General features: G+C 39.2%; 2 protein-coding genes across 6 annotated transcripts; one reads left to right on the top strand and one right to left on the bottom strand.

Moving 5' to 3' along the window:
* Nucleotides 1–91,307: 91,307 nt before the first annotated feature.
* Nucleotides 91,308–93,146, top strand: LOC149246540 (uncharacterized). The gene has a single exon (XM_089441801.1). The coding sequence runs from the start codon at nt 91,308–91,310 to the stop codon at nt 93,144–93,146; it is 1,839 nt and encodes a 612-aa protein (XP_089297927.1).
* Nucleotides 93,147–112,773: 19,627 nt separating this feature from the next.
* On the bottom strand, nt 112,774–274,626 carry LOC149246539 (uncharacterized). Of its 5 annotated transcripts, none has more exons than XM_089457962.1 (7): nt 274,297–274,625; nt 232,051–232,150; nt 202,149–202,244; nt 201,895–201,947; nt 191,312–191,360; nt 191,118–191,165; nt 112,774–113,059 (listed from the first exon to the last, which is right to left on the bottom strand). In XM_089457962.1, the coding sequence occupies exons 1-7, from the start codon at nt 274,617–274,619 to the stop codon at nt 112,964–112,966; spliced, it is 765 nt and encodes a 254-aa protein (XP_089314088.1). In that variant the 5' UTR covers nt 274,620–274,625; the 3' UTR covers nt 112,774–112,963. The 5 variants fall into 5 exon arrangements, with proteins under 5 accessions (XP_089314088.1, XP_089314087.1, XP_089314091.1 ...); XM_089457961.1 differs by lacking the exon at nt 112,774–113,059 and adding an exon at nt 116,579–116,752 and having other exon boundaries at nt 274,297–274,626; XM_089457965.1 differs by lacking the exon at nt 112,774–113,059 and adding an exon at nt 157,587–157,637.
* Nucleotides 274,627–288,358: the final 13,732 nt, after the last annotated feature.

Genomic DNA, 288,358 nt, shown 5'->3' with positions numbered 1-288,358 from the left:
CAACTCGTCAGAGGGCGAATAAATAACCCAAGCTGCGGAAGAAATATTCCATGTATTACGACAAGCACCATCAACAAAACTAATGTATGTTTGGAGAGGAGTCGACATCTGCAATATCAAGAGTAAAACCAAGATAAGCAGGAATAATGACGAAAAACACTCTCTAAGCTAAGCACACTTTTTAAACTAAAACACACGATCTAGAAAGAAAACTAACCTAACTAAAAATCTCCACACCCATTTTTAAGCATAATACCTCTTCAGGTAAAGACCATTTCTGGGTTTACCTAAAGAGACCCCGTCAAAGTCTACCAATTCATAGGCCCCTTTTGCCAACTTTCGCTTGACAACATAAGGACCATGCCACATAGGTACGAATTTTCCAATGCCTAATTTATCATTTGCTTGATCGTACAATAAGACTAGGTTTCTTTCCGAAAAATTTCGAGGGGTAACATTTCAATCATACTGAGCTTTAACACGTTTGGCATGAGTTTCAATCGCCAATGCAGCATCACGTTGATTCTCATCTAGCTGAGCCAAGTATAACAAACGTTTTTCCTCTTCGGAAGTGGCTAGAAGTAACTCGATGGCCATTTGCAATGACGGGATTTCGCATTCAATAGGTAACATAGCTTCCAGACCATAAACTAGTTGGAAAGGAGTGAATACTGTTGATGTTTTTACTGAGGTTCGATACGCCCAAAGTGCTGAAAATAGCATGTTATGCCAATTCGACCTATGAATCCCAATGATTCGTCGGATCATGATGACCAGAACTTTGTTGATGGCTTCAACCAAACTGTTAGCTTATGGATAATAAGGAGTTGAACTATTGTGATGCAAGCCAAGCTGGCCTGTAAGTTCAGTCATCATAACGTTTCGAAAATGACGCCCATGATCAGTGATAATCGCTTGTGGAACACCAAACCTAGCAATATATGATTGAACACAAAAATCGCAGTTGTTTTGCCATCTGCCTCAAATGTAGGCATCGCCTCGGCCCACTTCGTAAAATAATCTACCGCAAGGATGATATATGCATGCCCCCCAGCCGAGTGATGGTTACATGTAATAAAATCGATACCCCATTTTGCAAACGGACTGACGACAATTATAGGGTGGAGAGGAGCAGGTGGAGTGCGCATCTTTCGATCAAAAATTTGGCAGTTGTGGCATTTTCCGACCTTGTTAATACAATCTTTAAACAAAGACGACCAGAAGTAGCCAGCGCGCAATATCTTTTGGGCTATGGCATACCCAAACATATGACCACCACATGCTCTAGAGTGACAGTCATTTAGAACCCTTTCAGCTTCCTCATGAGTTAAACAACGTCAAAAAACAGAGTCCGCCCCACGGCGATAAAGAGTATCTCCAATAATTCTAAATTGTTGGGACTGGAATCGTATTTTTCGACGTTCTGACCTTGAAATTTCTGGCCGAAAGGATTGGGTCTGGAGATAAACGATGATATCCCCATACCATGGATCTAAAGTGCTGATTAGAAACAAGGATTCGTCCGCAATGGGCTCCTCCACCACAGTTTTTGTGTCAGCATGCGGGAAGTCACACATTAACTCCGCAAAAACTAAAGATTTCTTTGACTTAGACTTTTCAAATTCCAAGTCGAACTCCTGCAGGATGACAATCTATTTGGAGTACTTGCCCCCTAGCAATTGCTTGGTTAAAATATAGATCATAGGGTTGCAATCAGAAATTATTGTAGTTTTACGTAGTAAAATGTAATGACGAAAACGTTGGACAGCTTGAACAGCTGCCAATGCCAATTTCTCCAAATGTGAGTATTTTGGCTCAGTCGGATTCAAAGTTCGACTAAGGTAATATATCACATGTTCAGTACCGAATTCATCTTCCTGAACTAACACCATTCCAATGGTGGAATGGGAAGCGGCGAGATACAAGAAGTAGTCATGGTTGTAGTTGGGAGGATGCAATAATGATGCATGGGTCAACGCATGTTTTAATGCATCAAAAGATTTATTAGCTATCTCATCCCAAAAGAATGGAGTATTCTGTTTTAACAACCAGGTAAAACCCTTTGTGATCTCAGTGTAGTTAGGAATGAATCAGTGTAAAAAGTTTGTTTTCCCTTGCAAACTTTGGAGTTGGCGAAAACTCGAAGGAGGAGGAAAATTGACAATAGCTTCAATCTTCGAGGGATCGATGCGAATGTCGGCTTTCGAAACAACAAACCCCAGTAACCTACCCATTTCTATACAGAAAACACACTTGTGTGGATTCAACCCAATCCGATAATGCCTACACCTCATAAAGATTGCTCGTAAATGGATGAGATGATCAGCTCAATGTAATGAATGAGCAGGCAAATCATCGAGATAGGGTTGCAGAATGTGCTTGATTTCATGAAACGCGTAAGACATGGCCCTTTGAAAAGTTGCCTCGGCGTTCTTGAGCCCAAAAGGTAATTTGCAATAAGCAAATGTCCCCATGGACAAATGAAAGTCGTTTTTGGTTGATCAGCAGGTAGAATATTGATTTGATTGTATCCGGAAAAACCATCCATGAAGGAAAATATTTCATTGCCAGCACAATCATCAATGATTTGATCGATATAGGGAGTTGGGTAATTGTCTTTCGGACAGGCTCGATTAATGTCCCTATAATCGATACATATTCTTATTGTCCCTTTCTTTTTGTTAACAGGAACAATATTCGATGCCCAATCCATCAATGGAATCGGATAAATGAAACCTACTTTGAGTAATTTTTCAACTTCTGCTTTAATAGCAGCAGCTTTTCGCGGGTGGATCTGACGCAAACGTTGCCGGACGGGTTTAGCATCCGGGTAAGTTTTGATTTCATGAACAACAATTGCGGGGTCAATTCCTAGCATTTCCTCATATGACCAGGCAAACACGTTGCGGAATTCTTGAAATAGGGCCTTATATGTTTGCATTTCATCTTCCGTACAAGAGGCACCTATATGAATGTTTTCAACGATTCCAAGCTTAACCGAAATATCAATAGGAATAGTTCGAGAAATGTTTCTCAAATTTAACTCTGAATCAGGATTTTTAATTGGATTCTGAAGTTCCTTGACATAGTCAGTCGTAAAAATTGATGAAAAATCATTTTCAAAACGATCACTCTCGGGTAAAAACGAAGATCTATGATGAAGATCTTCCCATGGTAAATCATCGACACATAGGATTTCACGAATTTGTTCATCAGTGTGAACAAGTTCGGAAAATGTTGTTGACTCCAAGTTTGATGTTGAAAGTGATTCCTCATGGACCACATTCATTAAGTCAATTTTGGTTGAAGATGGGTCGTAAAATGACTGCACGGCCTGATACGCAATTTCATATGGACTCAAAGGCATCACATCACCAAATGAGTCTATCTCAGATTCGGAAGGTACGATCCAAGGATCATCATAAACAATAGTGTCTGACAAAATCATATGAATGGTTGCAGTAGAAGACTATGCGTTGACAGGATGAAAAGGAAAAGTTCCCAGTAAACCAGAATCTTAAACTAGTCCTACTCCAACATCCTGATACGGGATAGTTGTTTTGTCGACATGCTGAATACTTTCAGAAGAGGTTGGGTCGGATGAAAAGTAAGTTAGCTGGTCTATAGTTATGATATTTCCATTATGAGGGAACTTTATAAGCCGAAAGACCGATGAAACAACAGCTGTCATAGCGTAAGACCAACTACGACCTAAGAGAAGGTTGTAATCTAGAGGGGCATCAACCACCTCCACATCTAGATTAACAGTTTTCCCTTCAACTCCTATAGGTAGATCCTGTAAAATGCCAAAAGGATGAAACCCACGGCCATCAAAGGCCTTTAGTATCGTCAAGGATTGATTTAGCTAAGGAGAACCAAGCGATCTCCAACACTATATCGACATAATACACATTGAGGCTCCCTCATCAATCACAGTCCTATAACAAGGTCTATTTTTTACTAACACTGAGATCTAGAAAGCCATTTGATGAGGTAAGCGTGGTGTACTATTTTCTAGATCAAAAATTATAAGGTTCAAGTCCTGAATGTCAACAGCTCCTATAGCCGACAATAGTAATTTACGCTGTGCTGGACATGATTGCAGCACTTCCAAAGCCGACATTGCTAAAGGTGAAACAACCAAATCTTCAACAATGTTATAGTTCTGAGCTGCTCTCGCATGTCGATTGAAAGCCGACTTTCGAAGTATACCCTTGGCGGGTGGTTTGATTACTAAGTCTGGGTTAGGTTTCTCGATCTATAGCGGATCGGAACCGGGAGCTGAGGTTGATGGGTTAGAATGAGAGGATTCTGCTTCTTTACCATCAACAGCACTTTTACTTCCATAATCATGCGATCGAGTCGCAATCCTAACATGGGACATCATCATTATGGGTTCCTCAGAGGCATTTCAGGAAGAACCTATCATCTTACTGTCTTGGATTGGAAAAGGATCCTTCAAAACAGCAGACGTTTGGGAACCTTTGACAATTTTCGCAACCTCTGCACGATGAGGGCAGTCTCTTGTAAAATGTTCTTCGTCACAAATGAAACAAGGATAACGAGGTTTGCGTTTCTCATCATTTGATTCTGATTTTTTTGGTTTCTCTATCGAAATTTTGTCTGTTTTATTTTTCTTCTTCCCTTTCTTCTTACTGCCAGATTTTGATTTGGCTGTAAATGACTCTACAACATGAATATCGGGGGAAATTTCCGTGGAAGAATCTCCTGTCGGGGAATCTGGCAAGGTTATGATAGGAGAAGAATTCTTGGAAGACTTCTTCTTACTTTTGGTATTAAATGTACCAATCATACCATCAGCGGCATGAGACCTTGAAGGAGCTGCAGTGATTTGATTTTGTTTAGGAAGATCAGGGATTTTCTCATGTAACGTACCTGACTGCGTATAAACTAAGTCAAGGTACTGAGCTTGAGCAATTACTTGCTCCTCAGTAATGACTCCGGCCTTAGCTACATCCTCAGTGATCTTCGGTAACAAAGATTTTACAAACCATTCAGCTAAGATCTGATCCGGAATAAAAACCTTCACTAAACGCCATCGACGTCTCCATTCATGAATGTGATCTAAAATGTAAGTGGATGTTGACTACTTTAATGAAGTTAATAATTCCATGCCATTGTCATATCTGACAGGCAACTAAAAATGAGTTAAAAACGAAGTAGCTAGCTGACTAAAATTATAAAAAGTGGCTCGCGGTAACTCAATGTACCACTTGGCCGCAAGACCAATTAGAGTGCGCTGGAAAAGCCTTAAGCAGATTGAATCATCTGAAATCGAATTATATGCACACCAGAGGTGATAAGTCATCACATGGTTCGACGGGTCCTCTCCTGATTTGCCTTCAAACTTAGGAATATCACTAGGCAACTTATTCGGCATTGGCGGCCAAAACGGAAGATATTTAATTGGATCGTTCGTAAGGTGCGACAAGTTAGGCAAGTCCAAAGTTGTGATAAATGGTAACTGACGATTAGGGTCCCTAAAACTCTGGTTCATGAGACCAGCCCCAGGAGGAGGATATCCAGGATAACTAGGAATTAGAATTTCATTTGGGATATTATATCCTCCCGGAAAACTAGGATTAACTGAATCGTACTGGGGTTGTTGAGGTTGTTGATATGTATACCCAGAGTACGGTTGATATTGATAGACTGGCTGCTGCACAGCAGAACTGAATTGGTACTATCCCTGGTATGGTTCATAAGTAAATTGAGGTTGACTTGTGACAACCGTACTTGAACTAGGTTGTCCTACAGGCATCTGAACCGAAGTTTGAATTGTGGATCCGGACTGAGGTAAAGATGTATGAGGAGTTGATACAGGAACAATAGAAACCGGAGCTGTCGATACTCCAGAAGTAGGTGGGGTATATTGAACAGATGTTGTAGCAGTTGCAGCAGCCGTTTGAGGTGGAGTACGAGGCATACTAGGCCCAGGATGAGAAACTACAGAAGGTGAAGAAGTTTGAATAGTAGTCTGGACAGGTTGCTGGGGTGAACCAGAAACCAAGGGTTGTCCAGTTTGATATGACAACTGTACATTCGGTTGCAAGACCTGTTGAGTTTGATATGGATCTCACACTAAGTTCATTCCGAGGTACGAACCCATAACAAGTTGAGAATATTGAGGACCATAACCGGGTTGAGGGTAGGGTTGATAATTCAAAGGTACATTTCCAGTTCCTTGAACATACGATTGACCGGAAGGTGGTTGGAAACTTTGGTTTGGGTACTGACCTTGAGGTTGATAACCTTGAGGCACGTACTGATACTGGGGTTGACCTTGAGGTACATATTGATACTAGGGTTGACCTTGAGGTACATATTGAGTCTGGGGTTGACCTTGAGGAACGTATTGTCCCGTAGGTATGTATTGTCCTTGAGGTTGCCCCCCAGGCACAAATTGGGTACCTTGAGGTTGCCCCCCAGGTGATAATTGAGGACTTTGAGGCTGCCCCCCAGGCGGTAACTAGCCACCTTGAGGTTTAGGATTAGGAATAGTACTTGACATTATGAGAATATCGTCTACACTCAATGGCTTAGTTCCATTGTTTCTAGTTAATAACCCTTGTTCAATAGGTTGAGGAGATGCTCCCGAAAAAATACCAGTAAGTGACTGATACCCAGAGGGAACAGAAGGACCGCTGTACAAAAAGGTTTCTGGAGATTGAGAAAACATGGACGACTGTCTTGACATATTCAACGGAGGATAGTAACCCCTAGGTGTTGGGTGAAAAGGAATACGAGGTGGTGAAAAACTTAGTCCCAGGTTTTCCAAAAAATTGGTCAATGAAAGATACTAAGCACTGCTCCTAGGTGGAGTATAAAAGATTGATTCACGCTCCCTAAGTTCTATAACAGGTTGATTTTCAGGGATAGGGATACCTTCTTCTTCCGGAGTAGCAAGCTCTTCAATAACTATTAGTCCAGAAGGAAGATTTTGGGTAATTATTCTTTCTACCCTGGGTGAACTAGGACCACTAGAAGTTGAAGAGGTAAAACCCGATGTTGGAGTAGCAGCAAATTGAGTTCTAGGTTTAGATATTTCAGGTTCCTCACCTAAATCACTAGTAGATGAAAAACTACCAGTAACTTCGGAAACAGACACAGACTGTGGATTGTAATCTACTACGAGAGCTTGATAATCAGGATGTACCACTAAAGAAGATTCTCCTTCTTCAGGTGACCCAACTCTATTGTCTCTAGGAGTTATAAGGGATCTTAACCCTTCAGGCTGGCTCAGTGAAAACTCAGGAGTTTGGCCCCGAAGTCTATGGGACTTCCTCGGTAATTCAGCCACGATTAAATATTTTAACTACACACGCAAACAAAGTAAAATCTCAATGAAAACCACCTAAAGCCTCTAAAGAACCAAACAAATTGAATCACATGCCTAAAGAATCTAGGAGATCAAACCACACACAAACAGTAACTTTCCGTACTAAAAACACTAGTTGGTGATGAAATCGAACGTCGCATAGTTCAATACAGAAATGGAGGTTGGAACAGTTACCCCAAAAACCTACTTAATGAATAGACTGGCACAAGTTTCTCCACTAAACCATCTCGAGTGAAGAGAACTCCCCAGAAAATCCAAGTGAGTCTAGCCGATGTCTGCTCCAGGTATAGTGGGATCTTCCCTCCACTGTCACCTTAGGAAGAATCCTATAGAATATGGTCACTATGGTTACCAACGGAAACAAATATACCTGGGGGAACAGTCTACGATCCGATACGCATGCAAGGGCAGAGTAACAAGCTCAATCCCCTTGAAGGCTCCTTGACATAATCCAAGGTTTACCAACAAGTGACCCCAGGCTCCTCGACAATGGTTAATCCGAGGTTTACCATTTTTAATACGTGAATATCTGGCGTCGTTCCCAATGAGGAAGGATTGATCCCACACTAGTTCGAAAATGATCTCGTGCTTCTCCTTTAAGAGGAGCTTTCCCAGAGCATAGATGTAACAATTGGATTCTCCTACCGCAAGATACAACTACTTGTTTGTTTTACTGTCTTGGAGAGTTAATTACTCCCTACTCCAAGGCACTAGCCTAAGCTATATTGGTGTAATAGAGCCCTAGAAATAAAAAGATTACTAGATAGATTTTACTTTAAGCGTTATTTTTATTGGTCTTTGTTTAAGTCAAGAGGTGCGGAGATGAAACTTATGGTGTGAAGACTCGACTCGAAATCACTAAAAAATGCACTTAAGATGATAAGCAATCTTTTCCCTTCAATGAATTTCTAGCTAGGAAAGAGTTTGAGAATGCAAATACTTGTAAACACAAATATTTTCCTTAACAACCAAATCAAAAGAAGAGCTTTTTGTCTTTTCCAATGCACTCAAGACGAGACAACTAGTTATGCTCAAGAAAATTTCCCTTTTCTTTCAAACAATCGAATACTACAAAAACAAACTTTTTCCAAAAGAGATTTTTTTATTTTTATAAAACACTCAAAACTATGGAAAAAACTAATCTTGAGATCTATAAACTATAAAAAACTATTTGAAGTAAAAGCTTACAAGATGTCTTTTTCAAGGATGTTTTACTTAGCTATAAGAAAACTAAGGACTAATTTGTCTAGAATCACAAATCAGTCAAAAAACAACCAATTTTTGTTTTCTTTTCTAAAAATGAAATCCAAACTTTTAACACAAGTATTTTCGAAGTTTGGCAAAGAGAAACACAAGATGGATTCCTCAACAAAGGTAGATTTTACAAATGGTCAGACTCATAAGAAGGCCAGTAAAAACCAAGGTGATCTGAGGCTTCTAAGGCTTCTAAGCTTTGAGCTACTACAAGACCAAAATGAAAATCAAGCCCGGAAATCAAAACTTCTAGGAATTTCACCTAGAACCCTAACACCAATGGAATTAACCTAAGAAAAGTTCCTGACAAGTCACATGCAGGTCTGGGCAGGGGATAACAACATATAAACAAAAACTAAGCTGACTAAAAGAGAAAATCTTAAGTTTTCCAAAATTTTGACAGGGTCCGCAGGCCTGCAGTTCACACAGGTGCGGTACCGCTCTGCGTGAAAAGCAAAAGTGCGGATAGGTCTGCACTGTGTTGCAAGCCGAGGGTGCGGTCCTCTCCCAAAGTTATGAAAAACAAAAAATAATCCAAGATCTACTAAATCTACCCAATTCCACACACAACAAGCCAAAAATAGAAACAAAAACACAGTTTCTCAAGTCAAAGTAAAGTAAATCAAGTCCCCAGTGGAGTCGCCATTTTGTCACACGGAATGAATCGTTCTTACGGACAAGATCGACCTCCCTAGTATCTAACGATCTCTAGTGACAATCAAGCCAATAAAAAACCATCTTTCTCTAAATATGCAATTTATAAACAAAGGCAAACAAGTGTTTAGGCCTACCTTGGGTCCAATGCAAGTTTGTGGAAGCCTCGCTTCTTTGATCCAAATGAGCTTCCTTGTAGCGAATCTGTAAACACAAACAAGCACACAAATTAAATAGCACCTGAAAAGCCAATAGCATAAAGCATACTTATCATGATGATCAAGGAATTCATGAAACAAATGACATAAGACAATTTGTTGAGAAAAATGAATATGATTGTATTAATTCAAATCAAAGAAGAACTTTACAACCTATGCCTTGACGTTCTATAAGCTCCTCCTAGGGTCCAACAAGAAGTCTCCTCTACCTTGACAAGTTTCACTCTCTTCCCAATGAAGCCAAAAGGTATGTGATCTCTCCTCTCAAGCTCAATTAGGAAGTCTCAATTCCACCAGAATTTACCCTCAAAAATGTTCAGCTTCTAACCTCCCTAGCAACCAGCCCAATGCCTTAATTTATAGTGCAATGGAGGGAAGTTACTAGGTCCTCCTTCAAAGGGATAAAGCCCTCCTTCAAAGGGATAGCTCCTCTCATCAAGGGATTAGCTCCTCCTCTTTTGGGATGCATGAACCACCTAAGAGCGAACCATCCACGTCAAAATTCCTTCTAGAATCATCTAAAATTAACCCAAAGTGAGTTTTTTTAGAATCAACTTGCACCTTTTTTACTTTCACAGGGGTCCGCACCCACTCCTTTAGGGACAGAGCGGGCAGGTCCGTAGGTAATGTGAACAAGGGGTGCGGGACCGTAGGCAACTATGAGAGAAAGTGCGGAACCAAGGCTTTGTTGACTTTTAATGTCTCTCATTTTCAAAGCTTGACATGAAGAGCTGAGGTCTGAGACTTGCTTAGGAGGACAGTATAAGTGATGATAGACCCATACTGACTGCAAATAGTCATGGTGACAATATTTTTGTGTAACAAGATGAAATGCATCTGTAGCCTCAGGTGACTTTCGAACCATTTGACAAGTGGGGCATGGACTTCATTGGACCTATTGACCCTCCTTCCAAACAAAAGAAGTACATCATTGTGTGCACTGGCTATCTGACTAAGTGGGCTGAAACCAAGGCAATTAAGGCAGCAACAGAAGAGAAGGTAGGTGAGTTCCTAAGGGAGAATGTATTTTACAAATTTTGGTACCCTAGAGAGTTGTCACAGACCAAGGCAACCAGTTTACCTCCAACATGATTGAAGACTTGCTCAGCTAGCACAAGATAAAGCATAGAATCTCCACTCCTTATCATCCATAAGATAATGGACAAGTAGAGGTGACCAATAGAGCGTTGGAGGGCATATTGACCAAAGTCGTAAGTAGCATCAGGAAGGATTGGGCAGATATACTAGTTGAGGCCACCTAGGGCTATAATACCACCTCGAAGACCACCACTGGATTCACACCCTATGAGTTGTTCTATGGGAAAAAGGCCTTGTTGTCCATTGAATTTGAGTATAACAAATTAAGAATGGCAACCTGACTAGATATAGATCTCAGCAGTGCACAAAAAGAGATTTTTCTCCAGTTGAATGGTTTGGATGAGTTCAAAATGCAGGCCCTCTTACATACAGAGGCAATTCAACTTCAGAGGAAGATCTGGCATGATAAGGACATCAAGGAAAAGCAATTTCAAGAAGGTGATTGGGCTTTGTTTTATGATTCTAGGTATAAAGACTTCAAGGGAAAGTTAAGGACAAGATGTCTAGGACCATATGTTGTAGAAAGATGCCATGAAAATGGTTCAATACAAATCAGAACCATAGATGAATAGGCCATTCCTTTACGTGTTAATGGGCACCGACTAAAAATTTACAAGAGACCATTGTCAAAACAAGAATTCATTGATGATATCAATAAAACAGTGATGGTAGTAGATCAAGTTGCAGCTCCTACCTCATCAAATCATTGAGAGAAAAAAGGAAAAGAATAAGGACTCAGGTAAAAACCTCCATGAGGTGCGTGAGTCCCACTATCAGGTTGAAAACCTCTTGGGGTGGCCCAATGGTGTAAATATAAAAAGAAAAAGAGAAAAAATGAGGATAAAAAGATCCGTGGGTGAAAACCTCTCTTGAGGCGCCTAGGGAAAATAGCTAGGATGAAAACCTCTCAGAGGAAGACTAGTTGTTTTCAAAAAAACAGAGAAAAAAATAAAAAAGAAAAGAGAAAAATCATGAAAATTTCTATTTTGCAGGTCAGCAAGAAGGACGATCAGAGAGCAAAGGAGGATCACCAAGAGACCTATTTCACTCACATTTTATTTTTCCACTCATTTTCATTCATCACTCTACCATTTCTCTCATTTTTTCCACTCCTTTCCATCAGTTTACAAGAGGACTGTGTTTTCTACAAAATCCCCTATAAACCTACAAGATACCCTGAAAACCTACAGGATGATCCTGTAGGAATCACAGTGACCCAGAAATCCTATAGGAAGTGACCCTAAAGTAAAAAAATGACCTGCTATGTCAATAAAATAGCATTCCTACATCATCATTCCATGACCATACCTATGTCCACCTACAGCACCCTTGCATTCACCCTTAAAAAAATATATCAGTTTCAAAAAATTTCATAGTCTTCGAAAAAGAAGGAAACAGAGAGAAACAGGGAGCATCACCTAGGTATTCCTCATCCTCCACACTCATACTCTCCCTCTCCATCCATGTCACTGTCCTCAAACTCCCAGCAGAAGGTATGATTAAGAGTTCTGAGGGAGAAGTAGCTACAGGACATCCTATAGGAAATCCTACAGCATCCTATCCCACAGAATACAGATCCTAAGAACAACAAGCTTCTAGCATGATGATCCAAGAGTAGAACAGACTCCAAAGAAGTAACAACACCATCATCTCCAACACCAGGTATCTGTACCACAAAAAAAAAATCATCAGAGAACAACAAAAAAGGGAAGAGGAATAGCATGCAGCTAATACACACAGGAAGAACCTCTGATCTTCAACCACTATAGAAAGGTATTAAGCACCAGAGGTAAGCATCCTATTGACTCACTCATGTGCAGAATGTAGTCAAAAGATGTAAAGGTTACAAGTAAGTTGGCTTATAAGCGAAAGGTGGCCAGTTAACTTGGCCACCTTCAATCAGTCAACAAAGACAAAACAATTTGTCCTCTCACATGTGGCAACAGTCAACTCAAAAATAGAAAGGAGAAGGACAAAAGTAGTTAAGGCTATGGAAGAATGAAGTGGGAGTTGATTACGAGGAAGTAGGGAATGATGAGGTGGTAGTGGGGACCAACAGTCAAAAAATGGAAATCGTACCTTGGTTGCCAGCACACCACCTCAACCCAAATGACCATAAGAGGAAATAATCGTCATCCCCATGCATTCATGCATTCACTTCCTCAAGGCTCGCTCTCACAAGTCACTCTCATACCCAGGCAACCTATAGCAAGGAAGACACCATCATTTTTCTACACAGGAATTCCTACAGGATTGCACAGGAAATCCTACAGGATTGCACACAAGATTCCTACAAGATACACAGAGACAGTCTACAGGATAGGCCGAGAGGAGTTTCAGAGGGGAAAACTCGAGGGTTGACCACAAAAAACATTATGAAGAGGTAGGCTATGTAATTACATTCCTCTTTGCAAGTATATTAAACAAAAAAATCCTCTAGTTTGAATGCATTTTGCAGCTGTGCAAGAGAAAACCATCTCATCTCCTCAAAACCTCACCAACCAAGATGACAAGAGGGTTTAATAAGAGGGAGCCCACTAACACTATGAGAATCCAACAACAACCTCAGATACTATAAATCTTCACAAGGCATAATTGGATGGGGTTTTTAGAAAATTTAAAGGGGTATGATGATGAGGTGGCCCGATATTTTTCTCTCTCCCTCATTCCACTCACCAAAGTCCATGCCACTATTGTGGTAGGATGCCTCTCCATAGAACTCACCCCTGAACTCATCGACAGAGTTACCACACTTCCCCTAGGAGTACCATGGAGGAAAGAAGACAAAGGAGATAGTCAAGTTGCTAAAAGGAAATTATTTTTAGAAGGTGAGGACAAAAATGAAGTAAGGAGAGAAAGTCTGCCATATGCCTGGAATGAGGTAAGCTACCAACTTATCAATTACATTTCATGTGAGGCTAGGTATAGTGTGGTCTATGGCTATCATTTTAGACTTCATGAAGAATTGAGGTTTGGAGCACAAATACCCCCTCACCACAGGCTCAGTGTACCATACTTCTTGCTGCAATCACTGATAGACTCAAGCATCAAAGTGAAAGAGGGAAATTCCCAACAGTTAGCTCACCATGGGTTAGTTAGAATCCTTAAACCTCAGAATTCCTATACAATGGTCAGTTTTCACAAGAAGGCAGAGGAAGACATCAAGGCTCTCACATATGATGTTAGTCCTACTATCAGTGAAGAGGAAGAGGAAGAGACTGAAGCAGAGGAAGAAGAAGTAGAGCAGGAAGAAGAAGAAACAGAAGGATATGAATATGAGATGGAGGAGAAGAAGATGAAACAGAAGAAAATGAGGAAGATGAAGAAGAAGAGGAGAAAGAGAAGGAGGATGATGAAGAAATATAGGAGGATGTTAAGGAGGGAACTAATAAAGATGATGAGAATCTACTAGAGGAAGAAGAAAGGAAAGACATAGGTGAAGAAAGAAATGGCAAAGAGGGGGAAGAAGACAAGGAGGAGTCACCTAGGGTGTCTCCAAAATCCACTGAGAGAGAGGTAGAAACTGCCCTCACTTCTCTTAGCACCCCCATCAAGAAAAAGGCAAAAGACAGAGGCAGACCCCCTTATATTTCAGGACAAGGAAAATCACAAAAATAAGGTAGGGGAAACCCCAAACACCAACCAAAATTCCCATTGTGATTGAAGACTCACCTAAACAAAAGGAGAAAATTCCTTCCCCTAAGTCTCCTATCACTTATGTGAAAAGGCCTATGACTAGATCAACCTCCTCTAAGGGAAAAGCAATCCTACAGGATACACAACAGAATCTACAGGAAGCAGAAGTAGTCCTATAACATACTCTGTTGAACCTACAGGAGACACAAAAATGGGAAAAGGAGGTAGGCCAACAACAAGGAACTAAAGAAGAGGACCCAAAGTCAAAAGAGCCTAGCCCCCAACCTAACCTTGACTCCTACTACAATTTTATTGAAGGAGGCAGGGTCATACCTCAAAATTTTCTATTCCATTGTTCTTCGATCTTGATAAGGAGAGAGCTAGAACTCACTGATGGATGTATATCACCAAATCCAAGGGGGTGGAAGACATTGGGAACATGGAGGAGAAGCTCAAGGAGATGGACAGAGAGATAAGTAGCTTGAGAGATAGAGAGGCCATAATGAAAAATCAACTAGAAACAAAAAATGCATGGCTGAGACGATAGCTGCAAGAAAGAGAGAATCAATTGGCATGTATGGCCAGTCTCTCTTTGGAAGAAATTGAATGTAGGATTCCAGCTAAATCTTAAGCCCTATACCTCAAGGAATAGTGGCTGCAGTTCTAAATCAAGACCCTAGCACAGAGAGGCACCATAACATTTCAGGACTATGGGCAGTTCATTGATCTTTGTGATCAAAGCACACTAGAAGATAGGGCCAAGATGTCTGAGTTTTATTTGAACAACATGGCCTTAATAGACATGAATGTATGGGACCCTAATGCCAAGCTAGGAGATTTACATTTGATGGCTCTGGTATCATGGATGAACCATGAGGAATCAAGGGCTGCAAATATGAAGAAGATATTGGCAAGAGAGAAAATTGAACCTCTTATGAGTAGAGTTGAACAGTCATATCCCATGGCCCTCATTAGTATCCATAATTTGATTGCCACTGATCCTTAGCTTGCACCTAGATATCTTGCTTCCCAAGAGCAAGAAATTTCGCATTTTGAGGAAATGTTCAGGTTGTTAGGGGATGATAATATACATGCTTTCATGAGGAGATGGAACACATTTTCATACAACTTAAAGACAAGAGAGTACCACTCTCCTCAAAGATTAAGAGAAGCACTAAATAGGACACCCATGTACAAGAAATCTATGCAAAGGCTAAAAGTCAATTGGATTGGCCTGAAACTCAGTCCACCACTACTCTTAGGAATGCTAGAAGGAAGGAAGGAAGAAGAAGAAAAGAGGCAGTGGGAGGAGGTAGAAAGGAAAGAAGGCTTCTATGAACAAGAAGAGGAAACCATAGCAGAGGCATGGGATGTCAGGGAGGCCACTAGAGCTATGAAGGATATGGATATTGATTGATTTTCTTAGAGAATGAGCAAAACTTTCAATAGGGGGTGATGATGAGCCTCATCATTGGGTAATTGTATGGGCCTTAATTCACCTCCTAGCTTAGTCAAACCAACTTTTCTCATAACTTATTACATGTTTTTTATTATATTTTGTTTATGAGATGAGTTAGAGCTACATATGATGCCTAGTGGACAAATATGCATTGAATGCAGGATTGAAGGAGAAAATCAAGGAATTTTGGAAAATACTAAGGTTAAAACTCGAGAGGGATTGTAAGAGGTAAATCCTCCTCATTTACTTCTCCTCTATTCGAATATTCTTCCATTCATCACAATAGCTCGGAGTGCAAGCAACCAAGCCATGAGGATTAGAAGGCAGTCGAGCAAGTGAGAGACAAAGAGCTAGTTTATCTTGAGTTCGAGAGCCAATCCTCCCTAATTTTAGGGAAGTCATTGGGGACTTTAGTTGTATAAGTAGAGAGGCCTAGAGCCTCATTAGGATTTGAATTTTTGTTGTAAGACTCTAAGCTATTTTCGAGCTCCAGACTTGTGAAAGTTGTATTGATGTATTTTTTGTTTTGGTAATAAGAATGAGTTTTTTTTGAACCAGCACTGAGTTAACTCAGAGGGCTGAAGCTCTGAGGTTAGGGCCCATCGCTAGCAGCCAAGGATCCTATTTCTTGTATCTGTATGTTTAGAATAGTCTCATAGATTCATTGTTAATTTGCTTTTAGATGTGTTTTCATTGCAAGTAGTGTAGATTGGATTGGTTGTTTATTAGTTTGCTTCCATTTATGGGTTAGCACGGATAAAAGGATTACCAAAAGGTTTTTAGTGAGTGCCTTGCCCTCATTTCCTCCCTTTGAGATCATGATTTGAGGAAGGGACCATTATGCAACCCCAAAAACATAGATTTCTATCTCTTGCATAAACTTTAGAGGTTACTGTATTTAAGTTAGAATTTGATCAGTTTTGAAAAGTAGGATTTCATTTCCATCTCTTCTATCTTCACTCTTGCAGTAGATCTCATCGATGCTTTCATTCCTGTTAGCAACTTTCCTCATGCATAATGTAGGCAGTTAGTTCATTAGTTCTTCTTTTCTAGCTTATGATAATGCTTCTTGTTTACATAGCTTTTTGGGAATTATATATGTTTTATGTAGAGTAGGTGCTTCAGGAGGAGACAAAGACTTCATAGCCAGCAACCACCTTCCACTCCATCCACCATAGTCATTCCTTGTTTCACCATTTCCTTCACTAATTTTCATCATTTTTCATATAAATTCTTCCAAGCACATTGAGCGAATCCAACCATCCTCTAACTTTGTTGTTGACTTATGAGTGATCCTAAACCTTTCCTCACTTCATTCCACCCATATACCACCTTCCCTAAGCCTTCCATCACCTCCAACACCTTCCATTTTTCTCTCGGTTGTATCCTGTAGGTTTACAGGGAATTCAGTAGGTTTCTAGGACATCCTGTAGATTTTCCTGAAATAGCCTGTTTTGAGGCCGAATTGAGGGAAAACCTCTAAGAAGTCACCAAAAGCCTCCCAAAGGCTTTCCACACCATCCAACCATCTCCTAGCCCTTCCATCCATCCTCCAACATCCTTAATCCACCTGCCACATCACCAAAAGAAATTAGTTTCCATACTTGATTTTGCATGAAAAGACAAAAAGACAAAAACAAATTTATTTTAGTCCCTTTACTTGCACATTAGTGATGATTGATGCTTCTTACTTCCATGCTTTGATCGTAGCATTTGGTTCATGTTAATTTAGCATTATTACAAAGCATATTTTCTTGGAAGTTAATTAGGAAATAGTGTGATTTAGCATTGAATTTCGGTATTTTTCATTATTGCAGTAGAGTAGCTCTCCCTTATAACATATTTCCCTTTCTTCCATCAAGAAACCAAATTTCTTTTGACTCCATAGAAGTCTGGCTTGAAACCCAGTGGTCTCTCGCCAGCTGAACTGTGACAAAAGGCAGAACCATCGCTTTTACTTGTGTATACAACACTAACACCTCCAAGTTTGTACGAACCCCAGATTGACAAAGTGAAGCTAGTAGCCCAAAGGTTGCAGCATTCTTGCTGCAATACTGACACTCATCACTTTTTGGCACCGCTGTCAGGGAGGTGTCTGAGTAATATGTGAAAATTGCTTCTTTCTTCTATTTCTTGTCTCTAATATTCTTCCATTAGTTTATTTCTACAAAAGTAATTTAGTTGCCTCTTTCATTCTACATTTCCTGCTTTCCTTTCCATTTTTGCAAGCAAGATTTCAATTCAGCAAGTAGTTTTTCACTCAATCAATAGTTTTCATTTAATCAACAATTTAAATTCTACAAAGTACTTTCCAAGTTTGAAAGGAAAACATAAAACCAACCCAAAAACATTTCCTTTCATGCCTCACAGGAATAGGAATAACTTAAGGAATTTTTTGCCAAATACCCCCACTACATCAAATATCCAACCTTCCCTATTCTTCAGTGGTTGTGAACTGGAGGAACCCGTATATGAGCAACCTGACATATTTGAAGAACCTACAGGAGAAGAAGAAGAAGAAGAACCCATTCCTACTGAACCAATGGCTGAAAACAGAAATGACTGAGGGAATAGAGAGAGAATTAAGGGTGCCTTACCCATTAGGGAAACCAATGGGGACACTAAGATGAAAAATATAAGCCCCTCTGCCCTACCTCATTTCTATGGCTTGACCATAGAAGACCTTGACACTTTCCTATTTGAGTTTGTTGTTATATGCTGAAACTATGACTATATAGATGATGAGCATAAGTTAAAACTATTTCCATCTACCCTCAAGGATGCAGCATTGTGTTGGTTCATGGGTTTAATTGGGGATAACATCACAACTTGGGCTTAGATGCAACAAGCCTTTTAAAAACAAGTATTGAGACTAATGTCAGTCAAAGGATACTAAAGAAGAAATTTTTAAGACAAACATAGGCAATGATGAATCCCTAGAGGATTATGAATAAAGATTCCAACTTAATTACAAAAGGGCCAGGTGCACACTTGACCCTGAATCACTAAATTTGGTCCTCCTTAGGGGAGTAAGGGAAGATCTTATGGATACCCTACTGATGAGCCCCAAATTTGGTAACTTGTTGGGCTCATTTGGCCTAATTATCCTTGTTCAATCCTTCATTTTTCATAGCTTATGCATTATTTTTCAGTATGTTTATGTCATTTGTACGAATAAAGGTAGTCACTCTTCCTAGGTGGCTAACACGTGCTCATTTCAGGTTTTTTGACACATGTTGGAGCAAAACCGAGCAATCATGAGCTAGAAGACAGCCAAGCTTGGGGTGAGGATTCGTAGGGAGTTGTCTATGGCATTAAATAGCCTTCCTCGGGATCTTCACCCCCAACTCCGAGCTCCAAAGGCCACCAAAACCGGATCTAGAAGGCAGCCAAGCAGATTTTGGAAGAAGTTGTCTACTCACAGTTTGGGCAGCCAAGTCCCATAGATTTAGGAGGCCAGCTAGGGCCCTCGTGGTGTATAAATGTTAAGGCCTCAGCATTTGTGAGGGACTTTTGAAACCATTGCATATTTTGCACTACAGTGCTACTAGTTTTACTTTGTTCTCTTATAGCCATTGTGGCATAACTCTTGACTTATGACTATTTTTTGATAATGAGAAGCAGTCCAATTTTATATCAACACTGAATTTCCTATAGGAGCCATAGCGCTTGGGGTTGGGCCCAACCAGAGAGCCTAGGGCTTCCTTCTTTGTACTGTTACCTTTCTTTCATGCATCGTTGTTCTCCTTTTATGCATTTGAAACGTATTTCTGTTGGGCAGATTTAGGTGTGTTTGTTAAATAGGTCACTGTTTATGAATATAATTGCTTCAGATGTTTAAAATGGATTGGTAGGATAATAACAGGAAGAAGCTCCAAAAAAGGGGTCAACAACACTCTCTGTTTCACCTCATCCTTATTGGATCAGGGGCTGGAACTGAAGAAATAGTGCTGCCCCAACAAAAACACTAGTTTGCTTGACCATGCAATCCTTAGTGTACTGTTTTCATTTGCAGAAGTTAATTATGGGTTTAGATCTCTGAAATTTTCTCTGCATGATTGATGTACATGGTTTTCTTTCCCAATAAAACTGTTGTTCATTCGTTTTATTGACAGTTAGAGTAGATTAGCTAGGACTTTGATTATTTGTAAGACGTTGTTGATTCGGTTAAATGTACATTGTGCAGGGCATCTCAACCACTCTCTCATCCGCCTAAGCCTCATCAGAGCCAGTTGTTCCATCTCCTAGCTAGGTTCCTCGTCTCACATCTGTCCTCTTGCCCATGTAACCCTACCTTTTTGTGCAATCATGGTTTCAGCCTCCTTTGAGCCAATTTAGCCATCTACACCTTCTCGCCACTCCATCCACCAGTCCCTGGGCCACTACCAGACCCCTATCCTACCTCCATATCCATTCATGCATCTCCCCTCACTCACCCATCCACAAAAATCCAATTTTTAAACATCCTGTAGAAATTTCTGAACATCCTGTAGAAATTCCTGAACTTCTTGTAGAACCCTTGCAGACTTCCTGTAGAAGCTCACAAATAAGGTTTCTTGAGAGCCAAACTTTGTGAAACTCTCTAGAAGGGTGTTAGGGACTCCTTAGGCCCTCTCTGAACCTTCCCGACCTCTTCCAAGCATTTCTCCTCCCTGATCCACCCCTGCACAGTAAAAAGTCAATCAATGGCACATGCATGATAATTCTAATAACTTATTCAAAAATACAAAAAGATGTTTTCTTCAGGTAGAGATAGTCTAGACACATGTATTTTACCTTCATAGAAGTAATGGCATTCCTTCCAGTACTTTGCATTCTCTCCTTTGCATCAGTGGGACTAGCTGGTAGAATTAGGGTTTGCTAGGGCTTGCGTTACTTTTTAGCTTTCAGTTCTTTCCACAAGTGATTAGCTTCCTTTGAGTTAGCTTTTGTCCATCAGTTAAAAAGCTTCTTCTAAGAGCTCATAGAAGTTGGCTTAAGCCCCTAGCAGGACTTGCGCCCGCTGACCAAGTGACAACTGCAGCAAGAGCTAGTACTTGTGCATACAGCATCGTCGTTTCCAAGTTTGTTACGAACTACCGGGTTGATATAAGTAAAGAAGGGAGTTTGGATTTAAGAGATCTATGGTTTGTATCTTTTGATTCAGTTACCGGAGAATCCACAATATGAACATTTTTATTCCAACGTTTCAAATCCCAACTGGGATCCATCATCAGGGCTTATGAATGATGATAAAAGAAGAGCCGCTAAAAAAGAAATAAATAATAATGAGAAAAATAAATTTTTAAAATCAGCAGAAGTTGGTTGAATATTAATTATTGATTTATTTATTAATTGATTAATAATTCATTCAATTGTTTTATTTATTTTTATTTTTATTTTAATTTTTGAGATTTATATATTAATTTTGATTTATAGGTGAGTTAATAGATTAATTTTAATTCAAAATCTAAATGGTAATACTAATAATAATTATTTAATATATGATAAAAAAAAAAATTTATTTTATTTAATTTAATTTTTATTTTATTTAATCAAATAATTATTTAATGATTTATTTAATTATGATTCAAGAAGGGAAAAGCTTATATAATAGTATTAAAGATTAGAGAAAATTATATTAATATTAATAATAATTAATAAAATAATATTAATAATAATTAATTAATTGTTATAAACTAATAAATATATTAAATTAATCAATAAAAGTTAATAAATATTAATAGGGTTAATAATAAATATTAATAGGGTTAATAATAGATATCTGATATAATGCACTGCGTAAATCCCCCATTCTTAAAAGGGTTAATAATACTTAATTAATAAAGTTAGTAAATATTAATACTTAATTAATAAACATTTAATAATGATTTAACAGAGATTAACATTAATAATAATTAATATATTAATTAATTGTTATATTAATTAATATATTAAGCTAATTAATATAAATAAATGTTAATTAATTGTTATAAACTAATAAATATATTAAATTAATATATTTATAATGAATATATTAAATTAATATAATGAACCAACTGCAATATTCTACAACATTTAACAATTCGCATCTTGCTCCTTTGATTTCTGCAACAAATATTACCCACGACCTCTCTCTCATGCCTCTAAATTGTGTTTTATTAGCAGCATACGTCGTGGTTTCCTCTAAAATTTCCCCCTCACAATTCTTTCCATCTATATGGTGTTCACAGCCATGGCTCTCTGAGGTCACTCTTCAGCAGTCTTGTGTTGAGAAGTGGAATGGTGCGATGATCACAACCAACCTGTGCATTAACCAATTTTTCAAACACTGGAAGGGTGCCTCCACGGAGGACTGAATGGTATGTCAAATCTTTCTTAAATATTGTGCTCGTATAATTCGATACTCTCCATAATTCGGTGCTTTGTATTATCAGCAAGCCTTCCCTATTATTTATGATTTTAGGTTCTTGAAGAATGCATTGGGTTCCATATGCAGGTTGAATGGTTTTAAAAGAACGTTATGAGCATTGGTTCGTTTTTAAAGTACATTATGGGAATATAAAAATATGATGGGTCAAATTTTCTCCATGGGTCATATAAAATGTGGTGAGTCCCTTTTAAAAAAAAATCATAAAGCATATGGAGTGTGTGTATGGAGTGCATTTAAAAGGTGTATATGAAGTTCATGTTATGTGATATGTTATATGCCATATGAAATATGATGGAATATGTTAGGATAGAATACATATATTATTTGAATATTCAAACTTTTCATTTTTATTTGAAGGCATAATTATATCCCAATTAATTAGTTGCGGAGATACAAGAGTCTTTTTATTGAAAATATTTTGGGCCCAATTCATATTTTATTATGCATTCACTTATATCTATAGCTGGAGTGGTTCTCTCAGGAAAAAGGAACTATCCTGAGTGGTCCAAAAAGATAAAATGCGAAAAAGGAACTATCCTGAGTGGTCCAAAAAGATAAAATGCACCCTCATTTTCAATGAGTTGCAGAAAGGATTTTTTGAAGGTGAAGGAGATAATGCACTTGAAAAGCCCACTCCAAACAAGGAGCTTGCCATTTGGGAAAACAAGCAACAAGTCCTATGCCTTGCAGAAACAGTAAATGAAGAAGTGAGACACCATATTTATCCATTTTCAAATGCCTTTGAAGCTTCAAAGTAGTTGAAGGAATTGTATGAACCACACTCTAAATTTGAAGTTGTTCAATTGATGATTAAGTTGTTAAGTCTCGAGTTGAAAAATGATGACCCTCTTACCTTAGCATTAGAAGTAAGATCTATTATGCATGATAAAAAAGACATTGGTGTTTAGATAGATATTCTTTTCATAGCTTATGTCAAGGCACTATATCCCACCTATTCATATTATCTTGAGTCATTGCAAGTAAGTGGAAACCTTAAGGAGATTACCTTTGACTCCCTTGAAAAGATGTTTGCTGAGAGAGAGAAGGATTTTGGGAAGATGACCGCTCCTCAGTCTTCTAAAGAAGCTATGTTTCTTGCACATAAAGAGAAGAATCATGCACAAGATTATTCTAGATGAAGAGGTGGCTAAAGGGGAAGAGGAAGGAGTAATTTTAGAGGCAGGGGGGTAGATAGTTCCAAGGAGAAAATTCCAATCTTCATTGCATATGATGCAATAGAGATGGACATGATGCTTCCACTTGTAATTTTCCTTGGGACCGAATTGTGTAGGAAATAGATGAGGGGAAAGGTAAAACAACTGACAAAGGGAAAGGTAAGGCACCTAATTCCGCTCTGTATGTTGTGGCACATTGCAACATTGGAGTAACTGAAGACTTATTCAATGCTTCACTTGCTTCATGGAAAGATGATTGGTTGCTTGATTCAGGAGCAACTTACCACATCACTTTTAGGAGAGATTTCTTTGAAGAATTCACTGACAATGTTGATGGAGCATTATACTTTGCAAACAAATCAAAACTCACGTCATCAAGGCTTACAACAATCAAGCTCAAATTACCTAGTCTTACAGACTTTCTTCTACATGATGTTCTATATCTCCCGGAGCTGAGGAGAAACTTGTTTTCTTTGGTCCTGTTGTGTTGTACAACAACCCCCCTATTTCTTGAAATCTTTACATAAAATTTTGATAAGAAATGGGTCCCTTTTAAAAATCAACTTAGTTAAGTTTTGTGTGCCCACAAATAAAAATTGGTATTAACCCATCATATATATATATATATATATATAAAGGGGCCAGTGTAAATGAGTCATTTTATAAAGCCTTTTAAATAAAAATAAAGTGTTCTTTTAGTAAATATTATAAAATTATTCTTTATTGCAATAAAACGATCGAAGATCGCATATCGCAATAACAAAGGAAACACACACAAAAGTGAAAACCTCATCCAAATTCTCCGAACCGAAAAGGTAATCGCAATCAGGAAAGTGGATGAAGTGAATGCCAAGCATAATAAAACAGAGCCGCTCAATTCCTTCGATGCGATAAAGCAAATCGCAATCAGCAAATCGGCGGTGTCAATAATAAACGAACACATGAAAAGGACTACTCAAAACCTCCGATGTGATAAAGCAAATCGCAATCGGCAATCGGAGGAGTCACATGACAAAGAAATAAAGCTCAAGCCAAGTTCTGACTGTGATATATTAATTAGGCGCGCATCTTGAAAATACATTTAAAAGATTTGCATGCATTATATCACCTTTCAATAATCAAAGATTTTTACAGCAAGTGTTAAATCCCTTCCCCTTGACACTCCCGATCGCCAATTTTCGATTTATCATCGATCGCCGATCAATGAAATCTAAGGCACGCTTGAAATAATTATTCGGCATATGAGTGTCGTGATGGGAATTTATGATGTTATTTAACACGATTAACAGGTTAAATGGCTATTCAATAATGTAGTTAAGGGTAGATCTTTAATAAGATTTTATCCGTGGTAATCCTTAAATATATTTCATTTATCATATGCCAATCGACGTAACTCTATTCATTATCATATTGGCTTGCACTAGCACTTTCTCTATATTATGGTTTGCAACTGTTTGTGCAAAATTCCTCCAAAACCATAAATCCGGAGAAAATGGGCAAGAAATAAAAGAAGCATGCAACACCAGCTCCTGCAGTCAAAGATCCAAGACCAAACAAAAAAGGATTAATCTCAAATACGACGGGTCTTGGTCTGGGAAACACTAGCTGGGAGAGTATTTATAATATGATTGAAGCAGAGGAGCCTGAAGAGTTATCAGAAGAGGCCACAGCCGATTCAACTAATAAGTTTGAAGGAACTCTTAAAGAATTGGCATGTTCCTATCTTCATAGGATAGCAACGCGAGCTAAAATCCTACCATATACTGACGTGGTAAGATGGGTGGTAGAGAAAACTACAGTGTCAGATAGAACCTTTTGCACAGCTGATGGGAGGATATTCGGCTCGTTTCAGCCTGAGGATCTCAGGAAAATGTATCACTTACCTAAACCTGAGAAGCAATACAACAAGGTGTTTCTATAAGCGGTTGCAAAGGAAAACGACTCAGAGTCAGCCCCGATAAAGCAGTGGAGGCATTTCCCTGAAAAGCACAAGCACAAGTCATCGGGTAAGTACTCTGTCGACTCATTGGTTTCCCCTTACTGCTATGCTGGAGCTATGTTGTGTAGGATGTGGGGAATACATGATTCTACTAAATTCACTATAGAAATGGTCCCTCTAATGGAAGCTGCAATCAATGGTTATGTGATGGATTGGGCGAATATTTTGTCCGATAAACTAGCCACAACAATTCTAAAGTATAGAACAAATGCACATCAAATTACCAGGATCATTTCCCCCATTCTATTACAGTGCATACATTATGGATACAATTTGTTTCAATTCTAAATTTTCGTTACTCGGGTGGATATGGACTCCCCAAGACCCTAAACCAATCCATATTTATCATGAGCAGTTATGGAAGGCTCATTACAAAAATCATCTGTATAAAATTTGCAACGGTTTTATTTTACCTGTTTATTACTCTATTTTTAATAAGTCTGCTCCCAGGATATCCCAGGAAGCAAAGACAGACTTGACAGCAGTAGGTAGTTGGTTCGGGGAGGAAAAATTTACTTATATAAGGCTTTTTGGTAGCCTTACTAAACCCCATGTCCTCCGCCTGTATGTGTCCAATAAACTATTAGCTTGGGAATTGGCTTATCAAATAACAATAGATGGGACATCAAAAACTCTTAGAAATTCTAAGAAACAAATATGGCTTATATTCCCTTTACGATGCGGCGTTTTCACTCTTCATGATTACAAGCATGCAGAGAATGAGACAGAAAATATACAAATGCTGAAACTTGCCACAATTCCTAACAGGCAATATGATCAAAGAAAGTTTGCCTATAATGTTCTTGAACAAGCCAAACTTGCTAAATGTGATCATAAAGCAGATGACTTCGATGATCTATTTGCCTCAACTGAATCATTATTCCAAGTTAAAGGATTGGCTAGAATCAGATATTAAGATGAAGGGCTAGAAACATTTAATAGGCTTAGAGAACAGAGGTTGCAAACTCTGCCTTTAGACCTATTAGCCACAGTCCCTACAGTTCAGCCATCCAATCAAGCTGAACAAATAGTTACTGATAAGACACCTAATGTGGAAAATATCTCCGAGAAAGAAAAAATACCAAAACGGGAACAGGAACAAGGAAAAGGTAGTGAACTCATGGCTACAGACATTCACATTGATCCTAAACTACTCAAAGAATGGCAACAGTTCGACTCAATCATAAGCAATATTGAGAGCTTACAGGGATTTAGCATGCCTGAAGTAACAACTACTCAAAAGACAACAACTAATACGGTTCCGACTGAAGGAACCAGTGGCCCACCCATGACTCAAAAGGATATAGAGATGATTCCAGAAAACCCATCCGATGAAATCGTTCTACATGTAGAAGAAATACCACCTTTGGATGTTTTCTATAGCCTTAAGCATAGGGTTGTAGTAAAGAGACAAAGGAAAAAGAGAAAACTTGATCAATCTTCTCTTTTGCCTGCATAGATGGAAATAACTAATGTGGTATGGAGAGAGGAAGTCAATCCTTCCGAAGACCTTACTAAACTCTCTCAGTATGCTGGGGCATACTCGGCAGCTACTATGGACAAGGCATTGGAAGTCAGCAATTTGCTTAAAGAAAAATATCAGATAATTGTTTCGTTGGAGGCATAGGTATCTGAAAAGTAGCAGAGGATAGAACAGTTAGAACAGCAGTTGGCAGCACAACAGCAATCAAACAACCAGTTAAACGAGCAATTTCTCAAAGAGAAGTAGAGAATAGATCAAAATGCAGTTCAAAAACAAAAGGAACTATCCCAAGCATTGGCCAAGCTGAAGACAATGAATGAACAGTTGAGCAAAACAAAAGATGAACAAATCGCTCAACTGTCACTGCAAATAGAAAGGTTCAAAGGATTTCCTCAAGTAGGAGAGTTCAAATCAGAAGCTCTCCAGATTAATAAGGCATTATCTAATCAATTGAACTTGCTATGTCATAATATCTCTCTTGCTTTACCCCTATGTGAAATTTCCTCATCAATGATTGATAAGTTAGTAGATGCAAAACAGAAATTGGAGAAAGCTGATGAAACACTAACAGAGTTTCTCTCTTGGCAAGAAACCAAGGAAGAACAAGCTGCAAATCTACCTCAAATTCTAGAATCACATAAGGAAATCTTGTTCCTAGAATGGCAATCTCAACTGATGAAAGTGGAGAGGGCAACTTCAAGATGCAGATCGGTGACTGGTAATCTGATTGAATTAATTAATAATACTCTTTATTTGTCTAATTTAATTTCAGAATGCACTCCAGGGAAACTGCCATCAATAAAAGCATTGGAGCAAACATGCAAATAGGAATTGGAAAAGAGGGAGAGATTGATCGCAGGCATTCAAAGTTTAACATGGGACACCTTTTGGTTCTTCCTTATTAAATAACATAGTCAAAAGGCAGCGATGAAATGTTTAACCGATGCAATTGGTTACATGATTCCTAAAATTTTTGATGCCACATATTCTGCCCAACTACATTCACGAATGAGTCACCCTCCAGAACTACAACCAATGCTCGCCATAAGCCAAAGGATAGTCAGCTGAAACAGTGAATCATTCTTACCAACTGCAAGCATGTCTATTTTGGGGAGATTTTCATATATTTATGATTTGGTTATACCAGCTCACAGCATTTTTACTTCATAGTTAGTTAGTTTAGAAATTATTTATAGACCCTTTCATGTTTTTGGAAAGGGTCCTCAATTTTTGTATTAAAACTTGGATCGGGAGTTGCACTACTGTGCTTCCGATATATATATTTTTTATGAAGACTGGACCTAAATTCTGAATTTTAATGAAGATTACTTTGATGAGATATGCACTATTGCTTTTTGTGAGAGTATTTATAAGTTGAAAGACAGGATCTGAATGCGATTGATATCGGAGGGGATTCAAATTACATATGGTACTATTATCTATGTCTTTCATAACAGTCCTTTAGCTTATCACTATTGAATGTTATAAGGATTGTTATTTTTTATTCATATTATGTCAATGGTATATAAAGAATAGTGTAATAATGTTTTAATTATTACTTTGTTCAACTACTTGAACAAAGTAATTATCATATGAATGAATGTTCTTGTTTATAAGTGAAGTCATCTATATGCCTACTTGTTAATAAGAATTACCAAAAGTTGCACTAAAACAGAGATTTCCCAGGATAGATTAGTTTATATTTTTGCATTTTAAAATAAATCATCCATCATTACCATTAGATCATAGAAAACCAATCACTTATCCATCCTATTTACAAATCATTGGGAAACTGGTCCCATTATATCCAGTCGGAGCCACCACACTAAATGGAAAAGGAGTTGCCTTTAAGATACGAACCGGGTGGTTTTCCCCGATCTCGATGCAGCGATTATCGAGGCATCAACAGGTCCACATTCACCAGCAAGGACACTCCATTCATATGTTTGATGGAAAATTTGAGGTCATAAAAGCATCATATCACTCACTTGTCATGATGGGGATAGAAGAAGAAAGACTTCTGAAGCTGCAAGGTACCTCTTCTCATGCAAAAAGCTTTTCATATAATTCTCACTATGATGAAAGTAAATTTCCATAAAGTCTTTTATGACATGCTAGATTTGGAGACTTGAACTATGACAACTTTCATTTTTTGAAGAAAAATGGTGTTACTTATTTGCCTACTATTCCCAGGAGACTTAAGAAATGTGATGTTTATATTCTAGGAAAGCGCAACAAACAGTGATTTCATGATTCTCATTCCAGAGAACATAGAAAACTTGAACTCATTCATTCATATTTATGTGGCCCAATGGTTGTTCCTTCTGCAAATAGTGATAAATATGTGATGACATTCATTGATGACTACACCAGAATGTGTTCAGTTTATTTATTGAAGAACAAGTCTGATTCTTTTCAAACATTCAAGAACTTTCATGGATGGATTGAAAATGATGCACAATCTCATATTGGCTCTATTCGCACTGATAATGGAAAATAACATACTTCAAATGAATTTGAAGCTATATTCGCCAACATGATATCAAACATCAAACAACTGTGCCTTATAATCCCCAACAGAATGGAGTAATTGAAAGCATGAACAAGACAATCTTAAATATGGTACATTCCATGATGTTTTTCAAGAATGTTAAACTGATGTTTTGGGTTGATGCAGTTCTATGTGTTGTATATATAAAGAATATATGTCCATCTAATGCTATAAAAAACAAGACTCTCTATGAAATTTCGTATTATCACATTCCTTCAGTGAGGCATCTCAGTGTTTTTGGTTCCACTTTTTGTGCCTTGATACCTAAGCAATAGAGAAACAAACTCATTGCAAGAAGTCACAAGTGTATCTTCTTGGGCTATTCAAATACCTCCAAAGCATACCATCTCTATGATGAAGTGAACAAGAAGTTTATAATACCTAGAGATGTGATATTTCATGAATATTCCAAGACCGACAACGTTCTTGAGTGGTAGCTTGATAGCTTGGATAGGTTCAAACATGAAAAATATTTTCAAGAGTTTGATAATCAGATTCCACATCCTTAAGGGGGGTTCCTATACTGGATCAATCTATGAAATCTTCTTCTGAAGCACACTTTCCCCCACATGAAGCTCCATCCACTAATGACACTTTGAGCAATGTGATTGATAAAATTGGGAGACTAAATCTTGATTCAGCCCCATCTCAGTCAACTAAGCAGTCCAAGCCATCTTAGAAAGGTCCTCCAAAATGGTTGACAAAGACACTTTAAAGTGTTCATCCTGATCGAGTTGGAAAGATAAGAACAAGAAGCAAAAACCAGACAAAATGGAGGTGATGTAGATGATTCTGATTCACCTGTTGATATGGATGTTTCTTATGATTGTGAATTGAATTTGTCTACAAATTTTAAACCAAATTCCTTCGAAGAAGTCACTTATCATGATGAATGGAAAGAAGCGTTGCAGAAAGAATATGATGTTGGGTGTGGAGCCTGATTATCTTCTATATTCAAAAGTATCGCCGCATTGGACCCCAGTTTGAAATGGGGTAGCAACACCGCCTGTAAAATATTCGCTGCAGGGGGGGTCCAGGGGGGGTGGTTGCGACCTTTTTGGGAGCGCCCCCCTGGCGGGGGGTTTTGGGAGCAGCGCCCCCGAAGCTAAGAATAGATGTAAATTTTCCTTGTAAAATGTTGTAATTTCGTAGTCAATCTGGGTCGTTCATTAGGCGGAGATCTGACAGTAGAATTTATGTTTAATTTAGGGATTTTTGCCCTAGAAGGAAACCCCACACTATATATGAGGGAATTGTATTGTGTCTATGTAGATTTGTATTCTGAGTAAAGAAGAGAGGGGAGATTGAGAGAGAAGAGAGAGTTACAGCAGATCTATTGTAGGTTGTATCTCTTCAGTTTGCTGGATAATATAATAAAAGAAGGACTAGCTGTTTCTCTGTGGACGTAGCCCAAACTGGGTGAACCACGTATATCTGTGTCTCTCTTGTTTTATGCATTTTTTGTGTTTATATTTCTGCAACATTTTATGTGTTCCATTTCTCTGTAATATATAATTTTCTAACAACCGGTATCAGAGTTGAAGGTCTAGTTGGCTGATAAACTCACAAGAAAGAAGGGTTCCTCATTCGAGTGGGAGAAATGGCGGAAGATGGTAAGTTTAGGGTCGAGAAATTTAACGGCCAAAACTTCCCACTGTGGAAGATGCAGATGGAAGATTATCTATATCATAAAAATTTGTACCTATCATTGAGCAGAAAAGCAAAGAAGTCGATGACTATGACAGATGTAGAATGGAACATTCTCGATACAAAGGCACTTGGAACAGTACAGTTGTGCCTTGCAGCGTCAGTCGCCTTCAACATTTTTAAGGAAACAACGACATAGGGTTTGATTTAGGTGTTGACAAAACTATATGAAAAACCCTCGGCCTCAAACAAGGTATTTTTTATGAAACGATTATTAATATGAAGATGTCGGATAGCGGATCTGTTGCAGACCATTTAAATGATTTTAATATAGTTACAAGTCAGTTAAGTTCGGTAGGGGTAAACTTTGATGATGAAGTTAGAGCTCTGTTATTTCTGTGCTCATTGCCAGAAAGTTGGAATGGTTTAGTTATGGTCATTAGTAACTCTGTCTCTGGATCTAGTACTTTAAAATTTGATGATGTTTTCGGTGCAATCTTTAGCGAGGAAATGCGACGGAAAAGCTCCGGTGAGACATCAGGTAATTCTTTGACTGCAGAGACTAGGGGAAGAAAAATGGAAAGAGGAAAGAGCCCTAGATATCGCAGTAAGTCAAGAAAAGGCAGATCCAAGTCTAGATTAGGGATGGTGTGCTGAAAATGCGGAAAGAAAGAATACCTAAAGAAAGACTGTAGATCTTAGAAGGGAAAGAAGGAGATGCACGACAGGAAAACAATCATGAAGCAAATGTAACAAGTGAGGTGTTTCAAGATGCTTTGATTCTTTCTTTCGAAAATATTACTAATTCCTGGGTGGTAGATTTAGGGGCCTCATTCCATGCCACACCTAATAAGAAATATTTTCATGACTATGTTCAAGGAGATTTTGGACAAGTCCGTTTGGGTGATGATAAACCCTGTAAAATTGTTGGAATGGGTAAGGTTCTTTTAAAATAGAAGAATGGAAACTAATGCCTACTAAAGGAGGTAATGCATGTTCCAGATCTGAAGAAAAATCTAATTTCAACAAGGCAGTTAGGTGGTGAAGGTTGTGCGACAACTTTCACAGATAAAGCTTGGAAGGTCACCAAAGGAGCCCTGGTAATATCAAAAGGCAAAAAGGTTGATACATTGTATTTATGTAATGGTATTTCTAACTCAGTTAATGCTTTAACTTTCAAAGGAGTAGATGCAGCATTATGACATCATAGGCTCGGACACATGAGTGAGAAGGGGATGAAGATTCTTCACTCAAGGAATTTGTTTCCAGGTTTGAGGAATGTTGATTTGGACTTCTATGAGAATTGCATTTATGAAAAATAGAAGAGAGTCAGATTTCTCAGAGTTGGGAAAGAAAAGAAGAGCGAAAAATTAGAGCTTGTGCATACAGATGTATGGGGACCTGCTCAAGTATCATCTCTCAGTGGATCTTGTTATTATGTTACTTTTATTGATGATGCAACTGAAAAAACTTGGATTTATTGGATTCAAAATAAATCTGATGTATTTGATACTTTCAAGAAATGAAAAGCTTTGGTTGAGATTGGGACAGGAAGGAAATTGAAGTCTCTCGGATCAGATAATGGAGGTGAATATTGCAGCAAAGAGTTTGATAGGTACTGTTCAGAGCATAGAATTCGCAGAGAGAAGATAGTTCCAAGAACACCACAAGAAAATGGTGTGTCAAAAAGGATGAACAAAACAATCATGGAGCGTGCAAGGTGCATGAGATTGCATGTAGGATTGCCTTTACAATTTTGGGCAGATGTTGTAGATATTGTTGTTTATCTAATAAACAGAGGGCCTTCAAGTTCCCTGGATGGTGGTGTTCCAGAGGAAGCATGGACAGGTAAAAAGGTAAACTACTCTTTTTTAAAGCCTTTTGGTTGTGAGGCATTTGTCCATATTAATAAAGAAAATAGAACAAAGCTTGAGGCAAAATCAAAGAAATGTACCTTTATTGGATATTAATGATTTTGGTTATCACTTATATGATTATGAAAATCACAAAATCATTAGGATCAGAGATGTAATATTCAATGAAAAGGTCTTGTATAATAATTAGTTGCAGGAAAATAAAAACAAGGAATACACAATTCTTGATGAGATCATTGAAAAAGTAAAGGTGCCTGAAAATAATAATAATCAACAACCACAACAACAGCAACCACCACAATAGCAACAGACACCCCAAACACCTAAAGGTGGTGTTAGAAGATCTACCAGGATAAGTATACCCCCTGAATGATACTCTCCTTCACTATATTATTTATTGTTGACTAATTCTGGTGAATCTGAATGTTATGGAGAAGCAATGCAGGTTGAAAGCAGGAAGAAGTGGGTGCTAGCCATGGAAGAAGAGATGGACTCCTTAATGCATAACCAGACTTGGGACTTAGTCAGGTTGCATACAGGTAAAACTACATTGCAGAATAAATGGGTTTACAGGATGAAGGAAGAAGATGGAGGAAAACAAAGGTATAAAGCTAGACCTGTGATGAAGGGGTTTGCACAGAAGAAAGATATTGATTTTGATGAATTATTTTCTCTTGTTGTGAAAATGACTTCAATCAGAACTATTATAAGTCTAGTAGTAGCTAAAGATTTGCATCTTGAGCAGTTAGATGTAAAGACAACCTTTCTCCATGGGGATTTGCAGGAAGAGATCTATATGCAACAGCCACAAGGATATGAGGTAAAAGGGAAGGAGAAACTAGTGTGCAGGTTGAAGAAGAGCTTGTATGGCTTTAAAAAAGCTCCAAGGCAGTGGTATCTAAAATTTGACAGGTTTATGTTTGAACAAGGTTATACTAGGTGTCACTCTGATCATTGTGTTTATCTCAAAAGGCAAAATGGTGGTAGCTATATTATATTGTTATTGTATGTAGATGACATGCTTGTTGCAGGTTCTAACATGCAAGAAATAAATGTGCTCAAAAGGAAATTGGCAAACTCATTTGCAATGAAGGATTTGGGTGCTGCAAAACAAATCCTTGGTATGAGAATAACTAGAGATAAGAAGAATCAAAAATTAACATTGTCTCAAAGTGAGTACATAGAAAAGGTGTTGAAAAGATTTAATATGCACAATGCAAAACCAGTTAGTACACCTTTTGCTAGCCATTTCAAACCTAGTAAGGAGATGTGCCCAAAGACCCAAGAAGACATGGATTATATGTCTAAAGTTCCATATGCATTAGCAGTTGGAAGCTTAATGTATGCAATGGTCTGCACAAGGCCTAATATTGCACATGCAGTGGGATTTGTAAGCAGGTATATGAACAATCCAGGAAAAGAACATTGGATGGTGGTGAAGTGGATTCTCAGGTATTTGAGAGGTACCACAAATCAAGCATTATGCTTTGGTGGTTCAAACATTTCTCTACAGGGATATGTTGATGAAAATATGGCAGGTGACAGAGATAACAGGAGGAGCACTACAGGATATGTATTTACTATAGGTGGAACAACTATCAGTTGGGTTCCAAAAATCCAAAGTGTTGTTGCACTTTCAACAACAAAAGCAGAGTATGTTGCTACTACAGAGGCTAGTAAAGAAATGATTTGGTTACAAAGGTTTCTAGATGAATTAGGTAAGAAGAAAGAATTGGGCAGGTTATACAGTGATAGCCAGAGTGCCATACATCTTGCAAAGAACTCTGCATTTCATTCCAAGACTAAACATATACAGCTCAAGTACCATTTCATACGGTTAGCATTGGAAGATGGACAGTTGAAGCTGGAAAAGATACACACTAGCTAGAATCCTACAAATATGCTAACAAAAGTTGTAACCAAGGAGAAATTGAGAATCTGCTCAGTTTCAATTGGTCTTCAAGTATGATGAAGAAGATGAGAAACATCCAAGTCTAAAGTGGAGCCATTGTCTAGCAAATGAAGCAGCAATGGAGTTGCTATAATCAGTCTCCAAGTGGGAGATTGTTGGGTGTGGAGCCTAATTATCTTCTATATTCAAAAGTATTGCCACATTGAACCCCAGTTCAAAATAAGGCGGCAATGCCGCTTGTAAACTATTCGCTGCAAGGGGGGTCTAGGGGGGGCGGCTGCGACCTTTTTGGGAGTGCCACCCCCCCCACGGCGAGGGGTTTCGGGGGCAACGCCCCTGAAGCTAAGAATAGATGTAAAATTGCCTTGTAAAATGTTGCAATTTTGTAGTCAATCTGGGACGTTCATTAGGCGGAGATCTAACGGTATAAGTTATGTTTAATTTAGGGTTTTTTACCCTAGAAGGCAACCCCTCGCTATATATGAGGAAACTGTATTGCATCTATGTAGATCTGTATTCTGAGTGAAGAAGAGAGAGGAGGTTGAGAGCGAAGAGGGAGTTACAGTGGATCTGTTGTAGGTTGTATCTCTTCTGTTTGTTGGATAATATAATAAAAGAAGGACTGGATGTTTCTCTATAGACGCAGCCCAAACTGGGTGAACCACGTATATCTGTGTCTCTCTTGTTTTATGCGTTTTCTTTGTTTATAGTTCTACAATATTTTATGTGTTCCATTGCTCTGTAATATATAATTTTCTAACATATGATGTCTTGATAAAGAATGGCACCCGGAGGCTGGTTGATCCTCCATTGGGAACCAAGATCCTCCATTGGGAACCAAACCAATAGGTTGCAAGTGGGTCTACAAGAACAAGTATAAATTTGATGCCTCACTTGACAAGCGCAAAGCCAAGCTTGTGGAAAAAGGTTTTACACAGAGGGAATGGGTCCTTTATGAGGAAACCTTTGTCCCCACAACAAAATAGGCTACCAACTAGACACTTTTTTCCTTGGAAGCACAAAATGGTTGGAAAGTCTGTCAAATGGATGTGAAAACTTCTTTCTTGAATGGATATTTGAAAGAGAATGTTTTTATGTCCCAATTAGAAGGATTTGTTCTAAATGGTCAGGAACATAAAATATGAAAGCTTGTAAAATCCTTGTATGGCCTCAAGAAAGCTTCACGAGCATGGTACAAGAACTTAACTGAGGATCTTCTAAAACTAAACTTCAAACATTATGATCTTGATGATGCAACTTTGTTTGTCAAGAAAGTTGGAAAAACAATTGTATATCTTGTGGTGTATGTAGGTGATCTTTTTATGATACGGAACAATGAGAGCCATATTGCATCGATAAAGAAGGGATTGATTAAATGTTTTGAAATGACAGACTTGGGCTATGTTCACTACTATCATGGTATTGAAATAACTCAACATCCAAAGTTTATATTCCTCTCTTAGAAGAAGCACATTGGAGATATGTTGAACAAGTTTGGCATGATTGTGTGCAATCCATTAACCACTTCAATGGAACATAATTTAAAGATCGCGTCCACTGAAGGAAAAGAATTTAACGATGCAACAATGTATAGACAACTCGTAGGAAGTCTCAACTACCTGACTACTGCTAGACCAAAAATTTCATTTGTTGTTGGAAGCCTCTCTAGGTTCATGCAAAAGCCTTGTGAGGGACATTGGTATACTACAAAAAGAGTTCTAAAGTACCTGAAAGGAACTCAAGACTTTGGACTTAAGTTAAGAAAGGTGGGTGACTTTAGCTTGATTGGATACTTTGATTCAGACTTCGATGGAGATAAAGAAATTGGGGTTTATGTTATGAGTCTTGGATTAGGAGTTTTCTCCTAGAGGACATGCTAACAATCAGTTCTAGAAGATTCCACAACTGAGGCAGCATATGTGGCAACATCTCAAGCAACAAAGGAAATTGTGTGGCTCGGGAAAATTCTAGAATATTTGCAGGAGAAACAAGTGCATTCAACTCCTCTCATGATTGAAAACACTTCTACAATAAAATTTTCCAAGAACCCAAAGTTCCATGATCAAACGAAGCACATCAATACAAAATACCATCTGATTCCACATCATGTTGAGGCCAAAGCAATCCACCTACACCATTGTTCCGCAAATGATCAGATTGCATACATCTTCACCAAAGTTCTTGGAAGAGAAAAGTTTGAAAGATTCAGAATGATGCTTGGACTCACCAACATCCCTTCAGATTAAGGGGGGGAGAATGTTGACACCTAATCTTTGGGATTAGGTAAACCATATAAATATTGTAAATAGAAAATAAGGAGAATTACAAGATGAAGAGACACTAGAAGATGAAACCAAAGAGTCTCTCCCTCCATGTATATATCTATGATCAATCTTAATGAAAGTGCACAATTCATATTTGAGGAGTTACCTGCTAGCCTAATATGATGGACTATCTTCAAGGCAGGAAGCAGTGTAGTGCATGGAGTAGTGTTGGACATAGTTTAGGATGCAGTTGTTGAAGGCCTCAAGTACAAGATCATAAAATGTTTGGAGGTAGATTTGGAGCCCTAGTTCAAGAAGTTGCAAGATAATCAAACTCAATGATAAGAGGGCTCATTGAGGAAGCTACATGTAGCTAATAGGGAAGTATTAGTACTTTTGACACAAGCTGAGATGTTTTGATACACTCTCCCTGTTTGAGAGGGAGTAAGCTTGATTTATCCTCTCAAGCTAAGAGGGAGTAAGGTTGGATACTGGTTCTCCCCATGTCATGTACTAGGCCATGATTAACTACCGCAATTCTAGTGCATGCATCATGGATATGGAGAATGATGAATTGAATAAGCATGGTTCTCCTTGTGTCATGTATTGTGATGTATTAGGATTAATATCCTACTTTAAGTACATGGACATGGATAAGGAGAGTGGTGGATTGAATACGCATCTTGGATAGACATTCTTGAGTCATGTATTGTGATGGATTAGGATTGAGATCCTAAGTCAAGTACATGGACTTGGATAAAGAATGGTTCAATGGATAGAAATTTCCTTGAGGGAAATGGTCCAGTGGAGGACATACTCCAAATATCTTAGGTGGAGTATGTATATCGGTGAGGCAATGTCGTGTCCCATGGAATGACTCCTAGCATTATGATATGATCTTGTGAGAGTTAGGGTGTACCTATCCAGGCCTTCATAATGGCAATGCATCGTGACAATGTTGGCTATGATGATTGTATCATTATTGATGCTTATCAATATAGGCCTATTCGACCTCTTGAGAAGGGTGTATAAATGAAGAATCTTTGACTCATTTATAGACACTTCATAACTTTGGTCTGATGAAAGCAAAGGAAGCAAGAAGAGTGAAAGTTTAGGAGACAAAGAGAATAAAAATAAAATTTTTATGCTCAAATTCTCTCACATGTGTGAAGTTAGGGTTTTTGAATCATTGCATGAAACCCAGGATTACAGGTCTAAGTTGTAGACCTAAGATAGAGAGCCGAAATTTTGATTTGAAGCAGATTTCCTATCTTTGACTTGGTGAAAATTGACTTGATTGAACAAAGCTTTTGGAGGACTGATTTGGTGCTTAGAGGAGGTCTTGGTCTTTGGGTCTTGGAGGTTTCATTTAGATTTGATTCTATAAGAAGTGTATTATTCGGGTTTTCCCCAATTGTGGGGGTTTGCCTTGGCTTGGAGCCTATATATTGTGTTATTTTTGTCTTTGTAATATTCATGTTTTTTATAATTTCTTAATGAAGAAATAAAACTAAGTAATAAAAGGCCAAAAACTATCACAAGTAATTATCAAGGAGAATCAACATTAATATAAAAATACCTTGATTTTCTAACAGAGGGAACAAGTGTCAAAGGTAAGCGAACTAGTTATTGGGTTTGGAACATCCCTATGCTCAATGCAAGGTTACAAATGTGGGTCATTGACACTTGAGGAATGTTTCCAAGGTAAAAGGTGTCAAGTCACAAAGTCTAATGAATGCATGGTTTGATCTTGAAGAAAAGCCATGGACCAAAAGTGGTGTATACAAGAGTCAAATGGAGTCGGCTTAAGGCAAAAGGGTGCAAGTTGTCAATATGCAATGCAGCAGTACAACTCAACGCATCAGATCCTTTAGGGTACAAAGTTAGAATAAAAGAAAGGAATAAGAATGAGGCTTTAACGCAAAGTCATGACGAAACTAAAGAGGACTCCCAAGCTTATACAAGATTCACAACATGGGAAACATATGATAGTGAGGTTTTAACTAGGAAATGCATGTAAGGAAGGCTCTACCACTGTGTTACGACTTAAAAAATGGTGAGAGAGAAAGGTTTAAGTGTAGCAACACAATGGGGCCGACCCTATGGCTCAAACTGCATAATGAAGTTAGAATGCAATATGCAATGGAAAATTGTTCTAACATATATGCTAGTTAGGGAACGATACCTGTCATGATAGGTCAGCAATTGTGGAATCATAATGACAAAAGAATATTACTAAGTGGTGTAAAAAGGTCTTCTTTACCCTAAAAATTACTCCAAAACACTTAAGGATAAGTCAATAAGTTATCAAATAAGTCATAAAACATTTAAACTATAGAAAAGTGGGTTGAGTTTTACACAAATAGTTAAAAACAAAATGAAAACTCACCATTTGTCATTTTAACCTATTCCAGTGCCAAGAAGTAGTTTTTTGTGCTCAAACTTTGACAACAGATTCTGAGATATTTACCCAATGAAATCAGATTCCACAAGCTCCAAGTAATTCTAAAACGTTCCCTCTTTCATTTGATTTAATTTTGAAAGGATTTTGATTGGATTAAAATGATTTTAAATTAAATTTTATAAACATATATGCGCATACGTGACTCTTGTTATGTCGGGTCACATATATAAGTCCATATACACAAGTTTACTAAAGGAAAGGCATGTATGTACGTGAATGTCTAGAACAAAAACAATGTGTGCAGAGTTAAGTTTTGGAAATCGAATTTTAATTATTAAACTTGTCAAATTTTGCAGGATGGTGACCGAATGGCATGAAAGAGAGCACGATGAAATGATTACTTGGTTCTAGGGGATTAAGAAGCTATAGATTCCTTAAATAATTGTGTTTTTCTTAAGTTCTTCGTGATCTAAAACATGAGGATTCAAAATAGATTATTGAACATGTTGATCAATTAATGCGACCTAGAGCAAGGGCTTTTCATCATAGACTTTGTGCCTTTACGGATAGAAGTAGAAGATATTTATTTTATCATTGGTCTTTCTAGACGAGGAGAGCTAGTGAATTTGAAAGCAAAGGCAAGTAGAGCGTTAAATGTCAATGATTACATTGTCATTTATTGTGCACTAGGGACATAGAAAGTAGGGCTCAAATCCCTATTATAAGAATCACAAATATGGAAATAAAAATCCTTATTTTCACAATTTCCATAGTATCAAGATCAATTTCATTATATCAAGGTTCACGACTGGCTATGTCCCTAGCAATAGAATTCCCGAAATCCGTGTTTTATGACTGGTGCACTATGCTCTTAAGTAACATGAAGAGCCAACTGACGTCATGCAAACAAGGTAAAACCAAAAAATTTGGTTATGACACTATATTTTGCTCATTTTTATTTGAATGAGTCTCGACATTATGTCCACATTTAGGACCCCCTGTCAACAATCCAAGAGATCCTTGGATGGCTAGGTGGGAAATTTTGATGAGAAGACTTGGAGGAGGCCAAGTCACTCAAGCAACTTATGATGGCGAGTTCTTCTAATGGTGTGAGGAACAAGTCAAAGGTATAGAGGAATACTCCTATGCAAGACTAGATTTTTGAGGTGACCCAGAACTAGTACTTCCTAAAGATGTTGCATGGGACGATATTGGTAACAATTTGTTTTTCTTATATTTCACTTTTTTTAGTTTTTTAATGATAATCTCAATAAATTAAAGTATTTTTTTGTGGAAAGAAAGTACTAACAATATTCAATGATAATGACGTATATGTTGGACCAGTAAGGCCTGAATATCTACCGAAGCACATGCATCATGGTAGGTGTTATGTTCCTATACCAATAGGGGTCATAATATATGAATGGCTGAGTTTAGCTCTATAATATGCACATACCTTTTCTTTCTGCAAAGGTTTTCCATATTTGTAAAAAAACAAAAAATTAAAAAATCTAAAGAGGGTATGTCCTAAAAGAAAAATCAAAAGACAAAAAGAATAAAAGAAAGGTCAAAAAGAAAAATGAAAAATGAACCCCAAAGAAAAAGAAAAAGACCATGAAAGTGTGCAAGTCCAATGCCTCTACTATTTGATTTTTTGTACAATAATGATTGTGTGCAACTTGTTATTTATGCCACAATCCATGGTAACCAAACAGTTTAATCTTGGTTATTCCATGTTTTCAATTTCATGCTTAGAGATAGATAATAAAATCTGACCAAACTATTTAATCTTGGCAGATAAGTAGAGAGGTAGAGTAAATAAAAAATGAGCTCAACAGTCTAATCTAAGCCCTTAGATATAATAAAGATAGATTTAGATAGATTTATATTGTACAAGAAAAGAAAAGTTTGATAAGGGTTTTCTAGTTTAATTGCACCCTAATAAAGAGTAGAAAAAATGGTAGGATGAGTAGATGTGTAAGTAGTTAGATGGTTGCAGAATTATGGTGATTTATCTAGTCATTTACTTTCGTCATAAAATTGCTTAAAGTGTGGATGAAAATGGAAAAGTTACAAAGTCAAGTGATTAATTTGCCCCCATTCATTTCACTTTTTCACTAATTTCCCACAAGCAAAAATCAAAGTGCTTAAGACTTTAAGTTAAAGGGGCTCAGAGCATTTCTCTGACTTTTGGAGGGACTGGACCCTCGACCCAATAACTTATAAGGTTTAAGTACTTCAACCCCTTTACAAACATTCACTCCCTTCATAAACATTCATCTCACCTAAAAATCCCTTTTCCTAAGGTAAAATTACCATTTACCTAGGAAAAGTAATTAACTTTACCTAAAACCCCTTTACATAAAAACCCACAAAAGAGCATTAAGCCTAAGTTATGATGTGTAAATTCAAATGCATGAGCGAATGTGTCAAGACATTATACTTAACGCGATTTTTTCTCATTTCCATTTGATATTAACTGTAACTTTTATTATATTTAACTCCCGAGAAACAAAACCCTTTTTCCCATATAGTTAATTAAAATCCCATATGTTAAATATCCTGCCCCGCTAGTTTGAAAAATAAACCATAATAATAAATAATTAAATGGATTAATTAGTCGAGTTGCGACTAATTAAGAGCCATAACCCTCTGCCTTACAAAAAGGGATTAATTGATCAAAATGTGATTAATTAATAACCCTTCCTCTAATCACATTGCCCCCGACATCATTAAGCCGCCCTAACTTGTAATTAAAATCCTGTCAGGCCCCTCCCTTAACTCCCCAATCAAGTCACGTTCCCGATCACCATACAATCTGACCCCTTCAGATCTAATCGATGTCGCTCGTATCAGGCGGCCTCCGATGCCGACCCTTACTCGCCCGACATGAGCAATTTCACTATTCATCCCTATGCTACGTGTCGCCTAATGAATGGCATCGGGTGGACCTCTCCCAATACCACCAAGTCTCCAAAAGTGGTGCGATAGATTCCACTTACTGCCTCCGCTTACCACCTCCACTACATGACAAAATGTCACCTCCATCAGTTAGCGCCAGTTGTCGTTTTCCATTATACCCGCTAAAATCATTGACTTTGCAGATAAACCAAAAATACTCATTGTTTCCGTTTTTACCAAGAAAGGAACCTTTTGTTCTACACGCAAACACAAATTACGTTCAAGTTGTTAACCTACTACCAACCATCAACCTTCTACAACCACTAAACCCCAAACCACTGTGCAAACCTTTGCGCTTCCTACAAATAGTGCATAGCCACCATTTTACCGTTCAAACAATCGAAACCAGGTATTTATCCTATTTTCAACTAAGAAACCCTGTTTTCATGCCTAGCCTGAGCTAAATTGCTTTAAAACTTAAGTAATTTAGTAAGCTAAGTTGTCTGATAGTCCTGAGACACTGAAATAGACCAATTGTGTCCAATTTCCCTGAAAATCCTTTGCCCCCGTCTTTGAATCAATAAGAACCAAAGATGGAAGCCCTAATTGCTTTGAATATCATGTCAATTACTACTCCCCACATAGATTTAGACCATCTTTCCCGGCTGACAAAGGTTTTCAGATTAAAGACCTCACCTTTGAAGAATCCCCTCTAAAATTGCATTGCAGACACCGAGATAACTACTTGAACCATGTAGATAAGATAGGCCTCTGGGAATCAAACAAACCTAAATATCAATTCCCTAGTGTTCATGTCTTCTCGGAAATTGTTCACTATTGTCATGCAAACTATGACCCTATCATGAGCGATGTAATGTCCCCAGATCAAAAAGTCCTATTTACTATCACTGCAGAATCCATAAATGAGATGTTATAGTTACAACCTGGTGAAAACCTTACCCCCCTTACCATTGCTGACTTTCTTGACAGATTTTCCAAGTTATCTAGTTCTAAAAGTACTTGAATCCTCTAAACTTTCATTATTGAAGAAAAATACATGCCAAAGGACCCCCTCCTTACATGTCATCCTACTTTTTTGATCTGGGCAAAGATATCACATCAATGATATCATGCATTTTAGGTTTTACCACTAGTGAATATGTAGATAATATCATTTTTGCCTACATGTCTATTTTTACCCCTGGCCATCCTCTTGCAACGAAATTTTATTATGCAAAATTCATCTCAGATAAGATGCATGATCAGTTTTTGAGATTGGAAAATGAAAGAGTATTCAAATATGCATCAGTCTTGTACCATTTATTTCTTTGCTATCAGACTGATAAGTTTCCCTTCTCTGCCCAAAAACTCGATACCAAAGGGAATCCTAGATCTGTCGTCTTCTGGACCCCTCTGTTCCACATGTCTAAGTCTCCCTACTCATATATAGATCTCATTGATCTATTTGTACATCTTGTGACTACCATGTTGCTAGGAAGCCCTCCTCCCAGAATCAGTGCAGACATCAAGAGGATCCTGCAGTTGTCAAAGCAATACAAAGTAGGGGATTGGTACTTGTACCAAAATAATACAGAGATCAAAATATATGGATGTAATTTTCCACCTTACAAAATTCCAAGGTATCTCCTCGTGAGATTATTTGCTCTGGAGTACTACATGCAAATGATCAATTTTGATGAGGTGCATTTTGTTAAGGCCAAGAAGAAGGCCCAACTAAGAATAAAAGATCATCTTGGACCATTCATTTGTAACATTAGAGAAGCAAGAAATGAGGCATATGAAATCCTCTAGAGATTGAGATTAAAACAGATTTTAAGATGGGCCTATGGTCCTCACAGCTTCATTTGTGATAGGAGGCAGAAAAATAAGCTATCTCCTTACAACCCCCATAGGATCCCAGAAATTGAACAGTATGCCAATCAATTTGAATGGAGGGAAAACACATTAGTAGATCAAGATAGTACACAGGTTGTAGTTGACAATGTATTGATGGATTTAGAAAGAAGGCTTGATGAAGGCTTATTTGTACAGGTGCCTAGAGAAACTCCATCTCAAAGGCAGTCACAGGTGCGCTTCTGATATAGGGAACTCGCGTACTTCACAGAAACAACGTGTGTATGCTACTGTAAACAGAGTAAAAGACATATACAAAGCTTTGCAAGAAAAATAAAAAACAAAGCCAGATCAGAAAGATCAAACTTATGGTCTGAGACTCTAGTAGAGCAAATAAGACTGTAACAACAAGCAAACCAAAGACTGAGCCCTGATTGACACTGAACAAACCAAACTACGAATAACAAGATTGTTATCCCCAGTGGAGTCACTAATTCTGTTTCGGGAATAAGTACCCTAGGGCTTTGGGTTATAACCCCAACAGAGCAGAAGCAAACTACAACAAAAAACACTCATAAAACTCAAGCAAAATTCTTATATAATCGAACTACGTAAGAGCGACCGTACCCAGATTTCCTTCGTTCGAGTAGGTCCTGCAAGGTTCAAATCCTCTGCAACTCCTGATGTTCTTCAAACCTGAAAATCATTCAATTCAAACATACATAGCAGTATATAAGTAAAGCATATTCACGAAATTTTACTTTATATCATATAAACAAATGATTGATCATACATCAAAGCAACATTCATATATGAATTACAACATAATTTGATGCATAAACAAAGTTAATTTCAAAAACAAGACAACATTTATTTTATTGTAGTAAGCTATAAATAACATGGAGAGAATTTGCCTGAGTCTTCTTCTTCGGCTCCAAGCAGAACCATCCTCTGGATTCGTCCTATCCCATCCTTCAACAATCTTCTTCCATAACCAACACCATGATATCTCAAGCAAGAGGGAGAATATCTATAATCAAGGAAACAAGGGTTCCTGAAGCTTGGGGAAGTGCATGAGGCACAGGGATTCATTAGGCTCAGTAAGGGATAATCTCAGTATATTAACTCTATCTCTTCTCCTCCTTTAGGCCTTCCCATAGAAGTCTATTTATACTTCTCCCAATTAGTTTTTTAGTTGGGAAACAGTTGGGCCATGGGCAATAGGAAGTAATCAACATGTAAAACCCATGAACTCCACCCATAATTAAGGAAATTTAATTTTTTTTGTTTTAACACATATATGTGGGTTGGGTATTGACTGACCCGCATGTACACACTTTTATCTCAGGGAAAAGTAGCATACAGGGAATAAAACATTGTTTTTAATATATTTGTACCAAGTTTAGAAGGAGGGGTTGCCCTAGGCCATAAACCAAGCATCACAAATACCAAGGGTGGTAAATGGTGCTATAACAATCATGCCAAGATCCTTTATCTTGAACTTAGAGGTCAACTCACTCTTAATTTGATCATTATAGGATCATTACTTGTCAAGAATAGATCGTCAACATATAAAACCAAAATCAAAGGCATACCTTGGACCACTTTGAAGTAGAGGTTTGTATCAACACAACTTTCAAGTTTCACCAGGTAGTTATCAATGTGGACACACCAGGACCAAGAAGCTTGCTTCAAACCATACAAAGCTTTTTGCAAACATAACACTAACCAAACCAACATACCCAACTTCAAACAAATCAATATTGTGCAACCAAATTAACCAAGTCCACTTATCAAGCCTTAAATTCCAAACCAAACAAATTTTAAAGCCATGAAAGTTTATACCAATATCACTATTAAACTTTTCAACCCAAGTTCCCAAGTACTAGGTTACAACTCTATCTATTGTCATGACAACAATTGTAAGAAATATCAAGCCAAACTTCATCAATCCATCTACAGTATCATAATATGAACCATTTTTGTCACTAAATGTAAATGCATATACCAAGGACAAGTCATATAAGTTTATGTTATCCATTCATTATGATATTTTTGCAATCACCGTAATAAAATTACTGCATACTAAGGAGAAATCCTTTACTATAATACTAGCTCCAATGATCAAATCAAGACAAATAACATATTGATATTACTACAAACGCCTGAAAACACAAGATGAGTTAAGATATTCATATTCTCTACAACAAGTCAATCATTAGGTAGATATTATTTTTCCTCAACTTCCTTACTCATAGAAATCTCTATCATTTGCATCATATTTGTAGGTATGTCATACCCCTGGTGCACTGCTGATCTGATGAATAATATTTTAGTTTTCATATCCTATAGGCTCAACTGCACCCATAGGCTTTCTTTTGTGTGGTTGGGAGGCCTATAGTCGCATATTTAAGCCTTTATCTGAAAGGTTGGGGCTTGGACTAGGAGAAACCCTTTATGCTCATATCAAAACTTCAACAACATCAAATGATCATCTGTTCATGTCCATAAACTTGGCTTCAATAATCAAGAATCTTCTATTCATTACTGCAAATAATAATAGGTGTTTGGATCTTATGGAGAGTTTATCCCTCTGAATGGAAAGCCTCTTCAATCATCATCATTCACAACATCATTTGTCTATCATAATATGGTTATGCATCGACAAAATTATCAAATCACAGATTCAAACTATATCAAGTTCTCAAACATATATGCAACATAGTTATGAAAAATCATCATTTGTTGCTTCATATGAAATGCCATCAATCATTCATCAAATATTAGTGTCATATAATTAGGAATATGGACATATTCATTCTTTTCTACTCCAAAATTGTAATGCACAACGCTATCAAGAAGCCACTCTTTATGACCTGTTGAGACATCAACACCTCCCTCCCTTTATATTTTGCTAATATCACTTTTAGATTGCTTTGTTTTGAGGATTTTAGATTTCCTTGGTTTTTATTTCTGATTGTGACATTGCATCTGCCTTCGCCCCTATGAGAGCTTTCTAATGACATAATTTTTGGTTGATTCTGAATCTTGGTTTGAAAGTTATGATCATTTGAAGTTTGGGATATTTTCATTGCCTTGGTAACATGGTTCATCTCCAACACCCTGCCTCCATGTTTGCTTGAAATCATGTGTCTACATATCTATTAATATAAAGTAAACTTTGTATTAATAAATAGAATCGGTATGTACACATAAATATTAATAAACTTTGAAAAACTTAATATGCAAATATATAAATGTACTTATATTTTATATTGTAGTTATAATTAACATATTGTAAATATATTATAAACTATATATAAATAAATAAAAACATAACATATATATAGATATATATATAAATTTAAAAAGAAAATATATTATAAAATATACCACATAATCAACTATTGTAAACTATGTATTACATCCAAAACCCCGTGTGAATTATCCCCATGTATTTAAAATCCTAGTAATTATTTTAGATTCCATTGTGTTATAACATGACTTCACTTTTATAAGCAAGGAGGCCATGTCAGTATAGGAACCAATGTAGAAATCATTGTTATTTAAATAACACACCTCCTTTGACTATTTAGCACGAGCTCTTGATAACTTAACCCCTACAAAGATCCTTTTCAAGTCGTGAGGCATGAAGCCGGGCCCAAGAGACAACATATTTTACAATCGAGGGAGGGTAATTTTCATGTCTCGCCCAAGATCTTACCTCTGCACATTCTTATCTCATGTTCTGGGAGGGAGCGGTTTGGGGTTCTGGGCTAACCTTGGTCAATGGAGTTAGGAGTGCACAGTTTGGGGTTCTGGGCTAACCTTGGTCAATGGAGTTAGGGGTTGCAAAGGTTTTTATTATTTTATTTTATGATTTGGGGTGGGGTTAACCTCATGTCAACCTTCATTCATCTCATGAGATTTTGTTTTTAATTTATTATATTTAATTTACTCATTTCATGAGAATTTGTTTTTAAATAATCATTATTTTATTTTATGATTCCGGAGAATTTGTTTTTAAATTATCATTATTTTATTTTATGATTTGGGGTGGGGATGACCTCACATGAACCTTCTCATGGGATTTTGGGTTTAATTTATTATATTTTACTTCACGTGAACCTTCATTCATCTCATGAGATTTTGGTTTTAATTTATTATATTTTACTTCATGTGAAGCTTCATTCATCTCATGAGCTCACGAGATTTTGGTTTTACTTTATTATATTTTATTTCATTTCATGCGAACCTTAATTCATCTCATGAGATTTTGGTTTTAATTTATTATATTTTATTTTATGTTTTTCATCTCATGAGATTTTAGTTTTAATTTATTATAGTTTATTTCATGAGATTTTGGTTTTAATTTATTATATTTTATTTTATGTTTTTCATCTCATGAGATTTTGGTTTTAATTTATTATAGTTTATTTTATGTTTTTCATCTCATGAGATTTTGGTTTTAATTTATTATAGTTTATTTTATGTTTTTAGTTTTAATTTATTATAGTTTATTTTATGTTTTTGGTTAGAAAAATCTTCCCACCATGGTCTCTTCACACCACTCACATACCATGATGCATACAAAACATATTATAAACTCTTACTATTATAATTTGTCCCATGCATGTGGGACTACAATTTTGGATTTTTAACTGCTATTATAATGTCCCATGCATGTGGGACTAAAATTTTGGATTTCTAACTATTAGACAATCTACACAAGCCATTCAACAAAATGCGCTTGGATAGTTACATGTCCCCATCTTTTGGATGTCGTACTTGGAGATCCAGGGCACAAAATTAGGCTTGTTGGAAATATTAAATAGAGGAGAATAACCTGGGACAGTTTATTTTGGGAAATTTTTAGGATAAACACTTCATAAATTCAACAGAAAATGAGGTTGCGAAATTTCAACTAATTAAGTTTCTTGAGTGAGTTTTTAGAAAAAAATTAACTGCCAAGAGGTTTTGTCATTGGGATTTCACCCCCGAATTATCTACTTGTCAATAATACGACAACGGAAAAGGATTAGAAGATCAAATTCAAATTTTATTGATTAATTAAATCGGAGTTTTATTAAAATGTTTGTTTTGATTATTTTTAGATATGGGTTTTGCTCTCAATTTTTATAAGCTTTTAATGATAATTTGTTGATATTTCACATATATTTTTGGAAGGTTGTTACAACTTGGAAACCCAGAATTGGATATCATAAGAAAATCTCATGAATTTTTTTGAAACAACCCTTTATTTTGAAATTAATGTGTATGATAATAAACAAGAGGTGTGTAAATGAGATAGGGGTTCCATTTTCTAAAAATGAGAAACCCTTTGCACTATTGTAAGGGATATTTTTCCAGTATAATTAGTTTTAGTCTCAGATATGAGTTTGGGGATGCTTTCTGGACTCTTAATTTCTATAGCAAAGAGGGAAGATTGTACATTGTTGTATATCATTCCTTTGGAGCCAAAGTTTTAGATTTCATAATAGTTTTTTAGAGGATTTTCTAGTAAGAGGAATTATTTAGGGACCTGAGGTTTTTCTTATATTTTAATTTAAATAATGTTATTTGGTTTTAATACAACAAATATTTAGCGTTGATTTCATATCTACGTGTTGATTTGTGTAAATGTGCATTGTTGTCATTTCATGCAAAACCTTGTCTTCATTTGAATGGTATTATCAACATTGGAATTTGATCATGTTTGCTAATGAATGTCAGGGAATTATTTTCTTAGATATTTATTAATATACATTGGTTTAAGAGTCACTTAAGAATGAGAACTATTTACATGCTAGAGACTTATTCTTGATCATTTTCCAATCTGTAATAATTCTTCAAACAATGCATGAACAATATTTATTAATATCATGTACCATAACTACTTTTGTAACTCAGTGTTAATCACAAATTTCATGTCAAATGCCCATTTGTGAAACCATTTCAATTGGTATGTAGAAACTACTTTCTCTTTGCTAGGTTAGGACACTTTTCTTTGTTTTTTGCATTATTAGATAAGATTTCATTTATATTTAGTTTTAATTTGTTTTAGAAAAAAGTCTCCTTACGTAGGAGCAAGATTTTGGTGGTCTGGCTAAGCCCACATTTCAATCAATCCAATGACTGCATTTTTCAAACAGTTGCAAGAGGGCATGTCTTTTTTTCCTTTATGTTGGTAACTAACACACAATCACACATCAATAGTAGGAGGTTAGATTTAGTGATACTTTAATTTAGATGTTTTATGCATTTAGATTATTTTAAATTAGAATAGTCATTTAATTTATGATAGTTTTAGGTAGAGGAAATTGGACCCTCAAACTGGTCGAAATCACCACACCAAATGGAAAAGGGCCTAATTGGGGCTCTCACCAGGTGATTTCCTTAATGTTGGAAATGGTCAATTTTGTCCATCAATGGCATTGGTGCTAGAAGAAGGGCAGACTGACGAGTTAACCCTTTGGAGTTTTTTTTTAATTCTTTCATTTCTTTTTAAATGGATCCTTCCAAAATCCCTATGTCGAGTTGCATTTCCGTATGAGTATCTTGCACGAATCCAATGAAAATAGTAAAACTCGTCGACAAGGAAATTTGATGTGATGGTAAAATTATTGCATATGAACATATTGATCAATTTGTTCAAAATTTTCTCTCATAATGTGTTTCACAAATATGTTATGTGCGGGATTTTTATGCTTACTTTCAAGGGTCGCATGAAGAAATGGTGTGAAACATTGTTGGCCACATCTATTCATTCTTGGGATTAATTTATAGGTGTGTTTCAATTAGCTTTTGAACATTATGATTTTGATAGTTATGTGTTGAAATTAATAATCTAGGATAAAACATGATGAATCATTAGAAAAGTTTTCAATCAAATTTTTTCATCTTGGCTATAGATTTCCTTTAGTGGATTTTCTTTCTATTACCAAATACTTTAAATATCTTATTTCTCTTCCTGATAATCAAGAGAAAATAATTTATAATAAATTTAAATGATATATTGATTCTCATCCACCTAATGATATAAATTTATGTAATAATTATAAAACGATGGATAATGAACAACATTGTATAAACAACGTGGTTTCATGTAATCAAGAAACTCTGAAAAGTAATGAAGAAAGCTGTCAAATTCCATAAATTTAACATTCAACTGAGTCATGGAAAATTTTGATTCGGAAACTCATATTCATAACATAGAACAACCTTCTCATAATTATACTAAACAAATTCAATACCAAATTGTAGAAAATGTTATCGTTAATTATACTCCACCAGAAACAACTCTCGAATCTCTTCCTTTTGATTGATATAATGATGTGAGTTTTGCTTCCATCTTTCGATTATGAACATGATAATGTTTTAAATAATGTTTCATGTTCAAATTTAATAGTAGAATATATGGCAGAAGTTGCTTAATTAACTATTAGAGAGGAGAAATTGAAATCAAATTTGAAGGCGAATGATTCACGAGATATATTTCATTTTGCACCCATTATTCATTATATCTTGATTTATTTAACATCTATAATTCTCACAAACATCACAAATCCAAAATTTGGTCAAGTACAAGATGACATTAGTGACATATTCTCTTCCCACAAATTTAAGGCTTCTCAACCTTCTATATTGGAAGAAGGGATTTCTATAACAAATACATTTTTCAAAGAACTTTCTAATGATTCATCTTCTTTTACAATTTATGAAAAGTCTTGTGATTTAAATAATCAGCTTGGTGAAATAGAATTTTTTAGCTAATCAAATAATGTTAATGGTTGCCATTCTACTAGTACTAATTTACCTTCTATGTTGAAGGATGAAAATCCATATGTAATATTCAATTCTACTAATTCATCACAATTTGATTGTTTAGAATTTGAGTTTTTGGAGATGTGTCAAGATGATGAGACACTTCAAGCTCAACCAATGTCTATATCAATATCTCATTAGTTTTCTAAAATCTCTAAAAGTAATTATACCGTGATTTTTCAACAAAATTTTCCATATGATCTTCACTCATGTGTGAATTGTTTCCAACCTTATCACACCAATCTCTGTACATTATTTGTGAATATTAACTCACTTTTCTTACAATTTTTTATTCAATTTTAGATGTCTTAGATATATATTTTTATTAAGTATCTTTTTCTAATTTATAATGTACATGTGACTATTTTTCCATTCTTCTAATAATCTTCACTGGTATTTCCTACTAACAATTTAGTGGGGGGAAATACATCTATTGATTTAACCAATTTACTTCAATTGATGAAATAATTTTACAATTTCAACATACAGTGGTGCTTCATCATCTTGTTTTTTCTCTAAGAATCAATTTTCATGATCTCACAGAAAGTTCAGTGCTTGATTCCTACCAATCAAGCTATTCAACTATAAGTTCTTCCTAATCACTAGTATTTTTCCAGCCTAATTTTAGCCATTCAACTGAATTTCGAACTGAGGAACTACTAATGAAGGAGAGCTTGCTACATGATGGTTTTCGTGATAGAATAGAAGCTTCGTTGGAGGAATCCTTTCAAGTAAAGTTCCCTATAAACAACAATGCTATTATATTACACAGTGTGTGTGGAATTGTAAATTATCCACTTCTTTTATTTTGTCTTATTAGGTTAACTCGTCTTCCAATACTAATTTCAAATGTACATATATGTGTAGGGTTAAAACAACTTGAATGGCTTCATTGGAAGTTTCATTTTCAATAGTTCTGATTGTTCCTATAGAGTAGAGTAGAATAGGTTTGGGAGTTGTTTTATTTTTTCTTCTTTTACTTACTGAATAATGTAGTGATGGTAATAAGAAAGTGACCAGACCTTCAGAAATTCCACCTTAATTTTTCTTGGTTATTCACTCTGCTTCTTATAGAAAGATTGAAATGGTTTAAAACATTATCAAAAAAAATCAATTTATGCATGGAACCTTTCAAAGGAGTATTCCTCTACTTGTCAAAATTTTAGTTTTAACAAGTTGTGCTTTGATTAATAATGAACAATGAATCTCTACAATGAATTTGCCCTTTGTATGGAATTTGATACGATCACTTTATGCTCAAGTGTGTCTTGTTCATCATTCAATTCTTATCCAAATATTAGTCACATAATCATGAACATAGTTAATATTTGGATCATAATTTTATATCAACTCTATTGAATCTATTTTACAACCACATACATTAGGGGCATGTTTCGCATATTTTCAAAATTTAGAAAATAGTTGTATAAACTCAAATCTTTTATTTGAAATGTTGTTTAAACTTCTTCCAATGCTTCTAGAAAAGATAAAAGGTCCATGATATTCAAGATTTAACTAGTACACATGGCGGAATCCTTCCTTTTTAGAGCTTAATTTAGAACTAGTTTCAACTATTTCAACTCAAGATTTATTTCAATATTATACATGAAAGATGCTTCAATTCTTGGTGATAAAAGTCATATGGAAGAACCTAATTTTTATATTTTGGAAATCACTACAATCTTGATGTTAAAATTTATATTTGAACTAGTTTACATTTTGGTTATTAAAAAAAAAATTGTAAAATTAGTTAGTCATATGGTTTCTTCTCACCTAGTTCAAGATGATAATGTCAACATAATATGCTCATTTATATCAAATCTTAATCTCTTGATTAGTCGATCACATTGAAAATGCATACATTATTTACGATTTGAAAAAGAGAAAGGAGTTTATGGTATTGATGACATTGGTTTTTACTCAGAGCAAAGTAAGACACGTCCACATCTAGTCATAGCAGATTCTATTACAAACACAAATATGAAATTTTGTATGATTTGATGATGTTTTATTCTCTAGAATTAATTTCAAGTATCCACAAATGTTCTTGTTAATATTATTTTGGTTGTTTGCTATGATTAAATCTTTGTAAAACCATTTCCTTTCAATTTCAGGTGGTACATTCCATTGACTCAATAGTTGCCTTAGCACTTAGTGTAGATTTAATAACTTAGATGACCATGAGCATATGTAAATTTTTTTATGAGAATGCAACTTCTTTCCTATTTTATACTTTTCAATATCCTCCATGAGAATAAGTTACTTCTTTAAAACACTAACTTTGGAGATTGTCAATTCCTCTAAGTTAAACTACAAATAAATTCAAGGTATGCATACATATGTTTTTTTTCATAGACTGATAATTTTCATTATAATTCCAATTTTCTTAGTTTAGTTACATTTTTGTTTCCAATCTTTATTGTTTATATTCTTGCAGGTCTTCAATGGAGATTCGAATTTGCTAACAAATTGAGTTAGATTTAGGAATAATTAGATTTTATGTGCTTGAATAAAGAAGTTATGATGACATTCGAGCTACAAGTATCATCAGGGAAATAACCTTATCTCTTTTCTAGTTTTAGTTTTTCATCTTGCCCATCTTTATTTAATTAAATTCTTATCATAAGTCTTATCTTTAATAACTCATCATTAAGGATTATTTGGTTAACAGTTATTGTTACTATTAATTCAAGATATTTTAAAGGGAAAATACTTCCTGATAAGATTCTTATACATGAATTTTTATTCATAATCATGCCTTGGGTTCAAGGTTTCACTTTTGAATAAACCCTAATTAATAACCTGTCATACCAGGCAAAGTTATTATGCTCTTATCATAAAACAAATAATATATTGATCAAGAAGATCTTTAATAATCTACTTTCTACTTCTTATGTTAAGATGTTCTTCTTATCTTGTCTGTTTAGAGTCTTATTTACTTCATGGCTTCTTCTTTTTTTATCTTTTCTTTCTTTTGAGCTTGCAAGATTTCTTATAGCTTAAGTTTTTGATATCATACAATTATTTGGTTTTCCTTTTGATCTTGGTTTTGATCTAAATTTTGTGATGTTTTCAAAATCTGTATGGGGAACCATTCTCAAAGCAACACCAATTGATGGCTTAAGGAAATCCATCCTTTTTCATTAGAATAGGTTTTCATTTATCCAAAAGATAATTCTTATAATAAAAAATTCTTCCTACATTGGCCCAAAGAATATGGAAGAGCACTTAGATGTGTTTTAGGTCATATCGTTCATCTTTATAAAGTAAAGAGTTTACTCTAGTATTTTTCTTTGAATCCCTCTATTTTCCCACCACATTTAAATAAACCCTCTATATTGGTAAGATGCAAGGAAGGCTAAAGGGGTTAAATTTAACAAGTATTATATCAATTTTCTTTAAATAAAAACATAAGTCTTGTACCACCCCGCTCTCTTCACCCAATTGTCAAAATGTAATTCTCCAACTAAGAAAATCAAAAAGGTGGAAACACAAGAGAGTTGAAAGCACTTATGTGTGGGAAGTACAAGTAAACTCATTTGGGCTATGGACACTCACCAACAGTGGCGCCATGCTTGTATGATATCGTGACATCTTCATTGGGGCTATGGATGCTCACAGGCAGCAAAGAAATGTCGGGAAAAAGAAATTACTCTACATTCAATAGATGTATACTAATCTAAAAACTTTTGGCCCTACCACTTTATCTGATAGTATAAAGAAAGTATAAAAATGAAATTTCGTTAAAATCAGATTCATTACTTGAAGTTTGGGTAGATATCTAGTACTTTCATCTTTAGAACTTGGATTATTTTGATCCATCTTATGTGGGACCCATAGAAAGTGGTGTAATGAGTGGCAATATTAGGGAACTTATCATTTGATTTTTTATCAATTTAACCCTATTATTTATACACCATAGATAATTGTTTCGTCCTAATGTGTCGCCAATTGTTAAGGCCTCAACACCTTCTCTTAATTTTCGAGAAAACTAAGTGGTCCCCCATTTAAATTTTGATAATATCGCTTTGTGATTTCTTTAGCCTATTTTATTTTAGTGATTTTGGTTTTCCTTGGTATTTATTTTTTATTGTGCCAATGCATCCACCCCTCTAAGAGCTTTCTAACGATTTTTTTTTTTATGACACATGTTTTGAAAGTTGTGATCATTTAAAGTTTGGGATATTTTCATTGACTTATTAACTTTGTTCATGTTCGACACTCCACCTCCATGTTAGATTGAAATCATGTATATACATATATATTAATGTAAAATAAACTTTATATTAATAAATAGAATTATTAAATACACATAAATATTAATAAACTTTATTATTAATAAATTTTATTATATATATATATATATATATATATATATATATATATATATCACATAATTTGCTATTATAAACTATGTGTTACATATGAAACTTTACGTGAATTATCACCATGTATTTAAAACCCTGGAAATTGTTTTAAACCTCATTGTGCTATAATATATGAATTCACTTTCCACGTAATTCTAGGAACCAACGTTGAAGTCACAAGTATTTAAATAACACAACATCACATCCATAATTGTTTGAATCGACGTTTCAAACCATCCACAGTGGCTCATCATCAGGATAGATCACTAAGTGTATAAGACAGATCTCGATAGAATGTATAAATGAAGGTATGAGACAATGATGGAACGAGAATGATGGTAGCCGACCATTTCTTAGAGAAGGAGAGAGAAAGTTAGCTTCAAGAAATATGATTTTTTATTATTATTATTAAATAATAATTGTATAGACTTTCTTATAATGTTTGTTATAATTAAAAATATACTATAGATAATATAACATTATGGTTGTTTAATTAATACCAATTAAAATTTTATTTGTTTAAAGATGTAAATACTTATTAAAATGTAAGGTTATTAGTTTAAAGATTTAATAATGATTTATTAATTAGTTTTAATAATACTTATAAGTAATTAATAATAATACTTAATAATTATCACAAATAATAATTTTATTTTGATCAGAATTAATTTAATTTCAGATTAATATTAAAATAAAGATAATTTTAATTAATTTAATTTAGAACTTTATTAATAATATTATTAAAATTTTATAAAAAAAAAATTAATAATATATAAAAATCTTAAAATTTTTAAGTTAAAGTCATAATTAATTTTTTTTTTTTAATTAAAATTAGGGTTGGTGATTAATTCAAAAAAGTGAGGTATAGAGAGAGAGGCAAGGTTAGAAATGGGGTGAAAGATCAAGTGAAAAGAGGGAAGGGAGATATCAGGGGAGGGCGATTAAGAAGGTTAAAGTAGGAATCCAATTGTCACTTATTTTCCATCCTTCATCTCGATTAAGGTTGTTAGGGTGTTTACCTATTTCTATGGCTTCTCCAAATTTTCTATGGCGATAATGATCGATTTTGGCCACCACACTGGAGTTTTCAATACAAACAGTGTGGTGGCCAAAATCGATCATTATTGCCATAGAAAATTTAGAGAAGCCATAGAAATAGGTAAACACCCTAACAACCTCAATCGAGATGAAGGATGGAAAATAAGTGACAATTGGATTCCTACTTTAACCTTCTAAACCGCCCTCTCCTGATATCTCCCTTCCCTCTTTTCACTTGATCTTTCACCCCATTTCTAACCTTTCTTCTCTATACCTCACTTTTTTGAATTAATCACCAACCCTATTTTTAATTAAAAAACAAATATGACTTTAACTTACAAATTTTAAGATTTTTATATATTTTTTAAATTTTTAATAATATTCTTAATAAAATTCTAAATTAAATTAATTAAAATTATCTTTATTTTAATATTAATCTGAAATTAAATTAATTCTAATCAAAATAAAATTATTACTTGTGATAATTATTAAGCATTATTATTAATTATTATTAATTACTTACAAGTACTATTAAAACTAATTAATAAATGATCATTAAATCTTTAAACTAATAACCTTACATTTTAATAGCCCACGAGGCTTTGGATTGATGGTGAATGGGTGCACTGTTAAAGCACTCCTTGTGATAGGTCACTGGTTCAAATCCCTTATAGGTGCTTCCAGGATACCCAACCCTGGATCAGCAAATCGCATACTAAATGTATTTATTGTTTTGACAACTCTCCACAGAAAATACTGTTATTTTTGGTTTTATGTTAGGATGAACAGCATAATAGAATGAACTGATAGCATGCCCTGCGTGGTATTGCAACATACAGCTTTTGAAGATAGTCTGTATATAACAGACTCTTATGTAAAAACTGCTCATTACTGAAATATATAATGATTTTTCCAGAGGAAAAAACCTTACATTTTAATAAGTAATTAAATATTTAAATGAATAAAATTTTAATTAGTATTAATTAAACAACCATAATGTTATATTATCTATAGTATATATTTAACTATAAAAAACATTATAAGAAAGTTTGTACAATTATTATTTAAAAAAACAAAATTATCATATTTCTTGAACCTAACTTTCTCTCTCCTTCCCTAAGACATGGTTGGCTACCATCATTCCCGTTCCATCATTGTCGCATACCTTCATTTATATATTCCATCGAGATCTGTGTTATACACTTAGTGATCTATCCTTACGATGAGCCATGGTGGCTAGTTCGAAACGTTGATTCAAACAATTATGGATGTGATGATTCCGAAAGAAAAATCTACACAAAACACAAACCACAGAAGCCTCAAAACAATAATAATGCAACATGTTGACTATTCAACTTGGTCTTTCACGAGCTTCACCACTGCAAAGATGTTTTTCAAGTCCCAAGGCACAATGTCTATCAACTGACGGGCCTGGGAGACGAATTTTTTTACAACTAAGGGATGGAAACTTTCATAGCCCCATGATCTCACCTTAACTCATTCTTATTTCATGTTTCAAGGAGCGCAGTTCGAGGGTCCCCATTGACCTTGGTCAACGAAATTAAGGGGTGCTAAAGTTTTAAGTTAAGGTTTCATTCACATTCGTGAAAAGAGGGTCATGAAGTGGCTATTTTAATCAATTTAATTCCACTTAAGCATTCTTATTTCATGTTTTGGGAGGGCGCGATCCGAGGGTCTAAGGTGACCATGGTCAATGGAGTTAAGGGGCATTAAGGTTTTAAGTTAAGTTTTTATTTTCATTCATGAAAATTAGGTCATGAAGTGGTTATTTTAATCAATTCAATTCCACCTAGGCATTCTCATTTCATGTTTTCGGAGGGCGTGGTCTAAGGGTCTAGGCTGACTTTGGTCAACCGAGTTAAGGGGTGAGAAGGTTTTAAGTTAAGGTTTTATTTGAAGTGGTTAATATTAATCAATTCAATTCCACCTAGGCATTCTTATTTCATGTTTCGGGAGGGTGTGATCTGAGGGTCTAGGTTGACTTTGGTCAATGGAGTTAAGGCGCGAGAAGGTTTTAAGTTAAGGTTTTATTTACATTCGTTAAAAGCTTTTGGTCAACGGAGTTAAGGGGTGAGAAGGTTTTAAGTTAAGGTTTTATTTGAAGTGGTTATTTTAATCAATTCAATTCCACCTAGGCATTCTTATTTCATGTTTCGGGAGGGTGTGATCTGAGGGTCTAGGTTGACTTTGGTCAATGGAGTTAAGGGGCGAGAAGGTTTTAAGTTAAGGTTTTATTTACATTCATGAGAAGGTTTTAAGTTAAGGTTTTATTTACATTCGTTAAAAGCTTTTGGTCAACGGAGTTAAGGGGTGAGAAGGTTTTAAGTTAAGGTTTTATTTGAAGTGGTTATTTTAATCAATTCAATTCCACCTAGGCATTCTTATTTCATGTTTCGGGAGGGTGTGATCTGAGGGTCTAGGTTGACTTTGGTCAATGGAGTTAAGGGGCGAGAAGGTTTTAAGTTAAGGTTTTATTTACATTCATTAAAAGCGGGTCATGAAGTGGTTATTTTAATTAATTTAATTCCAACTAAGCATGGGATGGGGTCGACCTCACATGAACCTCCATTCATCTCATGAGCCGAGTCATGAAGTGGTTATTTTAATTAATTTAATTCCAACCAGGGGTCGACCTCACATGAACCTCCATTCATCTCATGAACTTTTGGTTTTAATTTATTCATATTTTATTTTATGATTTTCAGGGAACAAAATTTTACCACAAGCTTCTTCCTCCATCCTTTCTCCATTGTCTCCTCACAACACTCACATACCATGATGCATACAAAAAATATCATAAACACTTGCTATTACAATCCGTTCCATGCATATGGGACTAAAATTTTGGATTTCCAACTATTAAACAAAATGCAAAAACCATTCTACAAAATGCACTTGGGCAGTTACAAGACCCCATCTTCGGGAGGTCGTATCTCAAGATTCAGGGCACAGAATTGGGCTCGTAAGGGCTCATTGGAAAGTTTAAACAGAGAATAACAACCTGGAACAATCTATATTGGGAAATCGATCAGATAAACACCTCAAAATTTCAGCAGAAAATGAGGATGTGAAATTGCAACTAACTGAGTTTCCTGAGTGAGTTTTTAGAAAAATATTAACTACCAAGACATTTTGTTGGGATCTCATCTCCAAATTATCTATTTGTGAATAATACAATAGCAGAAAAAGGATTGGGGGTTTAGATTTAGATCTTATTAATTAATTAAATTGTCCCTTTATTAGAATGTTTGTTTTCGAATGTTTTTAGATATGGGTTTCGCTCTCAATTTTAATATGCTTTTAATGATAATTTTTTGATATTTTGTAGAGATTTTTGTAAGGTTGTTACGACATGGGAGACCTAGAATTCATGAATGGAATTTGAAAGGAAAAGAGAGATTCTTCAGCTCCCAAAGATATCAGAGAAGAAATCCTCATGAACTGTTTTGAAACAACCCTCTATTTTGAAATGATGTTGTATGATTATAAACAAGAGGTCTGTAAATGAGATAGGGGTTTCAATTTATGAAAAGGAGAGACTATTTGCACTGTTGTAAGGGATATTTTCCTATGTAATTAGTTTTAGGATTAGATCTAAGTTTGGGTATGTTTTCTAAACTCTTAATTTTTGTAACAAAGAGGGGAGATTGTATACTACTATAGATCAATCCTTTGGAGGTAGAGTTTCAAATTTTAGAAAGGTTGTTTAGAGGATTTTGCAGTGAAAGGATTCATTCAAGGACTTGAGGTTTTGTTTGTATTTTAATTTAAATATTGTTACTTTATTTTAATACAATAAATTTTTAGTGTTGATTTCATATTGCCTTGATGATTTGTGTAAATGTGCATTGTTTTCATTTCATGCAAACTCACTTGGTCTGAATGTTATTATCAATCTCGAAAATTTGATGTTTATTAAGGAATGTCTAGTAACTATTTGCTCAAAGTTTTTTAGTATACATTGGCTTAACAATCACTTAAGCTTGAGAACTATTTCCCTGCTATAGAGACTTATTCTTGATCATTTTTTAATCTCTAATAATTCTCCAAATAGAACATGAACGAGATTTATTAATATCAGTTATCAAAACTTCTTATGTACCACGATATTAATCACAGATTTCATGTTAAATCCCCATTTATGAAACTATTGCACCTGGTATGTATAAACTACTTTCTATTTCCTAGGTTAAGGCAATTTTATTTGTATCTAAATTATTAGCTAAGACTACATTTAGACTTAATTTTAATTTATTTTAGACAAAAGTATCCCTATGTAGGAGCAAGTTTCCCTGTGGCTTGGTTGCGCCCGCATTTTAGCCAATCCAAAGACTACCATTTTGAAGCAGCTACAAGAGGGTGGGTCTTTTCCTCCTACATGTTGTTAACTGCACACACAATCACACATCAATAATAGGAGGTTATATTTAGCGATAATTTAGTTTAGATGGTTTATTCATTTAGATTAACTTAGATTAGATTGGAAATTTTGTTTAGGATAGTTTTAGGTAGAGGAAATTGGGCACTCAAACCAGTCGAAATCACCACATCGAACATAAAAGGGTCTAATTGGGGCCCTGAGTAGGTGATTTCCTTAATGTTGGACATGGCCAATTTTGGCCATCAATATGACCATACCCATATGTAACAGTATCAAGGGATGAGATATTGAAGTGAAATGTATTTTCTATGATAAAATGATATTCATATCTCTATGGATGAAATTTTTTGTAAATATATTATAGAAAATTTATAATATTATGGTGTTATGAAGCAAAGGGGATGAGTCAGCATTCTTCATCCAATGTCAAGAAAGTTCTCCATTTTAGAGACTTCTTACCCCTAAGTTGTAAAGGAATTAATGGTTAAGTGAAAAGAGATAGAGTTCAATAAGAATATAGCATTGCACCATATGAATTGTATATTCCATTTATTAGAAATTGTTAACTCATGTTGCTCAACAATTTTTCGATATGTAAATTGAGTAACACTCACTTAGCATTAACAGGTGGAAGGAGAAGTGCCAAATTCAAAATTCCTTTCAACCAAGCGATTTCATCTCAAAGGCGTCTATGCCATCAAAAGCAACCCAAGACTAGTGTTTGGCCTCATTCCACTTCAGCATGGAGCATGCCTAGCAATGTTCAACTCAAGTCATCATCATGGTTTGCTACACTATGTTGCACAATTTTAATTCTAAAGGATTTTCAAATTTTATCTATTTAACTAAGTTCTCACTAGGGGAATTTTGAGGTAAAAAATGACCCTAAAAACAAAAAATGTACTAATAAAATTAACTTTAAAAGAACCAATACAGTTCAAGATGATGATGTCATCCCCAGGGGAAAATATTTTGGAGGGAAAATAAGAAAAATACTTCTTTTAATTGTATTTTGGCTTATCTCCTTCTAGATTAACTCAAATGGTAAGTATAGACACCCGTTGGATGAAAAAATAATTCCACATCCAATGAGTACTCACATTCATACTTTTGAGTAAACCCACATTTAAAAAAAAAAATTGAAAATACATGAAAAAAATGGTTGAACATGTTTTTCGTTTTCATGTATTTTTTTTTCGATGTGGGTTTACTCAGAAGTATAAAGTGTAGGTACTCTTTGGATGTGGAATTTAATTTTATATCCAATGGGTGTCTACACATTCCATTTGAGTAAACGTACAAGGAGATGAGGTGAAAATACAATAAAAAAAAAAAAAAGTAATTTCCTTTTTTTTCTTTAAAAAATTATAACTCATATTTTTTATTTCAACTATTATTTTATTATTTTATTTAGGAAGCCCATTTTAGACCTCAAAATTCCCCGAATGGTGAACAGATCAACTCTATAGGAGCCACTCCTTTCAATAATGAGCATGCCCTTCATATAAAAACCATGGATGCAAATATGGTTTAGAAGCATGATAGTGCTTCCATTTTCAACAATGTTTATGCAACGACTACAAAGCAATGCCAACAAAAATGAATGAGAATTTGACAACTACTTGTTATGGATGTGTGACATCAAAGTTGTTCACACTATACTATGGTTTCCATGTTAGAAATATATGAAAGCTTATGTCAAATTTAACAAAAAATTACAAAATGCACTTGGGTTAGGCATATTTGTCTCCTAGTGATTGACTAGAGTTTCGTTGATTAGTTAGAGCAACATCAAAGAAAGATGGTGCAAATAATGACTATGGATGACTATGGATGTGTTATCTAAGAAGAGGCTCTCAGTGTTGTATTTGTTCTTTATGTGGAGACACGACCAAGTTTTGTCGTCACAAAATTCTAAACTGGAGTATCGCTCACAACAATGCATCAAACCTCTATAAGACATAAGCATATGCTTATAGGGATAATTAGGTTTGAATTTCTTCATATGGCCTCCTTGGGCCTTTTTTTTAAGTACATATTAAATAAATAATAAATTGAACATTTGTAATATTTTTTTAAGTTAATAAAATACTTCATTCATAAAGTTGTGAATGGGACCAATATCGTGATTTATCTCTATCAATATATAGCTACTCTACAAGCTAAAGTAGACTTTTAATCACTCTGTGTGACCATTTGATTCTATAGTGATCAAATTTATGAAGGAACAAAATGAAATACATATTTAAACAAAAACATAAAGATACAACAAAACAAAACTCTAATTACTAAATAGAAAATGTTGAAAATTGTTTACATGCAAGAAGAAAAACAAACTAGCTCGAGCGATGGTAGCTTATCTCTGACAAGAGATGTGATGATTATATGTCTTCTGAAATCAGTTACAATGAGGTTCTTAGGCCTTTTTATCATCAAGAAACAATAGAAAACTCTAAACATCCAAAAACCTAACCCTAGGAGATGAAGACCCAAAAGCTTGTGGGCCCCACTAGGGTTAGTTGGAATTTCAACTTCTCGAGGTCGTAGCTTTGGCATACGATGCTTTTTTGGCGTGCACGATAGCCCGCTAGAAAGGTCAATTTGAGGGAAAAAAAAAAAAAAAACTTTCAAATGAAACTTTAGGCTCTTGTTTCCCCAAAAAAACGCCGTTTAGGGTGTCAAAACGGCTCCGAAAGATTAAGACCTAAAAAACTACCAAAAAATGAAAACTACTGAAATAAGAAACTGTGATGGAAATTAGAAAACTAAAAGGAAACAATGATGGGGGTCTAAGCGGAATAGGTTGGTGGACACCAATATCTACCTGGATTAGTCCCCCCTCTTAGAAAGCAATGGTCCCCATTGTGTTGAGTGGCTCAATGAGATGGGGAAACTTATGTTGAATTTGGTCCTTGGTGAGCCACTTTCCTTGGTGCAGGAGATGGTCATCTTTGACAACCTGATACAACTGGATCCTCTCTTAGTGAGTGCTTCTAACCTGTGTGTCTAGCATCTGATTAGTTGTGTCATGTTTAATGTAATCTGGATTGAGCTTTGTTGGTCCCAGTTGCTCAACAATGTCTAGTGCGTCCAACAATGGTGGAAAGTGTTGAAATTTGATGACTAAAATCTATCTTGCAATCCCAACATGGTTTTAATTTCACCTTATCACTCCCATTCAGTTAAATGCCCTTTCCCATAAACATACATTCAACATATAGAATTTTGGAAATGAAATTTTCATATTAGAACACGTGACTGTCAACACACGCTGAAAATAAATATGGACATAAACATACCAACAACACACATAAAAATACACACGGATTTTTGGTCAACTTAGACCCAGGCAAAACCCCTTCAATCTTCTTCGAGGAAAACCTGTTAGATAGCTCTTCAAATTTAGTTATCTTTCAAGTTCAGCAAAAATACATTTGCAGATAAAACAAAACATCAAAATACAACTTATCTCTTTAGCCCAAAACTCCTTGAAAATTGTGCCCACTTTACCTCAATTTCCATGCTCACTTGAAGCTTAAAATAGTATTGTACGGATACGACTGTATGGACTGTATTGTACGAATTCTGTACATATTGTACATATTTATGTGTTGATGTACGAATTGTACTGATTTTTTTTTTCAAAAACTTTTCTCAAACGGCATGTAGCTCACAACACTAAATGTTGTTCGTACTGTACCTTCTGTTGTCTTCAATGCCTCGATTTCCATGCCTAGATTTTCCCAGAAATCACTCATTCAACTTGCTGCAACAAATTTCTCCTTCAAAGCTTTTCTCCAGCTCTCAGCCTCCTTTCTCCAATCTGCTCATAAAGAATGAATGAAATCTCTCTTTTCTTTTCCCCCTTTTGTTTTCCTAAATGACTTTTGGGCAACCCTAAGATCAAATGGCTTAGATTCAAGAGATGAGAATAAATGTGCATTTAATTCTCACTTTCTATTTTTTAACTCACTCATTAAATAAAATACGCACATTGTACTTTATGTATAAAGTCACCTTTCACTTTATAATTTAACATTGATTTCACCACTTATAAATTCACTTTCCCTTTATAAAGTCACACTTTGGAAAATAATTATTTTGGACACTTTTCCCTAGGTAGAGACTAACCCATGGGAAACCACTTGTCCAAGGTACTTTAAAAAACAACACTCCCTCTTACCGAGGAAAGTGTTTCTCACCACACCCATCTTGTCCCTGAAATGGACATGCTTTCCTCTTGGCAAGGACTTCGTGAGAACATCGGCCACCTGCTCATCTATTGATATATACTTCAGCTTCATTGCCCCCTTCTAAACATAGCCCCTGATGAAATGATATCTGATGTCAATGTGTTTTGACCTGCCATGAAACACTGGATTCTCCATGAGTTTAATGAAACTCTGATCAAATAGGCCATACAACAACTTGCGAAGCCTAATGGCCTCACAATTAGCCTGGCTAGTAGCCATATACTCAGCCTTCGAAGAGCTCAAAGAAACTGACTTTTTCTTTCGACTAAACCACGACACAACTGCCAAAGCCAATTGAAGAAACAATCTAAAGCGCTTTTTGTGTCAGAAGCACAACCTGCCCAATCTACATCTATGTAACCTGCCAACCTCACTCCATCTCCCTGCCTATAGTCCAAACCATAATCAACAATCCCCTGCATGTAGCGAAGAATGTTCTTTTTAGCTACCTAGTGCACCCTCTTAGGCTCAACCATCAACTCGTTAAGTGCGTTCACTGCAAAGCATATATTTGGCCTAATGTTGACTAGATACATCAAGGACCCAATAAGCTACGTATACAATGTGGGATCCACCAAATTAGAATCTGAACCATGAAGCTTCTCCCAGTTGATGATTATAGGTGTAGACATGGGTCTACAGTCTGCCATGTGAAATATGCTCAACACATTCACAACATACTGCCCCTGCCCCAGAAATATATGCCCCTCCTACTGCCACACCTCAAGCCCCAAAAAGTAACGCATCAGCCCAATGTCCTTCATCTCGAACACCATAGAAAGATCCTCCTTGCAACCACTAATGAGCAGATCATCCCCTACAACAATGTAGTATAGGTTTGGATCTGCATCACTCTTCATGAAACCCATCTGTTGCAAGTAAGTATCAATCCTCGAATACCATGCTCTCAGAGCTTGATTAAGTCCGTAGAGTGCTCGCCTTAACCGGCATACATGGGTCTCCTGCCCAAGTAGCTCAAAGCCCTGTGTCTACTCAACATACACCTCCTCATCTATAACTTCGTTCAAAAATGCAGTCTTCACATCCATTTGATGGATCTGCCAACCCATTTCTGCAGCAATAGAAATAAGGGACCAGATAGAAGTGTACCGAGCTATGGGAGTGAAGGTCTCATAATAGTCAACTCCCTCTATCTGTGAGAACCCTCTAGCCAAAAACCTCGCCTTGAACTTCTCAATGCTTCCATACGCAACATGCTTGATCTAGTAGAGCCACTTGGAAGTCACAACTGACTTGCCCTCAGGCCTAGGCACCACTTCCCAAACATTGTTCTTAATGATAAAGGCATACTCCTCCACCATAGCCTCTCTCCATACCTCCTGGATGGCAGCCTCCTCATAGCTAGTAGGCTCAGAGTCAACAATGTTGGTAGCCTTGGCTACATAACTGAAAAATCGCTTAGGTGGCACACTCTCCTTGTTCACCCTCTTCGGAGGACCAACGAACTCTGCTTCCTTCAAGGTGTCTTGAAGCCACTTCGATCTCCTCTTCCCTAAATAAGCTTCCCCATAGGGAACCTCATCCTCTACCCCCCATTCTGGTGAACCTAAAGGTCTACCAATTGACCCTGGTGTGCCTGTACTAGCACCTATCCTCAAAGAACCTATACTGACACCTGTGCCCATGTCAATTGAAGCGCCATGCGAACTCTGTACTAGTGGACTCCCTAAAGAAGTGCTCAGTGAACTCGCCACTGGTGCCCCAGATGTCACTGACACTGAAGTACCTCTTGTACCAGTCGATCTAGAACCCTAAGGTCCTGTTCCTTGTACCTGACCTCCCTGTTGACGAGAAGCTTGTGACTCTCTCTCATCATACTCCCATGATCTTTGATAGGCCCTCTCCTCCTCGAACTTCACATCCCTCCTAATCGCCACTCTTTGTTTAGAAGGAATGAAGATCCGATAGGCCTTCGAAGTCTTGTTGTAACCCATAAAGATACCCTTCTCTATCATGGGTTCCAGCTTCGTCCTATGCTCCTTGGGGATATAAGAATATGTGAGACATCCAACAATACAATGTCCCACATGGGGCTTCTCTCCCGTGAAAGCCTCCTCTAGAGTCATATTCCCCAATACTCTATGAGGACTCTTGTTCTGAAGTAAACAACAATATTGCAGGCCTCAGCCCACAAAAACAAAGGCAACCCCTGATGATGAATCATTTCTCTAGCAGCCCCAACAATAGCTCTGTTCTTCCTTTCAGACACCCCATTTTGCTGGGGGTTGTAAGGAACCATGAACTCTCTCTTAATGCCCTCTTGTACACAGAAGTCAAAAAACCCACCATTGGTGTACTCACCACCATTGTTTGACCTCAAGACCTGAATCTTCCTACCTGTCTGCTTTTCCACAAGAACTTTGAACTCTTTAAAGCGACTGGAGACCTCACCCTTGGTCTTTAGGAAATATATCCAAGTCCTCCTAGAGTAGTCATCAATGAATATAACATAATACTCATAACCACCCAAAGACACATGAGACATTCGACCACTAACATTATTATGAATCAAGTCTAATATACCTGTAGATCTGTTGTCGCTCGCTAGTGATGATAACTTGGTGTACTTTCCCAAAGCACACCCCTGCAGACCTCATAATGCTCGACACTAAAATCAAGAACTCCAGTGGTGATCTCCCTCAGTACTCTCAAAGTTCCATGATGCATATGTGCCATCCTCCGGTACCATAACTTGCACAGATCTCTACTACTGGTGGTACTAGTGTGAGTGCTACCAGATGTGCTACTCACTAATGCTCCTGTCGACTGAAAAATAAACCTGTATAGTTTCCCAAAGTGGACTCCAATCACTTTGGCCGAAGTGATGGAAGCTCCCCTGGGATGCATCAATACCTTCCCTCCTGAGAAAGTGACGTCAAACCCCTTCTCCTCCATAGCAGACACTAAAATCAAGTTCTTCTTCATCCCTAGAACATACAAAACATCCATGACCTTCAAAGGAGGCCAAGACTCCCTCTCAAAGGTCACAGTGCCCACACCAACAGCTCTCACAGTGCGGTCATCTCCTAATACAATCTCAATATCAAGTGCCCTCTTTGCAAACTCTGAAAAGAACTCCCGTGCACCTGTCATATGGCGGGAAGCCCTACTGTCTATGTACCACACATCAGATGATGTACTCCTACTAGATGCAGAAGTAATAAATGCAAAGTCCTGGTCAAACTGCTCCATCTCTGTTGAAGTTGCAGTACCATTCTTCCCCTTGTTCTTCCTCCCACGACACGTAGTAGCATAGTGTCCCATCTTCTGACATGCCCAACATTTGACTTTGGACATGTTGACCACTACGTGTCAACAACCCATAGCAATACACACCCTTTTTTTTGCAAAAAGAATAGTCCTTGATCGATGTGTTCATGTCGTCTAGCTATCATCATTAGCTTGATCATCATCTTATAATTCCAGTGTGCATGTGTATAATGTAAATAATCTCAGTAGATCTGTGTCGTGTATGTATTTACCTAAGTAAACCTACTTTTCTGGTGACGATCTACATTCCAGAAGGTTTTTTGTCTCACCGATCTATTCTCAGATGGTCGGCAAAGTTTTCCTTCAGCCTTACCCCAAAGCCAGAATGGATTTTGTCACTGGGATCTTAGGGTAGTCCTAATATTCTAGATCGAGTCTATGTAAAAGTGATTTGGGAATAATCTTAACTATTTGGTTAGGTTATTTTATTACAAATTGCTTGATCTGCTAGATTATATATTGTGTCGCAGAACTGGGTGGTCTGTGAGGGTCTTTTGCAAATGGGTCTTCCCCTTTGAGATGTAAAAATGTAAAAATCATGATGTAAAGTGTCTTGGGAGTTAGAAAAATAATTTATTTCCTCATAGGTTAATTAATTAAAATTTTTGGCCAAAATTAATTAAAATCCTAAGCCAAAAATTTAATTAATTCTAGGTCCTAGGTAAATTTAAATTCTCCGAAGGCAAAATTCGTTGGTCCTTAAAAATTAAATTTTAAGAGGTCCAGGGACTAAGATAAATTGATTATTTTGTTAAATTTTAAGCCTTTGGTCCCTGGAGTTAAGTCAAAGTCAAAATTTTGAGGAAATTAATTCAAAAATTTAATTTTTGAATTAATTAAAATGCATTTAATTGAAAAATTCAAATTTCCTCAATAATTTAAAATTTCGACGGATGAGATTAAAAGAAATTTTGATCCTCATCAACGGTTGAGATTGCTTTGACGAGAATCATTCGAACTAGCCGTTGGAGGATTTATCTTTAAATAGAAGGTTGTTTGTCAGTCAAATCATCTGATATCTGGATCGTGTAGTAAACTCTCAAGCTCTCTTGTATATTTTTTTGAATTAATGCAAGTCTTTGGGGTTTCAACGTGCTGTAGTGTTCCTCTTCATTAATTTATAGTAACATTGTTTTAATTTCTACTTAATATTATGTGAAAACTATCAATCAATAGCTCTCTTGGAATAATCTGAATACAGGTATCTTATTCAGTTTGTTGGATCTAAGGTAACATTTTTAATTTTGATTGAAGTAGTAGGTATCTCTATTTCTTCGTAATTATATTGTTGTTCTATTTCTCTACTTGATTTGATGGTTGATCTAGTGTTTGCAGAAGATCTCTCAGGTTCTCATTGAGCGTTTGGGGATAGTCTTTGGTTGGACCAGCCAACTCTCAACACATATTTTCTAAAGAGCCTACTTCATATAAACCTAAGGATTTATCTAATGATAATGTTTTTTCTACAGGGTGTTTTTGGGCTACTACCTATCTAAAATTTCAAAATCTTTTAAATATTTTGTGGAAATTTTGATAGATCTGACTATTAAAAGCCTTAGATTATCAGGATCTGGGAGTGGAGTTGGACTCATACTCGTCAGATCTGATAGATCTGTAAATTATTTGTATAGATTTGTTGTTTACTTGTGTAGATTTGAAATTTTGTAACATAATTTTGAATTTTAACACTTGGGTTTTTGGGATTTTCTCTATTTTTGTACATATTGGGTATTGGATTTTTGTCTCTTCACTTGTGCAGAAATAAATCTGAGAAATCAGCCAAGAAAATCTTCAAATCTAAGCTAGATCTAGACCTTGGAGGGCAAGATCTGGGCTCAAAGATTGTTTGCAGGACTATATCTGAGAAATCAGCCAAGTAAATCTTCAGATCTGAGCTAGATCTAGACTTTGGAGGGCAAGATCTGGGCTCAAAAATTGTTTTTAGGAATAGATATGAGAAATCAGGCAAGTAAATATTCAGATCTGAGCTAGATCTAGACCTTGGAGGGCAAGATCTGGGCTCAAAGATTGTTTGCAGGAATAGAATTGAGAAATCAACCAACTAAATCTTCAGATCTAAGATTTTTCAAGCAGATCTTGGGGTTTTGAGACAGATCTAAGCCCTAGAAGGCAATATCTTATCCCAAATCTTTTTACAAGGCCAGCCATTAAATATTTTGCAATAAATTTGAAGATCTGAAGCAAAATAAATTTTTTTTCAGAACAAGGGTTTCAACTTTTGGGGCTCCTAAGCCCAGATCTACCTTCTCCTAGCCCAACGCTAGTTCTATTGGGCCTAGTGCTAGCTTTCATTGGCCCTAGATTCCCTTGCTCCATTTCTATTTTGAATATTTAATTTTCTGAAGCTAATCATTGATGGGTTTTTGCAGAAATTTTGGTAAAAATTTGTGTTTCAAGTATTGAATTTTTCTTTGGCAACTTGGGCAAGTGATTTTTAAGGCCTAGGGCCTAAGGGTTTGATTTCTAAATCATCTTTTTCCTCACTATTTGCTATCGCAGTCATATACCTTTCTAATAGTGGTGAAAAACATATTTAAGTGGTTTGAGATTAACTAAAAAATGCTAAATACATTAATAAGTCATTTATGTTTGATGTGTATCAAAAATTTGGCCTAGATCTACATTTTGGATCATTGTTATCTCTAAATAATTCTGTTTCTGAAATCTGAAATATAATAATAGAAAAACTTCATGTGGGTTAGCCTAAAATCAGTTCCTAAGTTGTCTAATACATCAAGGAATTAATTTCTTGAGTTGAGCATTCATCATTAGGCTTATTTCATGTTTTAATTGTTCGCTGTAATAAGTATATCAGATATGATATAATTCCGGAAATCACATCACAACAGGCTAAATTTTTTTTATAATTCATTTGGGCAAGTTTGGAAAAATTTCAGCGAATTTTTGGCATAAAGATATCATTGATAGATTACTGTTTTCATTGTCATATTGCTGTTGTCATAAAGTTTTTCTTACTACTGTCCTAAAGATTAATTTCTGAAAATTAAGTACTCTGTCATGGAATTTTGATAAAATGCATATCCCTTGTTTCATAAACTGAATATTTTTTTTTAGCATCTGTTGACATTGATATCGAATTGCAAAGTTGTTTTTGTTCTCTTTGAGCTAAATTGTATCAAGAAGATTTGAAATAAGCTGGTGTTTTAACTATAGTATCTTCAAGAGTTTATTTTCTAAGTCTTCATCTAAAAAAAGGCGAGCATTTCATTTGGATAATTGAAGGCTTTTGCAGCATAAGTGTTTTCCCATTCTCAAGTCTAACTTCATCTCATCTTCCGGTGCATCTACATATAAGTTAACTTTGCATAGATAAAATTTACTTCCAAGCATAAGCTTGGTCAATAGACAGATAGATCACCATCTGTCTTTTCTTAAGAACCATGTTTTAATAGTACTTAAAACGGTGATCTTGCAGTCGTTAGAGCCATAGTTATCTGCAGCACTGGAGGCACCGTGTACGTTAGAATTTTAGGAGTGGTATCGTTAATCACACCTTAGTGTGCTTCTCCTGATATTCTCTCTGCCAATTACTACGAAATCAGGTTCAACATGAAAAGGATTGAAGGGTTCACATTTAAATAGGCATTTAACTAAAATTAACCAAGATTCTTGCATCTCACATTAACTTTAGGGTCTGCATTTCATATAAGATAGTCATTCATCTAAGCAGCAGTTGCTAATTGATTACTTGGTCTTCATTTTCCTAGCAAGATCGTTGACTCCATAAGGCACTAGTATCAATCGTTTAAAATCTAATCAAATCCTATAAGTCTTGTTAAATCTTAATCAAGTACTTGATCACTTCACTGCGTCGCCTGAACTGGTTGGTTCCCTGCTAATTCTTCTTCATTCCATTTTTCCATAGGGTCTACCCCCCTTAGCCTGTCATAGGGAGACAGCTTAAACGGAGAGATTGGGGATCAAGGTGACAGCCCCCGATCTGAATTGTTATCGCGGTGCCTTGACAATCTGTGCGACAACATGACATATCTGTATCTTTCATCTTCTTCTTCTCCTTTCCCTTAGCCCCATCTAATGAGGCCCCTTTCTTGGCCTTCCCTTTGTTCTTCCCCCTAGCTGTCAAGGCTACATCCTCCTTATTTGTTATCTTCACCCCACCACTGCCAATCTTTTGTATCTCATGTTGCACACAATCATCCCATAATCTATCCCAATTGGGAAGATTCTCCCTAGAGATAACAGCGTCTCCAAAGACCTCCCAAGACTTGGGAAGTCCTGCTACAGCTATGTTGACTAACTCTGTGGGTGCAGCTGTCTCACCAATAGCAGTCAAATCATCACTTACATGTTTGACCCTGCCAAGGGAATGAACTACACTTTCAGCGTTTGTCACCCTAATGTTCTTCAATTATTCTTTGAGTACCATCTTCCTGCTCTCATTGGTACTTTGATAAAGAGTGGTTAGAGTTGTCCACCTATGATATGCATATGCATTTCTTCTCACCTGAGGAACCACATGATCCTTCAAACTGTCCATCAAAATCTTTTTTTCCTTTGCATTATTTTTTGTGAATTCAGCAAGTTCATCTGCAGCAATAGGAGGTACAACCACTTGTCGCAATATGTCCCAAATTGTTGCCTCCTCAAACAGTGTCTAAATTTTGTCCTTCCAAACAACATAATTGGATATTCCATCCAGTGTGTCCTTTATCCTTAAAAACATGGCCATGACTGTTGTCCAAAATTTACAAAACAGAGAAAATGGAGAAATGAACTTTCTAGCACACCTTGTTATCCCAAAAGTTCAGTCTATGTGAAATTTCACCTTGATGTCCCAAAATATCAGTTTGTTGTCCAAAAATTCAATTTGTTGTCCAAACCACTGTTGTTCCACACTACTGTCTGTTCTTCAACTACAATTTTCAGCTTGTACCTCTAATACCATGTTGACATTTGATGACTAAAATGTTTCTTGCAATCCCGACCTGGTTTTAATTTCACTTTATCACTCCCATTCAGTTAAATGTCCTTTCCCATAAAGATACATTCAACATATAGAATTCTAGAAATGAAATTTTCAGATTAAAACACATGGGACTGTCAACACATGCTGAAAATAAATATGGACATTAATAGATTAACAACACACATAAAAATACACAGATTTTTGGTCAACTTAGACCAGGGCAAAACCCCTTCAATCTTCTCTGGGGAAAACCTGTTAGAGAGCTCTTCAAATTTATTTATCTTTCAAGTTCAGGAAAAATACATTTCCAGACAAAACAAAACAACAAAATACAACTTATCTCTTCAGCCCAAAACTCAAAAACCATGACCACTTTGCCTCGATTTTTGTGCCCACTTGAAGCTGAAAATATGTGTTGTATGGATACGACCGTACGGACTATACTACATGGATATTTTTTTCTCAAAAACTTCTCTCGAACGACGTGCAATTCACAACATTAAATGTTATTCATATTGTACTTTCTATTGTCTTCTATTCCTCGATTTTCATGCCCACCTTTGCCCAGAAATCACTCCTTCAACTTGTTGCAACAAATTTCTCCTTTAGAACTTTTCTCCAGCTCTCAGCCTCCTTTCTCTAATATGTTCATAAAGAATGAATGCAATCTCTCTTTTCTTTTCTCCCTTTTGTTTCGCTAAATGACTTTTGGGCAACCCTAAGATCTAATGGCTCAAATTCATTTAGATCAAGGGATGAGAATAAATGTGCATTTAATTCTCACTTTCTATTTTTTAACTTACCCATTAAATAAAGTACCCACATTCTACTTTATGTCTAAAGTCACTTTTCACTTTATAATTTAACATTGACTTCACCACTTATAAAGTCACACTTAGGAAAATAATTATTTTGGACACTTTTCCCTAGGTAGAGACTAACCCATGGGAAACCACTTGTCTAAGGTACTTTAAAAATCAACAGAAAGTATGGTCAAAGGTGGCCCACATTGAATGTGGGGTGCAGGCCAAGGAATGAAGGGATACTAGCTCGAAATCATTGTCACCCATGGCCTTTGTGATAGTGTAAGGCCCATATCGAAGTGGTCGAAGCTTTCGATGGGCTCTAGTAAGGTCTTCCTTCTATAGGTGAAACCACACCTTGTCGCCCACTTGAAACTTATGTGGCACCCACTGCTAATCATGACGTTGTTTATACTTGACATTAACTTTACCTGAGATATCATGAACCTGTCGATGGATGTGTTAATGCTTTCAATAAACTTGGTGGTTTTATCAACTTCGGACTGTACATGTGCAGATTATGCCTATGCATTCACAAGAGGCATGACAACATCAATCAAACACAATGGTTAAAATCTCAGGCATAGTTAAAAGGGGTTGTGGCCAGTAGAGCTATGGGGAGATCTATTATAGTTGTGTTGTACATAGTGAAGACTCTCAACACATGTTTGTCTTAATTTTTACACTGCTTTATGTTGTTTCAATTACTTTAGCCCAATTCAATTTTTCAATTAGCAATCTTTTCAATAACAATTAATTTTTTCATCAATCAACAGTGATTAAAGATAGAACAGTAATGAAATGACAATAGGAGACAATCAACACATCAACAAGAGACACTGATTTGATCAACAACTAGGGAAAAACACCACAAGGGGGAAGCCCTTTGAAATTCTTCTTCTATTAGTTTGTCATAAAATGTTTAGTAGAGAGTACAATGAGCCAATACAAAACTACCCATCAAGAATTCCACCAAACAATATCCAAAAATATGATCCCAAAAACAATATTGATCATAATTAACTTTACCAATCTACGATCAATTGTGGCCAACTACAGTCACTTGTAAAAATGAAACCCTAAGTCCCAGCCGCACAGAGGGAGGGTCATGTGTGCGGTTGAAGATTTCCAGCCGTACAAATAGGCCTGGATGTGTGTGGTTGCAGCGGAAAAATTCTTGTGTCAACCCTGCGACTGAAACACAAAAAACACTAATCACATGTGTGAGCTTCAGACCCTGCAATTTCGGTCTTATACAAACCAAATTTGTAGTGCCCGCTCTAGTTGACTGACAGTGATATGACACAAACATTTATTTAGCCATAAGGCCCACACTTTATTCTTTGAGGACCTCAGGTTGAGGATCTGGGCACTTGACACTATTTTTAGTGATTGAGATATTCATGGTTGTGATGTTTATGAATGTTTTCCATTGATATTATGATAGCATGAATGGTTATGTATCTTATCTATTGGTGTTCTGATGATTGCAACATTAAATAGTTTATGTATCTTATCTATTGGTGTTCTGATGACTGCAACATTAAATAGTTTATGTATCTTATCTATTGGTGTTCTGATGATTGCAACATTAAATAGTTAAGTTTGGTCTCTAGTTGAATTTATGATGATGAGGGTAGTAAAGAATATGTATGCTCTCTACTAAAAGCATGATGATGATAAATTTGATGGATAGGTATATTTCTATTTGCTGTTACGATGTTGATAGATTAATAAATATGTATTTTTTTCCATTGATGTTTAATGATGATAGCCATGATGGATGTGTACCTACTTCCTTTAGTTCAAGCTTACAATGGACAATGATGTGAGTGACTAGGAATTGTCAATGATGCTATTATGACAATGACTAATATTGAGAAACCTTGTTACTCATGATTATTGAGTATGGCAGGAAACCATCAGAGGCACTCGCATATGACGTGTTGATGACACCTGGTTTGATGAAAATTCATATTATTTTTATATTTGAAAGTCTAAGTCGATCTTGAAATCTACCATATATGTTTAACTATATTCTGATGATATGTTAATGGTTGCAGGTACAGATTAGTTGCTTGACCGAATGACTCACATATGGGTGATGGGGTTGTACAAGTGGATGGAACTACATGAGAGGGGTGGGACAGAGTCCCTGATCTCACCCACTAGCACTCCCGGCGTGACTTGGGTTGGAAGGGTTGAAACACCTTCGCCTTGAAGATCACGATGCCATGAGGGCAGGTCCCAAAGTTGGGTCGCTCATGAGGACTTTACCGGGGGGCGTGCATCAAGGCGGATTCCTTGATCCCTGACCCCATTAGTCTCACTATAGCAGGCAACATAAGAGATTATAGTAGTCTATGCCGTTGCACTATACTTTCCCCTCGTAGTCACTGGATGCTTGAAGGGCAAGTGGTGTGGCACCCTTGGAACTTCAGGGGAATTTCTTGAAGGGCGCGACCAACTTGGCACCCTTGGCATCACAAATAAACTATTAGGTGTGGCACCCTTGGAACTTCTAGGGAAGTTCTTGAAGGGCACAACCAAATTGGCACCCTTGACATCACAAATAAACTATTAGGTGTGGCACCCTTGGAACTTCTAGAGAAGTTCTTGAAGGCCACAACCAAACTTGACACTCTTGGAATCTTTAAAAATAAATAATAATAAATAAATATAAGCAAGGAATGAAAACTAGGTAAATTTACATCAAGGGTAAATGATGATTAGAAACCAATGTAATTAAATCAAAAATAAAACTTGGAATAAGGAGGATCATAGGAAGAATTAAAATAGAGTACCTTAAAAACTCTACCCTTCCCATGTTGGAAAGTACTAGGAAGATTATGTGGTTTAATTAGGAAAAAGGGGAAAGACAAACATAATTGTAAGGATAAAGATTAATCCTAAAACTAATTTAAACCTAATTAAGAAAAGAGGAAGGTGAATTAAAATGAGAATAATAAATTAAATTTAGAGAAATGTAGAGAAATTCAATGTGTCAACAACCAACATAAGAATACCCATCTAAGAGATAACCTGAGTTAAATTAGGGAGTAGATTGGGGATAAAATCTTGACTCATTAATTGACTTCAATTAATGAACACAAATTAAAGAATAAAAGGGGGGAATAAAGAGACAACTAGCAGAAGAAATAGGAATCTTGTTGAGGTGAGGAAAATATTAGTTTTAAATAAAAAGTTAAGTAAATAATTTTGGGTGACCCTTGATGAGAGAGTGACACATGGGTAGGTGAATAATCAAACTATTAAATTATAAAAAAAAAATATAATTATGCATGACATGCCAAGTGTCATCTAGGAGGACTCTTATAAAAGAAAGGGCAAACCATAGGAGAAAGGACTTTTGGGAACCCTATTGTTGGATGGATGAGATGATGTCAGAGCAGTGATTACGAAGCTATAATGAGTTTTGGTGAGGTAGAGGATTTTAGAGAAGGGGCTCAGGAGCCAAGGTGTGCTCTCCTCTACCAGCTAGTGCTTTCCTCCATTGTACAACCCCATTGCAGCTCGGGGGTCCGCGAGGAAGAAGAGTACCCAAGGAATAGGCTGGGAGGTTAATCGGTGGGTCTTCGCATTCGGATCAAGTGCGTCATCATTCACTCGCGGAGGTGACCAGCTACAAGGGAATTACCAGCAACAGCAGAGCAAGTGGAGTCTCGCCTTCTGGTGAACGGTACATATGTATTTCATTACTATTGATCTTAGTTAAAAGTATGAAATGTTATGATATGTTTCCTGAAATGAGTGGCAGGAATGTGTGTGCTAAATAAATTTGAATTTCAATGCATTTCTTTTCTGGTTGTATTTGCTGTTTAGAAAAAAAATGTATGTAGTCTGAAATTGGTCCTTACATTTGGTATCAGAGCACAAGTTGAACCCTTGAGGCCTATGGGCCCATGCATGTATAACTAATTTTGTTTGCTATGTGGGTATTTCTCTAAAATCAAATTACTCAAGTTTTGAAAAAAAAAATTACTCTTTAACAAAACAAAAAAAACAACTGTAAAATTACAAGGACGACTGTCGCAAAAAAATGAGGAATACCAGAAATTTCAATACCATTGTTCTTTTTAAAGCTTTACTCACAAACTGAATGAGAGGTATTATCTTGGAGTCTTTTCATGTGAAACTTTTTCCTTCCACGTCCGAAGTTTCAGCGTTCAAGTCTGTCTTCGAGGGAACCCAAAGAAGCACAAAACATAAATGGAAGTTGAAATTTTTTTTACTATTAGAGTTCATTTATAGTATTATAAGAAAAGCCACCTACTTTGTGACTGGCTACACGAAAAGCGAAAACAAATGATAATTCCTCTCGCGAGCTCTCTCAGATGAAGTTAGGTACTCACACTCAGTCATCCCAATCTGTTGTGATAAAACATAGTCCATTCAAGCTACTCGTTTTGCAACGGTTTATGGGTAAGGAATTGTTGTATTTACACAATATTTTATAACTCTTATGTATAAACCTTACTGTAAATGAGTACTCAAGAACTGTAAGATAAGTCTCTCGTAATTTTTTTAGTCGTCATATAAAAGTTTTAATATAAGGTAAAAAAATATAAATAATGAAATTACATCCAATATTTTTTCAACTTGAGATAGTTACCTCACTTTCCTATTAGAATGTCGCTCAGAAATTTCCCGTCCTAAATTAAGATAAATACCTAAGTGACCTAAAACTTATACAACACAGTTTCACGATTCAAACAAACCACGGAAAAAATTAACAAATTTACCGCAATAACGTGACAAGAAACGTTCATAAAAATGGAGGATACACAATTTGTAAGCACATTTCGTCATTTTGTCAGAAGGAAATGTTGATTGCCATGGCAACTAATGTCAGGTAGCTTTGCTTGCTTTTCAAGAATGCTGAAAACCTTGCATTGTTATTTGTCTTCCGCTTCCACAAACCCTACTAATTCCCCTATATCGCCATCTCTTATGAACCATAAAGAATTGTACTTTTATTTTTGCCATTCTCTAATAATTTTCAGACGCATTAATGCCAATCATGAACTTCATTTTCCTGCTAGTAAGTGTCGAACCCTAGCGACCTCTGTTTTATGTTTTCTTCAGCTATTTTACGTGATCAGCACTCCAACCCATCGCTAGTTTAGTTTTTAAACTAAACTAGCGAACAAGACCTTTCCATGAAGAACCAACGCAAGGAGTAGTCTACCAGATTCGATGGTACGACAGGTAACATGTAACCAAATGATCGGACGGCCCGGGTTAATGCGCAACCATCCTCAGAGTTTGTTCGTCGCCCTTCGTTTCAGGTGAAGGACGGAGGTGTTCACCCAGAATTCGGATACAGTGCCTGATTTTCAAAATTGACTAAAACAGGAAGTACGGGAGACTACGTCTGAAATCGACATGTCAATTGATAAGAATATCCTGAACAGAACTCGGACAAAAAGAATAAGAGAACTAGTCCTCTTCCATCCGCGATTGTGAGATTCCTTCTTGTGAAATGGCTCCAAGAAGTACTGATTTTTGCATCTTTTCCAGTTAAGCATCTAATCAAACAGTTTGAGAACAATGTGTTATGGATGTACTTCATTTAATTTGACTCCAAATGAAATTAACACATTCACAAAATTGGCGGCTACTCTCTGTTTACAACGCTCCATATGGTGTGCTTCATCTGCTGCGCTTGGAACGCTTAAACATATAGAGTTAATGGTCCTTACACAGGTGACTAGGTAATAGTGAAGTAAGAAGCAAGCAAAGGATACCAGTGCGGAGAGACGCGAAGTCGGTAGATGAGATGAGTGTTTGTTTTGATTAAAAGTGACCTCAATCACTCTCGACAGTCTCAGGATCTTTATGGGAAGGGACCTTTTGCTCTCGCAAGATGATGTTGACCAAATTCTGGACGACTTGTGCCCAGAAATCGTACATTCTTGCCATCTACTTGTTATTTAGCTCCCCGATTTATATACGCTTTTGACGGTCCGGTCCACTTTGTGATTTATTTGCACCTTTGTAGTGCTTTTTCCTGTGGCAAGACTGTAACAGGTTTTCCAACCGGAGAAACAATAGTAATTGATATAAATATATATATATAAGTAAACAAAGTTGACCTGAGCTTTCTGTAATAGTTAAAATGATTGGAAAGTAGGTTTTATATCAGTATTATTTAAATTTATAAAGGCAAGTTGTGATAATGAAGATTAGAAAGGTAAATATGTTAGGAGTGATAATGAAATTTTCTTCATGGAGTATTTATCAAGATTCGGGAAGTTTGAGAATTTTAATTTAGCATTTCTCAAATTTTCCGTATCTCATTAATAAATTTTATTTTATTTTTATTTTTGATTGGTTTTTACTTTATAAGGAAAAATCATATTAAACTGTGGCAGGTGAACCATGGTTAGGAGAGGTACCAGAAGGAGTGGGGTAGCTAAAGGGCACAACATGGCGCCACCACAACAGCCAACTCCTACCACCCCACCTAATGAGGGGGAAAACATCTCCACACAAGAGCAGATACCCGCGGGAGAAGTGTTGAACTTAATGAGATCATTCCAACACATGTCTGAGGCATTAATAAACCGTTTGGAATGGGAGCATGGAGGACCGATCATACAAAATGAAACACCCCAAAACACCACCATAAATGATGTATGTCGAGACTTGGAAAAGGTAAAATTTCCAGAGTTTTGGGGTTCCACTGATGGTCAATCCGCAGAGGCATGGTTGGAAAACATGGCTATGTGTTTTACCCTTTGAGATTACACCTCAAACATGAAGGCCAAGATGGGTATATTCCAACTAAAGGGAAACGCACTACTTTGGTGGAAGACATTATTAACCCAATTGGGTATGGATATATCAGAAGTAACTTGGGAGCTATTTGAAGAAAAATTTAGAGAGCGTTACATGTCAGAAAAGTTCCTTGAGAGACAACTAAATGAATTCAATTCATTAAAGCAAGGGAGTCGCTCCCTACCAGAGTATGAGGCACGTTTCATGGAATTACTTCGTTATGCCCCACACCTAAACACAGAGAAGCTCAAGGTGAACAAATTTGTGTATGGATTAAATGTAAACATTCGGAACAAGGTTAGAATCTTAATGCATCGCACCTTGCACGACGCAGTTCAGCGGGCAACCATTGCAGAGGAGGAGATCATGAGCAGTGCATATAGTAAGTCATCAAGGCCCACAGAATCAGGAGTACCAGGTAGAAACAATATGGAACGTGGAAATTTGCAAGGGGGTCATGTGCTAAATCATCAAAGGTGGTCAGGAAGAAGTCAAAGAACACCATATAGGCATCCAGCTCAGCATTCGCGTAGGGTACCGCAACAAACTCGTCAACCACAACCACACCAGCCTATGCAACAGCACCAAGTCACACCACCTCAGCACCGATCTTCTTTCCAGCAAAGTTCTAGACCAACTCACAGTTCAGTTGGTAGTAGGAGCCAAGTCCCTAGGAAAGGGTGTTGGAATTGTGGGGGTCCTCGCTACGAGAGGGATTGCCCTCAAAAGACAGGTAATATCAACTCAACTAAGAATGCAACTACAGTGGGGGATCTGGGGAAGGCTCATCGCATCCATGCAGCGGTGAACAATCGCCAGGTCGAACACCAGTCCACTATGTTAGAAACCTCAGGTAATATTGATGGTATGAGTTTTGTCATTTTAATAGATCCAGGGGCTACTGATTCATTTATTTCTATAAATGCTTTATCAATGATTAAACATAAAGCAACTCCACAGTATGAATTTAAACATGTAGAAATGGCATGTGGTATGAAAAGAACTGTAGGAAAAATGGTAAAGGATTGTGAGGTGGACCTGGGTGTATGTAAGACCAAGATATCCCTGTACTCGACAATTCTAAGAGTTTATGACGTAGTTATAGGAATGGATTGGTTGGAGCGACATGAGGCACTCCTAGACTGCAAGGACAAGATTCTACATTTCACGGACGATGACGGCCAACGAAAATCATTAAGGGGAAAGAACCGAGGGGTGTCCTTGAGGTTCATCTCCTCCTTGCAACTAATGAAATTTAGGCGAAAGGGGTGTCAATTGTTCTCAGTGGTAACTCTAAACGAAAAGAGTGACTCTGAAGGTCTTGATAAACACCCAATTCTTGTTGAATTTAAGGATGTATTTCCTGAAGAACTATCCGGGCTACCCCCAAGGAGGGAAATTGATTTCACCATCGACCTTAAACCAGGCTCGGAGCCTATTGCAAAGGCACCCTATAGGATGTCAGCTCCAGAGCTAAAGGAATTGCAGTTCCAATTAAAGGAACTACTAGACTTGGGGTTCATACGACCTAGCACATCTCCATGGGCAGCCCCAGTGATTTTTGTTAAAAAAAAGGATGGGTCTTGGTGACTGTGCATTGATTACCGCCAGTTGAATAAAGTGACTATAAAGAATCAATACCCTTTGCCTAGGATAGATGACTTATTTGATCAAATGAAAGGGGCAACGGTGTTTTCAAAAATAGATCTGAGGTCGGGATATCATCAGTTGAGAATCAAAGAAGAAGATATTTCAAAGACAACCTTTAAAACAAGATTTGGGCATTATGAATTTGTAGTCTTACCCTTTGGACTGCCAAATGCCCCGGGTGTTTTCATGAGTTTGATGAACGGAATATTTCGGGATTACTTAGACAAGTTTGTACAAGTCTTTATCGATGACATTTTGATCTACTCAAAGACCCCAGAAGAGCATGATGAACACTTGAGCATAGTTCTTCAATGTCGTAGAGAAAACCAATTGTACGGGCAGTTGTCAAAGTGTTCCTTTTACCAAACCAAGATTCATTATCTTGGACACATTATCTCTGGGGAGGGTATTGTAGTAGACCCAGTAAAGATCGAGGCCATCATGGAATGGCCAACACCAACCAATGTTCATGAAATACGAAGTTTCATGGGCATGGCAGGATACTAGAAGATTTGTCAAAGGGTTTTCAAAAATAGCAAACCCCATTACTGAGCTCCAAAGAAAGAACAAGAAATTCATCTGGACTGAAAAATGTGAAGAGGCATTCCAAAGGTTAAAGGTGTTATTAACAACAGCACCAATTTTGAAGGTGTCGGATATGGAACAAGAATTTTTGGTTTGCACTGATGCCTCCAAAGAAGGATTGGGTTGTGTGTTGATGCAAGAAGGAAGAGTAATAGCCTATGCATCAAGGAAACTCAGAACCCACGAAGAAAACTATGCAACCCATGATCTAGAAATGGCAGCAATTGTTTATGCACTAAAGATTTGGAGACACTACCTTCTAGGAAGGAAGTTTGATCTTAGGACTGACCATTGTGGGTTACAACACATATTCACTCAAGATCACTTAAATGCAAGGCAAAGACGCTGGTCTGAGCTAATTAGTGAATATGATTTCGATAACACTTACATCAAAGGAACAGTAAATAGGGTGGTTGATGCTTTAAGTAGGAGGCCGCAGACAAATTTGAGGGAGAAACTGCTTGAATTAAAAATAAAGACGCCTGGTATCAGGAGGTTAGAAAAAGTTTGAGGGAGGATGAAATGAGGGTCCCAAAATATGAGGAATACTCCATTGATAATGATGGGCTACTACGATTTCGAGGAAGGATATATGTACCACCAAATGAAGATATTCGCCAATTAATCTTAAATGAAGCACATCGCGCTGTATACATGGCACACCCTGGTGTTAAGAAAATGAGTGCGGATCTAAAGCCACTCTTCTTTTGGAAAGGGATGAAGAAGGACATCGTGAACTTGGTAGCTAGATGCTTAGAGTGTCAGCGAGTAAAAGCCGAGCACAGGCATCCGGCAGGCTTATTGCAGCCCCATGAGATACCAAAATCTAAATGGGAAGTTATATCAATGGACTTCATTGTGGGACTACCAATGACCTCAAGAAGACATGATTCCATATTTGTGGTAGTGGATACGTTGACCAAAAGCGCCCATTTCATACCAGTTAAGACTACATATAAGGCACCAGAAATTGCGAGGGTTTTTATTAATGAGATTATGAGATTAGATGGAGTGCCTAGAAAGATCATATCTGATAGGGGAGCAGTGTTTACTGGAAGATTTTGGACCAGTTTCCAAGAAGCTTTGGGAACCCAGTTGAACTTCAACACTGCTTATCACCCAGAAACAGATGGGCAGTCTGAGAGGACAAACCAAATCCTTGAAGACATGCTTCGGATGTATGTGACGGACCAACAAAAGAGATGGGAGGAGTTTTTACCACTTGTAGAATTTGCTTACAATAATAGTTATCAGAGTTCCATAAAGATGGCGCCATTTGAGTTCTTATATGGAAGACCTTGCAGAACACTTCTCAGTTGGGACCGACTAGAGGACTGAGTATTAATAGGACCTGAAGTGGTGCAAGAGATGGAAGAACAAATGACCATGATTAGGAGGAGGCTAAAGGAAGCGCAAGATCGACAAAAGAGCTATGTTGATGCTCATCGAGTAGACCGAAGTTATGAAGTGGGGGATAGGGTGTTCCTGAGAGTGAGGCCCCAAAAAAGCTCTATAAAATTTGGAAAAAGAGAAAAATTGTCTCCACGGTTTGTGGGTCCTTTTGAAATCTTAGAAAGGAAAAGTCCAGTGGCATATAGGCTTGCCTTACCTCCATCTTTAGCACGTATGCATGATGTGTTTCATGTGTCTGTTTTACGTCATTATATTTCAGATCCTTCACATATTATTGATTTTGGTCATTTGCAGGTTTCGGACGAGGGAGCAGTGATGACTGAACCAGTTTGCATACTGGACCAGAGAAATTTGCAGCTTAGACGACGATTGGTGGACTGGGACAAGGTCCAGTGGGACAATTATAGTCCTAGTTCAGCTACTTGGGAGGACGCCGAGGAGATGCGTCACCGTTTTCCTTACCTATTCCAGTGACTTCGAGACGAAGTCTATTATTAAGAGGGGGTGTATGTAGTGCCCGCTCTAGTTGACTGACAGTGATATGACACAAACATTTATTTAGCCATAAGGCCCACACTTAATTCTTTGAGGACCTCCGGTTGAGGATCCGGGCACTTGACACTATTATTAGTGATTGAGATATTCATGGTTGTGATGTTTATGAATGCTTTCCATTGATATTATGATAGCATGAATGGTTATGTATCTTATCTATTAGTGTTCTGATGATTGCAACATTAAATAGTTTATGTATCTTATCTATTGGTGTTTTGATGATTGCAACATTAAATAGTTAAGTTTGGTCTCTAGTTGAATTTATGATGATGAGGGTAGTAAAGAATATATATGCTCTCTACTAAAAGCATGATGATAATAAATTTGATGGATAGGTATATTTCTATTTGCTGTTACGATGTTGATAGATTAATAAATATGTATTTTTTCCATTGATGTTTAATGATGATAGCCATGATGGATGTGTACATACTTCCTTTAGTTCAGGCTTACAATGGACAATGATGTGAATGACTAGGAATTGTCAATGATGCTATTATGACAATGACTAACATTGAGAAACCCTGTTACTCATGATTATTGAGTATGGCAGGAAACCATCAGAGGCACTCGCATATGATGAGTTGATGACACCTGGTTTGATGAAAATTCATATTATTTTTATATTTGAAAGTCTAAGTCGATCTTGAAATCTGCCATATATGTTTAACTATATTCTGATGATATGTTAATGGTTGCAGGCACAGATTAGTTGCTTGACCGAATGACTCACATATGGGTGATGGGGTTGTACAAGTGGATGGAACTACATGGGAGGGGTGGGACAGAGTCCCTGATCTCACCCACTAGCACTCCCGACGTGACTTGGGTTGGAAGGGTTGAAACACCTTTGCCTTGAAGATCACGATGCCATGAGGGCAGGTCCCAAAGTTGGGTCGCTCATGAGGACTTTACCGGGGGGCGCGCATCAAGGCGGATTCCTTGATCCCCGACACCATTAGTCTCACTATAGCAGGCAACATAAGAGATGATAGTAGTCTATGACGTTGCACTATACTTTCCCCTCGTAGTCATTGGATGCTTGAAGGGCAAGTGGTGTGGCACCTTGGAACTTCAAGGGAATTTCTTGAAGGGCACGACCAACTTGGCACCCTTGGCATCACAAATAAACTATTAGGTGTGGCACCCTTGGAACTTCTAGGGAAGTTCTTGAAGGGCACAACCAAACTGGCACCCTTGACATCACAGATAAACTATTAGGTGTGGCACCCTTGGATCTTCTAGGGAATTTCTTGAAGGGCACAACCAAACTTGGCACCCTTGGAATCTTTAAAAATAAATAATAATAAATGAATATAAGCAAGGAATGAAAACTAGGTAAATTTACATCAAGGGTAAATGATGATTAGAAACCAATGTAATTAAATCAAAAATAAAACTTGGAATAAGGAGGATCATAGGAAGAATTAAAATAGAGTACCTTAAAAACTCTATCCTTCCCATGTTGGAAAGTACTAGGAAGATTATGTGGTTTAATTAGGAAAAAGGGGAAAGACAAACATAATTGTAAGGATAAAGATTAATCCTAAAACTAATTTAAACCTAATTAAGAAAAGAGGAAGGTGAATTAAAATGAGAATAATAAATTAAATTTAAAGAAATGTAGAGAAGCTCCATGTGTCAACAACCAACATAAAAATACCCATCTAAGAGATAACCTGAGTTAAATTAGGGAGTAGATTGGGGATAAAATCTTGACTCATTAATTGACTTCAAGTAATGAACACAAATTAAGGAATAAAAGGGGGGAATAAAGAGACAACTAAGAGAAGAAATAGGAATCTTGTTGAGGTGAGGAAAATATTAGTTTTAAATAAAAGTTAAGTAAATAATTTTGGGTGACCCTTGATGAGAGAGTGACACATGGGTAGGTGAATAATCAAACTATTAAATTATAAAAAAAAAATTAATTATGCATGACATGCCAAGTGTCATCTAGGAGGACTCTTATAAAAGAAGGGGCAAGCCGTAGGAGAAAGGACTTTTGGGAACCCTATTGTTGGATGGATGAGATGATGTCAGAGCAGTGATTACGAAGCTATAGTGAGTTTTGGTGAGGTAGAGGATTTTAGAGAGGGGGCTCGGGAGCCAAGGTGTGCTCTCCTCTACCAGCTAGTGCTTTCCTCCATTGTACAACCCCATTGCAGCTCGGGGGTCCGCGGGGAAGAAGAGTACCCAAGGAATAGGTTGGGAGGTTAACCGGTGAGTCTTCGCATTCGGATCAAGTGCGTCATCATTCACTCGCGGAGGTGACCAGCTACAAGGGAATACTAGCAACAGCAGAGCAAGTGGAGTCTCGCCTTCTGGTGAACGGTACATATGTATTTCATTACTATTGATCTTAGTTAAAAGTATGAAATGTTATGATATGTTTCCTGAAATGAGTGGCAGGAATATGTGTGCTAAATAAATTTGAATTTCAATGCGTTTCTTTTCTGGTTGTATTTGTTGTTTAGAAAAAAGAAAAAAAAATGTATGTAGTCTGAATTTGGTCCTTACATTTGGTATCAGAGCACAAGTTGAACCCTTGAGGCCTATGGGCCCATGCATGCATAACTAGTTGTGTTTGCTATGTGGGTATTTCTCTAAAATCAAATTACTCAAGTTTTAAAAAAAAATAATAATAATAAAATAAAATTTACTCTTTAAAAGAAAAAACGACTGTAAAATTACAAGGACGACTGTCGCAAAAAAATGAGGAATACCAGAAATTTCAATACCGTTGTTCTTTTTAAAGCTTTACTCACAAACTGAATGAGAGGTATTATCTTGGAGTCTTTTCATGTGAAACTTTTTCCTTCCACGTCCGAAGTTTCAGCTTTCAAGTCTATCTTCGAGGGAACCCAAAGTTGCACAAAACATAAATGGAAGTTGAATTTTTTTTTTACTATTAGAGTTCATTTATAGTATTATAAGAAAAGCCACCTACTTTGTGACTGGCTACACGAAAAGCGAAAACAAATGATAATTCCTCTCGCGAGCTCTCTCAGATGAAGTTAGGTACTAACACTCAGTCATCCCAATCTGTTGTGATAAAACATAGTCCATTCAAGCTACTCGTTTTGCAACGGTTTATGGGTAAGGAATTGTTGTATTTTCATAATATTTTATAACTCTTATGTATAAACCTTACTGTAAATGAGTACTCACGAACTGTAAGATAAGTCTCTCGTAATTTTTTTAGTCGTCATATAAAAGTTTTAATATAAGGTAAAAAAAAAATATAAATAATGAAATTACATCCAATATTTTTTCAACTTGAGATAGTTACCTCACTTTCCTATTAGAATGTCGCTCAGAAATTTCCCGTCCTAAATTAAGATAAATACCTAAGTGACCTAAAACTTATACAACACAGTTTCACGATTCAAACAAACCACGGAAAAAATTAACAAATTTATCGCAATAACGTGACAAGAAACGTTCATAAAAATGGAGGATACGCAATTTGTAAGCACGTTTTGTCATTTTGTCAGAAGGAAATGTCGATTGCCTTGGCAACTAATGTCAGGTAGCTTTGCTTGCTTTTCAAGAATGCTGAAAACCTTGCATTGTTATTTGCCTTCCGCTTCCACAAACCCTACTAATTCCCCTATATCGCCATCTCTTATGAACCATAAAGAATTGTACTTTTATTTTTGCCATTCTCTAATAATTTTCAGACGCATTAATGCCAATCACTAACTTCATTTTCCTGCTAGTAAGTGCCGAACCCTGGCGACCTCTGTTTTATGTTTTCTTCAGCGATTTTACGTGATCAGCACTCCAACCCATCGCTAGTTTAGTTTATAAACTAAACTAGCGAACAAGACCTTTCCATGAAGAACCAACGCAAGGAGTAGTCTACCAGATTCGATGGTACGACACGTAACATGTAACCAAATGATCGGACGGCCCGGGTTAATGCGCAACCATCATCAGACTTTGTTCGTCGCCCTTCGTTTCAGGTGAAGGATGGAGGTGTTCAGCCAGAATTTGGATACAATGCCTGATTTTCAAAATTGACTAAAACAGGAATTGCAGGAGACTGCGTCTGAAATGGACATGTCAATTGATAAGCATATACTAAACAGAACTCGGCCAAAAAGAATAAGAGAACTAGTCCTCTTCCATCCGCGATTGTGAGATTCCTTCTTCTGAAATGGCTCCAAGAAGTACTGATTTTTGCATCTTTTCCAGTTAAGCATTTAATCAAACAGTTTGAGAACAATGTGCTATGAATGTACTTCATTTAATTTGACTCCAGATGAGATTAACACATTTACAAAATTGGCGGCTACTCTCTGTTTACAACGCTCCATATGTTGAGCTTCATCTGCTGCGCTTGGAACGCTTAAACATATAAATTTAATGGTCCTTACACAGGTGACCAGGTAATAGTGAAGTAAGGAGCAAGCAAAGGATACCAGTGCGGAGAGACGCGAAGTCGGTAAGTGAGATGAGTGTTTGTTTTGATTAAAAGTGACCTCAATCACTCTCGACAGTCTCAGGATCTTTATGGGAAGGGACCTTTTGCTCTCACAAGATGATGTTGACCAAATTCTGGACGACTTGTTCCCAGAAATCGTACATTCTTGCCATCTACCTGTTATTTAGCTCCCCGATTTATATACGCTTTTGATGGTCCGGTCCACTTTGTGATTTATTTGCACCTTTGTAGTGCTTTTTCCTGTGGCAAGACTGTAACAGGTTTTCCAACCGGAGAAACAATAGTAATTGATATATATATATATATATATATATATATATATATACATATATATGTATATATATATATATATATATATGTATATATATATATATATATATATATATATATATATATATATAAGTAAATAAAGTTGACTTGAGCTTTCTGTAATAGTTAAAATGATTGGAAAGTAGGTTTTATATCAGTATTATTTAAATTTATAAAGGCAAGTTGTGATAATGAAGATTAGAAAGGTAAATATGTTAGGAGTGATAAGGAAGTTTTCTTCATGGAGTATTTATCAAGATTCGGGAAGTTTGAGAATTTTAATTTAGCATTTCTCAAATTTTCCATATCTCATTAATAAATTTTATTTTATTTTTATTTTTGATTGGTTTTTACTTTATAAGGAAAAATCGTATTAAACTGTGGCAGGTGAACCATGGTTAGGAGAGGTACCAGAAGGAGTGGGGCAGCTAAAGGGCACAACATGGCGCCACCACAACAGCCAACTCCTACCACCCCACCTAATGAGGGGGAAAGCATCTCCACACAAGAGCAGATACCCGCGGGAGAAGTGTTGAACTTAATGAGATCATTACAACACATGTCTGAGGCATTAATAAACTGTTTGGAACGGGAGCATGGAGGACCGATCATACAAAATGAAACACCCCAAAACACCACCATAAATGATGTATGTCGAGACTTGGAAAAGGTAAAATTTCCAGAGTTTTGGGGTTCCACTGATGGTCAATCTGCAGAGGCATGGTTGGAAAACATGGCTATGTGTTTTACCCTTAGAGATTACACCTCAAACATGAAGGCCAAGATGGGTATATTCCAACTAAAGGGAAACGCACTACTTTGGTGGAAGACATTATTAACCCAATTGGGGATGGATATATCAGAAGTAACTTGGGAGCTATTTGAAGAAAAATTTAGAGAGCGTTACCTGTCAGAAGAGTTCCTTGAGAGACAACTAAATGAATTCAATTCATTAAAGCAAGGGAGTCGCTCCCTACCAGAGTATGAGGCACGTTTCATGGAATTACTTCGTTATGCCCCTCACCTAAACACAGAGAAGCTCAAGGTGAACAAATTTGTGTATGGATTAAATCTTAACATTCGGAACAAGGTTAGAATCTTAATGCCTCGCACCTTGCACGAGGCAGTTCAGCGGGCAATCATTGCAGAGGAGGAGATCATGAGCAGTGCACATAGTAAGTCATCAAGACCCACAGAATCAAGAGTACCAGGTAGAAACAATATGGAACATGGAAATTTGCAAGGGGGTCCTGTGCTAAATCACCAAAGGTGGTCAGGAAGAAGTCAAAGAACACCATATAGGCATCCAGCTCAGCATTCGCGCAGGGTACCGCAACAAACTCGTCAACCACAACCGCACCAGCCTATGCGACAGCACCAAGTCACACCACCTCAGCACCGATCTTCTTTCCAGCAAAGTTCTAGACCAACTCACAGTTCAGTTGGTAGTAGGAGCCAAGTCCCTAGGAAGGGGTGTTGGAATTGTGGGGGTCCTCACTACGAGAGGGATTGCCCTCAAAAGAGAGGTAATATCAACTCAACTAAGAATGCAACTACAGTGGGGGATCTGGGGAAGGCTCATCGCATCCATGCAGCGGTGAACAATCGCCAGGTCGAACACCAGTCCACTATGTTAGAAACCTCAGGTAATATTGATGGTATGAGTTTTGTCATTTTAATAGATCCAGGGGCTACCGATTCATTTATTTCTATAAATGCTTTATCAATGATTAAACATAAAGCAACTCCACAGTATGAATTTAAACATGTAGAAATGGCATGTGGTATGAAAAGAACTGTAGGAAAAATGGTAAAGGATTGTGAGGTGGACCTGGGTGTATGTAAGACCAAGATATCCCTGTACTCGACAATTCTAGGAGTTTATGACGTAGTTATAGGAATGGATTGGTTGGAGCGACATGAGGCACTCCTAGACTGCAAGGACAAGATTCTACATTTCACGGACGATGACGGCCAACGAAAATCATTAAGGGGAAAGAACCGAGGGGTGTCCTTGAGGTTCATCTCCTCCTTGCAACTAATGAAATTTAGGCGAAAGGGGTGTCAATTGTTCTCAGTGGTAACTCTAAACGAAAAGAGTGACTCTGAAGGTCTTGATAAACACCCAATTCTTGTTGAATTTAAGGATGTATTTCCCGAAGAACTATCCGGGCTACCCCCAAGGAGGGAAATTGATTTCACCATCGACCTTAAACCAAGCTCGGAGCCTATTGCAAAGGCACCCTATTGGATGTCGGCTCCAGAGCTAAAGGAATTGTAGTTCCAATTAAAGGAACTACTAGACTTGGGGTTGATACGACCTAGCACATCTCCATGGGGAGCCCCAGTGATTTTTGTTAAAAAAAAGGATGGGTCTTGGCGACTGTGCATTGATTATCGCCAGTTGAATAAAGTGACTATAAAGAATCAATACCCTTTGCCTAGGATAGATGACTTATTTGATCAAATGAAAGGGGCAACGGTGTTTTCAAAAATAGATCTGAGGTCGGGATATCATCAATTGAGAATCAAAGAAGAAGATATTTCGAAGACAGCCTTTAAAACAAGATTTGGGCATTATGAATTTGTAGTCTTACCCTTTGGACTGACAAATGCCCCGGGTGTTTTCATGAGTTTGATGAATGGAATATTTTGGGATTACTTAGACAAGTTTGTACAAGTCTTTATCGATGACATTTTGATCTACTCAAAGACCCCAGAAGAGCATGATGAACACTTGAGCATAGTTCTTCAATGTCGTAGAGAAAACCAATTGTACGGGCAGTTGTCAAAGTGTTCCTTTTACCAAACCAAGATTCATTATCTTGGACACATTATCTCTGGGGAGGGTATTGTAGTAGACCCAGTAAAGATCGAGGCCATCATGGAATGGCCAACACCAACCAATGTTCATGAAATACGAAGTTTCATGGGCATGGCAGGATACTATCGAAGATTTGTCGAAGGGTTTTCAAAAATAGCAAACTCCATTACTGAGCTCCAAAGAAAGAACAAGAAATTCATCTGGACTGAAAAATGTGAAGAGGCATTCCAAAGGTTAAAGGTGTTATTAACGACAGCACCAATTTTGAAGGTGTCGGATATGGAACAAGAATTTTTGGTTTGCACTGATGCCTCCAAAGAAGGATTGGGTTGTGTGTTGATGCAAGAAGGAAGAGTAATAGCCTATGCATCAAGGAAACTCAGAACCCACGAAGAAAACTACGCAACCCATGATCTAGAAATGGCAGCAATTGTTTATGCACTAAAGATTTGGAGACACTACCTTCTAGGAAGGAAGTTTGATCTTAGGACTGACCATTGTGGGTTACAACACATATTCACTCAAGATCACTTAAATGCAAGGCAAAGACGATAGTCTGAGCTAATTAGTGAATATGATTTCGATATCAGTTACATCAAAGGAACAGTAAATAGGGTGGTTGATGCTTTAAGTAGGAGGCCGCGGATATTTTCAGTCATTCCCTTGAAGACAAATTTGAGGAAGAAACTGCTTGAATTACAAATTAAAGACGCCTGGTATCAGGAGGTTAGAAAAAGTTTGAGGGAGGATGAAATGAGGGTCCCAAAATATGAGGAATACTCCCTTGATAATGATGGGCTACTACGATTTCGAGGAAGGATATATGTACCACCAAATGAAGATATTCGCCAATTAATCTTAAATGAAGCACATCGCGTTGTATACATGGCACACCTTGGTGTTAAGAAAATGAGTGCGAATCTAAAGCCACTCTTCTTTTGGAAAGGGATGAAGAAGGACATCGTGAACATGGTAGCTAGATGCTTAGAGTGTCAGCGAGTAAAAGCCGAGCACAGGCATCCGGCAGGCTTATTGCAGCCCCATGAGATACCAAAATCTAAATGGGAAGTTATATCAATGGACTTCATTGTGGGACTACCAATGACCTCAAGAAGACATGATTCCATATTTGTGGTAGTGGACACGTTGACCAAAAGCGCCCATTTCATACCAGTTAAGACTACATATAAGGCACGAGAAATTGCGAGGGTTTTTATTAATGAGATTATGAGACTACATGGAGTGCCTAGAAAGATCATATCCGATAGGGGAGCAGTGTTTACTGGAAGATTTTGGACCAGTTTCCAAGAAGCTTTGGGAACCCAGTTGAACTTCAGCACTGCTTATCACCCAGAAACAGATGGGCAGTCTGAGAGGACAAACCAAATCCTTGAAGACATGCTTCGGATGTATGTGATGGACCAACAAAAGAGATGGGAGGAGTTTTTACCACTCGTAGAATTTGCTTACAATAATAGTTATCAGAGTTCCATAAAGATGGCGCCATTTGAGTTCTTATATGGAAGACCTTGCAGAACACCTCTCAGTTGGGACCGACTAGAGGACCGAGTATTAATAGGACCTGAAGTGGTGCAAGAGATGGAAGAACAAATGACCATGATTAGGAGGAGGCTAAAGGAAGCGCAAGATCGACAAAAGAGCTATGTTGATGCTCATCGAGTAGACCGAAGTTATGAAGTGGGGGATAGGGTGTTCCTGAGAGTGAGGCCCCAAAAAAGCTCTATAAAATTTGGAAAAGGAGAAAAATTGTCTCCACGGTTTGTGGGACCTTTTGAAATCTTAGAAAGGAAAAGTCCAGTGGCATATAGGCTTGCCTTACCTCCATCTTTAGCACGTATGCATGATGTATTTCATGTGTCTGTTTTACGTCATTATATTTCAGATCCTTCGCATATTATTGATTTTGGTCATTTGCAGGTTTCGGACGAGGGAGCAGTGATGACTGAACTAGTTTGCATACTGGACCAGAGAAATTTGCAGCTTAGACGACGGTTGGTGGACCAGGTCAAGGTCCAGTGGGACAATTATAGTCCTAGTTCAGCTACTTGGGAGGACGCCGAGGAGATGCGTCACCATTTTCCTTACCTATTCCAGTGACTTCGAGACGAAGTCTATTATTAAGAGGGGGTGTATGTAGTGCCCGCTCTAGTTGACTGACAGTGATATGACACAAACATTTATTTAGCCATAAGGCCCACACTTTATTCTTTGAGGACCTCAGGTTGAGGATCCGGGCACTTGACACTATTATTAGTGATTGAGATATTCATGGTTGTGATGTTTATGAATGCTTTCCATTGATATTATGATAGCATGAATGGTTATGTATCTTATCTATTGGTGTTCTGATGATTGCAACATTAAATAGTTTATGTATCTTATCTATTGGTGTTCTGATGATTGCAACATTAAATAGTTAAGTTTGGTCTCTAGTTGAATTTATGATGATGAGGGTAGTAAAGAATATGTATGCTCTCTACTAAAAGCATGATGATGATAAATTTGATGGATAGGTATATTTCTATTCGCTGTTACCATGTTGATAGATTAATAAATATGTATTTTTTCCATTGATGTTTAATGATGATAGCCATGATGGATGTGTACCTACTTCTTTTAGTTCAGGCTTACAATGGACAATGATGTGAATGACTAGGAATTGTCAATGATGCTATTATGACAATGACTAACATTGAGAAACCTTGTTACTCATGATTATTGAGTATGGCAGGAAACCATCAGAGGCACTCGCATATGACGAGTTGATGACACCTGGTTTGATGAAAATTCATATTATTTTTATATTTGAAAGTCTAAGTCGATCTTGAAATCTGCCATATATGTTTAACTATATTCTGATGATATGTTAATGGTTGCAGGCATAGATTAGTTGCTTGACCGAATGACTCACATATGGGTGATGGGGTTGTACAAGTGGATGGAACTACATGGGAGGGGTGGGACAGAGTCCCTGATCTCACCCACTAGCACTCTCGCCATGACTTGGGTTGGAAGGGTTGAAACACCTTCACCTTGAAGATCATGATGCCATGAGGGCAGGTCCCAAAGTTGGGTCGCTCATGAGGACTTTACCGGGGGGCGCGCATCGAGGCGGATCCCTTGATCCCCGACACCATTAGTCTCACTATAGCAGGCAACATAAGAGATGATAGTAGTCTATGACGTTGCACTATACTTTCCCCTCGTAGTCACTGGATGCTTGAAGGGCAAGTGGTGTGGCACCCTTGGAACTTCAGGGGAATTTCTTGAAGGGCACGACCAACTTGGCACCCTTGGCATCACAAATAAACTATTAGGTGTGGCACCCTTGGAACTTTTAGGGAAGTTTTTGAAGGGCACAACCAAACTGGCACCCTTGACATCACAAATAAACTGTTAGGTGTGGCACCCTTGGAACTTCTAGGGAAGTTCTTGAAGGGCACAACCAAACTTGGCACCCTTGGAATCTTTAAAAATAAATAATAATAAATGAATATAAGCAAGGAATGAAAACTAGGTAAATTTATATCAAGGGTAAATGATGATTAGAAACCAATGTAATTAAATCAAAAATAAAACTTGGAATAAGGAGGATCATAGGAAGAATTAAAATAGAGTACCTTAAAAACTCTATCCTTCCCATGTTGGAAAGTACTAGGAAGATTATGTGGTTTAATTAGGAAAAAGGGGGAAGACAAACATAATTGTAAGGATAAAGATTAATCCTAAAACTAATTTAAACCTAATTAAGAAAAGAGGAAGGTGAATTAAAATGAGAATAATAAATTAAATTTAGAGAAATGTAGAGAAGCTCCATGTGTCAACAACGAACATAAGAATACCCATCTAAGAGATAACCTGAGTTAAATTAGGGAGTAGATTGGGGATAAAATCTTGACTCATTAATTGACTTCAAGTAATGAACACAAATTAAGGAATAAAAGGGGGGAATAAAGAGACAACTAGGAGAAGAAATAGGAATCTTGTTGAGGTGAGGAAAATATTAGTTTTAAATAAAAAGTTAAGTAAATAATTTTGGATGACCCTTGATGAGAGAGTGACACATGGGTAGGTGAATAATCAAACTATTAAATTATAAAAAAAAATATAATTATGCATGACATGCCAAGTGTCATCTAGGAGGACTCTTATAAAAGAAGGGGCAAGCCATAGGAGAAAGGACTTTTGGGAACCCTATTGTTGGATGGATGAGATGATGTCAGAGCAGTGATTACGAAGCTATAGTGAGTTTGGTGAGGTAGAGGATTTTAGAGAGGGGGCTCGGGAGCCAAGGTGTGCTCTCCTCTACCAGCTAGTGCTTTCCTCCATTATACAACCCCATTGCAGCTCGGGGGTCCGCGGGGAAGAAGAGTACCCAAGGAATAGGCTGGGAGGTTAACCGGTGGGTCTTCGCATTCGAATCAAGTGCATCATCATTCACTCGCGGAGGTGACCAACTACAAGGGAATACCAGCAACAGCAGAGCAAGTGGAGTCTCGCCTTCTGGTGAACGGTACATATGTATTTCATTACTATTGATCTTAGTTAAAAGTATGAAATGTTATGATATGTTTCCTGAAATGAGTGACAGGAATGTGTGTGCTAAATAAATTTGAATTTCAATGCGTTTCTTTTCTGGTTGTATTTGCTATTTAAAAAAAAAAAAAAAAATGTATGTAGTCGGAATTTGGTCCTTACAAAATTCCACGAACTAACGTCAGACTTGTGCAAACCAATATAAAGAACAGAGAAGACGAAGATGCTTGATGATAATGTCCAAATGAGGGTCACTTGACTTGTATTTATAGGCTTCCAAAGTTGTCCAATTTCCTTTTAGGGTCGACCTGTCCTTTTATGCACATGTGGGCTTCACTTCAAAAATACAATTTCCTTTGTCCAAATCAAGTGCTTCAAAGGTCAATTTTGGTCCTCTAGAAAAGAGGAGCCTAGTTCCACGATTGGAGTTGTCACTAAGCTGCCAAATTAACACTCCCTCTCATCTAGGGAGAAATTCCAACTGCCTCATATAGCCATCACAAGTATCTTGTCATCATATCATGTCCCATCTCTGCTCGACTCTATTTGTTGATAAATTCTTGAATCTAAAGAGGAAGAATTATACGGGAGCTTCAGCTAGCACACTCTATCCATCGGAGAGCGACTGCTACTACCCAAAATAACTACCAGCAGGGAGCTAATGTTGCTACTTGGGAATCTCTTTCAGCGAGGAGCCAGTGCTACGGCCTAGGAATCTCTGCTAGCAGGGAGCCAATGCTACGACCCGAGAAACCTCTGCTAGCAAGGAGCTAATGCTACGACTTGAGAAGCCTCTGCCAGCAAGGAGCCAATGCTACGACCTGAGAAACCTACAAAGAATAGGAGGGATGAAACTTACCTTATAAGGTAAGGATTGCGCCTATCCCACTGCCAGGAAAATTATAATAGGAGGGATACCACTTACCATAAATGTTAAGGATTGTGCCCAGATGCCAACTAGGGTATACTCTGTCAAATCATGAGGTCCCTCAATCCCAGGAGCTCTAAGGCTCAATTCTTCACTCTGGGAGCTCAAACAATGGGGGAAGATCATAGCTTTGTGTCCTTGATCAGCTTAGACCCTTACTCGGGATGGTCACATCCATCAATCCATGTTGCTCTATGTTTGCAATCTACTCATCAGTCGAAGTATGACAAAGTTTCTCAACCCAATCATCATCAATGTATCCATATAGTCTCATATCTCTGAAAGTATATCTCAGACCACAATCCTTCTTACACTTGATCATCGGAGGCTCACTACCTGTCAAGAATAGATCGTCAATATATAAAATCAAAATCAAAGTCATACCTTGGACCAATTTGAAGTGGAGGTCCATATCAGTATTGCTACTTGTGAATCCAAGCTTCACCAAGTAACCGTCAATTCGGGCATACCAGGATCAGGGAGCTTGATTCAAACCACATAACCTTTTAATATGAAAATGTAAGTCTTCTTGTCTTGTACATCAAACCCTTGAGGTTGCGCAACACATACCACTTCCTTGAACCTTTCAATGCTTTCATCTGCTTCATACTTCATCTTGTATAGCCATTTTCAAGTTGCACCATCCCATATATCATTCTTCGTACTTGATTCATCGGCCTTATTATCCTTTCACACGTGTTTTCTCACAGTGACTTCATTTTGTCTGGAATTATCATCGGTCTTAATACTGTTAGAGGGGAATGGTCCCCTATAATTTTCTTTATTTTGGTGCCATAACTCATTTTGATGATTGGTGTCATGGACTATTGCTAGAAGTGGTCTTCCAATGACTCTATATAGTCCTCCCACTCTAGACACCAAGATAAAGGCATCTTTCATCCTGGATCCCTTCAGCCAGGTTAACACTTTTCCATTAATGAAGACTATTCTCATTCTTTTGTCTTCCAAGGAAGAAATATATATTGGTTTCTTCTTTAATTCCAGAACATACATCACTTCATGAAGAATAACAAGTTTTCCATAATCCAAATCAAATTTCACATTACCAAATTCCATCAGTGGATATCTAGAGTTGTCCCCAAGAATAATCTTCAAACTTCTCTCCCTCTCAACTATAATTGAGAGGACTTCCTTATACCCGGTGAGGTGTCTAGAATCCCTACTATCTACCAGCCAACTATTGTATGAATCTGGAGGAGAAGAGCTAGAGAGGGATGAAATAAGAATGTATTCAGATTGACCAGTAGCTATGTTACTTTCATACTTGGAGTTTCTTGACTTCTTTTAAGGACGAGGACTTTCTTCACAATCATCTAGAGTATCTCTTCTTCTTCAATCATCTCTCTCTCTTCTATCATCTTACCTTCTTGTATCATCACTTCTTCTTCTATCATGGTACCTATTGTTGTTGTAGCTTCAATCAAATCTTGGAGCATCTCTTTTTCTCAGACAGTCTTGGGCATAGTGACCACGCTTGTGACAATTGTAATATTTAATATCCCTTGATCTTCTATGAGTCCTTTGACTCAAGAGAGGAACTATTCGAACCAAATGTTCTACATTTTACCTTTTTCTTCTTATCTTGAGTAACAAATGCAGTGGACTCTTCTTCTCCATGCTTATGAATTCTACCTCTTAAAGTCATCCCGGATTCTTCTTGAGTGAGCTTTCCAACAAGTTCATCAAATGACGAAAAATTATTGTTATTTCTTATGGCATTAATGATTCAAGGCTTCCTAAATAGGAAAGAGATCTCTAAGAGTTACCAGTACCAGGTCCATGTTAGGCACAGTTTCCCCAACTCTCTGCAATTGATCTTTAAGGCGAGATATCCTCATGATATAGGATTGCACAGTGTCTACTTTATTCATCTTCATGTCTTTCAGTTGATCTTTCAAGGTGATGATTTCTTTCAAATTGTTGACTTCATAAATGCCAACTAGCTTATCATAAATATCCTTATACCTTTTGAAATTTCCAACATATGCAAGTAAATGATCTTGTAAACCATCAACTATAATTTTCTTTTCTTTTAACTCACCTTTCTTGTACTTGTTCTTGGCAGCAATGGAAGCATTTTCTGGAGGCTCAGGTACTTTTCCTTGAATGTATTCCAAGACATCATTGTCATCAACTATGATTTCCAACCTGATCTTCCAAGCAACAAAGTTAGATGAGTCACCCAACTTCTCATTTTCCTTGAAGTAAGAGGTTGACATCTTGACTTGATTAGATAGGCTCCTTCAACTCTTCCAAAGATGATTGCTTCAACTCTTGTCTCCTTTGGGCTTTTCCTTCACCTTAGCTCTGATTCCATGTTAATTTTTACACTGCTCTATGTTGTTTCAATTACTTTAGCCCAATTCAATTCTTCAATTAGCTATTCTCAATAGAAATTAATTCTTTCATCAATCAATAGTAATTGAAAATAGAACAATAATGCAATGACAATAGGAGAATCAACACTTCAACAAAAGACATTGATTTGATCAATGACCAGGGGAAAAAACCCATAAGAGGGGAAACGTTTTGAAATTCTTCTTCTATTAGATTGTCATTAAATGTTCAGCACATAGTACAATGAGCCAATACAAAACTATCCATCAAGAAGTCCACCAAACAATATCCATAAATATGATCCCATCAACAATACTAGTCAGAATTAACTTTCCCAATCTGTGGTCAATTGTGGTCAACTGCGGTCACCTGTAAAAATGAAACTCTAAGTCCCAGTTGCATGGAGGGAGAGTCATGTGTGCGGCTGAAGCTTTCCAGCTGTACAGATAGGCTTGGATGCGTGGGCTGCAAATGAAAAATTTATGTGTCAACCCTGGGATTGGAACTCAAAAACCCTAATCACACGAACGAGCATCAACCTGCAATTTCGAACCTGTACAAACCAAATTACACAAACTGACTTTAGACTTGTGTGAACCAATCCAAACAAAAGAGAAGAAGATGATGATTGATGATAATATCCAAATGGGGATCACTTGACTTGTATTTACAGGCTTCCAAGGGTGTCCAATTTCCTTTTAGGGTCGACCTGTCCTTTTGTGCACATGTTGGCTTCACTTAAAAAATACACTTTCCCTTGTTAAAATCAAGTGCTTCAAAGGTCAATTTTGGTCCTCTTGAAAAGAGGAGTCTAGTTCCATGATTGGAATTTGTCAGTAAGCTGCCAAATTAATAGTCTGTGGATGCTTGGAATTGTACATGCGTAGTATGTGCACTATCATCCTCCTGACAACCTCTGTTTGGCCATCAGTTTGGGAATGGAATGCAATCAGCTTGGTGAGCTTGGTGTCCAACAATGACCAGAGGCTTGACCAAAATGCACTCAGCAACCTGTTGTTATAATATGAGATAATGATCTGCGGGATCCCAAAATGCACCCACACTCGTTCAAAGAAGAGTTTGGCAATCTCTTCTGCTATGATACTCTTTTTGCAAGAATGAAACATAGCCATCTTAGAAAATCTATCAACAATCACAATTACAAAATCATTACCATGTTTGGTAGAAGGTGTTGGAAAATCCATACAGATGGTAGTTAAATGATTTTCCTCTTAATGACATTAACTTGTGATATTTTCATTATTAGTATTTGTTCTCTTAATTATCTTTTCTTATCATCAAGATTAATGCTAAGAAACAAATAGATGAGAACACAAGATATAGGCACACTGTCAAGGAAAAACCCCCCTTGAGGGGAAAACCCAGACACAAATTATTCCCTTAGTAGATTCAAGATGAGATGACCAAGACCCTTAAAACTTAGTCTCAAGACTCCTCCATCAAGTCATCCTCATTTCACTAAGTTTGCATACCATGATCTATGTCACTATGTTAACTTCGCTTTCTTGTCACTGTGTTGCACCAAGATTTCAACACTGTCATATAGACCTCATTGTGGTAATGTTGAACTGAAGTCGCATCAATATGTGAGAGCATATTACCGAACTAAGAGAGCATGATAACAAGTTGTGAGAGCACCGAAGTGTGGGAGTATCAATTGAATTGTGGTTATACCAAAATCATATAAACACATCCCTGTAATGCCACTACAAATTTTGAAAAGTCTTGTCTGAACGTTTGTCTTGAGATAACCAAAAAATTCCACTGAAACCACAAAAAGTTTCTCTGAAATGTTGGTTGTTCAAGACACTGAAATGCGAAAATCTTAGCTGGGTATATATAGAAGTTTGTCCATTTAAATGAGCTGACATGATACTTTTGAAGAGAAACGCCATTGAATATAGCCAACATGCTAATATATAATGTTGAGGCTGACTAGAAGAGAATTCTTTCAACAGTAAGGAGACTTGACTTGATGGAGGAGTCTTCAACTTGACTTTGACAATAACCTAAAGCCTACAAAGGAGGCTTGGCCTATGAATTTGACCCAAGCATGAAACCCATGCTTTAATAAGTCAATTCAAAAATAATAAAAATTATTTTTGCTTTTCTTTTGACAAATATATTACAAGATGACTCAAATACATTAAATGAAGACCAAACCTAGTTACATTTTCCAAAGCTCCCTGTTAACTAGGGAGGTATTCATATTTTCATATAACCAAATAGGTACATCGAAGATCTCAAACCACATCATCTATGAAGAAGTTTAGGCACCGCAATGCCATGGACTAGAATCCTGACCAGGGCAATCTATCCATTGGTCTCTCATCAATTTAGGCACCGCAATGCCACGAACTAGATTCCTGACTAGGGCAATCTATCTAGGTGGGACTAAGATGGACTCAAGCTTTCAGCCTCTCTAGGTACCATCACACTTACTTGCTAACCATCAAACCACAAATCAAGGTGTGTGTTAGAGCTCAATGACCAACGCCACCCTTCTAACTTCGGGACCTAAACATCAACACAAAGTGCTGGCCAGATGCCCTCCCAGGCAATGTTTCACTCACAAAGCCTCAACACTCCTTGATCCAGCAAATCAAGGATAACCAATCTCTCCTAATCAAACTGATTGGTAACAAACATGCTATCAAAACCTTCAAGAGATTCACCTATACAAACTCAACCCCAATCAATAATATACCTTCACATGTACATAATCAAATACAAACCTTCGGGGTCTTCCAGACAACTTGATGTTGCTTCCTAACTTTTCATAGTAGGACTATCAACCAAATCTTTGATAGAAGATTCCTCAATCATTCACTTTCATTTCCTACTTCATATGCAGCAACATATTCTTCATTCGGATCATGCTCTCCTTCTTTCAGCAGCACCTCAAAATGCCTTCTCCAATTTCCTTTTCTTTCTCATGGCGTTCACTAAAACTTACGGTTGTTAGCCCTGGTCTAGTGCATGACACATGAAGTAGAGAATCATATATGTCACTCCCTCTTAAACATAGAGGATCTAATTATTCTTGTACAAGGAATATTCTCAACCATCTTCTTATCCTAGGGAGATTTCATCCAGGCTCCCTCTTATCCTAGGGAGTTCTATTTCTTCTTTACGACATCAGAGAATCTTTCATGGCTTCCATTCTTCTTATCAGAGTCATTCATATATTGTGCTTATCAAATCAACTTTACTATGATCATCTTCACCAACTTGAAGATGATGTACCTGCATAACTTAGATAGCAAGTACAACCAAAATTATAGAATAACAAAGTTAGCCATATCAAAACTTACAAAAGCGAAGCATTAGAAAAATCAGCAAGAGATTATATTTCAACTTCTTGCTCAATTTTAGTTACAAACCTTAACTCACATTCATAGCTCATCAATCAAACTCATTATATCTAGGGTTTCAACGACAAATTCCTTCATATAGCAAACCTAGAGTCAAATCAATGAATCTAACAACTTTCAAAATTCGTATGTTAGACTCCTCACTAGGATTTTTCTACATATCCTAGATTTCATATATGAGCTTCAACAATCAATCACAACTTAATTAGCATCATGACTAGTACCTACTAAGGTTTGATGTAAACCCTAGATTTCTTAATTTCACAGTCTCAACAACAGATTGCAAATTGTCATATCACACATACTAGAGAATTTAAATATTACTAGGGTTTAACTGCAAAACCCTATATTTTCAAAACATCATCCTAGACCATCAAACTTTGACTAGGGCTTGTTTCCAAACCCTAAGACTCATGACCATTAACACTTAGGTCAACACATATATCTAGGAATTCATCATCACATCATATGTCTAGAAATATTAAAATGTTAGACATATACTAACCTAGAATAGGCTAGGTTTTCAACCAAATGAGCACATACTTAGGTTTTAATTCCTAGGACCCTAAATACTTAACAAGGGTTTTTCTTATAGACCCAACCAAACCCTAAAGATCTAGGTTTCATAGCAAAGAAAACCCTACTATTCCAAAATTTCAAAGGTTTAGGATCTCAGACAAACATCATTCAAACCTAAAAAGTTAAGATTTTATGATCATATCGAAATCCCAAACATGACATCATCAACAAAAACTTCAAATAACATTTCCTAAGCAGACTAGGGTTTCACACATTGTCAACATACCCTTAGGTTAGGGTTTTCCAAAGAACTAATCCAAGGTTCTTGAAAGTCAATTAAGAATATAAGGGGGTAGACTTATCAAGTGATGAATTACCCAAAGTACATTGTGATTCAATATAGCTGGACATAATGATGTCAATAACATATTATCAAATGAATAAATATTTATTATAAGGAAATCAATGTTTTGTAGTTTAAGACATACCTTTGTTCCTTGACAAACCTTGTAGGGACTCCTTGAAGTGTCATGATATTTTGTACATGTAACAAATACTTCTAGACAAAATATATGATACCTAGAATATGATGTTAGCTCTCAATCTATATTTTTCTAAGAATGGAGGATGGAATCCTTTATATAAAAATCAAACTTTTCTTTCATTCTAATTTTACTTGACATCCTAGATTTCTTTGTAAATCCTAGAAGATAAGGATTGAGATCCTAATATGAGATTTTAGTATGTTATCTAGGGAGTACAATCTTTGCCCTAGACTGGTTATAAATAAGAATAATAAGAAACTTATGAATATACGTACCTTGTGTTTTACGTACCTTTGATTTGATAGTGTATTAGACTTATTGAAAGTGTATCTTGTGGAGTACTTACCATTGTGGTAGCACCACACTCTTTTTCTATTGGAAGCACCAAAACTATGTTATTGTAATAACACCGACACCTTCTTATCAAAGCCTACTCGATGTTGGGAGCATCGAACATAGCACCGAAGTCATCTCTTCACCGAAAATATTGAGACTTGTGCCATCACTGGAAATGTTAGGACTGTATCATCAAAAAATACCAGGACTATATCATCACTGGAAATGCTAGGACTTTATTATGGAAAAGATTCGAACTGTGGAAGCATAGAAATTATCTTTACACCCTGTCTAAGCTCAAAGAAACATTTGTTTTATTAGAAGTTGATATCTTTGTTATTCTTCTTCACGAGATCATATTACTGTGGAAGCATCAAGACTGTGTTCATATCACCAAATATGTGGAAGCATCAAATTGTATAACACTGAATTTATAACAACACCAAGATCTTCTCTATTGTAACATTGAGCCTTGTCACTGCAGTTATACCCTTAACTTAGACCGAACCATCATCACTATAAATATACCCTTAACATTGACTCTCCTCGATGTTGTGGTACTGAAACAATGTTATAGTAGTAGCACTGAACATGAGATAATCTTCGCTTCATTTTATGAGATATCTGAACTTCCTTTTAGAGATATACTGAACCTTCTTTCAGAGATGTCCAAACTTATTCTTCTGAGATAGATGTGAGCTTCTGTGTTGATACATATTGGAACCCTGCATTGTCATTGTAACAATCTTCAAACTGCCTTTGACTTTGACCATAGCTCTGAAACCATGTTGGAAAATCCATATAGATGGAAGTTAAATGATTTTCCTCTTAATGACAGTGACTTGTTTCATTCTCTTAATTATCTTTTCTCATCATCAAGATTTATGCCAAGCAACAAATAGAAGAGAACACAAGATATAGGCACGCTGCCAGGGAAAAAACCCCCTTGAGGGGAGAACCCAGTCACAAATTCTTCCTTCAGAAGATTCAAGATGAAACGACCAAGACCCTTACAACTTAGTCTCAAGACTCCTCCATCAAATCATCCTCCTTTCACTGAGTTTGCATACATGATCTACGTCACTATGTCAACTTCGCTTTCTTGTCACTTTGTTGCACTGAGACTTCATCACCGATATTTCAACACTGTCATAGAGACCTCACTATGGTAATGTCGAGCTGAAGTGGCACCAATCTGTGAGAGCATATTACTGAACTATGAGAGCATGATAACAAGCTGTGAGAGCACTGAACTGTGGGAGTATCACTTGAACTGTGGTTATACCAAAAACATCTAAACCCATCCCTGTAATGCCACTAAAAATTCTGAAAAGTCTTCTCTGAACTTCTGCCTTGAGATCACAGAAAAGTTCCATAGACCACTGAAACTTTCTTTGAATTATGAGTTGTTTAGATGTTGAAATGTGAAAATCTCAACTAAGTATATATAGTAGTTTGTCCATTTAAATGAGCCGACATGATACTTTTGAAGAGCAACGTCACTGAATTGAGCCAACATGCTGATATATGATTTTGAGGCTGACTAGAAGAGAATTCTTTCAACAGTAAGGAGTCTTGACTTGATGGAGGAGTCTTCAACTTGACTTTGACAATAACCTAAAGCCTACAATGGAGGCTTGACCTATACATTTGACCCAAGCATGAAACCAATGCTTTAATAAGCCAATTCAAAAATAATAAAATTTAATTTTTCTCTTCTTTTGACAAATATATTACAAGATGACTCAAATACATTAAATGAAGACCAAACCTAGTTACATTTTCCAACAGAAGGAAGGCCAGACATATAATCCATGGAGATGGATTCCCAAGGCTAGCTAGGAGTACGCAGAGGAGTGTACAAACCTTGCTTCTTAATGGTTGGCTTGGTGATGGCACATGCAATACAAGATCTGATATATCTTCCAACATCATGTCGGAGTTTTGGCCAATAAAAATACTTCTACAATACTCCCACTATTTTGTCCAGACCAAAATGCCCCATGACCCAACTATAGTTCACCTCCCAAATCAACTTGGCGCGCTCACTTGAAAGTAGCATAACAATGTGTCCTAGAGGTTGAAGTTTGGTACTTGCTTTCCATCCATCATCATCTGGTATGTGGTGGTGAATTCTAGAGCATTTTTGCACAACTACGACCATCTAAAAGTCTCATACCCACAAGAGTTTAGAACAATGGCTAGTGCCACAAGTGGGGCCCACAAGAGTTTAGAACAATGGTTAGTGCCACAACTAGGGCTCAACTGAGGCAATCAACAACGTTATTGGTGTTTCCCTTCTTGTATTTAATGTTCAAATGAAATTGTTGCAGATACGTGGACCATTTCTGATGGTGATCATTCTACAACTTCCCTTGCGTCTATATAACTGAAGAGGTCGGTGATCCGTGTGGATGATCGTATCCTTCCCCAGAATGTAATGTTTCCACTGTCAGCAAGTCTGCACGATGGAATACATCTCCTTATCGTAGGTGGGGTATTTCCAAATTGTATCAGAGATTGTTTCACAATGATAGGCCACAGGATGCCCTTACCAGGTGAGAAATGTACCAGTAGCATAGTTAGACTCTGTCTCAATTTCAAATGGATGTTGTAGGTCTAGCAATGTGAGTATTGGCGTAGAGAAAAGGTGGTGTTTCAGCTCAATGAATTCCTTTTGTTGGGACTCAGACCAAAGAAAATTTGCTTTCACTCTGCCTTTGGTAACTTGACTCAAAGGTCAAGTGATAAGAGAGAATCCCAACATGAACCTTCGATAGAAATTGGCAAGGCCCAAAAAGCTGTGAAGCTCTGTTAGAGTTGTCAAGGTTGGCCAATCTTGAATGACTTGGATCTTAGGTGGATCCACATGCATGCCTTTTTCATCAATGATGTAACCCAGATGTTGGACTCGATTCATGCCAAAGGATCATTTCTCCAAGTTGGCACATAGTTTGTGTTACCGCAGGGTTCGAATGACCTGTTGAATATGTTACAAGTGCTTTGCCCAACTCTTGTTGAAGATGAGGATGTCATTCATATATACAACCATGGACGAGTTGGTGAAAGGCCACAAGATGTCATTCATCAACCTCATAAAAGTTGCAAGGGAATTTGTCAACCCAAAGGGCATGATCAACCACTCAAAAGGGTCTTGCATGGATTCAAAGGCGATCTTCCATACATTTTTGTGTTCTATCAGAACTTGGTGATAGCCAGACTTCAAATCAACCTTGCTTAAGTAATCGCCCCCCTCGAGTCGGTCAAGAAGGTCATCAATATGTGGTATCGGGTACCAGTTCCTGACAATGATTTTATTTAGTGCCTAATAATCAACGCAAAGTCCCTAGGTCCCATCCTTGTTCTATACAAGTACAATTGGGCTCCCACAAGGTGAGGAACTTGGTCAGATGTGCCCTTTTTGTAGCAACTCTTAGATTTGTCGTTTGATTTCCTCACTTTCCAAAAGAGAGTCGCAGTATATTGGCCCATTAGGTAGAGGTGCTTCGAGAGTCAGATCGATCGAATGTTTGACCTAACAGTGCAAAGGTACCACTATGGGTGAGGAGAAGATGACCCTGTACTCTTCCACGACCTTATCAACTTGGTTCTGTTGCGTGGAGGAACCCTTTCTGGGGGCCATGGACATGGCCACAATCTTCCCCTTACTTTGAGAGTGAATCAGAAAGAAAGAAAAAATATTGATCTAGGAGATGATCTTACTGCATTGATTAGTAGAGATCAAAGAAATGGCGGTAGGCGAGACTACCTCCAGTATCCTATACAGTTTTCTGCCCAAAGTAATACTAACATTGTGAGGTTTGGACTCGTACACAACATGACGCCTCCACAAGTATGGTTGACCTAATAAAAGATCACAAAATTTAAGAGGAGCAACATCACACAGTACATTGATGTTGTAGGGAAGGCGACACTACTGGCTAACATAGAGATCCCGCCCTTGATGGAGCTACTTGATGGCGTATCATTGCGAGTGTGGTGTGGTCGGCAAGCCTAATCGCTTAACGACATTTGATGAGATGAGGTTCTTTTAGCTCCCACAATCAACAATGAAATGCAGTGGAGAACCCTTCACCCACATCCATGAGTGGAAGAGATGCTCCCCCTCCTCTGGATCTTTTGCCTCAATCTTCTAGACCTTGATGGTGGCAACGATGGCACGGGTTTCTGCATTAATACTCTGCTTCCCCTTGTCATTCCCCTTGTCCGGTTCTGGGTTAGAGTCCGAACATGCATCTAACTCTGAAGCTTTTAGCTAGACCACCAGTGACTACTTGACACGACACTCATTTGTGTTGTGCATGGGGCTCTTGTGGAACTCACACCACTTTCTTGTTTCCTTCATCTTCGTGGCATTATTCTTTGCTCGTGGCTTCGATGGGTTGTCCTGGGTCACTCCACCTTGGCTCTGTCCTTTATTATGTGATTTGGCGGTGACTTTTCCCTACTTCAGATTCGCAGATCTAAAGTCTCACTTCTTCTATTTAAATTTTTGCTTGATCTTGACAGCACATCAATATGCTACGTGAAGTGAGGAGATGTCCAGGAACTCCATTTCTGCCTAGATGATTTTGTGCAAACAATCATGGTACTTGAATACCATATGCCACTCTGAATCCTTGACACCCAACTTCGTGTGTATGGTATGAAAAAATTTGTGAACTCCAACACGTCTTGGTCCCTTTCCTTTTGTATTGTGGTCCATTTTATGTACTTATCTTCATAGCTCCCGACAGGGTAATATTTCTCCTTGATGACATCTCGAAAAGAATTCCAAGAGGGTGCAACTAAAAGTAGAGAGGGTTTCTCCTCGTCCCTTTTCTAATAGTAAGTTTCCCACCAATCCTTGACATGGAGGGCGACTTTGAGGAGTGCAAAAGTAATCTTTTCCCTATTGGAAAAATTATGGACCAAAAAATATCCTTCTAGCAGATTTAACTATCTATCTAGATAATTTGCTTCTATTTAACCTTCAAATATAGGAATGTTAAAGTTAACTTGTACCATAAAGGGCGCGGTACCTCTGAAGTGATTGTTGGATGAAGATGCTTCGCCCGCTGATACCCGTTGAAGGATCTAGGAAAAAGTATCCATCATCTAGTTCCTTTGTCGCTTGAGGGCCTCTTCGAGCAACAATTTGAAAGGATCTATTATTCCCTCATCTTTCTTTTCTTCTGCCATGGGAGGTCGTTGGGGTCAGTGAGGCCGGTCTTGCAAGGGTTCAACCAACTCAAGTCCTAACTCCTTATACCCCAACCTCATTAGGGACATGCACAAAAAGACAAAGAAAGAGCAGACCGCTTTTATACAACTGATCCAAATTTATGAAGGAACAAAATGAAATATAGATTTAAACAAAAACACAGAGAGACAACAAAACATAATTTCAATTAATAAATAGCAATTGTTGAAAATTGTTTACATGCAAGAAGGAAACAAACAAGCTCGAGTGATGGTAGCTTATCTTTGAGTAGATATGTGAAGGCTATATGCCTTCAGAATTGAGTTACAATAAGGCTCTCGGGCATTTTTATCATCAAGAAACAATGGAAAACCCTAAACATCCAAAAACCTAACCCTAGCGCCAAAAGCTTGTGGACCCCACTGGGGTTAGTTGGAACATCAACTTCTCGGGGCCATAACTTTGGCATACAATCTCCATTTGGTGCGCACAATAGCCCATTAGAAAGGTTTATTCAATGACAACAATTTTTGACTACAAATGCTAGGTCATTGCCCTTAAGTTTGCCCGTTTACCCCAAAAAAAGTCGTTTAGGACCTCAAAATGGCTCTGGAAGTCCAGGACCCAAAAAAATGCCAAATATAGAAAACTACTAAAAGAAAATAATGTTGGGGGTCCAAGTGGAAGAGGCGACTGGCCACCAATATCCACCTAGATCATCTAGACCTTTTAGGGAATCATATCTTATTCCAATCATAAGATCTTTACAGTCCAAAAAACTAAACATCAACCATTTCTAACAATCAATAGAGAAAAAAATACATGTACCTATGTTTTGATGCTCACAAACCAAGGAACTAGAATAGTGTTATTAAAGTAATTAATAAAATTGAACTATTGCATACCAAAAAAATGTTGAAGGTAAGGTGCACATATTTGGGTAGTGTAAGAAATAAGTAAATTTGTACTGAAATGAATTCTTTGCGTGGCAATGAGTATTTTCTAATTTAACTCCAAACCCATTTTTACGTCTTTTCAATAATTAATCGAGAAGTTAACAAAACGTAAAGATTATGCTCCATTGGTTTGTAGTTAATAAAACATTTATTGTTTCAACTAAAGCCAAATTAGCTCTTAAAAGTTTCCTTTTTTAGGCTTTGTTAGGAATATAATAATTCAAGTTCTAGTTGATTGATTTTCATCAGTGTTTTCATTGCAAAATTATGATGCAAGCAAATTATGATTTCTTAAGCCTCTGGTCTAACATTTTTAATATGAAAACATTCAATCCTAAGTATTGTTTGATATTATATAGCTTATGATACAATTAGAAAATGAAGACAACAATATTCAAGTAGAAAATCATTCAAATGCATGCATCATTAGCATAAATCAATATGTTGAACAATATTACTTATTGAACATTAAAGCACTTATTTAGCTGAAGACTTCAATTGATAATCTTTTGCGAATAATGCAAAGCGCTCCAAATCATTTCGAAGAACGCTTTCAACCACAGGAGAGAGTCCCTAGAAAACAAATGTACATAGTGAGTTGCAAACATTCCAAACGACGACAAATGGACACATTACTACAAGAAATTAAGTTTGAAAACCAATTTGGCTACATTCAAATTCTCGTTACTCAAGGATTTCATTTTGTTAATTACATCATTGGCAGAAGTCTAAGAAAATCAAATCAGTTTGCAAATATAAACACCAACTCAAACTTAAACAAACTCAAAATCCTAACATACAACAAATTTTTCGATCATTAGATAAGAAATTGGAATAAGCTTTTCAAAGTTGTCAATGAAAACTTTTGTGTTAAAAAAAAAAAAATATATATATATATATATATATATATATATATATATATATAACAATTAACACCTTCCACCCATAAAATCTAGGAGCATAGAACACCCATTCACTGGTTGTTAGCTTAAAATATCGAAAAAGGTGCATGCACAACTAAGGTTGTCAGTTGTAGAGGAAAATGCGTATTTTAGTATGAAGTAGTGCCCATTCTTTGCCACAAGAACTTTAAATCAGTTACAAACAATAAAAAAGACAAGCTTGTTTAGGTTTTATAAGAAACATTCACAAGCCTAGTGAGGACTCAATGGTAATTTCATACTTGTTAATAACTTACATGATTTACCCAAAGGTATATGACATTTATACTTTGACCTTATATGGTTTAAATATCGGTATCATTGAGTAAAAATACAAAGAGTATTATCTATCGAGTCAAAGATACCACCCACTTGATTTCTACATTTCATACTAGCTTTAATTGGCTCTCATGGCACCCTCAGAGAAATGTCCAAGTCTAAAGTTTATTATAGGCCTAGCCACATGTATGGATGACATTATTGGGATGCAAATTTATGATAAAAACATACAAAGCAACTAGCATATAAGAAAATTCAAGAAACATAAATTACAATCTTGAGTCATTGATTCACAAAACCCTATATCTTTCTTACCTTTAATGACAAAACTAGATATGAAAATGATATGTATCCTTGCCACAGTTGGACTCATCTTATGAGTTACCCTATCTTTAAGACAAGTGGAGATGAATGGGGTGGCCCAAATGGGAAAGGAGACATCCCCAGCACCCGCAAGGAGTCCCTTTTCCAAACATGGGATGAATTGAGGATGTTTGAGATGTCTCTAGATAAAAATGGGGACTTTGGGCATCCCATGGCTTATTTTCCCTAACAAGGACCAAAACAACCATGTTTTGTGACCTAATTAGCAGAAGGTAAGATTAATTTTGAATAATTCGAAAGCATCTTCAGTTCTTTTATTTGATTTTTGATTTTATATATATATATATATATATGGAAACAAATAGGGAACAATTATATATATATATATATATATATATACATGGGCATGTTCATGCATATATATATATATATATATATATATATATATATATATATATATATATATATATATATATGCATGAACATGCCCATGTCCCCTTGTCATGGAAGCTCATGCAACTTAGGAGATAAGTAATAAGAAAATATCACGGGAAATTACCATGAATATATATAAGAACATTCTCCAAAACTTTAGACACTTGTTTTAATATAACCAAGTAAAACTTCTTCTTATGAGTCAAAAAATGTATGAAATATTTAAAGAGGACCATGCTACAAGCCATTCAAAAGAAAAACAAGAGGGATTACTATTTTTGAAATAAGCTCTTAGATACTTTAGTCACACCCTCAAGACACTCTTCATCATGCATCACTTATCAACTTTGAAATGTGAGGATTTATAATGTTTCAATGGTTAACTATTACTTTTCTTGTTATTGAGGCCCTTATGATTGTTAGGAATAACTTAGGGTTGCATTCCTTAGATTATTGCTAGTTTTTTTGGATTGTTCCTTCATATTAGTTGATTTAGTTTATTTAATGCTTGTTTATTCTTCTCTCTATTTGTTGGTTCCATTCGAATCTTATACTATTTCTTATAAATCTCTCCTTCTTAATTCTATTGTTGGTCTAAATATTTTGGTGATTCCATGGTTTATCTAAATATTTTTGGCTAGTGACATATCTTAAGAATTCATAATGAATGTGCAACTAAGGTTTTTGAATCATCCCTTTACTAGGGATTCCTAGGGTTTAACCTTGATCATCTCTTTTATAGGGTTAATCTCAATCATCTATTTTTTGGGTGTGCTAGTGTTTTTCCTGAGGTCTAAACCCTCCTTCAAACAAGCACATGGTTTCTACTATTTCCTAGGGTTTCAACCCTCCTCCAAGGTTGATGCACTTTTTATAAGAGTTTTAGGGGTTTTTTCTTAGGGTTTAGATCCTTCTTTAAGGCTAGCATTCTCTTCCTTCCTTTGTTTTGAAACAAAAGGTGGCACAATGTAGATTTATTTTTTAAGACATTAGTGCCCTTCTTTCTCTTCAGCCTATAAGGGTGAACTTCAAAGGAATTTACAAAGACTTCCTTTTGTTGTTGTTGAACCTAATAAACTCATCTTAAAATGTACATCTGGTTGTGCACTCCACATATGGTACCTTCCTCTCCATTTATTGGCAATCACATAATGAAAAGAAAGTGATTATTTTGGTCAAATCAATAGATTATAAAGGACATACATGATGGTTTTAAGTGGGTGCCTCAAATATTATGATATGAGGTGTCATTTGCAACGTTTTCAATTGGTTCATTCCATAGAGTGATTCGGCACTCTTCACCCACCAACTTTATTTTAACACCTTTATGGATAAGCTTTATGAGCCTGACATTAACCGATTCCCCCATACCCCCTTTTTTTCTAGCTTCTTGGCACATTTTCAAGTAAGGAGGGCCCACCACATGCCACCATTGCTTGTAAAGACTACCAGAATTATGTTAGGTGCTAGGATTTTCTCATTCTTGAGTTACTTCATGGTTACCTCTAATCCATCCCTCTCAAGGTCTTTGAAGAGATAGTTCTTCTCAAGAGGATCAACTCTATAGGAAACAATCTAATGGGAAAGCTCCATGGCAAGATCTGTTGGATTCACACTTATACTTGGGGGGTAGGGGGGCGTGGGGGAGTGTGAATTAGTATAATACAATTTTCTACTTATTTAAACAATCAAAACACTATGAAGGATCAATCTTATAAATTGAACATGTAACACAAGATATGCATGGAAACCAAAATCTTCTTTATATGAAAGATATTATAGGCCCAACCTATCCTTACATCAATTTGTAGGCAACAACCTACAAGAGACACCAATCTATTAGAAAATCAGAAAGGCAGAAAGATTTTCTTATATTAATAATTACTAGTGATATTCTTATAGTTTTATTATCTTCTTTTATATTCTTCTTTTATCTTAGTTTCATCAAGCAATCATCGAAACAAAACATGAAGATCAATGACACCAGATGTAGGCACTCGGCGAGGGCTAAAACCCTTCTATAAGGGAAACGCAGTCCACCTCTTCCACTAGTAAATAAAATTGAGATAGACCAAGACCCTAGACCCAAAATACCTTCCTCTCCACCCATTCAGCCTTTCAAGATGATTCAGCAAACTCCAGAAGTCTCTTCTTGTCTAGCAGCTTTAGCCCAACAACAATCCAGAATTTTGACCCCCAACAACTTCAGAATTTCGGTCGAGCTACAATCCAAAATTTCCACCCTCAGCAACCTCAAAATTTTGGTCCTTCCAGCAACCCATTGCACCTAGTTTGTCACAAGTCCAAGCAAGCAATTGTACAAAATTTTTCAAAGTTCAGAATCAACAGCCAACTAGTTCTTATATCATTGTAAACCAAATTTATGCAAATTGTAAATGTAAATGATGCTAGTACGACAATTTAATTTTGTAACAACCTAGGTAAGCCTATGGTTTTAGCGACGAATTTCATCCTAGGAGATTTTTCGTCTCACTGCATTATGTGTGTTTCTAAACACAGATAATCGACAGAGTTTTCTCCTCCAGCTTAAACCCCAAAGCTAGGGTGGAATTCATTGGCAAGGTCTTAAGTGAGTCCTAGTGTTATATCTAGTCTTTGTAAAAGTGGTTTGGGAATAATTTAAATTATTTGACTAGATTATTTTATTACATATCACTTTGTCTACTAGATCATATTGTATTGTAGAATTTGGTAAATATTACGAGGGTCTATAACGAATGGGTATTCCCCTTTTGAGGTTTGAATTTGTAATATCTAATGTAAACAATATTTTAGTGCATTGTCCCTCATAATCAGACACCATGGCTAAAGGGTGGAAAAAATAATTAATCCCCTCTTGTGTCAATTAATTAATTTTTCTAGCAAAAATAAAATTAAATCCTAAGCCGGAAAATTAATTAATTTAGTGGCAAAAAATTAATTTTAGAAAAAATAATTTCTCCAAGTGGAAAATGACCAAAAAAATTGTGGGTCAAAAAAAAGTCAATTTTTCGAGGTCCCCCACCAAGGAAAAAATGGATTTTTTTAAGAAAAATTGAACCCTTGGACCTTGGTGGTTAAGTCAAAGTCAAATTCTTCAGGAAATTAATCCAAAATATTAATTTTTAGATTAATAAAAAATGGTTTTTAAGAGAAATTAAAAAATCCCTCAAAAATAAATATTTTCGAAGGAAGAGATTAAAAGATGATCAAATATTTATCAATGGTCGAGATTATTTTGATGGGGAACAAGTCAACTAGCTGTCATTTTGCTTCTATTTGGATATCTTTGGTCAGTGTAAATTTTGTAACGCTGGTATTGATTAATTGATCTGTTGGAAATGTCTGAATATCATAATAAAATATTTAGGGGTTCATTTCATGGTGTCCTTGTCTCATTGATCTGTGGTACGTGCTAGTTATGGTTAATCCTATGTTGTGCTTAATTTTTACATAAGCTTGTTATTCATTTGTTGATGATAAGAAAATTCTATTGGTAGATTTTGGATCTGTGTTACGTGATGTGATTCACTATGTCTAACAAATTTGTTTGAAGAAATATTATAGAGATTTGCAGGTACACTAGCCCATGGGTTCCAAGTTTATAGACTGTGGGCATGGGTTGACCTTGTTTGGGCTCCGGGAAATTTATGTGATTTTCTTACTTCACTAAGACTTTGGTTGATACCCTAATTTTTGAAAATACATTGATCCATTGTCATTATTTGAAAAATTAATTTTCTCAAAAATATTTTATTTACAAACATTGTAGACTTGTATATATCTTGTAAATAATTTTTTGCATATAATTTTGTAGAATTGATTTTTTTCTAACCGTTGTTTTGAAATAACTGGAGTTTTGGGTTTTATTTTAAATTTTGTATATATTGCTTTTTTTGGGAAATCTTATTTTCATTTGTGAAGGTGAGATTCAAACTATTTATGAAGAGATGATGGAGTTTTTAATTAGATCTAGGCCCTTGAGGGTACGATCTAGTCTCCATTTAATTTGCAAGGCCAACATTTATCAAATTCGTAGTGATTTGGGTGATTATTGAAGATCTAAAGCAATCATTCGTTTTTGCAAGGTTTGATATTTTTCTAGGCCTCCTAAGCCCATCGTGATCCCTTCCAGCCCTAGTTGATGCCTCTTCTTCCTCCTTTAGTGAGCCACTGGCCTATTTCTACCTCTAACCCCCTGCTGTCAAGCCCTAAGGGCATCTGACCCTTGACTGCAGACATAATTTGGCTTCCTAGGCCTCGTCATGAGCCCTTTATCCCCTGTCGTAGGCATTTCTAGGCCTCTTAGGCCTGGCCGCAGGCCTTAGTGGCCTCATCCCCTCCTCAATCAGCCCTACTCCTCCCATGTTGCCCTCCTCCTCTGTCGTAGCCTCCTATCCCCTTTTACTCCCTCGGTTTCCCTTATCCCTCCTCCCTCACCTTGTCACAGTCCCCAAGGGATTGTCTTCCCTTGGTTGCAATCCTTTAGGGCTTGTGCAGGCCTCTAATGTTATGAAACCAGCTCACAAAAAGATAGAAAGGATAGATCAACACCTTAGAATTCAGCCTCTTCGAGGGGGCAACCTCCTTTACATTACACAAATGAATGATTCCTTGATGATTCAAATGACAAAACCTCCTTTCTATATATAGAAGTCTAAGGAGTCACAATATAACCCAGTCGACCTAACAATAATAATATAAAGGCACAAAAATAAAAATAGATGGATTCTATGGGGCACAAAAATATTAATAAGGGATACAACTACAATAGTAATGGGGTAATCACTCGTATTATAGGGACCTAACATGCCCCTCTCCTTCAAAAAAGTGTTGTCCTCAACGCTTGAGTAGTTCTGGATGCTTCTGTATAAAATTCTCATCCTCCCATGTGGAATCTTTAGCGGACAAGTTCTTCCACTTGATGAGATACTCCAAAATTGATCGATTTCGTAGCTGTCGAGTTCTTGTTTCTGTGACTGCTTCTGGTTCCAATATAATTTTTCCTTCCTCGTCAAGTTCTGGCAATATTGTTTGAACTGGGAGCTTGTCGCCTATAACCTCTTTAAACATGAAACATGGAAAACTAGGTGCACTCGAGAAGCTGTAGGAAGCTCCAATTTGTATGCCATAGCACCAATCTTTTGCAACACCTTGTACGGACCATAATACATTGGTGATAATTTATTATCCTTCTTAGCTTGTTTGAGGGACATTTGTTTATATGGTTGTAGCCGTAGGAATACCCAATCACCTACATCAAAACTTCTTTCGCTGCGATGTTGATCTGCCTGTTGTTTCATTCTATTTTGCGCCAACACGAGGTTATTCTTTAAGAGTTGGAGGACTTGTTGTTGATGCTCGATGTGATGTTCTACTGCTTGAACCTTAGAATTTTCTTTTAAATATGATGTGATGGATGGTGGTTGATATCCATAAAGTGCTATAAATGGGGTCATTTTTGTTGCTGTATGGAAGGACATGTTATACCACCATTCAGCCAGAGGTAACCATTTGACCCATTGTCTCTGTTTATCAGATACAAAGCAACGAAGATATCCTTCGAAACATTTATTTACTATCTCAGTTTGCCCATCAGATTGAGGATGATAAGATAAGCTATGAGCTAACTGAGTACCGAGACAAGAAAATAATTCTATCCAAAAATTTCCAATGAAAATGGGATCTCTGTCACTCACAATAATCTTTAGGTTTCCATGTAGCTTTTGAATTGTTTCCATAAATGCAGTAGAAACTGTACTGGCTTTAAATGGATGTGATAATGCACAAAAGTGTGCATACTTGGTAAGTCTGTCAACTACCACCATGACACTCTTTCCCTCAGACTTGGGTAAACTTGTGATAAAATCCATTGAAACCTCCTTCCAACGTTGGCTTGGAATGGATAAAGGTTGTAATAGACCTGAGGTCTTAATTGTTTCAACTTTATTTTGTTGGCAAACCAAACATTCTGCCACAAACTTTTGAATATCCGATTTAAGACCATCCCAAAAAAATTCCTTCTTAACCCTGTGGTAAGTTTTTAAAAATCCTAAGTGCCCTCCTAAGGGAGAAGTGTGCAATTCCATAAAAATCTTTTGCTTGAGTTGAGAATTCTTACAGAGGTATAAGCGATCTTTGTACCATAACGAATCATTTTGTCAGCTAAATGTATCAGATGTACTAGAATCTTGTTGTAACTTTTGAATAAATTCCCACACTTCTTCATCATTCTTCCATTCCTCCCTTGTTTCGTTTATCCAATCTGGTTGGATAATAGAAATGGCGCACAATAATGCTTCCACATCCTCATCCTTTCTTGAGAATGCATCTGCCACCACATTTTGCTTCCCTTTTTTATAGATGATTTCAAAGTCATAACCTAACATCTTTGTGACCCACTTTTGTTGCTCTTCAAAGGATAATCTTTGTTCTAAAAAGTATTTAAGGCTATCATGATCTGTTTTTACCTTGAAGTGTCTTCCCATTAGGTAAGGTCGCCATGTATTAAGTGCATGTAGTATTGCCAATATTTCCTTCTCATAAATAGCTTTGTGTAAAAACTTTCCCTTGATTGGACGACTTTCAAAAGCAATGGGTCTTTCATCTTGCATTAAAATAGCACCAATTCCATTTCCTGAAGCATCACATTCCACAACAAAGGTTTTTGTGAAGTGTGGTGTAGCTAAGACCGGTGCTTGGCACATTGCCTCTTTAAGATGTTTGAAGGCCTTTATTGCTTCTGGAGTCCATGAAAATGAATCTTTCTTCAATAATGTTGTTAGAGCTATTGCTATTCTCCCATAATTCTTAACAAACTTGTGATAATACCCTATCAACCCAAGAAATCCTCGCAGATGCCTTATGGATGTGGGGATTTTCCATTCCCTAATGGCTTTAATTTTGCTAAGGTCTACCTTAACTCCTTCATGAGATACAGTATGACCCAAATATTCCACCTCTTGCACTCCAAAGAAACATTTGGAACTTTTTGCATATAATTGTTTCTCCTCAAATAGTTGTAGCACCCTGTCAACATGTTCAACATGATCCTTCCAAGACATGTTGTATATTAGTATATCATCAAAAAATACTAACACAAATTTTCTAAGGGAGGGTTTGAAAATGGAATTCATCAAACCTTGAAATGTAGAAGGTGCATTGGTAAGGCCAAAAAGCATGACCAAAAATTCATAATGACCCTCATGAGTTCTAAATGTTGTTTTCGAAATGTCTTCAGTTTTCATTCTGATTTGATGATATCCTGAACGAAGATCCAACTTGGTGAAGTAAATTGATCCATGCAATTCATTCAGTAATTCATCAATGACAGGAATGGGAAACTTATCTTTAATAGTGAGCTTGTTGAGCTCCCTATAATTCGGACACATGCGCCATGATCCATCCTTCTTGTGCACCAATACTAGTGGAGCAGAGAAAGAACTTTGACTAGGTTGAATTATACTAGCCTCTAGCATTTTTGCAACCATACGTTCAATTTCACTCTTTTGGGCATATGGATATCTGTACGGCCTGATGTTTGGAGGAACACTTCCTGGAATCAGATGAATAGCATGATCATGATCACGAATAGGTGGGAGACCTTTGGGAGTCTCAAATACCTTGGAATGATTGTCCAAGACTTTTTGGAGATCTGGAGAAATAGATGATTTCGATGTGGAAACATCTAGCGAACATAATTGTGCAATTACACCTCTTTGTTCCTTTTTTAGAAGCTTTGTCATACTGTTAGAGCTGATTATCTTTCCCGGTTTCCCTGCAATACCCCTTAATTCAACTTCCTTTCCGTCCACAAAAAATTTCATGAAAAGTTCTTGAAAATTAAAAGCTATTGTACCCAAGGATTGTAGCCATTGGACTCCTAGTACAACATCAACACCTCCCATTGGAATGGAAAGCATTAGGCTAGTCAATACATAATCTCCCATGGATAGCTTGATATTCTGGCACTTTCCAGAGAAATTTATTGTTCCTCCATTTGCAACCATCACTTGACACTCTGGTGTTGGATATAGGAACCAATTCAATTCTTTTGCTACTTTACAATGAATAAATTGTGTGTACTTCCTGAATCAATCAACACTATTACCTTTTTCTTCTTGATTTGTCCTTCTATATTGATGGTTTGAGGAGTGGTAATTCCAGCCAATGGAAGATATGGTCGGTTTCATTTCTTCTTTATCTAGGCTTTGTTCCTGGAGTATATCCTCTTCTTTTGACCTTTCTTGCTCATTTTCTTCTTCCTCTTCACAATCTATGTAGAATAATTTCTTCTCAGCACACTTATGACCTTTAGTGTATTTGCTATCACCACTGTAACAAAGCCCTTTTGCTCTTTTTTCTTCAAATTGTTGTGCTGTCAACCTTATAGGTTGTGGAAGACTAGGGGCAACAACACTTCCATCTTTATAGATGTGAGTGGTATGCTTCCTGGTTGCCATAATTTTGCTTTCCATTTTTCTTGCTAACCTGAATGCCTTCTCTAATGAATCAGGTTCCCAAAGGCGAACATCATGTTCGATATTATCCTTTAAAGTCCCTATGAACACATCAATCCTATGCTCCTCTGGAATATTTTTTTACCCTTGTGTTCAATTTTTGGAACTCCTCAATGTGCTCCATTATTGAACCCTTTTGTTTGAGACTTATCAATTGGTTAAAAATTGCCCAAGTGATAATTTGTTTACGAGAGCAAAGCCATTGATACCATACAAACTGATTTGGTTCCAAATATAAAGTTGCAATACGTACCTTTTGTGTGTTTTGCACATTATTGAGATCAAAAAATTGCTCCATCTGTAATATCCATGTTGCGGGATCCTTGCCATCAAACTTCCTCATATTGATTTTTGGAATATGGTGGGTCTTCAATCCAACATTAGAGTCTATGAAATCATAATTAACATTTACTTTGTTCGCATCATGAGTTTCCTTTACTACCCTTTCACCATTAGTAAGTATTTCTTGTAGAAAATTTGTCAAATCTATCTTCAAATCTACTATGCCTGTCTTCAAATTTGTGTTCAAATCTATCTTCAAATTGTCCATCTTAGCTTCCATGTCATTCATCTTAGCTTCCACACCATTTATCTTAGCTTCTGTTAGCTTTTGTGAGAGTGACATTTGTTGCACTTGGTCTTGTAATTTTCATATATCATGTAGCATTTTTTCCTCTTCTTCATGAGTCATGCTAGAGCTTTCAGGGTGCTTACTAGGTGTTTGCATTTTCTTTCCTCGTGGCATCAGTTACCGATAATAATGCTCTACTATGCCCTTTGAATTCCTTCAAAATGATTTTTCAAACCAAGCTTAAGCAAGAATTTAAAAAAATTTGCACACCTTTTTTCACTTTGTAGGAGCTCGATATTGCCTCTGATATATCTCTGTAATTTCAGATCATCTAGTTTTGAAATTATGACCTGCAGTAGCCCTCTGTGTCCTCTTTCCAATGCCACCAGTCTTATCCAAATTGGATTCTCCAAGGAAGAGTTATGCCAAATCTCCCACAGTGACCTGATTATAGACTAGTTCAGTAGAACGAACTTGTACGACGTGCCATGTGTCCCTATTTCGCCCTTTGGCTCTTAAAAATATATACAAGAAACTACAGTCCGTCCTCTTCCTATACCTTCTTACGAAATTTCAATCCGATATTCAAAGAGAATGTTATGACGATTTTCCCTAGGTCACCTGTTTGGAGTGTAATTCAGGAGTCTGCAAAAAGACCAACTTCCTCAGATCATATCTCCTTAAGTATAGCGTGAAAAGCTCTGAAATTTGGACCCGAGGTTCAGTGTGATTTTGTCTCAAATAGGTTTTTTTTTTTGCTTCTGAAACGTCGCAGAAAAAAGTTATAGCGAAAATACCACGATGACCTATTTGGAGCAGCAAAACCCTAGAATCCAAAAGCTCTGATACCAAATGTTATGGAACTAGCTCACAAAAAGATAGAAAAGATAGATCAACGCCTTAGAATTCAGCCTCTTCGAGGGGGCAACCTCCTTTACATTACACAAATGAATGATTCCTTGATGATTCAAATGATAAAACCTCCTTTCTATATATAGGAGTCTAAGGAGTCACAATATAACCCAGCCGACCTAACAATAATAATATAAAGACACAAAAATAACAATAGAGGGATTCTATGGGGCACAATAATAACAATATGGGGACAATAGGGGTACAACAATATTAATAAGGGATACAACTACAATAGTAATGGGGTAATCACTAGTATTATAGGGACCTAACATCTAAGGCCTCTTTACCCTTGACGGCAGGCCGTAGTGGCCTCTGTTGCGTTAGCCACGGGCCTAATAGGATTTTCTGCCCTAGTCCTTGCCTTCTCCTTGTCTCATTTGCGCTCCTTTCATTTTTGATTTGGATGTCATTAAAATTTCTAAGCTAAAACTTGTTATTTGCAAAGATATTGGTCATATTTTTGTGGTTGTAGGTAGACTCTCAATTGGAGATATTTTGGACAAGGCTTCTAGTTATCAAGCTATTTACCCCTCAAAACCCTTATTCTCCTCATTGTTTAACTTACAACTATCTGAACATTGCATTAACAATGATATAAGATTCATTTAAGTTCCCTAAAATCATTTATAAGTTGTCTAGCACATTGATAAGTCATTGTTAATAATTGGATAAGAACATATTTGGCTTGTTGCATGATTTATTGATGATTGTCATACTTGTTTGGGACAGCATGCTAAGGTTTGATCCTAACAGTGAGAAGCATTTGTTGGAAATACTAGGGGGGGTGAATCAATATTTCTTTTCAATTGTTATTTTTACCAGTTAGATCACTTATAATTAGAACACCAAATGAACAATAAAAATAAATACTTTTATTAATCTCAATAAATCAAGTACAATATTTGTGTAGGGCTCCAACCCTAGATGAAGACAACTATCTTCAATCTCCTAGGCTCCAACCTGTATTTTGCCAAGCACCAACTTGGACTTCTCAAGACTCCAACCTTTATCAGTTTGAGGCACCAACCTCTAGGGCTCCAACCCTATCTCTGGTACAGGCACCAACCTTGTCTCGTTGAGGCTCTAACCTCTTGGGCTCCAACCCTTAGCTTTACTTCATCAAGATATGTTTGGTTATACTTCATGGTTCTCAATGGTCTTCTTCACCGAGCCCTATCAATCTTCAGCTTCACTATAGTCTTCACATTATGTCATTAATGAAAACCTTGCTCTCTTCACATGAAGGTGTCTCCATTGTCCTTCATGGTACCCAACCAATGATCTCCAAGCTACCTCATGATGGCTAATGCATCATGGTCTTCAACATTATCTTCAAGATCTTCAAGGTGTATACAAAAGGCAGTCCAAGTTCTGCACTTGCTCTAAGCCTCTTCAAGGGCGTCTTCAAGAACTTTTTAAGGGAGTCTTCACATTGTGTTTCCCAACAAGAGATTTCTCCACAAGATCTTCAATGGGTGCTTCAAGATGTCTTCAAGGTCTCTTCACTATGCTGCACTAAGCATGCTCCACTGCACCATTCTTCATCACCCAATCTGCATCATACTCCACCATCTATTTTGCAACAATATTCTTGCACCATGCTGCACCACTACTTCACCAACACTTGTTCACCACAGCTCACCAATTCTGCACCATCTATTCAGCAACAATATTCTTACACCACGCTACACCAGTACTTCACCAACACTTCTTCACCACAGCTCACCAATTCTGCACTATCTATTCAGCAACAATATTCTTGCACCATGCTGCACCAATACTTCACCACAGCTTCACCAATAATGCAATACCAACAATTATGGGCTACACCGACACTGTAATGCCTACTGATCTAGGCTCCATTGAGATCACAACACCCAATGTTATGTTTTCCAAGCATAGTATCACTGGGTTACTTCATTAGATCATCATCTCCACTCAAGCACTGAATTGTACGATGTCTTCATTGCACTATCTTCACAGTAAGAGAGGCACAGTACTTATGTCTACATGTAGGGAGAGGCACTGTTGCTCAGACCACCATACGAACATTGTCCCAAGATAATAACTCTGTCATAGTCAAGTATGTAGCAGACTTATAGATACACCATAGCAAAAAAAGGTTAAGACTTCAGTTCACAACTAATGTACCAGTCTAAGGGTCAATAACTTAGCCCGCAGTCAAGTTTGGGGACCCTTTCCGCAGCTTGGAGATGATGACTGGAAAAGTCTGCAAAACAATCTTCAACCACCCTAAAACAATATGTAATCCACCATAAAAATAGTCTGCAATTCATCATAGAACAGCCCGCAATCTGTGCTTTAAGGTGGCTAGTTCTGTTCTTTAGTTCACGAAATGTGAACTAATCTTCATCTCTAAGATCTGTATTCTTCACCACAATTTTGAACTGAATTTTTATAATTATCCAAATACAAATAGGTTCATATATACAGTTGTTTGCCATAATTTAAGGGACACATCTATTGAATGGGCATGTTATGTTTTAGTGAGCCTACATGAGTCGGCTAGCAGACTTTGGTCAATTTTGAGATATGTTATTTTCAAAAATTAATATCTCCATAATGGAAGGGAGTTAGGGGCTGAGTGAGGGCTCGTTGGAAAGAGAAAATGGCCCTCTTCAAGATGGTGAAGGAGCCAATGTGATAGGATGCATCCAAGGTGACAAAAAATAATTCTTTTGTGGCTATTCTTGAATTTTTTTTAGTGCAGTCCGTGGGATGACTGTTTTGGAATTTTTAATGTGCCTGGTCATTTATTAGTGCAGAATTTGAGGTAGGGCAGTTAGGCTTCTTCATCATAAGCTTATAATGTCATCAAGATAGACTTCATCCATGTCATCTTGATATGTCATAGTGTCATCATGTACTAGTGTAGTGATATGACATAGGCAACTTAGTCATTAGGAAAGTTTCAAGATAGTAAGATAGTCTTCCAACCATCATACAAGATCTTCCATGTCATCATCTAGTCAAGATTATGACATCATCAAAAGTATGGCTTCATCAAGTATAATCCTTCACATTGCGAAGTTGTATATTGACACTTAGGATTTAGATCATCAATCAAGGCACATGATTGGCACTTGGCAACATCATAGTTAATTCAAGTACTTCTTAGGGCTTCCTTCATTAGTGGTTTGATTTCTTCGTGACTTGACATATTAATTGATGTTATCCTAGTCAACCAACTACCGAGAGTCATGGCATCATCGTCTTGGAACCAAGCATCTCAAGAATATTGACATCTCAGTCAATACCATATTGACATGAATGACAACCTTTCAACATTCTCTCCCCCTTTGACATCAATGGCGAACGGGGTGCCCAAAGTACTTCCCCTGTCATGCTGCTTCTTTTCTTCACGACTAGTAGTTCTTCGTAGGTATCTTACTCTGCCTGTCATGGTGCTCTTCTTTCTGGCAATGTGGTTCATGATAGATGTGCTTACATTCCTTTATGTAATGAACCAACTCCCCTTGTTTGCACAACCTCCTCTAGCTCAAGAAAGATTACTTGCTTAGTGATCAAGTGGAAGACATCTTCAACAACAGTCCATTGGATAGATAAGAGATCATGTTCTTCAATTGAGTGTTCCTGAGAAATGATCTATCAAACATGATTGTCAATATAGCTCATCAAGGATTTCATAAGGCACATTCATGGATAGCTATTGCAAGAATGCTTAATCATCACAAGCTCCCTCTAGTTGTATGCATGGTCTTCCTTTTGGCAGTCTCCCCATCAAATACTTGGAATATCAAGGATAACTTCATCAGGTCAACAACATGTGTTGTTGGCTAGAGTGTTCAAGAGACTTATGGATTCAATTTGCTTCCTTCTCCATACTTGTGTGACTTTCTTCTCTGGCATAGATCTAGCTTGTCTAGGGGCCCAAGTCAAGTTACAATCACGTGCCATATGTCCAATGTTATGACACTTGAAGCACTCTATGTTCATGAATAAGAATTCATGACTTCTTGCAAAATTGCTTCTTGAAGATTGACGGGGACCATTAAATATGTCTTTGTGATATGCTTCTCGAAGATTGACGGGGACCATTAAATATGTCTTTGTGATATGCCCTACAATTTTTTTCCATGTGCCCAAAGTTTGTACAAGAATAGCAATAACCAAGAAATATACTTTGGTACCTGGGTGATGAAGATTTCCTTGATGTACTTCTAAAGTCTTTTTGCCTTGGGATCATTTGATGATAACTGTTGCTTCTTGCATTCTTAACACCATTTGCAAGTCTTGGAGTAGGATTTCTTTCAATGTGTTCTTGACTCTTCTCCTTGCCTTTGCTGGAACTGGGAGCATCAACATTTCTTCCAAGCTTCCTCACATCCTTGTTGTTTGATGCATTAGGGTTTGCATCATTCTTGCTTGAAGATTCACCTCCATAGCCGAGACCTGATTTATCAAGGGGAGACCTTTGATGACTTAGGATGTCATCTTGGGTTTGAGAACTCTTCGAGTTTTATTCAACAAGTCAACTTCCTTTTTAAGAAAGACAATTTCTTCCTTCATTTCCTTGCATTCTTCATCCTTTTTTGATAGAATGATCTCCATTTCTTCCTTCATCTTGGTTGCTTCACAAGACTGGGCCTTAAGAGAAGTGATTTCTGATCTTAACTTGGTGATGTCATCATCCTTTTCTTCTAGTTGGCATATCATGGTGTTTCTCTCCTTTTCTACTTCATCAACTTGTCCTTCTATGAATGCCAAAGATTCCATCACCTTCTCAGCTCCTCGTGCTGGTCTCCTTGCTTCTTTTAGTTGAGATCTAAGGGAGGAGACCTCTTCCTTGTATTGACCAATCTCTGCTTCAAGTTTGTTCAGGATCTTGTGCCTTTGTTCAAGGTGGCTTGACAAGGTATCTTCCCGTTTCTTTTCTTTAACCAATTGATTTGTCATGGATATGACTTCTTCATGATGTTTTCTCTTGTTTTGATGAAATTCTTCCTTAATCTTGGCAAGCTCCTCATCTCTTTCTTGTATTTGAAGTTTGACAAGGTCAACTTCCTTCCTTGTCTTGTCGTGGTCACCAACTTGCGCTTTCTTCTTAAGTTCCTCATTTTCATTTTTCAAATTGTTAATCTCTTCTATGGAGCCATAAGTTTAGTGAGGAGATCTTCTTTAAAATCTTCTTTATTCTCTTCATCTTCTAGGTCTTCTTTAGCCTTGATGTTATCAATCTTATCTTCAGTTTCCTTGATAAGCTCTAGATTTCCTTCTTGTTTCCCATCATTTTCTTGACTAGAGAGCATTGTCAATGCTCCTTGAGTGAAGATCATGAAGTTTATCCCATATGCCTTTTGCTGATGAACATTTTTCAAAATTGGCCTTCATAGAAATAGGTAGCCCATTCAAGATTGTTTTCATTGCTCTTGTATTCTGTTCCTTGTGTTCTCCATCCATCATGCTATCAGCAATCACCAATTTCCAGACTTCAATGCCTTCAGTCTTTAAGAAATTCCTCATTCTTGCCTCCCATATATCAAAGTTGCCATTGAACAATGGAGCCTTCACAAATTGATTGACTTCAATTTTAGTGGTTGAGGGAGACAAATCTTTAGGAGGATTGGAGACTTTCTTCCTTGGCTTCGCCATTTGTGTTCTAATGATCAACCTTCACGTTGTTAGGCTTTGAGAGAAGGTATTGGCTCTAATACCAATTGTTGGAAATACTGAGAGGGCAGGTGAATCAGTGTTTCTTTTCAATTGTTATTTTTACCAATTAGATCACTTATAATTAGAACACAAAATGAACAATAAAAATAAATGCCTTTATTACTCTCAATAAATCAAGTACAATATTTGTGTAGGGCTCCAACCTTAGATGAAGACACCTATCTTCAATCTCCCAGGCTCCAACCTGTATTTTGCCAAGCACCAACTTGGACATCCCAAGGCTCCAACCTTGTCACTTTGAGGCACCAACCTCTAAGGCTCCAACCATATCTCAACTATAGGCACCAACCTATTCTCTTGAGGACTCCTATCCTCTAGGGCTCCAACTCTATCTTCCAAGGCAGCAACCTTGTCTCTTTGAGGCTCCAACCTTGTCACTTTGAGGCACCAACCTCTAGGGCTCCAACCCTATCTTAGCTATAGGCACCAACCTGTTCTCTTGAGGACTCCTATCCTCTAGGGCTCCAACTCTATCTTCCAAGGCACCAACCTTGTCTCTTTGAGGCTCCAAACCTATCTTCCAAGGCACCAACCTTGTCTCGTTGAGGCTCCAAACCTATCTTCCAAAGCACCAACCTTGTCTCGTTGAGGCTCCAACCCTTAGCTTTAGTTCATCAAGATATATTTGGTTATACTTCACGGCTCTCAATGGTCTTCTTCACCGAGCCCTGTCAATCTTCAGCTTCACTATAGTCTTCACATTATGTCATTAATGACAACCTTTCTCTCTTCACGTGAAGCTATCTCTGATGTCCTTCATGGGACCCAACCAATGATCTCCAAGCTACCTCATGATGGCTAATGCATCATGGTCTCAACATTATCGTCAAGATCTTCAAGGTGTCTACAAAAGGCAGTCCAAGTTCTGCACCTGCTCTAAGCCTCTTCAAGGGTTTCTTCAAGAACTTTTCAAGGGAGTCTTCACAGTGTTTTTCCAAAAAGAGATTTCTCCACAAGCTCTTCAATGGGTGCTTCAAGATGTCTTCAAGGTCTCTTCACTATGCTGCACTAAGCCTGCTCCACTGCACCATTCTTCATCACCCAATCTGCATCATACTCCACCATCTATTTTGCAACAATATTCTTGCACCATGCTGCACCACTACTTCACCAACACTTGTTCACCACAGCTCACCAATTCTGCACCATCTATTCAGCAACAATATTCTTGCACCATGCTGCACCAGTACTTCACCAACACTTAATTCACCACAGCTCACCAATTCTGCACTATCTATTCAGCAACAATATTTTTGCACCATGCTGCACCAGTACTTCACCACAGCTTCACCAATATTGCAATACCCACAATTCTGGGCTACACTGAGACTGTAATGCCTACTGATCTGGGCTCCACCAAGATCACAACACCCACTGTTATGTTTTCCAAGCATAGTATCATCAGGTTACTTCATTAGATCATCATCTCCACTCAAGCACTGAACTGTACAATGTCTTCATTGCATTATCTGCACTGTAAGAGGGGCACAGTACTTCTGTCTACATGTAGGGAGAGGCACCACTGCTCAGACCACCATACGAACTTTGTCCCAAGATAATAACTCTGTCTGTAGTCAAGTATATAGCAGACTTATAGATACACTGTAGCAAAAAAAAGTTAAGACTTCAGTTCACAACAGATGTACCAGTCTGAGGGTTAATTACTTAGCCCGCAGTCAAGTTTGGGGACCCTTTCCGCAGCTTGGAGATGAGGACTGGAAAAGTCCACAAAACAGTGTTCAACCACCCTAAAACAGTCTGTAATCCACCACAGAAACAGTCTGTAATTCACCATAAAACAGTCTGCAATCTGTGATTTAAGGTGGCTGGTTCTGTTCTTTAGTTCACGAGATGTGAACTAATCTTCGTCTCTAAGATCTGTATTCTTCACCACAATTTTGAACTGAATTTTTATACTTATCCGAATGCACATAGGTTCATATATATAGTTGTTTGCCATAATTGAAGGTACATGTCTATTGAATGGGTATGTTATGTTTTAGTGAGCCTACATGAGTCGGCTAGCAGACTTTGGTCAATTTTGAGATATGTTATTTTCAAAAATTAGTATCTCCATAATGGGAGGGAGTTAAGGGCTCAGTGAGGGCTCGTTGGAAAGAGGAAATAGTCCTCTTCAAGATGGTGAAGGATCCAATGTGATAGGATATGTCCAAGGTGAAAAAAAATAATTTTTTTGCACCTGTTCTTGAAATTTTTTTAGTGCGGACCATGGGATGACTGTTTTGGAATTTTTAATGTGCCTGGTCATTTATTAGTGCATAATTTGAGGTAGGGCAGTTAGGCTTCTTCATGTTTTGGCTTCTTCATCATAGGCTTATAATGTCATCAAGATAGACTTCATCCATGTCATCTTGATATGTCATAGTGTCATCATGTACTAGTGCAGTGATATGACATAGGCAACTTCATCATTAGGAAAGTTTCAAGATAGTAAGATAGTCTTCCAACCATCAAATGAGATATTCCACATCATCATCTAATCAAGATTATGACATCATCAAAAGTATGGCTTCATCAAGTATAATCCTTCACATCACGAGGTTGTATATTGGCACTTAGGATCTAGATCATCAATCAAGGCACATGATTGGCACTTGGCAACATCATAGTTAATTCAAGTACTTCTTAGGGCTTCCTTCATTAGTGGTTTGACTTCTTCGTGACTTGACATATTAATTGATGTTATCCTAGTCAACCAACTACCAAGAGTCATGGCATCATCGTCTTGGAACCAGGCATCTCAAGAATATTGACATCTCAGTCAATACCATATTGACATCAATGACAACCTAGATTAACGACATTTACTAGTTGTTTGCATTTGAATAAAGAGAAAGAGAGAAGTAATTAGGACTATTTACCACATTTGGTATAAGAATTTCTCACTGTTAGCATGCTACTGTTATAAATGTTTTCTATTGCTCATTCTAACGACATTTGAAGCCTATGTTGCTAAAGAGATTGGTGACTGTTCGAGGGTTTGCTTTTTTTTTTTTTAATAAGAACATTAACACATTGTTGTCTCTTGTGAGTTGCATAAGCTTCATAATTTCAAATTTGCACTAATAAGCTCACTCACTTGATACATTAATCTCAAAGATCTAATATCATCTTGAATGGTTAGTATTGTCACTTTGGAGATCTAATTGTTTTGGCATTTAATTGACATTGTGATAATTGGTTAATTACTAATTGTGCTTAAGAGAATATCTAAATTGTGAGAAAATTCTTGTTGACATATTTCTCAGCCCGTGCTGAAATATATGGCAACCCGTGCAGTTTGTTGTGAAGCATTTTAGCTTCAGAAATTGGTTGCCGGAATGTTTGAGCAGGTGCTGGAATCAACCACGATATTTTATGATAATCAAAGTTGCAAGCCAGGTCGAAGGAAATTGGTATCAAGTACCACCACATTCGTGGCATGGTGCGGAAAGGAGCAGGGAAGCTTCAACACACCTGCACTAATGAAAAATAGTTGATGTTCTGAGTACGGCTCTTTCTAGAGGGAGATTTGTGTTTTTTAGAGATAAGTTGGGACTTGTGGAGCATGCCTCTGATTGAGAGGGAGCAGTGAGTTTGCCTGCATCATGATATTCTTCATGTGTCACTTGATCAGAATTGGGGATATCATCCGTGTGTCAAGTTGACCAGAATTACAAAGAATGGTTTGAGAGATGAGGTTCTTCATGTGTCACATGACCATAATTAGGGATATTATCCCTGTGTCAAGTGGACTAGAATTAAGAAGAACAGTTTGACAGATTAGACAACATTTATATTCTTCCTTTGTCACTTGACCAAAATTAGGGAAATTATCCCTATGTTAATTTGACCATAATTAGGAAGAACAGTTTCATGGAAAGAGACTCATTTTGTGTCTTATGTTGTGACCAGAATTAGGGATGTTATCCTTGTGTCAAGCGCATTGACTAGAATCAAGAAGAATGGTCTAGTGGACAGACATTGTTCTGTGTCATAAACTGTGACAAAAATTAGGGATGCTGTCCCTGTGTGAAGTACATTGACCAGAATTAGGAAAATGGTTCTAGAGGCTAAGTTGTTGCCTCCTAGCAACATGCTCAGATCTCTTTCTAGGGAGAGCTTATTTGATTTATGTCTCCTTGGTAAAATATGTATATGAATACCATGATTGTGAGGTATTGGTTGTCTGATGGTGTTGGTAATCTTGATATTGATTTGATAATGATGTTACTACTGCTGTCTTTCCTAGACTTGATTAACATCATTATCAAATCAATATCAAGATTACCAACACCATCAGACAACCAATACCTCACAATCATGGTATTCATATACATAGTTTACCAAGGAGACATAAATCAAATAAGCTCTCTCTAGAAAGAGATCTGAGCATGTTGCGAGGAGGCTACAACTTAGCCTCTAGAACCATTTTCCTGATTCTGGTCAATGTACTTGACACAGGGACAACATCCCTAATTCTGGTCACAGATTCAAAATATATTTAAATATATTTTTGATTAAAGAGAAATATATTTAAATATTATTTTGAGCAAAATATGAGTTAATGATTTCCTCCAAATTAAGAAGTTCTCTTGACTCCTTTGGCACCCATTTGATCTTGAGAAAGGCTATAAATAAGAAGATTAATCCTCATTCCAAAATGTAATTCTAATCTCTCATATGTATATTATGATTTTGGTGTGAAGGGGTTACAAGATGAATATTTGAGGCTTGACTCGAATTCTTTGTTGTCGAATTATTTATCTGTCGAAACTTGTATTAAATTCCAGTGGCTCACATTTGTGGCCTGCACTGCAATTCTCTTCACAGTGGCTCGAATTTCGATTCTATTGTGGCTCACGTATATTTTGTATACTCTCTATGATGGTTCGCATACATTCACAGTGGCTCGTATATCACTGTGGCTCACATATATTCTGTATACTCTCTATGATGGTTCGCATACATTCACATTGGCTCGTATGTCACCGTGGCTCACTATTCTTTGTGTCTCGTTGTTATAATGACTCACATATCTTCATGGCTCATACTCTGAGGCTCGCTCTATACTCTGCCATAGATCTTGCTTAATACTTTGTCATGGATCTTGCACTACACTTTGTGACATCACTCTTACTCTGGCATCGCTCCTATGCTATGTGGCATCTCTCTTATACTTTGTACAGTGGCATCGCTCCTATATTATACTTCTGTGACATCAAATTATGTTGACGTCAAATTATATTACACTGTAGTGGCCTCGCTTGACTCCTGTGACAACGCACCATACTCTCCTGTACCTCGCAATGGTTAATTTTTGTGGCTCACATGTATTATCTCTGAGGCTCGCTAAGCTCGCATTTACTGTGGCTCACAGTGGCTTGTTATCTTTGTGGAGTCGCTACATTGTAGTAGCTTGCTCTGAATTCATTACCATGTCTCGATACATCACTGTGGCTCGCTAGGTTCAATTTATCACAATGACTCTATACATTGAAGTGATCTCGCTACATTCAGTGTCTATATTCCTGTAGCAGTGAGATTGTGATCTATGTGATAGTGGCTTGGTATAACTTAGTGGCCCGCATCTTACACTTTGTGTGATTTGTGACAATGAGACCATAATCTATGTAATGGCAGTATTTATATAAAAGTGAACTCAATATATATATGACAGCAGTGACCTTCATGATAGTGATGACATTCCTTTGATGACGGCAGTGACCTTGATGACAGTGATGACATTCTCTTGATGGTAGTAACCTTTGATATATGGTAGTGATCTTGACATGGTAGTGATATGGCAATGACCTTGACATGATAGTGACTTTGATATAGATGACAGTGATATCAGTATGTCTACAATACTCTTGTGACAGTGACATGGAGACCTCTGTATACTTGTCTGCTACCAAGTCTAGCCTAAGAGGCCTAATGTGTTTGGTGATACAAGATTTATGTTTCATTCTTATTGTACATTGTATCAGCTGAACATTTGATGAATATCTAAGAAGAAGAATATGGTTGGGTTTTCCCCCTTGTGGGGTTTTTCCCTAGTCTCTGACCTAAATCCTGGTGTCTCTATTATGTATGTTTTCCTTATGTTGTTTCCTTATTGTTTTGTCGCATTGTTGATGTTATTGTTCTCTCTACATAATTGCTAATAATGAAATGATGTTATGGGGTGAATGTTATATGAAAATTTTGAAAATTTTGAAATTGCAATTATCTACAACAGAGAACAATGTAGCCTGAAAAATTAACATGGAATCAAAGCTAGGCTGAAGAAAAGTCATTGAAGATCACCCCAGTGAAGACACCTATGATGAAGTTCATGATCAAAGCAAAGTGAAAGGGATGAAGATGGTGGAGACCTAAAAGAATGCTAGGGTTTGAAGGAAACCCTAGGGAAGTCCTTTGTTCTTGCAAATAGAAGCTATGGTTTGGGAGAAACCCTAGGAGTGGCCTTGTTATGGGAAGGGCCTAGTATAATTCATATTTTTTCATGATATGATGTGATCAATAAGAAGTCATTCAATTATTCAAGTACATATGACAGATTCAGAGAAGCCCTAGATGGACTTATCTCCTACCCAATAGGAGATGATATGATACAGATCTAATGATCATCTTGTACATTGTTAGTTGGGCTTGGCTGCCAATGAAAGAGATCAAAGATATAGAGGAAGCATTTCTTCTTTTGTAGAAGACAAATTTGGCATATGGTTGATGGACAATGGTGACTCATGTATGCAGGATCAAGTGGGAGCTGATAACTTCCTACCATCCTCATTAAAGTTAAGTATTTTCATGTCTTATGTTATCTCTTTTTGACACTGCTCTTGTTTAGATTTATCATTTTAGGCTATTTTTTATTCTTCCTACATGAATATTTGAATGCTTCTTTCCCTAACCTCTCGGATGAGATCAAGGAAAGTAGATCTTGAGGATCATCATGACACAGAATAGTGCAAGAAGAGTAAGCTCCAAGAGGGAGTTGGTGCAAGAAGAGTAAACTCCAAGAGGAAGTTGGTGCAGGAAAAATGAAGGAGCCACTCTCATATCTAGAGAAGAAAGACAAACCTACCTCATCATCAGGTACGCCTTCATTATGTTTATTTAATTTGTTATTATTGCTCTTGCTCTATTTTTGGGGTCTACAGGTACATGAGATGAATGTAAGGACCTACTCCTCAATATCGAGATTGAGGAAGATGCAGAGTCATCCCATGATCAAATTGACACTTGATAAATGGACAAGAGCTCACACTTTGAAGAAGGATCAGGTACGCCTTTATTATGTTTATTTAATTTGTTATTATTGCTCTTGCTCTATTTTTGGGGTCTACAGGTACATGAGATGAATGTAAGGACCTACTCCTCAATATCGAGATTGAGGAAGATGCAGAGTCATCCCATGATCAAATTGACACTTGATAAATGGACAAGAGCTCACACTTTGAAGAAGGATCCCAATCTCCCAATTTGACATATATGACTAAAAGAGACTTCCTATTTAGAGGGAGTGGTTTGTCATGTAACGATGAGATATTCTGAGATAAGGAGAAGATGAGAAGCAATATGTCCCTCATGCAAGGACCATTTAAAATGACAAAATGCAATAGTGTTAAATGTTTCCACGATATCAAGCTCAAAGAAGATACTCTCATAGGATTGTGATGAGATCCTAGCACCTATTGTCGGATGCACTATTATAAGATGTATGTGAAGATGGTTCCTCTGTGACATTTAATGAAGTAGCATACTTGAGGCTATCTCGGGATTTGAGGTACATAAGATGAGACTCATGATTATAGATTGAAGAAAGTCCCATATCGACTCAAGCAAGTCCCCTACGGCTTGGCATGCTTGAATTAATGATCATCTAATGCAGACTCCAACCTCTCCTCAAGGTTGAAGGTATGCCTTTGATATTTACCTTTCTATGCTAACAATTTATTTATGATAGGATCGTATCATCTTCGTACTCAATATTAGAGGGAGTTGACCTTTGAGCCCTGATTAGAAGTGTAACAAGATAGATGATGGGGGCTTCCTTGATTAGGGAAGTATGTTGTCAGAGACTTGGCATAATGGATTACACTAAAGTAGTTGAGAGAGACTCCTCTTCATATTCAGATTTGATGGATCATATGATGAGCTAGCAGACAGATGGATACTTGCTTTACATTATATACTGTGAGCTAGATAGAGCTTAGATATGTATATTAGGTTGCTACTAAACATGTGTTAAGATACCTACATGAAACTATTAATCATGGACTAAGATACATTCTCAAACTTCTTGATGCACTAATATTGTCTGGAATGAAAATGTTGTTGAGAGGAAGAGCACGTCTAGGTGTTGCTTTAGCTTGGGGTATGCCATGATTTCTTGCATGAGATAGAAGCAAAAGTCTATTGCTTTGAGTACAACAGTGGCAAAGTACATTGTTGCCATCATGGCTAGATGTGAGGCAGTGTGGTTGAGAAATCTCTTTGATGAGTTGTTTGAGCATGTGTAGGGCATGACTGTGATATACTGCGATATTAAGAGTAGGATCCAACTTTCAAACAATCCCATGGTCCACGACAGGTTGAAGCATATTGAGATTAGATATCACTATATGTGGGATATGGTGTAAAGAGGAGTTATAAGACTCCATCAAATTTTGACTGATAAGCAGATAGTTGACATACTTACCAAGCCTTTGTCAAAAGCGAAGTTCTTAGTCTTCAGAGAGCAGCTTGGACTATGTAATGCTCCTAATTAGGAAAAACAGTGATATGCAAAGCAAAATAACACATGCAACTCAAACATTTAAACATTCAGTGAACACCTATGTAAACTCCAAAAATGACAACCAGTGAAGCCATTTTATTAAGTAATTGGAGAAATAGTACAATGGTGTGGAAGGAGTGCACCTGGGCTTGCCTCAATGGCAAACTTGACAAAACCTAGGTGATAAAATAGCAAGCCTAGATGATATAATAAGTTGCTCCAATGATGCTTTGCGCTGCCCCAGAAAACTACATTGTTTGCTAGAAAAAAATTGTTGAAAACCCCACTTCTGGTGCTCAGAAAATTCTATAAAAATAACCTTGAGCTCCTCACAAATAACCCACCAAAACCCCTAAAGGGTTTGGTCTATTTATGACCCCCGAAATTCGACCCCAAATACCATGTCCTCCTCCAACAGCTGGGAAATACGACCTGCCTACAAACTCCTAGAGAAAGCCCTCCAATCATTCCCAAAATGATGAGTTATACTACCCCAAGGTTCTCCTTATTTTTCCCGGCAAAACCCAGCTCCAAAACTCATCCCACAAACTCCCACGTGTGCCCAGTGTGTAGCTTTTGCATTAACCCTGGATGCTCCAAATCGTGCTGCCTTCAAGTAGCAATCTCCTACATCTAAACTCCTACAAAAGGTTGGTGTCCCACTGAAGCTCCTATGCCAAAATTCTCCTGGCAATTGCTACCCGGAAGACCACCGAAATGACCCAAGCGTATCCTCTCTTGCATCCTCCTGGAATACGCACTAGCTGAGTGAGTGGCTAAGCATTTTTCTCTAAATCCCTCCAACTCCTCTCCAAATTTATACAATTTGACCTCCCTAGGGTGGTACTCAGTGTTGAACAACAAAGTGACCTGGCTAAGCAGCTCAAGCAACAAGAGTAAGTTCAATTGGAAAAAGACCCAAAATGAGGTTGAGCTTCTCCTATTTATAATTTGTGTGCTTCTCTTTCCCACGTGGGCCCCTCCATCAAGCTCTTTGACCTCCCTTCCTTGGTTATTCGAATTCCTCCCTTGGGAAGTGTGTTTTTCCTTGTTCGTGTGGCCCCCACACTCCACTAACAAAATATTTCCGCCCCCCTTTTTCTCCTAATTTTTTCTCCCAAAATTTTTTTGGCTCCCATGGTCACCAAAAATGTCAAAATTGTGGAAAAATAAACTTGAGACAAATTAATTTAGGAAGGGACATTACAGTCCCCAAGCAACTTCAGCTATTGGATGCTCAAGTATGTGTTCACCCTCCCAAGTGGCATCCTCATCCAGTAAGCTCCTCTAGCGTACTAAGTACTCCCTGATAGTTTTGCTCCTCAGCTTCCTCTCCCTAGTCTCCAAAATGGCTTCCGGTTCCAGAACCAGATGTCCCTCATCATCAAGTGGAGGTAACTTCGTAGTTGTTGTCACCTGCTACCCCAACACCTTCTTGAGGCATGAGACATTAAAGACATTGTGAATCTTTCTCCCTGGGGAACACTCCAGCTTCATAGGCCACCTCCCCAACTCTCTTAGTCACCTTGTACGGCCAATAGAAACGTATTTGTAGCTTCTCGGCCCCCTTCTGCTTCAATGTAGACTAGGAATGTGATTGTAGCCGCAGAAAGACCAAATCCCCCTCCTCAAACTACCTCTTAATTTTGTGCCTATCCTGTTGATTTGGAGTAGCATCGGATGTGCTCTAGCCTTGAAAATTGGTGGAGAGGCTAAAGCACATGAGATCTCCAAGACCTAAAAATGGTTTGGGCAGATCTAACCAGTTTGGGAGATATTAAAATAATTAATATTTTTAATGGAGTGCCTAAGTCTAAACTTAGGGAAAATAAAATATCAATGTGAATTAATATAAAACTTAGTTAGAATCGTCCAAAAGTCGTGGATCAAGCCAGATCTAAACTTAGTCGTTGATTAGGGACTTAATCTCGGTAGTTGAATTGTCAATGAGAAAATTATAAGAAGAGTCTTGAGAGTCGGTTGGAAAACACACTGAGTCGATCAAGAATTCAATTTTCTGGGGCAAGGCTTGCTAAGGAAATCGAAGGAGTGATCAGAGTTGCAGCTGATGGGCAGTGAATACAATAGCAGAGAGACGGAGATAGTACCGGGAGCATCAGCACAAAAGCTGGGAGAGGGTTGATGCAGAGCCAGCCAGAGGCCACGCAGAGGCAGCCAAGAGCTGCGCAGAGCCTGGGGAGGGCCAGTGTAGGAGACCAAGAGGCTCCAGAGGTTGACGCAAAGCCCCGAGAGGCTGACGCTGGGCCAAATAGGCTAACGCTAGGCCAGACTCCAGAGAGGTTGACGCAGACCCTAGAGGCTGACGCTAGGAGATTTTGTGGGGCAGATTGGAGCTGGAGAGCTAGATAGGGTGACGCAGTCCCTATCAGGGTGACAGAGAGCAGCAGAAGTACTACAGTGTTGCTGTGGGACCGTTCCTTCGGTGACTTAGCCAGAATATCTGTCTCTGACTGAGAGGTACTACTGCCGAGGGCATTCTCTGTTGGGTGAGCCATTCCTAGCACCCATATTGTATTCTGAAACTACTTAATAATAAAACCTTCTGATAGCTGCACCAGTTTTCCCACATTAGGTTTTCTGGAGACATTAGTCCAAAAACAACAGTGTCACTTGTGCTTGTTTCTTTCAATTGATGATCTGTATGTGTTGATATTGTACTTGTATTTATTTTCAGTATTTACATGGCAAATAACTTGTTAAGTAACTGAACAAGTAGGAAGAATTAAATCAGATAGTACAAGAAGAATTTCTAACGGATAGACTTAGAAATTCCAACATATCCACATACATCTTACGTTGATTCTAGGTTGTCAATGAGTTATCCTTGAGAGCCTTAAGGATATCTTGGCTCTCTTGGATCCAATCTTTGGCCTTTGGGGCCCGACTGTCTCTAAAAGCAATGTCAACAAAAGACAAAGCATCATAACCATACACGGCATGGAAAGGTGACATAACAATTGACATGTGATGGGTGGTGTTGCAGCACTACTCGCCCAAATGTAACCACCAAATCCATGCTCTTTGTTTCTTGGTGACATACTTCCGGAGATAGCCCTCCAACCATTTGTTGACCCTCTCAATTTCACCGTCGGTCTGCGAATGGTAACTAGTGTTGGGGGTGAGTTCAGTACCCACTAATCTGAAAAGCTCCTGCCAAAATGCCCCCATGAACCAACTATCTTTGTCACTGACTATGGTCTTAGGAAGTCCATGCAAGCGAAATACCTCCCTAAAGAACAACTCGGCCACCTGTGATGTTGAATGCCATTTCGGAATGGCGAAGAAGTGAGCATATTTGGTCAACCAATCCACCACCACCACATATATACAATCTCTGCCCTACCCTGTGATAAAATCCACGGAGATACTCTCTCATTTCCCCTCAGGGATGGGAAGTGGCTGCAACAACCTAGCTGCAAGGGTCAACTCCCCCTTGTTCCTCTAACAAGCCTCACACTCCTGCACATATCTCAATACGTCCCCCTTGAGGCCTTTCCATGTGAAACGCTCTCTAATCGTCATATATGTCTTCCGGAACCCCTGGTGCCTTGATAGTGGGGAGTCATGAGCTGCATGGAGAATCCTCTCCTTCAACTGTGAACTCGACACCAAGAATATGTGCCCTTGTAGTAAATGACCTCAGCCATCACCCTATAACGCTCATCAGTGTGAATACCCTCCAAAAAATCGCATGCCCACCGGTCCTTGGAGTACTCCACCAACAACTGTGTCTTCCAATCATGACAAATGCTCATGAGTGAAAGTGTCGCGGGCCTCCTGGATAATGCATCTACTACCACATTGTGCTTGCCCTTGACATATTCAATATCGAAGTTGTAGGCTTGCACCTTGCTGGCCCACCTCTGTTGCCTATCACTGAGGCTCTATTGCCCCATAAAGTGATGAAGACTATTGTGATCAGTCTACACCCGAAATATGTTGCCCACCAGATACTGCCGGAATTTGGCCAATGCATGCATGATGGTTGGCATCTCCTTATCGTAAATAGTGTACGACCTCTCATGCAGAAGGAGTTTTCGGCTCTCAAAAGTGATGGGGTGTCCATCTTGAGACAATATTGCACCAACCCCCTCTCTTGATGCATCACACTCTAATGCGAACAGATGTGTGAAATCTAGGAGTGCCAAAACTAGGCAACTACTGATCACCTCCTTGAAGTGATCAAAGGTCAACTATGTTATGTCCATCCATGCAAAGGCCCCCTTCTTTGCCAGGTCTGTGAGGGGAGCCGCTAGCTATGAGAAGCCCTTTATGAACTTCCTGTAATAGGTGCATATGCCTACAAATCCCCTCAACTCGGTCACATTTCGGAGCTCAAACCAATCCCGGATGGCCCTGATCTTCTCCTCATGCACCCTCACTCCATCTGTGCCAATGATATGCCCCAAGTAGAGCATCTATGTCAGCCCAAACTCACACTTGGACAACTTGGCATAAAATTATTGCTCCTCTAAGATGTGCAACACCATCTCCAAGTGTTGCAAATGCTCCTCCCACGTTCGGTTGTAAATCAAGATATCATCGAAGAACACCAATACAAACTTCCGCAACTTCCCATGGAATACATGATTCATGCATGACTGAAAGGTGGCAAGTGTGTTGGTCAACCCAAAGGGCATGACCAAAAACTCAAAATGCCCATAGTGGCACCTGAAAGTCATCTTGGGGATGTCTTGATCCCTCACCCTGATCTGGTGGTACCCCGAGCGCAAATCTATCTTAGAGAAGTACTTGGCTCCTCTAAGCTCATCCATCAACTCATCAATGCACGAGATGGGGTAGCAGTTCTTCAAGGTCTTCTTGTTGAGCGCCCTATAATCAATGCACATGCGCAAAGTCCCATCCTTCTTCTTCACCAGAACAACTGATGAAGCGAAGGGACTAGAACTCGACCTAATGTGCCCCAACGCCAACAACTCCTTAATGGCACGCTCAATCTCATCCTTGTAGGCCTTAGGATGCCTATAAGGAGTGGTGATAACTGCCTGCACCCCAGGCTCCAACTCAATGGTGTGCTCAAATCCCCTGTCAAGTGGTTGCCCTGGTGGTATGTCCCTAAAAACTACTAAGTATCTGTCCAAGATGACCTGTATGTATTGGTGAGGTGGCTTGGGTTGTCCCCCAACCTCTAAAATCCTCAGCTCCATTGCCCATGGTATGTCCCCATGTCTCAATTCAGCCTCCATATTGTGCGTTGAAATTGTCTGTGGATGATATGAATGCATGCCCCGAAGAACTATCAGCTTTCCATCCAGCTTTGTGAACTCCATCTCTAGTTTCCTCTAATCAGTGGTGACCCGACCAAGGGAGTAGAACCATTGGACACCCATCACCACGTTGGTGTCTAGCACATCCACAACAAAGAAATGATCTTTCACCAAGTAGTTTCCCATGATCACTGTCAAAGCAGGGACATATCGGGTGCACTGCATAGTCCTGTCCCCCAACACTAGAACTAAGAACCCCTCGAACTCCTCTGTAGTGATGCCCCGCCTCTGAACCATCTGGGCATCAATGAAATTGTGGGTGGCCCCACTGTCTACCAAAACTGAGACACAATGTCCCTGCACTGTGCCTCGGATCCTCAAAATCAAAAATTTGGGAATTCCACACAAAGAAGCAAGGACTCCCCCAGATGATGTGAAAGGTGCTCCCCTAGGTGGTGGTGGTGGTGTTGATGCCCTCTCTGCCTGACCCTTGTTGTCTTCCCCGCCAAAATCCAACTCCACATCATCCTCCTTATCACTATCCGAGAAGATATCGATGTAGTGGGCCTTTCCCACTATTCATCGGTGGCCTAGTGCCCATGGCTCTCGACAAGTAAAACATAGTTTCCTCCTCTGGATGTCTCTCCTGGTCTCCTCATCTAACTTGCCTCGGCCTTGGGTTGCTCATGGTGGTCAGGGCCTAGTGTCACTCCCCTTTTGGGGGAAGGGAGTTCGTGATGGAATGGGTGCTCTAGTCTTGGGGATTGCCCCCTGTAAATCTCTGGCACAAGTCACAGCCTCCTGCAAGGTAGAGGGTCTTCGAGACTTCACCAATCCACGCAATGGCTCAAGTAACCCCTCTATGAATGTGTACACTCTCCTGGCATCTGACAAGTTTGGTACCATAACTGAAACCCTCAAAAACTCTTATATGCTAAGTCACCGGATTCGTCCTAAACCCCCTGCGAATCCCGAATCTAGCGAATCCGACACGATTCGGTCCGGATTCATGTCCAAATCACAGGACACGTTGTGTCCGAGGGCGTGTCGCGATTTTAGGACACGTGTCCGGTTTCCAGGACTCGCTAAGCTCAGCGCGGGAATGAAAAGGGCGTGTTTGCTCATTAAAATTGTCATTTGGCAAGTGATTTGTGCTATTGGCAAGTGATTTGTGCTGTTGGAGCAAGGAGTAAAGCATTTTGGCAGCTTCATGATCAAGTCTAGGCCCTAGTATTGATATGCTATTCATGGCAATGTTAAATTCTTAAAGTAAAAGTTAACATTCTCCTTAATCTTCATTTTCATCCTTTTACTTAAATTTTTAACATTACCATGAAATGACTCAGGATGTTTGACAGTGGTTCCGGCCTCATTGGATTTCATATGGAGAAAGTAGAATTTTAGATTTCATTCAAAATCCAGCAGACTTATCAGTTTTTCAGGGTTTTAGGATTGGGGGATTGCAATGTTTCCATTGAATTTTGTCATGTATTAGGGTATGGAACTCGTATTTAATCAAGAGCACCAAACCAAGAGCTTCTGAATATGTCGCTCCCGCTCCCGTTTTCGCTCCTGCTCCCCGCTTTCGCTCCCGCTCCCAAGTAACACTGTTCCTGATGATATGGGTTTGGACACCACTGTTGAGTTGGCATTGGCCAACATGGATCTCAATGATCCAGTGCTAGAGCCTGTTAGATTTGATGACTTAGAGGGGTCAACCTCCATACCAGCAGATGTAGAGGCGACTATGGATACAGTGGAGTAGGAGGATGTAGAGGAGAGCAGTGGGGACCATTATGATGGGGACAGTGATGCTGATTCTAATGCTGATTGATGCCTTGAGGCTTGTACACCTGTAGTTGTTTTATATTTTCTATTTCTATTTGCCATTAGCATTGCACCAACACTACCTATGTAACACATTTTGATGACTTAATGAGAAAACTACAGTTGTCAGTGTGTTTATCTTACTATCTTGTAGTTGTAAGTTGTCTTTCAGTTATGAATTATGAATCATGATTTAAATTTTTAATAGATTTATCATTTATGTGACCAGTACCACTGACATCTATTTGAATTTTGTATTACTATGCATGCTAATAGCTATAGATGGAGATCTATGTTTGAAATCAATAAATTTGTATCATTAATTAAAATTTGTGTAAGAAATATGATAATATCTAATTTTTAATATATATGTATATTTTTAAAATATATATATATATATATTTAATTAATAAAATAATATATAACGTGTCCTGTTCCGGGGGGTCAGCGTGTCTGAATCCGACACCACGAATCTTGAATCCTACGTGTCCCGAATCCCCGTGTTAGGTGACTTAGCTTATATGTAATGGTCAAGGTGGCCAGTCTGTCTAAGTTGGGTCAACTCCCTAAATTGAACCTTCGGGTCCCTCCTATCAAAACGCTCCACCACTCTTCGTGTGAAGTCATCATAAGAGATCACGCTGGCATGCCCCAACGTGGACAAGCCATGAAACCACCACTTGTGTGCTTCTCCCTCCAAGTGCAAAGTAGCCATTTTGATGGCTTCCACCTTGTCATCTGATTAAGCTAGGAATAAGTATCCAACTTCTCCACCCAAGCTCGAGTTGTGCACTTGGCAGAGCCATCATATGTGGGGAAGTACATCCTCCCAATAGTATGTTGCAACTTTGAGTTTTGTGTGCTCGGTCCTCCACTGTACCTGCCCTTCTCATTATGTTTGAGCTGGAAATAATCTCTAAATGACAAGGTTGCTATCTTCCCCCATGAATTGCCACTCCCTAAAGAAATCTCCCATGAGCATTTGGTCATTCGTCCCTCCTTGTTCACTGGGTGCTGATGGTAAAAAGGTAGGTAGCGTGGTTTTCGTTGGCCCACTAAAAGATGGTGGGTGAGTGGTTGGTGAAGGGTGGTCATACTATTGTGAGGCCCCTTAAGTCTCTCCAAATAGGAACTCACGATGAATGCTCTTGTCCCTATTCTATTGTTTGATCTCCTCCAACATCTCCTTCAACCCCTTAGCTAAATCATTTAGGGCCTTCAAGAGGCTATCAAATACTGCTTCCTTCTTACTCTTTGGCTCCCCCATATTTGCTACTACTATTGCCTTCCCACATGCCTTTGTATCAGGTGTAATCTCCAACTCCCTTTCCCTACTCATGTACCTCTGTCTCTGGTAAGTCACATTCTGCCCATCCTCCTCGTTCATAGGAAAGTTCCCCCACAGATAAGCCAAGATCGAAACTTTGATACCACTGTAATGTTCCTAATTAGGAAAAACGGTGATATGCAAAGCAAAGCAACACATGCAACACAATTTTAAACATTTAGTGAACACCCATGTAAACTCCAAAAATGACAACCAGTTGAGCCATTTTATTAAGTAATTAGAGCAATAGTACAATCGTGTGGAAGGAGCACACCTGGGCTTGCCTCAATGGCAAGCTTCCCAAAACCTAGGTGATAAAACAAAATGCCCAGATGATAGAATAAGATGCTCCAAAGATGCTCTGCGCTTCCCCAGAAAATTGCACTGTCTGTTGGAAAGAAACAGCTGAAAACCCCACTTCCGATGCTCAGAAAATTCTATAAAATTAACCTTGAGCTCCTCACAAATAACCCACCAAAACCCATAAAGGGTTTAGTCTAGTTCTGACCCTCGAAATTCGACCCCAAATACCATGTCCTCCTCCAACAGCTGGGAAATATAGCCTGCCTGCAAACTCCCAAAGAAATCCCTCCAATCACTCCCAAAATGTTGAGTTATACTGCCCCAAGGTTCTCCTTATTTCTCCCAACAAAACCCAACTCCAAAACTCATCCCACAAACTCCCACGTGTGCCTAGTGAGTAGCTTCTGCGTTGGCCCTGGATGTTGCAAATCGTGTTTCCTTCGAGCAACAATATCTTGCTCCCAAACTCCTCCAAAAGGCTGATGTCCCACTGAATCTCCTATGCCAAAATTCTCCTGGCAATTGCTACCTAGAAGACCACCGAAATGACCCAAGCGTATCCTCTCCTGCATCCTCCTAGAATACACACTAACTGAGTGAGTGGTTGAGTGTTTGTCTCTGAATCCCTCCAACTCCTATCCAAATTCGTATGGTTTGACCTCCCCAAGGTGGCACTCGAAGTCCCCCGAAGAAAGGGTGAGTTCTCCGCTTGGAAAACTCGGTGTTGAACAGCAAAGTGACCCAACTAAGCAGCTCAAGCAACAAGAGTAAGTTCAATTGGAGAAAGACCCAAAACAATGTTGAGCTTCTCCTATTTATAATTTATCTGCTTCTCTTTCCCACGTGGGCCCCTCCATCAAGCTCTTCGACCTCCCTTCCATGGCTATTCGAATTCCTCCCTTGGAAAGTGAGTTTTTCCTTGTGCATGTGGCCCCCACGCTCCACTAACAAAATATTTTGGCCTCCCTTTTTCTCCTAAGTCTTTCTCCCAAAATTTTGTGGCTCCCATGGTCACCAAAAATGTCAAAATTGTGGAAAAATAAACTTGAGACAAATTAATTTAGGAAGGGACATTATAGACTGTTGGACGTGACCCTTCTGAAAAGTGGCCACGGTTAATCAAGAACATTGAGCTATGCTCTTCCCCCTTGTTTGAGCTCCTAGGGAGAGGAATAGAGCCAAAGAGCTCCTGGGGATGAGGGAACTCTGCATATTAGGTGTGTGTGATCCCTACCCTTTGTGGTAGGTTGGGTATCTCCCATATTGTCAAAGTAGGGTGAGTGCAATCCTTGTCACTTGTGGGCCTGTGGCAAGTTGGGTATCTCCCCCTACTATCAAGTCTGGGACTTGACAATGTATACCCCAAGCGTGCATCCTACCCACACGCTAATCTTGTAGGGATTTCCAGCCATCTGGCCAATGGGTGTGGAGACTTGGGTGTGTGTGATCCTTACCACTAGTAAGTTGAGTATCTCCCCCAAGGTAGAGGATGCAGGGGTTCTACCACTTGATGCTTGAGGATCAAGGTGGGAAGATTAGTAGACAATAGGATGGTTGTGATCCTTACCTCTCATGGTAAGTAGCATCTCACCTTGTCATCAGACAATAAGATGGTTGTGATCCTTACCTCTTACAGTAAGTGGCATCTCGCCTATTGTCAAAGGATATAGGGTGGCAGATTTATCTCCCCTATGATGATTCTTCTTCTTTAGATAGAGACATCATTGTTAAACTAAGATGAAGGTCATGGAACTCGACCTGGATTGTAGGGTTTGGAGGATCTCTACCCTTGTGGTAAATTGTCCTCCCCTACCATCGATTGTAGATAATTCTTCTTTTATAAGATGAGACGAGATAAGATGAGACAAGACGAGATAGACATAATGTAGTGATGATGAGACATCTAAGATGAGATTTATGATGCAGATGAAAATTCCTCCCTAGCTAAGAGGGAGTTTTGAAATTTGGGGTAGTTATGGAATGAATTTCCCATGAGAAACCCTCCGACCCCAAAGAAAGCCCACCGTGCCCCAAAGAGAATTTATATTGGTATTAATGTGTTTGGGGTACTCCTCTTATTATTTAATATGACACAAAATTTGGGCAAGTAGCCATTAAAGAGAAATATATTTAAATATTATTTTGATTAAAGAGAAATATATTTAAATATTATTTTGAGCAAAATTTGAATTGATGATTCCCTCCAAATTAAGAAGTTGGCTTGACTCCTTTGGCAGCCATTTGATCTTGAGAAATGCTATAAAGAAGAAGATTAATCCTCATCCCAAAGTGTAATTTGCATCTCTCATATGTATATTTTAATTTTGGTGCGAAGAGGTTACAAGACGAATATCTAAGGCTCGACTTGAATTCCTTGTTGCAGTTCACATTATTTATCTGTGGAGGCTTGTATTAAATTCCAGTGGCTCGCATCTGTGGCCCACACTATAATTCTCTTCACAATGGCTCAGATTTCAATTATATTGTAGCTCACATATAATATGTGGCTCACATATAATCTGCGACTCGCATATATTTTGTATACTCTCTATGATGGTTTGCATACATTCACATTGGCTCATATGTCACTGTGGCTCGCTATTCTTTGTGTCTCATTGTTGTAATGACTCACATATCTCTGTGGCTCATACTCTAAGGCTTGCTCTATACTATGTGATGGATCTCACTCTATACTCTTACATGGATCTCACACTACACTTTGTGAAATCACTCCTATACTTTGTATCGCTCCTATGCTCTGTAGCATTGCTCCTATACTATACTTATATTGTTGAGAAATTAAGGTCAATCTTAATTATTCAATTTCTCTTAGCTATGATAGCTGCTAGAGATATTACTTCTTTAGATTTTGCTTCTTATCTATTATTATCTTCAAAAAGTTACCAAAATCAAGAAGATCAAAATACACAAGTACACAAGATATTGGCACCAAGCCACGGCAAAAACCTCTCCTAAATTCTAAGAGGAAAAACCCTTTGAACTCTTTCTTATAGAATCTTTATTGAGAATTTACATGACCGAAATATTGACTCATAAATGCCTTCAACCTCAAATGGAAATACCTCCAAACATGTACCCAAACATATTGTACATTTCTGTAGTGAATGAGCATGACATTCTGCACCAACAATCTCAAATAGGCTCTTCCAGCCTCTTTCTACCCTTGCATTTCATGAAGATCCTCCATATTTTGTGAGGACGGTGATTAGGGCTTGATTATAGGGCTTCGTGATGCAACAATAGTGATTGTCCAAAATAGGGAGAGCAGAACCCTTTGATTTCAGAGCGAAGTCATATATGAGAATAGAGTTAGGGCTCTTCTAGCCCTACGATACCTTCAATCCTTTCAACAGTAATCCTCTCCTTGCATCTGCAGCTAGAACAGCCCTTCAACCCAACCATATAGTTATGAAAATGTGAAGCCCTAGTCCACATCAAAGTGTCGTAAGGGAGAGCAGACTTAATGGTATCTTCGCATGAGGGAACAGACTTCCTCACTTGCTGCAGCTACCCTTCCTTCCTTCGACCTTGTTACTGTTGCTCCTCTTCGTGAGTGAGTGTGAGTGAATGCGTTTTGAGGAGGAGCCAAACGTAGCCTATATATAGGCTTACCCTTTCATCTATTGAGCCGACATGAGCCTAGATTAGGCTCACATGTTCTCTTAATCAAATAATTAGGTCAACGTGAGTCTAGAAGGCTTCCATAATTTTCTTTGAGGGATATCCTTGCAATAATTTTGTGGGTACATGTTGGAGTATTTCATTGATGATCTAGGACTTACATTCATTACATTTACATGAATAATAATACATGACTGTCTTCATTTTACATGACTTATCTAGGGCTCACAATTGGAGCAAAAATAATTCTTTGATACAAAAATACATCATTACAATATTTGACATAATGAAGACCGAATCTAGTTACACTATTTTCAACACTCCCTCTTAACTAGGGAGGTATTCATACATACATGGTACATGGATATTCTCAATACAATAGTTCTCATAACCAACGAGTCAGATTAGTTATCTATTTGTTCTAGCATCATTTTAACCAACATTGTTTCCATATAGCAAGGCCTTGACTAATCGCTTTATCTCTCAAATAGATTAGGGCACAATGTTGGCGAGACCAATGACTTATAAACACACTCATCATTGTCTCTCTTAGGGTCATACCCAACCAAGTGTTCTCCGAGTATGCCCTACTAGGACTATTCTCATCTTGGATTCCCAGCCCTCAAGAATATCGTTCCTCTTGCCCACTCTTGTCTTAGATGCCCTACCACATCCTCAAAGAGTGTCGGATGCCAGATGATAACTCAATTCTCCATTTCTTCTTCACTCTCAGAAGACACAAATGTAGTGTCTATCTTTCCCGCTCAAATAGGGACGACATATCAACTAGACCAAGCTTGTCTCGAAAGTACACAAGATTCTTGTTCGGAAGCGATTTCGTTAATATGTCACAGTCTGCTCATTTGTGGGAATATACTCCAGCTTCATCACTCCATCCTGCACCAGCTTCCAAATATAATGATACTTGTTATTTATGTGCTTTGTCTTCCCATGAAACACTAGGTCCTCAGACAATCTTATACAACTGGTATTATCACAATGAATAGTTGTAGGGCCAACGATCCTGCAAATAAGTCGGATAACAATTTCCTTAACCAGACCGCTTCCCGGTTGACTTCACATGCTGCCACATACTCATCTTTAGCACTACTTAAGGCAACTCTCTCTTGCTCCCTGCTCATCCAAGAGACCATTGAGGATCATAGACTGAAGCATCCTCCGGTTGTGCTTCTTCCATCCTTCTCGCTACCTCCCCAATCGGAATCAGTAAATCCTGTCAGAAGTACATCTTTTCCTTTCTCATATTTTAGGCAGTGATGTATGGTTCCACGCAAGTATCTCAGTATGTGCTTGGCTGCCACCCAATGATCATGACGAGGCTCCATCTGGAACTGACTAAGAACATTCACTGCAAAACATATATCTAGTCGAGTATTTACTAGATACATCAAGGATCCAATTAATTGCATGTACCTTGTGGGATCCACTAGACTGGATTCAGAGTTTCTCAACAGTCTTAGGTTCATGACCATCGGAGTCATCATAGGCTTGCACTCCATCATATCAAACCTTTTGAGAATTTAAATTACATACTTCCCTTGACCCAAATAAATCTCATTGGGTTCTTGCCATACTTCCAATCCCAGATAATAATGCATGGATCCTAGATCCTTCATATCAAACTCTGTAGTCAGTTGTTTCTTACATTCCTGAATATGTTCTTCTACACCAGTTAGTAAAAGATCATCTACATATAGTAAGATGATAATCGGTTCATCTTTTACCACTTTGATGTAGAGGTTGGGATCAGTCGAACTTTTGGTAAAGCCCAGACTTTGCAGATAAGCATCCATCCTGGCATACCATGCTCTAGGTGCTTGCTTGAGGCCATATAGAGCATATTTCAACCTACAAACATATCCTTCTTTACCTTTGACTTCGGAATCCCAAAGGTTGCTCAATATAGACTTCTTCATCTATGGTGCCATTCAGGAATGCAGTCTTCATGTCCATTTGATGAAATTTCCACTTCATGGATCCAGCTAGAGAGATCAGTGACCGAATGGTTGTATATCTTGTTGTAGGAGCAAAGGTTTCTTCATAGTCAATTCCTTCTTCTTGTGAGAAACCCCTAGCCACAAATCTGGCTTTGTATTTGTCTATGCTCCCATCCGCAGCATGCTTAATCTTGTAAATCCATTTCGAAGTTACCATAGATTTGTTTTCTGGTCTAGGAACAATTTCCCAAACCCCATTCTTCATTATAGATTGGTATTCCTCATTCATGGCAGACTTCCACTTAGGGTGCTTGGAAGCTTCTTCAAACATGGATGGCTCATCTTCTATCAATTTTGACATGTAGGCTTCATACCCAGAGTACCTTTTGGGTTTCTTGCTTTCTCTAAATTTTCCACTTGCATGATGTCCTTCAGCTTCTCTAAGTGTGGAGGTCAACCAATTAGGTCTCTTCCTCTTTTAAGGGATAGTGACAGGTTCGCTTGGACCATCATCTTCCTGATGAGCATTTTCTTCTTCTTTGTTGACTTCTTCCTGAAATATAGGAAGATCTTCTTCATCAGAATCAGATGAAATGTCTTTTGACCTTTTGAATGCAATATTTTCATCAAAGATTACATCTCGGCTAACCTCTATATGATGTCCTTGATGTAGATTCTGTAAGCTTTGGATGAATTACTATATCGCACAAATATTCCCTTCTTGCTTGTTGGATCCAACTTCTTCCTTTTGTCCTTGGGAATGTGGATATATACCGGACATCCAAATATTCGGAGATGATCCACAGTAGGCTTCTTCCCAGTGAAGACTTCTTCGAGTGTTTGATTATTCAGAGACTTATGGGGACTTCTATTTTGAACATAGACAATAGTCTTTGTTGCTTCCCCCCATAGGAATTTCAGTAGATCTTGGTCATGAATCATTGCTTTGACACTTTCTTCTATGGCTCTGTTCTTTCGTTCAGCTACTCCATTCTGCTCGGGATTATATGGAACTATGAGCTCCCTCTTAATCCTAGCCTCCTTGCAGAAGGCTATAATTTCCTTAGAAGTGTATTCTCCACCGTTGTCAGATCTCAAAATTTTGACTTTCCTTTTTGTGAGATTTTCCACTTCAGCTTTGAATTCTTGAATTTTTGAAAAGACTTCATCTTTGGATTTAAGAAGGTAAATCCAAGTTTTCCTAGAGTGGTCATCTATAAAGGTGACATAGTATAGATGTCCTCCAAGAGATTTGGTCATGGGACCATAGACATCAGAGTGTATGAGATCAAGTATTTCTTGAGCACGTGATGTGCTATGTCCAAATGGTTTCTTTGCAATCTTTCCCAATGCACAACCCTTGCATACACATTCAAGTTCTTCCTTAAGATTTTGGATTCCATTCACTATGGAGTTTAGGGTTGGAAGAATTTTTAAGTGTAAGTGACCCAACCTTCTCTGCCATAATTCACATGGGCTGATTTCAGTATGAATGAGTGTTTGATTTATAGGAGAGGCTAATCTGTATAATTTGCCTTCTCGGACACCAATGGTTCTAGCGTTTTCCGGACTTGAATCTTTAGCCCAAACAACTACTTTTCCATTTACAAAAGCTACTCTATCACCCTTTTCTTCTAAAGATGAAATAGAAATAAGATTTTTGCACAGACCTAAACATAGAGGATGTTGTTGAGATGAATGCTACTTCCATCATCGAGCTTCATGGAGGTAGATCCGATGCCTTCAAAGGATAGCTTTTGTTGTCACCAAGCTCCACAGAATAGGAGGACTTTCCCTTGGAGAGTGTCTTGAGTTGATGATGGTGATCGGTCATATGCCTTGAAACTCCACTGTCTATTACCCAGATGTTCTCATCTTGGAATGTGCCCGAGAGTACGGAGAATAAGCCATCAGCTTTTGTAGATCTGTCAGTTTTGGAGATTAGATAAACCAATACTTGCTTGATCTTCTGATTGATGAGGCTTAACAACCATAGCCTAATACTTGCCAATTGCTGCATGAGGGAGTTGATCTTCTTTACGCCCTTTGTTGAGCCACCCTCTGATACCATGCTGAGAAATTAAGGGCAATCTTAATTATTCAATTTCTCTTAACTATGATAGCTGCTTGCGATATTACTTCTTTAGATTCTGCTTCTTATCTATTATTATCTTCAAACAATTACCAAAAACAAGAAGATCAAATACACAAGTACACAAGATATTGGCACTGTTGTCGCACAGATTGTCACGACAACACTCAGACCGGGGGCTATCACCTAATCCCCAATCCCTTCGTTTAAGTCGTCTCCCGAGGCTAAGGGGGGTAGACCCTATGGGATAAAAGAAGACCAACTGTGGACCAGTTGGGTTGGGAGACACTGCAAGGAAGATTAACACCTGATTGATTTTAGAAATTAATGTACCAGTGCCTTATGGAGTTAATGATTAAATGATTATTGATTAAATGTTGCACAAATATGAACCTTGTAAAACAATCATTTATCAAATAGCCCAAGCAATGCAAGATATCCAGTAAATTCACAATTGCTTTAACGATGATCCAGCAATTAAACTTCAAGAAAAATCAAATGCTTTAAATGATCATAAAATTTAAACGCTGACCAGTTACCACTTTCACATAGCTAACTTCAAAATAAACATTAAGTGCGTTTAACTATAGAGAAATGGGACATAGAGACATCAAATATGAAATTTTCAATTTTTTGTTAAGCTTTTTCAAAAAAAAAAAAAAAAAATTATATTTTTTATATTTTTATAAAATTCTAAGGCAAAATAAAACAAGATTGAAATCTAAATCTAAATCTAAAACTAACACTTTACCATATATACATAAAAAAGGGGAAAATCTAAATTCTAAAAAAGAAAACTTTTTATGGCTTTTTTAATTTTTAATTTTTAACTTTTATATTTTTTATATTTTAAAATTAAAAATCAAAATAAAGCCTAAATCTATTCTAAACTAAAGTTCTAAAAATGAAAAGGAACCTTTTAATTCTTTAAACGATTTATGATTTTTTTTATTTTTTATTTTTTATGATTTTTTATTTATTAAAAAATAAAACAAAACTAAATTCTAAATAAACTAAATGAAACTCTGAAATTTCTAAACTAAACTAAATAAATATATACAATTAAAATGAAATTTACAACTAAAAAAAACTATTAAAAAAAAATCTAATTCTAAAAACTAAATAAAGATTATAAAAAAATCTACCGTAAATGAATCAAAATCTGGAATTAACATTTTATGGTTATATATATATATATATATATTGTATTAAACAAAATGAATCTAATTGTAAATGAAAATCAAACTTATAGAATTTTTTATTTCAAACCTTTTTTTTATATATTAACACATACCTACAAATAATACGCTAAGCTAAAAATCAACACATACCTACAAATAATAGGCTAAGCTAAAAATCAAAACTAAACTAATGCATAAAAGAAATTAAAAAAAAAAGGAATGCCACTAACCTAAATACGTAGAAAACACGTGCATGATTTTTTTTTTTTGGTGTTACGCAGGTTTTTCTGACGGCAAGATGGAAGAGGGCGAATGAAGCTACGCAAGGCGATGAAGAGTGAAGGTAAGGAAACTACGTTTCGATGGATACAGGTTCACTTGAAGGAAGCTGTGTGAGTTTGATTGCAGGTTGGACATCGGATGGAGAAGGGGAAAAGTAACATGCAGGAGTGAGCAGCGATGGCTTGGATCTGGCAGCACGGATTCAAGGAGAGATGCAGCAAATTGGGAAAGAGAGACTGCGTGAGAAATGGCAGAACACAGGTGAAGCGATGAGATGGGGTTTGGCTTGCAGCTTGAAATGGCAGCGTGGAGCTGAAATTTTTTTGACAATTTCGCTTGCAGAGAGACAGTACGTGCAGCTTGATGGTGGACAGAGGCTACGTAGGAGGATGGATGGCAGCGTGGACAGCGTGGAGAAAATGAATTTGCTGCCGACTACTCACTTGTAGGTTTGTGTGGTTTGAACAACAAATTGATGGATGGAGCAACGAATTGCAGGTGGGGATGATGAAGGAAGCGTGGAAATATCGCAGGCCTGGCAACGATGGCAGCTTGTGTTTGCAGTTCCAAGGGGATGGCTACAACAGCAAGGAAAAATTTCTAAATCTGCCAGAACGATAAAAACAAACTTGAAATCCTCAGAAGAATATTCGAATTCGAGAAAACAGATTTCACACATGTACTTCAGATTTTTTCAATGAAAACGCAAGTAGCAGACCTGTAGTCCAAAAACTTGATTGAAATTTTAAATCGTTCCTGCTCCAGATTGCCTAGTGGAAACCCTGAAAATTTTCCAAAATCTGTACCTGCAATGGCAAAAAATAGAACACCCAAAAATAATATATTGAAGGATTAAACCTAGAAAGAAACCCAAAAACTAGCTAATCAATTACAATATTTACAGATTTATAGGCTCTAAATAGCCAGATTTGCCAATATGCCACAGAAATATTTTTTGAATTTTAAATTTAATGTGAGGTACTTCAGAAAACCCTTCATGCATTCATAAGAAAAAATTTCAAATGATAAGCCTGGGATTAAAATTGGCTGGGCTCTTTCAGAAAATGCAATCAGGGAGTTGGCTGGTTCAGCCAAGAACTTCCCCTAACGCCCGATAAACTCAAATTTAAGGATATCCTGCACAGCTTAAATCAACCATTAACATAGAGGGAGAAAACAACAGCGAAATTCATATCAAATGGAGATACCTGCCATTATATTTCAGAAATTAAACTATCATTCAAACCCCAGAGATTAGACAAGATACCTGTGCTTAAATCAATCTTCATCAAGCTATCATCAATGGCTAAAAATAAAATTATGCAGAAAAATATAACATCTTACAACATTTCCAGAAAAGTAACACCAACAAGATTTTCAACCCCAAAGTCTTTCTCTATTGCACAAAAAATGACTACAAGAGAGCTTTCTTTAGTACAAGACTCACAGATCGAATATATCTCAAATGACCCCTAACACCCTATTTAAAGGAAAAATTTTCAACGGCTAGTTCGAGTGATCCATGTCAAACTAATCTCGATCGTCGATGAAGATCAAAATCCCTTTTAATCCCATCTGTCCAAATATTAAAATGCATTTTAATATATTAAAAAATTAAAACTTTGCATTTATTTTCTCAAAATTTTTGACTTATTATTATTTTATTCTATTTTTTTATTTTTTTATTTATTTTTTAAATTTATTTTATTTTACTTTTTATTATTTTTTGATTTTTTTTTTATTTATATCTTTTATTTTTTATTTATTTTTTATTTTTTTTGGATCCTCAAACTTAGCCCTTTGGAAAAATCACCTAGGACCTAGGACTTAGGACTTATGAGGGGATTAAAACATTTTCTAACCCTCAAGACACTTTACATCATGACTTTTACAATTTTACATCTCAAGGGGGAAATCCCATTTGACATATACCCTCATAGACCACCCAGTTCTGCGACACAACTATAATCCAGTAGATCAAGCAATTTGTAATAACCTAACCAAATAGTTAGAGTTATTTCCAAATTACTTTTACATAGACTCGACCAAGTACACTAGGATTCCCCTAAGATTCTAATAACAAAATCCATTCCGGCTTTGGGGTTAGGTTGAAGGAAAACTCTACCAATCATGGATCGGTGAAACAAAAAACCTTTCGGAACGTAGATTATCACTAGAAAATTAGGTTTGCCTAGGCAATTTACATACATGACTCAGATCTGCTAAGATTATTTACAATTTACACATGCAGACTGGGTTTACAGCATAACATAATTGGGTAGATGATGACAGTCGAATGGCACAGACACGTCAATCAAGCGCTATCCCTTTTGCGAAAAGGGGGTGTACTGCTATGGGTAGTTGACACGTAGTGGTCAACATCTGGCTCTACTTGGGGACAAGTTGCTGCATTGTAAGAATGTGAGAATCTAGAATCTGCATCCATGCAACATACAATCAAAAATAAGTAGCGTCCATTCAAAAATCATCATATAACATTAAGCACATGAAAGATATAAGCTCTTCATTTATTAACTATCTGGAAAAGTAAATCTAATTCTAAAACAGAAACGAAAATGCTGAAAAAACAAGGAGTAGGGTTAGAAATACAAAGGATGCCCCATGGCATCAGATGTGTTCAATATAGTGTATACTGAGCATTTGCTTGCTTTCAGGCAAATCTTTCCACTGCTTCTCGGATGTGCCATGTCCAATTCTGCATATGGTAGGACTTTTCCCTATCCGAAAATCAAGCTACTCGTGGTCCTCTGATGCACCAAATCTTCTTCTCATTTTCTTTTTCTTATGCTTTTTCTTTGTGGCAGACTGTATCACTGATGACGTGGAACTTTCTGCTTCAAAGCTCTCAGATGAAGTATGTAAGATATGTGTGACATGTCTTTCTTCATTCTGCATCTGCCCTGCCAAGGATGATGGATCAATCTCACAGGTGCCATGAGTTATAACTTGATCTTCTATGACTGGTGGATTAATCATGTGAGCATCAACTTGATTATTAATTTCCCTTTTATCCAGGTCACCTTCAATTATCCACTTTTCAATGGAACAAAGGACCTCATAATAAGATGGAGCTTGCTGTAACAAATAAGGAGGCTCCTGATCTATTGACGTTCCCTGGTTTCTTTCATCCTATGACAGTTGTTGAAATTTCTGAACTTGTATTGTAATGACATCCATCTCACTGGAGTGTTCACTTGGCATGGTCTTCCTCCATGGTCAATAACTTATTTTGCATAATATTAATTTCTCTATCATGATTAGCTTTCATGGTCATCATATTTTCCTCTAAGCCTAATAACTTGCTTTGCATAAAACTAATTTCTGTGTCATGATTAGTTTTCATGGCCTCAATTTCCTTAGCATGCTGATTTTGCATGATCTCCATCTCCTTATTACGTTTTTCCAGGTGGGTGCATGAAGTTCACATCATTGGCGTAATTAGTTTGATTGATCTCCATATTTTTTACCAGCCACATTAGTTCTTGTATAATTTGCTTCTGATCTTCCTTTTCATTGTTGACACTGATTTTGTAATTTGTCCCTGCTTTTCCACTATCATGGATTTGATCTGCAATGGTACAGGTGGATGGCACATTCTGACATGAAGAATTGTCTTGAAATCTTTCATCGACAGCTGGACCTTTTATAAGATTATTTTCATGTTGTTGCACAATTTTAGGGGCACAAGGCGAGCTATCTCGATCACCATATCTATCTTTAAAAGCATTGTAAATGTTTTGTAAACAAGTGAAAGAGTCTTCAGGACAATTATTAAACCAATTCAAAGCATCACCCTCTAAAGAAAGGACAAATAGACGCATTTTGACATCTTCATGATCATATTGAGGAAGTCTACAATACATGACCGTTATACGATAAAAACTCCATAAATGCCTTCTAACAGCGACTGAACCACCACCCGAGAACAAAGGTAATTTAGAAATGGCCACTTCCGGTAAATCATGGAGATCATCAGTAAAATGACATGGTTTAAACGAATATTCCATGATAAATAACGAGGGACCAAATGATAGAGACTCGAGAGAGATCCCTGCTCAAGAAAATCAAGAGATGAAAGAAGTGGAGTCGCCACTTGAACAATAAATCTAATTCTAGGATCCAAAAAGCAACCAACAAGCAGATATGAGGGAGGCTTCTTGTCTGGGAAAAATAAATGAAAAGAAATGGGATCGCCACCCAAACAAGAAACGAACTGGAGAGTAATTGCTGATATGACGAAAAATAAGGCGATGAAAAGATCCAAATGATGCCAAAAAATGTTGAATCTGCCAGCTCAAATGAGAGATGAGAAAGATGAAAGAATGATGAGAAATGAGAAGATGAATGTCGTTGAAACACCGAGAATAAAATGTCCCCGGCAACGGCGCCAAAAAATGTTGTCGCACAGATTGTCACAACAATGCTCAGACCGGGGGCAGTCACCTGATCCCCATCCCTCCATTTAAGCCATCTCACGAGGCTAAGGGGAGTAGACCCTATGGGATAAAAGAAGACCAACTGTGGACCAGTTGGGTTGGGAGACACTGCAAGGAAGATTAGCACTTGATTGATTTTAGAAATTAATGTATCAGTAACTTATGGAGTTAATGATTAAATGATTATTTATTAAATGTTGCACAAATATGAACCCTGTAAAACAACCACTTATCAAATAACCCAAGCAATGCAAGATATCCAGTAAATTCACAACTGCTTTAATGATGATCCAGCAATTAAACTTCAAGAAAAATCAAATGCTTTAAATGATCATAAAATTTAAATGTTGACCAATTACCACTTTCACATAGCTAACTTCAAAATAAACATTAAGTGCGTTTAACTATAGAGAGATGTGACATAGAGACATCAAATACGAAATTTTCAATTTTTTGTTAAGCTTTTCAAAATATTTTTTAATTTTTATGTTTTTTTATATTTTTATAAAATTCTAAGTCAAAATAAAACAAGATTGAAATCTAAATAAAAAAAACATAAATCTAAATCTAAACCTAACACTTTATCATATGTACATAAAAAAGGGGAAAATCTAAATTCTAAAAAAGAAAACTTTTATGGTTTTTTTAATTTTTAATTTTTAACTTTTATATTTTTTATATTTTAAAATTAAAAATCAGAATAAAGCCTAAATCTATTCTAAACTAAAGTTTTAAAAATGAAAAGGAACCTTTTAATTCTTTAAACGACTTATGATTTTTTTTATATTTTTTATTTTTTATGATTTTTGATTTATTAAAAAATAAAACAAAACTAAATTCTAAATAAAGTAAATGAAACTTTAAAATTTCTAAACTAAACTAAATAAATATATACAATTAAAATGAAATTTACAACTAAAAAAATTATTAAAGAAAAAAAAAATTTCTAAAAAAATTATTAAAAAAAAAAATCTAATTCTAAAAACTAAATCAAGATTATAAAAAAATCTACCCTAAATGAATCAAACTCTGGAATTAACATTTTATGGCTTATATATATATATATATATATATATATATATATACAAAATGAATCTAATTCTAAATGAAAATCAAACTTATAGAATTTTTTATTTCAAACTTGTTTTTTTATATATTAACACATACCTACAAGTAATACGCTAAGCTAAAAATCAAAACTAAACTAATGCATAAAAGAAATTTAAAAAAAAGGAATGCCACTAACCTAAATACGTAGAAAACACATGCATGATTTTATTTTTTTTGGGTGTTACGCAGGTTTTTCTGACTGCAAGATGGATGAGGGCGAATGAAGCTACGCAGGGCAATGAAGAGTGAAGGTAACGAAACTGCGCTTCGATAAATACGAGTTCACTTGAAGGAAGCTATGTGGGTTTGATTGCAGGTTGGACAGCGGATGGAGAAGGGGAAAGTAACACGCAGGCGCGAGCAGTGATGGCTTGGATCTAGCAGCACGGATTCAGGGAGAGATGAAGTGAATTGGGAAAGAGAGACTGCGTGAGAAATGGTAGAACGCAGGGTTTGGCTTGCAGCTTGAAATGGCAACGTGGAGCTGAAATTTTTTTGACAATTTCGCTTGCAGAGAGACAGTATGTGCAGCTCGATGGTGGACAGAGGCTGCGTAGGAGAGATGGATGACAACGTGGATAGCGTGGGGAAAATGATTTTGCTACCAACTGCTCACTTGCAGGTTTGCGTGATTTGAACAAATCATCGATGGATGGAGCAGCGGATTGCAGGTGAGGATGATGAAGGAAGCTTGGAAATATCGCAGGCCTAGCAGCGATGATAGCTTGTGTTTGCAGCTCCAAGGGGATGGCTACAACAGCAAGAAAAAATTTCTAAATTTACCAAAACGATAAAAACAATCTTGAAACCCTTAGAAGAATATTCGAATTCCAGAAAACAGATTTCACACATGTACTTTAGATTTTTTCAATGAAACCCTAGGCAACAGTGAAAAATGAAAACGCAGGTAGCAGACCCGTAGTCCAGAAACTTGATTGAAATTTTAAATCCTTCCTGCTCCAAATTTCCTGTTGGAAACCCTGAAAAAATTTCAAAATCTGTACCTGCAACCTACAATGGCAGAAAATAGAAAACCTAAAAATAATATATGCAGGGATTAAACCTAAAAAGAACCCCAAAACCAGCTAATCAATTACAATATTTACAGATCTACAGACTCTAAATAGCCAGATTTGCCAATATGCCACAGAAATATTTTCAGAATTTTAAATTTAATGTGAATTACTTCAGAAAACTCTTCATGCATTCATAAGAAAAAATTTCAAATGATAAGCCCAAGATTAAAATTGGCTGGGCTCTTTCAGAAAATGCAATCCAGGATTTGGCTGGTTCAGCTGAGAACTTCCCCTAACGCCCGGTAAACTCAAATTTAAGGATATCTTGCATAGCTTAAATCAACCATTAACATAGAGGGAGAAAACAACAGTGAAATTCATATCAAATGGAGATACCTGCCATTATATTTCAGAAATTAAACTATCATTCAAACCCCAGAGATCAGACAAGATACTTGTACCTAAATCAATCTTCATCAAACTATCATCAATAGCTGAAAATAAAATTATGCAGAAAAATAAAACATCTTACAGCATTTCCAGAAGAGTAACACCAACAAGATTTTCAACCCCTGATCCAGGTGGATATTGGTGGCCACCTGCCAAGTCCACCTGGACCCCCACCATTGTCTTTCTCAGCATTTTCAGTTTCCTTAATTGTAGCACAACTTACTATTTTCAGCAGTATTTCGGGTCCTGAACTTCCGGAGCCGTTTTGAGGCCCTAAACAACGTTTTTTGGGGAATCCGGGGGCAACACGAGTCCATGGAATGGACTGGTGTTGCCCGTTCCAACAATGATAGTGCTCGGATAGATCTTTCTAATGAGCTATTGTACGCGTCAAACGGAGATCATATGTCAAAGTTACGACCCCGGGAAGTTGATGTACCAACTTACCCCCAAACGGGGCCCACAGTTTGGCGTTTCATCTCCTAGGGTTAGGTTTTGGAATGTTAAGGGTTTTTCCATTGTTTGTCAACAATAAATAGGCCTTCGAGCCTCATTGTAACACAGTTCAGAGGCATGTAGCCATCACATCTCTTCTCAGAGATAAGCTACCATCGCCCTAGCTAGTTTATTTCCATTTCTGTCTGTAAGCATATTTCAGTATTTTCCATTAATGAAATGAAGTATTATTTCCGCTGCATCTTTGTGTATATGGTTATCTCTGTAATTTATTGCGTTCCTGTTTAAATCCGGATCAGTGGTATCAGAGCGGTCTGCTTTTTCTCTGTTTTTCTTTGCATGTCCCCAACAAGGTCGGGATATAAGGAGTTAGGGCTTGAACTGGTTGAACCTTTGCAAGACCAGCCTCGCAAATCCCGACGGCCTCCCATGGCGGACGAGAAGAAAGACGAGGGGGCAGGAGATCCCATCAAAATCTTGCTCGAAGAAGCGCTCGAGCGACAACGGAACGCGATGATGGACAGCTTTGCGCAGATCCTTCAGCGGCTACCCAGAAGCGGCGCATCGGCTTCCAGCAGCTCCTCTGGAAACGCCACACCCTTTAAGGTACAAGTTAATTTTGAAATCCCCATATTCGAGGGTCAGATAGACGCCGATGCCGTAGATAAATGGTTAAATCTGCTAGAGGGTTATTTTTCTGTTCATGAATTTTCGAGTCGGAAAAGATTGTTTTTGCTCTTCTCAAAGCAGCCCCCCACATCAAGGACTGGTGGGAAACCTACTGCGAGCAGAAGGATGAAAGTACTGGCTCACTATTTTCAGCCGCACCCACCTGGGATTCGTTCCGGGATGCCATCAAGGAGCAGTACTACCCTGTCGGAAACTATGAGGATGAATACATAAAGTGGACCACGCTGCGGCAGGGAAGGGACCAAGACGTGCCGGAGTTCACCAATCTTTTCCATACCCTTCGCACAAAGTTGGGTATCAGGGATTTGGAGCAACATTTGATACTCAAATACCGTGGCTGCCTGCACAAGTACATCCAGGAAGAGATACAGTTCCTAAACATCCCCTCGCTCGGCGCAGCATACCAGTATGCCGTCAAGGTCGAGCAGAAGCTTAAACAAAAGAAGCGAGACTTTGGATCTGCGAATCCAAAGCAGGGGAAAGGTGCCCCTAAACCACAGAACAAAGGACAAAGCCAAGGCGGGACAGCCCAAGACAACCAGCCGAAGCTGCAAGCAAAGAGCAATGCCGCGAAGCCGAGAAAGGACACTGGAAAATGGTGCGAGTTCCATAAGAGCTCCACTCACAACACAAGTGAGTGTCGGGCCAAGCAGTCACTGGTGGCTGAGCTAAAGGTTTCAGAATCAGATGCATGTTCCGACTCTGAGTCAGAACCCGATAAGGGGTATGAAAAAGGGAAGCAGATCATTGATGCGGATCCCAGCGCCACTGTTGCTACCGCAAAGATCCAGAAAGATGAACCCGAAGATCCAGAGGAGGAGGAGCGTCTCTTTCACTCCCAGATGTGGGTAAAGGGCTCCCCGATACAGTTCATTGTTGATAGCGGGAGTCAAAAGAACCTCATTTCGGCAGAGGTCGTGAAGCGGTTGGGCTTACCGACCACAGCACATCCACAACCATACACCATTGGGTGGCTTCACCAAGGGCGAGATCTTCGCGTGAGCCAGCAGTGTCGCCTTCCATACAACATCAAGCCCTTCACGAATGAGGTATTGTGTGACATTGCTCCCCTTGAAGTTTGTGACGTATTACTAGGACAACCATACTTGTGGAAGCGACATGCTGTGTATGAATCAAGGCCCCGTGCTGTTATTATTACATTGGGAAATAAGTTGTTCAGGATACCAGAGGTAGCACCACCTGCCGCCATCTCTTTGATTACTGCAAAACAATGCAGTAAGATCATTTCCAAAACCAAGAAATTTGTTTTCCTGATGATACGCCCTCAAGGGAAGAAGAAGACAGTGGCCGCGGCCTCCAAACGGGGTCCCTCTGCACGACAGCTACAGATGGACAAGATTGTGGAGGAGTACGAAGACATCTTCACCTCCCCGGCAGGGGTTCCTCTGCACTGTCAAGTCAAGCACTCCATCGATCTGACCCCAGGTGCGCCGCTACCCAATGGACCAATTTATCGGCGCTCCGTTCTGGAGAACAATGAAATCAAGAGGCAGATTCAGGAGCTCCTGCAGAAAGGTCACATCCGTCCGAGTTCTTCGCCCTGTGGGAGCCCGATAGTGTTGGTACAGAAGAAGGATGGGACGTGGAGACTCTGTATTGACTATCGGGCGCTGAACAAGATCACTGTCCGTAATAGGTACCCGATCCCGCGGATTGATGACCTCCTAGACCAACTAAAGGGGGCGAAATATTTCAGCAAGATCGATCTGAAGTCAGGATATCACCAGGTACCAATTGAACCCTCAGATGTGTGGAAGACTGCCTTCAAATCCAAGGAGGGCCTCTTCGAATGGTTGGTCATGCCTTTCGGATTGACGAATGCTCCTGCAACCTTTATGAGGCTAATGGATGACATCTTGCGGCCATTCACCAACTCCTTTGTAGTAGTATACTTGGATGACATTCTGATCTTCAGCCAGAGTTGGGAAGAGCACCTCCAACACATCCGACAGGTTCTCCAAACACTGCGGCAACACAAGCTATGTGCCAATTTGGAGAAATGCACTTTTGGCATGACCGAGGTTCAGTATCTGGGATACATCATTGATGAACAGGGGGTGCATGTCGATCCAGCCAAGGTCCAAGTCATTCGGGATTGGCCCTCTCCAACCACTCTAACAGAGCTCCGCAGCTTTCTAGGTCTTGCCAACTTCTACCTCAGGTTTGTGTTGGGATTTTCTCATATTTCTTGGCCCTTGAGTCAAGTCACCAAGGGCGGGGCGAAAGCAAAATTCTTTTGGTCTGAATCTCAACAGAAGGCATTCAGGGAGTTGAAGGATCGCCTCTGCACGGCACCAGTGCTCGCGTTACCAGATTTACAACAACCATTTGAGGTCGAGACAGATGCCTCTGACTATGCTATTGGGGCAGTCCTTACTCAACATGGACATCCAGTGGCATATCACAGTGAAATACTTTCAGACACAGTCCGGAAGTACCCCACTTATGATAAAGAGATGTATTCCATTGTACAGGCCTGTCGACAATGGAAGCATTACATTTTGGGGAAGGAAACGGTCATCCACACAGACCACCGACCTCTGCAGTTCATACAGACCCAAGGGAAATTGCAGAATGATCGCCATCAGAAGTGGTCTACATACCTGCAACAGTTTCACTTGAATATCAAGTATAAAAAGGGCAGCACCAATAATGTTGCAGATTGCCTCAGTCGACCACCGATCATGGCGCTAACCACCGTGCTCAACTCTTGCGGGCACGAGACTTCTGATTGGCCACTTCTCTACAAAAGCGACCCAGAATTCGGCCACACATACCCGACACTCTTGGAGGGTCGGCAGGTTGCAGATTTTCACCTCCAAGATGCCCTATTATGCCACCTCGGTCACCTTTGTGTTCCTTCAAGCGAGCGTGCCAAGATGATTTGGGAAGCACACTACAGTCGGGCTGCTGGGCATTTCGGGGTCGAGAAAACAGTGGCAGTACTGCAAAACTATTTCTATTGGCCGAATCTTCGACAGGATGTTGGGAAGTACATCCGATCATGTACTGCCTGTGCCATTGCCAAACCGACCATTAAGAAGCAAGGCCTCTATACCCCGTTGCCTACCCCTAGTCGACCTTGGGAATCCATCTCCATGGATTACATGTCAGGGCTTCCTTCCACTAAGCATGGAAATGACTGTGTTTTTGTGGTCGTCGACAGGTTCTCAAAGATGGCCATTATGATGGCCTGCAAGAAGAATATCACAGCAGAAGCCACTGCTAAACTCTTCTTTGAACGAGTATGGGTGCACTTTGGGATCCCACAGTCTATCATCTCAGATCGGGACAGTCGGTTTCTCAGCACCTTTTGGTCCAGTCTCTGGTCAATGCTGGACACCAAACTCACGAAGTCCACAGCCTTCCATCCTCAAACTGATGGCCAGACAGAGGTTGTCAATAGGATGATTGTGCACATTCTGCGCATGGATAATTCAAAGCATCCACGCACATGGGACGAGAGCCTCCCCTACGTTCAGCACAGCTACAACCGAGCTCTTCACAGCTCCACTGGCCATAGCCCTTTTCAGGTGGGTTTGGGATTCCAGCCACTATGCCCCATTGATGTGGCCATGCCACTTGCAGCTACTCACATGAGTTCAGCTCATGTCCAGTCCGAAACAGATAAGGCCACCAGCTTCATTGAGCGCATCCAACATATTCGCCAGCAGGTCCATGACATTCTTGAGAAATCAAATGCCAAGTACAAGCAGCGACATGATCAACATCGGGTGCCACACAAGTTTCAGGTGGGCGACAAAGTCTGGTTGCATTTGCAAAAGGAACGCCTTACTGGAGCCTATCGGAAATTGAGACCACTCCGATATGGTCCTTACACCATTACTAAGGCTATGGGAGACAATGCATTTGTGCTCAGCATTCCCCCATTCCTTGGCCTGCACCCAGTATTCAATGTGGACCGCCTTCGGCCATACTTTCCACCATTGCTAGACACATCCGACATTGCAGAACAGCTCAAACCCACAGAATTAAATCCAGATTGCATGGAACAAGCTGCAACTGATCGGATCATGGACACACAGATCAAGAACACTCGCCAACAGAATATCCAACTGTATCGAGTTGTCAAAGCGGGCCAACTCCTTCAGCAGGGCAAGTGGCTCACCAGGGAACAAGTTCAGCAGAAGTTTCCTCATCTCATGGAGGAGCTCAACACAATGGGGACCATTGCTTCCTAAGGGGGGAGGAATGATCCAGGTGGATATTGGTGGCCACCTGCCAAGTCCACCTGGACCCCCACCATTGTCTTTCTCAGCATTTTCAGTTTCCTTAATTGTAGCACAACTTACTATTTTCAGCAGTTTTTCGGGTCCTAAACTTCCGGAGCCGTTTTGAGGCCCTAAACGACGTTTTTTGGGGAATCCGGGGGCAACACGAGTCCATGGAATGGACTGGTGTTGCCCGTTCCAACAATGATAGTGCTTGGATAGATCTTTCTAATGAGCTATTGTACACGTCAAACGGAGATCATATGTCAAAGTTACGACCCCGGGAAGTTGATGTACCAACTTACCCCCAAACGGGGCCCACAGTTTGGCGTTTCATCTCCTAGGGTTAGGTTTTGGAATGTTAAGGGTTTTTCCATTGTTTCTCAACAATAAATAGGCCTTCGAGCCTCATTGTAACACAGTTCAGAGGCATGTAGCCATCACATCTCTTCTCAGAGATAAGCTACCATCGCCCTAGCTAGTTTATTTCCATTTCTGTCTGTAAGCATATTTCAGTATTTTCCATTAATGAAATGAAGTATTATTTCCGCTGCATCTTTGTGTATATGGTTATCTCTGTAATTTATTGCGTTCCTGTTTAAATCCGGATCAACCCCAAAGTCTTTCTTTATTGCACAAAAAATGACTACAAGAGAGCTTTCTTTAGTACAAGACTCACAGATCGAATATATCTCAAATGACCCCTAACACCCTATTTAAAGGAAAATTTCTCAATGCCTAGTTCGAGTGATCCATATCAAACTAATCTCGACCGTCGATGAGAATCAAAATCCCTTTCAATCTCATCCATCGAAATATTAAAATGCATTTTAATATATTAAAAAATTAAAACTTTGCATTTATTTTCTCAAAAATTTTGACTTATTATTATTTTATTATTTTATTCTATTTTTTAATTTTTTTATTTATTTTATTTATTTTATTTTTAATTATTTTTTTATTATTTATATCTTTTTTTCTTTTTTTTTTGGATCCTCGAACTTGGCCCATTGGAAAAATCACCTAGGACCTAGGACTTGGGACTTATGAGGAGATTAAAACATATTCTAACCCTCAAGACACTTTACATCATGAATTTTACAATTTTACATCTCAAGGGGGGAAAACCCATTTGACATAGACCCTCATAGACCACCTAGTTTTGCGACACAACTATAATCTAGCAGATCAAGCAATTTGTAATAACATAACCAAATAGTTAAAGTTATTTCCAAATTACTTTTACATAGACTCGACCAAGTACACTAGGATTCCCCTAAGATTCTAATGACAAAATCCATTCCGGCTTTGGGGTTAGGCTGAAGGAAAACTCTGCCGATCATGGATCGGTGAGACAAAAAACCTTCCGAAGCGTAGATTATCACTAGAAAATTAGGTTTTCCTAGGTAATTTACATACATGACTCAGATCTGCTAAGATTATTTACAATTTACACATGCAGACTGGGTTTACAACATAACATAATCGAGCAAATGATGACAGTCGAATGGCACAGACACGTCGATCAAGTGCTATCCTTTTGCGAAAAAGGGGGTGTACTGCTATGGGTAGTTGACACGTAGTGGTCAACAGGCACCAAGATAGGGCAAAAGCCTCTCCTAAATTCTGAGAGGAAAAACCCTTTGAACCCTTTCTTATAGAATCTTTATTGAGAAGTTACATGACCCAAACATTGACACAGAAATGCCTTCAACATCAAATGACAATACCTCCAAACATGTACCCAAAAATACTGTACATTTTTTGTAGTGAATGAGCATGACATTCTGCACCAACAATCTTGGATAGGCTCTTCTAGCCTCTTTCTACCCTTGCATTTCATGAAGATCCTCCATACTTTGTTACGACGGTGATTAGGGCTTGATTATAGGGCTTTTTGATGCAACAACAATGACTATCCAAAACAGCGAGAGTAGAACCCTTTGATTTCAGAGCGAAGTCATATATGAGAATAGAGTTGGGGCTATTCTAGCCCTACGATACCTTCGATCCTTTCAACAATAATCTTCTCCTTGCATCTACAGCTAGAACAGCCCTTCAACCCAACCATATAGTTATGAAAACATGAAGCCCTAGTCCAAATCAGAATGTCGTGAGGGAGAGCACACTTGATGGTATCTTCGCATGAGGGAACAGACCTCCTCACTTGCAGCGGCTACCCTTCCTTCCTTCGACCTTGTTACTATTGCTCCTCTTCGTGAGTGAGTGTCAGTGAATGTGTTTTGAGGAGGAACCAAACGTAGCCTATATATAGGCTTACCCTTTCATCTATTGCGCTGACATGAGCCTAGATTAGGCCGACATGTTCTTTTAATCAAATAATTAGGTCAACGTGAGTCTAGAAGGCTTGCATAATTTTTCTTTAAGAGGTTTCCTTGCAATAATTCTATGGGTACATGTTGGAGTATTTTATTGATGATCTAGAAGGACATACATTCATTACATTTACATGAATAATAATACATGATTGTCTTCATTTTACTTGACTTGTACAGGGCTCACAATTGGAGCAAAAATAATTCTTTGATACAAATCGTTACAATATTTGACGTAATGAAGACCGAACCTAGTTACACTATTTTCAACATCTATGACATTGAATTATGTTGACATCGAATTATATTACAGTGAAGTGGCCTCACTTGACTCATGTGACAACACAATATACTCTCGTGTAGCTTGCAATGGTTATTTTATTTGGCTCACACATATTATCTATGAGGCTCACTAAGCTCGCATTTACTGCAACTCATTGTGTCTCGCAATCACAGTGGCTTACTATCTCTATGGGTCACTACAATGCAGTAACTCGCTCTGAATTCATTAAAGTGGCTCGATACATCATTGTGGCTCACTAGGTTTGATTTATAATAGTGACTCTACACATTGTAGTGGTCTTGCTACATTCAGTATATATATTCCTATAGCAGTGAGACTGTGACATGTGTGACAATGTCTTGGTATACCTTAGTGGCTCGCATCTTACACTGTGTGATATGTGTAAGTGAGACCATGATCTATGTGATGGCAATATTTATATAATAGTGAACTCAATATATATATATATATATATATATGACAGCAGTGACCTTGATAACAGTGATGACATTCCCCTGATGACAGCACTGACCTTGATGACAGTGATGACATTCTCTTGACGACATTAAGCTTTGATGTATGGTAGTTGATCTGAACCTTGGGGAGAGGACCCCAATATCTAAAAATTTGAAATGCCAAAAAAAGAGGAGAACACAGTAAAAAAATCACAGAGAACTTTTTTATTAAAACAAAGAATCACTGTAAAAGCTACATTGTGGTGGACAATTTGTCCTTTTACAAAATGCGACTTTTTACTTATAGCCTTTTTTAGTTACAATACCACGGGTAAATTCTATGAGTGGGTAAATGCCATGGATGAATGAATACCATGGGTGGATGTCACTTACAATACCATGGGTAAATTCCATGGGTGGATAAATACCATGGGTGGATGAATACCATGGGCGGATGCCACTTTCCATTCAGATCATTCCTGCCCCCTTAAGAAGTAATGGTCACCATTGCGTGGAGTTCCCTCCTGAGAAGCCTTTGTTGAATATGAAGAGCCACTGAAGAAAATGGTTTTGAGTGGTTAACCCATAATCGTTATGGACTAAGATTGAAGGATTGAAATACCATGTAATTCTTGTGACCCATTGTGATACTAACAATGTGCAGCCTAGCAAATGGACTTCGATGAAGTGTGGGTTTGTAGATGACCCATAACCATGACAAACAAAGATTCGAGAATAGAGATACCTTATAATGCTTGTGACCAATTGTGATATTAATAGTGTGCAACCTAGCAAATGGACTTCGATGACAAGGGTTTTTTGCAGTTGACCCATAACCTTGGGTTTGTGGGTGACCCATAACTGTGATGTTTGTCAGTTTGTTTGGTAAAAGTATGGTGGCTTGTCTAATAGATTCTCCTATCCAATGAGATGTTGTAAAGACTTATTTCACATTTTTTTCTTTTCTTTTGATTTTTTCTAGCAAATAGACCTCTTGTTTCAACTTTGTTTATAACTTCTGCCAGAGGCAATGAGATCAAATTCCATCAAAGACACATTTGATGTATTGAAGAGATATTTCCATGATATAAGACATTTGAACTTTGATGCCATGTGGAATGAGAAAATGATTCATAGAACTCATGGTATGTGTGGCCGCACAACGTTCCAGAAATGTGTAACTTCAATTGCTCATACCTCTCAAATCGGGAAACGAAATCAAATTCCATAAAAAACCCATTTGAGCTAACAGTAAATCCTATCAAATGAGCTATTTTGCACCTTCTGAAATGCTTTGTGGAGGTTGTTGCACTTGCATGAAATTTGTTGAAGATTGTTGCTTTGTGTTTCATCCATCATTGTGCTTCTATGGTGGCCATACCACCATGTGCACGCTGAGAAATGCTTGCAATGAGGTCATACAAGCTTCTATGTGTTGCATACAAGTTTTTTAAGCTATGGCATGGCTATGTAAATGCAAAATAACAACGAATGTGAGAACACTAAGTGTAGAGGACCGCAAAGGATGTCAAGGTTTTGTAGAGTGACATGGGTTGTTGTAGAGGCTATGGAACCTCCATTTTGAAAACCAATGGATGTAGTGAATCCATGCAAAAATGCTCCTGCAATGGCGAATGGAGATCTGAGGGTGGAAAACCCTGTAATGCTTGTGGGCCAACTGTGATACTTACATTGTATGGCCAAGCAAATGGACTCCAAAGGTGCCAAAAGGAGGTTGGAGATTGTTGCAAAACTTTGAAACTAAAATATGCTTCAATCCCTCATTCACATGGAGTTGTAACCTGCTTTGATACCATTGATCCGGATCTTTGGGGGAGGCCCCCAAGATCTGGAAAATTGAGATGTCGGAAAAGGAGGAGAACACACAGTAAACAAAACCACAAAGAAACTTTTTATTAAAACAGACAATAATTGTAAAAGCTACATTGTAGTGGACAATCTATCCTTTTACAAAATGCGACTTGTTACTTATAGCCTATTCTAGTTACAATACCACGGGTAAATTACATGGGTGGATGCCACATACAATACCATGGGTGGATGCCACTTTCCATTTGGATCAGTATTGACCTTAACATGGCCGTGATATGGCAGTTACCTTGACATAGCAGTGATATGGCAGTCACCTTGACATGATAGTGACCTTGGTATAGATGACAGTGATATCAATACATCTACGGTACTCTTGTGACAGTGACATCTAGACCTATGTATACTTTTCTACTGCCAGGTTTGTCCTAGGAGGCCTAATGTGTTAGATGATACAAGAATTGTCTCATTCTTATTGTACATTGTATCTCAACTGAACATTTGATGAATATCTAAGAAGAAGAATTTGGTTGGGTTTTCTCCCTTGTGGGGTTTTTCCCTGGTCTCTGACCTAAATCCTGGTGTCTTTATTGTGTATGTTTTTCTTCTGTTGTTTCCTTATTGTTCCACTGCATTATTGATGTTATTGTTCTCTCTACATAATTGCTAATAATGAAATGATGTTATGGGGTGAATGTTATATGAAAATGTTGAAATTTTTAAAATTGCAATTATCTACAGCAGAGAACAATCTAGCCCTAAAATTAAAATCAAATTGGGTTGATATTGTTGAAGACGAGAAGAGCACATCAGGATGATGATTCAGTTTGGATTTTGCTTGGGCAGGAAGTAAACATTTGTCACACTTAGGACTATAGAGGCCAAGTATATTACAGATAGTTTGGCAAGTTGTGAAGCAATGTGATTTCAAAAGCTACTCACAGGATTGTTTGATTAGACGTTGGAGGTGACCATGATGACAGGTCGAAGCACATTGAGATAAATTACTAAGATATTGTACAAGCAGGAGCAATGAGGCTCTAGCCTCTAACACATTTCTACAAATGAGCAAGATTATTGACATTCTCACAAATCCTATGTCTCAAGATGAAGTTTGTATACTTTCAAGAACCACTTGGGAAACCAAGTTCCACAAGGATTTTAGGGTTTAGGAAGCTCCTTTACAAGTCACATTCCCTTAGCCCAGCCCTCAATTCCCTATTCCCCTATCCTAGAGAACCTCGTACCTTGCTTAAGAAGCAAGCAAGTCCCATTTTTTAGTCTCTCTTAAGAAAGGGTCATTGAGATCACTTCACATCCATCTTAGTTGATCTGTCCTTCATAATTGATTCTCTATACATCAGGTCTCCTCCCATTGGTGAAAGTTCGTAAAGAGTAGGAAGCTTTAACTACGGTGACAATGGGCTTTAGCTTTCATTGTTGCCCTTGACCTAGCAAGTGCTCCTCTAGGGACCCCTACTAGTTTGAGCACTAATAGTCCCATGTGGTCCCATGCCTTTGAAAATTCAACTCTTCAAACCCATTTAGGAAACCAAGTTCAACAAGGATTTTAGGGTTTTGGAAGCTCCTTTACAAATCACACTTCTTAAACCTAGCTCTTAAATCCTCATCCCTTTCTCCTAGAAAGCTTTGTACCTTGCTTAAGAAGCAAGCAAGTCTCATTCTTGAGCCTCCCTTAGGAAAGGGTCCTCGAGATCACTTCACACCCATTTTAGTTGATCTATCCTTTATAAGTGATTCTCTACATATCGAGTCTCCTCCCATCAGTGAAAGTTTGTAAATAGTAGGAAGCTTTAGTTGTGGTGACAGTGGGCTTTAGCTTCATTGTTCCTCTTGACCTAGCAAATGCCCCTCTAGGACCCTCTGCTAGTTTGAGCAGTAACAAGCCTATTTTTTCACCTTATCCCTTGTACTTGATAGATTCTTTAGGTGACCTACTAAATGGAAGCCACCCTAGTGGTAAAAGTCCACAAAAAAGCAGGATGTAGTGGTTGTGGTGACAATGGGCCACACCTCATATTGTTGTCCCTTGGTCTAGCTCTTGTTTTGTGAGCTAGCCTCACAAAGCCTACTTGATTTTGAGGCAACACTGCCTAGTGAAACTCTCCAACAATGCTCTACTCCAAATAGCCTCCTATCCATACATGAAATCTAGAAGATTTCAAAAGCTATGCTCTAAAACCATGTTATATTTTCTTAAACATGTTATACAAATTCCACACTAAAAGAATTCCTGGGAAAATCTAGATTGCTAAAAAATGTATGAGGGTAATTTTGAGGTCTAAAATGTGTCTCCTAAGGAAAATATAAAATAATAGTTAAAATAATCAAATAAGAGATGATTTTTAAAGGAAAATAACAAAACTATTTTATATTGTATTTTGAGTTTATCTCCTTATAGTTACTCAAATGTCAAGTGTAGACACTTGTTAGATGCAGATTTAAATTTTGCATCCAACGAGTACCCACTCTGCATACTTTTGAATAGACCCACATCAAGAAATAAATAAAAATACATGGAAAAAGGGTGCATACTTTGAGTAGATCCACATAAAAAAAAAAAATTTGAAAAAACATGTTTTTTCAAGTATTTTCAATTGCCTTTTTTACATATGTCTACTCAAAAGTATGCAATGTGGATGCTCGTTGGATGTGCAATTTAATTCCACATCCAAAGGTTACCTACACTTGACATTTATGCAAATATTATAGATTAACGTATCTTGGATATTCTTCTATCGGGGTGGGCACATGTGTCATATATCTAGGTGTTTTAGTTAGTACAACTACACACTTAGAAAATCCATACAAGATCGATTTCCATGCATCATGATGGTTTGTAGATAAGGGCATAGTAGTAGAGAAGACTAGAGGGTGCTCCACTACTTTTGTAAGTTTCCAATGTTGAGCATGCATGTGTAGCCATAAATAGGAAGGGATAATGTTATCCTCGGTCGTTTTCATTTTTTGATGATTTGCATATGATTTCTAAGTTAAGTAAAAAAGGCACAAGAAGTTGCATGTAATATTCCTAATCAGCCATGGCTAATTGGAATATTCGATTTTGCTCAATTTTGCCTTCTATAGTTATTTATAAATAAAAAGGTGAGGAAAAGGGGGGCATAACTCACCTTTAGAATAAAGTCACTTCCTAGTAGCACAACGTTGTGACTTAAAGGGGAGCCAAGGGGGCCAAAGGACCACGAAGAGATGCGGCCCACGTAGACACTTGGAGGGACTGCGTAGATGGAAAGGAACACGTGGCAAGAAAGGGACTGCGTTGGAGGAGGTGGGCCTTGGGATTGTGAGAGGTCAACGCTATAAAGGAGAGGGGAGCCTCCTCATTTTGTCATTCGATCATGTGCATTTGAGCTAGTCACTTCGAATTAGAGCACGTTGGCTGTTTAGCTGGTCTGCAGCACTGTTTAGTGCATCGAGTGTCTTCATTCAAAGATCTCACCCTTAGCCCCGGGGGACTTCGAGTGCCTGCTCGGGCAAGGTAGTTTTCAACAGTATTTTGCAGGAGGATTGATCTTTGGAGGGAGGAGGAACTGAGCATTTTTTATAACTGCACAGTCTTGAGAGAGGGACACAGTTCTTTTTGGTGGGAGTTTCGGATTGAGGGTTTTGCGGAAGATTTCAACTGGGAGATTGAGCAGGGGATCAGCCCTTGCATATTGCAGGATTTTGGCAAAGTTTCAGGTGGAGTTTTGGAGGATTCTATTTAGTGGCAGCGCAGGGCCTTGAGGGACAACGTAGATCCCCAAGGGGGTGATTTTCGGGGGTCGGCTATTTCATAAAATCTTTCTGGGTTTTTTTGGGTTTCTTGAGTAGAATCTGATTCCAGAGTTTCAACATTTTCTGAGGAGGGGAACAGCCCCAAATCCTCATTTGATTTCCAGCAGTGGCAGCAGCACGGCAGCTCTCCAGCAACTTGGACGCAGTTTAGAGAGAGGCCATTCCTTTGCTATTATGAGTGTATTTCTTCACTTGCCTTGTGCAAGTCGAGGTGCTACCTGTCTGATCACCTATTGTACTCTTTCCATTACTCAGTATAATAAAATGGCTTAGCATTTCTCTCTGCATTTCTTGAGTACCTACTTATATTTCATGTTCACATTGTTATATGTTGTACCACTATTATTTTTATCACTATGAGATTCCCGGTCACTATATCATTTGGACATGTTTAGTTGGAGTTTGCTTGGGTTTGAGGGATATCCTGGAAACAGGATATTACAGTGATATCAGAGTATAGATCTGGCTCAGCCTATGGAGCTAGCAATCTATGACACTGGGGGAAAAGCCCTACATCTGTTATAGAGGTAGGAGATACAGAGACACTGGGCGTAGGTTGGAGAACACCTACGAAGAGGGAGACTGTGTTCCAGTGGTGGACGCAGAATAGGAGGAGCCTGTGGTGGACGCAGAATAGGAGGAGCTTGTGGTGGACGCAGAGCACGAGGAACCGATGGTAGATGATGACGGGAAGAAATTTGCGGACATGCTCCTCAAATCAGTGCAGGATCTATCGAGGCAGATCGAGGTGATGGGGCAGAGATTCACGGCAGTGGAGGCTAGACAGCGTGAGAGCCCACGAGTTTTCCAGGTAGGAGAGGGATAGGGTGCATCTCACCATTTGCCAAAGCAGGGTGCCACTCAGCGTGATACCACTCAGCAGGTGGCCTCACATGCCCCTATACGCTCTACCATGCCCACTTTCCTAAGAGCAAATACAGGAGTCGGAGCACAGCAGGAGGCAGAGCCCGATCATATGGACGATTATTTTGCGGAGTACCAGGCCTATGAGTAGGAGTTCAAGGATGCTCTCTCATTCAGAGACTTTGTTCAGCTCCAGTGGGATAGTAGACCCCGCGATCATCACAGAGGATACCGGCATTATCATGATGGAGACACCCACCGCATAGCTAGTAGATTTCACTTGCCTACGTTTGATGGCTCATCAAACAGTTCGGCAAAGTCTTGGGTGGAGAAGCTGGACATCTATTTCCAACTTAACCAGATGTCGGAGAAAGAGGCCATCAAGGTGGCGACATTACATTTGGATGGTGAGGCCAAGGACTGGTGGTTCCATGGGTTGGTTACACTCGGACACTCCACAGTGACGACATATGCCGAGTTCACCAGGATGTTGATAGAGAGGTTCGACCGGAGGGATCCGGAACAGCATTTTGTTGAGCTGACGAGGCTCAAACAGACTGGAAACCCAGAGACCTACATTACAGACTTCTTGAGGGTTTCAATGATGGTGTCAGATCTATCCACAGCATGGAGGATCTACATGTATGTTGAGGGGTTAGCAAAGCCACTTCGGGGTCTAGTCAGGTCCACTAGACCAGCCACTCTCCAAGATGCTATTAGCAGAACTCGGGACTTCCATGATGCCTTACCCAAGACCTGGACACCTTACCCCCAGAGACAGGTTTTCCAGCCTAAGGGGAAAGATGTGAGGATTCCGCCTCCAAAGGGGAATCCAGGATGAGCACAGATTGATGACAATGCCAAGAGGGAGTTGAAGAAGAAGCGGTTGTGCTTTACCTGTCAGGAGTCGTGGGCACCGGGACATAGATGTGCTGCTAGCAAAGCACATTTTATTGAGGTCTTCTCCAAGAGCAGCGGGTAAGAGGATGAGGATGATGATGTGGAGGCAGGAGGTAGTCATGCCGCGTAGGATTGTTTGCCACCTCCACCACCACCAGCAGGTGGTGCAGCTTTTGCACCCACCGGAGGGGCCCTTGCAGCATTGCGAGGAGTTCCCAAGTATTTGACACCGCGCATACAGGGGACAGGACGTGGCCAGCGAGTATCAGTCTTGGTTGACAGTGGGGCAACCCGCAACTTCATTGATGCACAGGTGGTTGAGCAGAGAGGTATACAAACAGAGAGCTTCGATGGCTTTTCAGTTTTGGTCCCAGGAGATCAAACCATGGTGTGTTCTCGTTATGTTCCAGAGTTATTAGTGACGATGGGCACCTACACACTAACTGACCACTTTTTCATGGTCGATATTCCGGACACCAACATGATACTGGGTGTTCAGTGGCTTATCACTCTAGGGAAGGTCACGACAGATTGGAAGACCCTAGAGATGGAGTGGGATGATGAGAAGACAGGGAAGCATGAGAAGATACGAGGACAGCACACATATCCGCCTCAGAGTGTTTCGGCTCATCGGATGGAGGCAGTCTTCCGGAAGGGAGACGTAGAGTGGGCAGTGGAGCTGTGTGCATCAGAGGCAGGGACTACAGGGCAGACAGTGCACCTAGAGATACAGTCCATCCTTGACCGGTATGCTACAGTATTTGGGGAGATTCGTCGGGATGGCCACCGGACCGGCGGTTTGAGCACACCACTGAGCTTGAGCAGGGCATACAGGCAGTGATTACTACCCCCTATAGGCATCCCAAGGCCTATCGAAATGAGATTGAGCAGGCCATTCAGGAGTTGTTGGCTCTTGGGCACATTCGATGAGCACGAGTCCTTTTGCTTCTTTCGTGGTGTTGGTGAAGAAGAAGGATGGCACATTGAGGATATGCATTGACTACAAGGTCCTGAAAAAGAAGACCCTGAAGAACAAGTACCCCATACCCAGGATCAATGAGTTGATGGATGAGTTGAGAGGAGCCCGGTTCTTCTCAAAGATTGATTTGAGATCTGGGTACCATCAGATTCGCGTGAGGGAACAGGACATTCCCAAGACCGCCTTCAGGTGTCACTATGGGCACTTTGAGTTTTTGGTGATGCCCTTCAGGCTAACCAACGCCCAAGCTACATTCCAGTCTTGCATGAATCACATCTTCCGCAGTCATTTGAGGAAGTTTGTGTTGGTATTCTTTGATGATATACTCATTTACAGCTAGACTTGGGAGGAGCACCTCCAGCACATTGAAACATTGTTGCGCATCTTGGAGGAGCAGCAATTCTATGCCAAGCTCTCCAAGTGTGAGTTTGGATTGACGGAGATGTTGTACTTGGGACACATCATAGGGGTGGACGGAGTGAGAGTCCACGAGGAGAAGACTAGGGCCATCAGAGATTGGCTGGAGCCGAGGAACATGACGGAACTTCGGGGATTCAGTGGTATTTGTACTTACTACCGGAAGTTCGTCAAGGGTTTCTCACAGCGTGCTACACCCCTGACAGATTTGACGAGGAAGGGGGCATTCAGTTGGTCGGATACAACGCAGCGAGCCTTTGACAAGCTCAAGGAGGTGATGAGCAGTTGCCCAGTGCTTGTATTGCCAGATTTTTCGCAACCATTTGTTTTGGAGTGTGATGCATCGGGAGAGGGGATCAGCGCAATATTGATGCAGGGAGGTCATCCGCACGAGAGGTTGTATTCTATATACGACAAGGAGATGTTGGCCATCATGCATGCATTGGCCAAGTTCCGGCAGTATTTAGTGGGTAACAGGTTCAGGGTGAGGACTGATCACAACAGCCTCAGGTTCTTTTTGGAGCAGAAGTAGCTACAGAAGAGGCAGCAGAAGTGGATCAATAAGATCCAAGCATATGACTTTGACATTGAGTATGTCAAGGGTAAGAACAACGTGGTAGCAGATGCCCTTTCACGTAGATCAGCCACGTTGTCTCTTATGAGCTTGGACACAAATTGGAGGGCTCAACTCTTAGTAGAGTACTCCAAGGACAGATTTTCATGTGAGGTTCTGGATGGGCAGGTGGCGGATGACAGGTACAGGGTGATCGATGAGATCATTTACTATAGGGACCGGATCTTCTTGACTGAGGGATCTCAGCTCAAGAAGAAGATACTCCAGGCATCACATGATTCACCATTGGCCAGCCATCAGGGGTTTACCAAAACCTACAGGGCCATTAGAGAGAGGTTCTCATGGAAGGGCCTCAAGGAGGACGTACTCCAGCATATCCAGGAGTGCGAAGTTTGCTAGAGGAACAAGGGGGAGATGAGCCATCCTGCAGGATTATTGCAGCCTCTTCCCATTCCGGAGGGGAAATGGGAGAGTATTTCGATGGACTTCATCACAGGGTTGCCCATGGTGCAGGGCAAGGATTGTATCTTTGTCGTTGTTGATCGACTGACAAAGTATGCACATTTTTTCGCCATATCCGCACACTACAAAGTAGCACAGGTGGCCGAGTTGTTCTTCAGAGAGGTCTTTAGGCTACATGGTCTTCCTAAGAACATCATCAGTGACAGGGACAACCATTTCATGGGCGGGTTTTGGCAAGAGCTTTTCCAGTGGGTGGGGACGGAGTTGACACCGAGTACCAGTTATCACCCATAGACGGACAGGCAAACAGAGATAGTTAACAAGTGGCTGGAGGGCTACTTGCATAACTATGTCAGTGGGCAGCAGCGAGCATGGCTGAAGTGGCTGCATCTAGGGGAGTACTGCTATAACACTACACATCACATGTCCATTGGTATGTCACCATTCTATGCTTTGTATGGATATCATCCTTTATCTTTTGTTGACATGATGTTTGGTGCTAGCAAGGCTCCAAGAGCCAAGTTTTGGATCCAAGAGAGTCGAGATATCCTCCAAGCTCTCAAGGATAATATGGCTACAGCACAGAACCAGTAGAAGTTGTATGCTAACAGGGGTCGGGTGGAGAGACAGTTTGAGGTAGGGGACTTGGTCTACCTACGGTTATAGCCATACCAACAGTGGTCACTGAAGCAGAAGGGGGCTGAAAAGCTCAAGCCCTGCTTTTATGGGCCATACAAGGTGATACGCAGGACTGGACAGGTTGTGTATGAGTTGGAGTTGCCCCAAGGCAGCAAGATTCATAACATCTTTCATGTATCATGCCTAAAGAAGGCATTGGGATAGCATGTGATAGTGACAGATGAGCTACTGCCCACAGATGATGAGGGGCATTTGGTGTTGCAGCCAAAGGCTATTATTGATACCAGGGAGAGGCAGCTACAGAGCAGGACGGTCCAGGAATTCTTGGTGAGGTGGAAGAATTTACCGGATGAGGATGCCACTTGGGAGAGTGAGAAAATTTTGCAGCATCCATCACTTCAGTTGCTTGAGGACAAGCAACATTTTGCCGGGGGAAACTGTAATATTCCTAACTAGCCATGGCTAATTGGAATATTCGATTTTGCTCAATTTTTCCTTCTATAGTTATTTATAAATAAAAAGGTGAGGAATGGGGGACATAACTCACCTTAAGAATAAAGTCACTTCCTAGTAGCACAACGTTGTGACTTAAAGGGGAGCCAAGGGGGCCAAAGGACCACGCAGAAATGGGGCCCACACAGACACTTGGAGGGACTGCGCAGATGGAAAGGAACACGTGGCAAGAAAGGGACTGCACTGGAGGAGGTGGGCCTTGGGATTGTGAGAGGCCAACGCTATAAAGGAGAGGGGAGCCTCCTCATTTTGTCATTCGATTATGTGCATTTGAGCTAGTCACTTCGACTTAGAGCACAATGGCTGTTTAGCTGGTCTGCAGCACTGTTTAGTGCATCGAGTGTCTCCGTTCAAAGATCTCACTGTTAGCCCCGGGGGACTTCGAGTACCTGATTGAGCAAGGTAGTTTTCAGCAGTCTTTTGTAGGAGGATTGATCTTTGGAGGGAGGAGAACTGAGCATTTTTTATAACTACGCAATCTTGAGAGAGGGACGCAATTCTTTTTGGTGGGAGTTCCAGATTGAGGGTTTTGCGGAAGATTTGAGCCGGGAGCTTGAGCAGGGGATCAACACTTGTATATTGGAGGATTTTGGCAGAGTTTAAGGTGGATTTTTGGAGGATTCTATTCAATGGCAGCGCAAGGCCTTGAGGGACAGCGTAGATTCCCAAGGGGGTGATTTTCGGGGGTCAGCTATTTTAGAAAAGCTTTCTGGGTTTTTCTGGGTTTCTTGAGTAGAGTTTGATTTCAGAGTTTCAGCATTTTCTGAGGAGGGGAATAGACCCAAATCCTCATTTGATTTCGAGCAGTGGCAGCGGCGCAGCAACTCTCCAGCAGCTTGGACGCAGTTCAGAGAGAGGCCATTCCTTTGCTATTCTGAGTGTATTTCTTCACTTGCCTTGTGCAAGTCGAGGTGCTACCTATCTGATCACCTCTTGTACTCTTTCCATTACTCAGTATAATAAAATAGCTTAGCATTTCTCTCTACATTTCTTAAGTATCTGCTTATATTTCATGTTCACATTATTATATGTTGTACCACTGTTATTTTTATCACTTTGAGTTTCCCGGTCATTATATCATTTGGACGTGTTTGGTTGGAGTTTGCTTGGGTTTGAGGGATATCCCGGAAATGGGATATTACATTGGATATGTTAGCTTCAATTTTATTAAACAGTTTTCTTATTTTTTGCTTATTTAAGTAAGGCACATGCATTTAGTTAAGGGCACACATATCTAGGAAGATACATGCTTGCATGTCATAGATTATCTCTATTTGAGGCATTGTTGTGCATGTGTCCATATCGATGTACCTACTCTTCATTCTAGTCTAAAAAGGAGAAGGTAGCCATATAGGTTAATTCATTCAATTCAACGAGTTGTAAATTAACTTTTTGTTTTTTCTCATAGCAGATTTCAATTCATAACTAAAAAGGAAGTGGTAATATATTATTTTGACAATCCACCAACTGATTTCCTATTATAATTTTTTTTCAATATGTATTAGAGTTGTAGTTTTGAGTAGTTTCCTTTTTCATTAGGGGATTTTCGACGTAAAAAATGGGCCTCAAAGCAAAAAATGTATTAACATAATCAACTTTATAAGAACCAGTGAGATTCAAGATGATGATGTCATCCTTAGGGGTATATAATTTTGGAGAGAAAAGAAGAAAACTACTTTTTTCAATTGTATTTTCGACTTATTTCCTTACAGATTTACTCAAATGTCAAGTGTAGGCACATGTTGGATGCAGAATTAAATTTTGCATCCAATGAGTAACCACACGGCATGCTTTTGAGTAGACCCACATCGGAAAAAGTTGAAAATACATGAAAAATGTGTTGAAAGAAAGGATTTTAAAAATAAATGTAGTCACTATTGAGAAACACAACGATCAATTTTACTAGCATAAAGGTGGAAGAGACATTCAAGATGATGATGTGGTCATGAGATCATTTGCCCTTTTCCTAGAAGACAACACTAAACTTGGCACTTAGATTTTCCTTCATGAGGAGTTAAGAATTGGGACCTGTTGTCACAAAAAGTGTCTAGGCACCGCAACAAAGCTTAGAGTAAGGGTTGTCACTCTAATCCTTACTCTGTTTAGACTCTCTCCTGGACAAGTCAAGGGGGTTAGTCCCTAGGGTGAATGAATGAAGATAGCCTGTGGAACATAGGCTCTAGGAGACTTAAAGATGAACAACTTGATGAATGTGAAACAAGTCCTAGTCAAGTGAGATGGATAGATCTAACAATTAAGACAAGTAAGACACAACCACTCGGTAGAAATGATTTTTAGACCAGTGCCTTAATGAACAATGCTCTGGATAGATTGTATCACTTGCACAAAAAGTTTTCAAGTAATAGATAAGCAATGTTGTAAGATGAAAATGAGACAATATTAAAATATGAGCAATGATATATAATTTGCAAGAGAAAAGGGAAAATTGTACTTGTTTCAAAGAGAAGTGCTCAAATAAAGATGACAATATCAAAGACAAATGAGCGATATGATTAAAAGATAAGTACAAGAGCAATATTTTAACTTTGCAAGTGAAATAAATATGCTCACAATTTAACAATATGCCCAAGATAGATGCTTAGATGTTAGAGCAAATCCACAATACCTTTAGATAAAAGTGCGATAATTAGATGATCTTACTTACTTAGACAGGGGAATAAGCAAAGTTTTGTAGAAGTAGCACACTTACACGATAGCAGATGAGGTTGCTAAGGTAACTACTTAGATTTAGCAATGTAGACAACATGCACTCAACAACGTTTAGATGAAAGTAGAAATGTAAACCAAATTTAGATTGCAACTCTCAGTTGGTTAGTTAGTTTAACAAGCTGCAATCAAACCCAATTTCAAAGTATCACTGATAATCTTATAATGCTTACTTATTCTTCTAAACAAGATGCAGAAAATAGGGCAATCTTTGGATTAGCAACAATATGTGATTGAGATGAAATCAAGCTTTGATCCAATTACCAAATTGCCTCTTAAATGAAACAATGCCAAGGCCTAAATGACAATGATATTATTATAATGTTCCTTTTTTTCTTGGACAGTTAGGACCAATAAAGGATTTCTAAGCAACACTTAAGTGAGGTGGCTTACAAGGAGCAGAAATGAGAAACATCACTTTAGATTAGTAACAATCTTCGAACGAATTTTTCAAAGGAGATCAAGTATTATTATGAGCAAGGGACTAGTTTTCAGTGATCTGCCACAGATTACAAGGCCTTTCTTCAGAGAATGAGCTTTAACCTTTTTAAGTGCTTACAGTTATGCTTTTTTTAGAATGTATTTGTTAGGCACAAATGCTTAAGACAGATCAGGTTGTTAACAAATGCTTCATGTAACTGCTGTGCAACAAGAACTAAACCACAATGCTGGAAGCTTGACAAGATGCCTCAAACTCAGTTAGTGCAATTCACTAAAAAATACTTCAGAATTTTCTCATGATTACTATGTAGTATTCTTAATGTTTTGAGGTTTAGTTTTTTTTTGGATTGAGATCTGAAAATGAAGTTCTCAATTCAGACTTGCTTGTCAGTGTGCCTTTGACGATAGGTGTGCCAATGAAGGCACCAGATCAAGCTATTTCAGGCCACCAAAAAAGTTGGGAAAAAATCCTTTAAGAACCAAATATGCCTGGTGACTAATATATTAAGTGGCCAAACAGAAATGAGAAAGACCAAGCCACCAAATTAGTAGTGTAATCCTTCAGAAAAGCAACGCTTCCAGAATATTATGTGACTGCTTACTCCAATGATTTGGAAATAAATTCAAGCCACCAGATCACTGATTCTAAGGCTGGTGGCTTCCAGAACTTGTTACAGATCAGGTATGTGGATTCTTTGCAATGATGGCTTGGGAACCTGCAAAACAATCTTGATCAGACAGGCAACCTTATAAAAATATGCAAGGACCTTTATACCTCAAACCCTTCCGAATTTATATGTGATCTCTGCAACACAAGCAAAGGGTTTTATGACAAATTTACACAAAGGAAATGAAGCTCTTTAAGTCTGCAATTCTGATTAAAATGCCTTCATAAGTTGCTTCAAATTATCAATTCTAAGCCCAGAAATGCGTGACCAAAACTCTAAATTAGATGACTGCAAAATTGCCTAGGATAGGGGTATAGATCAGAGACAAAATATTTGATATCATTGAGAAGCTTGCAGCTAGGGTAAAAGAGCTCCAACAGACTGCAACACCTTCGAAAGGTATGTAACTGTTGAATAATGTTAATAGGGCTCGCCAACTGCAAAAGGAAAACTGGTCAAGTTTCAAAAAAAAAAAACTAGCACCATAAATGTTAATTTTCAAATCCTCATGGTAGCCCCTTCAAATCCTCATGGTAACCCCTTCAAACATATTCAAATTTATTTTCAAAATAAAATGTTCCTTTTGAGGTTGCAGATCAATGATTTAATGCCCAAATGAGTTTGCAGCTTCACCAAAAAAATTTCCAAGTCTTCAAATCTGCAGAATTTTAAAAACATAGAACCTGTAGACCCAAAAAAATTTTGAAAATCTATCCACAGCTTCACCTTTCATAAAATTAATGCCAATATCCACGGCTTCATCTAAAGAAGAAAACACTCACGAATATATGGAAAGAATTATTTACCAAATCAAAAAAAAAAAATCAAAATATTTACAATTATTAAAATTTGAAATAAAATATTTACAAAATTTGAAAAAAAAAACAAGAAATTATATATACAAGAAAGAATTTTAAAATGCAATGGATTAGTGAAATAATACAAGGTGAAAGGTTAGTATATATAGATACAAATTAGAGAAACTATTTTTAAGTTTTGAATGTGAGAAAAAAAAAAAACAAAAAAACAAAAAATTAAAAAAAAAAAAGTTACATCTAAGTCAAAAAAATTAAACTACAAAAAATTAAAACTTAAATCAAAACAATATTTACAATTTTGAAATCTAAAAATTATCTACAAAATAAATAAATAATTACAAGCATGCTTAAAACCCCAAATCATAAAAACAAAATCCAAATGTTAGAAATTCGAAAATAAATGTCAAATCTATAGAAATAAATTACAGATCTATCAGATTTGACGAGTATGAGCCTGACTCCACTCTCAGATATGTAGATCTAAGAGCTCTTTCTAGCCAGATCTATCAATTTTGCACAAATTATAAAAGATATTTAAATTTTTAGAAAGGTACTAGCTCAAAAGCACCCCGCAGAAAAAGAATTTATCGTTAGATAAATCCTGAAGCTTATATGAGGTAGGCTCTTCAGAAAACATATGTTGAGAGTTGGCTGGTCCAACCGAGAACTATCCGCAAACGCTCAACAAAAACCTGAGAAATCTCCTACAAACACTAGATCAACCATCAAATCAAGTAGAGAAATAGAACAACAATAAAATTCAGAAGAAATAAAAATACATTCTACTTCAATCAAAATTAAAAATGTTACCCTAGATCCAACAAACTGAATAAGATACATGTATTCATATTATTCTAAGAGAGTTATTGATTGATAGTTTTCACATAGTATTAAGCAGAAATTAAAACATTGTTACCATAGATTCATGAAAAGAAACACTACCTCAAGTTGAAACCCCGAAGACTTTTGCATTAATTCCAGAAAATAGTATACAAGAGAGCTTGAAAGCTTAGTACACAATTCAAAGATTGGATGGATCAACTAGCAAATGACCTCATATTTAAAGATAAATCCTCCAACCGATAGTTCGAGTGATCCTCGTCAAAGCAATCTCGACTGTTGATGAAAATTAAAATTTCTTTTAGTCACATCCGTTGAAATATTTAAATATTGAGGAAATTCGAAATTTTTATTTAAAAGTATTTTAATTTACTCAAAAATAGAAATTTTGAGTTTATTTCCCCAAAAATTTGACTTTGACTTAACCCCAGGGATCAAAGGTTTCAAATTTAGCAAAATAATTAGTTTACCTTAGTCCCGAGACCTTTTAAAATTTAATTTTTTAGGACCGACGAATTTTTCCTTTGGAAAATTTAAATTTACCTAGGACCTAGAATTAATTAAATTTCTGCCTGAGGATTTTAATTAATTTTTTGCTAGAAAAGTTAATTAATTAACCTATGAGAGGATAAATTATTTTTCCAAACTTCAAAACACTTTACATTATGATTTTCATATTTTTTACATCGTAAGGGGGAAAGCCCATTTGTAATAGACCCTCACAGACTACCCATTTCTGCAACACAAATATAATCCAACGGACCAAGCAATTTGTAATAAAATAACCTAACCAAATAGTTAGGATTATTTCCAAATTACTTTTACATAAACTCGATCTAGAACACTAGGACTCGCCTAAAATCCTAGTGACAAAATCCATTCTAGCTTTGGGGTAAGACTAGAGGGAAAAACTCTGCCAATTATTCGAAAATAAAACGATGAGACGAAAAACCTCCTATAGTGGAGATCGTCACTAGAGAGGTAGGTTTACCTAGGTCGTTACATACATGACACGGGTCTATTGAGATTATTTACATTATACACATGCAGAATGGGTTTACAAAACATATTGGAAGTCAGGCTGATGATGATAGTTGGCCGACATGAACACATCGATCAAGCGTTATCCCTTTTGCGAAAAAGGGGGTGCACTGTTGTGGGTCGTTGACACGTATTGGTCAACAGGGCCAATTTCATGAAGCTTTTAACCAAGGTTCAGCAACCATCAAGGATGAAATCCAATTGCTTGTGATAGTCGTTGAAGACTTTCCCCGTACATGTATCCCTTCTAGTGGGGCCATGATTTCGTGATATCTTCTCAATTAGACAAGGGGTTAATTTAGCTATCGAGTTCTAACCTCTTGCCCTAATCCACCAACACCAAATAGCCAATTTAAGAGGGTTTTATTCGTGATCTCATCTTGCCATTTGATTCCTCCTAACTCTAAGCCCTAGAAGGATATTGGCACTGATCTTCATATTCCTCCATCACCCTTTATTCCCTTTTCCTGAAAAACCCAAAAAATCTCCAAACATTATTTTACTTAGGCTACCATCAACATCACCTTGTACTCATTTGATTAAGCCTTACTAATCCTCTTAGGGAAGTCCCGCTTGAGTCTGAGGAGAGCCAACCTAAAGTAAGAGGACAAGTTACCGAGGTAACAAGTGATAACCTTCCTACACGGTTCCCATCAAATTGTGCATTGTGGATTGGGGCTTTTATCACACACATTAAATTTGGGCAGTAACAATGCCCAAGTTCAATTCTTATAATACTTATCATAACATATTTTACATCATTTTTTCCCTTCACCAAAAGGCTTTTCAAATGATAGGATCATGGCCGAAACACAAATTAAAATATTAAATTCATTTTAGTTGTAAAAAAAATAAATTGTAAATGATATGATAATTTAACCTTTACAAAGATTCTGTATCTACTCAAATAATAAGAATCAGTTATCCTTTATTATCAAACCCAAGAATTTAGATAAGCTACATGCCCATGAGGATATATGTTTTACTACAGAGACAACTACTAACATGCCAGGAAGGTCTTATAAGCTAGAACTATTGAAGTCATAACATGAAAATAAACATGTTGATTACTAGGAAATAGGTGGTCTATGCAGAAATCTAGTAATCAGTAGAACTAACAAAAAGAAACCATTGGATACATGCCCTACAATGTGATCTGTTGTTACCAAAATATATCAAAAACGAATTGACATATGACCCAAGGTCATAATTGTAAAAAGCCAAATGATGGGAAAGAGTTGTACTTACTGAAGCAACACCTGCAAGGATTTGAGGAACTTCATAAGATATAGTAAGCTGCAAGATAATTGAAGTCAGCTGCACTGGTCTTTATTATAGCTTGGGTGGCAGAATATCATAACAGGCAATTTTTAAAACAATGAGAGAAAAAGTCAATTAATATGATGAATTAAAGGTTTAGCAATTTATTGAATTTAACTTACTTCAACACCACATGAGGTTGACCCTCTGGGATAAAAGCGCACAGCCCCTCTGTGTTCAGAGAATGACATGAAAAAGTTTTAGAAATCCTCTTTATATTCATTTATTTCTAGTCCTCACATCTACAGTTATCCTCATGGTGCAATACATGAATAACAGAATGAATAATTTATTCAAAGACCCACAATAAATGTCTTTATCTTAACACATAACACTAGAACTAATAATGTTGCTACCTAAATACACAATTCTCTACCCCTTGTATAAGATACTTAAAAGTGGGCTTAGCTATAAAAACAGTACGAGATACTTAGAAGTGTTCTTAGCTCTACAAATAGTACAAGACATGATATTGAATATTTATGTTTGGCAATGAATATATCTGAAAAAATACAAAGATTAGTCAAATTCAGATTGTGATACACTCGAGGATATTTTATGTTGGATTTGATAAGAATTTTTTATGGTACATTTTAAATTTTTATCTAAACTATGTCCACACTCCAATTAGTTTTTTCCAATCTTCTCTCACACTCCAATTAGTTTTTTCCAAACTTCTCTCATTCTTTACTCAGTCAAGGACGTTTGGTAGGTTTCTGATCTATCATGGCCACACTCATCTCATCGATTTTGTCTATTTCTGAATGACAAGTATATCTGACCATTCCTTCTGGATTCCAAGAAGAGAGGTGCCTAGCGCTGTTTATCAGAGAAGTAATTATTCTCAAGTATCACTTAGGAGCACCATCTATTAGATCATCTTTCTCATGACAGATTTGTGCTAGCTTAAAACACCCATTGGTAGCATCAAGCCTACAGGAGGGCGCCCATATAGTTAAATTAATTCATGATAGCAAATCCACATTCAAAAATTTTACCCTGCAGATGAAACAAAATAAATTAATAGATACCATTCAAAACATCACATTTTTTAAAACTAAAATGTGAGTATAGATCAGAAGTGTAAACACTCCATATCAGAATATCATATCAATCCAACAAGCAATGGGCTGTAGATCTGAGAAATTCTAATTCTGTAAATCAAAACCAGAAAGCGAGAAATTTAGAGAAGCAATCATGTAACTTCTCATTAACATTAAAAGACTAATTACAATGACTACCTTGTTTGATAATGTGTCCACCAAAAAGTCAGTAACACCTAGGAGAAATTTTGTCTCCTCTTTGGACAGCCAACCAGCCAGCAGCCCTATGATAATCAGCACATAGCATTATGCCAAAATTCTCCACCTATTGCTCTGGTCAGATCTCTCTTCCATCTAGCATTTCTTCTTGGAGGAAGATGGGTCACCTATTGGCAAGTAATTTTAATCATTCTTGCAATCATGTGCTTTCATTTAATGTTATGGGCATACTAATATGGATAACAGGGAAAACTGGATGAATGACCAATCTCGATTGTATTCTTGTTCACACACTTCACCTAGGATGTTAGTCTTTGACTATAGTCCAATGGACCTCCTCTGAGGCCTAAGGGTTTAGGAAGGCACTAATTGATGTAGTGTGTCAAAGATAATCCATACTTATCACTCTTCATCTCTTCCTATTATCATCTCCATTCTTCAAGCTGGTAGTCATTGGTCATTGGGATTGGCACCCTTCATCCACATCCTTGAGTCAGGGTCCAAAAACTTGGCCCCAAGAAGTTGATGCAATGAAAAGAAAGTTAAAAGCATATAAAGCCACAATAAAAGAAAATGTAAAAAGAAAAAGATGGTCGGGATATTATTTAGCATGTGTGCAAAAGTCTAGCATGAGCTATACCCCCGTCATTAGCCATCATCTAGTTCTTCAAGCCATTAATGCTTCATCTAAAGAAAGGAACTCTTGAAACTTGAAAGTGTTAGTTTTTGTAGCATCATATGTGTTCTAGCCACGAAATTTGGTGGAGAGGCTAGAATACATGAGATCTCCAAAACCGAGAAATCGTTTTTGAAAATTCCACCAAGAAGTATCTCAATTACATTATTGCCGATTTTTAAATATTTCTTAAGTCTAAACTTAGGGAATATAGTTAATTAATCAACATTAATTGAGATAAGGTGAGAATCCTCTAGAAACTCACACGGGTCAACAGGGAATTAATTTGGGCCCTTGATTAAGTTCTAATCTTGGCCATTGGTACTCCAACAAAAGATTATAAGAATTAGTCGATGGGTAAATGGAGAACACACCAATGCAGATACTCAGTTGCCCAGGTAGTCGATTTTCTCAGTAACAGAGATTCAACAAAGAAAAGTGAGTCACAGGGTGGGTAGCAAGTGGCAGAGAAGGTCAGCAGCATTTCCAGAGGAAGCCTTCCAGTTCTAGAAGAGGCAATGAGAGGGAGTGCAAAATTCCTAGAGGGTTTGCACAAGGATTGCATAGGCATAGCAGTAGTGAGTTTGATCTAGCTAGAGGAGCTAGTGATTCAGCACTTGGAGGCCATGATTTTGGTTAGATGACGCAGTGAGTCAGTTCTAGAGCCAAACAAAGATAGAGCTAAGGATTTCAGAGGTTTCCAGAGGCAGTTGCAGTAGGATCCGCGCATAAGTTGACGCAGAAGGGATTGCATGTGGCTAGGGAGGCAATTCCAGGCACAGAAACCAGCTATGGGGTGAGGGAAAATTCTCACGATAATTTTGCCAGTATTTTTCCTAGATTGGATTGCCAATAGAGCATCCAAATTATTGTACTCAAATTTGTTGTTGAAGAATAATAATAAAACCCTCATGTGTTGCACCGGTTTTCCCAAGTTGGGCTTTTACGAGGGCAATTGTGCAAAAACAATTGTGTTTAATTTTTGAGTGTGTGTTAGAATTTCTCAATTTCCAATATTTTATTTTCCGCAGTACTTTTATGGTAAAAATTGCAGTAGTGATTTATTCATTGTTTGTCGTAGCAAATAAACTGCATAATTAAATTTACAGTTAGGAGAATAATTTCCAGTTACTGCAATAGATGAAATTTTCACATGGTATCAGAGCTTAAGTGATCAGTCAGGAAGCTCAATAGTGGAGAGAGGGATTTCGTTGTTCAAAGGGAGCAACAGATCGAAATTCCCAAAGAGACTGTGCAGAGCCTAGGACAAGAAGTTTGAATTGTTGGGCAGGAGTTCGATTTTCATTGCAAGATTGGCAGAAAAAATCGATTTGCCCAAGACAGTGATTCCATCAGTAAGAGGGAGCAACAGCAGCTTAGATTTTTGCTGAGCAGATTTCTGGTTGGACGCAAAGGGTTTTGTTGCAGTTTGGAATCGCAAAATTAGCATCGGGTGGAAAGAGGAATAGCACACTGTAAATTCCTCAGTGTAACCATGGACAGAATTGACATTCAAGAGGCTTCAAATTTGTCTTCCAGGTTAGAGGATGAATTTGTTTGCTTATCAGGTTCAGCTTCACGGGGTATCTAGTATATAGGCAGTGGAACATCAGCTCATATGACAGGTGTTAGAGAATATTTCTCTAGCTCCAAGGAGGAGCAGATGAACTTCCAGATTACAATGGGAAACAGAACAAAGTGTACTTCTGTAGAGGGAGGTAGCATCGACTTTCAGAGGGAGTTAGGAGCAAGCACCAGCACTACAGATGTATTGCATGTGCCATGATTGGGTATGAACCTAATTTTAGTATCCTAGTTACGGGATAAGGGATAAGATATCCACTTCGTAGGGAAGAAAGTGTTTGTCAAACACTCAAGCTAGAAGACGGTAAGATAGATTGGAGTTAAAAGCAATAGAGTAAGAAGAGTAGTCCTGAACATATACCATTCGGATGGTAATCCTCCAAGAGTTGTGAGTGCCATTTCCCTGTCAGTAATAGTCTCCCCAATAGATAGGAGAGCATTCTTCATCTCAATAATTCTTAAGAAGTATGCCTGCATACTCTCATATTTACCCTTCTTGATTTCCCTTGGCTTATTTCTAAGAAACAAAACTTGATTTGCATCATTAACTTTAAATAAACTCACCAGTCTATCGTAGATTTCCTTGGAGGTGTCTAGATCAGAGATGTACGCCACCAAGCGCTTGTCGATAGAGTCTCGGATGATCTTCTTCGCTTTAATTTCTCCGTTCTTCCATTTGTACCTGGCAGCAGGAGGTTCATTTGATGGAGACTCAACAAGATTGCCTCTCACATGATCCAACACTCCTTGATCCTCAAGGGTTAGATCGATAGACATCTTCCATCCGTGATAGTCAGCTTTCTCACGGAGCTCGTCTTCGGCAGGAAAGAGTGTTGAGGACCCCATCGTTCTTTTAGGATAGCTTTGCCAATCTTCTTTTCGGTGATTGCTCTTGCTCTTGCTTAGGCTTTGTCTTCACCTCAGCTCTGATACCATGTTAAGTTATGGTATGTTCTATGCTTATAACAGATTACTTATTTTTCTTATTATATTCCACAGATTAGCAATCACATGTACATAAAGTAAAGTGCAGATAGAACATTAAACAACCGACAGAAAACAAGCCAAGACAAGAGACACAAGATGTGGCGGCTAGCCAGGGACAAACCCCACAATGTGTGGGGAAACCCTTTCATCAAATCTTCTTTTATCTTCAATAATTCAGCAGAGAGAAATAGTACAATAAATCTTATTCATATCAGCAGTAGCAAACCCTAGATCAGCAGCATCAACATTAGCGGCTTCATCATCAAACTAGGGCAGACGATATCTCACAAACCGACTGTCGGATCGGCTTGATTCCACCACCAAAAGTTGCAGCTTCCAGAGGAGGTTCAGATGAACCTACAACGCAGTTCAGATGAGGAGATCTTCTAGTCCACACAGGTCAATATTTACTTCTACATTTGCAGCTTCAGTTTCGGCAATTTCCGGCTTCAAACTAGCGCAGTTGATATCTTGCAAACCGTCCGTCGGATTGACTTCATTCCACCACAAAAAGTTGCGGCTTTCAGAGGAGATCCAAATGGACCTACAGTGTATTTCTAAGGAAAAGATTTGATGGTCAACGCTGGTCAAACTTTGGATCTGCAGTTGCAACTTCAGGTTCAACAGCTTCCGACTTCACATGTGTGAGAGAAAGACCCTTTTCTGCGCAGTAGAGAAGACTTATTTCTGCGCAGTAGAGAGAGAGAGAGATGTGATGAGATGAGTGAGTCCAAATGAGAAAAAGTCCTCTTATATTTATACACAACGTTGGTATTTGAATAGACGCGACTGTTGGGCTTCTGAGCCTACACGAGTTGTACGTCAGCTTGATAATAATTCCATAATCAAAATAAATTCATATATCCATGAATACTTATCGGAATCGGATGATCTTTATATCAATCCTACACCTCTCGACGAGAGGAATCTAATAAAAATATTATCAGCCATGAATAAGATGACCCACATGAATTTTTTCCCTAGTTGCCAATTTTAACATGTACTCTTTCCATTACTCAGTATAATAAATGGCTTAGCATTTCTCTCTGCATTTCTCGAGTACCTGCTTATATTCCATGTATGCATTATTGTATGTTGCACTACTGTTATTTCTCTGGTTGGAGTTTGCTTATGTTTGAGGGATATCTCTGATAAGGGATATTACATGGTATCAGAGCAGTTCGGTTCTCTAGGTTGCTTAACCGGTGCACAGAGCTCATTCTACTATCTAGGTCCTTGGCTATCCAAATTCGTCAACCTTGTTGTCGTACAATTGAAGCATTTTGCTCAGAATTGGGGAGTTTCTCATTTTCTCCGTTTTTTTAGGCCCTTGGCCAACAAAAAAAAAAATTAACCAAAAAATATATATATATATAAGTAAATAAAATTAAAAAAAGAAGAAGAAAAAAAAATGTAAAAGAAAAAACAAAACAGATACAAAATCTCATACCAAGAATATTTAAAACTTGTTACGTGGAGAAGCCCATGGTTTTAAAAACAAACCATGGTAATAGCCCATGGTATTTTAAAAGTAAAATAAAAAACAAAAGGGATACAAAATCTCATACCAAGAGATATTTAAAACTTTTTATGTGGAGAAGCTCATGGTTTTAGAAACAACCCATGGCAATTGCCCATGGTATTTTAAAAGTAAAAGATACTTTGATAACATTGGAGAAAAAAGGTGTGGTCTAAATAATTTTAATCATTCAAATCTAAAGATTGTGACCGTACCAAGAGTCACTTCTCATCCAAATTTTCTGAGAAAAAAAATATATTATAATTATAAAAAATGATACTATATAAGCCTTATATAGTTACATATAAAAGGAAAAGTGGGTCTCAAAAAAGTATATATAAATTTTATATAATTATAATTTTATAATATATATAAATTAAAATTATATAATATATATAATTTATAATTATATATAAAAAAAATTATTATTATATAAAAAAATTTATTAAAAGAGTGAAAAAAAATATATTTAAAATATATATATATATTATAAATTATATAAAAAGAGAGTAAAAAAGAAAAAAAGAAGAAAGAGGAGAGAGAATATAACATATAAAAATTAAAAAATATATATATATATATATATATATAGAAAATAAATAAATTGTTGAAAAAGAAAAAGAAAAAGGAAGATAAAAGAAGTGAAAAAAAATGGAATCTCTAAGAAATGAACAAAAACAATTCCAAAGAGATGTAAAACAAGAAATCACAATACTTAAGCAACAATATGTTGGACTTGTGGATATGCATTACAAAGAAATAATGGAAAAGGACGAAGAAAATTCTCGTCTCAAGGACCACGTCGAAAAATTACTTGCGCAAGTGAAGAAGGCTAAGGTCACAAAAAAAGAACTCAAAAAGCACTTATCAGAACAAGAAGAGGAAGCTTTGCGTTTAAAGAACCTTAATAAAAATTTATTAGAACAAATCAAAGATCTAAAAGATGAAAATCTTAAAATTCAAAACACTGAAAATAAGGTTGATAAATCAGAAACCAAAGAAATTTTACGTCTGAGAAACCATAATCAAAGTCTGCTCAATCAAACTAAGAAACTTAAGGAGGATAAGAAAGCATTAAAAGATAAGTTGGAACAAGTCACTCAAGAAGAAGTATCGAAATCTCCAGTCACAACAGTTCAAGTTGAAAATAAGGGAACGAATACCGATCCAGTGAATATGACAACTCAAGAAGACAAGTCAGTTGAAGAAACGACACACTTAGATGTTGCAGTTCAGACAATGGACATCCCAAGTGAATGTTCCATAACCAATTCAACAACATCTTCACCAAAAGAAAATCTAAAAACTTTATATCGGCATCTGAATCACGAGAGTAGACAAATCAACCAAGCTACGTATCAGGACCATTCAAACCAAAGACAGTAAATTAATGTTTCAGAGAATAATGACGTAACATCCATCCCGTCTTACGCTGACAAGTCGTTACAAAATTCCAGTGATCAGAATACTATACAGAAAATTAATCTGGGATGGTCTGATCCCTTCTCAGTGCGACAATTTTGTTTGTCACTAAGAAGATCATATCAGCTTGTATCGACGAAGATGACTGTTCCAAGAGAGAAAGACTTTCAAAGCCGAAAAAGAGATCAAAACTTTTTTCATCGACAAGCTTTGAGGACAAAGCTTTTTGAGGAAGGAGGCAATGTAACGAATAAAATATATAAATAATATAAATATAATGTAAATGATAATAATCATAAATAATAATTAGTTAAGTAGTAATTGGGTTGAAGAGGCATGTCTAAATGAGACATGACTCTTTATGAAGAGACACTTGCTTGATATATAAGCAAGCCTCTCATTGTAAATCATTCTCATTCTTATTCATACATTTAATATATAATATTTGTATCCTCATGGATATCTTGATATTCCAAGTCTTTTGGAGTAATTAATTTGTAGAAGGAACTTTGTTCGCTTCACTCTCTTTGACTTGGGCTAATTTAATCTAATTTGACCAAATTTCTTATTGATCTTCGAGGCCAAATTAGAGACTTTGACCGAACTGTTCTAGGCACTTTGACTACAGGTTGGATCTAGGGTTTGACCACAGGTTGACTATGGAAGTTTGACCGAATTGTAGGAAGGAATCTTGTCATTGTTTTGACTGAGTTTGACTGAGCAAGGAAGGTTGAATTTAATGCTAGGTCGACTGAACTTTTTTGGGTAGTTTGACCATTGACTTTTGCAGACCGTTGATTGTTATCGACTGTACCACCACACACTAAAAATTGCAAACTGGTATCTTTGACCAGATTTAACTATTTCTCGCTCATTGGATTAGTTTTGGATTGGTTGCTTTGGGATAGTCAAAGATTTGACTTTGACTGGCTTTTAGATGTATTATTGGACTGATGTATCTCATGCTGAACATTGATTGACTAATAGAAGAAGAATTGATTAAGGGTTTTCCCCCTTGTACGGTTTTTCCCTAGTCTTTGACCAAATCTCTGTGTCTCATTGTGCTTGGCTATCTTCTATTGTGCATTTATTGTTTATTGTTCTATCCATAATTGCTTATCTGTTATTAGGGTGATTGAAGTTGAAAGAAATTGTTTAAAGTGATTATATTAGCATAGAACACTGTGAAAAATTAACAAAAACAACAATTTAAATGCAAGTAGCAAAAAGAAAGAAAAAAAGCGATGTGGTATGGTGATCATTGGGGTTGCACACAAAGCCCCTGCTCTCAAGTTATAACCTCCTCAGGACACCTTTGGAAAAGTCCTCAAGTGACAAGGTTAGAATGCAAGTTGGGATCCCTTCAGTGAGCAACATACTAAGCAACCAATTTAAATTAAAAACGTAACTAAAGGGATCACTAGGTGTTGATACAGAGCCCTTTCTTCTTATTACAATCTTTCACAACATGAGCAGTGCGTTCATATAACCTTAAAAAGTTGCAATCTAGTGTAGCTATTCTTCAATGATTGACCTCACCTCTGCAACTAAGCAACAATTGCAAGTAGTAAAACATTCGATAATTAAAGTGAATAATGCAGTCAAACCAACTACCATCTATCTATTAAAGTGAAATAAATGCAACTAAACTATACTACATCAAAGAAAGGAAAAGAATGGGGCAGTGTGGGCCGAGTTGGTGGGCCCTCCCAACCTGTACCATGTTGCCTAAGAGGCTACAGAATCAAGATTAGCTTAGTCCAACAATGATCTTTAAACACTAACAATCAACATTTGCATTGATCCAACAATAATTTGAGAGCTACTTAGTTGTCATCAGAAATTTTCCAAAATACAAGGATTTGGCAGCCTCCCTTCTGCAATCCCCTCTATTATAGATCTATAGCTTATCCTCTAACAGCAATCACGGTTAAAAAACTCCTCCAAAACTCCAAACTGCTCTCTGCCCATACATTTATACAAGAAAAGAGCAGGGGGCGAATTGGAACCAATTCCCCCATATATGGACTGGTCACTGGCAAATTATGACTAGTTCACAAAATATTGTCTTTTATGTATTCTTGGTTGAAGATCTGATTATTCATATGAGAATAACTAGATTTGGTTTGTTTTGCTAACAAATTGCTCAAATTGGGGCGTAGCTTGTCAACGTCCGCAACCAAAAATATACCCTTGAAAGAACCCTACGTATCTCCCAATACACACTTTTTGGAGAATCCCCTCGCCTGTAACCTAATTGGGGACATTTTGAACAAACCACACGACTCATATTTTTCATATTCTTCTTCGTTTTCTTGAAAATCACGCCTGAAGTTAGTCATTCAATTATGCCTAGCACAAGTTGTCCAATTTTTTCATCATGAGTTGGAGCTTCGTAAAGTTGTCCTGGGTACAATCTAGATAACATGAAACCATGTCATCACCTCTCGAAACAAAACCCATGTTCCGGAATTCCACCTGGAACTACATAGATATACTAACAACGAACGCTGGTTACCGGAATTGTATAGGAGCTACAGGAACTAAGCATAACTGTCATTAGTAAAATTAAAGTAATCCTTTCAAATTCGTTAAAAATAAATGAAAATGATGACAATTACCTACTTTCACATTTGTAGGCTTATTATGGCATATTCATGAAGAAATGTGTTAAAACTAGCAATGGATGGGCGAAGGCATGAGGCTATGGGTATTTCAAATGGTGAAAAGGATGCCAATTTGGCGACTCGACAAGCAAGCCAAAGTGACCATTGAATTATGCACAACTTTCAAAAAGGGAAGGTGAGTATCACCCGTTTGTTTCTTTTTTGGTTACATCCTAAATCTACTTGAGGAATTTTTGATGTCATAGAATACAAAGCTCCCTACATGATCTTAATATTACATCTTTCTTCCTCAGGTGAAAAATTGAAAATTAAGCATGTATGAGATATGGGTTGTCAAAATCAAGCTTTGTAAGTAGTTTTCCATTATTATATGAAACATTGAATGATGGGAGTGGCCACCACCCATGATAAAATTGGAGTCGTGGTCATCAAATTGGCTTCTAGGATTTTAATGCATTGATTAGATGAGTAAAGAGGGAGATTTAAATTTCAATAAACAAAAGTTTAGGTACAGGATACTGATTGACACTACCTTAGAAAGAGACTCCCCAAATAACTTATAAGCAGTAGATTTTCAGATAAAACATTTATGCTCATTATAGAGTTATAAAAGGGTCCATAAACTCACTTATTTGGAAGGCCATCTAAAGAATGCCAGTGTATTTTCTGATTGCGGATTGGCTGCAAGACATGAAAGTCCATTGTGTAATGAACATAAGCAAAAAATGAAGACACAACTTGCCAAAAGCAACCAGAAGCAGCACGTTACGCAGAAAATTACAAATTTAGGAAAGGAAAACATGTGTTCAAATTTTGGTCATGTTTTCATTTAATTTTAAATGAATCATCAAAGAAATATGAAAAATAGCTTAAGCTTGTTACCTGCAGATTGCGAGCAAGCCAAGAAAATTCAAGATCCCTGCCAAATGCGTTATATTTCATAGTCCATTCTGACAGCTCTGGCCGATCCTTCAAGATCTGTTCCATAGTTGAACTTGATTAGATATAAAATTGCACGAAATCAAACGGCATGCAGGCCATCCTCTTGGAAAGTTTGAAACCAACTCCAATACATACAAGGAAAAGGAAAAGTAAAAAAGAGTGACACTTCAATTCATCTACATTAATTGTACAAGATTGTACATTTAACAGAAAATAGCTATTTTAGGTGGATATTATGAGATATTTTGACAATTGTAAGCCAAAGATGACAAATACACTCAAAGTTGTGCAGAACTATCAGATGCAACATTTGATTGCCAACTGAGAAGGCTAGATTGTTGAACATTAATTTCCCAAAATTGCAACTTTAAAGCCATAACAATGAAAAGGAATATGCAGAAATGTGTGTCACTAAAATAATAAGAGAGCAGAATAGCAATGATAATAAGAAGTAGAACACAAAGAATTGCATTATAATCTTATTCAACACAGCATTCTATCTATATATGTACACATGGTCGATAGACTGGAGCTATGAACACAACATGCAATCTTCCAGGGATTAGCAAAGTAACTTCTCTGGAATAGGCACTTTGACTGTGGTGAAAAGATGCCTTATATTAAAGATCTTATCCAGCCACTCAGGGTGGGGAGAAGGTGCCAATTTAACAACTCACATTGGATTCAATTCTTTTATTAGAAAGATTGACCAAAAAGAAGAATGTCCCTTTCCTGAAGCACATAAGAATCAAGATTGTCACTTATCTTCATTAGACAGGAAGGACTTCACCTAAATAAGTAGGACTTCCTCATAAAAACTTCCTAATGATGTCAGGATACAAACTTTAGCATACAATAATGACGAGGACATAAGAAAACACAAGGTGATGCCAAAAGAACTCTATTATCCACCCTATTCAAGACAAAGTAAATTTCCTAGCCACTTTGAGGGGGCAGGCTCCAAAAATTGCCAAAGACACAAGATACAATACACAATGCCTCGACTATGAGCTGCCCTCCTTGTGAACAGGCCTACAACTTACCTTAATAATAACGACTAATGGCCCTTATTTAATGGCTTGTCCATATTACATTAGTTAGCATAGTGGGCCACATTCAGTAGCCACCTTACACCTGCTACCTTTAACTACCATATCACTTAATTAAATATAGCAATGGATTGGAGACATGGGTTCAAAACTCACCAAATAGGTACAGATTGGGCTAGTGGTCAATTTTAATTAAATTCCTAGTCGAGGTGAATCCTTCTTCTCAATTGTTTTGAAGCTAGTCACGAATGCAAGTTGTAGAGAAAAGTGTTGGGGAAGGAGGCTAAGGCCTCGTTAATGATACCTACCCAAGACTTCTAACAACCCAAATGCCTTCGTTCCTACAAGGGATTGCCCACAGGAGAACTGCAAAGTCACCTATGTTAACTGTGAATGAGGGTCTAGACTCCTTGAATTGGATGAAAAAGGTGGTCCTATCTCTCTTACAACCAAGCTTATGCTTGGAGGTAAATTTTAAATATGCAATTCTAGCTTAGGATGAAGATGCAAGTGATGTTAAATTGCTTCAATGAGATCACAAATATAAATTACTTGAAATCAAGGTGCTCAGAATGCTACTCCTTAACACAGGATTACAAGATGACAGTAGTGAATATATGAAGCACTTTAGAGAACACTTTATCTCAATGAAACAAGCTTAGCAATATTTATTACTTAATGATCCAAGATGCTTATTAATGTTTGAATCAAAATACTTCTCTTATACTTATGTTATGAGACGATTAGGAACAAGAGAAACTTCAATGCTCTTTAAGCACAATAGCAGCAAGCACCAATAGAGATAAGCACAAGGAGAAATGAGATTTCTAGCAGTGATATGCAATGTATGAAGAGACTAACAAATGCAACTAACTAACATGAGAAGCTATGCGAAGATGCAACAATGCAACAATGCAAGAGTTAGACTGCAAAGTACTAGCCTTATCCTCAAGGTCCAAAGAGGGACCAATGCACCAATGTTCTTATCACTCAATGATCATTAAGAAATGCACCAGACTTCAGTGATACCAATCAAATCAGCCCACTTATTATTGTGAAGACAAACCCAAAATCACTTGCAATCAAGGTAACAATGATGAATAAGCCTTGACTTTACAATGTCAATTAATCTTTTCCATCGATGGGGGTGCTCATGCCGAAGTACAAGTGTCTCATGCAAGGCCATTGGGGCCCACTCCTCCTCCATGCGGGTATTAACTCCCACAACATGAATTGTCCCGACATTAATTCCTCCTGTGTGATGCTCTCCCCCACGAACTCTGCGGTTAAATTCGAAGCCGGGCAAGCGATTCGCTTTAGTTTGGCAATCTAGGTAATGAATTTGGATTGAAAGGCGAGTGAAAGTGTTTGGGTATGGGTCTATGGCGCCTCACTAGGGTTTCAGCCTTGGGTGAGGAGTGCAAAATACGTTTGCAGGTTTCGGGTGTGGGTTGGGATATGTCTCCTGGTCTGCCCTTGGGATCCAGGTACGCGAACAGCCGCGGTTTGGTGTTGTCTCCAAGCCTTCGCTGGCTACAAGCCCTCTTCGCTCCTGCGACAACTTCTGGTTCCACTCCCGCTTGCGAGGACTCTTCTTGGTCTTCACAAGTGCATGGGTAGCATTCCAGTCTCTGGTAAATTGTGCTCTGAATTTGGGCCTCTTCTCTAGCCCGAAGATAACAATAGTCTCTTTGTCTATACTCTGAGTTGTGCACTCTGTCTATGTCAAGATTCAGGGTTGCATTCGAGACCTACTCCTCTTTGTTACCCAGTCTAGGTAAATGCTTGCCCGTCTCGCCCCTTTGATAGTGGTGTTGGTCTGGTGATTCATTCTTGTTCAAGTCAATGGTTTCGTGGAATTGGGTCGGTTGGGATTTTGTGCAGGTTCACTCAAGGTATTTCCATGGGCTCCCCATGCAGCAGGTCGTCAACCACCGTTACCTGCAGGATGCCACAACAACAGGATCATCCTTATCGCGGAAGGGGTCAGCATGGCCAGGTTGGGTGCCCCGACCCAGGTCACCATTCGTCCTCTACTAATTCAACCAACTAGGAAACAGGAGACGTTGAGGCAATTCTCCATCTAGTTCGCCAAGCCGCCTAGTAACCCCCGCCTACATGGAATCTATTGTCAAGCAGCTACAGCACATGCAACTTGACATTGACATCCTTCAGGATCACAGTACAAAGATCACAATGAGATTGTAGCCTATCTTACTGATATTCAATACATTCAAAATGCCATTTTGGAGCAATTGGACAACCTACAGTGCAGCCAACGACACATTAATGACCACCTTCGCAACTTGGAAGCACGAGTGGAACATATTGACTTCCACATTCATGATTGTGTTGGTTACTTTGCAGCTCCCCCTGTAATGCCCGCTCATCCCCTTCCTTGATATTTTTCTATCAGTTCAGGTCTCTTTTTGTATCACTCCTAGTATGCTAAGGCCACAACACCGTCCGGAAATAATGTATGCAAATTGTCTTTCTTGGTATTCTCCCGCACCTAATCTCAAAAAATCTAAACGGAATGAGAGAATGGGGGTTGTTGAGATCATTGTTGTATGTTATGCTATTTTGACAATCTAATGAAAGCCATTTTGAACGACAAAAAAAAAATTGTTAGTTAATCTTTTAGGTTCTTAGGCTTATTAGGGAGTGCTTTTAGGCCTTTTCAAAGTGATTATTATGAAATTATGCCACCATTATGATTAGCTTCAGATCTAAATACTTATGACAGTCAAGGGAAGAGTGAAGATAAGGAGAGAAAGAGAGAGACCAAACACTAAGGCCTTGCGGCCTAATCTCAAAGTATGCCAAGTTGAGGCACCAAAGATGCTTGGATAAGCTTCAAAGATGCAATGAATGCTCTCTAACATCTGAATATTTTTTTTTTAATATCTCTTTTTGAATAGAAAATATGATTCTTTCTTCTATATATATATATATATATATATATATATATATATATCCCTTTGTACTTCTCTTCTATAACTTTGTATAAAATATTTTTTATTTTTATTTATTCCTCTTTTGAGTGATATACTAATATATCAATTTGAGCCTTAAATATCAACCTTAAATATAAAATATCAACTTGAACCTAAAAAGGTATCCCTTGTATATATATATATATATATATATATATATATATATATATCTTTGAATGTGGTTCACTTAATGTCAATTAAATTCCTTATGTATTCCTTTTAATAATATGAAAACCTTCACATTATTTATATTAAAATCCTTAGAAATAACTTTTTTGTTTGTACGGACGTGATCATACAGATCGAAGCATTGATCAATTTGGGTGTTCAAATTTTGAATTGATTGATCTTTGTTTTCTCCTATCATAAATGTGGATCGAACGTGCAAGGGTTGTATGGCAGTGACAGTGGGTGTTATGGCAACCTGTATGGTATCTTTCAGTGACAGACTCGTACAGATCACACAGGAGCACAGCAGCGGTAGAATGTATATTGTGTTCGAATGCAATGTTGGGATCGCGTGGAATACGTGTGGCGGGGAGAGAAATTGCAGTGAGGATGGTTCGATGGCAAGGTGCAGCTTGAGGGGCAAGAGAGGTGAAGTGGGTGAGGCTACCCCTAGATTGATGTTGTGTAAATCCTGCAACCCAACAATGGAGACAACGATAGGTTGAGTGGCCCGATTGCTGCAATAAGACGATGGAAATTTTTTGGCGACAGCGCAACGAATGTGCGGGTGGCAAGGCGGATTTCACAGCCCGACAACAGCGGTTGATCGAGAGTTGACTGCGGTGGCGTGGTTTTGAACGGGTGGTGGCGTGGACAGCTTGTCGGATTGCTGCTTGGAGTCAGAGGGGCTGCAGAGATATGGATGTCCCAAGGAATTGATAACAAAAGGGCCTCGGCCAAGGGGCTTGTTCGATGCTCATGTGGGCGTTGGTGTTGTGGCTTTACCAGCCGAGGCGTCTCGATGGCAGCCAGGTAATACGTATTTTATTTCTTTATATATATATATATCTGTTACAATTTTTAAACTCTTTTTTTTAATATATCTGAATTAAATTTATTTATTTTTGTATGTATATTTTTTTGATATAATTAATTTTATTTTTGATATCATTTTTTTAAACTCTTATTTTTTATTTTTTATTTTTTATAACCCTTTTTTTAATATCCAAAGGCCAACTAGCGAATTCGGCAGAATGGAGATCCTCCAATTCTATAGCGGAACGCTTCGATTATATGGTAACAAGGTTGACGGGATGTTGATGACCAAAGCCCTGGATCGGAGAACAAGGCTCTTGTGCAGCGGTTAAGCTTGCCAAAGGAACGAACAACTTTGATACCAATGTAACGAACAAAATTCATTCTTCAAGTTAAATACTCCAGAAGACTTGAAATATATAGATCTCCATTGAAGATACAAGATTATATATTAAATGTATGAATAATAATGATGATACAATGAGAGTGAGGGTCCTGTATATATAGCTAGGTACGTACCCTTTCACAAAGAGTCAATTCTGTAGAGAAATGCCTCTTTGTTTAACTAATTATTATTTAATTACATATTATTATGATTATTATTTATTATCTATACTCACTACTTTTACATAAATTATGTTCATAACAACTGTTTGGCCATTTGATTTCTGCATTCATCCCTTTTCCTATGCAACATGATAATGAGAACTCCCAATTTCTCAACAGTCCCCTCACTGAATAAATTATCCCAAGAGCTAGCTCTCAAGATATTTACATAACTATCCTTGTTGTTTTTGAAGGCCTCACATTCCAAAATGAAATGCTTTATGTTTCCACTTTTCTAGCAGTGCAAAAAATACACATTCTTTCTTCCCAAACTTCTTTTGGTCTTTTCCAACGCCCTGTTTCACAACGGAGTTGATGAGATTTAGTTCTTAACTGAGCAATAAGAATTTTAGCTCTCCATGAGATATTGGCCCTGTTGACCACTATGTGTCAACGACCCATAGCAGTACACCCCCTTTCTCGCAAAAGGGATAGCGCTTGATCGACGTGTCTGTGCCATTCGACTATCATCAGCAGCCTGATCATGTTATATTATAAACCCTTTCTGCATGTGTAAATTGTAAATAATCTCAGCAAATCCGTGTCGTGTATGTAATTGCCTAGATAAACCTAATTCTTTGATGATGATCTACATTCCGGAAGGTTTTTTGTCTCACCGATCCATGATTGGCAGAGTTTTCCTTCAGCCTTACCCCAAATCCGGAATGGATTTTGTCACCAGAATGTTAGGGGAGTCCTAGTGTGCTAGATTGAGTCTATGTAAAAGTGATTTGGGAATAATCCTAACTATTTGGTTAGGTTATTTTATTAGAAATTGCTTGATCTGCTAGATTATATTTGTGTCGCAAAAATGGGTAGCCTGTGAGGGTCTTGGTCAAATGGGTTTTCCCCCTTGAGATGTAAAAAATGTAAAAAAATCATGATATAAAATGTCTTGAGGGTTAGAAAAATAATTTATCCCCTCATAGGTCCTAGGTCCTAGGTAAATTTAAATTTTCCAGTGGTAAAATTCGTGGATCCTTTAAAAAATTAAATCTTAACTGGTCCAGGGACTAAGGTTAATTGATTATTTTGCTAAATTTTATATCTTTGGTCCCTGGGGTTAAGTCAAAGTCAAAGTTTTGAGGAAATAAATGCAAAATTTTAATTTTTTAATATATTAAAATGCATTTAATCGAAAATTTTGAAATTTCCTCAATATTTAAAATTTTGACGGATGAGATAAAAAGAAATTTTGATCCTCATCAACAGTCAAGATCGTTTTGACAAGGATCACTCGAACTAGCCATTGGGAAATTTATCTTTAAATAGGGGGTCAGTTGTCAATTGAGATTCATCCGATCTTTTGATCGTGTACTAAGCGAAAAGCTCTCTCTTGTAATCTTTTTTTTATGAGCAATAAAGAAAGACTTTGGGGTTAAATTTCTGTTGGTGTTACTCTTCATCGAAATGTTGTAAGATGTATTATTTTCATGCATATATTTCTTTTTGGCCATTGATATAGCTTTCTGAAGAGCGATCTGAGTACAGGTATCTTGCTCAGTCGCTGGGGTTTGAATGGTAATTTAAATTTTGAATATAATAGCAGGTATCTCTATTAGATCTGAATTTTATTATTATTCTCTCGCTCTATGATTGACGGTTGAATTGAGTTTTGCAGGAAAATCCTTGATTATCAGATCATCGGGTGTTTGGGGAAGTTCTCAGCTGAACCAGCCAACTCCCGATCCGTGTTTTCTGAAGAGCCCAGTTTGATTTTGATCCCGGGCTTATCATAATATATTTTTATGGGTGATGCATGAAGGGTTTCAAACTTAGTACATCCTTTAAAAATCCAAAAAAAAATAATTTTTTTGTGCTAAATCGTTAGATCCGGCTATTGAGAGCCGCAGATCATCAGATCTGGGAGTGGAGTCGAACTCACACTCCCTAGATCTGACAGAGCTGCCATTTTTGTATGTAGATCTGTAATTTTCTTCAGTTTTCTGACTTTGGGTTTTAGGGATTTTTTGGTCATTGTGTATATCATTTGGGTGCTTTGTTTTTGTCATCACAGGTTGCAGATTTGAAGGAGAATTCTTGTTTGAAGCCAGATCTAGGCCCTGGAGGGTAAGATCTGGCCTCAAAATCAGCTCTTGCAGGGGTACTTATATCAGAACTGGAAAATTTTGTGGGGTTTTCATTAAATCAAATCGAAAGCAAAAGAATTTAAAAAATTTATTTTAAGATCTCTAAAGAAATTTGAGGGTTTTCCAGGCCATCTACCTGTTGCTTCCTGGGGTTTCATTTTTGTTGTAGAAAATTTTCGAAATTTTTTTAAGGCAAACTGTGTAAAACCCTCACTGTCGTTCAAATCTACACATTGTCATACTTCTCAATTCGTTGTCCCTTGCTACAGTTTCCTATCCGCAGCTTATCCCTCTGTCAGCCATTCCTTTCTTTGCCATACTCCGCATCCCCTGCTGTCTTGTTTCTCAAATCTGAAATTTGAGATCTCTGCTGCCTTGGTTAATCCCTCACATTTTTTTATTTTTTTCTGCTGTCCATGTCTCAGACCTGCATCCAACCCCTTTTCTCCACGTGAGCTGCTTGGCCAGCCTCCTACCTGCGTCACTTCTCCCATCGTTACATTTCCGTTGCCACACTCCATAACCCACCCCTCATATCTGCAACAAATCCCTCTCTTCATCTCCGCAGCCTGCACGCAACCCTCAAGCCCTCCATCGCAGCCTCCAGCTCCTCGCTCCTTCCTCACGCTGCTACATTCCCTCTCTTTTTTTCGCAGCTCAAACCCTCCATCACTCTCATCTTCAAACCCACGACTTCATCCTCGCTCATCATTCCATTCCTCCTCCGACGAGCTGCTAGCTACCATCTTCCAAGCTCCACGCAGTCTCATGTTACCCTCTGTGTATCCCTTCCACTAATCCGCGCTCTCACCTCTTCGTGTCGTCTCTTTGCAGTCCTCCAACCCACATCCTCCCCAAGCTCCCAATGCTACCATCGACTTGCTCTTTCCTCTGCCATTTTGTCGACCTGCCATCGAAGCACCCTTCTGCATCCTCCTTAGACCATCGATCGAACCTGCAAAATCACAAACATAAACAACATTTCGATATATATGAATGCGTTAGGGTTAGTAATGTGAGGGTTAGTATAGTTTATTCATATTTTTCTTTTATGATATAGGTATAGTTCTAGTTAGGGTGTATATAATTTTTAACTTAGGGCTTCAACTTAAGAAAAAAAAAATCTGATTTAGTTTTGTTCCATATTTTTATGATTTAAAAATCTAAAACATTTAAAAACAAAAAAATAAAAAAATTTGATTTTGGGTTTCATTTTGTTTTATTTTTTTTTTCATTGTCTTATTTTCACCTTGATTTTTTTTATTTAAAATTTAAAAAAAAAACTTCTAAATCATAAAAATCTAAAAAAACATTAAAAAAATTTCTAAGCATTAAAAATTAAAAAATTAAAAAATCCCTAAAAGTTTTAAAATTTTCAAAATATAAAAATTCTAAACATTAAAAAAAAAATTTAAAAATTTAAATTTGTGATTAAGGATTTACAATTAAGGGGTTTTTCACTTATACGTTTAAAAATTTTAATGTGGCCTATGGCCCATTAAAATTTCGATTTTTGACCCGTTGATTAATTCCTTGGTGTCTCTAATGTTAAACGCTAAATCTTAAATTCTCATGATTCTTCTATAGTCTAGTGCGATAAATGTTAAAAGAAAATCATATTGACTATTCTAGATCTTGTCATTAACAGTAATCATTTTAAATCTGGAATTCTCTTGCATGCTACAACGTTGGGCATTTATATGGATTATTGTCACTTTTCGTCACATAATGAAAATCATTCTGGATAACTTGTTTTATTAATGGTTGATTTAAATATCGAACACATTGGTCTAAAATTATTTCTATCTTGTAGTCGTGTCTTGTTTACCTTGGCGTTTAATCTATCAATCCATCAAGTTATCCATCATTAAAATCTCCTAAAGTTTGTTTTTCATAGGCTATCCTCATCTATTCACCTAGGGACTACCCCCCTTGACTTGTCTAGGAGAGAGTCTAAAAGAATGAGTAAGGATTTAAGAGTGACAACACTTACTCTGAGCGTTGTCGCGCTGCCTAGACACTCTGTGCGACAACAGGCCCCTATGTATGCTTTTTGATGATGATTGTGAGTGGGACTAAACTCTTCAATATATTACTTTCTCTTTATCCCTAGCTCTTTATCCTAAGTACAGTTGTGGAACTTATCCATCACAAAAGTCGTTATCTCTTTATTATTTGTGGGGCACATGTTCAAGTGAATACCCCATTTACTAAACCATTTGTTATTTTGACACATCCAAGTCTTCTTTCTTTTGCACAATATGTCAATGAATACAACCTTAGGCCATTTGCCCTCTTCCATTTGCTCAATTTTTTTTAAATATCTTATGAGTCGCACCATAGCAATTGCTTCAATAAGAGTAGCCCCCCCTTCACGTAGCAAGATATCATAGGAAACTGAACTTTTGATTTTGAACTTGTTTGTAATCAAGTGTTTCTCAATTTTCTCAATTTGCTTCCACTATAAGTCAGATGTATTGTTGACTCATAGTTCACAACCACAAAGAACCACCAAAATCATTAAAAACCCAAAAGAGAGTTTGGGTGGTTTTCCAATCCCATAACTCAGATTCTCTGCCCCTGTTTTGAAAAGCATAGAATGTTTTCCAAGCTCCCATAGTTCTTTTTATTCTACAGTCTTCCCATCTTAGATTTCTATTGAAGTCAATTCCGAGGTATTTGTAATATGCAACGTCTTCAAGTGTGTTGCCTTCAAAGTAAAACTTATGTTGGCTATGTTTTCTTTTGTTGGAGAAAACCGCCACTTTCGTCTTTGCTAATATTGACTTGCATCCCCACCCTTCTACAAAAATGCTCAAGGGAAAGTTGTTGAGAAATATAGGTCATGAGGATTAGGAGATTTTTCTTGAATGATAACTGCTTGTGAATGCTTTTCATTTCTTTAGATTAAGATCTTTTCTTTTCTTAGATTATTATAGTATTCTTCTTCATCAAACAGCTACCATAGCATAAACAATAAAGAGACAAGAGACACAAAATGTAGGCGATCAGCCAAGGTCAAAACCTCTCCAACTTGAGAGGAAAACCCAAAATGAATTCTTATTCTTATAGAGACTTCAATTGACGAACACCAAGACCAAGACCCTTGACACAGCAACCTCTCCAACACCAAGTCACAAGATCCTTCTTTACTGCTTCTTCTTCTTGCCCAAGTAACGAGAAGTCAAACTGCCTTTATGCACTGCACTTCTCGGCTACCCTGAAATTTCGGTCTCTTTCCACAGACCTGCAATATGTACTTCTGCAATTTTGCACGTGGGAGGTGAGGGAGAGAGTTTGGAGATGCTTTCTTCCTTCGCTATACTTGAAAACTTCTCTTAGTGATCTCGGCTAGCAAGGGAGGTGGATTGGAAACCTTTTTGATGTCTTCTTCAATGACTGATTTGATACCACTGCATAAACCCTATTTTCTGCCACACGTGCAAGGAGATTAACCCAAAAACAATCCCACAGAACTCCATTGTCCCTTTCCTTCTTCTCGCTGGTTATGATGTTGCTTCTTCTTGTGATTTCGTGCTCCTTTTCTTGTCTTTATACTTGACTGAAAATTATGTCCTTAAGTGAGGTCGAGCTGCCCTATTTATAGTAGTTTGTGCATCCAAAATAAGTTGACTTCTCCTAGTGACAAGGCCGACATGCCTTTCTAGAATTCTCCTTAGGCCGAAGTAGGGTTTGTGTCATGGTCTTGGAGGGTTAATGAGTTAAATAATTTTTCTTTTACAATGTATAACATGCCCAAATGGGCCTTCAATCCTTGACATTGACTTTACTAGACTTTGACTTGATGACCAAACATAATAGCTCACAATGTGAGCTTCAACTAAAAATAAAATTCCTTGATCATGAAACCCATGATTCAAGTATTACAAAAATAATTTTGTTCTCTTCCTTACATCAATTACATAACATCACAATTACACATGTCATTATGAAGATCGAACCTAGTTACACTTTTCAACACTCCCTCTTACCTAGGGAGGTATTAATAATCCATAAAAGATACTTGGACATTCTCAATCTGAAGAATTCTCATAAGAAGAGTCGGATCGGTAACCCAACTGCATAGCATCATATCATCCAACATTATCACATAGCAAGGCCTTGACAAACCGCTCTATGTCTCCACAAGATCAGAGCACAATGCTGACGAGACCAATGATGTATAGACACCCTCATCATTGTCTCTCTCAGAACATACCTCACCAAGACTATTCTTATCTTGAATTCTCAGTCCTCAAAGAATATCGATCCTCTAGGACTACTCTTATCTTGGATGCCCTAACTCATCCTCAAAGAGTATCAGATGCCAGATGTTTACCCAATCCTCCATTTTGCTTTCCCAAGTGAAGACAAGAATGATGTGTCTATCTCTCCCTCTCAACTTACGGAGGACATATCCATTCCACTGAAGGAATATACTGTACCCAAGATCCCTCTTAACTAGGGATTTGACCAAGCTCCCTCTTAACTAGAGACTTGACCAAGTTCCCTCTTGACCAGGGACTTGCTTTCAGCAGCTCTTCAAGTGGAGATCATGGGATAACCAGTTGCTTGTAGAACTCCTTCCTTTGATGTCATGAATTTATTCTTTGTCATAAAGTTTACATCTTTTGGGACTTCTTCAAAAGGCATAGACCATCCATCACTTTCGTCCATGAGTCAGTGATGTCATCATTTCTTTCATTGGAAAGAGATCCATTAGTCCATATCTGGTGTTTCTTCATGACATGTTGCCCTTCTTCATGACATGTTTCCTTAAGTATCTTTCATCCTACATCATGGCCATCGAGTGAAGAAGACATCCACAGCTCTTTTCTTGGCAGCCCTACATAAGCCCATCCAGATATTATTCAAAAATAAGAAACAAACATTAAATCAAAATTACCTTTGTGACGGTCTTTCATCATGACATGTTCTAGTTTGCATCAGCATCCTGCATACATATTGACACATCTCCAAAAGATATATACTTTCAAGGGTCTCTTTCCTTTTCAGACTTCATCAGAGTCTTCATATATTTCATGGAGATATCCTAGTCAAATCTTTCAACCTTTTGATGTTAATTGCCTTCTTGATAGTTGCATATTCCACAATCTCTTCCCTTCTCTCTTCACACATTTTTCTTCTTCCAAGGAACTTTCAATCAAGTTCCTTCAACCACCTCATATTTCATATGACGACATATTACGTTGATTTCATATAGTCAATGTGTGACCCGTGCCTTATTGCATCCTTTCAAAGGAGGAGATCCTTGCTTTTGATCATACTCTAGAGCATTTATCCATGTTACTTGCAACCACATGACATGACTTTACATTAAGCATACATATCTCATTTTCCTTTATGTCATCTATACTTTTTTCAGCATCTTCCTTGAGTGAAAGAACTTCAAACCCTTGACCTGCTTTACTTTCTTTGGCATCATACCATCCTCCATGAATTCCTACAAGTTGGAGTTTGATGAAACACTTTCTTCCTTTCAAACAGTGAATCTTCCAATGAAAATTCCAATAGAGGATCTTGAGTATCCTCATTCAACAAATGTTTCCTTTTGATTGATGTGTGATGAGCTTTGTACTAGATGACCTTTTCTTCTTCTCATAAGTATCACTTATGCTTATAATGAGGTTATCAAGAGCTATATCCCTCCATAGGTGACTCCCATAGACTTCTATTTCAGCCATCTTTCATGCTTCTCTATGATGATGTTACGAGCTCTTGCTTTCAATGGTTCTATGATACCATGATGCATCTTATCATTTTCTTTATGTGAAAATTCCCCAATAGGAATCCCTACTGCAGCAACTGATGATATTACTCTTATTTGTTAAATTCCTTTAAACAAATTATTTGCAGTTTCCTACGGAAAATATCGTAATACATACACTGCAGCCTTCACTTAATTAAATTATATGCGGAAACAAGAGACTAAGCAAGAAAGAAAATACAACGCAATACACACCGTTATTTTTTGGACAAATGTCCCTAGAAAAACCCAATGCGGGAAAATTGGTGCAGCAGATCTGAGGGTTTTTATTACTATGCAGGAGAAATCTGAGTACAATTCTTGGATTCTCAACTAGCAATCCGATACAGAGAGAAACTAGACAAAATGAATGGTGAAATGATCTCACCCTGTCACTGGGAGACGCTGAGTTTGATCACGCTAAACTGAAGCCTCTGCATACCCTCTGCGTAGCCTCTACACAGAACTGTGTCACCCCTACTGGGTATTACGTTGTCCCTTCTCTGGACCCTCTGTTGGTTGCAAAATCCGAATCTCTACCTCCCGGTCTCACACCCCGGCTACCGACTACTGAAACTCGATTTCCTCAGCAGGAATTCGATTTCCCTCTAAGGTCTGCGCTGCCACAACGTCAACTCTACATGGGCCAGCGTTTGCCTCTCTCTGGACGTCGTTTTGCCCTCTCTCTGCCTCGTACTCTCCATCCCAACAAAACTTCCTTCTTCTAGATACTCACTGCCCCTCTATGCAAGAAATCTCCTCGATCTTAATTTCCTTCTGAGGACTTCTCACTTTAGAAAATTGATCTCTTGATCTCTCGATGTGTTTTCCAAATGACTGTCAAGCTCCCTTAAATAATCTTCTCGTTGACATTCAACAGCCCAGATTAAAAGCTAATCAATGGCTAAGATCATTTTAGCTTGCTCCATGTCTTCTTCTAGAAGTTACACCCACAATTAAATTAATACCAATTAATATTTTTAATTTCCTAAGTTTAGACTTAGGGTCCCATTAAAAAATATTAATTATTTTACTAAAATTGCCTCTGGGTGGAATTTCCCAAAACGTTTTCTGGGTTCTTTGGAATACATGTGCCCAAGCCTCCCTGCAAAATTTGAGGCCTAGAGCACATTCGATGCTACCCCAAATCAATACTCCCTCTTAGCAAGGAATGTGCTCTAGCAATATACGTTATTACATACTGCACTGACTCTGAAGCATCGTCCTCTGCGCTACTGATGTTTCACATGTTGTCCACCAACTACTACACTGTTGTTGCAATTGTACTGCTGCTGACACTACCACTTTCAACACTACATCCGTACTACAACTCCCTCACAAGTGTTCCATCTGTGCTACTGCTAGCACTGCCACTGCACTGCAAACTGTTGTTGCTACTCCATCAACAACGGAAAAACACCCAAAATTACTGAACTAACTGTGTTCAGTATGATACCACGTGAATGTTGGAGCCTGACTGCTGCTAGTCTCTGCACTGACCCTCTGAATATACTCCGTTGTTGTTGGCCTCTGTTCTGTGCCTGCATTGTTGTCAACTCTGCTCTGCGCTGCTCAGACTCTGGTGCTCCTAGCCACTGCAACTGTCTCTCTGACAATCCACGGCAAATCTGGGCGGAAAAGAAGGTTGGCAAAGAGACTGTGATATGCCCTAACCAGACCTAAGTTGCAGCAAACAAATTAGGCATCAAAACATTGAGCTAAGGTATGTTGTCTATGACATTTCTTGTAGGTGTTGAGGATCAGTTTGGACCAGATTGTTGGGTAGTCTGTGGGAGCCAAATTGGTGGTTGTACATAGTGGTATGGTACATGGGACAACCAGTATTTAGTGCAGCAAGTTCATGGTGTTGCAACAGTTTGGTACATGGGACAACAACAACAAGAAGGTGCAGCAAGCATAGTGTTGCAAGCACATTGGGACAGCAGTATGGTACTTGTTGCAACAAGTACACGAAGCAACAATGATGCAACAAGCACATGGGTGACAGCATGGTGCAGCAATGGCACAAGGTACAGCAATGCTAAACATTGGGACAGCAGTGAGCATAAGGTGCAGCAATATGATGTGTACAGCATGGTCATAAGGTACCGCATTATGATGATGGGTGTAGCATGGTGCAGTGAGGTGCAGCATGATGACGAGATGCAGCACAATGATAGGTGAAGGAGCCACCTTGGAGAATCAGTTGAAGCAGCATGTCTTCAACTGATCTCATGTATCATCTTCTTAGAGATGATCTATGCTCTTATTTAGATAATTCAAAGTGTTGACTTCTGTTGTAAATGTACTATCTCTCTCTCTCTCTGTTGAACTATTGAAGAACATATAAGAAGAATTGATCAAGGGTATCCCCACATTGGGGTTTGTCCCTGGCTAGCGCCACATCTTGTTTCCTCTTGTCTTGGCTTGTCTTCTGCGATTTATGTTTATCTTCTATCTGCAGTTTACTTTAATGCTCATGTGATTGCTAATCCGGAAAAGATATTGAGCTAACTATGAAAATTGAAATAAATTGCTCTAAGTATAGAACATACCTAAAATTAACAAAGAGAAATGGAACAGACTTGAAGCATGGTTATCCTTTCGAATTTGTATTTGGTGGCCATTCTTTCTAGACTCTTAAGCAAGAAATAAGGGAGGTTCATGGGAGTACGGTAGATGGTAGAGAAAAGCAGTGCAAGGCACTGGTGGCAGAGATAGTACAATCTGGCAGATGGATCATCGAATGGAGTTCTCCTTAGTTGAGAGGTAGTGTTAAAATTGGCAACTAGGGCCAAACTCCATGTGGGTCATCTTATATATGCTAGCTGATATTTTTCTTGGATTCTTCTCATCGAGAGGTGTAGGATTGATCTAAAGATCATCCAATTCCAAAGAGTATTCATGGAGATATGAATTTATTTGTGTTATGGGACAATTCGTCAAGGTCAACCAGCGACCAAAGTGCCCCCACTTGTGCTCCACGTTTTAGTATAAATACAAGTGCCTTGCAAGTCATTTGTAAACAACTCTCTTGAGATTTCTTCTTCTCCACTTTTTTTGGGTTTTATTGGAAAGAAGAATCTCTAAGGGCAAAACACAGGTCTAGAAGGAGACCCTATACACAGCAAAAGAAGGATGCCCTAACCGCTGTCATAATGAAGCTTAGCCGCAGGTCTTGTGAAGGTTTGGCCGCAGTTCAAAGGGAGATCTATCCACTGTTTAGGGAAGCTTCAATACGCAACAAGGTAGCCCTAGCCGCAAATCTAAGGAAGGGTTATAGCCTAGCTTTGGAGGAGACATAGCTGATGTAATAACGTGCCCTAACCGTAGTCTATTCATAGATAAACGCAGAAATGATGCCCTAACCCTATAAGTTGTTATGGAAGGGTTTCTAGTCATGGAGGACAGCCCTTAAGACGCAACAAAGAGGCTACCACAGCGAGGCAACTTGGGGGCTATGTTAAGTGCTCATGGAAGGATATATGCGTTGTTGTTTTAGGGTAACCGAAGTGTTGGTTGGAGGGCTAAGGGTCTGTTCTTGAAGGCTGAGACAAGGAGGATAATTTTCAGGGTTGTTTAAGGTGGTTCTTGGGTGGAGAAGCCTTGGGAGAGGCAGCGTCGATTGTTGTGGTTAGGCCGCAAGCCCTACCTCACTTTTGAAGGACAGCGTAGGGTATATTGAGGGTTGTTCATGCCCAGAACAACATCAAGTCAGGTGAGCAACTCTCCTAGTATAGGCCGCAACCAAGGAGGGTTGTTTGGGTGACTGTTTAGGGGCTGCCAATATGCCCTAACCAGACACAGTCACAACAGCTATATTGCAGACCTGAAACTGCAGTAAGACATAGTGATAGTGCAGCAAGATGCATGGGCAACGTAATGCAGTAAGGAGCATAAAGAAGCATGATAAATGCAATGACTGTTGTAGACAACATGAATGCAGTACAGTGCAGTACATTGGTACAGCTTAGTGATGATGAGCATGATGTGAATAGTGCAACAGCAAAAGGTATTGAAGTAGCATATTGAAGTGATGATACATTGGAGTATACATTCAGCACAGTAATGGGTACAGTCATGATTAGTGAAGCATGATGAGATGCAACATAACGATGATGGGTGCAGCATGGTGTAGCATAGTGAGGTGCAACATGATGATGAGGTGCAACACAATGATAGATGCAGCATAGTGATGGAGTCACCTTGGAGAATCAGTTGAAGCAGCATGTCTTCAACTGAGTTCAGCTACCTCAAGTATCATCTTCTTAGAGATGATCTCTGTTCTTATTTAGATAAGTCAAAGTGTAGACTTCTGTTGTATATGTACTATCTCTCTCTCTGTTGAACTATTGAAGAACATATAAGAAGAATTGATCAAGGGTTGCCCCACATTGGGGTTTGTCCCTGGCTAGCGCCACATCTTGTGTTCTCTTGATTTGGCTTGTCTTCTGCGATTTATGTTTATGTTCTATCTGCAATTTACCATTATGTTGATGTAATTGCTAATTTGGAGAAGATATTGAGCTAATTGTGAAATTGAAATAAATTGCTCGAAGCATAGAACATACCTAAAATTAACATGGTATCAGCGTTGAGGTGAAGACAAAGCCCAAGCAAGAGTGAAAGAGCAATCACCAAAAACAGTTGGGAAAGGACAAAAGGCTAAATGGATTCCTCATCCCTCTTCAAATTCACCAAGGGTGAAGTCGAAGCAGAGAATATTATCAGAATGACACAGCGGAAGCTTCTGATGGCCTACCTAAAGATCACTTCAATGAGAAGTCCGCATCTAAGGGTGGAAGGAAAGGCAGATGCCTTGCTTACAATAAGTTCGGACATTATGTGAAGGAGTGTCCGAATGGTAGGGACACATCACTTGATGAAGATAACAATCATTCCAGGGACATCTTCAATAATCGGAGGAATGACATGTAATGCAGGTCATCAAGGAAATAGCCGACTCTTCAAAGAAAGCAAGGAACCCCAAGTATGAAGAATCAAATGTTATCTTATATTGGCCCTCTCCTCCAGACTCTTTGGGAATCTAGCTTATTGATTGTAGTGCTTCAAGGCACTTCATCAGATAGAAGGGTGCTCTCTCTAATTTGGTAGAGATGGAAACAATTGTGGGATTATACTTGGAGTCAATGACACCTATCTCGGAAAGGGTGTAGGGAATGTTACCCCTCAATTGAATGAGGGTAACTCTATTCATTTACAAGAATCCCTTTATGTCCCTGATCGCAAGAAGAATCTAGTGTCCATTTCAGCAAATGGAAGTCAAAAGTTTCAGGGTGACATTCATTGATGGAAAGGTACATGTTTTGGAATTTTCAAAGATGATTTTATTCAAAGTTGGCAATTTGTATCAAGTTGCAGGAAGTCCATTAGCAACCATGTCAGTTGACACATCTATCCTATAGCACCGAAGGTATGCTTATTATGGGGCCCAAACCGACGTGAGTCAGATGGTGACTAGGATGCCTGAATTCAAGAAGAGCATGTAGGTACATGTCCGAGATGTACCGAAGGAAAACCTTACAAAGGGATCATTCCCCTCATGTAGCAAGTCCACAGGTTTGGAACAACCCAAGGGATTTGAGATTCATGATGAGGAATCTCATGTATGCAAGTTGAAGAAAGCTCTCTATGTTTTAGAGCTCACACCCCAGGCTTGATATGAGAGGATTGATAGTTGTCTAATGAAGTTGAGATTCACTAGGAGTGAAGCCAATCCAAACCTTGGCTTGAAGGTTGTGGGTGATAGACCTCTCATACTGGCACCTTCTGAGGACAACCTCTTTCTGACAGGTTCAGACCCTCTCATTTGCAAAAGTAAGAGGGAGTTGGATTCCAGATTTGGAATGGTGAATTGCAAGCCCGTGACTACCTCAATGGAGCTTAACTTTCAGAAGTTATGTGGTAGGGATGTTGGACCTGATTTGGGAAATGCCTCTAAGTTTCATAAACTCATTCTAGCATTGATGTTCTTGGTGAACTCTCGTCCGAATATATGTTTTGTAGTTAGCATGTTAAGCTCATATATGGTTGAGCCTCACTAGATTGGGGTCAAGAATCTTCTGAGATATCTTCAGGGCACAATCTCTCATGGATTGAGATACACTACCAGAAATGTGAAGCTGCATGATTATTTGAATGTTGACTGGGTTGGCAGTGTGGAGGATCTCAAGAGCACTTCTAAGTGTTGGTTCTCGTTGGGTTCTGCTATGATGAACAGGAAGCAGAAGATAGTTGCTTTGAGCACCGCTGAGACCGAATACATAGCTATGAGTATGACCTCGTGTGAAGTTGCCTGGTTGAGGAAGTTCTTTAGTGAGTTGTTTGTACACATGATGGACACCACCGTGATCTTCTGTGGCAACCAGAGCGGGATTTGATTATTGAGGAATCACGTATTCTATGATCGCTTCAAGCATATAGACATCAAGTACCACTTTATTTGGGATATGGTACATCGATGAGCAAGAAGGCTCCATCGCATTGGGACTGATGTGTAGGTCCCCAAAATCCTGTCGAAGCCCCTGGGAAAGGTCAAATTTGTGACTTTCTGAGAACGACTAGGAGTCGTGGAGAGACTCTCTCCTAAGGGTCCTATATGATATGGACATTGAGCTCTGGGAGCTCCGGGGGGCTTGGGGGTACATCGTGGAGCGATGAGCAACCATAGGGTGAGTGGTCTAGCCTTCCCCTAGTGGTTTGCTATGTAGGCAGGATGAGTGGTTCAACCTTCTCCTGTCGAGGCACAATCGTAGGGTGAGTGGTTCAACCTTCCCCTAGTGATTTGTTGTGTACAGGGTGAGTGGTTCAGCCTTCCCCTGGGATACCCCTTGCGACATGTAGGCAGGATGAGTGGGTCATCCTTCTCCTGCTGAGACATCCTACCCATGCAGTCTGGGACTCATGGGAAGTACCTCTCATCTGGCCAATGAGCAAGGAAATGAGGATAGGGACCATAGTAGTACCGTTGGACGCATCGTGTTACTACTGTACTACCTATGCTAGGATGATATTAATCTAGGATCAATGAAACTGACTTGGGTCAGTATGAGTGGTCTAAGACACTCTCTTTTGATATTGATCTGGGATCAATGAAATTAACTTCGGGTCAGTATGAGTGGTTTAAGACACTCTCTTTTGATATTGATCTACGATCAATGAAACAGACTTTGGGTCAGTAAGAGTGATATAACTCACTTTGTTTTGGAACTAATATGTGATCAGTAAGAGTGGTATGACACACTCTCTTCATATGGGACTGACTTCGGGTCAGTAGAGAACAGTGTGAGACATTCTCGATCAATTCTTCTTCTTCATGGTTCAACACAGCAAAGAAGAGCAGAGCGAAGCAAAGCAGTGTAGGGCACTGATGGCAGAGATAGTACAGTCTGGCAGATGGATCAGCAGATGGTAGTGTTAAAATTGGCAACTAGAGCCAAACTCCATGTGGATCATCTTATTTATGGCAGCTGATATTTTTCTTGGATTCCTCTCATCGAGAAGTGTAGGATTGATAAAGAACACTCGATTCATGGAGATATGAATTTATTTGTGTTATGGGACAATTCTTCAAGGTCGCCCAGCAACCAAACTGCCCCCACTCGTGCTTGACGTTTTAGTATAAATACAAGTGCCTTGCAAGTCATTTGTGCACACAACTTTCTTGAGATTTCTTCTTCTCCACTTGTTTTGGGTTTTAGTGGAAAGAAGAATCTCTAGGGGAAAAACGCAGGTCTAGAAGGAAACCCTATATGCAGCAAAAGAAGGACGCCCTAGCCGTTGTCATAATGAAGCCTAGCCGCAGGTCTTGTGAAGGTTTGGCCGCAGTTCAAAGGGGGATCTATCCACTGTTTAGGGAAGCTTCAATACACAGCAAGGTAGCCCTAATCTTGGAGCCCTAACCGCAAATCTAAGCAAGGGTTATAGCCCAGCTTTGGAGGAGCCATATTTGAGGTAATAAAGTGCCCTAACCGCAATATATTCATAGATAAACGCAGCCATGATGCCCCAACCCTATACGCTGTTATGGAAGGGTTTCTAGTCATGGAGGACAGCCCTTAAGATGCAGCAAAGAGGCTACCACAGCGAGGAAGTTTGGGGACTGTGTTAAGTGCTCATGGAAGGATATACGAGCTGCTCTTTTAGGGTAACCAAAGCGCTGGTTGGAGGGTTGAGGGTCTGTTCTTGAATACCGAGACAGGGAGGATAATTTTCAGGGTTGTTTAAGGTGGTTCTTGGGTGGAGAAGCCTTGGGAGAGGCAGCGTAGATTGTTGTGGTTAGGCTGCAGGCCCTACCTCACTGTTGAAGGGCAGAGTAGGGTATATTAAGGGTTGTTCATGCCCAGAACAACATCAAGTCAGGTGAGCATCTCACCTAGTATAGGCCGCAGCCAAGGAGGGTTGTTTGGGTGACTGTTTAGGGGCTGCCAATATGCCCTAACCAGTCACAAACACAACAGCAATATTGTAGACCTGAAACTGTAGTAAGACATAGTGATAGTGCAGCAAGATGCATGGGCAACATGATGCCGTAAGGTGCATAAAGAAGCATGATAAATGCAGTGACTGTTGTAGGCAGCATGAATGTAGTACAGTGCAGTACATTGGTACAGCTTGGTGATGATGAGCATGATGTGAATAGTGCAACAGCAAAAGGTATTGAAGCAGCATATTGAAGTGATGATACATTGCAGTATACATTGAGCATAGTGATGGGTACAGTCATGATTACTGAAGCATGATGAGATGCAACATAGCGATGATGGGTGCAGCATGGTGCAGCACAATGAGGTGCAGCATGATGATGAGGTGCAAGTCACAGCACAATGATAGATGCAGCATGGTGATGGAGTCACCTTGGAGAATCAGTTGAAGCAGCATGTCTTCAACTGAGTTCAGCTACCTCATGTATCATCTTCTTAGAGATGATCTCTGTTCTTATTTAGATAAGTCAAAGTGTTGACTTCTGTTGTATATGTACTATCTCTCTCTCTGTTGAACTATTGAAGAACATATAAGGAGAATTGATCAAGGGTTTCCCCACATTGGGGTTTGTCCCTGGCTAGCGCCACATCTTGTGTTCTCTTGTCTTGGCTTGTCTTCTGCGATTTATGTTTATGTTCTATCTGCAATTTACTATTATGCTGATGTAATTGCTAATTTGGAAAAGATATTGAGCTAACTGTGAAAATTGAAATAAATTGCTCTACGCATAGAACATACCTAAAATTAACATGGTATCAGCGCTGAGGTGAAGGCAAAGCCCAAGCAAGAGTGAAAGAGCAATCACCCAAGACAGTTGGGAAAGGACAAAAGGCTCAAGGGATTCCTCATCCCTCTTCAAATTCACCAAGGGTGAAGTCGAAGCAGAGAATATTATCAGAATGGCATAGCAGAAGCTTCTGATGGCCTACCTAAAGATCACTTCAATGAGAAGTCCGGATCTAAGGGTGGAAGGAAAGGCAAATGCCTTGCTTACAATAAGTTCGGTCATTATGTGAAGGAGTGTCTGAATAGTAGGGACACATCACTTGATGAAGATAACAATCATTCCAGGGATATCTTCAATGATCAGAGGAATGACAGGTAATGTGAGTCATCAAGGAAATAGCCGACTCTTCAAAGAAAGCAAGGAACCCCAGGTATGAAGAATCAAATGTTATCTTATATTGGCCCTCTCCTCCAGACTCTTTGGGAATCTAGCTTATTGATTGTAGTGCTTCAAGGCACTTCATCAGATAGAAGGGTGCTCTCTCTAATTTGGTAGAGATGGAAACAATCGTGGGATTATACTTGGAGTCAATGCCACCTATCTCGGAAAGGGTGTAGGGAATGTTACCCCTCAATTGAATGAGGGTAACTCGATTCATTTACAAGAATCCCTTTATGTACCTGATCGCAAGAAGACCCTGGTGTCCATTTCAGCAAATGGAAATCAAAAGTTTCAAGGTGACACTCATCGATGGAAAGGTACGTGTTTTGGAATTTTCAAAGACGCTTTTATTCAAGGTTGGCAATTTGTATCAAGTTGCAGGAAGTCCATTAGGGACCATGTCAGTTGACTCATCTAACCTATAGCACCGAAGGTATGCTTATTTTGGGGCCCTACCCGACGTGAGTCAGATGGTGACTGGGATGCCTGAATTCAAGAAGAGCATGAAGGTACATGTCCGAGATGTACCGAAGGAAAATCTTACAAAGGGACCATTCCCCTCATGTAGCAAATCCACAGGTTTGGAACAACCCAAGGGAATTGAGATTCATGATCAGGAATCTCATGTATGCAGGTTGAAGGAAGCTCTCTATTTTTTAGAGCTAACACCCCAGGCTTGATATGAGAGGATTGATAGTTGTCTGATGAAGCTGAGATTCACTAGGAGTGAAGCCGATCCAAACCTTGGCTTGAAGGTTGTGGGTGATAGACCTCTCATACTGGCAACTTCTGAGGACAACCTCTTTCTGACAGGTGCAGACCCTCTCATTTGCAAAAGTAAGAGGGAGTTGGATTCCAGATTTGGAATGGTGAACTGCAAGCCCGTGACTACCTCGATGGAGCTTAACTTTCAGAAGTTATGTGGTAGGGATGTTGGACCTGATTTGGGAAATGCCTCTGAGTTTCATAAACTCATTCTAGCATTGATGTTCTTGGTGAACTCTCGTCCGAATATATGTTTTGTAGTTAGCATGTTAAGCTCATATATGGTTGAGCCTCACTGGATTGGGGTTAAGAATCTTCTGAGATATCTTCGGGGCACAATCTCTCATGGATTGAGATACACTACCAGAAATGTGAAGCTGCATGATTATTTGAATGCTGACTGGGTAGGCAATGTGGAGGATCGCAAGAGCACTTCTAAGTGTTGGTTCTTGTTGGGTTCTACTACGATGAACAGGAAGCAGAAGACAGTTGCTTTGAGCACTGCTGAGACCGAATACATAGCTATGAGTATGACCTCGTGTGAAGCTGCCTGGTTGAGGAAGCTCTTTAGTGAGTTGTTTGTACACAAGATGGACACCACCGTGATCTTCTGTGACAACCAGAGGGGGATTCGACTATTGAGGAATCCCGTATTCTATGATCGCTCCAAGCATATAGACTTCAGGTACCACTTTATCTGGGATATGGTACATCGATGAGCAAGAAGGCTCCATCGCATTGGGACTGATGTGTAGGTCCCCGACATTCTGTTGAAGCCCCCAGGAAAGGTCAAATTTGTGACTTTCTAAGAACGACTAGGAGTCGTGGAGAGACTCTCTCCTAAGGGTCCTATATGATATGGACATTGAGCTCTGGGAGCTCCAGGGGGCTTCGAGGTACATCGTGGAGCGATGAGCAACCATAGGGTGAGAGGTCTAGCCTTCCCCTAGTGGTTTGCTATGTAGGCAGGATGAGTGGTTCAACCTTCTCCTGTCGAGGCACAATCATAGGGTGAGTGGTTCAACCTTCCCCTAGTGATTTGTTGTGTACAGGGTGAGTGGTTCAGCCTTCCCCTGGCATACCCCTTGCGACATGTAGACAGGATGAGTGGGTCATCCTTCTCCTTTAAGACATCCTACCCATGCAGTCTGGGACTCATGGGAAGTACCTCTCATCTGGCCAATGAGCAGGGAAATGAGGATAGGGACCATAGTAGTACCGATGGACACATCGTGTTACTACCGTACTATCTATGCTAGGATGATATTGATCTGGGATCAATGAAACTGACTTCGGGTCAGTATGAGTGGTCTAAGACACTCTCTTTTGATATTGATCTGGGATCAACGAAACTGACTTCGGGTCAGTATGTGTGGTTTAAGACACTCTCTTTTGATATTGATCTAGGATCAATGAAATTGAATTCAGGTCAGTAAGAGTGATATAACTCACTCTGTTTTGGAATTGATCTGGGACCAGTAAGAGTGGTATGACACACTCTCTTCATATGGCACTGACTTCAGGTCAATAGAGAACGGTATGAGACATTCTCGATCAATTCTTCTTCTTATGGTTCAGCACAGCAGAGAAGAGCAGAGCGGAGCAAAGCAGTGCAGGGCACTGATGGCAGAGATAGTACAGTCTGGCAGATGGATCAGCAAATGGAGTTCTCCCTAGTTGAGAGGTAGTGTTAAAATTGGAAACTAGGGCCAAACTCCCTGTGGGTCATCTTATTTATGGTAGCTGACATTTTTCTTGGATTCCTCTCATCGAGAAGTGTAGGATTGATAAAGATCATCTGATTCTGATAGGTATTCATGGAGATATGAACTTATTTGTGTTATGGGACAATTCGTCAAGGTCGGCCAGCAACCAAACTGCCCCCACTTGTGCTCCACGTTTTAGTATAAATACAAGTGCCATGCAAGTCATTTGTATACACAACTCTCTTGAGATTTCTTCTTCTCCACTTGTTTTGGGACTTAGTGGAAAGAAGAATCTCTAGGGGAAAAACGCAGGTCTAGAAGGAAACGCTATACGCAGCAAAAGAAGGATGCCCTAGCCGTTGTCATAATGAAGCCTAGCTGCAGGTCTTGTGAAGGTTTGGCTGCAGTTCAAAGGGGGATCTATCCACTGTTTACGGAAGCTTCAATACGTAGCAAGGTAGCCCTAATCTTGGAGCCCTAGCCGCAAATCTAAGTAAGGGTTATAGCCCAGCTTTGGAGGAGCCATAGCTGATGTAATAACGTGCCCTAGTCGTAGTCTATTCATAGATAAACGCAGCCACGATGCCCTAACCCTATAAGTTGTTATGGAAGGGTTTCTAGTCATGGAGGACAACCCTTAAGACGCAGCAAAGAGGCTACCACAGCGAGGCAGCTTGGGGACTATGTTAAGTGCTCATGGAAGGATATACGCGCTGTTGTTTTAGGGTAACCGAAGTGCTGGTTGGAGAATTGAGGGTCTGTTCTTGAAGGCCGAGACATGGAGGATAATTTTCAGCGTTGTTTAAGGTGGTTCTTGGGTGGAGACGCCTTGGGAGAGGCAGCATAGATTGTTGTGGTGAGGCCGCAAGCCCTACCTCACTATTGAAGGGCAATGTAGGGTATATTGAGGGTTGTTCATGCCCAGAACAACATCAAGTCAGGTGAGCATCTCTGCTAGTATAGGCCACAGCCAAGGAGGGTTGTTTGGGTGACTGTTTAGGGGCTACCAATATGCCCTAACCAGTCACAGTCACAACAGCTATATTGCAACCTGAAATTGCAGTAAGACATAGTGATAGTGCAGCAAGATGCATGGGCAACATGATGCAGTAAAGTGAATAAAGAAGCATGATAGATTGTGTGACTGTTGTAGGCAGCATGAATGCAGTACAGTGCAGCACATTGGTACAGCTTGGTGATGATGAGCATGATGTGAATAGTGCAACAGCAAAAGGTACTGAAGTAGCATATTGAAGTGATGATAAATTGCAGTATACATTGAGCACAGTGATGGGTACAGTCATGATTAGTGAAGCATGATGAGATGCAACATAGTGATGATGGGTGCAGCATGGTGCAGCACAGTGAGGTGCAGCACAATGATAGATGCAACATGGTGATGGAGTCATCTTGGAGAATCAGTTGAAGCAACATATCTTCAACTAAGTTCAGCTACCTCATGTATCATCTTCTTAGAGATGATCTTGTTGACTTTTGTTGTATATGTACTATCTCTCTCTCTCTCTGCTGAACTATTGAAGAACATATAAGAAAAATTGATCAAGGGTTTCCCCACATTGGGGTTTGTCCCTAGCTAGCGCCACATCTTGTGTCCTCTTGTCTTGGCTTGTCTTCTGTGATTTATGTTTATGTTCTATCTGCAATTTACTATTATGCTCATGTAATTGCTAATCTGGAAAAGATATTGAGCTAGCTGTGAAAATTGAAATAAATTGTTCTAAGCATAGAACATACCTAAAATTAACACAAGCGAAGGTCAAAGGAAGGCTCAAAAGCTAGATCGAAGCTCATACGTGTCGCAACAGCAATTGTTGGGGGGGCGAAATTTTAGATCTACAGTGGAGGCCAAAATTCTGCAGCTGGAGGTCGAAGAAGTGCCACTGGAAGAGATTTGACTGGGTTTCACTGGATCAAGGTTAGCACATCACCCAAAGAGGATGGTCTTGGTCTTGGAGGGATCTGAAGTCAGTCTTAAGGTCTTGGAATTCGTCAATTGAAGAATCTATAAGGAAGAGAAGAGATTTGCAGGTTTTCCTCTCAAGTCGAGAGGTTTTGACCCTAGCTTGTAGCCTATATTCTGTGTTCTTGTTCTTCTTGCTTTTGGTAGTTGTCTAATGATACGCACATATAATAATAAGTAAAAAGACATCACAAGCAGTTATCAAGTAAAGAGAAATCACTATAATTATTGCCCTATAGATTTCTCAACAGCTTGACCCCGATATCACTCCTAAAACTTTCAGAGATGCCATCTAAAATTCTTATTTTGACATTCACCTCTTCATACAACCTATAAATAGTTGCTTGAAGATGCCTAGGAACCATAGGTTCCTCCATTATGTGCCAAAGTTTATTCCTAGGAACCATGTCAAAAGCTTTCTTGAAATCAACAAAGCAACAAAAGGCTTCCTCCTTTTCTTCCCAAACTTTATCAATGATGTGCCTTAAAGTTATACCGTGACCAACCGTGGAATATATAGGTTTGAAACCTGCTTTCCCTTTGACACATTTATTCCTTTCTTCCGCCCACTTGCTAATTTTACTTTCTAGCATGCTTCCTAATAGCTTTGCAAACAAGGGATTTATCATTATGGTCCTATAATTGGAGGGAAATTGATGTCACCACTCTTGAAAAGAGGTATTGCTAGACTAGTTGTCCAATCTGTGGGGAGCACTTGCTGCATGATGTTGTTGAAAAATTTTGTGATGTGAGATGCAAGAATTTTCAAACCCCACTTTAGATACTCTACTTGAAGTTAAACTAAGTATTTTGCTTTTCCAACACCCAACTTCTTAATGCCCATCTCGACCTCTTGCGCAATGAAAAGCTTAGTAGTACTGTTTACCAAGGGGGGAGGGTCAACATTGGGATCCTGCTCACAAAGCTGCCTTGCATAAACAAACCATTGAGAGGCTGTAATATCATTTTCATTTTCCTTCTTTCTCAGTTGGAGCTCCTTCTAAAATTACTTGCAAATTTTATGGATTTTCATGGCTGGGGTTTATGAATGCAAAAGATTTCTTGAGTAAGTGGTCTCTCTGAATCTTGTTGGATTTGTTTATGAATGATTAGTATGTGTAATTGTACTTTTCTAGTGGACAAGGTGAATTCTCTTAGTTTCTTCTTTGACAAATCCCTTCTTTAAAACGCTAGAAAGATTTCTAGTGGAGAATCTTTCCTTGAATTTTATAAACTATTAGGTGGATCTTTTAGGGTTTGTAGTGGACAGCCCCTGATATCACCGTAGATCCACTTACTTTCTCTCAAGGGAGCCTTAGTTGAACCCATATGCCCCAAAAAATGAGTAGGCACTACTCTTCTCCCAATAGTCATTCAAAAATCCAAAATATATCTTATATTTTATTGTTTTAGGATTGAATTAGAGTTTATAAAGCTTTACATGAATTTCCAGCCATAGTTAAGCTAAACGTCTAGGGTAATAATTTTCAGCCATAGTTAGGCTAGACGTTTAGGGTAATTGAGCATTTAATCAGCTTAGAATTGATCAAGCCTCAAGGAATATTTTCCATGTAGGCTTGACCTGCAAAAGGCTCAAATACCATCCATCAATTGCACACAACCCAACGATTTTGTTCAATAGTTCAGATCATAGACATCACATACAGCTGCAGTAATTCATGGCATAGTTGCTCCTGGGCTAATCTATGCAATGACATAAGAGATGCAATGGAAGATTACATTGGAAAATTAAAATGTAACAAAATGATTTGATCTGTTTTTCTGAAGTGTTGTATTTTCACACCAGAGTCACTTGATCACTCATAATGCACACGAAAAAAGAATAGTGAGTAGAGCTTCAAGAAACACTCAATCACATATGACAAAAGCCACAATGCTAATCATTAGTTTTTTATATGCTTAGCTGACTAAAATCTTTGTCCAAGATTTTAGCCTTGCATGAGAAGGTGACACGCTTCACTAGGCATTGGATCACACTACGAAAGCATCCAAGATTCATGCAGAAGAGGACCGTATTCACATTTACTAGATGGAATATTTTATAAAAGATTCAGCATTGTCAGTCAATCTAACTCCTTTAAGTTCATCCATTTCTAGGATAAAGTGAATGGGATCAGAATAGTTTTTGTGGTTGCCTGAATTGTATCAAGGATAGAAATGAGGAAAATAAAGAACATTGTAGAGAATGGATAAGTTATCGGTACCTTTATGGAAGCAATCCAGGGCATCCAACGGTTCACACCTTCCCTGTCAGACCATAATTCCCAGGCCACAGACAAAGGGACATCAACTTCCACTCGAACCCTGTACTGACATTTATTAGCCCTCTATAGTCAAAGTAAGGTCACAAAGTAATTATCATTTATCATCTACTAACTAAAGCTTCCAAAGAAGCCCAGCATAAACATAATGCAAGAGTGTTGTTTGAAACTTAGAAATATACGTATCTTTATATCTTTTCCCAATTTATTGGTCACAAAATTAGTTGAATTCCACTTGCCAGTAGGAAGTGGCCAGTAGGCCTTTCACAAATGGACTCGATCTGGTAAAAGCAACTGATCTTTTTAATCTAGAGTAACCTTAGGTATTCTTTGATAAACTCTTTGCATTGTCTACCCTTTAATAATCTATGAAGACTAGATATGAACTTCATGTGTTAGGTATCAAGGTTTCTACTCAAGATGTTTTGAAATTCTTTCTATCTTTCAAGGAATGTTTACAGTAAAGATCAAAAATTCAAAGTCTGGATCACTCAAGATCCCAGCCACTCCTGATACATTATAAATGTAAAAATTAGCTAGCTACAATTAATAGTAATTTGCAATAACAAAATATCTCCCTCTAGGTATTTGGCAAAGAAACAACCTTCGTCATTGTGAACATTAAAATTTTCCAGAGATAAATTTGGTGTTAAGACAGGGAAATACTGAGGTTCACTGCACTTGTATGACAACTAGAAGTGAAGAGGAAAGAATTGCCTTAACAAATGCACAATATCACTTTTTAGATGAAGAAAGTGACGAAGCGTTCAAGGAAATGATTATGGAGACTATTCAGTTGATCAGGAGATCCCCCAAGATTCATCCCTAGGAGCGAAACTTGCAGCAGCTAGTCTTCCTTTACCATTAGCAGCACTGATGAAATCTAACAAGAAAATTTAAGATGGGTAAGAGGTCAGAGTTTATTAAGAATATTACTATATCGGCATTGGGAGTTGTTGTAAGTCCATTGACCTTGTTACCCACCAAAAGTGGGTACTATGAAAATTCCAAAACTGAAACATCCCTAGGAGCGAAACTTGCAGCAGCTAGTCTTCCTTTACCATTAGCAGCACTGATGAAATCTAACAAGAAAATTTAAGATGGGTAAGAGGTCAAAGTTTATTAAGAATATTACTATATCGGCATTGGGAGTTGTTGTAAGTCCATTGACCTTGTTACCCACCAAAAGTGGGTACTATGAAAATTCCAACACTGAAATCCTACTGCAACAACTGGAAATTATTCTTCTAATTGTTAATTTATTTTAACAATTTATTTGCTATGGCAAATACTGAATAAATCACACTACAACCTTCACAAATAAAATACTGCGAAATAATAGCACTGGAAACGGAGAAAATACTAACACACACACAATAAAAATGACATCGTTATTTTTGGACAAATGTCCCCGAAAAAACCCAACTTGGGAAAACCGGTGCAGCAGCTGTGGGTTTTATTATTATAATATTATGCAATAGTGAGAAATTCCGAGTACAATAATCTGGATGTCGAAATATGGCTATCCTGCAAAGAAAACACTAGCAAAAATATCTAGAGGGAATTTACCCTCACTCCGTGAAATTCCAGCACTGGACTGCCTCTGAAAAGCAAGTCGTCCAATTGGGCCTGTGCAGAGTCTGTGTCAACCTGATGTTGCCTGCTGCAACTATTGGCCGAACAAACTGCCAGTGTAATCGTCCTTCTATTGCTGACTAGGAAAACATCTCTCCGACAATCTAGAACCTTTGCCCAGCCTCTAGAACTGAAAACGTCTTCCTTCCCAGCAAATCGAACTACCTTATTGAGGCTCTACACAGCCTCCTGGAGAAATCTCGGCCTCTCTGCAAATGCACTCACTGGATCTACAAAACTTCCTCCAACCTCATTGTCCCTGCCCCTCACTCAGTCTGCTTCCTCACTGAAGCTCGAACTCTCTGGCAATTGACTGCTACTACTCTGGAAAATCGAATTCTCCAAGTGACTAGTGTATTCTCCACCACAACATTGATCTCGTCTTACATCTTCCTATTGGGACTCCAACGACCAAGATTAAATGGCTCAGATCATTTCTGGATTGATCCGTGTGAGTTTCTACAGAATTCTCAATTTGACTTAATTAATTCTGATTAATTAACTAGTTTTCCTAAGTTTAGACAGGAAACATTTAAAAATAGGTTAATAACTAAGTTGCACGAAACGGGGAAATGGGTACGAGTTTCCGAAACAGGCATGGGTATGAAACATGACCTCCCAAATTTTGGAAACGGGGAAACGTAAATATATATACATATATTAGAAGTTAGGACATTTAAGAAATGTTATGTGCAATCATAAAGCATACATGATACATTATAATGTATTACATTTAAACATTATGATTAAATTTACATCACATTTACTCATGAATGATCACATAATGAAAATAAAAATATCGGAATATCCAAAAGCAACCTTTATTATATATCCAAATCTCAAAATCAACCTTTATTATATATATGAGACTGCAAGTACAATAAAGGCTATAAGGATGCGAGACAAAAGACTAATCTTCATCATCATTATCCTCATAAAAAATAGAATCAAAAACATGCTCAACAGTGGATGGTGGTGTTGAAGAAGATGATGGGCCAGTTCCACTTCCAGGCTGGACCTCAATATTCAAGGCAGCAAGAGAGAGATCTAAATCAGGACTTTCTGCATCAACATCCCATTCTTTAGAAGGACCACTCACAACTAGAAGCCACTTTAGTCGCCCAATAAAAAAATAGAAAACAAAATAATAATAAAAACATAAGAAAAAGTCAAGTTGCATGAGGAAACTCTGTCGTACGTTCTGCAAACTCATTTCCCGCCGTACTGGCCACATTTCCTCCTCGAGAAACGGGCAGTACTGCCGGAAACGAGTTTCCGGGCTGTATGGTAAAAGTTTCCTCATTTCCGTTTCGTTTCCTTACGGAAACGGACCCTAGACCCACGTTTCCTACAACTTAGGTTAATAATCTAATCAAGTCATCTCTAGGTGGAATTTCCAAAAACGATTTCTAAGTTTTGGAGATCTCATGCATTCTAGCCTCTCCACCAAATTTCGTGACTAGAACACATCCAATGCTACTGAAACTGACAGGTACCCCTAGGAGAGCATTTCTTCTAATCATCTTCTTCCAACCTGTTACGCTCAAACTAGCAGAGGGTCCTAGAGGGGCACTTGCTAGGTCAAGAGCAACAATGAAGCTAAAACCCACTGTCAACACAGCTAAAGCTTCCTACTCTTTACGGACTTCCACCAATGGGAGGAGACCCGATATATAGAGGATCACTTATGAAAGATAGATTAACTAACATGGATGTGAAGTGATCTCAATGGCCCTTTCTTATGAGAGAATAGGGATTTGAGGGCTTGGTTGAGGGAATTTGACTTGTAAAGGAGGTTCCTAAACCCTAGAATCCTTGTGGAACTTGGTTTCCCAAGTGATTTTTGAAGAGTTGACTTTGATAAGATATGGGACCACATGGGACCAAGTGGACCAAGGTTAGGTCAAGAGCAGGGAGTTTAGCAACCAATGATACACTTGACCTAATTAGGGAGGGGAAAGGGATCAAGGAATGAATTTTCAATGAAAGGCAATGCAAGGACCCCAATGAGGTTTCTATCCTAAGGCAAACCAAGGGCAATAATTTCTCTTCGAGCTAGGGCTTGTGATATCTCAAGATCCCACCGTCGCAATCTCATGAAATTTGGAGGGCTTCTTGAGGACACACCGGCGCAGTTGTGGACCAAAAATTGAAGTATTTGGATGGCTAGATTGTGAGATAATCGATGCCCTAGGTGACCTATGGGGCTAGACCTAGAAAAGAAGAGGAAAAGGTGAAGAAAAATAAGTTTTAGGGTGATCACATATGGTAGACCAGTGCCTAATCCTTTAAGGAGATTGGAGTAAGGAATGATTATGACATCGGATTTGATTTTCTTGGTCAAGGAGGCTTTAAAAGCAGCTTCACTTAGCACTAGGGCAAAGGGAGGCAACTACAAAGACTTTATACTTCGTTTTGCAAAATAGATGGCTTATAAAGATAAATTTCAACAATGAAATATCCCTAGGAACATTCACTCATCATACATGGCCCATACATGAAGCATCACTATCTAGAAAAAAAAAATTCCACAACTTCGCAATAATGGATGCAACAAATTATCCCTAGTATAGCAAAATCTCAGCAACAATGTATGTGACAAAAAAAATAGCATTAAAATTGCACTTACATGTATTAGAGTATATCCAACCATCAAAAATTTGCCAAAGAAGAAGCTCCAAGGCAAGAGAAAATGATCCAAACATCAAAATTCATTCCATGCTCCAGAATTTCGTCCTCTAAGAAGGATAGCAAAGTTTTAACAAGAGATACAAGTCCAACCAAGTGATTATACAAAATGAATTCATGTCTCTCCTATTTATACAATCATTGGGAGTTTGAATTACCTAATTTGAGCCTACATTAGCCCATCAACTAAAATAATGTGCAAATAACTATCTTTTGGTGACAAGCCCACCCATGTCGTTGGGCTCTCTAAGAGGCCTGATGAAGTCCATAAGTGCCAAAATGATGAATTGGACTTCCAAAAGAGATGGACAATGGGTTGGCACCTTGTTCCACACATAATAAGATTGTGGTGCTCCCAGTGGCTGTGAGGGCACACAAGTGACTTCATGGGTCTCCAAGTAAGTCGAAAATGCCTATAGACCATTTTAAAGGGCTCGGATGATGATGTAAGTGATGCCACATCAGCATACAAGTCCTGGGTCATCTACCAAATGCATGGTACAACTGTGGGGCTGGTTGGGCAAAGGTCGACCAGGTGCATCTTCTTCGTCTAATAGGTGAATCTCGAGCAATCTCTGAACATATCTGGGGATACATCAAGTGTTGTCTACTATTGTGGAGGCCCATGGCTCTCAACACACACCCTACATGTGCCAATGTAGCCCTCTAAAGGGTTAGGACTGTTGAAAAGTAACTAGGTTTGGTCTTCATAATGACATGTGTAATTGTGATTTTATGTAATTGATGAAATGAAGAAAAATAAAATTATTATTATGATTGTCTCATGGGTTTCATGAGCAAGGAATTTTATTTTTAGTGATGGCCCCCATTGAGAGCCTTTAAGATCTGTCATCTAGTCATAAAAGTCAATTTGATTCTATGTCATCTATGAAGGACTCTTCTTGGGCATACTACATTTTATATGAGTCATTAGATAAATGTAAATAGCCCTCCAAGACCAAGTAAAGTCTCCTCCTCAAGTCGGCTTCAAAAAGAATAATGTAAATTCCCCAAAGGACATGTCAGCTCACATACACTCATGTCGGTGCATGTACAGAGGCAAACAACTATTTATAGCTAGCTCAGCCTCATTTCAGAAGGCAAATTTTGATTAAGTTTTATGTGATGATCTGCGGTGGACAAAAATGCGAGAATGGGAGATAGAAGCCTCTAATAACTAGCGAAGTAAAGGACAGGAAGAGAGAGGTTCTTAAGTACTTTGTGGGACTGTTTTAAGGGCAGAAAGCATCTATCCATGCTAGAAGTGTGTTATAGCAGTAAAGACGAAAAGAAATATATTGCAGCAGTGAAGGCCAAGGCGAGGAGAAGTTTGTTGCAGCAGTGGTGCAGTCCTCCTAGAGAGATGAAGTGTAAGAAGCCTGAAAGTTAATATATTGCAATATAGTGAAGACCAAGGAGAGGAGAAGTTTGTTGCAGCAGTGGTGCATTCCTCCTAGGGAGCTAAAGTGGAAGAAGGCTGAAAGTCTAAAGCAAGCCAAGATTGAAAAAGAAGTCGAGAAGGAGGAAAGAGCAGAAGGTTGAGTATCATTGACAAAGGAGCTTTGTGTCTTGGTCTTGGAGAGGCAAATAGGTCAAAGGTCTTGGTCTTGGTATTCGTTAATTGGAATCTCTATAAGAAGAAGAATTTGTTCGGGTTTTCCTCTCAAAGAGTGAGAGGTTTTTGCCTTAACTGATAGCATATATTTTGTGTCTCTTGTCTCTTTATGGTTTATGCACTGGTAGTTGTTTGATGAAAAAGAACACTAACAACCTAAGTAAAGGAAGATCCTAATCTAAAGAAGTAAAAAACACTCACAAGCAGTTACTAATAGAAGAGAAATCACATAATTACTATGCCCTAGATTTCTCAACAAGGACCCCGTATAGGTAGACCAAACCCAAGTTGGAGACCACCTGAAATCCTGCATAAGATCCAATGTGACCCCTAGCCTTCTAGTACAACAACTCATCAAGGAAATCAAGTAAAAGAGCTTACAAACCATGGATAACAGATGGGGACTTCATAATGGCGTGCCCTTCCATAATGGGCTTTGGCATGTGCTAATGTCTTCAAGCTCCAAATGGGGTTAACCAAGTATCCCATTAGGTGATTTCTACTTCTAAAGGGGATAATATGTCCAAGGGACATCCTTTAACAGGTGGTGGCATGTGATAAAGAGATGAATGGAGTAGGGAAATAAAAGAGGCAGCCATGCGCCACACGTTGGGGTACAAGGGTAGCTAGTAAAAAGGAAGCCCACACTTGGGTATATAATGTATAGGAGGGAGCAATCGTGGTACATGAGGTGCCCCAGCCTTGGTTTTTCCACCCTTTTTTATACGCTTTTTATGATTTTTCTTTAATTAACTGCTCGATGCTCAAGGGGTAAGAGCATGATGTGTGAGATGTAGCAGTGGATACCCCTTATAAGGTAGGGCGGTTCATTGCCCACCAGGGGATGTTACAATCATGGGTTCCTAAACAATAAAGGAGGCTAATCTAGGGCCTGTAGGAACCAGGGTGATGGCCATAATGATGGGGTAGAGCTCATGTATTGGCTTTTGGCCCACGTACTAAATGTGTTTGTTTCGGTCATCTTTTGCATTTTGTGGTACATTTTCCTGTTGAATGTGGCCAATTATGCTTTTATTTTTCTTTTCAGTTGCATCAGCCTTCGGGGCATCATCCAAGGCCCGACCCAAGGTGTGGGCAAGGGGAGGGGGAAGGCTAACCCTATGTGAACCCAGTGGAGGAATGTGGACCCAAGTGGGAAAAATGATGAATGGGGTTATAATGAGTGAAAAAGGGGCAATATATGTGGATGAGGAAGCGGGACCATGCAACCAAAATCAGAGTTTCCCATGAAGTACCATCCCTAAAGCCAAATGGTCAGTAAAGAAGATCCCACAAGACTAGAATCCAAGGTCAACATCCAAAAGGAGTCTACGAGACAAGAGAACATACCTAGCCCATTCTTTCCGCCAAATCCCCCCATTAATCCATGCCTGAAAGTGTCCATGATAAGCAAACTACAATATTCAATTCCCAGATGACAAGGCATACCTTTAGGTTCGAGAGGCCCACCTTCAAACATACGATCATGGCAGATAGGTGAGGGACCACGTGGTTGGCTCACGTGGCCAAGAATTGGCACAATGAGCTAGTTGGTGGCTACAAGAGGTTGTTGGCTGCTGGCTGAGGACCATCTTGGAGAAAAAAATCCACAAATGGTGGGTAACATTTGGCTACAACTGGGACATGATCTCTCAAAGAAGTGGACGAGGCTACTTGAATGGAAGGTCACGAGAACTCTGTTAGGGTCCCACCCTAACCCCCTTATTTATGTAATAGGATCGAGTCATAGTTATAGTTAGTAAAGAGTCAATAAAGCCCATATTAATAATTTTAAGTGGTTAACCCGCATTTAATGACGAGACCACAGTTAGTTGCAAATGGGCCATGATATTAGATAGATGGTATTAATAAGAACCATGGTATTGCATGTATGAATCTTATATAAAGGATAGAGACTCCCTGCGAGGAGCATCATGTCTTAATTTGTAATCGAGCTCTGCTCTATTGGAGGTTGCCCCCTCGAAGAGGCAAGTGAACATTACTTTCTGAATAATAAAATAATTCTTGTTATTTCTCACTGTTCTATGTTCTTGATATATTTCTTTGCATATTTGGTATTCTGGTATCGTCTTGCAGGTTAAGAGCATAACAAGTGGTATCAGAGCGCTTTCCAGGGCCGGTGGGATCTCCATTTTTTAGCAATTTTTTTTTGGCTAGAGACGCGTTTCGGCGTCTTTAAACCATGAGATCTGTCGTTGAGCGCATAAACCTGCGGATTTGGGGAGGCATGCACGCAGGAAATACAAGAGTTGGTCACGCTTGTTGGACTCCCTTGTAACCCCTGTGGGTACCCCTTCGAGTAGTAGCGCATTAAACAGAACCGCACACGGACTGTCTTCCAAGTACTTTCTGGGTATATAGGAAGCCCCCTAGCTCCGTTGAAACCTCGCCATAGATAAACCGTCGGCCGTCTTGCTGCTACAATACACCGAGAACAACACTCGGAGAGATTACTTGCCCGTACGATAGGGTAGTCGAGTTGTACGACCAATGTTACGGTTGATCCTCATTGGTTAGTGCCCTGAAAATTTGGGCCGAGTACTATTGTCAAACCCTTATGTATATTGCGATCTGTAGCACCTAACACTCTTGGAGACCATAGTTCCCTTCTCTATCTCGGGATCACGCATAATCTCTGACCAAATCTCGCAAGTAGGGTATTGCAGCGGCAGTAGCAATCAGTACCGCCGTTCAGATTTATCAGAACAACCATTCAGATCTATTAGATCCATCAAATCTGCAGCAGCAATCAGATCCGTCGTTCAGATCTATTAGATCAGCCATTCAAATTTCTCAGATCCCTTAGATCTGCCATCCAGATCTGAGTAGTTGTGTGGGTTCCTATACCTGGGCGCGATTTTCGCAGGACTTTTGGCAGCATTGACATTTCCGGGATTCGGCAACTGTAGTATTCCTAAGCAAGGAGTAAAACTTCGTTAGGAGTAAAAAAAAAAAAATCCTGAGACCCCCCTGGGAGCTTATTGGTGACTTAGCCCATAAGAATCAAGACGACACGCTGAGCATGCTGGTACCATTCAATTGTTAGTGCCAAAAAATTCGAGCGGTCCCAAATTTCAAGTAAATCGGCTCGGTGCATGGTACAAACTAGAAATCAAGCTATGGCGAATGAGAGGATGGACAGCCTTCAAGCATCCTTGAAAGACATCCAAGCCCAGTTGAAGGGAATAACTGCAACACTCTCTATGGGCAAGGCGGAAGCCCGCAAGGAGGCATATATTGGCACTAAACACATTGAGGGTGAGTCTAGACAGTCTCTTCACCTCTTTGGCCCCCACCAACAATCTTGTCCGCGACCACCCAAGCTGGACATGTATAAATTTGATGGCTCTCACCCCGCAGCATGGATAGCACAAATGGAGCAATATTTCAATCTAAATTACATCCTGGATAATGCCACTCAGCTTAGTGTGGGTATCATGTACTTGGACAATGAAAGATGGCAATGGTGGCAATGGCATCAACGTTGCTATGGAAGGCCCTTGACTTGGGAGACATTCAAAAAAGCTCTTATGGATCGCTTTGACCATGACTCTGCCTTTTTGGGTCGTCTCACTAAGCTCCGACAAACAGGAACAGTGGATGAATATATTATAGCCTTTGAAGCCTTAGCTTTCCGCACTGGAGGTCTACAAGATGAGTTCTACACGGAATGTTTTATTAGTGGTCTTAAAGAAGCCATACAAGCCCACGTCCGACTGCACCACCCTCCCTCATGGTTGGAGGCTTGCAGGATAGCTCGTGAAGTAGAACATGCGTTAGCGGCCCAGTTCAATCGCCCAAATTTCATCGCCAAGGGTCGCCCCCCATAGGCTCATAGCACTACCCAAACACTCAAGGTTCAAAAGGTGTCACCTGCAGAAATCGCGGAAAGAAGAAAGCAAGGATTATGTTACTACTATGATGAAAAATAGTCCCCAGGCATAAATGCAAGGAGCAAATTCTTTCAAATTGATGCTACTGATCACAGTTCATCGGAGGAAGCCCCACCACTTGAGGAACCAGAGGAGAAAGAAGAGGACAACCAAAAGGACAATGTACCTGAAGAACCAGTTATTTCGCTGCATGCCTTGGCAGGGATTTCTTCGCCTCAAACTCTCAAAATCAGAGGTTTTATTAAGCATAGCCCAGTAGTAGTCTTGATTGATAGTGGAAGAACACATGATTTTATCCATCAAAGAGTCGTGGAAGCAATGCATTGTTTTGTACAAGCAGTTTCTAACTTCCAAGTCCAAATTGCTAATGGAGGAACAATGAAATGTGAAGGTCGTTGTGAAAATGTCAAACTTCAAATGGGGGATTATCAGTTAAAGACCCACATGTTTGCCATACACATGGGCGGGTGCGACATTGTCCTAGGTGTTGAATGGCTTCGCACACTTCGCCCAATCACAATGGATTTCCAGGAATTATATATGAGCTTTAAGCAGAACAACCACACACATACCCTTTGCAGACTCCAGGCGGGAGCTCCCTCTATCATCAGCTCACATCGGATGGAAAAATTGTTAAAAAAGGGCCATCATGGAGTTATAGCTCAATTTCATGCCATCCAGGTCTTCGAACCCAATTCTCTTCAGATTCATCCTAAGATGCAACAAATCTTAAATAACCATCTGCCAGTCTTTGACAAGCCTCATGAGCTTCCACCCTCAAGAGGGGAACATGATCATAGCATCACTTTGGTCCCAGAGGCCCAACCACCAAATGTGCGCCCATATAGATATCCATTCGCCCAAAAGAATGAAATAGAAAAAATAATCAAGGAACTTTTGGAAGCAGGCATCATTCGTCCCAGCATTAGTCCTTATTCATCACCGGTGGTCATGGTGCTCAAGAAAGATGGGGAATGGCATATGTGTCCAGACTTCAGGGCCCTTAATAAGTTGACAGTCAAAGATAAATTTCCCATCCCAGTTGTTGATGATTTGCTGGATGAACTAAATGGGGCTCAATTCTTCACTAAGCTTGATCTTCGCTCAGGCTACCACCAAATTCGCATGAAAGAAGTCGACATTCCAAAGACTACTTTCCGAACTCATGAAGGCCATTATGAGTTCCTGGTCATGCCATTCGGACTTTGTAATGCCCCATCCACTTTTCAGAGCCTTATGAACCCTTAATAAGTTGACAGTCAAAGATAAATTTCCCATCCCGGTTGTTGATGATTTGCTGGATGAACTAAATGGGGCTCAATTCTTCACTAAGCTTGATCTTCGCTCAAGCTACCACCAAATTCGCATGAAAGAAGTCGACATTCCAAAGTCTGCTTTCCGAATTCATGAAGGCCATTATGAGTTCCTGGTCATGCCATTCGGACTTTGTAATGCCCCATCCACTTTTCAGAGCCTTATGAACCACCTGCTTAAACCATATCTCAGAAAATTTGTCCTTGTTTTCTTTGATGACATCCTCATCTACAGTCGCACTTGGGCCACACATCTTCAGCATGTAGATTTGCTCTTGCAACTGCTCCGCGAGCATAAATTATTTGTTAAGATGTCCAAGTGTTCTTTTGGCATGGAAAAAGTTGAGTATTTGGGCCACATTGTGGGGCGTGAAGGTGTCAGGGTGGACCCCAAAAAGATCCAGGCAATGCAGTATTGGCCTCAACCTAAGACCTTGAAGATACCGAGAGGATTTTTGGGTCTCACGGGCTACTATCGCAAATTTGTCCGCAATTATGGTCGCATTGCAAGGCCCCTCACTCAACTCCTCAGGAAAAATTCATTCCTTTGGAATGATGAAGCAAAACAAGCCTTTACAATGCTCAAAAATGCCATGTGTTCCACTCCAGTCTTAGCACTACCCGACTTCACCAAATCTTTTGTCATTGAATGTGATGCTTCGGGTACAGGTATTGGGGCGGTCTTAATGCAGGAAGGTCGACCCTTGGCCTTCACAAGCCAACAACTAAGTGGGAAGAATCTGGGACAATCTACCTATGAGAAGGAGATGATGGCCATCTTACATGCAGTAGATACCTGGCGACCATACTTATTGGGGCGACGCTTCCAAATCTGCACAAACCATCAAAGCCTTAAATATTTTTTGGAGCAACGCCTATCCTCACCACAACAAAATAAATGGCTCGCCAAAATGCTGGGATATGATTATGAGATAATTTACAAGAAAGGGCGCAAAAATATTGTAGCAGATGCATTATCTCGCCAATTTGAGGAGGAAAGTACCCTGCTCGCAATTTCCCTTCCCATTCAAGAATGGAATGAAGAGCCTCGCAAGAAATGGCTTTCACATCCCTAACTCTCCCAACTCATTACTCAATTGCAGGCGGATCCAAATTCCACAGAGGGCTACTCGTGGCAGGATGAGATTCTTCGCTACAAGGACAGAGTCGTAATATCACCAACATCCACCCTCAAAAGCCACATTTTGGCGGAGTTGCACTCATCTCCCACTACAGGACATTCAGGCTTTCAGAAGACGTATGCTCGCACTCGAAGATCATTTTTTTGGACAGGCATGAAAAAGGATATTCTTACTTTTGTAGTTGAATGTGACGTTTGTCAGCGCCACAAAGGAGAAACAGTGAAAGCACCAGGCACATTACAACCATTGCCCATCCCGGCATCAATATGGACGGAGGTTCCTATGGATTTCGTTACAGGTCTTCCAAAGTCAGGGAATAAGTCAATCATCATGGTGGTTGTGGACAGACTTTCAAAGTATGCTCATTTTTGTGCCCTACCCCACCCTTTTACACCGACTTTGGTCGCTCAATCTTTCCTGGATCAGATCTTCAAATTGCATGGCATGCCCACTTCCATTGTGTCTGATCGTGACCCGGTCTTCACCAGTAAATTTTGGCAAGAACACTTCTGGCTACAAGGTACCCAACTACAACTCAGTACTTCCTATCATCCACAAACTGATGGTCAAACTGAAGCAGTCAACAAATGTCTGGAAACCTACCTTAGGTGTTTCACTTCAGAAAAGCAACATCTCTGGGTACAGTAGTTACCTCTAGCTGAATGGTGGTATAACACCAACTACCATGCCACCACCAAAATGACTCCATATGAAGCAGTTTATTGTCAACTCCCTCCTCCCCCTACTTCTTATATCAAGGGGTGCTCGAAGGTACAAGCAGTGGATCAACTCCTACAGAACCGCACAACCATGCTAGCCCATCTTAGAGAGAATTTTCATCAAGCTCAAAGCCGCATGAAGCAACAGGTAGATCAACATCGCTCAGAACACCAATTCCAAGAAGGGGATCAGGTATTTTTGAGGTTGCAACCATATAAGCAAACATCACTCAAAGACAAGGGTTGTCAGAAACTCTCTCCAAAATTCTACAGACCATATCAAGTACTTCAGTGCATTGGAGAAGTGGCCTACAAGCTAGCTTTGCCACCCACTGCAAAAATCCATCCAGTTTTCCATGTCTCATGCCTCAAGAAAGTGATTGGGAACAATTGCAGAATTCACCAGTCTACCTGCACTGGATGAAGAAGGGTCAATCTGGATCCAACCTGAACAGGTCCTGGACACACGAGAACGGCACCTGCGTGGCTGCATGATCAAGGAAGTCCTCGTCAAGTGGAAAGACACCTCTCCGGAAGATGCAACCTGGGAACCAACCACTATTCTTCAGCAGTTTCCGCAGCTTTAGCCTTGAGGACAAGGCTATTCTTATGGGGGAGGGCATGTTAGGGTCTCACCCTAACCCCCTTATTTATGTAATAGGATCGAGTCATAGTTATAGTTAGTAAAGAGTCAATAAAGCCCATATTAATAATTGTAAGTGGTTAACCCGCATTTAATGACAGGACCACAGCTAGTTGCAAATGGGCCACGGTATTAGATAGATGGTATTAATAAGAACCATGGTATTGCCCCATGGTATTGCATGTATGAATCCTATATAAAGGATAGAGACTCCCTACGAGGAGCATTGTGTCTTAATTTGTAGTCGAGCTCTGCTCTATTGGAGGTTGCCCCCTCGAAGAGGCAAGTGAACATTGCTTTCTGAATATTCTCACTGTTCCATGTTCTGGGTATATTTCTTTGCATATTTGGTATTCTGGTATCGTCTTGTAGGTTAAGAGCATAACAACTCCAACAATATCTTGGTTACTGTAGACCTGTTACCTGCACATATCAACGACTGAACCCACAAGGCAGCGTGTTTTTCACGGTGTCTTAGGATCACCCGAGCTTAGTGTTAGGCCATAAAATCAACAGAAAGATAAAATATGCAAATTTTAATTTAAATGCAGCTAATCTACCATGAGAAATATCATCTAATGTTAGTTCTAATGCAAAATCAACATGCAATCAATCCTACCCTAACATGCATAGAATAAAGCTAATATTAAGTGTAATCATAAAGCCAGTGCAACGAACATATCATCAAATCAATATAAATATGCTTGCCTATATAATTACTCATGCAACAAATCCCAAAGCGAATGCAAACCCAAAAACATGAAGGATGGAGTGGTTGGGAGGTTGGAAAACATGATCTCCATTTGATGCAAAAGGAAACCCTACGAGAAGGGGAATAGGTCACTTTAGAAGTGCGGGGCTTTCCCTCTGAGTACACAATGATGGAATGAAAGATCACTCTCAAGAACTCCCTATCACAATCATTGCTTATAATATTACGCTTTGTTGATGCCAAAAGGTTGTGATGAGAAGGGAACGAACGGTGAGGGACAGAAGGAAAGCAAGAAATAGGTTTCTCATAGTGATGGTCACATTGGAGGGGAGCTTGCGGAGTGATCATAATCCTGAGGATGTGTCAAAGGAGATTGAGTATATTCAATGAGGGGTTATTCCTTGACACCATACTCAAAAGGGGGAAGGGCTCATGGTCATTTGGGGTCATTTGACAAGGGGTGAGAGAACCATTTAAGGAAGACTCAAGGTGATGAACAAGAGGAAAAGGCAAAGGGGAGGGCAAAGAATCATATTCAAACGGGTTCTTCTTTTCCAAAATCATAATCTAAAGGCTCGAGAGATTTGACTATGGAGTCATAAAGCGGATAGGTACGAGCCTTATCGATTTCCTCATTATTAGTATCAAAGATTAGGTCTCCCCTAAAAGAAGAATCGATTACTTCCAACTCACCCTCTTCATGCAAGGGAAAATAATAATTTTCCTTCCCAAGGGTATCAATGGACATGTCATCATAAATAATGCCTGAGAGAAAGGGAAGGCCAATTCCAGCTTCATCCTCCTTATCAGTGTCGTAAATGGGAGGACCAACAATTTTCCATTTATCCCTTTCAATGTGGAAGTAATCTCCAATGTCATCTTCCAAGGGGCTAATGGGATCACCTTCGTTAAGGTTCTCAAAAGGAGAGTCATCAGGAGTAAGATCCTTGAGAAAGGTAACGTTGGTCACAACTTCACCTTCCATAGACTCATCCTTCCCAACACAGGTGTTGTCAAAGTTATCTTGTTCATCATGTGGACCCAATGAGGACTCATCTTCTTGCTCATCACTAGGATCCTCAAGGTTATCATCAACTCCTTCATCTTCACTAATGAGACCTTCCCTTCGAAGGGCTTCCTCTAGGCTCTCGCAAGGAGCTTCATGTTGATTTTTGGTAGCATCGGATGTGCTCTAGCCATGAAAATTGGTGGAGAGGCTAAGGCATATGAGATCTCCAAGGCCCAAAAATCGTTTGGAGAAATTCCACTCCGAGGAAGAGATATTAAAATAATTAATATTTTTAATGGGGTTCCTAAGTCTAAACTTAAGAAAATTAAAATATTAATGTGTATTAATATAAAATGGGTGAGAAACTTCTAAGAGACGAGAATCAAGCCAGATCTAATCTTAGCCGTTGATTAGGGACTTAATCTCGGTCATTGAATCGTCAACAGGAAAAGTATAAGAAGAGGCTTGAGGGCCAGTTGAAGATACACCAGCAGAGATCAAGAATTCGATTTTCTGGGGCTGGGTTTGCTGAGGAAATCGAGTTAGACATCAGCTGCAGGGAGGGGCAGTTCAGCAAGAGGCTGAAGAATACATATCAAAGAGGCAACAAAGTGCCGAAAGAGGCAGCGCAGAGCCTAGGAGGGATGACGCAGAGGCTAAGGAGGCCAGCATAGAGGACGCAGAGGGTCGTAGAGGCTGACACAGAAGCCATAGAGATTGACGCAGAAATCGAAGAGGGCTTCAGAGGCAGCATTGGGAGTGTCTGTGGGGTAGACTGGGAGTTGATCAGCTGACGCAGAGCCGAGGAAGGGTGACACAGTTCTTGAAGGGTGACGCAGTTCTAGACAAGTGCTTGGAGCAGCTTTCGATGTCCAGCATAAGGAACAGCTGGAGTCACTGTGGGATTGTTCATCCGGTAGCTGATTTGCCGGAATATCTGTATCCGAATAGACATACTGCTGCCGAGGATATTCTCTAAAGGGTGAGCCATTTCTAGCACCCTAGTTGTATTCAGAAATCTGTTTAATAATAAAACCCTCATATATGCTGCACCGATTTTCCCGAATTGGGTTTTTCCGGGAAAGATTGTCCAAAAATAACGGTGTCCCTTGTGTTGTCTCAGTTTATTTCAATTGTTGATCTGTCTAGTTGGGAAGACTGCAGTTGTGTTTACTTTGATGTTTATGTTATTAAATAACTTGTTAATGTAAAGAACAAGTAGGAGATAGTAAACCAAATATTGCAGTAGGGGTTTCTGATGTGTTAGATTCAGAAATTTTCACATGGTATCAAAGCGATTGCAGATCAAAGAGGACTGAAGACACCAGCCGAAGAAATCTGAAAATTTGCAGCAGAGAAGCATTTGCCCAGAGAGAGCTTTGTTCTAGCGCTGAAGAGGCAAGAGGAGGAGTCACACAGTGCAAAGAGGGTGACGTAGAGGCTCACGCAGAGCCTGCGTCAACATTCTGGCCAGGAGAAGGGCAAGCGCAGAGGCAGAGAGGCAGAACAGGCTCACGCAGAGCCACGTCATCCTTCTCAGCCAGGTAGAATTGACGCAGTTGGCCGGGAGGAGCAGATTCAGCCTACGTCGTGATTGCGCAAAGCCTGAAGGGCTCAAATTCTTCAGTTGCCAGCGCTAAGGGAGCTGTGCAAATTGTGATTTGAGGAGTTGGTGGAACGTTGGTTCTGTCAGTACAAAACAGTGTCTAAGGAGACGGAACCAAGGTAGAGGGAAGCACTACCTCGACAGATTTCTAGCCAATAAATCTAGATCCAGGTTGCAACGACAAAGGAGGATTGGAAAGGAGTGGTTCGACAGTTGGCTCGACAGTTGGCCAGAGGATTTCCAAGAGGGAAGTCGAGACTCTGAGGGAGTCTAGAAAAGGAGCAGAGATGGTAATAAACGGATTGAGGAATCGGGACAAATTGGACGAGGCTTCCAATTTTGTCATCTGGAAGGCCAAGATCCTGGAATCTTGGATAAACATCGCATCAAGGACTATGCCTTGAAAACCATAGCTGTCCCAGTTGACCCAAATGAAAATGAGAAGTATGAGGAGGTCGAGGCGAAGGCAAAATGCATGGTCCTAGACGGGGTCAAAGATCATGTCATACCACATATTGCTGAGAAGAACACAACAAGAGAAATGTGGGAGGCCCTGACCACCTTATACCAGGGCTCTTCTATGCAGCGGAAGATGCTATTGGAGAATCAGCTAAGGTCATATCAGATGCAGAAAGGAGAGGTGATAGATCACTTCCTTCTCAGGTTGCAAGGAATTCACGACCGGCTTACTTCTATGGGGTCTACATCGGATCCAGAGTTTATGGCCAAGACTGCTCTGAATGCAATCTCCGAGGACTAGGAGATGTTTGTCCAAAGCATTTTGGGCACAGCGACTCTCCCCAATTGGGAGGAGATGTGGGAAACTCTTCAACAGGAAGAGATCAGGAGGTTGACCAAGGGGGGAAGTAGCGGTAAGGGAGTTCGAGTCAAGAAAGAGGAGGAGGATGAGGCTCTAGCATCTGCGGGATAGTAGGGGGTTCAGAACAGAAAGAAGAAGGACATCTCCAAGGTGAAGTGCTTCCATTGTAGGGAGTTGGGACATTATGCATCCAATGTCCCAAGAAGAAAAACAAAGGAGAGGCTTCCGACTCCAAGGAAGCTCCAGCTAAGGCGGAGAAAGAGGTCGAGACTGATGACGACTGTGCCATGAGTGCTCATGCACCTCTAGAGAAGAGGTGGGGAGACATCGAGTTGTAGTCAGGAGGACTACAAACTAGGGGCAGGATCCTTGAGGTGCCCAAACTCTTGGATCATATCTGGCTATGGGAGCCCTTAACGACAGTAGCAGAATGACAGGGGTCGGGTGGAGCAAAGTGTAGTGGAGCAGCAAGGCAGTGCTTGGGTGCAGAAATTTGAGGCAACGCAGTGGAGGTTGCAGCAATGCGAGAGGCACAAAGGTGTATGTAGCAGCGCAGTAGCAGCAGAGGGAGCACAGAATAGCAGCAGAGGCAGCTTCAGTTTCACAAGGCTTCCAGACTGACTGGGATGTCAATATTTGGGAGAAGCCAGTTACCTACATCTCCGTAACTGAGTTGCAGTGCAGCAATTCGCAGTGGCAGTGCTAGGGGTAGCATGGGCAACATATTAGGAGGGAGCTACAGTATAGATGTGGCAGTGGCAGTGGCAGTGGCAGTGACAATGTCATGGGCAGCAGTACAAGAAGCAACAGTGAATTTGATGTGAGGCAGCAGGCCAAGCATCAGCACAGGTACCAATGCGGAGGATCAGTGTGATGTTTCCATGGTGGAACATTACTATAACACATTCCTTGCTAAGAGGGAGTGTTGATTTGTCGTAGCATCAGATGTGCTCTAGCCATGAAAATTGGTGGAGAGACTAAGGCACATAAGATCTCCAAGACCTAGAAATGGTTTGGGGAAATTCCACCTGGTTGGAAAGATATTAAAATAATTAATATTTGTAATGGGGTTCCTAAGTCTAAACTTAGGAAAATTAAAATATTAATGGGTATTAATATAAAATTGGGTGAGAATGTTCTAAATGACATGGATCAAGCCAAATCTAATCTTAGTCGTTGATTAGGGACTTAATCTCGGTCGTTGAAGACTCAACAGGAAAAGTATAAGAGGAGGCTTGAGGGTCAGTTGGAGATACACCATATTGATCAATTGGTTCGATTTTCCGGAGCGGGGTTTTGCTGAGAGAATTGAGCTAGTGACCTATTGCAGCGAGGGGCAATTTCGCACGAGGCCGAGAACACATAGCAGAGAGGCAGAGATAGTGCTAAAGAGAGCGCAAAGTCTGGAAAGGTTAACGCAAAGGCAGCTAGGAGCTACGTAGAGGCTGAAGAGGCCAGCGTGGGTGACGCGGAGGGTCTAAGAGCTGACGCAGAGAGCCAAGGGGTTGACACAGAGGCTAGCAGAGCTGACGCAGAGCCAAGAGGCAGCGTCGGGAGATTTTTCGTGGGGCAGACTGAGTGCTGGTGAGCTAGGAAGGGTGACGCAGTCCCTGCAGAGTGACGCAAAGCAGCAGAGAAGCTTGGAGCAGCTTTCATTGTCCAACCAGGGAACTTCCATAGTTGTTGTGGAATCATTCATCCGGTGATTGATCAGCTGGAATATCTGTCTCCGAGGAGGGGTACTACTGCCGAGAGCATTCTCTATTGGGTGAGCCATTTCTGGCACCTTAGTTGTATTCAAAAACTACATAACAATAAAACCCTCATATCTATTGCACCGGTTTTCCCGCATTGGGTTTTCCCGGGGACGATTGTCTAAAAATAATGGTGTCCCTTGTGTGTTTGTCTCAGTTATTTTAGTTGTTGATTTGTATATGAGTTAAGGTTGCATTTGTGTTTATTTTCAGTATTTATATTTATAAATAACTTGTTAATGAAAAGAACAAGTAGGAGAAAATAAACCAAATAATGTAGTAGGGATTTCTAACGTGTCAGACTTAGAAATTTCAACATGGTATCAGAGCATTGCAGATCACAGGAGAATTGAAGGCACCAACAGTAATCTGGAGAATTTGCAGCAATAGCAGTTGTCCCGAGAGACAGGGTTTTTCCAAAGCAGAAGTAGCAGAGAAGAAGTGACGCAAAGGGTCTACGCCTTCATTTCGAGCTTGGAGGAGGGTCAGCGCAGAGGCAAAGAGGGGCAGATCAGACCTATGCGGTGCCTAGTCATCTTTCTCAGCCAGGAAGGATCGATGTTATGGCCAGGAGGAGCAGATTCTGCCATTGTTGGGATTGCGCAGAGCCTAAAAGACTCAGTTTCTTCAGTTGCCAGGGCTTGGGGAGTTGTGGGCAGATTGTAATTGAGAAGTTGGTGGGGTGTTGTTTTTGTCGGTGCAGAACAATACCTAAGGGGACAGAACCAAGGCAGAGGGACTCACTACCTTGACGGATTTCTAGCCAAGAAATCTAGATCCAAGTTGCAATTGCAAGGAGGATTGGGGAGGATGCGGCTCTAGCATCTACAGGACAGCAAGGGAAGAGGAAAAAGGACATCTCCAAGGTGAAGTGCTTCCATTGTGTGAAGCTGGGACATTATGCATCCCAGTGTCCCAGGAAGAAAAATAAGGGAGAGGCTTCCGATTCCAAGGCATCTCCAGCTAAGGCGGAGAAAGAGGTCGAGACTGATGACGACTGTGCCATGAGTGCTCATGCACCTCTAGAGAAGAGGTGGGGAGACATCGAGTTGTAGCCAAGAGGACTACAAACTAGGGGCAGTATCCTTGAGGTGCCCAAACTCTTGGATCATATCTAGCTACGGAAGCCCTTAACGACAGTAGCAGAATGACAAGGGTCGGGTGGAGCAAAGTGTGGTGGAGCAGCATGGCAGTGCTTGGGTGTAGAAATTTGAGGCAGCGCAGTGGAGGTTGCAACAGTGCGAGAAGCACAGAGGTGTATACAGCAGCGCAGTAGCAGCAAAGGGAGCACAGAATAACAACAGAGGCAGCTTCAGTTTCACGAGGCTTCCAGATTGACTAGGATGTCAGTATTTGGGAGAAGTCAATTACCTACATATTGTTAACTGAGTTACAGTGCAGCGGTTAGCAGTGGTAGTGCTACGATCAAATGGGCAACATATCGAGAGGGAGTTGCAGTACAAATGTGGCAATGGCAGTGGCAGTATCATGGGCAGCAGTACAGGAAGCAGCTACGCATTTGATGTGAGGCAACAGGCCAAGCATCAGCACAGGGACCAGTGCGGAGGATCAGTGTGATGTTTCCATGGTGAAACATTACTAGGAACACATTCCTCACTAAGAGGGAGTGTTGATTTGTGGTAGCATCAGATGCGCTCTAGCCATAAAAATTGGTGGAGAGGCTAAGGCACATAAGATCTCCAAGACTCATAAATGGTTTGGGGAAATTCCACCCGGTTGGAAAGATATTAAAATAATTAATATTTGTAGTGGGGTTCCTAAGTCTAAAGTTAGGAAAATTAAAATATTAATGGGTATTAACATAAAACTGGGTGAGAATGTTCTAAATGACATGGATCAAGCCAAACCCAATCTTAGCCGTTGATTAGGGACTTAATATCGATCGTTGATTAGGGACTTAATCTCGACCGTTGAAGACTCAACAAGAAAAGTATAAGAGGAGGCTTGAGGGTCAATTGGAGATACACCATATTGATCAGTCACTTCGATTTTCTAGAGCGGGGTTTTGCTGAGAGAATCGAGCTAGTGATATGTTGCAGCGAGAGGCAGTTTGGCACAACGCCGAGAATACATAGCAAAGAGGCAGAGATAGTGCTAAAGAGACAGCATAGAGTCTGGAGAGGCTGACGCAGAGGCAGTTGGGAGCTACGCAGAGGGTCTGAGAGCTGACGCAGAGAGCCAAGGGGTTGACTCATATGCTAGCAAAGCCAAGAGGCAACGCCAGGAGATTTTTCATGGGGCAAACTGAGTGTTAGTGAGTTGGGAAGGGTGACGCAGTCCCTACAGAGTGACAAAGAGCAACAAAGAAGCTTGGAGCAGCTATCATTGTCTAGCTAAGGAGCTGCCATAGTTGTTGTGGGATCGTTCATCCCATGATTGATCAGCCGGAATATCTGTCTCCGAGGAGAGGTACTACAGCCAAGGGCATTCTCTGTTGGGTGAGCCATTTCTGGCACCCTAGTTGTAATCAAAAACTACATAATAATAAAACCATCATATCTGTTGCACCGGTTTTCCCGCATTGGGTTTTTCCGAGGACGATTGTCCAGAAATAACAGTGTCCCTTGTGTGTTTGTCTCAGTTATTTCAGTTGTTGATCTGTATATGAGTTAAGGTTGCATTTGTGTTTATTTTCAGTATTTATATTTATAAATAACTTGTTAATGAAAAGAACAAGCAGGAGAAAATAAACTAGATAATGCAGTAGGGATTTCTAACGTGTCAAACTTAGAAATTTCAACATTACTGTGGATGGATCACCCTTGAATTGTGGCATATTTTGAATAAACTTCCAATCCAAGTCATTTGGGTATCCTGGAACCCATGTGACATCCAAAGTAGGAAACCACTCAAAGCTTTTTAGAAGCCATCGATCTTTATATATTGATATCATGGGAGTCGCCATGGTGAAGTAAAATTGCCTTAACAAATGCTTGCTTCACCCTACAAGCATTGACTTTGAAGTTCAAAGAAGAACTAGGGGTTCGTTCTTCCAATGGAGTCGCCAATAATGATATGTCAATATGTCATATGGGGAACAAAACACACATCTCATGTCCCCGGCAACGATGGTAAAATGTTACTGCTCAAAGTAGTATGGGGTCCTAGAGGGGCACTTGCTAGGCTAAGTCACCTTACATAGGGACACGGGACACGCAAGACACGAGGATTTGAGTGTCCGACACGGGCACGTTGACCCCCCGGAACAAGACACGTTAGGACACATTATATATTATTTTATTAAATATATATATATATATATATATATATTAAAAATTAGATATTTCTTACATAAATTCTCTTCCATGATGCAAATTCAAACATAGATCTAGATTCTACATTGTAAATTGAAAATTTGTAAGTTTTGCAAAGTAACATTATGCATACAAATACAATTGTGACAGATTCATCAATGATCCAATAGGAGAAAAACAAGAAACTGCAGTTTTCTCTTTAAGTCATCAAAATCAAAATGTGTTACATAGGTAATAGTAATGCCAATGGCAAATAGAAATAGCAAATACAAAACTACAAGCCTCAAGGCAGTAAGGTAACTCATGAGTCATTGTTCATCCTCATCAAAATCAGCATCACTGTCATCATCATGGTCACCATTGCTCTCCTTTGTTGCATCCTCCTCCTCTGTATCCAATGTCATCTCTACATCTGCTGATGTGGAGGATGACCCCTCAACAGTATCACCATTATCAAAAGTGACAAGCTTTAGCACTAACTCATTAAGATCCAAGTTGGCCAATGCCAACTCAACCTATTGCTTGAATCGCCTCCAAAATGCTCCCACACACGCAAGAGAGACAGAGAATAGTGAGGGAGAAATGACCCAAAACTGCCCTTGATGGGTTGCGCGACACACAATTCAAGGGGACACATGTCCTGAAATCGGGACACGCTAGCCACGTTTGGACATGAAAGTTACACATTCGAAGGACATGTGTCCCACTGAATCGTGTCTGATTCGTCTAATTCGGGACACGCAGGGGATTTTCTGTGAATCAGCTTTCTTAGTTGCAAAGTCAAGAGCAACAATGAAGCTAAAGCCCACTTTCAACACAGCTAAAGCTTCCTACTCTTTACGGACTTTCACCGATGGGAGGATACCCAATATATCGAGGATCACTTATAAAGATAGATCAACTAAGATGGATGTGAAGTGATCTCGATGACCCTTCCCTAAGAGAGACTCAAGAGTGGGACTTGCTTGCTTTTTAAGCAAGGCGCAAGGTTCTCTAGGAAAGGGGAATAGGGATTTGAGGGCTTGGCTTAGGGAATGTGACTTGTAAAGGAAATTCCTGAACCCTAAAATCCTTGGGGAACTTAGTTTCCCAAGTGGTTTTTGAAGAGTTGACTTTGATAACATATGCGACCACACGGGACCAAGTGGACCCAAGTTAGGTCAAGAGGAGGGAGTTTAGCAACCAATGATATGCTTGACCTAATTAGGGAGGGGAAAGGGATCAAGGAATGAATTTTCAATAAAATGCAATGCAAGGATCTCAGTGAGGTTTCTAGCATAAAGGAAACCAAGGGCAAGAATTGGTCTTCGAGCTAGGGCTTGCGATATCTCAAGATCCCACCTTCGCAATCTCATGAAATTTGGAGGGCTTCTTAAGGACAAACTAGTGCAGTTGTGGACCAAAAATCAAAGTATTGGAATGGCTAGATTGTGTGATATTCGATGCCCTAGGTGACCTATGGGGCTAGACCTAGAAAGAAGAGGAGAAGGTGAAGAAAAATAGGTTTTAGGGTGACCACCTATGGTAGACCAGTGCCTAATCCTTTCGAGAGATTGGAGTCAAGAATGATTATGAATTCGGATTTGATTTTCTTGGTCGAGAAGGCTTTAAAGGCAGCTTCATTTAGTACTAGGGCAATGTAGAGAAGCTTCAAAGACTTTATACTTCGTTTTGTAGAGTAGATGGCTTATCAAGATAAATTTCAACAATGAAATATCCCTAGGAACAGTCACTCATCATACATGGCCCATACATGAAGCATCACTATCTAGTAACAAAATTTCCACAACTTCGCAATAATGGATGCAACAAGTTATCCCTAGTATAGCGAAATCCCAGCAACAATGTATGTGACAAAAAAAATTGCCAAAAATTTGCCAAACAAGAAGCTCCAAGACAAGAGAAAATTATCCAAACATCAAAATTCATTCCATGCTCCAAAATTTCATCCTCCAAGAAGGATAGCGAAGTTCTCACAAGAGATACAAGTCCAACCAAGTGATGATACAAAATGAATTCATGTCTCTCCTATTTATCCACTCATTAGGAGTTTGAATTACCTAATTTGAGCCTACATTAGCCCATCAACTAAAATAATGTGCAAACAACTATCTTTTGGTGACAAGCCTACCAAACTAGCTCATAAACAAAATAATAAGCCTCCCAAGAGGTCAAATAATCAATAATGCATGTCGTTGGGCTCTCTAAGAGGCCTGATGAAGTCCATAAGTGCCAAAATGATTAATTGGACTTCCAAAACAGATGGACAAGGGGTTGGCCCCTTGTTCTCCACATAATAAACTTGTGGTACTCCCAATTGTTGTGAGGGCACACAAGTGACCTCATGGGTCTCCAAGTAAGTCGAAGATGCCTATAGACCATCTGTAAGGGCTCAGATGATTGTGTAAGTGATGCCACATCAGCATACAAGTCTTGGGTCATCTACCAAGTGCATGGTACAACTATGGGGCAGGCTGGGCAATGGTCAATCAGATGCATCCTCCTCATCCAATAGGCGAATCTCGAGCAATCTCTAAACATCTCTAGGGATCCATAAAGTGTTGTCTACTGCTCTGGAGGCCCATGGCTCTCAACACACACCCTACATGTGCCAATGTAGCCCTCTAGAGGGTTAGGACTACTGAAAAGTAACTATGTTTGGTCTTCATAATGACATGTGTAATTGTGATTTTATGTAATTGATGAAAAGAAGAAAAATATAATTATTATTATGATTGTCTCATGGGTTTCATGAACAAGGAATCATATTTTTAGTGATGCTTCCATTGAGAGCCTTTAGGATCCATCATCTATTAATAAAAGTCAATTTGAGTCTATGTCATGTATGATACTATGAAGGACTCTTCTTGGGCATACTACATTTTATATGAGTCATTAGATAAGTATAAATAGCCCTCCAAAACCAAGCAAAGTCTCCTCCTCAAGTTGGCTTCAAAAAGAATAAAGTAAATTCCCCAAAGGACATGTCGTCTCACATACACTCATGTTGGCTCATATACAGAGGCAAACAACTACTTATAGGCAGCTCGGCCTCATTTCAAAACGCATATTTCGGTGAAGCCTCTAATAACCAATTAAGTAAAGGACGGGAAGAGCGAGGTTTTAGGGAACTTTGTAGGACTGTTTTAAGGGCAGAAAGCATCTATCCCTGCTAGAAGTTTGTTATAGCAGTAAGACGAAAAGAAATATTTTGCAGCAGTGAAGGCCGAGGAGAGGAGAAGTTTGTTGAAGCAGTGTTGTAGTCCTCCTAGAGAGTTGAAGTGGAATAAGGCCGAAAGTTAATATATTGCAACAGTGAAGGTTGAGGAGAGGAGAAGTTTGTTGCAGCAGTGATGCAGTCCTCCTAGGGAGTTGAGGTGGAAGAAGTTTGAAAGTCTAAAGCAAGCCAAAGTTGAAGAAGAAGTCGAGAAGGAGGAAGGAGCAGAAGGTTGACTATCGTTGACAAAGAAGCTTTGTGTCTTGGTCTTGGAGAGGCAAATAAGTCAAGGGTCTTGGTCATGGTCTTGGTATTCGTCAATTGGAATCTCTATAAGAAGAAGAATTTTTTCGGGTTTTCCTCTTAAAGAGTGAGAGGTTTTGGCCCTTATTGATAGCCTATATTTTGTGTCTCTTGTCTCTTTATGGTTTATGCATTGGTAGTTGTTTGATGAAAAAGAACACTAAAAACCTAAATACAAGAAAATCATAATCTAAAGAAGTAAAAAACACTCACAAGCAGTTACTAATAGAAGAGAAATCACATAATTACTATGCCCTAGATTTCTCAATAAGGACCCCGTATAGGGAGATCAAACCCAAGTTGGAGACCACATGCAATCCTGCATAAGATCCAATGCGTCTCCTAGCCTTCAAGTACAACAAGTCATCAAGGAAATCGGGTAAAAGAGCTTACAAACCATGGACAAAAAATGGGGACTCCATAATGGCATGTCCTTCCATAATGGGATTTGGCAAGTGCTAATGCCTTCAAGCTCCAACTGGGGTTAAACAAGTATCCCATTATGTGGTTTCTAATTCTAAAGGGGATAATATATCAAAGGTACATCCTTTAAAAGGTGGTGGCATGTGATAAAGAGATGAATGGAGTAGGGAATGAAAAGAGGCAGCGTTGGGGCACATGCTGGGGTACAAGGGTAGCTAGTAAACGAGAAGCCCACGCTTAGGTATATAATGTATAGGAGGGAGCAATCGTGGTACATGAGGTACCCCGACCTTGGTTTTTCCACCCTTCTTTATATGCCTTTTGCCTTTTATGATTTTTCTTTAATTAACTGCTTGGGGCTCAATGGGTAAGAACATGATGTGTGAGATGTAGCAGTGGATACCCCTTATGAGGTAGGGCGATTCATTGCCCACCAGGGGTTGGGACAATCATGGGTTCCTAAACGATAAAGGAGGCTCATCTATGGCCTCTACGAACCAGGCTGATGGCCATAATGATGGGGTAGAGCTCATGTATTGGATTTTTGCCCACGTGCTAAATGTGTTTGTCCCAACCATCTTTTGCATTTTGCGGTAATTTTCCTGTTGAATGTGGCCAATTATGCTTTTCTTTTTCTTTTCAACTGCATCAACCTCTAGGGCATCATTCCAAACCCGACCCAAGGCGTGGGCAAGGGGAGGGGGAAGGTTAACCCTATGTGGACCAAGTGGAGGAATGTGGACCCAGATGGGAAACATGATGAATGGGGTTATAATGAGTGAAAAGGGGGCAATATATGTGGATGAGGGAGAGGGACCATGCAACCAAAATCAGTGTTTCCCATTAAGTACTATCCCTAAAGCCAAATGGTCAGTAAAAGAGATCCCACAAGACTAGAATCCAAGATTAACGTCCAAAAGGGGTCTAGGGGGCAAGAGCACAGACCTAGCCCATTCGTTCTGTCGAATCCCCCGATTAATCCATGCCCAGTAGTGTCCATGATAAGCAAACTACAATACTCAATTACCAAATGACAAGGCATACCTTTAGGTTCCGGAGTCCCACCTTCAAACATACGATCATGGTAGATGGGTGAGGGACCACATGGCTGGATCAGGTGGCGAAGAATTAGCACAATGAGCTAGTTGGTGGCTGCAAGGGGTTGTTGGCTGTCGGCTGAGGACCATCTACGAAAAAAAAATTCTCCTAGGGATATCACCCAAAAAAAGGTAGGTAACATAGCCGATAGCCCCTGATAGCCACCTTGTAGCCGATGTGATGTGCCACTATATCTCCGCCACCTGCATTAGTTGTATGTTTCCTCACCCATTTTTCAAGAGCACATGTTATAAGGTGGGCAATGCGACCCAAAAGGTATGTTTTTCATTGTGCAATCGAGTGCTTATGCTTGTTTCTCATTTGGGCATTTGGGCATGGATTATCGGATACCTTGTAAGAAGGAAGAGCTCTGATTGTGGTTTTGTTCCCTCACCTTAAATGAGGTTTAATCTTCAATCCTAGTCCCACGGGATCTCCTCTATTGGCCTATGGCTTTAGGAAGGGCACTACTTGGGAAATCCCAATTTTGGTAGAATGGTCCCATTTTCCCATTTCATATTTACCACTTCCCTCTACACATTATGAGCCCTTTTTCATTATTTCCCTTCTCTAGGTCCACATGACCATTCCGTCTTGTTACCGCTCAAACTAGTAGGGCGGCCTAGTGGGGCACTTGCAAGGTCAAGTGCAACAATGAAGCTAAAGCCCACTGTCACCACAGCTAAAGCTTACTACTCTTCACAGACTTTCATCGATGGGAGGAGACCCGAAATATAGAGAATCACTTATGAATAATAGATCAACTAACATGGATAACTAACATGGATGTGAAATGTTCTCGATAACCCTTTCCTAGGAGAGATTGAAGAGTGGGACTTGCTTGCTTCTTAAGCAAGGTATAAGATTCTCTAGGATAGGGGAGTAGGTATTTGAGGGCTTGGCTTAGGGAATGTGACTTGTAAAGGAGCTTCCTAAACCCTAAAATCCTTGTGGAACTTGGTTTCCCAAGTGGTTTTTGAAGAGTTGACTTTGATAAGATATGGGACCACACGAGACCAAGTGGACCCAGGTTAGGTCAAGGGGATAGGATTTAGCAACCAATGATAAGCTTGGCCGAATTAGGGAAGGGAAAAGGATCAAGGAATGACTTTTCAATGAAAGGCAATGCAAGGATCCCAGTGAAAAGCATCCAAAATATTGAATCATCTGTGATCAGTATAATGCATCTGTCACCCGAGTCTCTGACTGCTGCTAGTATCTGCACCGTCACTAAAGAATCTGTGTTATTGCGAACTCTGCACTGCGCTCCCCAGCATCTGACTGCTACTAGTCTCTACAACTGTCACTCTGGCATCTCACTGCATCAACTGTCACTTATCCATCCTGCTACTAAAAATTGTGGGTCCCCGTAGCAAGGTATTGATCCATGAGGTGGACTCCTCAAGGATCCTACCCATTTGTAGCGCTCTAGGGCTACAACTCCAAATCACCCCACCTCACTCCTAGAGGTATGTCGGCGATCATAGCAAAGTCTTCCTCCAACCTAGAGGATAGCCTGTCGATCTCTGTAGAAGCTGCCTGCTTCTCCTCCTTTTCCTTCTTCATGAGAGGACACTAGGTACTGTAGTGACCGAGTTCACCACACCTGAAGCACTTGACCTTCGACAAGTCGTTCTTCTTCCTCTACTCCGCCTATCCCTAACTGGGACCCTTAGATGCGAGGGCCACATTCTCCTCCTTCACATGTTTCTGTCTGTTTTTGATGTCACTGATGGAGCTCTTTAGAATAGCTCGCCTCAATTCCTCCTGCTGCAAGTCACCCACATCCTATCCCAATCTGGTAGCTTGTCTTTGCCCAATATGCTTTGGCCAAAGACTTGCCAGTCCTCGAAGACACTGTTGAGTGCCAGTCTCACAAGCTCTGTGGGTTGAGGCGCTGACAACTGGTCCCAAACCTCCTAAATCCTAGTGAGGAAGGGGTCTATGCCTTCCCCGCTCTGCGTCCAGATGAGCCTCAGCGTCTCCTTGAGGTACATCTTTCTCTGCTCGGAAGTACCCCAATACAACGCGGCAAGAGCATCCCACATCTGCTTGGTAGTATATTTGCCAACTATATGTGAAACAACATGATCCTGAACTCCATCTAGGATCAATTGTTTCGCCCATGCCATCTCTTTTCTATACTCCTTTAGTTGATTTGCATCCTGGGGAACTACTACCATTGCATCAATATATGTTTTCAGGACAAACTCATTTAGAAGGAAGGACATCCTTGCCTTTCAGATGATGTAGTTGGAAGTCACATCCAACCTGTCCTGATCACAAAGCCCAATAGTGGCCATCTCAACAAAATGTCAAAAATTTCCTCTTTCCTTCTGCTCAGTTGCTACGCTGCTATTCACACTCCCTTCTGGAGTGAGAAGATCTGCTCACAACGACTGTTGATCTGCAAGAAAACATCAAACTTCTTGAGACTAGAAGTTCCCGGAGGAAAATTTTCCATCAGTGTGTGCTCTTCTTCCTTTCACTTGATGTTGTCTCTGCTCTATCATACTGTTGCAAAACCTTTGCGTCCAGCTAGAGATCTGTTCAACGAAAAATCTGAGTTGCTCCCTCTGCCTCTAGAATCACTCGATCTAGTAGGATCGAATTTTTCTGCCCCACTCAAAAAAATCGAACCTCCACGAGTAACTCAGCCACCTGGCAACATGAATGCGCTTCCCTTGGGAATTGCGGTCTGCTAGCCACAATGAGTAGCGAAATTCCTTCTCTCTTCGTCTCTGAGTTCTCCGACTGATCAACTACGCTCTGATACCATGTGCAAATTCCAAACTGGAATCCTATTGCAGCAACTGGAAATTATTCTCCTAATCGTTAATTTAACTTAACAATTTATTTGTTGTTTGCTACGGCAAATATTGAATAAATCATACTGCAATCTACACAAATAAAATTGCAGAAGAATAAACGCTGGAAGAAATGGTGGCACGCAAACATAAAAATAACACAATTATTTTTGGACAAGTCCTCACAAAAACCCAACTTGGGAAAACCGGTGCAAAAGTGAGGGTTTTCTTATTATGCGGCAATGAATATCTGAGTACAATCTACATCCCTGAAACGGGCAATCCACAACAAGAAAATCTGGGCAAAATTATTGAAGGGGATTACCCTTCCTCCACAAACAATCCCGGCACAACCTACCTACAGAAAACTCAGTCTCCTGAAACCTCTACGTTAGCCTCTGCGCTGCACTACACAGTCTCTATGAAGTCAAGCCTCCAAGCAGTTTCTGCTGACGTCGTTCTGCCTGCCACTTCTTAGAAAATCATCTCTCTGGCACTCTACGCCCTCTGCCTGGCCTCTGGAACTTGTGAAAATTCCTAGACTTGAAGGAACCCCTACTGCTTCACCTACTTGATTTTTTAGATTACATTCATCAAGTTATTATTTTGCTTCATCATTACCCTCCTTCGACAGGTCGCTTCTTGTCGACTTCAACTCATTATCTAGGAAGATGACTTAGAAATTCCCTTTCAGTACCTTAGAGTTAGCATGCCCTAATGGTCAGTTCTTCGCATCCGACGACAGGTCTTCATCATTGGCTTTCGATCGGGTGATTCCACGAGTGTTCAACTTCAGCTTCATTATCACATTCACGGATTGTATTGTTGTACCTTAAGAGCCATTGTCATTATTGGTGGTTTCTCTCGTACCTGTTAACGGTCCACATCATTGGTCGATAATTAGGTGGTTTTCTAGCATGTTCGACTTCAACACATTTATTCGCATGTTAGGATTCGTACGTTGATCGGGTCGGGATGGAGCGCAAGACCCTGAGTCTTGTCTGTTATGACTCAAGCTGTATGGAGTTATATGTCATTCATGATTGTACACATGTTTCTACTATACGGATGGTTGTGACCATACCATGAGACTTTATATTTATGATGATCCTCATTATCTGGATGATTGCGCCCATACCTGTTGGGTGTGGAGCCTGATTATCTTCTATATTCAAAGGTATCGTCGCATTGGACCCCAGTTGTAAAATATTCGCTGCAGGGGGGGTCCACAGGGGGCGGCTGTGACCTTTTGGGAACCCCCCCCCCCCCGGCGGGGGGTTTCGGGGGTAGCGCCCCCGAAGCTAAAAATACATGTAAAATTGCCTTGTAAAAGTATAGTAATTTCTAGTCAATCTGGGCCGTTCATTAGGCGAAGATCTGACAATAGAAGTTATGTTTAATTTAGGGTTTTTTGCCCTAGAAGGCAACCCCTCACTATATATTACGGAATTGTATTGCGTCTATGTATATCTGCATTCTAAGTGAGGAAGAGAGAGGAGATTCAGAGTGAAGAGGGAGTTACAGCGGATCTGCTGTAGGTTTTATCTCTTCAGTTTGCTGGATAATATAATAAAAGAAGGACTAGCTGTTTCTCTGTGGACGTAGCCCAAACTGGGTGAACCACGTATATCTGTGTTTCTCTTGTTTTATGTGTTTTCTGTGTTTATATTTCTGCAATATTTTATGTGTTCCATTGCTCTGTAATATATAATTTTCTAACAACTGGTATCAAAGCCGAAGGTCTATTTGGCTGATAAACTCGCAGGAGAAAAGGGTTCCTGGTTCGAGTGGGAGCAATGGCAGAAGATGGTAGGTTTAAGGTCGAAAAATTCAACGGCCAAAACTATCAGTTGTGGAAGATGCAGATGGAAGATTAACTGTATCAGAGAGATCTGTACCTACCATTGAGCGGAAAGACAAAGAAGTCGACAAATATGACAGAAAAAAAATGGAATATTCTCGATAGAAAGGCACTTGGAACAATACGGTTGTGCCTAGCGACGTCGGTAGCATTTAATATTTCAAAGGAAACGACAACAGAGGGTTTAATGTCGACATTGACCAAACTATATGAAAAACCCTCAGCCTCAAATAAGGTATTTCTTATGAAACGTTTATTTAAAATGGAGATGTCAGAAGGTGGATCTGTTGCAGACCATTTAAATGATTTTAATACAGTTACAAGTCAATTAAGTTCTGTACGGGTAACTTTTGATGATGAAGTTAGGGCTCTATTATTTCTATGCTCATTGCCAGAAAGTTGGAATGGTTTAGTTATGGCCATTAGTAACTTTGTCTCTGGATCTAGTACTTTAAAGTTTGATGATGTTGTCGGTGCAATCCTTAGCGAGGAAATGCGACGAAAAAGCTCCAGCGAGACATCAGGTAATGCTTTGACTGCAGAGACTAGGGGAAGAAAAATGGAAAAATGAAAGAGTCCAGGATATCGCAGTAAATCAAGAAAAGGCAGATCCAAGTCCAGATCGGGGATAGTGTGCTGGAAATGCGAGAAGAAAGGACACCTGAAGAAGGACTGCAAGTCTCAGAAGGGAAAAGGAGGAGACGCACATCAAGAAACTAATCATGAAGCGAATGTAACAGGTGATGTGTTGCAAGATACTTTGATTCTTTCACTAGAAAATATTATTGATTCCTGGGTGGTAGATTCAGGGGCCTCATTCCATGCCACACTTGATAAGAAACATTTTCATGATTATGTTCAAGGAGATTTTGGACCGGTTCGATTGGGTGATGATAAACCCCGTAAAATCGTTGGAATGGGTACAGTGTTCATAAAACAGCAGAATGGAAATCAATGGCTATTGAAGGAGGTAAGGCATGTTCCAAATCTGAAGAAAAATCTGATTTCAACAGGGCAGTTGGGAGGTGAAGGTTGTGTAACTACTTTCACAGATAAAACTTGAAAGGTCACTAAAGGATCCCTGGTAACAACGAAAGGAGGAAAGGTTGGTACATTGTATTATTGCAATGGTATTTCTAATTTTATTAATGCTTTAACCTCTACAGGAGAAGATATGGCATTGTGGCATCATAAGCTTGGGCACATGAGTGAGAAGGGGATGCAGATTCTTCACTCAAGAAATTTGTTGCCAGGTTTGAAGCATGTTGATTTAAAATTCTGTGAGAATTGTGTTTATGGAAAACAAAAGAGAGTCAGATTCCTTAGAGTTGGGAAAGAAAAGAAGAGCGGAAAATTAGAGCTTGTGCATACAGATGTATGGGGACTTGCTCAGGTATAATCTCTTGGTGGCTCTAGTTATTATGTTACTTTTATTGATGATGCAACCAGAAAAACCTGGATTTATTGTATTCGAAATAAATCTGATGTATTTGATACTTTCAAGAAATGGAAAGTTTTGGTTGAAAATGAGACCAGAAAAAGGTTGAAGTGTCTCAGATCAGACAATGGAGGTGAATATTACAGCAAAGAGTTTGATAGATACTGTTCTGAGAATGGAATTCGCAGAGAGAAGACAGTTCCAAGAACACCACAAGAAAATGGTGTGTCAAAAAGGATGAACAGGACAATCATGGAGCGTGCAAGGTGCATGAGATTGCATGCAGGATTGCCTTTACAATTTTGGGCAGATGTTGTAGATACTATTGTTTATCTAATAAACAGAGGGCCTTCAAGTTCCTTGGATGGTGGTATTCCAGAGGAGGCATGGACAGGAAAAAAGGTAAACTACTCTTTTTTAAAGACTTTTGGTTGTGAAGCCTTTGTCCACATTAACAAAGAAAATAGAACAAAGCTAGAGGCAAAATCAAAGAAATGTATCTTTATTGGATATGGTGTTAATGATTTTGGTTATCGCTTTTATGATTATGAAAAACACAAAATCATTAGAAGCAGAGATGTCATATTCAATGAAAAGGTTTTGTATAAGGATCAGCTGCAGGAAAAGAAACAGGAAAAAGAAAACAAAGAATACACAGTGCTTGACGAGATCACAGAAAAAGTGATGGTGCCTGAAAATCATAATGATCAACAGCCAGAACAACAACCACAACAGCAACAAGCACTTCAAACACCTGAAAGTGGTGTTAGAAGATCTACCAGGATGAGTAGACCCCCTGAACGATATTCTCCTTCATTATATTATGTATTGTTGACTAATTCTGGTGAACCAGAATGTTATGAAGAAGCGGTGCAGGTAGAAACCAGGGAGAAGTGGGAGCAAGCCATGAAAGAAGAGATGGACTCCTTAGCACATAACCAAACTTGGGACTTAGTCAGGTTGCCTGCAGGTAAAATAGCATCGCAAAATAAATGGGTTTACAAGTTGAAGGAAGAAGATGGAGGTAGAAAAAGGTACAAAGCTAGACTTGTGGTGAAGGGGTTTGCACAGAAGAAAGATATTGATTTTGATGATATTTTCTCCTGTTGTTAAGATGACTTCAATCAGAACTATTTTAAGTCTAGTAGTAGTTGAAGATTTGCATCTTGAGCAATTAGACGTAAAGACAGTCTTTCTCCATGGGGATTTGGAGGAAGAGATATATATGCAGCAGCCACAAGGATATGAGATAAAAGGGAAGGAGAAACTAGTGTGCAGGTTGAAGAAGAGCTTGTATGGCTTAAAACAGGGTCCAAGGCAGTGGTATCTAAAATTTGACAGGTTTATGTCTGAACAAGGTTATACTAGATGTGACTCTGATCATTGTGTTTATCTGAAAAAGCAAAACGATGGCAGCTATATTATCTTGTTATTGTATGTAGATGACATGCTTGTTGCAGGGGTCTAACATGCAGGAAATAAATGTGCTCAAAAGGAAATTAGCAAACTCATTTGCAATGAAGGATTTGGGTGCTGCAAAACAAATCCTTGGTATGAGAATAACTAGAGACAGGAAGAATCGCAAATTAACATTGTCTCAAAGTGAGTACATAGAAAAGGTGTTGAAAAGGTTTAATATGCAGAATGCAAAACCAGGTAGTATACCTTTGGCTAGCCATTTCAAATTAAGTAAAGGGGCGTGTCCCAAGACTCAGGAAGAAATGGCTCATATGTCTAAAGTTCCATATGCATCAGCAGTTGGAAGCTTAATGTATGCAATGGTCTGCACAAGGCCTAATATTGCACATGCAGTGGGAGTTGTAAGCAGGTATATGAACAATCCAGGAAAAGAACATTGGATGACGGTGAAGTGGATTCTCAGGTATTTGAGAGGTACCACAAATCAAGCATTATGCTTTGGTGGTTCAAACATTTCTCTACAGGGATATGTTGATGCAGATATGGCGGGTGATAGAGATAACAGGAGGAGCACTACAGGATATGTATTTACTGTAGGTGGAACAGCTGTAAGTTGGGTCTCAAAACTGCAAAGTGTTGTTGCACTCTCAACAACAGAAGCAGAGTATGTTGCTGCTATAGAGGCTAGTAAAGAAATGATTTGGTTACAAAGGTTTCTGGATGAATTGGGTAAGAAGCAGGAGTTGGGCAGGTTATACAGTGACAACCAGAGTGCCATACATCTTGCAAAGAACTCTGCATTTCATTCCAAGACTAAGCATATACAGCTCAAGTACCATTTCATACGGTCAGCGTTGGAAGATGGACAGTTGAAGCTGGAAAAGATACACACTAGCCAGAATCCTGCAGATATGTTAACAAAAGTTGTAACCAGGGAGAAAGTGAGAATCTGTTCAATTTCAATTGGTCTTCAAGTATGATGAAGAAAATGAGAAACAGCCAGGTCCAAAGTGGATTCATTGTCCAGCAAATGAAGCAGCAGTGGAATTGCTATAATCAGTCTCCAAGTGAGAGATTGTGGGTGTGGAGCCTAATTATCCTCTGTATTCAAAGGTATTGTCGCATTGGACCCCATTCGTGATGGGGCGGCATAAAATATTCGCTGCAGGGGGGTCCAGGGGGTCGGCTACGACCTTTTGGGAGCCCCCCCTAGTGGGGGGTTTCGGGGGCAGCGCCCCCGAAGCTAAGAATAGATGTAAAATTGCCTTGTAAAAGTATAGTAATTTCTAGTCAATCTGGGCCGTTCATTAGACGAAAATCTGACTGTAGAAGTTATGTTTAATTTAGGGTTTTTTGCCCTAGAAGGCAACCCCTCACTATATATGAGGGAATTGTATTGCGTCTATGTATATCTATATTCTGCGTGAGGAAGAGAAAGGAGATTGAGAACGAAGAGGGAGTTACAGCAGATCTGTTGTAGGTTGTATCTCTTCAGTTTGCTGGATAATATAATAAAAGAAGGACTGGTTGTTTCTCCGTGGACGTAGCCCAAACTGGGTGAACCACGTATATCTGCGTCTCTCTTGTTTTATGCGTTTTTTGTGTTTATATTTCTGCAATATTTTATGTGTTCCATTACTCTGTAATATATAATCTTCTAACAATACCATAGATCTTTTCATATAGTCTTCATCATCCGAATGGTTGTGTCCATGCCATAGATTCATGTCTTGATCTCAGATATGTATATGTATATGCGTCCTTGATTTGCAGGTCTCCTGACAGTGCGTGTCCTCGTCCTTGCAAGAGCTCGTAAAGCATCTCAGCCATCACTCCTTGTTCTGTCTTCATGCTTTAGGGGACATCCGTTACACAATATTTTGTCACGCCTCTTGCACTTCCCTGTGACATACCCCGAAGTGCCCGAAACATGACCATTATACAGTATACTCATCCATGTATACAGCTTAGATCCCTCCTAAGACTTTGTTTGGAAAATGCCTTGAGCTTTCCCTGAAGAAATAGCTCTTAAAACCTAAAATGAGGATCATCACTCTTATGAGGCTTAAAACAACGATGGTCGCATATTGCACTGTACTTGACCAGCAATGGCATCGCTCTGTTCCCTTGCATACCCGCGATGATCCCAAAAAGGTAATTTTCCCAAAGAGGATGAGAAGCTTCGTGATCTAGAAGCTTCCAGAGCGGCGAGTTGGAGGTTGTTTTGCATAGATGAGGTCGAATCCTCTCATCTTGTGATCTGATAATGAGATCTAAGACAATTATTAAGGTATTACAAACTCATGTGCATGGATATGCCTATGTTACTTTGTGTAATGGATTGATAAGATTGCGAAATACATAGACAAAGAAGCAGTTAAAGAACATAATAGACAACACACATAAACACGCAGTTTAATAATGAGTTCATCCAACACTCCTGTGCTACGTCTCCTGGTCCAGCCTTCATTGGTGACCTCTCTATTATGTCTTCAAAAACAGAGTTTTACAAAAGTATGAGCTCAATTTGAGTCTCAACACACAACAACTACAACAACAAGAGTTTTGCTTGAACCCCTCAAGCCTCTCTGAGTACACAAACTCCCTCTATAACTCTCTATCTCTGTCTTTGCTCTGTCTCAACACTACCTGCCCCTGTCTTCTGTAGCTTTAAAGCCAATCTACGCTGTCTATTCGTTTCTCCTTCTTAGGCTCTCTGGCTTCCCGACCTCTGTCCGCTCAGATCCCCCTCTGAGCGTTAGAAATCATTGCTAAATGCTTTCAGAGATGGTGGCCACCTGTTCTGTAACGGAATGGGTCATCGATGCCTTTTAAATCCCAAAAACGGTCGTTTCCTGTTTACACAGAGAAACGTTGCAAAACACAGAAAAATCCACCAAAACATTATTCATCGGACTTCAAATATTATAAATCCGCCTTGTAACAGCTATCGAGTCTACTTGTATATCGACATCGCATCTCCACCATTGATCTGGGAGATCCAAATCCAACGGCTGTGGTTCATTTCGGGCGGCTCTTCCGTACGGGGGTTAACCACCCCATGAGGGTGGTTTTCTCTCTCCTTAGCCTGGACACGTGGCAGCCAATGTATGGGATGTATGGGATCGGGCGGAGCCCGACCCAAACCACTTACCGCCTTTGGTCCTCCCAAAATCCTGCTTGTTTTCTTTGTATTAAAAAATACATTAAACACTGAAAAACCCCGTAAAATGGCTTTATCGAACTTGAAATCGTATATAACAGCATTAATAAACCCTTTCGGGTCTGGTTTCATCGCATCAGCGCTTTTTCCTTTGTATTTCGTTTATTTAACGAAAATGCAAAGTACAAAGGAAAACCCTGTTTTCCGGATCTCAAAATATATATATATATATCATCTATATTTTCATCGGGTCCAGCTATCGCGAATCATATTTATATCGACCTCACTCTATTGAAATACTCTGATGCAATGTGGCGATCGCATTCGCATATTGCACATATCCCAAGCCAATTGTAATCGCTCCTCTGTCCTTGCCGATTGCGATATCGCACGTTAACATGGGTCGTCGATCTGCGGGCTTGATCGACGGTCCTCGTTGACTCGCGCTGATCGCGATCGCAACTGTCATGTGATAGCCCCCGATTGCCTCCGCTTGCCATCGTCGATTGCGATTTGCCGATCGGATCTGGACCGTTGATCAGGTAGATCCAACGGCTCCAATGCAAAGTTGATTTAAGCCTCCGATAAGCCTTATTTCACTGATTTCTTCATGTTTTTGCCTCTCGATAGTGTAATCCGACTTTTTGAAAATTTCTTCTCATGCGATAGTTTCGAGTGTTTGAAAACTTAGAGGGTTTTCTAGGATCCATTTGCATCCTCTTGGCCTCTTGGTTTTATCCCTATGAGCTACTTCCTTGAGATGAGGGCCTAATCCTATCTTTGGAGAAGTCCTAACTCCCTCTCCAAGCCTATAAATTCATCCTCTCCCATTCCCAAATGGTTGGTCTATGTCTATTTGCACCCTTATGTTAAGCTTATGCCTAGAGACTATTCATTAGACTTGGAGAATGAGTGTTTGGAGAGTCCTTGGCTTGGACTTGGATTACCACTCAAGGAGAACCTTTCAACATCAAGGCTTTGGTTGTAAGCTTCCCTTTATTTCCTAATAATATACAATTGTTGGTTCATCTTCCCAAAATATATATGTTCATGTATTATTTAGCTTAACATTCCTTGATTAGTTAAGTAGGTTGTTATTGGATTTGCTATTGGTTTTGGCATGCTTTGTTGTCTCTTGATCACTTGTGCAGGTACATAAATGCTGAGAGAAGCAGGAACAAGTCCGTGACACAAGCAGTTCGAGGCCCTCAACAAAGGAAATCAGAATAGCATCAGAACGAGGTAGGCCATCTCTTTCGTTCTACTTTTCAATTATAACCTAGGAAGATGTCTAGTTGATTGTCACTTCGGTTGCTAGACCCACTCATTGGGCTAGAGGGATCGTCTCTGTCCGCAGAGAGGATTAACCTTGACAACAACTTCTTCCTTCAGCTGCTTCACACTTCGTCGACAGAGTTGAGCTTGTTGAAAGGCAAACCGTTCAATTTGTTCATGCCACCAATCTTGTAGTTCCTTCTTAAGATCCTCGACACCATATTCCAAATCCCCATGGAAATTTTCAAGTCCCGAAAACGGAACCATTTGTTGGCGGAAAAATAATGGAAGGATTGAGACCTTGGGTTCAGGCATGGGGGCCAACAAAAGCTGTGTTGTGGTCAATGCCGACATTTTCACCTTATCCAAGGAAAATAAGGCGTGTCGCGACCTTAGTTAGTTAAGGGTTGGAATATGGTATCAAGAAGAATCACATGGAAGATATCAATGCCAAAAAATCTAGAAGTATACCAATTAAAACCAAATCATAACATATCAAACGCATGAAGAGAAAGAACATCATACAGGTGCAAACATATTAAAAAATTTAAAAGCCACATAAACCCACACACACAGTACTCGTGTATCCCTGTAATCTCTTCTTCTATTAACTCTGGCAACAGTACAACATTACATCTGGCTCAAAAGCCTCATAGACAGAACAAGAAACTAACATGAAAGAGCAATACACAATCGAGATAATAAGAACCAGAGCGGGCTTGAATGGCTCCGCAACAGCATTTCGGCATCATTCCCATCTCTCTCCCTTTGTTTTTCCCCTTGGCCTTCTTTTATATCCCTGCGCTTGCTTGGACTTCCACTCCTCCCTCGGATGCTCCGCCTTTTTCCTCTTTCGACTGCTTCTACTACTCGGCTGTTGGGATTCCTTTCCGCTCGGCTATGGCTGCCTAAGCCCCGACATCTCTGGCAATGTTTCCGAAACTGCTGGTCTTCGGCGGATCCCTTCTTCTTGTTCAGTTGTCTCCTCCGCAACTTCCCAACAGTTATATTTGGCAAAACGTGGCCATCCTTCCAATGTGTCACCTTGGTTCCCAAAATGAAGGACCCAACAAGCCTACGCAATATGGTTGCTCCTACCCCCAAGTATCGTAACAACCCACCGCCCAATGCAGGCATGATTCCCATAGCAGAATAATCTATGTTTCTTGTTTTGTGGACTCTTCTAGTTGTGTGGGCAAACTTGTCCTCTTCTAGTGTTTTTTGGTTATTGTTTTGGTTGACTTTTAAGCATGTCTTGCAATTTTGTACCATGAGATAAAGCAAATTTGATCTCTGAATTCCAGGAAACTTATGTGAAGGTTGTCTTTGTGGACCACCTTTTTTTTAATAAAATGTTATATATTTTCATTTTGATCATCTTAACATTTAAAGGAAGCATTGTAATCAGAGTAGAAGAAGACGCAGGTTTATGAGCTAGATCTCATGCAGCTACCCTACTTGCAAGCGTAGATAAAGGGAAGAGTATTTTGATGTAATGATTTTTCTTTGGAAAAGAAAGTACTTCCTTTAAACTCCATAAGCACTACAATGGGCCTGCAAAAGTGAATATGTTATGCACCAAAAGGGACCTATTTTCACGGTCAATACAAACCTTGAAGGTCAACCTAAGCTCTTGTAACAGGGGCTAATCTTTTGTCGAAATCACCTAACTGATTTTGTAAGTGAAAAGGGATGTTCTTCCATAAAAATCGCGCAGGACTTCCACCAGGCTCAAAGTGCTTATTCATTAGTGCCTTTGAGAAAACTGAATCTGAATGAGCCCACTCTTTTCACCACTGAACCAAAACATTTTGATGTAATGATAGCTTAGCATGTGCAATTTGAAGGTATGACATCCCCCAGTAATAAGTACATTTTAGAGCATTCCCATTAACATAAGTACATTTTAGAGGGACGAGGATTGTTAGTATAGAATGAAATATCTAACAATTGTAGAGCTTTTAGGTTTTTTTAACAGGAAAATTGGTTGACCTGCTGCTGGTCGCTGAAGAGACTTGGGAGTCATTATTCTCTTGAACCTATACTCCCCACAAGTCTCATTATACCGGTAAACTGAGTTTTGAACCTAGACGGCCTACATTAATTGGCAAATGCCTTCCCACACTAGACATGCACCATTGAGCCTAGTGCGAGGGACTATCAAACCATTGTCGAGTTATCCATAAACGTTTATCACAGAAGTTTTAAAAATTATAAATAATGATTAATATTTGCGTTATTTTCCTGCACAGCAGTAATTCCATTCCGGGTTTGAATTTTGACATCTAACCGAAACGTTTATTTCTACTCATGACTATTATAATGAATAAGAAAACATACGTGTTATCCTGCCACGCCATAGTCGTCGTACGCTTCCCATTGCTTGAAACCAACCCCCATTTGCTCAATCGCTGCTTCTGGCGGGGCGAAGCCTGCCATGGCGATAATACTCTGCAGCTTCCTGTGGTCCAATTTTGGTAAGTTACGCCATATTTAGAGGTGATAGAGGAGCGACAGAATTTGGTTTTAGCAGATGGTAGCGCTATATTTAGAGCAAGTAAACCGGATGCCCCCATGACTGTATGTTGCAAGGACGCCTCCGTCGCATACATGTTTCTACACGGATTCTCATCCGTTTTCCACAAATGATATATAGAAATCATTTCTTGCCATTGATTATATATAAATCATTTTTTATATTACAAGTGGGGCATTAGGGTTGAGTGTGGTGATTAATGTCTTATAAATTATTTTATATATATATATATAGGTTGAGTGTGGTGATTAATGTCTTATAAATTATTTTATATATATATAGAATTAGATTGTAGGGAAAAAAAAATTGGTAGGTATATGTTTTTAGATAGTTTGTTTGTTTTGTTTGTTTGTTTTTTTTTCTACATTAAAGAGTGCCTTAACAAAGTATCACGTCATCATCTATCTAAAACTTGTTGGACTAAATTGTAAGCTTGGCATGACTATATCTTCAACATGTCCCATCATCTATCTAAAACTTGTTGGACTAAACTTGTAAGCTTGGCATGACTATATCTTCAACATGTCCCATCATCTATCTAAAACTTATTGGACTAAATTTGTAAGCTTGGCATGACTATATCTTCAACATGTCTCATCTATTTAAAACTCGCTAGACTAAATTTGTAAGGTTGGCATGACTATATCTTCAACATGTCTCATATATCACTCTTGGACGGGGAATTGAACCAATGACTTCACATCAAGGAGTGTCTTAACAAAACACCAACGACTTCACATCAAAGAGTGCCTTAACAAAACGCCCGATTATCGTCTATCCAAAACCCCTTGGACATTTTTAAACGAGTTTTTATTATAAATTATATTTATCATTTATATGTTTTAAGATGGATTTTTATCTATCTTTTATAAATAATATTTATTATAAAAAGATTTATACTCTAAAATTAATATATTAATTAATAAAATTAATAATAAAATATATTATAAGGATTTATACTCAAAAGCTAATATATTAATTAATAAAAATAAATAAAGTTCTTGTATTATAATTAATCTTTAAATTATAATTATTATTAATAATATATTAATTAATAAAATCAATAGGGAGATTGTGATGAGCTGAGCGCGACCAGGGAGCTACATCTGCGAGCCTCAGCTCCCCTTGAGATCCGCCCTTTGCGGGCTCTGAACCTGCGTTCCTCTCCGCCTTCTACGGCTTCTCCAAGGCTGTTCCGGTATGGGTTCGTCTCCCAAATCTGCCAGTTCACTATTGGAACTGGGACTCCTTGAAACACATTAGCAACTCCTTCGGGAAATTCATAGATCGGGCAAGCAACAAGGATCAGTACGACTGTGCCAGGATCTGGGTGGAGGTAGATCTAGAGGAGGGTCTACTAGAGGCTATCAAAATCAAAGTCGGCAGTTGGTCCCATGTGCAGATCTTGGATTATGAACAGCTGCCATTCAAATGTAGGAAATGCCACGTGTATGGGCACTTCGCTAGAAACTGTCCAGCCAATTCAGAGTTAGAGAAAGGAAATGAAGAGGGCTGGAATCAAGTTAGGCGAGCTAGATCCAACCACAAGGGGCAGAAACAGGGTGGACCATCCGGCAAAGGCAATCTCCAGGTTAATGCCCAAAGGCCCCCTACCAAAAAGGCGCAAGAAAACAAATTTGATCCTCTAAGCCAACCGACAGAAGACACTCTAGAGGTAGAGATCCAAAAGCCAGAATCCTCAAGAAAAAGCACACCTCCAGCTTCCCCCAAAGAAGTTGAAAATCCCAAAGGCATGGCCCTAGAGGATGAGGAAGAAGAGCAAGAAATCGATGAGTCAGAAGAAGAAGGAGAAATAGGAGAGTCCCAAACCTCGGTAAGAAGATCTGCAAGAGGCTGCAAAACAAACAAAGAAAAAAGAGAGCAGCAGACCTACAAAGATAAGCTACTAGGCAGCCAACCAACTCTGGAAAAACTACTAGCCTCAAAGCCCAAAATGTTGAAAAATCAGCCCCAAGGCTCCAAGGGAGCCCATCAGAAACATAAATAATGAAGGCCATCTCCTGGAATTGCAGAGGTATGGGGAGCAAAGTCAAGGAAGAAGCCATAAGAAATCTAATAAGAACAGAAGCCCCAGACATACTTCTCATCCAGGAGACCAAGCTGGAAGACAAATTCTTCCTTCAAGCAAGTAAAAATTTGTGGCCTAAAAGTGAAGCAAGAGCAATCTCAGCCAGGGGTGCCTCAGGAGGGATTGGTACACTATGGAACCCCAATAAGTATGCTCTCATCTTGGAAGCGAGCAACACTCATTGGTTGCTGCTAAAAATGTAGAATCTAGACACAAAGGAAATTTTCAGTCTCTTCAATGTATATTATCCAGTTAATATCCGGGAGAAAAAAGATTGCTGGGACACTATAAGGCGACAGGAAAACCTGACAAATCTGGAAAATACAATCATTGCTGGAGACCTCAATCTCACACTCCATTCGACTAAGAAGAGGGGAGGAAGTACAGTCCGAGATCTGGCAAGAGAATGGGCGGAGGATCTTTTGCAAGATTGGGACTTGCTGGACATCAAGCCCTCAACAGGTAAGTTCTCATGGTCTAACAAAAGAGTAGGCCCATGACATATTGCTGCCAGGCTAGATAGATTTTTCATTCAAAGCTCTTTCCTGTTACTTGGCACATGCTTCCTAGCAGCATCTCGGATCATAAGCCGGTAAAGCTAGAGCTTCTTGCCCACCTAGATCTGGGTCCCATCCCCTTTCGATTCAGTCCCCTTTGGACAAAGGAGACCCTTTTCATGCAAATAGTCAAAGATTGCTGGAGTTAACCTGTTAAAGGCTCACCCTTCTTCATTTGGGAGGAAAAGCTCAGAAGGGTGAAAGGAGTCCTGAAACGTTGGAGAAAAACCCTTTCCAATCCTGCAACAGAAAGGAAAGTCATCAAAACCACTCTTGCCTCTCACCAATCCCGCATGGAGAGTGCCACAATCACAGAGGAGATGATAGACCAAGAAACTCAGCTGCAACAGAGCTATCATAAGGCCTGCTTAGCCGAAGAAGAATATTGGAGATTAAAATCGCAAAACCTGTGGCTTAAAGCAGGGGACAGAAATACGGGTTTCTTTCATAACCAAGCCCAGGCCAGGAAATGCTTTAACACTATTTCTGAGATCAAGGAAGACAATGATACGCACAAGGATTTCGCAGACATCAAGAAAGCAGACTTCTTTCATTTCCAAAAAATGTACAGTGATGAACAGGAGTCGCTCCAGCACCAAGAGTTGCTAGACATCATCCCTCAAGCAATCTCTCCTTGTATGAACAGGATTCTAGAGGCCAATGTCACTAAAGAGGAAGTTTTAAAAGCCCTCTTTGACATGGATCCGGACAAGGCCCCGGGGCTAGATGGCTTATCCACCAGATTTCTTCAAGTCTGTTGGCCGATTGTTGAAAAGGACCTCCTCAAAATGGTTCAAAAGTCTCAAAATTCTCAGAAAATAGGAGGCAGCACAAACTCTGCCTTATTAACTCTCATACCAAAGGAAAAAGGCGCCAACAACTTCAACAGATTTCACCCAATCTCATTATGCAACACTAGATACAAATTAATCACCAAGGTCATTGCAAATAGGCTAAAGCCCATCCTGCCAAGAATTATTCCGGAAAATCAAGGAGGCTTCATCTAGGGAAGGCAAATCGTGGACAACTTCACTCTCGTTCAAGAGGCAATACATTCAAGTCTTCTCCGAAAGGAACAAGGTATGGTGATCAAACTCGATTTAGCAAATGCCCTTGATCGAGTTCATCATAGATTTCTTTTAAAAGTCATGTGTAAATTTGGTTTTGGAGCAAAGTTTATAAAGTGGGTCCGGGCATGTATCTCAGAGCCTTGGATTGCCCCCCTTGTAAATGGAAGAGCCACTGAATTTTTCAAAGCCTCGAGAGGCATTAGGCAGGGATGCCCCCTCTCCCCCTGCTTTTTGTCCATCCAAGCCTCTGTCTTCAGCTTTCTATTAGACAAAAAGATGCAAGATCAAGAAATCAATGGTCTGAGTATAGCTAGAGGGGTCAAAAGCATAAACCATGCCTTATTTGCGGATGACACCCTGCTGTTAGGCAGCGCCACCCTATCCTCTACCTTTAAGTTTAAAGCTGCCCTGGATGTCTTCAACAAGGCCTCAGGCAGCGCTCTTAACAAGAACAAATGTCACATATACAGCTGGAATACCTCCCCCAGCATTCTCTCTGCCATCTCTAGATGTCTGGATTTTGCTGCCACATCCTCCTGGACCTCATTCAAATATTTGGGCCTCCCTGTCTTTCATAAGAGACTCTCAATCAAAGACTGGCATCCTCAGCTTGAAAAATTCAAGTCTAGGACCCAATTCTGGGGCTACCGCTGGCTCAACGTTGCTGGAAAGTCAATCCTTATAAAATCTGTGCTCTCCAGCCTCCCAATATTCCAATTTGTAGGACTTCTTGCTCCAGTAACTATTCTAAACAAGATGGATGAGTTTATGCGCAGGTTTTTTTGGAAGGGCGGAAAACAAAATGAAAAGAAAATCCCTCTCATCAGCTGGGAAACTATTACCAAGCCGTTGTGGGAAGGCAGATTGAATTTCAAAAATATATGTCTACAGAATGTGGCTATGGCAGCAAAGACCATCTGGAGGATCATTGCGCCCAAACCTGGATGGGCCCAGCTAGCTCTATGGAAAAAATACTTCTGAGGATCTCGGTTAAGATGTCTAGAGAATGAGAACCACGTGCAAAACTCGCCATTCCTCAAGCTGTATGCAAAAGCAGGCCCTCTAATTAGAACGCATTCATTCTGGATCCCTGGGAATGGTGGGAAGATTAACATATGGTCTGATAGAATAATGAATACGGATCCTATTGAAAGCAGAACCTCCATTAGAGATCTGCGCGCTTGGATGGACAGCAAAGGGTTGCGCACCCTTTGGGACATATCGCTATGGCGCGATGCGTCTTGGGTGGGCTGGAAAAGCGTAGAAGTGTTGGACCATCTACGTAGTGAATGGATCACGCTGCAAGATCATCTCCACGGCCTGGCCCCCACGCAGATGAGAAAAAAGGATCAGAAGGGATGGGGATCGACTGACAGAGGGTACACGGTTTCCATGGGGTACAGTAAGCTAAATGAGAGACCCCACGTTCCTCCCGATCCAGCACCTTGGCAAGGAGTCTGGCGCACCCCCTCATGGCCCAAGATTGATTTTTTCGCTTGGCAACTCTGTCATGAAAGAATTCTTACGTATGATATTCTGCAAAGGAAAGGATTTCATGGGCCATCTATATGCTCGTTATGCAAAGAAAACTCTGAAACAACTGCTCATTTAATTCTTGAATGTAAGTTCTCCAAACAAATCTGGCTCTCTTTCGTTCAGAATCTGAACCCCAACTTCTTGATGCCTTGTTCCATTGTGGAGTTGTTCTCCAATTGGGCAGTGAAATACCCAGGTCTGCCTCCTAAAAACCAGGTAATTAAAACAACATGGGCCATTCTTCCAAAGACTATTTGCTTGCAGATTTGGCTTGAACGCAATAGAAGAATTTTCAGAAAAACAAAACAGAACAGCAAGGCTTTAGAAAGCAAAATTAAATGCCAAATCAAGGAATGCTTAATTGATATTAAAGATGATACAAACCTCAGCCAACAGGACATTACCTAGGGTTCCCTCTTTGGCTTGAAATTCCAACCAGCAAACAGAATTGCTCTTCCCAACAAAAAATGGCAAATAAGAAAATCTGAAGATGACTTTCAAGATTGGCTCAAAGCGCTCTCAAGGTATTCCCTCTTCTTTGATGGGGCAGCAAAGGGAAACTCGGGCAAAGCAGGTGCAGGAGGGGTCATTGTCAACCCATATGGGGAAAAAATCCATTCCTTCGCGTGGGGGCTTGGATATGCAACCAGTATTCAAGCGGAGGCATTGGCCTTATATCAAGGTCTCAAACTCCTCAAAGACACAAATATTGAAGAAGTTAATGTAATTGGTGACTCACAAATTATCATAAATGCAATGACATCTAATTCCCCAGTGATGGATCTCAAGCTAGCAAGACTGATATCTAGAATCAAGGGCCTTGAGAAAGGCTCTCATTAATGGAAAATACTGAAATATGCTTACAACCAGAAATGGAAATAAACCAGCTAGGGCGATGGTAGCTTATCTCTGAGAAGAGATGTGATGGCTACATGCCTCTCAACTGTGTTACAATGAGGCTCGAAGGCCTATTTATTGTTGAGAAACAATGGAAAACCCTTAACATTCCAAAACCTAACCCTAGGAGATGAAACGCCAAACTGTGGGCCCCGTTTGGGGGTAAGTTGGTACATCAACTTCCTGGGGTCGTAACTTTGGCATATGATCTCTGTTTGACGCGTACAATAGCTCATTAGAAAGATCTATCCGAGCACTATCATTGTTGGAACTGGCAACATTTCCATGGATCCATGTTGCCCCCGGATTCCCCAGAAAACGTCGTTTAGGGCCTCAAAATGGCTCCGGAAGTTCAGGACCCGAAAAACTGCTAAAAATAGTAAGTTGTGCTACAATTAAGGAAACTGAAAATGCTGAGAAAGAAAATGGTGGGGGTCCAGGTGGACTTGGCAGGTGGCCACCAATATCCACCTGGATCATTCCTCCCCCCTTAGGAAGAAATGGTCCCCATTGCGTTGAGCTCCTCCATGAGATGAGGAAACCTCTGCTGAACTTGTTCCCTGGTGAGCCACTTGCCCTGCTGAAGGAGTTGGCCTGCTTTGACAACTCGATACAGTTGGATATTCTGTTGGCGAGTGTTCTTGATCTGTGTGTCCATGATCCGATCAGTTGCAGCTTGTTCCATGCAATCTGGATTTAATTCTGTGGGTTTGAGTTGTTCTGCAATGTCGGATGTGTCTAGCAATGGTGGAAAGTATGGCCGAAGGCGGTCCACATTGAACACTGGGTGCAAGCCAAGGAATGGGGGAATGCTGAGCTCAAATGCATTGTCTCCCATAGCCTTAGTAATGGTGTAAGGACCATATCGGAGTGGTCTCAATTTTCGATAGGCTCCAGTAAGGCGTTCCTTTTGCAAATGCAACCAGACTTTGTCGCCCACCTGAAACTTGTGTGGCACCCGATGTTGATCATGTCGCTGCTTGTACTTGGCATTTGATTTCTCAAGAATGTCATGGACCTGCTGGCGAATATGTTGGATGCGCTCAATGAAGCTGGTGGCCTTATCTGTTTCGGACTGGACATGGGCTGAATTCATGTGAGTAGCTGCAAGTGGCATGGCCACATCAATGGGGCATAGTGGCTGGAATCCCAAACCCACCTGAAAAGGGCTATGGCCAGTGGAGCTATGAAGAGCTCGGTTGTAGCTGTGCTGAACATATGGGAGGCTCTCGTCCCATGTGCATGGATGCTTTGAGTTATACATGCGCAGAATGTGCACAATCATCCTATTGACAACCTCTGTCTTTCCATCAGTTTGAGGATGGAAGGCTGTGGGCTTCGTGAGTTTGGTGTCCAGCATTGACCAGAGACTGGACCAAAATGTGCTGAGAAACCGACTGTCCCGATCTGAGATGATAGACTGTGGGATCCCAAAGTGCACCCACACTCGTTCAAAGAAGAGTTTAGCAGTGGCTTCTGCTGTGATATTCTTCTTGCAGGCCACCATAATGGCCATCTTCGAGAACCTGTCGACGACCACAAAAACACAGTCATTTCCATGCTTAGTGGAAGGAAGGCCTGACATGTAATCCATGGAGATGGATTCCCAAGGTCGACTAGGGGTAGGCAACGGGGTATAGAGGTCGTGCTTCTTAATGGCCGGTTTGGCAATGGCACAGGCAGTGCATGATCGGATGTACTTCCCAACATCCTGTCGAAGATTCGGCCAATAGAAATAATTTTGCAGTACTGCCACTGTTTTCTCGACCCCGAAATGCCCAGCAGCCCGACTGTAGTGTGCTTCCCAAATCATCTTGGCATGCTCGCTTGAAGGAACACAAAGGTGACCGAGGTGGCATAATAGGGCATCCTGGAGGTGAAAATCTGCAACCTGCCGACCCTCCAAGAGTGTATGGTATGTGTGGCCGAATTCTGGGTCGCTTTTGTAGAGAAGTGGCCAATCAGAAGTCTCGTGCCCACAAGAGTTGAGCACGGTGGTTAGCGCCATGATCGGTGGTCGACTGAGGCAATCTGCAACATTATTGGTGCTGCCCTTTTTATACTTGATATTCAAGTGAAACTGTTGCAGGTATGTAGACCACTTCTGATGGCGATCATTCTACAATTTCCCTTGGGTCTGTATGAACTGCAGAGGTCGGTGGTCTGTGTGGATGACCGTTTCCTTCCCCAAAATGTAATGCTTCCATTGTCGGCAGGCCTGTACAATGGAATACATCTCTTTATCATAAGTGGGGTACTTCCGGACTGTGTCTGAAAGTGTTTCACTGTGATATGCCACTAGATGTCCATGTTGAGTAAGGACTGCCCCAATAGCATAGTCAGAGGCATCTGTCTCGACCTCAAATGGTTGTTGTAAATCTGGTAACGCGAGCACTGGTGCCGTGCAGAGGCGATCCTTCAACTCCCTGACTCAAGGGCCAAGAAATATGAGAAAACCCCAACACCAACCTGCGGTAGAAGTTGGCAAGACCTAGAGAGCTGCGGAGCTCTGTTAGAGTGGTTGGAGAGGGCCAATCCCGAATGACTTGGATCTTGGCTGGATCGACATGCACCCCCTGTTCATCAATGATGTATCCCAGATACTGAACCTGGGTCATGCCAAAAGTGCATTTCTCCAAATTGGCACATAGCTTGTGTTGCCGCAGTGTTTGGAGAACCTGTCGGATGTGGTGGAGGTGCTCTTCCCAACTCTGGCTGAAGATCAGAATGTCATCCAAGTATACTACTACAAAGGAGTTGGTGAATGGCCGCAAGATGTCATCCATTAGCCTCATAAAGGTTGCAGGAGCATTCGTCAATCCGAAAGGCATGACCAACCATTCGAAGAGGCCCTCCTTGGATTTGAAGGCAGTCTTCCACACATCGGAGGGTTCGATTGGTACCTGATGATATCCCGACTTCAGGTCGATCTTGCTGAAATATTTCGCCCCCTTTAGTTGGTCTAGGAGGTCATCAATCCGCGGGATCGGGTACCTATTACGGATAGTGATCTTGTTCAGCGCCCGATAGTCAATACAAAGTCTCCACGTCCCATCCTTCTTCTGTACCAACACGATCAGGCTCCCACAGGGCGATGAACTCGGACGGATGTGACCTTTCTGCAGGAGCTCCTGAATCTGCCTCTTGATTTCATCGTTCTCCAGAACGGAGCGCCGATAAATTGGTCCATTGGGTAGCGGCGCACCTGGGGTCAGATCGATGGAGTGCTTGACTTGACAGTGCAGAGGAACCCCTGCCGGGAAGGTGAAGATGTCCTTGTACTCCTCCACAATCTTGTCCATCTGTAGTTGTCGTGTAGAGGGGCCCCGTTTGGAGGCCGCGACCACTGTCTTCTTCTTTCCTTGAGGGCGTATCATTAGGAAAACAAATTTCCTGGTTTTGGAAATGATCTTACTGCATTGCTTTGCAGTAATCAAAGAGAGGGCGGTAGGTGGTGCTACCTCTGGTATCCTGAAAAACTTATTTCCCAATGTAATAATAACAGCACGGGGTCTTGATTCATACACAGCATGTCGCTTCCACAAGTATGGTTGTCCTAGTAATACATCACAAACTTCAAGGGGAGCAATGTCACACAATACCTCATCCGTGAAGGGCTTGATGTTGTATGGAAGGCGACACTGCTGGCTCACGCGAAGATCTCGTCCTTGGTGAAGCCACCCAATGGTGTATGGTTGTGGATGTGATGTGGTCGGTAAGCCCAACCGCTTCACGACCTCTGCCGAAATGAGGTTCTTTTGACTCCCGCTATCAACAATGAACTGTATCGGGGAGCCCTTTACCCACATCTGGGAGTGGAAGAGATGCTCCTCCTCCTCTGGATCTTCGGGTTCATTTTTCTGGATCTTTGTGGTAGCAACAGTGGCGCTGGGGTCCGCATCAATGATCTGCTTCCCTTTTTCATACCCCTTATTGGGTTCTGACTCAGAGTCGGAACATGCATCTGATTCTGAAACCTTTAGCTCAGCCACCAGTGACTGCTTGGCCCGACACTCACTTGTGTTGTGAGTGGAGCTCTTATGGAACTCGCACCATTTTCCAGTGTCCTTTCTCGGCTTCGTGGCGATGTTCTTGGCTTGCAGCTTCGGCTGGTTGTCTTGGGCTATCCCGCCTTGGCTTTGTCCTTTGTTCTATGGTTTAGGGGCACCTTTCCCCTGCTTTGGATTCGCAGATCCAAAGTCTCGCCTCTTTTGTTTAAACTTCTGCTCGACCTTGACGGCATACCGGTATGCTGCGCCGAGCGAGGGGATGTTTAGGAATTGTATTTCTTCCTGGATGTACTTGTGTAGGCAGCCACGGTATTTGAGTATCAAATGTTGCTCCGAATCCTTGATACCCAACTTTGTGCGAAGGGTATGGAAAAGATTGGTGAACTCCGGCACGTCTTGGTCCCTTCCCTGCCGCAGCGTGGTCCACTTTATGTATTCATCCTCATAGCTCCCGACAGGGTAGTACTGCTCCTTGATGGCATCCCGGAACGAATCCCAGGTGGGTGCGGCTGAAAATAGTGAGCCAGTACTTTCATCCTTCTGTTCGCAGTAGGTTTCCCACCAGTCCTTGACGTGGGGGGCTGCTTTGAGGAGAGCAAAAACAATCTTTTCCCGACTCGAAAATTCATGAACAGAAAAATAACCCTCTAGCAGATTTAACCATTTATCTACGGCATCTACGTCTATCTGACCCTCGAATATGGGGATTTCAAAATTAACTTGTACCTTAAAGGGTGTGGCATTTCCAGAGTAGCTGCTGGAAGCCGATGCGTTGCTTCTGGGTAGCCGCTGAAGGATCTGGGCAAAGTTGTCCATCATCGCGTTCCGTTGTCGCTTGAGGGCTTCTTCGAGCAAGATTTTGATGGGATCTCCTGCCCCCTCGTCTTTCTTCTCGTCCGCCATGGGAGGTCGTCGGGATTTGCGAGGCTGGTCTTGCAAAGGTTCAACCAGTTCAAGCCCTAACTCCTTATATCCCGACCTTGTTGGGGACATGCAAAAAAAAACAGAGAAAAAGCAGACCGCTCTGATACCACTGATCCCGATTTAAACAAGAACGCAACAAATTACAGAGATAACCATATACACAAAGATGCAGCGGAAATAATACTTCATTTCATTAATGGAAAATACTGAAATATGCTTACAACCAGAAATGGAAATAAACCAGCTAGGGCTATGGTAGCTTATCTCTGAGAAGAGATGTGATGGCTACATGCCTCTCAACTGTGTTACAATGAGGCTCGAAGGCCTATTTATTGTTGAGAAACAATGGAAAACCCTTAACATTCCAAAACCTAACCCTAGGAGATGAAACGCAAACTGTGGGCCCCGTTTGGGGGTAAGTTGGTACATCAACTTCCCGGGGTCATAACTTTGGCATATGATCTCCGTTTGACGCGTACAATAGCTCATTAGAAAGATCTATCCGAGCACTATCATTGTTGGAACGGGCAACATTTGCATGGACCCATGTTGCCCCCGGATTCCCCACAAAACGTCATTTAGGGCCTCAAAACGGCTCCGGAAGTTCAGGACCCGGAAAACTGCTAAAAATAGTAAGTTGTGCTACAATTAAGGAAACTGAAAATGCTGAGAAAGACAATGGTGGGGGTCTAGGTGGACTTGGCAGGTGGCCACCAATATCCACCTGGATCAATAAACTACTTTCATGTGCTGAGAGCCCTTAATAAAGAGGCGGACAAAGAGGCCAATAAAGATGCTCTCCTCTTAACAGGGATCAAGTAGAAAGACAAAGAAGAATCATGGGATTCCATCCCTTAACTTTAATGCTGCCACGTTTTACTGCTTGCTCTTAAAGCAATTTGTCTGTATCTCCAAGTGGGTGAAAATTTCAGAAATCGAAAATATAGACGCTATATCAAGGAAGAAGTTAGCAAGTATTAGAGGCATGCTCACTCACAGAAGTGAATCGCACCAGGACATAGAAGTCCTCTATGTAATCAGTTTTTTGGCATTTAGCCCAAGAGGCATATAAACATCCCATACCCGTCTCTGTGAAAAAAAAAACACACACACACACACACACAATAGGGTGATTTAGTGGTGATATTAATAACATATTATTTTATTGAAAAATATATATATCTTATTATTTTTTTGTCTTCTAACTAATTTATTTTTAATATTTAAATTGAAAATCATATGGATTAAGAATCAAATTTAGAATAACTTATTAATGGGTATTGCTTTGTTATTTTTCCTTTTTATTTAAATATATATCTTATTATTTTTTTGTCTTCTAACTAATTTATTTTTAATATTTAAATTGAAAATTATATAAATTAAGAATCAAATTTAGAATAACTTATTAATGTGTATTGCTTTGTCATTTTTTTAAAAATAGAATAGTGTATCATTATAGTAATATTGTAAGAGAAGATGGAGCTTCAGGAGCGCGCGGGTCTAGGTTAGCTCATTAGGGTTTGTTGGCAGTCGCAGGTAGTCGCAGTCTCCGGACACCCGTTTCTCAACAGCCCCAACGGAGTCGTCCTTACGTCGTTTCCTCAGCCGCTATTGTCTGCCTCACCTGTTACCGTCATGGAAGGCCACATGGAGACGGACATTGTGGATTATTCCACGGATCCATTCGAAGACCACATCATTTTTGACAACCCTAATTTCGTCGCTCCGGTTATAACCTCACAAACCGCCTCGGTTCACTGCTCACCGGTTACCTCGCCTGTAGTCACGCATTCAAGCTCACTCACCAATCGCTCCATCCCTGATTTCACCCCGGTTTATCCCCCTGGCCTTGATGCCCCTCCTCTTTCGCCCGGTACGGAACAACTCCTCGCTACCCTCTCTCCACAGATCCTGTCATTCGATCAACCTCTGTTTCTTCCCTCGGATCTTCCGGCCCATGCCGTGGACTCCCCAGTTATGGGACCTCAAACCTTTCCCCCCTCTGGGATTCGGCCCTCCGGTTGCTTTAGCACCCCGGCGGTCAATGTTAAACCCTCGAAGCCCATCCCCCCTGAAGGTGTAGCAAACCCCTTTGTCGACCACCCATCTGCACCTCGCACTAAGAAGAGGAAATCCAGGTGTATTAAGGCGACGACCAAAGATATCACTGTCTCCTTTGGCGATCCATCGACTCTCGGGGAAGCGGTGCCCATGGCCCGAACGGTACTGGTAGGACATGTGCGGGGACGCGCCTACACAGCAAGCCGACTGACTCAATGGGTTAAGGAAATCTTGGGTGCCCTGCTCAAAGAACTCCCAGAGGTACATGTCCTCCCCCGTGGGTGGTTCTCCCTCCATTTCACTAAGGAGGACTACACGGATCTTGTTTTGGCGAAATATTGGCACATTGAAACTGGACCTGTCCTATTAAAGAGGCGGAGTCCCCTCTTTGACCCAGAACGTGAACAGATCGGGGCAGGCCCCCTGTGGGTACGATTGCCCGGATTACCATTACAGTATTGGAGCGAGGAAGCACTCATCAAGATAGGAAATGCACTGGGCACGTATCTGGATCATGATCGCACGTATGTTGAATCCAAGAAGCGAACCCTAGCTCGTGTGCTGGTTCACCTGGACACGCGTGAAGGATTAAAGGAGAAGATCACATTGCAATGGGGAAAATACAGCAGGATACAAATTCTCGACTACGAAGGAGTTCCATTCCGCTGCAACCGCTGTCATCAAGTGGGACACCTATTTAAGGATTGTCCGCTGATCAAGAG

The sequence above is a fragment of the Pinus tabuliformis genome, chromosome 7, assembly GCF_031772625.1.
Source record: "Pinus tabuliformis cultivar Carrire ecotype Pingquan chromosome 7, CPIR1, whole genome shotgun sequence".
In the NCBI taxonomy this organism is placed as follows: Eukaryota; Viridiplantae; Streptophyta; class Pinopsida; order Pinales; family Pinaceae; genus Pinus; species Pinus tabuliformis.
Note: the sequence above shows the minus strand (reverse complement) of the source record. Positions and strands in the feature narration are given on the sequence as shown.

Excerpts from the sequence above, each read along its gene's own strand:
- LOC149246540 (XM_089441801.1), top strand. The coding sequence starts at position 91,308 with ATGGCGCCACCACAACAGCCAACTCCTACCACCCCACCTAATGAGGGG.
- LOC149246539 (XM_089457961.1), bottom strand. The coding sequence starts at position 274,619 with ATGATTTCTATATATCATTTGTGGAAAACGGATGAGAATCCGTGTAGA. Across the intron at positions 191,361-201,894 it reads TTAGATGGCCTTCCAAATAA|AGGGGCTGTGCGCTTTTATC; the intron begins GTGAGTTTATGG and ends CTCTGAACACAG. Across the intron at positions 116,753-191,117 it reads TCCTTGCAGGTGTTGCTTCA|GTGCAATGGGTTGCTGGAAG; the intron begins GTAAGTACAACT and ends GTGACAAACTAG.